Below are 288,358 nucleotides of genomic sequence, written 5' to 3'. Positions count from 1 at the left end.
TTTCCCTTTCTCCCATGGTCCGGTCTCCTCTCCAATCAGATTTCTTCTTCTCCAGCTGTTGACGTTTCCCAGTGACCTGGCTTCATCTATCACCTTCTAGCTAGTCTAATTCCCCTCTCCTTATCTTTTTTATTCTGGCATCTCCCCCCTTCCTTCTCAATCTTGAAGAAGGGTCTCAGTCTGAAACATCATCTATTAATATCCATAAGTGTTCCTCCAACATCTTGTGTCTGTTGCTATGTTATATTCCCACCTGGAATCTTCACCTGAACTCGCATTTGCCTGAACTAGTGCTCCAAGCTGACCCTTCCATTATTCTGACCTTTACTTCTGTAAGCTCGATTTAAAGCTCTCATGCTACCGATATTTTAAATCCAGGTTCCATTCATCCACCACATCCTACTTCTTCTTCCAGCTAAGTGATGCCTCAGTTTCCAAGTCCCATCTTTCAAACCCTTCACCAATCTCAACCTTCCTATCCTTATTGCCTTAACCACCTCCAGTCCTGTAACTTTAAAGGTATCTTCAATCTGGCCTCAAACATCTTTCAATCTGAAATGAAAGATAAAATGATAGAAATCTTGAGAAGGATCAATGGGGAGAAATCCATTTTAATGAATAACCTTTAGCAAGAAAAACTGTCCTGTTAGTAATGGGCCTCTTCAACAGCTAAGGCTTTGGATTCTGAAATCATCTGCCCAAACCTGGCCTCATTCCTCTTCTTCTTTAAGAGGTCCCTCCAAGTCATTAACCTTCCTGACTTGGAAATATATTGCTGTTTCTTTATAGTTGTCAGAGTGAAATTCTGGAATCCCTATCCAAGATGTGGGAGCATCTTTATGAGCAGGACTGAAGAAGTTGAAGAAGGCAATTTATCACCACCTTCTCAAGGATAATTAGGGATGGGCATTAAATTCCGGTCTTGCCATTGATGACAAAATCCTGAAAATGAATAAATATTTTATTCTGCCTCAATCTTCAATATGTTTGAATAACCCACCCATGAAATTCTTTGGATATTTTCTCGGTTGACAGTCAAAAACTGCAGATGCTGTAAACCTGATGATAAAATATTGTAAACACTCAGCAGGTCAGCCAACATTAATGAAAAGAAAAACGTCAATGTTTTAAGTTGAATCTACCCTCATGGAGGGAGTAATAGAAGGAAGAGTTTGCAGATATAGATTGAATTAGCAGGGCAGACAAAAAATACTGTACCTCATTGAATAAAAGATGAGAGAATTATACCAAACCATGGGGCCAAATAAGACCCTGAAGAATGTATTAGAGGCATTATAAATAAATTGCAACCCACTTAAAATGAAACAATTGAATCCTATAATTTCTTTACATGCAGTAGGACTTGGGAGAATTCCTTGATACAATCTTAGCATCTTTAAACAAATAAGAAGATCAAAGATAATTTATAGATCTGAAGGTTTGTTGGAAATTGAAATGTTGTGAAATCCAGGTGTTTAACTGGAGGGGGTTAACTCTCACATGAGGCAGAATCTCGATTACAAAAAAAATTACACAGAAATGCCAAGGTGCAGACATTATAGTCCAGATTAGATGTCGGGTAGCATCTGTGGAAAAGATCGGTCGCTGTTTCGGGCCGGGACCCTTCGTCAGGACTGTAGAGGGAAGGGGCAAAAGCCCTATAAAGAAGGTGGGGGGAGGGTGAGAAGGAGAAGGCTGAAAAACCAGTAAGGGGAAAGATAAAGGGGTGGGGGAAGGGAGGCAGGGAGGTGATAGGCAGGAAAGGTGAAGATAGAATAGGGGAAAACACAATGGGTGTTTCTATGGCAGAGTGACATAGAGTTACTACCGGTAATTCCCTCCCCCTCCCTTCCTATCCCTATGTCACTCTGCCCCCTCCCCCAGCTGCCTATCACCTCCCTCATGGTTCCGCCTCCTTCTACTACCCATTGTGTTTTCCCCTATTCCTTCTTCACCTTTCCTGCCTATCACCTCCCTGCCTCCCCTCCCCCACCCCTTTATCTTTCCCCTTACTGGTTTTTCACCTGGAACCTACCAGCCTTCTCCTTCCCACCCTCCCCCCACCTTCTTTATAGGGCCTCTGCCCCTTCCCTCTACAGTCCTGACAAAGGGTTCAGGCCCGGAACGTCAACCGATCTTTTCCATGGATGCTGCCTGACCCGCGTGTTGTGAGTGTTGCTTTGACCCCAGTATCTGCAGATTATTTTGTGTTTACCAGGTTAGATGTGTTGGATGCCAACAGAATGAAGTACAACAAGACAGAAGAGAGTAAGGAGAAAGTACTACCCAAGGTGCTTAGATATTCTACTGTGGACAGTAAACATCAATTGCAGAGGAAAAAAATGTGCTACATATAATATGCAATGTGGATTGGAAAATCGTTTCTAAAAATGGTGCACAGAAGGACATTAAAAAATTTATGGCAGATGAGATGAGCCATGCAAGCAGATTTGGGGCAATTGTTTGAAACCAATGTGGCTACAGGCAATCCCCAAATAATAAATGGGTTCCATTTTTACAGACGTCTATAAAAGTTCCTTTTGTCCACTAGTCAGAAAATACACTAACCACTCGATATGGTAACCATACCTCCTCAGTATTGTATTGAATGGCATCATAAACTATAAGACTGATAAGAAAGAACAACTACTAAAAGTGAAAAAAGAGAAAAAAAACTAGTTCTGAGACTTCTAGGAATAAATGTATATAATTATGGCAGACTTTTTAAATTTAATCTATTATGGGAGCTTGTTCGCATGCAGGCATCGATAAGTGTTCATAAGCCAGTAACAGCTCATAATGCCAAACAAGGCAAGTTCACGAATGAATACCCATTTAATGTAACCACTGTGCAAAGACAAATTTAACTAATATGTATTGTAGCCCCAAACCATGCTACGAAACCTGAGGCACTGCAACTGAAATTGATGAGGTATATGCCTTTGATGTACATCGAAACCATACTGAAGCCTGCTAGACTTTAATGAAGGTTATGAACACCAAGAAACAAGAGATATGACGTGTAATGGATCCGAACATGTCATATTGGTATTGGTTTATTATTGTCACGTACAAAGATACAGTCAAAAGCTTGTTTTGCATTCTGTTTATATAGATCAAATCATTATACAGTGCAGTGAGATAGAATAAGATAAGACAATAACAATGCAGAATAAGGTATAAAATCTACTGAAACGTGCAGTGCAATACTTGGAAATAATACAATTTGACAGACGAGTCAGATATACATATACAATGAGAGGATCATGAAGACTAACGTAAGTAATATTTTCAGCTGCCAAATTGGCAAATAAATATGTAGTTATTTATCATTGTAACTAGGAAGTAAATAACATCAAATCCTAGTTGAGAGGAAGCACACTCAAGCATACCAGCTTCTTAAAAGAATCTTTAAGCTAAGATAGAGAGACTGACTAAAGCTAAGTAGGTTGCTCCTATGGAGACTCTAACCTCTGTACACCATGTCTTTTGGAATCAAAACAGAACAAGAGAAATTTCAGAAAAGATTGTATTCTGTATTGCCAGGTCTCGGTAGAATGTGACAAATTGTTTTTTGGGAAAGTAAAAAGTGGAAAAGGTATAATTAGACCGTGAATGAATGCCAAGAGCCCAGGATGGATCCTTGGAGATGTTGACATTCAAGAACTTAAAGCTGCTCACCCTTTCCACCACTGGTCCTTCAATGAAGACTGGTGCTGTCCCAACTTCCCCTTCTTGAAATCCACAATCAATTCCCTGGTCTTACTTACATTTTATGCATCAGTTAGCAATTAGTCTCTTGTTGTAATAATGCTTATTATGGAAGCTAACCATAGTAAGATTGGATGTCCTAACAATAAGCTTTTTATTTTAATAAAGTATCCTTATTAGCTTGAATTAACTTTTCCAATTACATCAAATAAAACAGAAAAACATGATATAACACACTGCCTGAGACGGTGGTGAAAGTGGATACTCTCACAACATTGAAAAAGTATCTAGACGAGCACTTGAATTACCAAACCATAGAAGGCTACGGGCCAAGTGCTGGTAAAAGGATTAATGCAGAAAAGCAATTAATAGTAAAGGGGCATGTTTCTGTACTCTATGACTCTACACTGGAATCTCAGATTTGGCCTGAAGATGTGGAATGGTGCAAGTAGTCAGTATTTGGATGGGAGACCACTTGGAAAATGCAAGCAGATTTGATGCATGGGAAAACAAATGATCCAACCAGTAAAATAAATTTAAGGCTCTCATTCATATTGCATACACCAAACAAGCAGAATAGGAAGAGTAAATTCCCATGGCTGTAAATTATTGCGCATGGACCAAAGGGAAGTCAATGAGGTACAGCAGCCATCCTCCACGTTCTGTAGTTACAGTATATGAAGACACAGGAGATCGCAGATGCTGTAAGCTGGAGCAACACACAAGAGGGACTCAGAGAGTCAGGCAACATTTATGGAGGGAAATGGACAAGTGTGTAACAATAGTATATGGCACTTCATGGCAAGTGGGAGGTTGTTGTGTTATGGCATTTAAATAAAATTGTATTTCCAAAGAACTAACAATACATCTATGTATTTCAGGGATGTAGGCCAAACACAGACAAATGGGATTAGTTTGATTAGGCATCTTTGATGTCATGGATGAGTTTAGCCAAATGGCTTGTTTCTATACTGCTTAATTCTATAAATCTAGATACAAACTAATTTTTGACAACACATCATGGAACTCTCCACAAATATATCTCTCTGCATATGCTCTCCAAGTGGCTGAATTTTACAGAAAAGTACTTTCTGCTTTTAGTCACAAAATAAAAGCATTGGTCATTCAGCTGGCTGATGTCAACAAGACATTTCCATGTGCAAATTCACTACCATTTGTGTGTATAAAGTAACAGAGCAGTCCATGTGACAGATATTGAGCTGATTTATGGACTCCTGGGTCACTTGCCAATTCTACAGTCCAAAAGAATCTATCTTCTATGCTCACATGGAAGATAAGAGACCACAGCCCCTGTTTGTGTATATGAAGACGCTGCTCTTCTAAGTTCTGGTTGCACTTCAGTGTCACAATCCTGATTTTTGGGCATTCGATGCAGAAGGAATGGCAGGTTAGAATGGGTAGGTCAGAGCTCCTCCTTGTTCAAGCCTTGCCAAGTGTTGCCATTCACAAGTCCAGGCAAGCCATCAAGTAGACTATTCATTGCCTATCCCTCTTCCAAGATACATATATTATTGGAGTCTGCAGTAAACGCAGTATAATTGAAGGCCTTCCTGTGGGCATCATAGGGACTAGAGTGCACCCTGAACAAGGATCACGTTATAATCTAAAATTGTTGTAAGCATTGCAAATAGGTAAATAAAGTTGAGACCCAAAAAAATGCAGATGATGGAACAAAAAACAAACTAAAGGAGGAACTCAACAGCACAAACACAAGGAAATCTGCAGATGCTGGAAATTCAAGCCACACACATCAAAGTTGCTGGTGAACGCAGCAGGCCAGGCAACATCTCTAGGAAGGGGTACAGTCGACGTTTCGGGCTGAGACCCTTCGTCAGGACTAACTGAAAGAAGAGCTAGTAAGAGATTTGAAAGTGGGAGGGGGAGGGGGAGATCCAAAATGACAGAAGACAGGAGGGGGAGGGATGGAGCCAAGAGCTGGACAGGTGATTGGCAAAGGGGATATGAGAGGATCATGGGACAGGAGACCTAGGGAGAAAAAAAAGGGGGAGGGGGGAAACCCAGAGGATGGGCAAGGGGTGTAGTCAGAGGGAGAAAAAGGAGAGAGAGCAAGAATGTGTGTACATAAATAACGGATGGGGTACGAGGGGGAGGTGGGGCATTAGCAGAAGTTAGAGAAGTCGATGTTCATGCCATCAGGTTGGAGGCTACCCAGACAGAATATAAGGTGTTGTTCCTCCAACCTGAGTGTGGCTTCATCTTTACAGTAGAGGAGGCCGTGGATAGACATATCAGAATGGGAATGGGACTCAATAGATCCGGCAGAATCCATACAGGGAAATGGGGAAATGGACTGCTGGCATTTCAGGTGATGAGCCTTCATCTGGGCTGAAAGAGTTTTTCCAAATTTCCCTTTAGCTCCAAGTAAATAAAGCTCTCCTATCTATAAATCGCAGCAGGCCAAGCAGCATCTGTAGGAAGAGGTGCAGTCGACGTTTCAGGCACAGACCCTTCGTCAGGACTAACTGAAGGAAGAGTGAGTAAGGGATTTGAAAGTTTCAAGTCCCTTACTCAATCTTTCTTCAGTTAGTCCTGACGAAGGGTCTCGGCCTGAAACGTCGACTGCACCTCTTCCTACAGATGCTGCTTGGCCGGCTGCGTTCACCAGCAACTTTGATGTGTGTTGCTTGAATTTCCAGCATCTGCAGAATTCCTGTTGTTTGAATCTATAAATCGGTTGTGTTTAAACTCATAAATTATTTACTTTAACGTTGTAAATGAACGCTAATTGATAATTTGTTAAGTAATAGAGTAACATTACTGTGATTTTGACTTGAACACTTGTTTATATAGTTTACATATTTTTAATTAAGTAGTTTTTAAATCATAAAAAGTACAATTCATAAATAACTAATTGGTTATTTATAGGGAACACCAAATAACAAGAGACTCCACGGCCAGAGTGACTCATTCTAAGGTGATGAAAGCGTTCAAATTTACAATTACAAGAATGGTAAATACACCATATTAGTAACAGTGAGCAAATGAAATTTAATATCCTAACTCGCCCTCTCATAGAAAGCGCAGATTTTTTTTAAAACCTAGCTTTCAGCAAAAAATTCAACGTTCAATACAACTCGCAACCAGCGACGGTTCAACACATTTTTCGAACACAATAGTTAAAATTTCTCAGAAACAGACAAAGCAAAACAACAAGCAATTAAGAGAAGCGAAACCCCACCTACGAACACCAAGCCGACATCAAAATCGCGCTCAAACTGAGCGATGCCACTTGAATTGGGTGTCTACGAAATTAATCTCTCGCTAGTTTTAAACCCATTTGAACTGGCCCTCTTTAGAATGATTTAAAACTTTAATAAGGACATAAAGGTCTGCAATAGGAAAGAAATCAGACATAGCGGTGCCAGAATTTGTTCATATGATGGAGTTTATACGGTGGATGCTCCCCTCTGTTCGGAGTGGTATTGCCGGTTGTCCGGTTTTTGTCGGTTTTAAATGGCAGATGACTAAAGCCTAGGGGAAGTTCATAAAGTTTCGAAGTGCTGAGGGAAAGAAAAGTCTTTCAGTGTTCAGGTTAGTCGTTATTTTAAATACTTTCAATTGTAGTTTTTTTTTATCGTAAGGCCTGTGTTATGTCTTCTAAGTTATTGGCACTTAAGAAAGTTTTAACTCTTCCTTCGGTTTAGCCAACAATCCGCTGGAAAAATGCGAAGGGTTGAGCAACAGCAGGGCGGGGGAAGGGATTGTTAACTCGTCCTGATGCAGGGTTTCGAATGTCTACAGTTCTTTTCCTCCCCTCAGATGCTGCTCGGCCCGCTGAGTTTCGCCAGCGGACGGTTGCGCTATGTTCCACCATCTACAGTCTCTTCATTTCGGTTTAGCACTTTTAAAAAAAAATACAGAACGGTCAAATCGAGTTTTATTTTCATGTACGGTGAGGTATGGGTCTAATGAAAAATTTACAACAGCATTACAGACACGTGGATTCAGGAAACACAGCTAACATAAATTATTGCTGGAGAATGGGGAAAAAAAGTAGGATTACATTTTTAAAATTTTGCCTTACATGGGATAACAATTAACAGCCACCCTATTTTTTTATTTAAAGTAAATTGCCCTTAAAATAAATTATCATTTCATCTAATACAGGCGATTACTTTATTTGATGAGGTAAAGTGTTAATATCCAGTTAGCTATGGGTGTATTAAGATTAGTGGATTATTGTAAAGCAATAGAATCATTCGCATTCATCTCCTTCTTACCCAATTCCCCATAAGTTACTTATCCTTGCATCCTTATCAAATTGCATCTTTGGAAACTCTAACATTACCTTTTAGGAAAGTTTCAGGTCTACATCTAGAGAAAGATTTCTTGCATCTTCTGACCATCACTTTAAATCAGGGTCTCCTGTTTATTTCCTTCTATAAATGTGGTTTGATTTGCTGAGTTCCTCCAACTTTTTGTGTGTTGTTCTAGGCATTTGTGCAATATTCTGCTCATTTACAAACCACACTATGCATATTAATTTTGAAAAGGAAGTTATTGGAATTTTGTTTTTTAGAAAAAAAATCTATATATTTGAATTTTGGTTGTTCTGGTGAAATGTTGCCAACCTGAAATGTTAACGCTATCAAAAGAAATTGCCAGAGCTGCTGCATTTTTGCCACACTTTCTGGGTTTTTGGCCTAGCAGTAATTTGTTCAAGTTTATTGTCAACTGACTATAGGTTATATACAACCAAACAGAACAACATTCCTCAGGACCACTGTGTGCTCACAAGACCTATATCACACATAGCACATAAAACAAAATATTAATACAAATTAATAAAATATAATTCAGTGTATGTAATGTGTATCACAGGTAAACAGTAAACAATATAGTAAACAGCTTTGTTTTGAAAGTCTTCCATTTAGTTGCATTGCCTATTACTGGAAAACTATTTACATAAATAGAACTGAAGAAGTGTTTTGAACTCCAGGTTGCAGCTTCCACGCACAAATCTTCCTAGATTTTCCCCCCAGTGTAGTTTTCCCTTTCAGTAATTTTAGTGTACTTTTGCTGACCTGCAAAGGCTTGTGATTCAGAGCAATTTTCATTTCCCTTGTAATACAAATTTAAAATGTAATAATTTTAGGTTAAACTATGCTCTGGAATTTATTATACTCGTATATGACATTATATACAATGTGATTGGTATTTTCTAGGCAATTCATTGATGCAAATCAAGTCAGGAGTTTCCTTCCAGCCCTGATGGAGGGTCTCAGCCCAGTGTCGATTGTTGAATTTTTTTTATAGATGCTGCCTGACATGCTGACTTCCTCCAGCATTTTGTGTGTGTTGCTCTGATTTCCAGCATCTGCAGAATTTCTTGTGTTTAAGGTTTATAAACCAGACAGCATTGCTGAAGGGTTTCAGCACAAAACATCAACTCCATTTTTTTTTCCTAGATGCTGCCTGGCCGGCTGAGTCCCCCAGTATTTTGTGTGTGTTGCTTGAATTTTCAGCATCTGCAGATTTTCTCTTGTTTTTAACATTGTTGTGAATTTTAGCTTCCTCTAGCTTTCTTTTAAAATATTAACAAGTTTCTTAATGTAATATATTTCTGAATGTTCTTTTTTCAAGTAGTTGGGGTTTTTCTAGGCTTTCTAGATAAATGCACTTTCCTTGGGACATACTAAATAAAGATCAATGAAAGGGGAAAAAAATCACTGGTTCTAATGTGCAAAATTTAGTTTGCCTGAATCACTTTAGTGGTATTTTTCAACTCATTTTAGGGAGTCTATTTTGTATTTGCAGTGGCTGCAGGAGTGGTACCCGGTGTGGTTTTCTGCTGCTCTAGCTCATCCACTTCATAGTTCGCTGTGTTTTCAGAGATGTTCTTCTACACACCACTGTTGTAATGTGTGGTTATTTGAGTTACTGTCAGCCTGAACCAGTCTGGCCATTCTCTGGCTTTAAGAGGGATTTTTCACCCACAGAAATGCTGCTCACTGGGTTTTTTTTTATTTGGTTTTTCACACCATTCTCTGTAAGCTGTAGGGACTGTTGCACATGAAAATCCCAGGTGAGCAGCAGTTTCATAAATACTGAAACCTACCCTTCTAGCACCAACATTCATCCCATGGTCATTTGAATCACTTTTCTTCCCAGTTTTAATCTTTGGCCTGAACAATACTGGACCTCTTGACCATGTCTGCATGTGTCTATGTATTAAGTTCCTCTTCGTGATTGGCTGATTACTAGATATTTGCATTAATGAGAAGGTGCACCTAAAAAGTGGCCACTAAGTGTATGTCAATGGAGTGTGCAGTAGGATTGGCACATGTTCAAAAGACCTTCCAAAACATTAAATTACCCATTCAAACTATGATCTGGCTTGCTTGTAATGTAGCCCTTTCGTTGTCCTGTTGTTGGGCCATTTCAGGAACATGAGCACCATAGAATTTCCTTTCTGATGTTAACATTAATGATTATGTACTCCTGCCTGGTTAAGTTTTTTGCATAGGTTTACAACATTGCGCTTTAACAACTATTATGCTGCTTTGTATCATACTGTATTTGGGATAAAACTAGAATTTAGTACATTTACATTGGCTTATATTTTTGGAAATAAAGCACTAAATATTTGAAAACGCAAACACAAGGAAATCTGCAGATGCTGAAATTTCAAGCAACACACATAAAAGTTGCTGGTGAAGGCAGCAGGCCAAGCAGCATCTCTAGGAAGAGGTACAGTCGACGTTTCGGGCCAAGACCTTTCGTCAGGACTAACTGAAGGAAGAGCTCGTAAGAGATTTGAAAGTGGGAGGGGAAGGGGCAGATCCAAAATGATAGGAGAAGACAGGGGGGAGGGATGGAGCCAAGAGCTGGACAGTTGATTGCAAAAGGGATATGAGAGGATCATGGGACAGGAAGCCTAGGGAATATTTGAAGTCTGAAATAAAAACGCAAATGCCAGAAATACTGAAGTCAGAATATGCCTGTTTAAGGATCCTTCAGAACTGAAAATGTTTTGGTTGACAGAATCCTGATGATGAAGAAGGGTACTGTTTTGATAGAGCACCTGCAACCTAAAATATTGCCATTGTTTCTGTTTCTATAGATATTGTCTGACCTGGTAGATCTTTTCAGAATTTAATGTTTTTAATTTCACTTTTGGAATATTGCATAGGAGGACAATAAACCTGTTTATTGAGGGTTTCATTAGAGCTGCAGTTGATAAGAAACTTAATTAACTGAAAGATTCCTTACCCATTTTGATATTAATCATTAAACAATATTTAAACTAGATTGGATATTTTTTGCAGATTTTATTTTTTTAAATGTGATGTAAAACACCACATGCTGCTGTCTTAAATAGATTTTAGTTTTAGTGTTTTCATTAAGTATTAACTATTTCCCCAAGGAACTTTATTGTAAATAATACTGTATATTATAACTGAGGTGAGTGGCAAATGCAAAACCAGTTCTCTTGTATTGCTTTGGTGAATGATTTAACAATAAATTTGGGCTCAACCTCTTAAATGTGCACATGTGTGATCATCATCATACAAGATCATTGTGCAGCCTGATTCCTGAGTTTTGATTGACCTTGGTTTGAGGATGGGAAACAGCTGTTTCCCCAGGGCCATAAGACTACTGAACTCCCTGCCACCAACCAGGTCTCATCACACATGAAATGCCAGTGGCGTTATACTGTTCACTTGTGTTGTAAACACACCTTAGTATGTGTTAATTTATTTGTGGTAATGTTACTTTGTGTTAGTTGCATAGTATGTGCTTGTGATATTAAACTTGATTCTGAGTATATGTACTGTTGTGCAACTTGATCCAGAGGAACACTGTTTAGTGGTATGCATGTGTACAGTTGAATGACAATAAACTTGAATATTAGTTCAATAAATTCCCAATTAGATTAGCTCCAATCCAGCAGGAAGCTCATTGGAAGTGAGGCGCAGCATTACAGTGAGAAAAGTTGGAAAGAGTTAAAGATACAGCTTTGCTTGGTGTCAATCTGGGTTGTTGTGGATCCTTTTGTTAGGACCATGACATCACCTCTACTTGGGAGTTTGCGAAGATTTGGTATGACATCTAAGACTTTGACAAACTTCTGTGAACGTGTGATGGCAAGTATATTGATTGGCTGCGTCACAGCTCGGAATGGAAACACCAATGCCCCTCAATGGAAGGTCCTACAAAAATGTAGTGGCTACAGCCCAGTCCATCACAGGTAAAGCCCTCCCCAGCATTGAGCACATCAACACAATGCATTGTCACAGGAAAGCAACATCCATCATCAGGGACTCCCACCAGCCAGGTCATGCTCTCTTCTTGCTGCTGCCATTGGGAAGAAAGTGCAGGAGCCTCAGGACTCAAACCACCTGGTTTAGGAACAGTGACTACACCTCAGCCTTCAGGCTCTTGAACCAGTAGGGATACCTTCGCTCAATTTCATTTGCCCCATCACTGAAATGTTCCCACAACCTATGGACTCTTTCAAGAACTCTTCATCTCATGTTCTTGATATTTATTGCTTATTTATTATTTTTTTTCTTTTTATGTTTGCACAGTTTGTTTTTTGCACACTGCTTGAACAGCCAAATTGGTGCAGTCTTTCATTGATTCTATTATTATTATTCTATTATGGATTTGTTGAGTATGCCATTGCCTGATAATGGAAAATCCTATTTAAAAAGTTGAGAATACAACCTTTGTCCATCATAGGTAAAGTCCTCCACACCATTGAGCGCATCAACACGAAAATGTATCTCAAGGTTGTATATGGTGAGATATTCACCATATGGAGTTGTTACGTACCCCGTAACTGGGTTGCCAAACCAGCAGAAATGGATCACTCAGTTGGAGTCTGGAGTACTAGAACTAAGAAAGTTTTATTAAAGAGACAAGCAACACAGTAATCGAAAGGATAATAAATGCAACAAGTCAACAATGATAACCACACATGTGCACAGAATTAAGATAACAGCACCAATCAAGCTCTATCGTTGTCTAGGGGTTAAATGACCAATTTCAAAATGACTCAAAGTTCAGTCCAGTTTGTAGTTCAGTTCGCAGTAATCGTTGCCATGGCGATGGACAAGGTGGGGGGAGAGAGACATAGAATAGGAACAACTCATCATTCAGAACGGCTTCACTCACAGACCAGCAGGATGGCTCACAGACCAGCGAGATGGCTCACAAACAGCTTTTTGGGCAGGTCCTTGGTGATGTCACCTGAGGCCACCGACTGTGACCCCTCCTCCAGATGCGGTCGATCCTCTGCAGTGAACCCGGCACCCAGGCAAGGGCGGACACACACCGGGTTCCCGCTGATCGTACCTTTCCACCCTTGTCGTTGTCTGGGACTTCTCACCCACTCGTGAGAAGCGCACCGCTTCCAGGGTCTCGTTACCTCGGGTGGCGTGTGTGTCTGTCTTAGCGAACCTGTCCCTTTTTATCCCCCTGCTGGGGTATCGCCTGTCCATCACTTCAAACAGTTCAGGGCTCAAAGGGGGGAGCCGCTCCAGACAGCTCTTCCTCCCACATCCCTTCATTACACATCTCCAGACGCTGCTCCATTGTTCCTTATCTCTCCTTCCCCTGAGGGCAGGTGGCAGACCAACTGCTGATGCCACTGATGCTAGCCCAGGCCAGCAAACATCTTAATTTTATGTGTATTCTCGTAACAGAGTACATTCAGCCAGAGACTCATTCCTCCGAGACGCAACACAGAGCATCATAGGAAGTCATTCCTTCCTGTGGCCATCAAACTTTACAACTCCTCCCTTGGAGGGTCAGACACCCTGAGCCGATAGGCTGGTCCTGGACTTATTTCATAATTTACTGGCATTATTTACGTACTACTATTTAACTATTTATGGTTCTATTACTATTTATTATTTATGGTGCAACTGTAACGAAAACCAGTTTCCCCCGGGATCAATAAAGTATGACTATGACGATGACTATATGTACTTTGATAATAAATTTACTTTGAACTCTGAACTATATTCTATCATGAAACTAGATGGCGATGCAGTTGTGTGAGAATGTTCCACATTTTCTCTACTGTGGCATTATCAAAATATAATTGGAAAATACCATACAGAGTGGTTTGTGTTGCTCTTTCTATTTGAGTCCGGGGAAGGTTATATTCAGTGTCCCTCTAGACAGATGGAAGGAATCCACTTTGTAATTTTAGTAGCAACTTTTTGGTCACCTGGAGAAGGTAGCTGAGGATTTTATGAATTATATACCCCCATGGCAGACAGTGAAGAGATCCGCTTTGTAATTACCACAGTTGGATTTGTTTCCTTTGTTAAAGATGGTGATGATTATAATGTTGCTGAGATCCAGTGGCTTGTCTTCTTCCTCTCTGACATAGGAGATGAGGTTGTGAATTTGAAATTGAAATTTCTCAGTGGCAGACTTTATAACATCAGCTGCAATACTGTTTATGCCTGAGGTCATTGTTTTTAGTTCTGATCTGGCCTTGTGGACCTCAAGTTTTCCCTGGCATAGAACATTTATTTTCTGATTATAGGGATCATCATGAATCCCTGGAAACTAAGCCACTTCCATAGCACTGAGTTGGTTCCTGAGAAGAAAGATTTTGGTAATGAAATTCACCATTCCCCGCAGTACACTAGTGAACCTTTGACCATCTAAAGATAAATGTTGGAAGATGAACTCTAATCCCAGCATAAACCTCATCAATCTCCTGTACTTTTTGAGAGAAGCTTGAATCAATGAGAAAACATGTTGAACATGAAATCACCACTTTCCAAATCACCCCTCTGACCATCCTGATAAGCACTTAGTGCCTCATTTGCAGAAGGGTCAGGAGTTACCATGTTGGCCTCCTTGGTCACCTAGAATGCAAGTGATCTAAAAAGGGAATCAACACCTTCACATTTTGGTGTTCTCTGGATGTGACAGTCCTTATCACAGGTAAAAGATGGTAATTTATTGATTCTGAGAATGAAAGGGTTAATGTTTGAGGAGCAATTGATGGCTCTGGGCCTGCGCTTGCTGGGGGGGGGGGGGGAGAATCTCAATGAAACCTATCAAATACTGAAAGACATAGTTAAGAGTGGATGTGGAGAGAATGTTTCCTTTAGTGGGGGAGTCTAGCACCAGAGGGGACAGCTTCATTATAGAGGGATGTCCCTTTAGAACAACGATGAGTAATTTCTTTAGCCAGAAGATAGTGAATCTGTGGAATTCATTGCTATAGGCAGTGGAAGCCAAGTCATTGGGCATATTTAAATTGGAGGTTAATAGGCTCTAGATTAGGGTATCAAGGGTTATATGGAAAAGGCAGGAAAAGGAGTTGAGAGGGATAATAGATCATCCATAATGGAATGGCAGAGCAGATTTGATGGGCCAAATGGCTTAATTCTGCTCCTATGTCTTATAGTCTTAATAGGATATTCCTGACCAATTTATCAGTATCCAGTTACATGTCTGAGGAGATCATGACAAATCTAATAGGTTTCTTCAAAGAATTAACCAAGAAGGAAATGAATGAGAGCAAGCTTGACTTTAGCAAGGCCTTTGACAAGGATCTGAATAGAAGGTTAATCAAGAAGATTAGAATTCCAAGTGATCCAGACAGAGTTGGCTAACTGGAAGCATAACTGGCTTGATGAAAGATAGCAGAGGGTAATAGTAAAAGGTTGTTTTTGAACTGGAGGCCTGTGCCATAGAGATTGGTGCTGGGACCTTTGTTACTTATTATTTATATTTCAAAAAATTGGATGAGAATGTATAAGGTGTGGTTAGTAGATTTGCAGATGATACTACAATAGATGATTTCAGAGAGACAGTGAAGAAAGTTATCAAAAATTTCAGGGGAATCCTGATAAGTTTGGTCAGCGGACAGGCAAATAATATTTAATCCATATAAAAGTGATGTTATATTTTGGGAAGACAAACCAGGGCAAGGCTTGTACAGTGAGTGGTAGCACCCTGGGAAGTGTGTGGACAGAGGGACGTAGAAGTGCATGTACACAGTTCACTGAAGAAAGTAGCTGGGAGTGAAGGTGTTTCTCACATCGGCCTTCAATAATTAAGGCATTGCCTGTAAGAGGCTGTATCTTGGAGTATTGTCTATATGTTTGATTACCCCGTTTTAGTTGCGTACATAGTGCAACACAGTACAGACTTTTCAGCCCTCAGTGTTGTGCCAATCCTTTAACCTATCCAGGATCAATCTAACCCTTCCCTCCACATAGGCACACAGCTGAAAGAAGAATTAAGTACTATCTAAGCCTCTTAAGTGCTCTAATGCAGGGGTCGGCAACCTTTTTGCCTCTGTGGGCCGGATTGGGTATTAATGAGCAGACGGTGGACCAGATAAATGCCATAAAAAACTTGAAATATAGGAATTATCCATTTAAATACATCTAGTTATGTTTGGACTCAAATTAATGAATAACGTGTGCTAGAAAATCATTTGTGCTTAAGGTTGGGTACCCCTACTCTAACATACTTGTCCCTACCATCACCCATGGTGATGCATACCATTGCTCTACCACTTTCTGCTGTGTTTTTTTAAAAAAATCTATCAACCCCCCCCCCCCCATAATACACTTTCCTCATAACACCTTAAAAGTTATGCCCCCTTGTATTAGCCACTTCCACTCCAGGGAAAAGTCTCAACTCAACTCCAGGTTGAACTCCATCTCCTGTTTCTCAGAACACCTCTGTATCCTGCCAATCCCATTGTAAACTACTACAACCTTCTACACAATCCACAGCACGTACAAGCTCCATGTCATCTACAAACTTAACCCACCCTTCCACTTCTTTGTCCCAGTCCTTTATAAAAATCACAAACAGCAGAGGTCCCAGGACAGATCCCTGCAGAACACCGGCTCTCCATCCTCCCAGTAGAATACTTTTCTTCTGCTACTATTCTCTGCTTTCTGTGGGCAAGCACATTCTGAATCCAAAAAGGCATCATGAAGGTGGAAAGAGTGCAGATTTATGAAAATGTTGCCAGAACTCTGGTCCCAGTTGTATGGAGATATTGGTTAGGTTCTTAATTCCCCGGAATGAAGAGACTGGGGCGGGGGGCTTAGACGTGTGTAAAATTGTAGATGGGGTGAAGGCACAGCCCTTTCCCCAGGGAAGGGTAACCCAAAACCAGGAAACCTGAGGGGCAAATTTTTTAGAGTGGGTGGTGCACATATGGAACCAGCTGTCAGAGAATATGCTGGAGGCAGGTGCAGTAATGACACTTAAAAGCCATTTGAGGGACATGGATCAAACGCGTGCAAGTGGAACTAGCTGAGGTCGACGCCTTGGTCGGCATCGACCAGTTGGGCCGAAGGGCCCGTTTAAGTGCTGTACTGTATTTCTCCAGGACTATGTTGATATCGTAGCTGCAGCGATTAAATCATCCAAACTGTAATACAGTATCATGTCGATGCTTTCTCGTCGCCTAACCATTTGGTCTCTGAATCCTTGCATATATGTTGGTGAGAAATTTTGGGGAGAATGTAGCTATTTGTATAACACAAGTGCTAAGGTCGTGCGATTTGAGACGTGGCGTCGAACGGGTTAATAAGAGATTGACCAATGAGTTTCTTGTTTTAATCGCGTCCAATCAGTCGAACTTGTTTTCATATCGTTTGTATTTCACACATGCGTGTGTGCCGAGGGATATTTTAATGCTGTTTCTTTGGTTAGTGTCTAACCTTATTCAATAATAAAAGAACTATTTGGCGCCTATGTTGAATATGTCGGATACTTGGGAAAATCGGGATCCGAATCAGTTAACTAAAGGCAGACTGAAGAGTGAATTAATTGCTCATAACGTACCTTTACCGCGAAGGGAGCAGAAGAAAGAGGTTTACGTTCAGCTCTATTTAAAACACATTACTTCTAAGAATAAGTCAGAATTGAGGGCGGATTTTTCCAGCGACGAGGAGGATTCTTCAGAAGTTAAAAGCACCGTGAGTTTAGGGAAATCGGTGTCTGTATGTTTCCGTATTTGAATGTGGCGATAGTTGACAGTATTTTTCAGTTGGATTATGAGGTTGATTTTTTTTTCTTCTAGATTATGGTTGCATTTGCTAATAGTTGTGTGCATTTTTTTGATCCAGTAAAATATTGTTTGCGTATTGGTTCCCGGTATATCTTCTGTTCTTTGTATAGTTCAATACTGGCTTAATTTGGTTTCTATTCAGTCACCCGGCTTTTCAAATTCCCCGCACAAATGCATTCATAAATGTTTATTTCGAAGTAAGATTTTTTATACAAAGCAAGAGAACACTTGTTGGGAAACATCGCAGTATATTTGAAATCATTAGTCGAGTGTCCTAAACTGACAAAGCTTCATTGACATTAAAGCTACAAAATGGCCGTTACTACGCGAAGCAGATTAGAGAGGGAGATTTTTTTTAACCTGCTGTTGTGATTACATCGGCAGTTTCCCGCAATTAATCGTATTACTTTCTATATATATATATACACCCCTACCACTGATGACGAATCTTGTGGCTTTTATTTTTGAAGGTATGTGATCTTATTTGATCAAACTTGTGTATTTCGTATTAACCAACAAACATGATGGTTAATAACAACGAAAAATGCTGGAAACAGGCTAGGCAGCACCTGTGAAAAGATCTGAATTGAGGTTATCTCAGTTTCTTATTTGCCTGATTTGCCGAGTGTATCCAGCGTTTTATGTTTTTGTATCACTTTTCCAAGATTTGGTTTCTTTAAACATTTTCATCTAGTGTGTCTCTGTCTCTGTCTCCCCCCCCCCTTTGTTTCCGCAAAAAAAACCTTCTCTCCCCACACCCACAATGTGGTATCCCAATAATTAACTTTCAAATGGAAACTGAAAAATAACTTTGGATGCAAGAAATCAGAACTGAAAATGAAAAAATGCTCTGTCAGGCTGCATCTCTGAACAGAGAAATAGAATTAATATTTTGGGTCAGTGACCTGCAATCATAAAATTTTAATGCCATTTGTACTACACTTTGCAATGCCACCACATTCTTGTAGCATGGGAGCCAGAACTGCAAACAAGAACACCTCAAACAATGTTTTGCATAACTGCAACATGACACCCCAATTCCTGCAAAGTTCTGTTCCTTAATCACTGATTATGCTTCTTTAAAAAGAACTCTCATGGTTTGCTATATGTCATATCCAGATTTGGTGGGTCTGGATGTGGAGAATAGGCAGAAGGAGGGGTTTTGGAATGGACTCATAGAACATTACAGCATAGAAACAGGCCCTATGACCTATCTGGTCCATGCCAGCCTGGTCTTCTGCCTAATCCCATCTACCTGCACCCAGACCATAGCCTTCAAACATCTCTGATTTATTTACCTACCTATACAAACTTTCCTTGAATGTTGCAATTGAACCTGCATCTACCATGTCCTCTGGCAGCTCATTCCACACTCACCACCCTCAGCTTCCCCTTAAATATTTCACCTTGCACCCTAACCTATGACCTTTAGTATTAGTCTCACCCAACTTGGGGGGGGAAAAGCCTGCATGCATTCACCCTTCTAATTTTGTATGCTTCTATAAAATCTCCCTCTTTCCCCTACGCTCCAGTAAATAAAGTTCTACGGTAACTCGGGTCCTCACGCCCTGGCAACATCCTTGTAAATTTTGCCTGTACTCTTTCAAGCTTATTGATGTATTTCCTGTAAGTAGCTGCCCAGAAATGCACACCGTACTCCAAATTCAGCCTCACCTGCATTTTATACAGCATCAATATAACATCTCAACTCCTGTATGCAGTGCTCTGATTTATGAAGGGAAATGTACCAAAAGCTCTCATTACAACCATGTCTACCTGTGATGCCACTTTCAAGGAATTATGGATCTGTATTCCCAGGTCCCTGGTATTCTACTGCGTGCCCTACCATTGACTGTAGCCCTGGCTTGTCCTCAAGTGCAATACCTCACAATTGTCTACATTGAATTCCATCTGCTGTTTTTCAACCCATTTTCCCAGCTTGTCCTAATCACACTGCATCATTCAATAGCCTTCCTTGCTGTCCACTACGCCCCAATCTTGGTATCATCAGTAGTGATCCATTTTTACCACATTATCTAGATCATTAATATAGATGATAACCGACATTGGACCCAGCACCAATCCCTGCGGCCTGACAGACCCACATCTATCTACTGCCACTCTAGCTTCTGTTAAGCTAATGTTGAATCCAGTCGACTACTTCGTGCTGAATGGCAAGCAACTTAGCCTTCCGGACCAGCCTCCCATGTGGGACTTTGTCAAAGCCTTGCTGAAGTCCGTGTAGACAACATCCACTTCCTTTCCTTCATCAGCCTTCTTGGTAACTTCCTTGATAGGCATGACCTGCTATGCACAAAGTCACATCAGAAGTAGCATTGCAGGGATTCTTAAAAATGCAGTGGATTAGATTTTAGCCACGTTTCTTGGAAAATCTAATCACGATAGCAGAAGAATAAGTTAACACTCAGAAGTTTGGTAAATTTATATGGCGCAAGATTCATTTAAAATGACTTCAGCCAGTGCTATTAGTTTCGCTTCCTCAACACTGATTTCAGGCCTGTCATTAAAGTTGAAGTGGACTATTTGCTCTTTTCAAAGTTCAAAGTAAATTTATTAAGATACATACTGGTCACCATATACAACCTTGTGATTCATTTTCTTGCAAGCATACACAGTAAATCCAAGAAACACAATAGAATCATTGAAAGACTGCACCCAACAGGATGGACAAACAACCAATATGCAAAGGAGAGCAAACTACAGAAATTCAAAGGAAATAAAAGAAATAATTAACAAATAAGGATAAATATTGAGAATATGAGATGATGAGTCCTTAAAAGTGAAAACATCGGTTGTGGGCACTGTTCACAACCTATGTTACTCCCACTGGTTCATGAGCCTGGTGGTTGTGAGGGAATAACTGTTTTTAAACCTGATGGTGTGGTTCTTAAGGCTCCTGCCCCTTGATGCAGCAGTGAGAAGAGAATATGGCCCGGCTCATGGGGGTCTTAGATCGATGTGTGACAGTGCTCTGTGTAGATGTGTTTATTGGAGAGGACTTTACAAACAACTTGCGTACATTGAACGCTGGGAAAAATAGCACTAGACCAGCCAGTTCACTCATGATGTTAGAGGAACTCAGCAGGTCGGGCAGCATCCGTGGAAACGAACCGTCAACGTTTCGGGCCAGGACCCTTCGTCAGGACAAAACTGTTTATTTCCATGGATGCAGCCCGACCTGTTGAGTTTCTCCAGCGTGTTGTGTGTGTTGCTTTGACCCCAGCATCTGCAGAGTATTTTGTGATTACACTCATGATGTTAGACTGATTTTGAAGCTGATTTATACTAAATGGCCTCCATGTTTATCGCTTGGGTCCACTTTTGCAATCTAGCCCCTCTGGTTTCCATTTGCCTTTTGTCATATTCACCATTATCAAAGTGCCTTAATTGCAGCTGCTGCCCACTTCCTTTTAAGCATTACAGCTGATCAGAATCTGTCGATCTATTCCCGTTTGAGAATGTCCCAATGCTAACCTTTAATTCATTGTCCTTTCTCTCTATTTCAGAATTCAAAACATGTTTCTAGGTTTAGGTACGTTTATTTGCTTGTGTAAGGAATATCTTACAAAAGAACAATGAGCATGTGAAATACACAACCCCAGAAGGGTATGCTGGGCATGACTTTTTAAAGAAATAATACAGTACTGAAATACAGTTCTTTCATATCTTTCAGGATGGGTGAATTTTGATGAATAGCCTTGTTCCTGTTTACTGTATTTGTATTAATTTCGAGTGCTAGGTATGGATGGATTAGCTCAATGTTATATTTGAAGTTAGCTTTATAGTAAAGATAAGTTTATGTACAAGTTTTTTAAAAAGATTTGTTTCTTAAATTTTCTCATTTCAATCTCACTTCTGTTTTCACATTTTGGCTTCTTTTGACCTTTTGTAATTATGCTGGAAACACTGGCTAATTGGAATATAGTAAATTGGGAATTCAAACTGTTCCTTACTGTTACAACACACACAAAATACTGGAGGAACTCAGCAGGCCGGGCAGCATCTATGCAAAAGAGTACATGCAAAGTTTCGGGTCGAGAGCCTGGCCTGCTGAGATCCTCCAGTATTTTGTGTGTGTTTCGTGGATTTACAGCCCTGTAGATTTTCTGTTATTTGCTACAGGGTGTGATCACCATCTGTACTATCAGGGGAATTCCATTAATCTAATGCACAGTTCACCATTTCCAAAACAAAATATCAATAGAAGGGTTGATTATTTTGGCTTTCATTTTTTTTTTAATTGTGTTAGAAATGTGAATTAATGATTTTATTTTTCCAAATCTATACTCAAGGAAGATCTTGGGTTCAAACTCTAGTTTGCAATGAATTAGTTGATAGCATCATAATTGTTTACAATTCCTGATTTACTAAATGATTGCTAAAGGGCATGCAAATATGTAGTTTGTATTTAAAACAGAATTTGATTTGGCTGTGGTTTACTAATTCACAAAAAAAACCCTAAAATTCCCAAGATGAATGCTGATTGCTTGAGAAACCCAGTGCAAGTAACAGTATTTTACCATACAGTAAATGGAGAAGAAAGAATAGGAACTTCTGTTTATAGAAATTATCTGGTTCAGCTGGGTGATCTGGCTGAATATTCTTGATGGCAATATTCTTAGTAATTGTGCAATTCTGATCCTGCTAGCTCCCTGTTTTGTTTGTAGCATGATGTGATTTAACTTGGTTGTTTAATTGTCACATATTCCAAAGTACAGTGAAAAGCTGCTTGCATGCCATTCACGTAGATCACTTCATTACAACAGTGCATTTGAGGTAATATAAGAGAAAAGAATAACAAAATGCACATTAAGTTGTTACAGTTACAGAAGCTTCATTGGCATCCCAACATATTGCTGAAATAAGCGATTATTTTAATAGTATAAGAACAAGTTATTAGTTAAATTATTAACTTTGCCTTTGTCTTTGGGCTATGGGTTGGGAGGCTGAGCAAAGAAGTCTGTATTTCCAGTCATAATTATTATAGTGATCAGTGCTGAAAACAATACAGGCCCACAATCTCTTATACGAAATCCTTGGGGCCAGTTGCATTTTGGAATTAAGGATTTTCCGGATTTCAGAATCCCTCCTTATTGGTTCCGGGACCCCTTCGGGTACCAAAAAACATGTATGCTCAAGTCCCTTATTTAACCTTTGTCAGTGCGGTGGACTTTAGGACCCAGCGGAGCTCTGGACCTATGCATATCCTCCCGTATACTTTAAATCATCTCTAGATTACTTATAATACCTAATACAATGTAAATGCTATGTAAATAGTTAGACTGTATTGTTTAGGGAATAATGACAAGAAAAAAAACATTCAATGAAACATAAAAATATGCAGCTTCAAACGAACCGAATCAAACACATGATAAATTATTTATTGGAATAAATGTAGAATGTCACTGTCACTATAAAATTTCAGTAACTTGTCTTTCTGTTTCTTTAAATCATATACAGTGGTAGTTCCGACACCATATTCTTCAGTAAGATGCCGCACAGACACACCAATAGATCCACTTTCTGCATTATTGATAATGATAGATGCTTCCTCCTCTTTTTTTTCTCATTGTTACCCATAGGGGTATCTGCAGCTCTTTTTGACATTTTCACAGTGAAATTAAACACAGTCAACAGTGAACACAAAATATCAGCGAATAGCAAATGCACTTGTAACCAGTGCATAACCAGTATGAGCGCTGAGCTACAACTGACATCTGGCAGCTTCTGCTAGTGCTGCCATGTCACACCTGAGTGACGTCAGCTGTTGGTGAACAAGACTTCGGTTTTCGGAGCTTTTTGGATTTCAGAATTTTGAGTTAGGGATTGTGAACCTGTACAGCTGAATCAAAATCAGAGTCTGGTTTAATATCACTGGCATATGTCATGAAATTTGTTGTTTTGCGGCAGCATTACAATGCAATATATAATGGGAGGAGAAATGAATTACTGTGTATGTGTGTGTGTGTGTATATATATATATATATATATATATATATATATATATATATATAATAAAAAGTAGTAAAGTAATGTTCATGGGTTCACTGTCCATTGCAAAAATCGGAATGACAGAGGGGAAGAAGCTGTTGCTGAATTGTTGAGTGTGTACCTTCAGGCTTCTGTACCTCATTCCTGTAGTAAAAATGAGAACGGCATGTACTGGGTGATGGGATGGGGGGTCCTGGATACTACGGAGGCTAGTGCCCACAATGGAGCTAAGTTTACAATTCTCTGCAGTTTATTTCAATCCTGTGCAGTAGCCCCTCCCCTCCCATACCAAGCAATGATCTAGCCAGTTAGAATGCTCTCCACTGTACATCTGTAGAAATTGGCAAGTGTTTTAGATGACATACCAAATCTCCTCAAACTCCTAATGAATTACAGCCGTTGTGAATTAACCCTGCTTTTATAACTGGATTGATATGTTGGGACCAGGTTAGATCCTCAGAAATATTGATACACCTATTGAAATTGCTCATTCTTTCCACCTCTGATCGCTCTGAGAACTGGTGTGTGTGTTCTCTTGTCTTGCTCCTTCTGAAATCCACAGTCATTCCTTTGGTTTTATTAACATTGAGTGCTGCGACACTACTCAACTGACTGGTGTGTCTCGCTCCTGTACACCTTCTCATCACCATCTGAAATTCTGCCAGTAACACTGTGTTGCCAGCAAATTTATAGATGGCATTTAAGCTGTGCGAGGCCACAGTCATAGTTGTAGAGAGAGTAAAGCAGTGGGCTAAGCACACATCCCTGAGGTGCACCAGCATTGATTGTCGGTGAGGTAGAGATGTTAAAGACCACAATCTGTACGGATTGGAAATCGCTCTTGTGATAGCCCTTCATAAGTCGTTACTGGTTTTCTTGTACACCAGACTTGAATGCCATAGATCTAGCCCTCAGCAGACTACAAACTTCCTAGCTCACCAAAAGCTATTAATTAGAGTATGTACAGTAATTTGTCAGAAACTACAGTTAATCAAGTACAGTTAGCAATGTACTTGGCTGTCAAGCCTCTTATATTTTGTAGTTCTGTGTTCGAGATAAATTATGAATAGTGTGGAGATTAGACCTAGAGTTTCACTGGTAGTTCTTCCAGAATTATGTTTGGCATTAATGAAGTTTTTATGATCTAGTTTTTAATCAGCTTTATTGATGCAACAATACTTTGTTTTTGCAGATTTATTTTATTTCTTGAATTCAAATTTCCAGCTTCCTTCTTGGGAGTTAAATAAATCTTTCCAGATTACTGGCCCAGTAAATTAGTACCCATTTCTCTAATTTGTATTATGACATTAGGATACTTCAAACCAATTCCTATCCATTGCAACAAACAAAATTTAGAAGGAGCTGAGCAAGTCGGGTAGTATCTATGGAAATGAATAAACATAATCGTCTTTGCGGTGATTTGCTCTGCTAATATGATGAACTGAACAGTGAGGCTTTGGGCCCACTCTGGGGATTTGGATTTAAGGACTCAATATGATTCAGAATGCTGCTGTTGTTGCTGCTTACTTTGCATGATTTATTCCCCCCCCCCCCCCTTCTTTGTGCATGTTGGGGGTTGGTCTTTTTTTTAACTGGGCTCTTTTGAGTTTCTTGCTTTGTGACTGCCTAGAAGCAAACAAATCTCAAGGTTGTATAATTCATACGGTCTTTGATAATAAATGTACTTTGAAAACTTGCATCGCCTGTATCATATGACATGGTACGTATACTACTAAATTATTAGGATTGTCAGAGGTTACAGCACAACATTGATAGAATGCAGAACTGGGCTGAGAAGTGGCATATGGAGTTCAACCCAGATAAGTGTGAAGTGGTTCATTTCAGTAGGTCAAATTTGAAGACAGAATATAATATTAATGGTAAGACTCTTGGGTGTGTGGAGGATCAGCAAGATCTTGGGCTCCATGTCCATAGGACATTCAAAGATGCTGCGCAGGTTGACAGTGTTGTTAAGAAGGTATATGGTGTGTTGGCCCTCATCAACCGTGGGATGAGTTCAAGAATGTTGCTGCTATATAAGACTTTAGATAGACCCCACTTGGAGTACTGTATTCCATTCTGGTCACCTGACTACAGGAAGGATGTGGATACTATAGAGAGAGTGCAGAGGAGGTTTACAAGGATGTTGCCTGGATTGGAGAGCATGCCTTGTGAATATAGGTTGAGTGAACTTGGCCTTTTTTCCTTGGAGTGATGAAAGATGAGGGGTGTCCTGATAGAGGTGTATAAGATGATGAGAGGCATTGATCGTGTGGATAGCCAGAGGCTTTTTCCCAGAGCTGAAAAAGCTAACACAAGGGGGCATAGTTTTAAGGTGCTTGGAAATGGGTACAAGCTGGTAAGTTTTACAGGGGTAAGTTTTTCACTCAGTGGTGGATGCGTGGAATGCACTGCAAGTGAAGGTGGTAGAGGCAGATAAAAGAGGGTCTTTTAGCAGACAGGTGCATGGAGCTTAGAAAAATTGAGGGCTATGCAGTAGAGAAATTCTAGGCAGTTTCTAGAGTAGGTTACATGGTTGGCACAACATTGTGGGCTGAAGGGTCTGTAATGTGCTGTAGATTTCGATGTTTTTATGATGGTGAGGAATGTCTAAATAGAATGTCTAAATAGTCTCTGCATTAACTCAGTAACAAGTGCATAAATTTTTTCTGATTGTGCTCACCCTGTAAGTAATGGATTTCCCCCTCCTGACATGTTCTGCCTCACCTTTGCTTTCTTCCTTTTTATCCTGTCCAACTTGTTGCACAGCTCTTTCCAGTTTTCATTATTCTATTCCTAGTTTGGAATAAGACCATAGCAAATACCACAACTGTACTTGAGAACTAGGGCAATAAGCAAGGTTTAGAATTCTGGGCATCCATTGAATCTTGTCTGTAGCCTTGGAATGAAACTAGAGTATATTGTGTTCATTGTATTTAAAAAAAAAAATTCTCAATTACAGGCAGTTTTGCCTTTAAGTTTTTCTCCTGAACAGCATTTGGTGGTAAGGCTGAATCCAAACCCATTTCACATTCCAATGCAGCAGAATAACTTCAGGCATTTGCTTTTGACCTGATTCAAACATTGTGCAATGTGACATGCCATTATTTTCACTTTGAATTAAATAAAGCAGGTTTTTCACTTTTATGCAGTGCTTAGCTTGTATGGTGTTTCAAAATTCATCTTCATTGCAGTTGAATTCTTCAGGAAAGAAACTGGATAAGAAGCTATTAGGACAAAAAAATGGTTTCTTCCACATTCCAAGGATATCTCCATGATGTGCTTGGCTTGGTGCTACTTGTATACACCATTGCCTACTATGAACAAATGTTTACCCCCTTGCACATGTCAGTGGTATCCTAACACCTATTTCATAAGTTACCCCATAAGCTTTGTGACTGAACACAATATTTAATCTTTTAATCTGTTCATAAAGTGGACATAGCAAGAACATATTAACTCCTTGCAGATGGTGTAGGAGCTTTAGTTGGGCCACATTTGGAATAACGTGTGCAGTTGTAATTGCCATACTGCTGCAAAGATGTGAAGGCTTTGAAAATGCTACACTAGAGATCACTGTGTGATGTTGACTGGATTAGAGAGTAAACCATAAGGAAAAGTTGGACAAACACATTTTCTCAGGCATGTTTGTGACTGGAGAGCAACCTGATAGAAGTTTATAAAATTGAGAGACATTGATAGGTTAGAAGTTTTTTTTTTCATATGGCTATGTCAAGTGCTAAAGGGTGTAGATTTAAGGCGGCAGGGAGGTCTAATTATAGTGGCAAATGCCTGGGAGGTGTTAGGGTAGTAGAAAAAGATACGATAGCAATGATTAAGAGGCATCTATACATATATACAAACAAGGGGTAGAGGGATACAGATCATGTGTAAATGGCAACATTGTCAATGTAGACATGAATGGCTGAAGGACCTGTTTCTGTACAATATCATTCTGTATTAATAGCAATGTTGTACTCTTTTTTGATATCAAAATTATATTGAATGATTACTTTTCATCAGTGAAGAAGTTTCCTTGGGTGAAGCAAACTTAACATAACAATATTGAGTAATATAATGACAGTAATGAGTAGCAAGCACGCAGTGCCATATGGTTTTGGCTCTCTTGTTGGCAGGGGCGTTGTACATGTCCTAAGTTCTCTTAATTTAATGGTTCCTTTTGATAGGGAGTTTGTGCAATTATCCTAATTAAGAGAGGTGAGAGAGGAACATTGGGGAAATCATAGACTAGTTAAGCTAACAGGGAAGTTACTCGTGTGTATAATTAACATATCGTTAAATTTTCCAGTTGATCAGAGAGAATCTGCAATCATTGTAAAAAGGTCATGTCTAAGAAACAATTGTTTTGATTTTTCTTTGAAGGGATGTTAAATGCAGATTAGTGGGATGTCTGTGGATATTGATTATGGAATTCTTGATGTGATAAAGCCCACTTGAAGAGACTCATTGTGGAATTGAGCATGTTATTGGTCAGGAAATCAGCAAGGAAGTAACAGGTGATGGTGATAATTGACCTGTCAAACTTGTATCATGCCCTGCAAGAATTTTTTTTTGGGGGATTGGATCTCAACTTGTATTTTATAAAATACTTCAGATTGTGACATTTCATTTCCGGTTACTCACCAGAATTGGAATGGGAAAATATTTTACAGAAATGTTGAGTATATTTGACAAACTTATTTTGGTGTGAGTAACTTTGCAATGATTCACCTCGGATCAAGAAAAAAGCACTATCTAAATCTTCATGCTGAGAGTAGTGGAGGCCTAAAGAACCTGAAGATGTGTGTACTTCATGAGAAGAAACTGATATAACAAATGAGGATTTAAAAATGTTCGAGTTTGTCATTCAACCATATACATGTATACCTCCAAATAAGACAAGACAATGTTCCTCTGTACTAAGGTGCTCAGCACAGTACATATAACTCACATAACACATAAAGTAATATTACCACAAATAATAAGGGGCCAAATACAAGTTAAAACATGAAAAGTATAACACTACTGGTGTTTCATACATGGAGATCTGGGTGGTGGCAGGGAGTTCAATAGTCTTGTGGCCTGGGGGAAGAAGCTGTTTCCCATTCTAACATTTCTTGTCCTCATGCTACAGTACCTCCTACCTGATGATATGGAGTCAAAAAGATTGTTGGACAGATGGGAAGAATCACTGAATGCTGAGGGCCTTGTGTATGCAATGTTCCTGAAAAATATCTCTAATGGGTGGAAGAGAGAGTCCTATGATCTTCTCAGTACTCCTTGCAGTCTTTTGTAGGGACTTGTGGACAATGCCATTTCAATTGAAATGCCAGCCTTTATCTAGAGGACTGAGTACCTCATGTTCCAGCTAAAGAAATCTTTGGTTAGACTACAGCTGTAAAATTGAATAGTTCTACAGCTCGGGAAGGATTTTTTGGCCCTGGAGAAAGGCTCTGAGGGCTAAATGGTAAACTTCAAGCTATGTTCAATTTTAAAGTTTTGATCCTTTGACAGACTACTGGAGACAACAGTCCAAAAGAGTTTTTTTTCTCATTTAAATAAACCTTCCATGTAGAGGTGGGTGGCAAGGTAATTGTTCTGGTTTTGCAGCAACAGTTGGTTAGCACTTTAGTTCTTTCCATCCACTTCTTTTCCTAGGTATTAAGCAAAATGGGCATTTTAGTGTGATAATCTAAAGCATGAAACTAGATAGAAGGTTGCAGATAACAGGTGTGTAAATGAGATGCTGTATATACTTAAAGCAGGTCATCTTTCATCCCTATAAGTGAGCCTAATCTGATTTCCATCACTCTTATGATTTAATTTCTATCTCCCTGAATCTGTTCCTCATACAAGAATGGTCTAGTGAAAATATTTTTAATGTAATATCTTCATTATTGAGTAGAATGCAAGTAAGTGGAATACTGTGTGTTTTTGTTTAATTAATTTTTTGCATCAGCGGTCATTTCATGATAAGATGATTGTGCCACTGATTTATGTAACTTACAAAAAGTTCTTTTGTATGTAAGGTGGCTGTTATTTCAAATCATGATGACAAAAAGGTTTCATTCTGGGTTATTTAAAGACTTTAAATTACATCAGCCTTTGCAAGTAATATTAAACTCTCTATTTGTCCTTTGTGTTTTCCTTTTAACAAAGGAACTTTCCAAATTGACGAAGAGTACAGGTAATTATACAAATATGAATGTCATGCAACTGAGCGATGAAGACTTGAAAGAGCAACTTGTGAAATATGGAGTTACACCTGGTCCAATTGTGGGTAAGCATAAAATTGAAAATCTTTTCTTCTCAACACATCCATCTTCTCCATTTAGATGCAGGGTTAACTCATTGTATAATAAAACTATGATAATTCAGCAAGCTGAGGATTTTGGTGTTACTACAGGCAGATTTTCCAGCTGCTTGAATATTGCTCCTATTAACACACTGACACACCTATGTTTTGCATTGAGTGTTACACAGCATTATAATAAATTTTCTACTGAGCCACACAAGGTTAAAGGGATTGTGGAGAATGGGGCCCTGATGATCTGAAGGGAGCAGGGAATCGGGACCCAGTGAATTTAAAGGCAGTATGGAAAAAAAAAATTAGCTGAACGCCAAAGCATCAAGAATTCTGATTAAATTGGGCAGCAGATTGTTGGAATTTCTTCTTGCCTGTACCCTGTATGTTCACAATGATTTGTCCTTCAAATGCTTGTTAATTTCTTCTAGTTATGTCATTTCTAACATCAATCATTCCTTTTGTGTACATCTTAGGCTTTGGTATTTCACCCCCACCCCCACCACGTTACCAACACTTGAACCTTCCATTTCACTACGTATTCAGTGCTCCTGCCTAAAACCCACTTGATTAAGTATTAGTCGCTTACCCAAATTCTTTTTCTTCAAATTTGTAAAGTTTGTCTAGTTACATCTTTGTAGCTCACCTTTAGAATGTTTTATTACATTGGAAATCTATGTAAATGCAAATTGTTACTGTTTTCTGTGAGTGAATATTTCAAAATTCAGAAAAAGTAAAATTTAATCCTGTACTTCCCAGGTTAATGAAAAGGCAATCAAAATCAACTAGTTTGTTACTTACTTTCAATTTTCACTTATTTACTACCATTCTTCCAGATGCTAAACTAGGTATTTTCTTGAACAGTCGTTCTACAGAGTTTATCTGTATTCATTGCCTTTTCTATCTCCATGTAGGATCTACTAGGACAGTTTATGAGAAGAAGCTCATGAAGTTGATGGGACAGCGTTCAGCTGTGCCCCCACCCAAGCAAAATGGAACTGGTGATATTGACCAATACTCAGATAGTGAAGAGGAAGAAGGTAAATCATCTTTACTTTTACTGGCAATCAATAGTTTCTGCATTTCCTGTTTACAGTACTCAGTGGGTCTTGAAGCATCACTGGAGGGGTATGGTCAGCCTATCTTCATTGTAATTAAATTTAAATGCTTTATGTTCCTTCCTTTCCATGGATGCTTCCCAGATTGCTGGATTGTGTATTTCTGCCACTTTCTGGTTATATTTTAGTTTTGATCTCCTCTGTGAGCTCTCAGTTGGGAAAACCAGACAAAATTAATAAGTCTGGCAATGTACAGCAGATCAAGCAGCATCTAAGACGGAAAGGTTAGTAAGCATTGTTTTCTAATTTGACTCTTCAGTATCGCTGTTAAAAGCAGAATCTGTGCCTTGCTCATTGAATACCTTGTTACCCTTACCTGCTACAGCAGGTAAATTTAATCCAAAATCAAAATAATTGCTGCCAGCCTGTGACCCCAGACGTAGTTGTTATTCATGCATGATTTGCCCTCAGCTCCAATGAAATGATTGCAACAAAAGTTGAATTCCTCATTTTGATCCCTTATTAGCAATTAGCAAACATTCAATCTTGAATTGAAATTAAGTGGTCAGGAAAGATGTAACCTCCACTGGCCCCAAGCTACAGTATAGAAACATAGGAAATAGGTGCAGGAGTAGGCCATTCGGCCCTTCGAGCCTGCACCACCACTAGGGATGATCATGGCTGATCATCCAACTCAGAACCCTGTACGTGCCCTCTCTCCATACCCCCTGATCCCTTTAGCCACAAGGGCCATATCTAACTCCCTCTTAAATATAGCCAATGAACGGGCCTCAGCTGTTTCCTGTGGCAGAGAATTCCACAGATTCACCACTCTCTGTGTAAAGAAGTTTTTCCTCATCTCGGTCCTAAAAGGCTTCCCCTTTATCCTCAAACTGTGACCCCTCGTTATGGACTTCCCCAACATTGGGAACAATCTTCCTGCATCTAGCCTGTCCAATCCCGTTAGAATTTTATACATTTCAATAAGATCCCCCCTCAATCTTCTAAATTCCAGAGAGTATAAGCCTAGTCGATGCATTCTTTCATCGTATGAAAGTCCTGCCATCCCAGGAATCAATCTGGTGAACCTTCTTTGTACTCCCTCTATGGCAAGGATGTCTTTCCTCAGATTAGGGGACCAAAACTGCACACAATACTCCAGGTGTGGTCTCACCAAGGCCTTGTGCAACTGCAGTAGTACCTTCCTGCTCCTGTACTCGAATCCTCTTGCTATGAATGCCAGCATACCATTTGCCTTTTTCACCACCTGCTGTACCTGCATGCCCACTTTCAATGACTGGTGTACAATGATGCCCAGGTCTCGTTGCACCTCCCCTTTTCCTAATCGGCCACCATTCAGATAATAATGTTTTCCTGTTCTTGCCACCAAAGTGGATAACCTCACATTTATCCACATTAAATTGCATCTGCCATGAATTTTCCCACTCACCTAACATATCCAAGTCACCCTGCATCCTCCTAGCATCCTCCTCACAGCTAACACTGTCGCCCAGCTTCATGTCATCTGCAAACTTGGAGATGCTGCATTTAATTCCCTCGTCTAAGTCATTACTGTATATTGTAAACAACTGGGGTCCCAGCACTGAGCCTTGCGATACCTCACTAGTCACTGCCTGCCATTCTGAAAAGGTCCCCGTTTATTCTCACCTTATGCTTCCTGTCTGCCAACCAATTCTCTATCCACATCAATACCATACCCGCAATACCGTGTGCTTTAAGTTTGCTCACTAATCTCCTGTGTGGGACCTTGTCAAAAGCCTTTTGAAAATCCAAATATACCACATCCACTGGTTCTTCCTTATCCACTCTACTAGTTACACCCTCAAAAAAATTCTGAGATTCGCCAGACATGATTTTCCTTTCAGAAATCCATGCTGACTTTGTCCGATGATTTCACCGCTTTCCAAATGTGCTGTTATCACATCTTTGATAACTGACTCTAGCACTTTCCCCACCACCGATGTCAGGCTTACCGGTCTATAATTCCCCGGTTTCTCTCTCCTTTTTTTTAAAAAGTGGGGTTACATTAGCCACCCTCCAATCCTCAGGAACTAATCCAGAATCTAAAGAGTTTTGAAAAATTATCACTAATGCATCCACTATTTCTTGGGCTACTTCCTTAAGCACTCTAGGATGCAGACCATTTGGCCCTGGGGATTTATCTGCCTTCAATCCCTTCAATTTACCTAACACCACTTCCCTACTGACATTTATTTCCCTCAGTTCCTCCATATGCCATGACATATGCAAGAATACAAAACTTATTCCCTTTGTTCTTACTACACCCTCACTAATGTGACTGGTTACCACGATACACTTAAGTGCACAGCACAGAATTCATAGCTCCTACACCTGCACTTGGTGGCAAACTTTGTCCTTTAACTCCTGCTGAAGACGCATATCACCTTTCAAGTATATCAGTAAAATTGATGTTTGTTACACAGTGCAGCGTGGTGGTCTATAATTCAATAACTCATTCTTAGGGATGTTGTTCCTTTGCGTTACTGCTGTCATGTTGCTCTTAAGTTTTTTAAAGCATTATACACTTGGCCACTTTATTGGGTACAGGAAAGGAACTTAGTTATGGCCTGCTACTGTAGCCCATCCATGTCAAGGTTTCATGTGTTATGCAAACAGAGATGCTTTTCTGCACACTTGTTGTTTTAAGTTACTGTCAGCTTGAACGCCTTGGCCATTTTCCTCTGACCTCTCTCATCTGCAGTGCATTTTTGTCCACAGTACTGCTGCTCACTGGTTGTTTTTTTTTTGTTTTTCACACCATTCTCTTCACGTTCCAGAGACTGTTATACATGAAAGTCACAGGAGATCAGAAGTTTCTGAATTACCCCCTCTGGCACCAACAATCATTCCACAGTCAAAGTCAGTTAGATCACGTTTCTTCCCCATTCTGAACAACTGAACCTCTTGACCATATCTGCATGTTTTGCTGTATTGAGTTTCTACCACATGATTGGCTGATTAGATATTTGCATTAATGAGCAGGTGTATCTAATAAAGTGGCCACTGAGTGTATACTGGGCATTTTCAAGGCAGCTTGTAAATGTTGCTACCATGCTGAATTAGTTGTGTTTTCTTGGAGGCTAAGCTGCAAGTAGCACTCTCCTCTGTAATGCCCTGAGGTGTCAGCTTGGATTCTTTAATGTAGTTGGAACCCATAATATTCAGACTAGGTCAAGAGCCCTTCTAATAAGGGAGAATTGATGTACAGCTACTTGGTAATGATTGTATACAGGCTTGTGAAACTGCAGTACTGTAACCTTCCTAATAATCTTTAGGAATAGCAATAAATAGTGGAATTGTCAGAAAAACTAAAATTCCATAAAGTGAATTGTTTTTATTTCAAAGGGAATTCTTCAGTCCTCTACTGTAGGGGTTGACAAAACACGTATGTGAAAGGCTAGGGTGCCCAGTTTAAATTACAAAGTGATAGAAAGTTAGGCAAGCAAATACTATGTAATATGGTCAACTCCAGTAATTTAAAAAAAATTGCTTACATAAGTGATTGATGATAAACTTGAACTCCAGTTTCTGTAACAGGTTTGAATTTGTAATGCATATGATGGCTCACACTAAACATTTTTGATGTTTGTAAATTTGAGTTTAGAGGTAGCCTCTGCCCATTTTGGAATTTGTTCCCCTAATTCAAATTTAAAGTAAAAACACAATAAATCAGTAATGTGTCCATGAGGCATCTCAGTAAACCCATTTTCCATGAAGTTTGTTAATTTAATAGAAATATTTATTTTTTATTGAATTTTCTTCTCACTGTTTCTACGTTGTTAAACAACTTGCTGGCATCCAGTACTGGGAATAAATTTCTTGCTTACCATCTCAAAGTCTGGATCTACTAAAGTTACTGTCATGTACTATCCAGTGATTTTTGGACCCTTGAAACTCTTTGAACTCGACCAGACTTTGCATTACTTTGTCATATTAAATTTAAGTGGGAGCTTTGGATCATAAATTCATGTAATTGAGTATCATCTGTGATGAAGAAACAAATTGTCAATGTTCTCACGTGAAACTCTGGCTCTAGATTGTTTGTTGCTTCAGATACTATTATTTGCATCTTTGTGTTAAATCTGATTCACCCAACCCATTTTTTTAAACAGCATTGACTGCTAGTTACGCAAAATCTCAATTTTAAGGTACTTAATCTTGGTTATGAATATCTCCATGACTATATCCCTCCCTCTCTTTATAATCCCCTTCAGCCCTGCAGCATCTTCAAGGTATATAGACTCTTGATCATTACGGAATATAATTCTCTGCCTTTTTATTATTTGAGGTCCCTAAGGGCCAACCTCTAGCATTCTTTTCTCAAATATTGTTTTTAATTTCACAATATTAGATACTCCTCAGTCTAGTTCTGACTAAGCTGCTGCATCTGTCATGGTATTTCCTTTTGTTTCAGTTAAATGATAATGATCCTATAAAGTGCCTTGGGATGATTTATGTTAAAGGTGCTTTATAAACATAATTTGTATATATTGGTTATATGAAGCGCTGCTTTATTTGGAAATGTATTTTATAGTTGTTTTAATAAGCAAAGTGATGATTAACTGCTGTCCATACCAAAGTCTGTGGATTAAAATTCGGGTTTACCTTCCTTATTTGTATCCCACCTAGAGGGAATCCTGTTGTGCAAATATTCATTGTGGATTGTTGTATAATACGATAAAATTTGTGCAGAGTAACTTTGGTGTTTCAAGGGTATATTTACTGTCAGAAATGTATACAATATACATCCTGAAATGCTTTTTCTTCGCAAACATCCACGAAAACAGAGGAGTGCTCCCGAAGAATGAATTAAATGTTAGAACCCCAAACTCCCCCAGTTAGCCCCCCTCCACGCATAAACAGCAGCAAAGCAACGATTCCCCCTCCCCCGCCACCAGCAAAAAAAAACATTGGCACCCACCCCCGACACTCAAGCGTGTAGCAAAGCAACAGCAGTGCCCCAAAGACTACTGGTTCGCCCAGTATTCAACGTACCACAGGTGCTCTCTCTCTCCCTATAAGGGAGAAAGAGATGTCTCCGTTTCACATAGTCTAGAGTAATGCAGATGTTTCTATAAGAAGAAAAAAAAAGAGAGAATTATCACCCAAGATGAGGAACAGTAGATGAATCTGCTGTACCAGGTAATCTCTGCAGCCTAAAGTTTGTAATCTGCCAGTTTCATTGCCGATCAATTGGACTCTGATAACTTACACTTGTTAATTTTTATACGGATATTGATTCAATAGAAACTTTGAGCACTTGTTTGCATATTATTTGCATATATAAGTATCAATCATAATATATTTCAGGTGCTAATAACCATAAAAATCTAAGCATTGAAGGCCAATAATACCTGTGAATTGGTAAAACGGATGACTTGAACAAAAGCTGTGTAAAGGGCCACTAGGTTCTCAAGGCCGTGTTCAGCTTGGGTAACTATACAGTGTCTGCACATCTTAATCCTTGCAATACATATACAGTGTGCTGGAGGAGCTTCAGCAGGTCAGGCAGCACCATGTTTTTATTCTTAATTAAGTAGACTATTGTAAAGCATGCTGAGGTTTAATTAAAAGCACAAAAGTAGACTTTGAGCCCAAGAGTAACAGCAAAAGACCTACAGAAATCTCTAGAACTTACTAAAGTCTGTTCATGTGTCCACTATAAGAAAAACACTGAGCATGAATGGTGTTCCATAGAGGAAACCACTGCTCTCCAAATAAACCATTGCTGTACATCTCAAATTTGCAAAGCCCATCTGGATGCTCCACAGTGCTTCTGGGACAGTGTTCTGTGGACGGACAAGACAAAAGTTGAACTTTTTGACAGAAATGCACACTGCTATGTTTGGAGGAAATAGGGCACTGCACACCAACACCAAAACCTCATCCCAACTGTGAAGCATGGTGGAAGGAGCATCATGGTTTGGGGCTGTTTTGCTGCCTCAGGGCCTGTACAGCTTGCAACCGTTGATGGAACAATTCGAAATTGTATTAATACATTTGCAGGAGAATGTCGGGGTAGTGCAGAGTCACCTGAAGCTTATTAGAAGTCGGCAAGTTAATGATCCAAAATACAAGAGTAAACCAACAACAGAATGGTTTAAAAAGAAGAAAACTTAATGTTTTGGAATGGCCAAGTTAGAGTCCAGACCCTAACACAATTAAGATGCTGGGGCATGACCTGAAGAGGGCTGTTCATGCAAGTTATCCCAGAAATATTGATAAACTAAAACAGTTTTGTAGAAGGGAATGGTCTAAAATTCCTCCTTGTGCAAATCTGATTTGCAGCTACAGGGAACGTTTGGTGGAGGTTACTGCTGCTAAAGGACTTTTACTAGTTATCAAATACAAGGGTTTACATACTTTTTCCAACCTGGACTGTGAAACAATGTGTTCAATAAAGACATGAAAAGTACAGTTGTTTCTGTGTTATTAGATTAGGCAGATTGGGTTTTTCTATTATTGTGACTTGGATGAAGATCAGACCACATTTTATGAGTAACTAATGCAGAAAACTAGTTAATTACAAAGGGTTCACAAACATTTTCTTGCAACTGTATATTGTAGTAAGAATAAGGGGGTTCCATGCAGCTCTGGAATTGAGAGTCTAACTGGAACAAGGTAATCAGAATTATGAATACATTAATAAAATTAAAGCAGGGGAGAGGTGAATGAATTGATTGAAGGGACAGAATTGAAAAGCAGAAGTTCTGTAAATATTGGTATGATTCAGCCTAGCAACATGTTTGAATAAAATTGTACATTTTACAGAATTATAATATTTCTATTGCAGATTTTCCTCCTGAGAGCTCCACACAGAGCAAAATTGGTAAGTTGTAGCTAGACATTATGCTTGGGCAGGTCAAAGATATTTTGTTGCCTGAATGTTATTGCCAATTTAAAAGCCAGCTATTCTGCTAACTTTGGCAGATTACCCCTTAATTTAAAAAAAAATGTGGAGATGAGCATGAACAATTGAGGTCCGAGGAAAGTATTCTGCACAGTATATTTCGGGTATCAACACCCATGTCCCCAAAAGAGAATTGTGTGGGGGTGGGAGAGAATAAAATTGCACTCTTCTGCTGTTGTATTTAAAAAGCTGTTTTTGTACTCTAGGCTATGCACAGAGTATAAGAAAAGCTTAGTGTATGGAGAGCCCCAGAACAGCAAATAATTGATGTTTATTATACTATTTGATGTAAAAAGCTGGCTAAACTTTTTGTTCTTGGTTTTGAAATTAAGAGATTATGAATTTCTTTGGCTGCTTTTTCTGGAGAATAATGCAAATTTAGACCCTAATTTTGATAAATGCAGTAAATTTTATTTACCTAGATATTATTTCAAAAATTGGTAATTTACAATGAGATTCATTTTGGCAGTGCTTCAAGTAATTGAGGTGACGTACTATCAAGTTGTACTTAATATCCAATACCACCTAATTGCTGCCAACTTTTTATGCAGCTGCTTCATGTCATCATGATCATAGTGTCAGTATGATCATAATGTATGGCTAAGCATATTAGCATGCAACTATTCCCTTCTTGAGTCTACTTTTCATTATTGAAGCCATTTAAACTTTTTTTAAAATGTGAGGTAACTTTTTCTTTAGTTACCTAAAAGAAGACACTAAAATTGTTCCCTTAATGTTATGAATTGGTGTATTAGTGTCACATACTGAGATTGTGAAAAGCTTGCCTTATTGTTTGTACAAATCAAATTATTGCACAGTGCATTAAGGTAGAACATGGTAAAACAATAACAATGCAAAAAAAAAGTACAGCAGGTGCAGTGCAGGTAAACAATAAAGTGCAAGATTATAATGAAGTAGATGGCAATCAAGACTCCATCTTATTTTTCTAGGGAACCATTTAATAGTCTTGAGTATTCTTTGATCCTAGGCTTCAAAATGCAGCCTTTTGTTTACTTCTGTTTATACTTTCAGAACAGGTGCATTAGAAGTGACTTCATAAGTACAGTGTAAGCGCTTCTTTCATTGAAAAGTAAGATTAAAATTCAGAGCTTCTTTCCAACTGTGATAAGACTGTTGAACAGATCCTGACCTGGATCTGGGCCGGACCCTCCAAATATCCGGACCTGTCTCTCGGGTTTTTTTTTTTGCACTACCTTACTTTCCCTTTTCTATTTTCTATTTATGATTTATAATTTAAATTTTTAATATTTACTATCAATTTGTAATCCAGGGAGCGCAAAGCGCAGAATCAAATATCGCTGTGATGATTGTACGCTCTAGTATCAATTGTTTGGCAACAATAAGTTGAAGTAAATTCAGAATGGTGTAGTTGATACAGTATGATTTCCCAGTTACGTTCTGCTTTTATTCAAATTTTAAGGTGTGCTTTAGATTTATTAATGTATCTATTTATTAATGTATCTATCTTTAGGTACTTCATATGTACTTCATGATGTACACAGTACATCAAAAGTCACTGTCACTGATGCAAGAAAATCAAGACAAATAAAGGTAATTATGTTAGTGGTTCAATAATGTTACTTGTGATCATCACTTACAATGAATGCTTTCTACTCAGTGTTGTCTCTTTAAGTTTCTAAAACTGACCATTTACATGAAGGAAGCATGTGAATGGAAAAGTACTTTTTGCAAACTTCTGAAATGTGTGTATTCTTTTCCTCTGTTGCAAATACACCTTAGTTTTGATTGCTTACCTATATTATTTAAAATGTCACATGCTTTTTCACAAACCTTTTTTTTAACAATTTGAATTGCAACATGATTATTGTCCAAAGTGAAGGGACAAATTTTAGGATGAATAGAAAGTAGCAAGTAGAAGTTACCCAGTTGAACCATGGGTAAAGAAGTTGTGTTCAACAAAAGCTTGGGCTGGAATCACACACTATAATTTACTTAAATAATCTGGATCAAAAATATGATTTGCCTTAAGAGGCAAACAGCAAGTCAATACTGAGAGTTATGTCAAAATACAAAAAATAATACAGAAATTATGTGTATTTGGCAACTTAAAATTTGAAATGATCAGAAGATGATGTATTTTGGGATTTTTTTTTTTAAAGAGGCCCCATACAACATTGGAAGTGAATCTAAATGGAGCAAAGAAATTTGTGTTACAAGTGCAACAATAATATTATGGAGGGTTATTAAGAGAATGGAAATAGAAATCATGAGTTAATTGCAGATTTGAAAAATAGAAGTTATGAAAAGTATTGTGATTCAACATTGCACTACCTTTGAACGTTCTAATTTCTATTCAGATAGGATATAAAGACATGAGTAGGAGAAGGTGTATTAAAGATTTGCATGGAAGCTGCCAGAGCTGAATGGCTTAACTAGCCAAGGCATTTTATTTCTAGAGAAGAGGAGTTTGAAGCAATACAAGATCAAGTGAAGATGACGCTAATGATTGTGGGAGGAACCCAGAATAGAGATTATTACTATACAGTAGTCACTAAGTTCAACTGTGTGCTAAAAAGAAATTTAACACATTGCTTTGTTAAGAAATATTCTAAATTCAAAATATTGGGATTCATTAGAGCAGTAGACATTTAGAAACAAAATGGATCTTACGATGGATATGTGCTCTATTTATGGCTAGGCATGACCCATTTAGGGCTGTAGTGGCTCAGAAGCTAGCAATACTGAACTCTCTCCATTGCTGTATAGAGGATGGAAGCAAGGGGATCTGAAGGCCATACAGGACTGTTGACTCACGAAGGAAACTAATCTAAGGATGGAGCTATGAAAACAGGAGAATATCTGCTGGTCCTGCAAAATGCAGTTGGTATTAGCAACTATTAGTGAAATATTTTAATGAAAGGAGGAAAATAAGAACTATAAATATTTGCTGCAAACTCACCTTGAGAGAACCTCTGAGTGGCTGAGATCATCTTCCTTATATATCAATACAGTATTTGTTTGCTTTAACATGAGTGGACATTGTTGCAGAATAAGGATTATTTTAAACTGGGACTGTAGGTTGGTGATTAAAGAAAATGTCAGGAGCAAGGTTGGAAAAGGCTTTTCTGCCTAGAAGGGGGCAGAAAATTTTGAGTTTCTTTCCTGTTGGCTTGGTTGCCTCTGGAAATGACCACTAGGTACTAGTATATGTTATGGCTCTTGTGTTGACAAGCAAAGGAAGTTCCTAGCTATATTCGGTATCCACAGGGCAAGTAACTGACAGTTTATAAATAGCCCATTCCCTATTAATCAACATCAGAATGAATGTTAAGCTCTTACCACATTCTTGTTATATTATTCATCTTTGAAAAAATTCACTGCAATTTATGTAATATGCTATCCTTAAAAGTAACAGCATATTTAATATTTTAATTACTAATCTTTAAAGAGCAACATTTAATATGGAGGACTACTTATCAGTTAATATAAGTACTGTAAATTCTGGTGTATAAGCTGACCCCCCTCATTTTCAAAGTTAAGTGTTACTTTTGTATAAGTCGACCCCTTTTCTAGAGATTTTTAATTTAATCAGAAAAGATCACAAGATCTCACATGCCGGTACTCAGCTTTGCCAGATCCAGAACCTGGAAATCCAGTACCTGCTAAGAAAATAGGCCTACGCATTGTAGAGTGTTATAAGCGAATTCTTATTAAATAAGTCAGGGAGGGAAGTTTTGGATTAGGTTCCCAATGTAAAGAATCCTCTGAAAATGTAATACAATCCCCATGAAACCATTTAGCGCCCATCATAATCTCGTTAAAACATAACACGGGGTGGCGGGATCAGTATGTGTACTCAGTATTGAGTTTGCGACCATCATGTACAAAAGATTAAAACGAATGCGATATGATGCTGGCTTCAAGCTGAAGGTTGTTGATTTTGCTAAAGGAACAAATAATTTGCAGCTGCTAAGAAGTTTAGTGTAAACGAGAAACAAGTGAGAGAGTGAAGAAAGGCAGAGGACATGCTGAGGGAAGTGCCAAAGATGAAATTTGCAAGCCGCGGGAAAACATGCCAGAGGCCAGAACCGTAAGAAAAAGTTTTAGAGTGGGTTAGTTACCAGCGATCGTCTGGATACGTTGTTACCAGAGAAATGATTGGAGTTCAAGCGTTGAAATGGGATGAAAAACACCATGAGGTCAGCGAAATTTCAAAGCACACGAAGTTGGTGCACCCGATTTATGAATAGACGTAATCTTATGTTGAGACAAAAAACAAAGATTGCTCAGAAGTTGCCGAGTGACCTTGAGAATAAGATTACAGCCTTCCAATCGTTTGTAATCAAGCATCGAAAGGCACATTCTTAAGTGCTCTCACTGATTGGTAACATGGACGAGACACCAATGTCCTTTGATTTTCTTGGCAACTGCACTGTCAATCAGAAGGGGGAGAAAACAGTCCTTGTCAAAACATCTGGACACAAGAAGCAACATTTTACTGTCGTGTTAACGTGTATGGCTGATGGGACCAAACTACCACTGATGTTTTTTTTTAAAAGAGAAAAACATTCCCAAAGAAAGAAAAATTCCTGCAGGATGTTGTTGTTGTTTACGTTCAAGAACGTGGCTGGATGGACGAAGCGGGTTGCTTGAGGTGGGTCAGAGGTGTGGCGTCGATGTCCCGAAGGTTTCAGGAAGGAAAAGTCTGGAACATGTTCAAAGCACACTTGTCGGGTGAGACAAAAGCAGCATTGCAAGCTGAAAATACGGACATTGCAGTCATCCCCGGTGGTTTAACGTCCGTGCTCCAGCCACTAGATGTGAGTTTAAACAAACCATTCAAAGAATTCATGCGCCGAAGAATGGGATGCAATTTTCGGAGAGTCAGATAATGAAGAGTGTGAGAGTTTCAAGCTCTGAACATTTGACAACAACGGTGTGTACAAGTAAATTGAGAAACAGAATGTGTTTTGTAGATCTTTTTCTTGTGTAGATTTCATAAGCATTTGTATCTTTTTGTGTATCTGACTCAAAAACAGCCAATAAATACGACCTGTCTTCCGTGTATTTGTTTTTCCAAAGTTGGCACCCTCTGTATAAGCTGACCCCCTAAACTTAGAACCAAAATATAGGGCCAAATTCTCGGCTTATACACCGTAATTTACGGTAGTTGAAAGTTAATTGAAAGTAGCAAACATTGAATATGCTTGCATTTGTTGCAGATGGCTATCAAATCCTTCTCTTGACAATGGCTAGTGATCTGCAATTTAGTAATTATTAGTTCTCTGGTCTAAATAAATGAACTTGCAAGCACAGGTTTATTTAGCACACAGATGAATCTGTGTTAGTCATCAAATTTGTTGTAAACATGCACTCCTTTTTGTGAACAGCATGATCAAAGTATGCAGAAACAGAATTTGGCTGGAATGCTAATTAGATTTTGCCTTTGGGCTAATAAAGAGCTGAAAATCTTTAGCTTCACTTCCAAATACTAGTTGTCATTCGGTGTCCAGTACTCATAAATGTCAGCTTGATTTATAAAGCTGTTGTATTCCCCTAATAGAATAGGTTATACATACTGAAGATTTGGCATAGATTTGTTTATCATTGGTTTGTGGCACTACAACAGGCTGCACCTTAAGAAGAGAAACTTGTTTAAAGAAGTGTACAGCAGGATAAACTTGTTCTGAAACTTTACATGTGTATCTGATAAAGTTGAGCCTCTGGAATCTCGTCTTTCTATGTGCAATCATTTTCTTTTGTCCTATGCAAGATGCTGTCAATTTTATTAATAAATAATGAGTGATTTTTACTGAATCATTTGTATGTTTTTATTAAAACTGTTTCTGCAGTGTTGGCTTAAGTGTATATTTTGGAGAAAGTTTTACAAATGGAATTCTTGATTTTGCATTCATTTGGTGTAACGTGGTATTACTGGTTTGTAAATTTCGGAATAGAAGTTTATATTTTTTTTTGCAATTTCAGCCAAGGCTGTTGTGTCCACATGTTAAAAAGAAATAAGACTATTAAATTGATACTTAAAAATTATTTATTCTTTCATGCAAAGGAAGCAGATGTGTTGACTCCAATGTTTCCGGATGAAATGAGCACTCCAGCAGGAATCAGGTAAGAGACTCATCAGCCTAATTATCCCAATACCTATTAAATTTAAAATGATGGCTGTTGGGGAACAGATTGGGCGTAGGTGCTGAGTGAACAGAGTACTAGAAATAACTCCAGTAATGAAGTTAGGTATTCTCTTGTTTCTATGCACAGTGCAATGCGGCGCCGACCAATCAAAGGAGCAGCAGGTCGACCAATTCAATATAATTTTGATGATCTGGTGACGCGGGCTGCAATGAGAAGCACCTACAAGGAGAAAAGCAACTTCTCAGGTGCAAGTGAGAACACCCCAGTGCAGCGCCTTGTGCCAATGTGGCTGCGGATCCTCTTGTTCATCATTGTGTTGCTAATCCTTTTTCTCGTCTATCAAGCGATGGAAAGTAATCAGGAGAATCCTTTCGCATCTTTCCTGGAGCAAGCTAGCAACCAAGTATCTCAGCCAGATCATGGGGATGCTAAATCAACATCAAACAGTGAAGCATGAAGAATATGGAGCAGATGTACGTGGAGAATGGCATTAGTCTCTGAATTAGGCGGTTTAAAGTAGTGAAGTCTTTTTGAGCTTTGCTGCTTTAAAAGTAACTGAGGGCCCTACCATGTTAACCAGTACATTAAGTGCCCGTACGTTTGTACAAAAAGCCTCAAATACAGGCCCCTGCACTCAGTCACCCCACAGGCCCATTTCCCTTTGTTAAACAATGATGAAGCAATTGAATTTGTAATGGGTGGAAACAGAAGGCTTGACTAATGTGCTCAAACTAAATTTGAGAAAGAAATGACTAGATGAATTTAATGTGTTCTGTAGTGCCTGCCTGGTCATCTAATTAACGTGACACTAAAGTTATTGAAGTACCCAGGTGATGGGTTAAGTTACAATGTCAGTACTCCTCGAAGGTAGAGATATTAGTTTTATGTTTATCAAGTTCATTGTTAAACGATTCCTTTCAAATTATAATATCCAATCTGCCATTTACTTGCATCCACTGACTTCCTGTTTTGGTCATTCTGTGGGGTTTCTTTGGACAGGAAAATCTGAAGTTAGAATGTTTTTATTTTGAATATTGCATGTGTATCATTGCTGGCATGACACATAAGAATGGCAATTCTATTTGTAGCTTTGTACCAGCTTGTGTATTCTTAAGGCAAAGTAGTTTTTTTTATATAAGTGGGTTAAATTATCGAAACTTCATGCTCTTTCAGAGATTTATTAAATTTATGTATGTGAATCTCTTAACAGGGATATTAAAGCTGTTTGTTCAGACAGACCTTGACCGCTAATACATTTATGAATATCAAAACCATTGCAATTTTAATTTAACTCTAAACAACTTATTTATTGCATGGTTTAATTGAAAATTATTAGTCAAGTGTATATATTTTTACATGTCTTTCATTTATTAACCATTTAACATAGTAGAAGCAGTTTGTCCATTTTAGCAGTTCCTTTTTACACACACAATATTAAAATCCCAGTTCAGGATGTGCTTTTATTTTACAAGCTTTTGGCCTCTTTTGCTTGACTTATCAGTTGATGAACAGAATATTCTGTCTATCTCTTGAGCTGTTGATCTCTATTTTTGTAACTTTCTGGAATAAACATAACAAACTACTTTTATCCTTGTAGCATCAGGATTAATTAATGTTAATGTAGGTGACTGAAAATAAGAAATAAGCAAAAGATGTTACTAAATACTTAAAGCACTGTAGCAGGTCAGTGAGAAAATAATTGTCACCTGTCTATTTGTACCCCTTTCCAAAAATGGCTATATAGTAATAGATACTTGAATATATATATATATATATAGAGTAGAAATTCACAGCACAATACAAGACCATTCAACCAGTTCTCACCAATGTTTCCATTAAACTTCCAGTTAAGGTGTGCCAGGACACTGGAAAAAATGAACATTCACCACCTTTATCCTTGGCCGATTTTTAGAAACTCCACTTGTTTTAAAGAGAGAGTTGTTGTTTATTTTGAAAGCATATGATTATATACAAATTCTGTGTTATGGGTTTAATTACAGCACTTTGCTTTCAGTTAAAATCTGAAGCCATATCAAAGTTCAAATCAGATCTCAATTTGGACAGTCTTGTAGAGAAGTTAGTTTCCAGTAAGAGTTCCCCTTCTGGGAAACTGTGTAAGACCCTGGAATCTTTAAACTCCTATAGTTTAATATCCTAATATTAATGGATAAGGCATTAGTCAGCCTGATGTCTTGAGCTTTTGTTCTTCAGAGAGTTATGTATTGCCAAGTAGCATGGATGTTGAGGGCACTGGGTTTAAGAGGTATTTTTGTTTGGGGTTTCTAGTCGTGGTACACAGTCATATGCAGCATAGGGATGTAAGGTTTACCAGAACTGATCTCTCTCCAAAGTATTCATGTACATTTTGCCTTGTATAAATTTTCATGATCTCATTAACACATACTGGTTCTTTGCATGTCTGTGCAAAATGTGAAATTAAGAACAATACATTTCCATTTTTGAAGACTGTTTGATATTAGTAAACCAAGATACAGCACTCATTGGGGCTTCCTGCTTTAGTTTTTAAAATTTCCTGTTTTTCTGGGTTTCCTTCCCACCAAATAACTTTTTGCTAATATTGACGAACAACTTTTATCCACAAGTTAAGCTGATATTTTACCAGCTTGAAAATAAATTTAACATTCATGACTGCATGTGCATCTTGTGTAAAGTGGTCGAACTTCATATTTCCAAATTATCATTCCAAGTATTTAAAAATTGATTTAAAAATGAACTAAAACCTGCCCTTTTTAGGAAGTGCTTTTAGAACAACAATTTTGAAAGGTTTCTTTGTTTTTCAAAAAAATATTTAATTTCCCCTCAATGAGACAACTATTATAACTCATGTTAATGATGCATGGTATAAATAATGCACATTGAACTTTGGATACAGCTTTATATGCTAGAGGCATGGCAACTTCATTGTTAATCCTAAAATCTTTATTCTTTACTTCACATCCTTTTGTGATTTGTGTGAATTTGTTTTCTTTACAGTATGTATTGAATACTACTAAATTTTTAATTGTAAAATAGTTTTAACTATGGCTTATTTAGATTTTGTAGCCAATTTAGAAAGAAAGTACTAGTTGACTGCTGGAAACAAGATCCTTTGAAGTTGGCTTTTTTAAGTTACCCAGATCAATTTTAATTCATGGTGAGCTGTCATAATATTTTACGTTTTATGTGGGGAAAATGAGGAAAAAACATTAAGAATCCTCAACAGTATTAAATCTCAGTAAGAATAAGGGTAGTCTATTTTGTGTTTCTAAAGGGGTAATCTACCAATTTCATACACATTCAGTCTTAAAAACACTTCACATCTGTGAGTTTTAATTCATTAAACCATTGGAGCAGAAATTTTACAATCTGCATACAGATTGTTCTCAAATCTAAGGTAGAGACGTTGTACTCTGCTTTCATCTATAATGCTGTGGCATTACTGACCTGCAAAATCTCTAAATTTTTAAGTGCTTACAGAGAATTTGTACTTAAGTTTGCAGGTGTATCCAAGAATGAACTATATCCTGTTGGAGATTAACAATTGATACTTTTCAGGTTTGGAAACTGTTATTTTCACTGACATGGACAGCAGTAGTTTGAAAAATGGGGATTTAAGTACTTAACAATGGGTGGGGAATTCCTGTTACATAATGTGCCTTTGGATATTTTGAATTCATCATGTTGATACGTGCAACATTCATCCATGTTTGAAATGTTACCAAACACAACTTTTTTCTGATGTTACTTTCTAGAATTGTTGCTAGTTTCAGATTAATTTTGAGTGGCTTATGAACAGTACCATGGATAAACTTGTAGAGAGCTGCAAATGTAATCAGGATTGGGTCTGTTTTACTAAACTTCAGACCATAAGTAGGATCTGTAAAATAGCAACTTGTTTCATCTGTTTGGCTAGCAGGTTACATTTCAAATGTTTTGCACTGCTTTCATATGATGGTATTTCTTTCTAAAATGCGCTGTTGGAAACTTTTTAAATGTAACACCAGCTCTGTTTTGAATGTGCCTTATTAAAGTTTCTTATCCAAATTTAAATAAAATTTGTATATTTAAATTGCATCTTCACTCTGTGTGGTTGGGTGTATGATCTCGTGTCTTAGACAGGGGTAGAGCATTCATACATAAATCAACATTTAATTCTTAACTTCACACCAGTATTCATATTTAATAGAATATACTCTCCCATGCATAACTCCTCAATATACCAAAATAAGATATAATTTCTTGCTCTCCATTTATTTTGATTATTCTAGAACACAGAACAAGCCCTTTGGCCCTCGATGTTTTGCTGAACTAGCTAAATTAGTAATCAAATGCCCAATTAAACTAAGCCTGTCTGTACAATGTTCTCTATCATTTCATTACCTATCTAATTTCATTTGCCTATCTAAGAGCTTCTTGAACATATTTTGCATTTTTCTCCAAAACCACCCAGGCAGTGCATTTTAGACACCCACTGCCGTCTATGTTAATATCCTTTTTTTTTAAATTGCCCACAGTTCCTTATGAACTTGCCCCCATCACTGTAAACACATGCCTTCAGGCATTTTGACCCTGTGGAGAGAATACTGGCTGTCTATTTTATCTATGCCTTTCATAATCTTAAACCAACTATCAGATCTCCCCTCAGCCTCTGCTGCTGCAGAAAAAGCAACCTAAGTTTGTCCAACCTTTCCTTATGGCACATCCCCTGTTACCCAGAAAATGTTCTGCACCCTCTCCAAAGCCTCTTCTTTTTATAATGGGTCGACCAAAATTGAATGTAATATGCCATATGTGGTCTAACTAGAGTTTTATAAAGCTCCAACATAGCTTCCCAACTCTTGAACTCGATTCCTTGACTAATAAAGGCCAACCTGCCATATGCTGCCTTTATCACCCATCTGTGCAGCCACTTGAGAGCTGAAGAGACTCCCACCACCCCCTGCCATTCTTCATTCTTGAATCACAACCAACATCTGTTCTTTCTAACAGTACTTTACCTGCTGGGACCCTGAACAATTTGAAAATATTTTTAAATTACAGATTCCTCATATTAACATTTTTTAACTCTTAATACACTTGTAATCTATTAATTCTTGTCAACTTGCCACCAAATTTTGTTGTTACATATTTATGCTTTGTTAACCTTTCCAGCATTCTATCTTCCTAAAAACTTTGCCTTTTTGGATACTTCCTTACCATTTTCACCCTGCTCCTGCACCTGCCCCAGCACCCCACCATCAATGCTCTCTTAACATTCTAGTTCTGGTGAATTATTTTTCCCCTCTCCATTTTGCAGCCTAACCCCCTGAATTTTTTAACATTTCCCTTTTTCCAGATTTCTAGTATCTATAAAATTCTACTGTGTATCATGGACTTACAAAATTGTACATGCTTCTCTACAAAATATTAGAAGTGCAGGCAGCTAATCTGTTCACTGGATCTTTGTGAATTTTTTTTCAACTTTTGCAGATATCCTTTTTCTGAGATGCCTCTCATTTCTCAAGATTGAAATATGGAACAAATGCCAGTGGCATAATGTTATTTTGCCCAAGGGGTCTCTTTTTAAAGGTATGCGCTTGCATTGAATTTGACTGCAGAGCACTGTCCAAATTTGTACTATAGTATTATTTGTACACTGATAATGTTTAGAAAATTTGTCAGAGGTGCACTTGAAAATGCTTTTGACTGAAGTGTAATTATGACCATAATGTTGCTACCTTTTTTTTCACAACACCTCTTTCCCCCCCCGCCCCCCTTTGCTGTTGAGACATAGGTATCATGTTCTCACCTTGACCAATCTACTCCCTGGAATCCAAAGGTAAAATTGGTGAACTTTCTAGTTCTTATGATTCAAGAGCCACACTGACTACCCAAGGAATCAAGGAGCAATGGAGAATAAAACCTGCACACACCTGGTATTCATGATTGCTTTATGATTATGCAATATCTAATATCTGACAAGAAATGGCTCTATATCTAACAATGGCAAGTGTTTACCGTTTCAGAGGCAATATTTTTTCATCCAATAAGAAAAGATGGGGGGAGGGGAGGAGAAGATGGCGGTGCGACGCAGCACGCGCGGCTGCTCCAAAATGATATCGGTATTTGTTAAATAGGTACCATGCACAATCGTGATTTGATGGAGACAGATGTGAGAAACACGGAGGAACATCCGGAGAAACTTCTGAAATGCCCGTTTTGCTGCCACTGCTACTGTGCGATCGAGGATCTCCAGAGAGGAATGCCCCAAATCCTCGGCTTTGCCTATTGCCTGTTGCCGGGGCTAGAGTCGAAGCGTTCGGCAGATATGGTGCACGGTGTCGGAGGGCTGGTCGGAGGCTCGAAGTTTTTGGACGGACTCGAGTCGGCTGTGGTTGGGTGCTTCCAGGGTGCTGCATCGGCAAGTTTGCGGCACTGGACGTTCATGGCAGGGAGAATTTTTCTTCCTTCTACTGTCTGCGTTACATGATGGGACTTTTGAGAGACTTTGAGACTTTTTTTGTCATGTCCATGGTCTGTTCTTTGTCAAATTACGGTATTGCTTTGCACTGTTGTAACTATATGTTATAATTATGTGGTTTTTGTCAGTTTTTCAGTCTTGGTTTGTCTTGTGTTTCTGTGATATCATACTGGAGGAACATTGTATCATTTCTTAATGCATGCATTACTAAATGACAATAAAAGAGGACTGCATGTCCTCATAATATAATCTAATCCAAATATCATTTGCTCTAGAATTGCCTTGCATGCTGGAACAAGGAAGATGTGGAAGTATTTCTTATGAACAGTGGTTGCTTGGAGACCTGCACATTCAGTGTGTACCATTTTTTTGGCATGTATATCCTTATTTCAGAATCATTTAGGTTTCCCTGAGATCAGAACTGTATTTGGTGTAGGGTTAAACAAAGGAATGAAAAATTGCATGCTACACTGTAGGCGATTGCTAGCAATTAGAATCCTGTTTAAGGTGCTTTAAAATTGTATTTGCTTGCAGCCTAGGAAAGGCTCCATTTTGTACTTAGTACATTAGTTGGCATGTCACTTACAGCTGCAGTGATGCTACACCTGAAATATTGTGTGCATTTCTGGTGTAAGTAAGCTAGAGAGGGTGCAGAAGAGATTTGCAAGGAAGTCGTTGGGATTGGAAAGCTTGAGTTGTGAGGAAAACTGGATGGGCTGGGACCGTTTTCCCGGGAATGAAGGAGCCTGTGAGGCATGGTGGTTAGTGTAATGCATTACAGTGCTAGCAACCAGAGTTTATTTCCCACTGCTGCCTGTAAGGAGTTTGTACATTCTCCCCATGACCACATGGCCTTCCTGGCTTCCTCCCACATTACAAAGATGCACAGGTTAGTAGGTAATGGGTCACGTGGCTGTAATTGGACAGCATGGGCTTGGGCTAGAAGGTCCTATAATCGTATTATAAGCTAAATAAAAATGTGACCTTATGAGTGCTTTCATAAAATCATGAAGGGTGTAAACAAGTGGATATTTGGTCCAATTCTGAAAGAGAACAACCAAAATTTATGAAGTTAAGAGAAACATTTAAGTACCTTTCAAGCTTGTGAGCACTTAGGATGTGGAGTGAAGTTTCCAGTGAAGGGACCTAAAAATTTTTAATTAAATTAAACCAATTTTACTATAAGTATTTATAATTTTGTCTATGGGTTAATATATGCAATTAATAACTGTAATTGTACAATGAAGAGCCAGTAAATTTTTGCAAAACATAATAACTTCTGAGCTGTAACCTCAAGCATTCTGGCTTAGATTAATCAAACTAGTAAATGGTTTAAGACTACTTTGTCAGCCCGAAGCAATTTAAATTGGTTCATTCAATGATTACCATAGGGATTTGTCTCGAAGAGAACTCATGACACTATAAATAGTAAAGCTCACAGTGGTGATGCACTTACTGCAACTTTAATGACCATATTATCCCGGATTTTGCCATCCGTATTAGTTTTAATACTGGCATTTTTGTGGGTGCTGATCAGTAACTTTTAGTGTGGCTTCAGTGGGAACCAAGTTTGTCAGGACGGGGAAGGAAATATTACAGCTTAAAAAGGGCATGTTTAAGTTCAAAAATTTATTTCACTAGGAATCTCTTCACTTAGAATGAAAGAGGGGACTAAATTATCAGGGAAATTATTAAAGCAATATTCAAATTTACTGTATAGATATGTATTCAAAGAAGATAAATAATGCAAAGGTAAGTGGGTATATAAAAATGAGAACTATTTTGGAACAGGAAAAGACCAGTCATATTTATCCATAACTAATTTTAAAACACTGTCCTTCACAATTGATACAGAGACTGCACCACATTAGTGATGCTTAATTACTATACTTTCCACATGCACTCAAGTGAAACAGATTCTTCGTCTTATTAAATGAACTGAATAATGTGGTAAAATTGTTTCAATGCACAAGAGCTGTTATTTGCCACATCCCAAATGCAGGTTCTGATCTGGATGACCAGGATATGGTACTTCAGTGCAAGAGATATTGTCAGCATTCAGATATGCTCTCCTTATTTGAGCTGCAAAATGCTGTTTTAACTTTAAAATAGTAGTGAGATCAAGGGTGCAGTGAGATTAGTGGTTGGCCTGTATTTGGAAAAGACATGCAGTGATGGTGTAATGATTTTGATCTCTTTTGGGTATAGAACATAGAACAGTACAGCACAGAACAAGCCCTTTGGCCCACAATGGCTGGGACTGTTTTTTCCTGGAGTGAAGGAGGCGGAGAGGCACGGTAATGTGGTGGTTAATATGACACTCTACAGCAGTAGTGGTCAGAGTTCATCTCCCATCACTGTCTGTGAGGAGTTGGTATGTTCTCCCTGTGGCCACATGGGCTTCCTCTCACATTCCAAAGATGCGTGGGTTAGTAGGTGAATTAGTCACATTGGTGAAATTGGACACCACAAGCTTGCTGGGCTAGAAGCGTCTGTAACCGTGCTACATCACTAAATAAATAAATTAAACAATGTTGTGCCAACCTTTTAACCTACTCTTAAGAACAATCCAACTCTTGCCTCCCACATAGTGTTCCATTTTTCTATCATCCATGGTTAATTGGTCTTTGTAAATTGTCCCATGATTAGGTTAGGGTTTATGGGGTTGCTGGGGTGGTGTAGCTCCAAGGGCTGGAAGGACCTACTCCATGCTATATCGTTAAATAAAATTAAATAAATGTGCCTATCAAAGTCTCTTAAATGTTGCTGATGTATCTGACTCCACCATCACCCTGGCAGAGCATTCCACACACACCCAACACTCTGTGTAAAATACCTAGCTCTGCATCTCCCTATACTTTCCTCCAATCACCTTAAAATCACACCCCCCCCCCGCATTTTATAATACAAAATATACACCTAGTGACCACTTTATTAGGTTCACATGTCCACCTTATTAATGCAAATATCTAATCAGCCAATCACACACCAGCAACTCAAAGCATAAAAGCATGCAGACATGATTGAGAGGTTCAGTTGTTGTTCAGACCAAACATCAGAATGAGGAAGAAATGTCACCTAAGTGACTTTGACCACTGAATAATTGCTGGTGCAAGACAGGGTGGTTTGAGTATCTCAGAAACTGCAGTCTCCTGGGATTTTCTCTAAGGTTTATAGAGAGTGGTATGAAAAACAGAAAACATTCAGTGAGAGGCAGTTCTGTGGGTGAAAATGCATTGTTAATGAGACAGAGGAGAATGGCCAGACTGGTTCAAGCTGATAGGAAGGCGACAATAACTCAAAACAACCACACATTATAACAGCAGTGTGCAGGAGAGCTTCTCCGAAGCACAATGTATTGAGCCTTGAGGTGGATGGGCTACAGCAGAAGACCACACTGGGTTGCATTCCTGTGCCTAATAATGTGGCCACTGAATATAGCCCTTCATTATCTATTATCAACATTCCTATCTTAAATGTCCCTCATATATCTGCCTCTATCTGCACCCCTGCCAGGGTATTCTATGCACCTACCTCTCTTGGTGTAAAATACCTCTGGCATCACCTTATATTTCCCTCCAATCACCTTAAAATTATAGCCCCTGCTTGAAAATGCAAAATATATGTTTTGCATTTTAAAACTAGTATTGCTACACAATGGAAGGAGGCCATTTAGACTGCTTTCTGAAATTGCAACCCATTCACAGTTTCAGTGGTGATGCAATTTGTTTCTTGAAGTATACAATTTCATATCAAAAGCAGTAATTGATTCTGCTTGCATTTTAGACAGGGTGTGTTGCTATACATGCAAATTGCTGGAAGAACTCAGCAAGTCAGGCACCATCTATGGAGGGAAATGAATAGCTGACATTTTGGACTGAGGCATTTCATCAGTACTGGAAAGGAAGATGCCTGATCTGCTCTGCCCTTCATTGCTGCTTGCCCTGCTCAGTTCTTTCAGAATTTCATGTGTGGGTTGCAGTAAGATAACAAGAACTGCGATTGTGAGATAAGACAGGGCAGATGCTAGAAATTTGAAATAAACCACAACACTAAACATTACTCATGGCATCCATGGAGAGACAAAAAAAGACAATGCTTTGTCTTGTTGATTTTTTTTTTGATGGGGATACATAACAGAAAGATGAGTTGTTGATTGCAACACCGAGGCCAGAAGGGCATAAAATTATTCGTCAAGACAATGATTGTTTCTTGAGCTTATTCTTGGGCCTCAGTTAAACAAATCAAGCAGTAAAGACAGAGGTCAGTGTGGGAGGTAGAATCAAAGCTGGAGGCTCAGGATCACCCTTGCATTCCAAACAAAGCTGTTCTGCAGAGTGGCCTGTCTACCTGCGTTTAAGTTCTCCAGTAAAGAGGAGACCACATTGTAACTACCAAGTGCAATACAGTGAACTGGAAGACATCATTACTGCTTCATCTTGAAGGAGTTTCTAGATCTGTGGTCCCTAGGAAAGGAAGAAGGCAAAGGGGTAGTTTTTTTCAAATCACCTACCATTGCATTGGTAGCAGTCAAAGGAGCAGTGGATAGTGGTGAAAGTGGAGGACTTGTAGGGGGAACTTAACCTTTTGAATGTGAAAGCAGACGATTAGATTATTAGATTGTGAGGACACGCAGTCTCTTTTATTGTCATTCAGTAATACATGCATTAAGAAATGATACAATTTGTTCCTCCAGAATGATATCACAGAAACAAGACAAACCAAGACTAAAAAAACTGACAAAAACCGCATAATTATAACATATAGTTGCAACAGTGCAAAGCAACACTGTAATTTGATAGAAGAACAGACCATGGGCACGGTAAAAAAAAAATCTCAAAGTCTCTCAAAAGTCCCATCATCTCACGCAGACGGTAGAAGGAAGAAAAACTCTCTTCTTGCCATGAGCTTCCAGTGCCGCAAACTTGCCGATGCAGCACACTGGAAGCACCCCGAGCACAGCTGACTCTTGAATCCTTCCAAAAACCTCGAGCTTCTGACCAGCCCTCCGACAACGAGCACCATCTCTGCCGAGCGCTTCGACCCCGGCCCCGGCAACAGGCAATTGGCAAAGCCGAGGATTTGAGGCCTTCCCCTCTGGAGGTTCTCGATGGCACAGTAGCAGCAGCGAAGCAGGAATTTCAGAAGTTTCTCCAGATGTTCCTCTGTGCTTCTCATGTCTGTCTCCATCAAATCAGGATTGTGCACAGCATCCTACTTCACAAATACGATATCACAAACACAAATGAAATTATATCTGATGGTTGTATTGTGTTTGAAAGTGGCAGAAGTTATTAAGCATAGTCTGTTAAACGTGAAGGTTACTGGGGTGATTTTCAGGAAAGGAGACAAAGCAAATTCCAACACCTTAAATCTCTGTTCTATGACTCTTGTCCCTTCTTCCAGCTGAAAATGTTACCTGATTCTCTGTGAAGACTTTATCTAATCAACACCCACCTTTCTCAGCAATTAAGGAGAAGAATCCACAGATTTTCTGACTCATCCATATATCTGAAGTCCCTCATTCTTGGAACATTCCATTAAATCTTTTCTCTGCTCTGTGGGGTACTTGCCAGTTCCCTATATCTTTGAAAAAGCTGTATGCCAACAAGAGAACAGCAAGGCTCCAACAGCAGAGGGCGTCCATGCTGACATTATAATCTGGGCAGAGATAAATAACCACCATAGATTCACACCTCGCTTACTGTGCCTGTGAAGGGTAGAATGTGCCAGGTGTCCCCAGAGATGTAATCGTGATTATCTGTGGGCTGGGAGAAATATCCAGCTGGGATACATCAGGGAGGTGTTACTGCCCGTTACGTCGCTGATTAACAACCTTGACTGGTAAAACAAAATTGTTCTGGAAACAGCAATGAAGAATCCTTCAGGGAGATAATCTGATGAATATCACAGGGTTGATCATCATGGGAGTGTTCTTTAACCATCTTCCCTCAATAGCTAAAGAACTTTGTTATTGAGAAACATGTACTAAGATTCAATGAAAAGCTTTTGTTCTGTATGCATCTTAGATCATGCCATGCATAATTACATCGAGGTAGTAAAAAAGGAAGCAACTTACTTTCTTAGGTACCGGGGGGGTAATACATCAGTCTGAGACCCTTCATCTGAACAGAGAAGTAGAGACAACCGGATAGTTTTCAGTAGCGGAGGAAGTAGGAAAGGATAAGTAGAACAAAGGGAAAATCTCTGATAGGTTCAAGTTCAAAATTCAAAGTAAATTTACTATCAAAGTACATGTATGTCACCATATACAATACTGAGCTTTGTTTTCTTGCGGGTATATTAGCCAAATGAGCTGATTGCCTGGATTAAAATTGCTCAGCAGCTTTGATAGCGACCAAACACCTGTTCAATGGTTCAGGGCAGTGCATTCTCATCCAGGAACTTAATCATTGTACTATGTTATGTTATAGAATTATGCTATGTTAGGAGCTGCTGCCTGATTTGAATATTTTGTTTATATAAGTTTGTTCTTTAGCCATTGGCATTTGTTACACTTTTTATTACCTCTCATTTGAATAAAAATACACAAAAGGGAGAAAATAAATGTTCTAAGTACCTTATCTCTTTGCATTCAGAGTCTCTTCCTAATTTTCAATGCAGTTTTCAGTAAAGAAATAGGGGCTCACATTTGTGTACTGAAAATGTTAAATTATGCATGCTCTGACTCAAAGGTGATTACCCATAAAATCCTTATTTGCAATTTAAATCACCAGGCAATGCTAGTTAGTGTAACATACTTTTAACTTTATTCTAGTATTTGAAGAAGCTTTCTTGATGATGATTGTGCAGATCACTGCTATTACAGTAAGTCAGAACCCCTGCTGTGTAATTGGATGGTGCACTTTAAAACAAGAGCAGGTGCTGAACGAACAAAGCTGATGCAGACAGGCTCTGTGACATTACATCTTGAACAATGGGAAGCCCATGATTTTTATTTAACTCACTTTCAGGACACAAAACTTGTTGTTATAAATGTTCTTGAACTTTTAATAAATTCATTCTTGTGTTTCAGATGTCAATGCCATTAATTGATATTTATTGTGATGCTATATATGAATTAATATTGAAAAATTAAAAGTAGGCAATTTTGTACTCAAGCATGCTTCTCGGCAGATCCTTTGTTCCTATATTATATTTCCATTCTGTCTCCATACCCCTTAATACCTTTTGTGTCCAGAACACTTTCCACTCCCTGCTTAAGTATATATGCATTGACCACTTTATTAGATACCTCCTGTACCTAATAAAGTGGCCACTGGATGTATGCTCGTAGTCTTCTGCTGCTGTAGCCCATCCAATTCAAGGATCTATGTTTTGTATTCAGAGATGCTCTTCTACACACCACTGTTGTCACACATGGTTATCTGAGTTACTGTCGCCTTCCTGACCGTTTGAACCATTCTGGCCATTCTCATTAATCATACATTTACACCCACAGAACTGCCGCTCACTGGATTTTTTTTTGTTTTTTGGCACTACTCTGTAAATGGTAGAGACTGTTGTACATGAAAATCCAAGGAGATCAGCAGTTTCTGAGATAAATCAAACCACCCCGTCTGGCACCAACTATTATTCCACAGTCAAAGTCACTTATATCACATTTCTTCACCATTCTGACGTTTGGTCTGGATAACAACTGAACATCTTGACCACAGAACATAGGACACAGAAAACCTACAGCACATTACAGGCCCTTCAGCCCACATTGTTGTGCTAACCTTGTAACCTACTCTCGAAGCTGCCTAGAATTTCCCTGCCACATAGCCCTCTATTTTTCTAAGCTCCATTTACCTATCTAAGAGTCAATGAATGTTTCAATGAGATCTTCACTCATTGTTTTAAGTTCTAGTGAACAAAAATCTAGTCGATTTGTTCTCTGCTAATCGAACAGACCTGCCTCTGTATATATCAGTCTGGTGAACCATCTCTGCATTCCCTCCAAGTCAAATGTGATTGTAATGTTCGCAACAAAAAATAATAAATTTTGATTTAATCTAAAATAAATATATTGGAGTATTTTGTTAAAATGGGAATAAAATCACAAACTGATTGTACCTTAGCTATCAGGCACAGCAAGATAATCAGTTGCAATGACTTTTCAACCCACACCATTAACTCTGTAGTCCCACTGGAATCTTTCCATGCCCTCCCAAATTTTCATCTTTGCACAAACCCTTGAGACACCATTGCATTATTGAAGGAAATAAAGTTAGCTTCTACCGATAAATTCATGACTCCAAGCTCCATCTCACCATCTCTCACTCTCTCTGTCTGATGAAAAATCTCTCGAAAATAGTGAGCACAGTAACAACATAAGACATTAAAAGTTTGTATAGTAATCATGAACAAATTTATGACTGGGGTAAATCTCAGTCGCAAAAGATTCTTTAGGTGCTGGAAATCCAAAGTAACACACACACACAAAATACTGGAGGAACTCAGCAGACCAGGCAACACCTATGGAAATGAATAAACAGTCGACATTTTGGGCCAAGACCCTTCATCGGGACTGGAAAGGAAGGGGGAGGATGCCAGAATAAGAATGTGGGGGGAGGGGAAGGGAGACAAGCCAGAAGGCGATAGGTGAAGCCAGGTGATAAGGGAAGGAGGATGAAGTAAGAATCTGGGAAGTGATAGATGGAAAAGGAAAAGGGCTGGAGAAGAAGGAATCTGATCGGAGAGGAGAGTGAACCATGGGAGAAAGGGAGGAGGTGCATTAGGTGATAAGCAGGAGAGAAGTAAAGGTAAGAGGCTAGAGTGGGGAACAGAAGAGGGAAGGGGGAGAGGAGAAAATAAATTACCGGAATTTGGAGAAATGGATGTTCATGCTTTCAAGTTGGAGGCTACCCAGATGGAATATGAGCTATTGCTCCTCCAACCTGAGAGTGGCTTCATTGTGCTGGAACAGGAGGCCATGGATCCACAAGTCAGACCAGAAATGGGGATAGGAATTGAAATGATTAGCCACTGGGAAATTCCACAGATAGACCGAAGATGCTTAACAAAGCGGTCTCCCAATTCATGTCATATCTCACCAGTGCAGAGGAGGCTGTATTGGGAGCACCGGATACAGTAGATGACCCCAACAGATTCACAGGTAAAGTGCTTGGAAGGACTGTTTGATGCCCTGAATAGAGGCGGGGGGGGGTGGTGAATGGGCAGGTGTCGCATTTCTGTCACTTGGAAGGAGATTAGTGGGGAGGGATGATTGGACAAGGGAATCATGGAGGAAGTGATCCCTGCAGATGGTGGAGAGTGGGGCGGAGGTAAAGATGTGTTTGGTGATAGGGTCCCATTGAAGATGGCAGAACCTACAGAGAATAATATGTTGGATATGGAGGTTCATCCAGTGGCAAGAGAAGACAAGAGGAACTCCATCCCTCTTCAGGCAGCAGGATGAAGGAGTGAGTGCGGGTATCTGGGAGATGGCGGAGATGCAGGTGAGGGAAGCATCAATGATGTTCTCTGAGGAAGGAGGATATCTGATACCCTGGAAAGGAAAGCCTCATCCTGGGAACAGATTCAGTGGAAACGAAGGAACTGAGGAAAGGAAATAGGATTTTTACAGGAGACAGGATGGGAAGAGGTGGTAGTTGTCATCCGTCTTTCTCAAAGGACAATGGATGATCATCATCATCATCACAAGCCTGGGCAGAAGGTATGGAGATCCTGAGATGCCCAGTTGTCAAGATCCCCCTCTTGGCCTCACCAGTGTAGTCCAAATGAAAGCTTATGAAGCCATATGTTTGGCACCTGCTTGGCTGCAGGAGCTGCTGGAAGGATGTTCAATGATGTCCAGCCGCCTTAGGGGCTTCACTCCGGATTTTCTGTCTGAGTTTACTCCCATTGCCTTTGCCTCTCCCGAGGCTGCCCACAAGACAGTGGGGCTATTTACCCATAGCTGGGGATCTGCCTCATGAACACCAGGGCATATCCACACACCACTGGTCCTGCGTGCTACATGCGCAGGGGCCAGACCTCCTCCCCATCCTCTATAATTCAGCCTGAGTCCGAGAGGAGTTCAGTTTTTGTGTGTCGCCAGCGAGGAAGCACTACATGAGGCTTGCTGTTGGACAGGCTGTGTACTGGCAGGGAGAGACTTAACACAATCAGCTCTCCTTTTCACAAGACTGCTACACAGCAGTGGAAGCTAAAAGTGAGAGCAACAACCATAACCCACTACACTACCACACCAAACGTGTCACAACAACCATTTTGACACCATGGGTGTAGTCAAGACAACCGTGGGAATCTGTAATTTTATAAAAGATATTGGTAGACAGTTTGTCTCCAGAGATGGAGAGAGATCAAGAAATAGGAGAAAAGTGTCAGAAAAGAATTAAAGGGCGGAGTGGAAATTGGAGGCAAAGTTGATGAAGTTGACAAGCTCAGCATTGATGCATGAAGCAGCACCAACGTTGTCATTAATGTAGCACAGAAAGAGTTGTGGTGCATGACCAGGGAAGGCTTGGACTATTCCACGTAGCCCACTAAAAGGCAGGCATGGGAGTGCCTCTGGCTACACCTCGAGTTTGGAGAAAATGGGAGGAACCAAAGGAGAAACTGGGACTGAACATCTATGGAGAAAATGAGGAAATTGAAAGTTGTTGAGATTGTAAATATGTGAAGTGGTGTAGACAGAGGTGGGAAGGAACTGAACCAAGGGATAAATATTCGCCTATTTCTTGTTGGTTTCTGACAAGCGTGGCTCCTAAGTAACAGAGTTGAATATGGTTTTATTTACACTCAGTGGTCACTTTATTAGGTACACCTGCTCATTAATACAAATCCCTAATCAGCTAATCACGTGGCAGCAACTCAATGCATAAAAGCATGCAGACATGGTCAAGAGGTTCAGTTGTTGGTTGGACCAAACATCAGAATGGGGAAGAAAACATGATCTAAGTGACTTTAACCATGGAATGATTGTTGGTGCCAGACAGGATGGGTTGAGTATCTCAGAAACTGCAGATCTCCTGGGATTTTCATGCACAACAGTCTCTGGAATTTACAGAGAACTGGGCAAAAAAAAAACATTCAGTGAGTGGCGGTTCTGTGGGTAAAAACGCTTTGCTAATGCGAGAGGTCAGAAGGGAATTGCCAGACTGTTTCAAGCTGACAGGAAGGTGACGTTAACTCAGATAACCATGCATTACAACAGTGGTGTGCAGAAGGACACCTCCAGATGCACAGCACATTGAACCTGAAAGAGGATGGGGTACAGGAGTAGGAGACCTATAGTAGCAGGAGACCACACCAGGTTCCACTCCTGTACCTAATGAAGTGGCCACTGGGTGTATAACCTCATATTTATAGTATATCATTTCACTTTATTTTTGAGAAAAATATAATCATAATGGCTTTCATTCCTTCTCATTGAATAGCATTGACCTAGCAACTAATGGTATAAGGATATGAGAGACTCTTATTCCTGCCAATAAGGTCCTCTTGGGACTAAGTTCAAGGGCATTGATTTGTTATGCCAGACATTCTTTACAATCCTGCGGTGAATGAAGCTCAGATTTTAAATATACAGTGTCTGGCTGTTCTTTCATTTAGCCAGTCATAACCTTTTCACGAATTTGTTATATTTTTAAACAAAAAATTTAATTTTGTTTAAAAACTCATATCTAATAGCTTTTAACTATAACCTTCATTATTAATTTCAATGGAATTTATAATTAAATGCCATTAGATATGATATAAATGATTCGTACTACTATTTTTAAACTTTGTATTTTGAGTTTGTGTGATTAGTGGAAAGGTAACCTTATCTCCAGCCTGAAAGTTATTAGCCCAATATTTTCTGCAGTAAGAATGTACCATCAGTTAGGTATTTTCCATCTGCCTCTAGTTCAAAGAACATACTGTGTCCCAGTTTGCAGAGGAAGCTAATAATGCAGGCCCTAAACTAAGAGCCAGCTGGGATTTTACTGAACAATAGCACCAGCAATTCATCACTTTAACTCATGAGATTTAAGGATAAAAAAAGAGTCAAATGAAATGTAGGAATACAAACAGAAGGAAGCGAAGTTGGGATCAAGAGAGGAAGCATAGACTGAAAAGATTGAAAGCAAAATGCAAACTCTTGCAGAAAGTTATTACCTTCAAGAGTAAGACTTTGTATAGTTTCATTTTGATGCTTTGCTTGGTTAGAGACTGAGTGCATTTGCAGGAACACAGAGCAATCATTTAAATGGGACATGTTATTAAGAAGCAGTCTTAATTTCATGCAAATATCTTGATGTTTATGGGGCATATAGGATAATATTTCAATTTTTCAGGATAAAAGAGAGAAAAGCAAAACAGTATGGGAATTTTTGAGGATTCGTAGTTAACAGTGAATCTTGTCCCCCCCACCTTAGCTGAGCTATTGACATGGAACATGGCAGTTAGCAAAACACTATTACGGTGCCAGTGACCCGGGTTCGATTCCCATCGCTGTCCATAAGGAGTTTGTACGTTCTCCTCATCATTGCATAGATTTTCCCCAGTGGCTTCCGTTTCTTCCCAAGTTCCAAAGACGTACGGGTTAGTAGTTTAATAGATCACATGGGTGTAATTGGGTGGCACAGGCTCGAAGGACCTGTTACCATGCTGTATCTCTAAATAAGTGAATATTTTCCCAATGAGGAGCAGCTGAACATTCAAGTGAAGTATGGTGAGAGAGAGGAACTTTGAGGTGGTGATGTCCATGTGTACATAACGGCCTTGTTCTCATGGATAGCTGGGTTTGGGAGATGTTATCAGAACATGGAAGTCAGTACATTGAACAGCTGATTACTGTAGTATTGACTTCTGGACAATATCTGACGAGCACAATGGTGGTGTGAGTAAAATGCATTGCCTTCTATTCAAGAGGCTAATTGTTCCCATTCTCCTTCCTGTTCTTCAAAAAATTGCTTCAAAATGGCCAAGATTTGCACATATCCAAATTTTTTTCTCTTCCACTTTCAAATCCACTAATGTTCCTATATTGCAGGATAAAGTTTCAGACAGAGATATTCTTGGCACTATTGTTCCTCAATTATACTGGGCTGCCTGAAGCACTATATTTCACTAAATTATCCCCATACCACAATTTTCACATTTATTTTTGTTACTAATCTTGATTGCTGAAAGGGAGAAGACAAATGGCAAATTATTACCAGTTTGTCGTACGCTAGGTGCAGCATCATGTGTGTTATCCGTGCTGTTGTATAAAAGGTACAGTAAGCTGGAGAATAAAGTCAAGTCAAGTCAAATTTATTTATAAAGCACATTTAAAAACAACCCATGTTGACCAAAGTGCTGTACAAACCATAACAGGTAGCTATAATCACAAATACAAGAAACACAGGTATAAACAACAAGGCACACAGCTTATAGGCACAAAGTAAACAACACATGAGCCTAGGCACAAGCCAAAAATCAGCCACATTAGGAAGATTCAAATGCTAGTGAATAAAGGTAAGTTTTAAGCCTGAACTTAAAAGAGTCAATGGAGAATAGAAGAAATTTCTCCTCAACACTGTAATAATGCTCAATAAAACAGAAACTGTTCAAAGAATTCAAAAGAGCCAAAAATGAAACGTTTCACGAGTTGAAATGGAGATAAAAGGAAGTATATATAACTTGATTTACATTTATGTTTAAAATGGGAATATATAATTTGATTGAACATTTATGGTGGAACTTTTAAACCTGCTGAGTTCCTCTAGAATTTTGTATGTTTTTTATTGTAGAAAAACATATAAAAAATGCTGGAGGAACTCAGCAGGTCAGGCAGCATCTATGAAGGGGGATAAGCTGTTGAAGTTTCATGCCAAGACCCTTCATCAGAGCTCAAATTCCTGAGCTAGGTCCAAAATTAAGTCAAATAATTTATTAGTTCAATACATATTTTCAATAGATTTTTTATATTCACATTCATTTCTTTACTTGGATGTGATGAACACTTTTTAGGAAGATTAATAATCTATCTCATATTTTTGCTTAATATTAACTTTCTTTTCGTCACCATCTAAACTTCTACTCAATTTCAACAGAAAAGCCTTGATAATTGATCTTCCTGATTTTGTGTTTAAGCACCAGTCTGCATTAAAGAGTGGAGAGCAGAGTGGCCACTTTATTGGTACACCTGTACACCTGTCCGTTAATGTAAATATCAGGTGGCAACAACTCAATGCATAAAAGCATGCAGACATGGTCTAGAGGTTCAGTTGTTACTCAGACCAAACATCAGAATGGAGAACAAATATGATCTAGGTGACTCTGATGGTGGAATGGTTTTTTGGTGCCAGATGCCAAGGAAACTGCTCTTCTCCTTGGATCTTTAGACCAGCGGTCCCCAAGCACCGGGCTGCGGACTGGTACCGACCGGGTGGCAAAGCATGTGTGACCGGGCCATGAGCCGCGAGGAAACGATATGAGTTGGCGATATGAAATGATATGAGTCAGCACACCTTTCCTCATTCCCTGTCACGCCCACTGTTGAACTCCTTTTCACACGCGAGGTCATCAGTGACCCAAGACGTGCAAAGGAATGGGTCCGTGACCCATTTGTGAATGTTCCTGGTGAATCATCCATGTCAACACAGGAAAAAGATCAACTCCTCGAGCTTGCAAATGGCCGCGGGCTGAAAAGTATGTTTGACATAACATCTCTGCCGGCATTCCGGATCTCAAAGTCAAGGCTGAATATCCTGAGATAGCCACGAAAGCACTGAAAACGTTGCTTCCATTTCCAACATCATATCGCTGCGAAGTGGAGTTTTCTGCGATGAATGCAACGAAAACTAAATTGCGGAATAGACTGGACATAAGGAACCCCCTTCGAGTATCGCTGTCTCCTATCGCCCCTCGATGGGAGAGTGTTGTTGCGGGGAAACAAGCCCAGGGCTCCCACTGATTCAGTGATATTGGTGTGTTGCAATGATTTTATGTGTTCATACGAGGAAAATATGCACTGTGTGTTTAATATCCAAATGTTACTTAAAATGTTATGATGCTATTGACTTATGATTCAGTTGTGCCCAACCTCCAGGCTGCGAAGCATGCAGGGGTGCAGCGGTGGCCGGAGCGCACCCAGCACATCTTTAAGACAAAAGCTGAAATAAACAAGCTAATTGATTAGGTGCCGCTCGGCACGTAAATGTCGGCCCAGATCAGAGGCAATTGCTGATTGCGTCACCTCTGATCTGGGCTGACATTTACATGCCAGGCAGCACCTAATCAATTAACTAGTTTATTTCGGCTTTTTTTCTTAAAGACGTGCTGGGTGCATTCCGGCCACCGCTGTACTGCTGCATTCTTCACGGCAATGTATCAGTCCATGGCCCGGAGGTTTGGGACCACTGTTATAATTGACTTATCACTATATTCATTAATATTAAATTCATTAGATAAACCCCTTTAGAAATGAAATTGAGTGTATTAGCCATTTATAAGTGACTTATCACCTATATTCCAGATGTGATTAACATTCACCCCGCCCGCCCCCCCTTCGGTCAGCTGGTCCGCAAGAATATTGTCAATATTAAACCGGTCCGCGGTGCAAAAAAGGTTGGGGACCCCTGCTTTAGACACAGCAGTCTCTAGAGTTTACAAAGAATGGTGCAAGAATAAAAAAAAATTCTGTGGATGAAAATGGCTTGTTAATGAGAGACTTCAGAGGAGAATGGTCAGACTAGTTCAAGCTAACAGGAAGACAACAGTAACTCTAATAATCACATGTTACAAAAGTGGTGTGCAGAAGAGCATCTCTGAATGCACAATGTGTTGAACCTTTAAGTGGATGGACTACAGCAGTAAAAGACCTTGAACATACACTTTGTAGCCACTTTGTTAAGCACACGAGGTACCTAATAACGTGGCCACTGAGTGTATTATGATAGTTGTAGGTTAGTAATCCAGAGGGCCCGCTAAAAATTGGGAAATAGTAAGTTCAAATCCAGTTATAGCTAGTGAATATTAATTGATAAACCAGTTCAATATTGTCAAATGACCCAAGGTACAGTGAGAAACTTTGTTTTGCATACCATCCATACAGTTCTTTTCATTATAATAATCCATTGAGTTTGTATGAGGGAAAACAATAACAGAATGTATAATATATACTGTAACAGTTACAGAGATTGTGGATGTGCAGGCAGACAATAAGGTGTAAGACCATAACGAGGTAGATTGTGAGGTCAAAGGTCCATCTTTTTGTACTAGGGGACCATTCAATAGTCTTGAGTAGAAAGTTAGCTTCAGTAAAGGTGACTATGAAACCACCAAGCTAAAGACAAACTCCCTTGTTTCCCACCCATGTCACTGATGCATGGATGAACTACAACAATTGTTCATCCCAGTTTGGCAAAAGAATAAATCAAGGAAGGTAGTGCACCCGTGGCTGACAAGAGAAATTAGGGATAGTATCAATTCCAAAGAAGTAGCATACAAATTAGCCAGAGAAAGTGGCTCACCTGAGGACTGGGAGAAATTCAGAGTTCAGCAGAGGAGGACAAAGGGCTTAATTAGGAAGGGGAAAAAAGATTATGAGAGAAAACTGGCAGAGAACATAAAAACGGACTGTAAAAGCTTTTATAGATATGTAAAAAGGAAAAGACTGATAAAGACAAATGTAGGTCCCCTGCAGACAGAAACAGGTGAATTGATTATGGGGAGCAAGGACATGGCAGACCAATTGAATAATTACTTTGGTTCTGTCTTCACTAAGGAGGACATAAATAATCTTCCAGAAATAGTAAGGGACAGAGGGTCCAGTGAGATGGAGGAACTGAGTGAAATACATGTTAGTAGGGAAGTGGTGTTAGGTAAATTGAAGGGATTGAAGGCAGATAAATCCCCAGGGCCAGATGGTCTGCATCCCAGAGTGCTTAAGGAAGTAGCCCAAGAAATAGTGGATGCATTAGTGATAATTTTTCAAAACTCGTTAGATTCTGGACTAGTTCCTGAGGATTGGAGGGTGGCTAATGTAACCCCACTTTTTAAAAAAGGAGGGAGAGAGAAACCGGGGAATTATAGACCGGTTAGCCTAACGTCGGTGGTGGGGAAACTGCTGGAGTCAGTTATCAAGGATGTGATAACAGCACATTTGGAAAGCGGTGAAATGATTGGACAAAGTCAGCATGGATTTGTGAAAGGAAAATCATGTCTGACGAATCTCATAGAATTTTTTGAGGATGTAACTAGTAGAGTGGATAGGGGAGAACCAGTGGATGTGGTATATTTGGATTTTCAAAAGGCTTTTGACAAGGTCCCACACAGGAGATTAGTGTGCAAACTTAAAGCACACGGTATTGGGGGTAAGGTATTGGTGTGGGTGGAGAATTGGTTAGCAGACAGGAAGCAAAGAGTGGGAATAAACGGGACCTTTTCAGAATGGCAGGCGGTGACTAGTGGGGTACCGCAAGGCTCAGTGCTGGGACCCCAGTTGTTTACAATATATATTAATGACTTGGATGAGGGAATTAAATGCAGCATCTCCAAGTTTGCGGATGACACGAAGCTGGGTGGCAGTGTTAGCAGTGAGGAGGATGCTAAGAGGATGCAGGGTGACTTGGATAGGTTGGGTGAGTGGGCAAACTCATGGCAGATGCAATTTAATGTGGATAAATGTGAAGTTATCCACTTTGGTGGCAAAAATAGGAAAACAGATTATTATCTGAATGGTGGCCGATTAGGAAAAGGGGAGGTGCAACGAGACCTGGGTGTCATTATACACCAGTCATTGAAAGTGAGCATACAGGTACAGCAGGCGGTGAAAAAGGCGAACGGTATGCTGGCATTTATAGCGAGAGGATTCGAGTACAGGAGCAGGGAGGTACTACTGCAGTTGTACAAGGCCTTGGTGAGACCACACCTGGAGTATTGTGTGCAGTTTTGGTCTCCTAATCTGAGGAAAGACATCTTTGCCATAGAGGGAGTACAAAGAAGGTTCACCAGATTGATTCCTGGGATGGCAGGTCTTTCATATGAAGAAAGACTGGATGAACTGGGCTTGTACTCGTTGGAATTTAGAAGATTGAGGGGGGATCTGATTGAAACGTATAAGATCCTAAAGGGATTGGACAGGCTAGATGCGGGAAGATTGTTCCCGATGTTGGGGAGGTCCAGAACGAGGGGTCACAGTTTGAGGATAGAGGGGAAGCCTTTTAGGACCGAGATTAGGAAAAACTTCTTCACACAGAGAGTGGTCAATCTGTGGAATTCTCTGCCACAGCAAACTGTTGAGGCCAGTTCATTGGCTATGTTTAAGAGGGAGTTAGATATGGCCCTTGTGGCTACAGGGGTCAGGGGGTATGAAGGGAAGGCTGGGTTCTGAGTTGGATGATCAGCCATGATCATAATAAATGGCGGTGCAGGCTCGAAGGGCAGAATGGCCTACTCCTGCACCTATTTTCTATGTTTCTATGTTTCTATGATGCCTTTTAGGGAACGAAATCCATTGTTATTATGCAAAGTGGTCCGTATGATTGAGTGTCATCTTCTTTCCATAGTAGCCTAGCTATCCTCTTAGTTATATCAAATGATCTAAGAAGGCCCTTCCTAATTCAGAAGTGGCTCAACTTCCTAAGGACAAGAGAGGGAAGTTAACTTTATGGAAACTTTATCTGTATTGGTATTGGTTTATTATTGTCAAATAAACCAAGATACAGTGGAAAGCCTGTCTTACATACTGTTCATTCAGGCCAATTCATTACACAGTGCTGAGGTAGAACAAAGTAAAAACAATGACTAGGTAGAATAAAGTGTTGCAGCTACAGAGAAAGAGCAGTGCAAGTAAACAGTAAGGTGCGAGATCATAAAAAAGGTAGATTGTGAGATTAAGAGTCCATCTTTTTGCACTAGGGAACCATTCAATAATCTTATGACGGCAGGATAGAAGCTATCTTTGAGCCTGGTTCTACATGCTTTCAGGCTTTTGGAGATGGAAAGTCATCTTGAACTGCTGTAATCCTGTTGTACTCCCAATGTTGTCAAGTAGTGAATTCCAGGATTTGTAATGATCAAGGAATGGCAATACAATTCCAACTCATGACAGTGAGCTACTCGGAGAGTCATAAGTTTAACAGGTGCTATGGAGTAACCCAAAGGAGTTACCGGCTGTCGCTTTGCAGATGGTACACTCTCCAGCCACAATGCACCAATCGTAAAAGTGACAGGGTGTTAACTGAACAGGCTGTTTTGCCCTAATTTACCAGTGATGCTCACTTTCTGTGAACAAAAAGCATTTCTCATTTATAACATCAAGATTCCATTGCTGAGACATGAAGTGTTGTTGCCACTTTACCCTTTCATAAACTCAAAAACTCCTAAAGTGATTTAGAGTAGTGAGATAATCTTGTACATACAACAACAAGCTGTCTGTCTCAAATATATCATACTCCCGTTCCCAATGTCATGCTTCTGTCCTGATCATTGAAAATAGGGTTAGGAATCAGAATCAGAATCAAAAACAGATTTGTTACCACTGACTTACTGTCATGGTCCGGTCTGTGAAGTCGGCATTCCGGTTTACAGTCGGGTCCATGATTCCTTATTCCAGGTTTTCCGGTTTTCCCTTGTTCTGTTGGATGTTCTAATTGAGGCACCTGATTCTTATTTTGGGCTGGCTACATAAATAGCTCCTGGGTTCATCTTCATTTACTGGGCTGTTCCCTTCCCTTCCTTCTGTAGCCCTTGGCTGAAGCCTCGCCAGTGTCCTCACTGTCAAGTTCTACCGCCGGAGCAAGACCAGAGCCTTGCTGTGTCTAGATAAGTAACTGTCTTTCATTGTTTGGAACTGTCTCTGTGTCCACGCCTTCGCTAGATAGGTCCGGCCGTTTGCTGCTACCTAGTGTTGGGAACCGTCTCTGTGTCCACGCCTTCGCTAGATAGATCTGGCCATTTGCCGCTACCTTGTGTTGGGAACTGTCTCACTGGGTTCAGCATTCTGTGTATGAGTCCCAGCCCTACGTCATGTTCACAAGGACGGGTCCCGGCTCTGTGTTCCATGTTCCTGTCTCTCAAGGCCAAGGCTCTGTGTTCTGCGTTCCTGTCTCCCAAGATTACCAAGGCTCTGTGTTCTGTTTCCCGTTCTCCCAAGACCAAGTCAAGGCTTCGGGTTCTCATCCTGTCCATGTGCCTCAACCTGTGCAGGAGTTCCACGTCCAGTCCTGGCTGTGTGTTCCATGTTCCTGTCTCTCAAGATCGCCAAGGCTCTGTGTTCTGCGTTCCAGTCTCCCAAGTCCCAGTCTTAGCTTCGTGTCCTCATCCAGTTCTGGTCCCGTGTCCTGCCGCCACATCCAGTCCTGTTGCCTTGCCACGTCCTGTCCTCACCTGGATCCAGAGTCCGAGCCCGAGTCAAGACCCAGGTTCCAGGTCCCTGTCCAGTCTCTGGCTCGGAGTCCTTGTCCAGGTTCCTTGTTCCTCGTCCAGGTCCTGCTTTCCTAGTCTAGTCCCAGACCAGGCCCTGTATCCTAGTTGCGTCCAGGGCCTGTGTCTTGTCCAGCGTCGTTTCTTCCTCACGTCTCTTGCTTTCTTGTCATAACCTAGTCCTGTTCCTAGTACTCAGTGTCTGTGTCTTGCATTTGAGTTTGCCTCCAGCGCCCCCGTTATGACACTTATATGACGTAGGATTTGCCATTTTGCAGCAGCGGGACAGTGCAAAGACATAAAATCTCCATAAATTGCAAAAATAAATAAATAATGCACAAAGAAGATGGTGCTCACGGATCATTCAGAAACCTGATGGTGGAGGGGAAGAAGCTGAATTGTTGAGTGTGTGTCTTCAGGCTCCTGTACCTCCTCCCTGTTGATAATAATGAGAAGAGGGAACTCCCCAGATGGTGATGGATGCTGCCTTCTTGAGGCATCGCCACTTGAAGATCTCCTCAAAGGTGGGGAGGGCTGTGCCCGTATAGAAATGGCTGAGTCTAAGACCCTCTACAGCCTCTTGGACTCCTGTACGTTGAAGCAGTGATGCAACCAGTTAGAGTGTTCTTCACTGTACAGCTATGGAAATTCATAAGGTCCCAGAACGGATTCCCGTCCCTTATTTGGCTGGTCATGTCAGCCACAGTCACCGCAATTAGCGACAGCATCACTGGGTAAAAAGATGACATGGTTCTTGTTGTTGACATCATCAGAAATTAGAGGGTGCTGATTGAACTATGCTCCACTAATGCTCTGTGCTGCAAGGAAGCAGAAGGAAATTTCACAGAATATTACGAGCTGTCGGAACCCACTGGGTGATAAATTATCAAGGTCAATTTAGTGAATGATCTTAATTGGGCAAGTTAATTACTCTCAGAGGTCATTTTATAATGTACACCTCGCAATGCAAATACTGTATCTAATCAACCAATCACATAGCAGCAGCTCAATGTATAAAAGCATGCAGACATGGTCAAGAGGTTGAGTTGTTGCTCAGCCCAAACATCAGAATGGGGAAGAAATGTGACCTCTGTGGAGTGATTGTTGGTGCCAGACAGGGTGGTTTGAGTATCTCAGGAACTACTGATCTCCTGGGATCTTCACGCACAACAGACTCTAGTGCAGACATCCCACCCCGCAAAAACTCATTTCAGGGAGGTAGCACCACCACCCCGCCCCCTGCAACCCCACATCCCCCCACCCCCCCAGTTGACCTTCAAGGGTGTATGTATACAGGACATTTGATTATGAAAGAACATAATAATTTATTTGATCACATATTGAATCTATTTACACACACATATATATATACAGTGGCATGCAAAAGTTTGGGCACTTTTGGTCAAAATTTCTGTTCCTGTGAATAGCTAACTGAGAAAAAGATGAACTGGTTTCCAAAAGGCATAAAGTTAAAGATGACAAATTTCTTTAATATTTTAAGCAAGAAAATGTTTTTATTTCCATCTTTTACAGTTTCAAAGTAGCAAAACAGGAAAAGGGCCCAAAACAAAATTTGGGCACCCTGCATGGCAGTACTTAGTAACACCCCCTGCGGCCAGAAATTTCCATTCAAAAGGTTCAAAGGAACATCTAAACAAGCCTGATGCATTTTGGAAACAAGTCCTGTGGACTGATGAAGTTAAAATAGAACTTTTTGGCTGCAATGAGCAGAAGTATGTTTGGAGAAAAAAGAGTGCAGAATTTCATGAAAAGAACCCCTCTCCAACTGTTAAGCATGGGGGGTGGATCGATCATGCTTTGGGCTTGTGTTGCAGCCAGTGGCACGGGGAACATTAACTGGTAGAGGGAAGAATGAAATCAATTAATACCGGCAAATTCTGGAAGCAAACATCACACCGTCTGTAAAAAAGCCGAAGATGAAAAGAGGATGGCTTCTACAACAGGATAATGATCCTAAACACACCTCAAAATCCACAATAGACTACCTCGAGAGGCACAAGCTGAAGGTTTTGCCATGGACCTCACAGCCCCCTGACCTAAACATCATCAAGAATCCGTGATAGGCCTCAAAAGAGCAGTGCATGCAAGACAGCCCAAGAATCTCACAGAACTAGAAGCCTTTTACAAGGAAGAATGGGCGAAAATCCCCAAACAAGAATGGAAAGACACTTAGCTGGCTACAAAAAGCATTTACAAGCTGTGATACTTGCCAAAGGGGGTGTTACTGAGTACTACCATGCAGGATGCCCAAATTTTGCTTTGGGCCCTTTTCCTATTTTGTTATTTTGAAACTGTAAAAGATGGAAATAAAAACATTTTCTTGCTTAAAATATTAAAGAAATGTGTCATCTTTAACTTTATGCCTTTTGGAAATCAGTTCATCTTTTATTCACTATTCAGCTATTCACAGTAACAGAAATTTTGACCGGGGTGCCCAGACTTTTGCATGCCAATTCCTTGTTGAGTATTTTGTTGGCAGTCTCAATGCTAATAGCTAAATGCTAATGCAAATAACTTTTCTATTTCTTTTGCAAACTTTCCTTGTACTGTGATGTGGCTTGCTTGGCAGATTTGAGCATTTTGCCGGAAGTTTCAGTCTCGTAAAATATGTACTTATATTATCATGGAGTCATTTTTTAAATTCTATGACAACTTTAAGCAAGTCTACAGGGAGGTTGGCCTCATCATGTATGACAGCAATAGAGTAGCTCCTTAGCAGCTAGCCAGCTAGTTTAAGTACGTTAGCTATGCTAATAAACAAATAACACCTGTTAAACTCACCTCAACATGTATTTTACAGTCATTTAACTCAGCATAGGCAATAGAAAAGTCACTGTTGCAAACAGTGCAGTGAGCAACACTGTCATTATTTTTGACCCCTATTAGGCAGGGGTACACTTTAGTGTAGTCTGGGGTAACGTACGTTTTATATTTTCTTTTTTTGGAACACTCTGCCATGGTGCTGCAGGACACGAAACTGAACTGATGGACAATAAAAGAGAGAGAGAGGTCGACTGTAAAGCCTGCCCACAGAGAAAACTGATAGGTCTGCTTAGCACAAAGAGATTAGTCAGGATGCTCTCTCTGTCACTCTCTTGCTACATCTGTCACTCGATCTCTCTGTCTGTCTGCCTGTCCCTCCCCCCCCCCACTTGCTCGCTCTCAAAAAATTCAATTTCCAGGATATTGTATATAATTTGCTGGCGTCAGGGAGCTGCTATCAATATGCAGGAGACTCCCAGAACTTCCGGGAGAGGTGGGATGTCTGTTAGTGTTTACAGAGAATGATGCAAAAAGCAAATAAAAACAGCCAGTGAACAGCAGTTCTGTGGGTGAAAACACCTTGTTAATGAGAAAGGTCAGAGGAGAATGGTCAGACTGGTTGAAGCTGACAGGAAGGTGACAGTAATTCAAATAACCACGCAATACAATAATGGTGTGCAAAAGAGTATCTCTGAACACACATGTTGAACTCTGAATTGAATGGGCCTCTGCTGCAGAAGACCACAAACAGAAGGTACCTAATAAAGTGGCCACTGTGTGTATCATGTGGTCAGTATCATACTTGTGGGAGCTTGCTGAGCACACATTGGCTACTTTACCTCAGTGGCTACATTGCAAACATATCTAACCAAACACGGAAGTGTTCTACAAATAAAAATATTTCTCATCACTGCAAATAAAACCTAAATATATCTTGAAGAAAAGTGTTTGAAAGGAAAACATTTTAAAGAAGGGTCTCGGCTTGAAACACCGCCTGTTTATTCATTTCCATAGATGCTGCCTGACCTGCCGAGTTCCTCCAGCATTCTGTGTGCGTTGCTTTGGATTTCTCGCGCTTAAACATTTTCCTAGTTTGAAACAGCTGTAAAAGGAAAATTTCCGCACTCGAAGCAAACTGACCGACAGATTTAAAACCTTAAACACAAGAGATTCTCCAGATGCTGGAAATCCAGAGCAACACACACAAAATGCTAGAGGAACTCAGCAGGTCAGGCGGCAACATCCACGGAGTCGACGTTTCGGTCGAAGACCTGTATTTCGGCGTCTTGATGAAAGGTCGCGACCCGAAACATCGACTTTATACCGTTCCATGCTGCCTGACCTGATGAAATTCCCCAGCATTTTGTGTGTGATTTAAAATCCTGATTTTTATTGTGAACAAGCTTGCTTTCAACGAGTGTGCCTGTGCAGCACTTGATTGCATTTTTTTTATTCACGATGTCTGTCATCGCAGGGACTCGGCACAACAATGTTATCTTGCAGCGATGGTGCAATACTGAGGGAATGCTGCGATGCTGGAGGCGCAGGACCGTTGTAGGCTGAGATACAGATGCTGGTCTTGTCTCTTCTCTCAGGTTGACGAGCGGGAGGGTCTCGCCCAGCGCCCGGGGGCATACCTGACCCTGGAACAACACGGTTCAGCAAGAGCATCCCCTCCACCGCCGTCGAGCTCGTTCCGTTCAAATAAGCTGACGCGGTCCCAACGTCACAGGAGCGGCAACACTTTAAGAAAGTACTTGGAACATCCAAGGCGCTTCAGCAATGCAAACCTTTTTTATTTAAACCAATGAGATTCCCCCTGCGGTCCTCGGCTGTGGTCACCTGGATCTGCATTCACTCCCCGTGTGAATGAGGGTTGGTTCCGGAAGATGGGCAGAAGACACCCCCCCCCCCATCACCCTCCCTATGTGGAGTCTAAGGACGGAGAAGGAGCGGTTCCGGCTCTGATGGAACACACACAGGTCAGTGATCAGGAGCTCGACGCACCGACCCTGCAGCGTGGCGACCGAACCGTGCAGGTAGTGCGAACCCTTCGACGTATATATTGTGTTCAAAAGCGCAGATTATGTAAAATGACGAATTGATATCCACTGCAGAGTGACATCCCCGCTTCCCTTTTGCTGGGGGGCGGGCCTGAGTTGTACTTATTTGGAGGGGTTTTCTGATCATTTCCGTTGTAGGCGTTTGCAGACCAGGGGGTTATTTGGGCTCGGGGTGGGCGCCCCGCTGTAGGGGGGTGGGAGGAGAGTGGAGATATGCCTGTATTTTCCCCGGCGAACAATGCAAAGGCGAGGCCAGCCCTCGCAAAGTTGCTGAGAAACGTCGTTGTCCTTGCGGGTGGACCCCGCCGGCCGGAGAGGCGAGGGACCTGTGGCTGGTGGGTGCCTGGGGTGAGTCTGGGGCGAGCAGCCACCGGGGGGTTCGGGCACCGATTGAGTGGCGAGCGCCGCCGTTATCGGCTGAGACACAGACAAGCACACAAAGAGACAGAGAAAGGGGAAGGGCGAAAATGTCCCCGTGCCCCTGTCTGAGCTCCGAACCTCAGACAGTCCCAGCAGGCAGGGGGTACAATTTACACTACCGCCTGACTGTTCTTCACTTTGACCACAGTCACCGGCTAATCTGACTTCACTTTACTCCGACGACATATACCCAGGGATCGTCTCTTCTGTCTGTGGTCTGCTTTAGAGGGGCATGGGCCAAATAGGGCGAGCTTGGCTGAGCATCTTGGTCGGACGGGGCCGAAGTGCCGGGTTCCTTGCGTCTAGCTCTACAACAGCCCCGCTGTTGCTGCTCCTTACTTGAACCACAGTCTCCAAAGGGGATTAGTGTGTTTCCCTGGTTACAGTATGAAGTGATACACTTCGGAAGGTTGAACTTTGGAAGGCAGAGTACAAGGATAATGGCAGGATTCTTAGCCGTGGGGAGGAACAGAGAGATCTTTGGGCTCATGTCCATAGAGCCTTGAAAACTGCCAAGGAAGTTGATCGGGTCGTTAAGAAGGCATATGGTGTGTTGGCCCTCATTTGTTGGGGGACTGAGTTCAAGAACCTGCTAGGTAATGTTAGAACACAACATTAACTGGTTAGAACACAGTTGGAGTATTGTGTTCATATCTGGTCACCTCATTGTATGGAAGGAGGTGGAAGCCTTTTAAACAGTACAGAGGAGGTTTACTGGGATACTGCCTGGATTAGAGATCATGTTCTATGGGGGGAGGTTGAGCAAAGTATAGTTAATGGACTGCCGCAAAATCTGCGGGGGCTGGAGATCCAAAGCAACACGCACAAAATGCTGGAGGAACTCAGCAGGTCAGGCAGCATCTATGGAAAAAAGTACAGTCGACGTTTTGGCCCGAAGGGACGCTAGAAAAAGCGATGAGGAGTCAGAGTTAGAAGGTGGGGGAGGGGAGGGCAGGAAGATACACAGGGCAATAGTTGAAACCAGGAGCGGGGAGGGGAGGAGTGAAGTGAAGAACTGGGAAGTCGATTGGTGAGAGAGATACAGGCTGGAGAAGGGGGAATCTGATAGGAGAGGACAGAAGGCCATGGAAGAGAGAAAAGGGGGAAGAGCACCAGAGGGAGGTGATGGGCAGGTAAGGAGGGAAGGTGAGAGAGGGATAAGGGAATGGGGAATGGTGAACAGGAGGGCATTACCAGAAGCTTGAGAAATCGGTGTTCATGGCATCAGGTTGGAGACTACCCAGACAGAATATAAGATGTTGCTCCTCCAACCCGACATCGCGGCAGTAGAGGGGTCATGGACTGACATGTCAGTATGGGAAGAGGAATTAAAATGGGTGTCCATTTTCAGCAAAGTGGTCTCCCAACCTACATCGGGTCTCACCAATATACAGGAGGCCGCATCGGGAGAGAGAAGCTTGCCCAGGTGGATTGGAGGAGGATACTGGCGGGGACGACGGCAGAGCAGGGATGGCTGAAGTTTCTGGGAATAGTTCACAAGGCACAGGGTAGATATGTCCCACAGAAGATGCACTCAGGTGGCAGGGGTAGGCAACAGTGGCTGACAACGGGAGTTAAGGACAGCATGAAAGCCCAGGAAAGGGCATATAAGGCAGCCGAAGTGAGTGGGAAGTTGGACGATTGGGAAGCTTTTAAAATCCAACAAAAGGCAACTAAAAAGCTATGAGAAGGGGAAAAATGAAATATGAGGGCAAACTAGCCAATAATATAAGGCAGGATACCAAAAAGTTTTTTCAGTTATATAAAGAGTAAAAGGGAGGTGAGAATTAATATTAGACCACTGGAAAATGATGCTGGTGAGGTACTAATGGGGGTCAAAGAAATGGTAGATGAACTTAATGGGTACTTTGCATCTGCTTTCACTGTAGAAGACACTAGCAAAGTGCCAGAGGTCTGTGAGTGTCAGGGAGGAGGAGTGAGTGCCTTTGCTATTACAAAGGAAAAAGTGTTAGGCAAACTCAAAGGTCTTAAGGTGGGTAAGTCACCTGGATCAGATGGACTACATCCCAGAGTCCTGAGAGAGGTTGCTGAAGAGATAACGGGTGTATTGGTCATGATCTTTCACGAATCACTTGATTGTGGCATGGTCCCAGACAACTGGAAGATTGCAAATGTCACTCCACTCTTAAAAAAAGGAGGAAGGCAAAAGAAAGGAAATTATAGGCCAGTTAGCCTAACCTCAGTGTTTGCGAGAGTGTTGCATTCTGTTATTAAGGATGAGGTTTCAGGGTACTTGGAGACCAATGGTAAACTAAGTCAAAGTCAGCATGGTTTCTGTATAGGGAAATCTTGCCTGACGAATCTGTTAGAGTTCTTCGAGGAAGTAATAAGCAGGGTGGACAAAGGAGAGGCACTGGATGTCACTTACTTGGATTTTCAGAAGGCATTTGATAAGGTGCCATACATGAGGCAGCTTAACAAGATAAAATCCTATGGTGTTACGGGAAGGGTACTGGCATGGATAGAGCAGTAGCCGACAGACAGGAGGCAGTGAGTGGGAATAAAAGGGGCCTTGTTTGGCTGGTTGCCAGTGATGTTCCTCAGGGTTCAGTATTGGAACTGATACTTTTCACATGTCAGTGATTTGGATAATGGAATTGATGGCTTTGTGGCAAAGTCTGCAGATGATACAAAGATAGGTAGAGGGTTAGGTAGTGCTGAGGAAGCAATGCGATTGCAGCAAGGCTTAGACAAATTGGAAGAATGGGCAAAAAATTGGCAAATGGAATGCAGCGTTGGAAAATGTATGAGAATGCATTTCAGTAAAAGTAACATTAGCGCAGATTATTATCTAAACAGGGAGAAAGTCCTCATGCAAGACTCCCAGAAGATTAATTTACAGGTTGAGTCGGTGATAAAGAAAGCAAATGCAATGTTGGCAGTTATTTCAAGTGGAATAGAATATAAAAGCAAGGAGATAATGCTGAGCCTTTATAAGACACTAGTCAGGCCGCACTTGGAGAATTGTCAACAGTTTTGGGCCCCATATCTCAGAAAGGATCTGTCATCATTGGAGAGAGTCCAGAGGAGGTTCACGAGGATGATTCTGGGAATGAAAGGGTTAACATATGAGGAGTGTTTGGCAGCTTTGGATCTGTACTCACTGGAATTTAGAAGAATGCAGGGGGATCTCATTGAAACCTACCGAATGTTGAAAGAACTAGATAGGGTAGATGTGGAGAGGATGTTTTCTATGGTGGGGGTATCCAGAACTAGGGGGAACAGCCTCAGATTTGAGGGGTGGACATTTAGAACAGAGATAAGGAGGAATTTTTTTTAGGCAGAGAATAGTGAATCTGTGGAACGCTCTGCCAAGGACTGAGGTGGAGGTCAAATCCAGGGGCATATTTAAGGAGGAAGTTAATAGCTTCCTGATTGGTCAGGACATCAAAGGATATGGCAAAAAGGTAGGTATATGGGGTTGAGTGGGATCCGGGATCAGCCATGATGAAATGGTGAAGCAGACTTGATGGGCTGAATGGCCTAATTTTGCCCCTATGTCTTATGGTCTTCTGGTCTTATGACCAGAATACAGTAGATGACCCCAACAGATTCACAGGTGAAATGCCGCCTCATCTGGAAGGACTGTTTGAGGCCTTGAATGATAGTGAGGGAGAAGGTGTAGGGGCAGATGGAGCACTTGTTTCGCTTGCAAGGATAAGTGCCAGGAGGGAGATCAGTGGGGAGGGACGAATGTACAAGGGAGTCGCGTAGGGAACAATCCCTGCGGAAAGCATTTAATCCTGGAATCATTTTCCTGAACCTCCTTTGTACCCTCTCCGGCTTCAGCACTGCCTCTCTAAGTTAAGGGGCACAAACCTGCTCACAATACCCGAGTGAGTCCTCACCAGTGCTTTATAAAGTCTCAACATTACATCCTTGCTTTTATATTTCAGTCCGCTTGAAATGAATGTTACCATTGCACAGATTCAGTCTGCAAATTAACCTTTAGGGAATCCTGCACAAGGAGTGCCAAGTCCCGTTGCACCTAGATTTTTTGTATTTTCTGTCCATTTAGAAAATAATCAACCCTTTCATTTCTTCTACCTAAGTGCATGACAATACATTTCTCAACACTGTATTTCATCTGCCATTTCTTTGCCCTTTCTCCTAATTTTTCTGTTCTTCTGTAGCCTCTCTACTTCCTCAGAACTACCTGCCCCTCCACCTATTTTCATATCGTCTGCAAACTTTTCAACAAAGCCATCAATTAAATCATCTAAATCATTGACATATAACATAAAAAGGATTGGTCTCAACACAGACCCCTGTGAAACACCACTAGTCACCGGCAGCCAGCCAGAAAAGGCTCCCTTTATTCTAACTCTCTGTCTCCTGCCAATCAGCCACTGTTTTATCCATGCTAGAATCTTTCCTGTAATGCCAGGGACTCGTAGCTTGTTTGACACCTTGCAGCCTCATGTGTAGTGCCTTGTCAAAGCCTTTCTGAAAATCCAAGTACACAACATCAACTGATTTTCCTTTGTCTATCCTGCTTGTTATTTCCTCAAAACATTCCAACAGATTTGTCAGGCAAGATTTTTCCTTGAGACCAGGGCCTTTGCTGACTAGGGTCTGTTTTATTATATGCCTCCAAGTATCCTGAGACCTCATCCTTAATAATCGACTCCAAAACATTCCTCATGCCCACCATCTGTCTGCCTCAACCACTGTCTGTCTGCCTCGAACCCTGTCTGTCTGCCTCTCTCCCTGGTCTGCTTGGCCCCGTCTGTCTGCTTCACGCCCTCCATCTGTCTGCTTCACACCCCAGCTGTCTGTCTCACACCCCCATGCCTGTTTGCCTCGCAACCCCTTCCCATCTGCCTTGCCCTCCCCACCTGTCTGCCTTCCCCCACCACAGCTTCACTATGCTCCCATCTGCCATGCCCCCATTCTCTCTGTCTGACCCCCCCCATTCTCTGTCTGACTCCCCCCCCCATTCTCACTGTCTGGCTCTCCCCCATTCTCACTGTCTGGCTCTCCCCTATCTCTCTGATCCCTGTTCTCACTGTTTGACTCTCCCCCTTTCTCTCTATCTGACCCCCATTCTCTCTGATTTCCCCCCTTTCTCTCTTTATGACTCCCCCTTCTCTTTATGACTCCCCCCTTCTCTCTGAACCCCCATTCTCTCTCTCTGTCTCTCCCCCATTCTCTCTCTCTGTCTCTCCCCCCATTCTCTCTCTCTGTCTCCCCCCCTTCTCACTGTCTGTCTCCCCCCCTCTCACTGTCTATCTCCCCCTTCATTCTCTCTGTCTGACTCTCCCCTTATTCTCTCTGTCTGACCCCCCTTCTCTCTTTCTGACTCTCCCCCCTTCTCTCTTTCTGACTCTCCCCCCTTCTCTCTGACTGTCCCCATCCTCACTGTCTGACTCTCCCCTATCTCTCTGTCTGACCCCCCTTTCTCTCTGTCTAACCCGGCCTCCTCTGTCTGACCCCTGTTCTCACTGTTTGACTCTCCCCCTTTCTCTCTATCTGACCCCCATTCTCTCTGTCTGACTCCCGCCATTCTCTCTGTCTGACTCTTCCCCCCCCTTCCTCTCTGTCTGACCCCTCTTTCTTTCTGTCTGCCTCTCCATCCCTCTGTGTATCTGCCCCCCATCTGTCTCTCTCTGTCTGTCTGCCCCACTCTCTTTCTCTCACTCTCTGACCCCTCTGTCTCTCCCCCCCGACCTCTGTCTGTCTGTCTCTTCTCCTCCCGCCTCTGTCTAGCTGCCTCACAACCCTCTCTGTCTGTCTCTTCCCCATTCTCTGTCTATCTCTCTGCTCTTGCTCACTCTTGCAAACCTTTTAATTTAAAGAACACGACCCATGGGAGATGGTATGTTCACATTCAATACTCAGCACTGTACTGACAGATGGCATTGGCTCATCCTGAGCAGTGTAGCCGATTCGATCCGGAGACATGGTGCATAGGTGTGTGACAGCAGTTTATTCATTGATATTTAACCCTCTGTTGGCATGGATGGCGACTCTTGGAATGCAGCTTGGAATCAGGGCACTTGGTTCTCTTTGCCCAAGAGTGTAAATGACGAGTTCCAGCAGGCTGTTTGACCACTGCACGCATCACATTTCGGGCTAATCCTGCCCATCCAGGGTTGCCAAGCACACACGTATGGGAGACAGCACTCTTGTATCTCCACACACACTTTATGGAGGGGGCCATTGGTTAATGTGTAGATGTGACCTTAACTCTCCCTGCCCTGTCTACCCACTCAACCCACCAGCAATTTATGACCGTCTAGCTGGGCACAGAGTGCATACTGAAATATCCTTCCTGTCATCATCTCTTTATCCTCCTGATCGTTTAGGTACTGCACAAGGATTATAAAACATCAAGGTGAATCTGTCTGTTAGCAGCACAGATCTGTTTCTCTCTCAGACGTTGACTCCTCCTGCCATGGCCAGCATAGGGTATAAACACAGGGAGTAGTGTGCGTGAAAATAAAACCCACAGGCCCGAAGAGATAGGGCTGCTAACTTTTAATGAGATATCACACAGCCTGACAACAGTGGAACTGGGCAGCTTGCCATCCTTTGCAGAGTATGACCTAAATCTGTCAGCCCACCAGCACTTATTATCTCGGTCTGTGTTGGTGGAAGGAAGCTGTCCTTTGCTCACCTTCTGTAAGTGGAACAGGCAGCTGGCGCTGCTGCTTCTCAGCGGCAGTGGCTTGGCTCGAGCCCCGTCTGTGTAGAGTTCGCAAGTTCTCTGTGAGTCCCACATCCCAAAGACGTGCTGCTGGTTTAGTTAGCCACTAAGTTATTTCATGTGTGGATAAATGGCAAAATAATTGATAGTGTATAAGTTTACTATCATCACATCACACTGTGGGCACTCAGTATCTCCTGTGCCCAAGAAAGTGGCCACTGAGTGTACGTTTGTGGTCTTCTGCTGCTGTAGCCCGTCTGCTTCAAGGTTCAATGTGCTGTGCATTCAGACGAGCTACCAAAGATCGTGACAAGCTTGGTTTTACCATAAAACTAGTACCAACCAAAAGGGTCAGACCAGTTATGCTTACAGATCTCGATTTCGCAGATGACATAGTCCTGCTCTCTGACCAGATGGAGGAAGCACAGCAGCTACTGACAAAAGTGGAAACGGAGTGCAATAAAGTTGGACTTCACCTAAACGCTAAGAAGACAGAGTACTTGGCGCTTAACTGCGACGAAGGTACTCTCAAGACAGTAAAGAATGATACCATTAAGAAAGTCTTTGACTACAAGTACCTCGGGTCAAGAATGATGAGGTCGGAGAAGGACATAAAGATATGGAAGGCACTGGCATGGACGGCCATGAACGACATGAAGGAAATCTGAAAGTCGAACCTGACCAGAGGGCTTAAAAAGCAGATTTTCATAGCAGTCATAGAGTCCATTCTCACATACGGATGCGAGGCGTGGACACTCACCAAGACGATGCGAAAGTCTCTAGATGGTTGCTATATACGAATGCTCCAGATGGCTCTTGCTGTGAGTTGGCAACAGCACATGACGAACGTCGAGCTCTATGATGACCTACCGATGCTCACCACTAAAATCGAGGTGAGAAGACTGCAACTAGCGGGGCACTGTCTATGCCACCCTGAGCTACCTGCCAGCCTAGTCATCATATAGGGGCCCAAGCACGGGAGGATGAACCCTGGGCACCATCCCAAGACTACGGTCAACACGCTCCTAGAAGACAGCGGCGCGGCTAATGTAGGTGAACTGAACACACTGATGAGGGAGAGGGAGAAGTGGAGAGTCCGTCATCGTGCCCGACACCGGCCCCCTAGGCCTGAGTCAACGTAGTAGGTAGTAGTAGCATTCAGAGATGCTGTTCTGTACAGCACTATTGTAATGTGTGGTTATTTGAGTTACTGTCACCTTCCTGTCAGCTCGAACCAGTCTGACCATTCTCCTCTGACCTTTCTAGACGTTTTCACCCTCAGAACTGCCGCTCACTGGATGTTTTTTGTACCATTCTCTGTAAACGCTGGAAACTGTTGTGTGTGAAATTCCTAAGCGATCAGCTGTTCCTGAAATACTCAAATCACCCCACCTGGCACCAACAATCATTCCACAGCCAGAGTCACTTAGATCACATTTCTTCCCCGTTCTGATACTTGGTCTGAACAACAGCTGAACCTCTTGACCAGGTCTGCATGCTTTTTTGCATTGAGTTGCTGCTACGATTGGCTGATTAGCTATTTGCCTCACTGAGCAGGTGTACAGATGTATCTAACAAAGTGGCCACTGAGTGTACTTCTCCAGTGAAAGGCTTGTCTCACATCCTGTTCATACAACTCACATTACACTGCACTGAGGTAGACTAATGCAGACGTCATGCAGAATAAAATGTAAAAGCTACAGAAAATGTGCAGTGCAGGTAAACAATGTGGTGTAAGATCATAACGAGGAAGATTGTGAGGTCAAGAGTCCATTCTACCACACCAGGGAATTATTATTACTTTTATAACAGTGGGGCAGAAGCTGTCATTGAGCCTGATGGTACGTGCTTTCGGGTTGTTTTAACCTTCCGCCTGGTGGAAGAAGGGAGAAGAAAATATGCCTGCGGTGGATGGGGTCTTTGATTATGCTGACTGCTTTACTGAGTCTTTTGAGGACTGCAAAGCTGTCTATGGAGGAGAGGTTGGTTTCCATGATGGATTGAGCTGTGTCCAAGGGGAAGTTGGTGGATTTGTAAGAGGGAGTAGGTCAGTGGGAAACAAAAGTTGGGGGAGGGAGGAATGGGATTGATTGGGAGACAATGTGAGCCTCAGGGGCCTAACTACCTCCTCCTGTGCAGTGTCAGGTAACATTTCCTGAGATCTGATACTCTCTTACTGTGGGGATGCATTTGTGGGCACCCAGTTTGGAAGAGGGTGGGTCGTGAGGAGGCTCCCTTGGTGGGCTTGCTCCTGGACTCATGGGTCTAGGCGGTGGAGAGTGGAGGGCTCTGCCCTGGTCGACTGCCTGCCCCTCTTCCAAGGGTATGTTCGTGTCTGGCTGTCCTTGGAGAGAGAGCATGCGGTCACAATGGCTACATTGGGGGACTTCCAGAAGCGGTGTGCCCCCCGGGTATTGACTGTTTAATAGACAGTATTAATTATATTTTAATCTGAGTGTACTCACTGTCTTGTAAATACTGAATGTCTGTACTTTGTGTGATTGTTATGTAAATAAACTTTTATAGTTTTGTAAAAAAACTACCCAGACTGGTCCTATCAACTGACACTTGTCTGCATTACATTCCATCTGCCATTTTTCAGCACATTTTTCTAGTTGTTTCAGATCCCACTGTAGGTTTTGACAGCATTCCTTGCTGTCCACTATGGCCCTAATCTTGCTGTCATTTGCAAATTTGCTGAATCCAGTTAACCACATTATCATCCAGATTATCGATAGAGATGACAACCAACAAAAGGACCCAGCTCCAAGTCTTGTGGCACTCCACTAGTCACGGGCCTCCAGTCAGAGAGGCAACCATCCACTACCACTGGCTTCTCCCAATGTCTAATCCAATTTACGACCTCAGCTTGAATGCCAAGCAACTGAAGCTTCTTGAACAAGGTCAAGTTAGCAGAAAATTCAGAGCAAGATTTATTCTCTCCCATATACTTTGAAGTAGCTGCTACCTGATGTACACTACACATGGTTAACTTTAATGGTGCTGATTGGTTTTGCAATTCAAAAACACATGTTACCGCTTACTGTACATAATCATACACTTTAAAACAGTAATACATTTTGAAGTGTAATCACTATTATAACATAGAAAGCATTGAATTCAGTTTGCATATGTCAAGGTCCCACCAACGGTAATAAGAAAATAGTGTAAGAATCTGTATCTTGGTAGTGTTGAATAAGAAGTACTATTTTAATATTCACTTGTGCAGTAGAGTTAATCGTTTCTAAAATTAGCATCAGGGATCCAATTTTGGCCGGCAAAATCCTGGAATTTAGGCTGGCAAAATCCTGGAATTTAGGCTCCTTGAAAATCATCCATCCACGTTGGGAGTCTATAAAAGAGAAGAGAGAAGATTAGCTTTATTTGTTACATGTACAGTGAAGTGCATCATTTGCATCAAGGCAGCATGGTAGCGTAGTGGTTAGCGCAACGCTTTATAGTACCAGTGACCCAGGTTCAATTCCCGCTGCTGCCTGTAAGAAGTTTGTACATTCTCCCTGTGGAAACGCGTGGGTTTCCTCCGGGTGCTCTGGTTTCCTCCCACATTCCAAAGATGTACCGGCTTGTAGGTTAATTGCTTATTGTAAATTATCCTGTCCCGTGATTAGGCTGGGATTAACTTTCCCGTGTGACATTAATCCCCATCACATGAGGGGGATTGCTGGGTCGAAGGGCCTACTCTGTGCTGTAAATAAAAACTAAGATCAGTAGGGATTGTGCTGAGACTTGCCTCGCAGATTTGCTTTAAACAAACTGCTCTCCCCCCCCCCACACACACACACACACACACACACACACACACACACACATTTTCAACCTGTGCTCTGCTGTAGTGCCAAATCCCAATCATTACGTGACCCAAGGTAACCTGTTTAAGAGTTGTTTCTGATGCCACACAACTCTCTAACCCTAATTGTACACCTTTAAAATGTGGGAGGAAAGCGGAGCTCCCGGAGGAAGCCCACAGGGACAGTGGAAGAATGTACAAACTCCTTGTGGACCCCAGTCTTACAGCTGGTACGATATAGCTTTGCACCAGCCGCTATGATACCGAGCCGCCCTGCTCTATTGATACTAGGATTGACGATGGACAACCATCATCTGCAGGTGAGGTCCAGCACTCACTGGCCAACCAGGAATGCCTGAAGAATTTACCCATGACTGTACTGACCAAGAAGGGATTACTTATTACAGAATACATATTTTGATTGTTGGCCAAAATACAACAGAGAGAGAACACGTCTGTTCTTCTTTGATACCATACCAAGGGATTCATTACATCCTGTAATGGGATTTGATGTCTTATGTGAAAAAGAGTGCCTCTTACAACATACAACAATAGTTCAAGTTTAATTGTTATTCCACTGTACATGAATACCCATGAATGCAGCCAAATGAAACAGCGGTAGTCCGGGGCCAAGGTGCAAAACACAATACCTACAGTCATACACAGCACAAGACACACATATAAGATATCAGTAAAATACAGTCACACCAGAAACCCTGAGTCCATGAACATTGCAGCAGTCTGCAGTCGAGCACATTACAGCTTGTCCTCTGCCAAACGAACACTGGGGACAGCACTGGCCCAGCCTGGATACCGCACCATCCTGCCCCCAGCGCTCACCGACTCCAACGGCTCTCTACTGGTCTGCTGTAAACAGGCAACAGCATGGCCCTGAGGCTCACCATGTCTGTGCCGACCCTGATACTAATTTTAACTAATCCCATTTGCTTGTACGAGGTCCCTGTCCTTTCATTCCATTCTCTACCTGTTCATGTGTCTTTCTAAATGCCTCTTAAACATTAATATCGTCGTGTTTTCTCCACTCCCCGGCAGTGTGTTCCAGGAACCTACAGACTGTCTGCATGGGGGAAGAAACTTCCCTCGCAGATTTGCTTTAAACAAACCGCGCCACCCCTCCCACCACCACACACACACATTTTTAACCCTTGCTCTGTTGTAGTGCAAATCCTTCAGTAATGAATCATTATGTGACCCAAGGTAACTTCTTCAAGAGTTGAAGGTGGGTCATGCATCTAACTTGTGGAAATTCTAGCTTTCAAGTCATAGCTAACACAACTGTTCAACAAAGCAGCCCTCTATTGTTAACTTGGTAGAACTTACTAATTTTGTTGTCTCCTGGTTACATGGTTCCACATGGTCTCCCTGCACTTGCCACTTACACTCAATGGCCATTTGATTAGGTACACCTGTACACCTCCTCGCTAATGCAAATATCTAATCAGCCAACCATATGGCAGCAACTCAGTGCATAAAAGCATGCAGACATGGTCAAGAGGTTCAGTTGTTGTTCAGCCCAAACATCAGAATGGGGAAGAAAAGTGATGTAAGTGACTTTGACCGTGGAATGATTGTTGGTGCCAGATGAGGTTGTTTGAGTATCTTAAAAGCTGCTGATTTGGGATTTTCACACACAACAGACTCTAGGGTTTGCAGAGAATCATGCAAAAAAAACATCCAGTGAGCAGCAATTCTGTGGGTGAAAATGCCTTGTTAATGAGAGAGGTCAGAGATGAATAGCCAGACTGATTCAAGCTGACAGGAAGGTGACAGTTCATCAAACATGCTACAACAGCGGTGTGCAGAAGAGCATCTCTGAATGCACAACATGTTGAACCTCGAAGTGGATGGACTACAACAGCAGAAGACTACAAACTTATAATCAATGGCCACTTTATTCCATACGGGAGGTGTGTAATGAAGGGCCGTTGAGTGTGTTTGGTGGTGGGCATCGATCTGTCTCTTGAATCATCATCATTACAAGCCTGGGCTGAAGGTCTGCAGGTCCTGAGACGCCCAGTCATTGAGATGCCCAATCATCAAGATGCCCCTCTTGGCGTCACCAGTGTAGGCCAAAGGATTGCTTAGGAAGCAATACGTTTGGCACCAGCTTGGCTGCAGGAGCTGCTGGAAGGATGTTCAGTGACGTCCAACCGCCTTAGGGGCTCTACTCCGGATTTGCTGTCTGGGTTTACTCCCGTAGCCTTTGTCTCTCCCACAAGGCAGTGGGGCTATTTACCCATGGCTGGGGACCTGGTTCATGAGCACCAGGGTGTGTCCACATGCCGGTGGGCCTGCATGTTACGTGTGCAGGGCCAGACCTCCTCCGCGTCCTCTGTAGTTCAGCCTGAGTCCGAAAGGAGTTCAGTTTCCGTGTGTCGCCACTGAGTGTATTTCATAGTAATTGACATAGAGATTATTGCTTAAATGAGGCACCCACCTTCCCCCTCACTGGGCTTCACCAATCACCCGCCAGTTTGTACTCCTTCCCCTCCCCCACCTTCTTATTCGGGTTTAGCCCTCCTTCCTATCCAGTCATGAAGGGTCTTAGCCCGAAGCATTGGCTCTTTATTCCTCTCCATATGCTGTATGCTGTCCAACCTGCTGAGTTCCTCCACCACTCTGTGTGTTTCTATAGTTCAAAACCAAGGTTTTCAGAATAAGAGCAAGATTTTTAATCATTGTCTTAACTGAAGTGAAATTTGTTGTTTTGAGGTAGCAGTAGAGTGCAAATTGCTTGAATCAATTGCTGAATCAGACCTCCTGTCAAATAGGAAAGCTGGTCAATAGTGTGCGGGGCACCAGCAGTGAGAATGACGGAGTGTTTTAATGCAGCGTTTATACTGTACCAAGGGAGGAGAGAACAAAATGGTCTTTGAACTGCATTAATCTTCAGTGAGTTACTGCAGCCCAATTAGTTCAAAGCGATGCTTTTCTTCACAATGCGGTGGCATATTCTGGAAATAAAGTTGTCCCCTGCACTCTGTGTTTCCTTGATGCCTCTCACAGAGGCATTTGTTTAGTTTAAATTTCAAAGTAAATTTGTTATCAAAGTGTATATTTATGTCACCATATACAACCCTGAGATTCTTTTTCTTGCAGGCATTCACAGTACTGCAAAGAAAAAGTTGCGAAGAAAAATCTTTTCGGGATGTATATTGTATGCATTTCTCTGACATTAAATTGTACCTTCGAACAATCAAAGAAAAGCTACACTCAAAGACTGACAACAACTGTACAATGGAAGACAAACTGGGCAATATAGAAAAGCAATAATGAATAAGTAAATACTGAGAACATGAGTTGTAGAGACCTTGAAAGTGAGTCCATAGGTTGTGGAATCAGTTCAGTGTTGAGGTGGGTGAAGTTATCCATGCTGGTTCAGGACTGAAAGGTAATAACTGTTTCTGAATCCGGTGGTATGGGACCTAAATCTCCTGTACCTCCTTCCCCGCGGCAGCAGTGCGAAAAAGGCATGGCCTGGATGGTGGTGATCTCTGATGATGGATGCTGCTTTCTTGTGGCAGCACCCCTCGTGGATGTGATCAATGGTAGGGAAGGCTTTTCCTGTCCTTATAGAATTCCTTCTTTGGTTCAGTCCTGATGTGAGTCAGTGACTTAATGTCAAACTCAGTGGGAAGCTGTACTAATCAAATAAGAAGATTCAGATTAAGCTTTAAAGATTAGCGTTATCTGTCACATGTACGTCAGAACATACAGTGAAGAGCATTGTTCTGCACCAGACCAAATCAGTGAGGATTGTGCTGGGCAGCCCGCAAGTCTCAACATGGTTCTGGCACCAACATAGTATGCCTACAACCCGCTAACTCTAACAGTACATCTTGGAAATGCGGGAGGCAACTGGAGCAGTTGGAGAAAACCCACTCAGTCATGGGGAGAACGTACAAACTCCTTACAGACAGTGGCAGGAATTGAACCCCAAATGGTAATCGCAGGTGCTGTGATGGTGTTACACTAGACCACTATGCTACAGGACTGCTCCCATTGATCACCAGCCTTGATTGAGCCAGTAAAACATTATGAGCACCACAATTGGGCATGGTATCCCTTGGCTAGCATCCATATCCCTGAGAACCACTTGGTAGCCGCTCATGCTGGAGAACATGAGGTGCCCGGCACACCAGTATCCTGTCTGAGAAGACATTCCTTACAAATGTGTTGCTAAACTCTTCCACCATGGTGGTCATCACAACCAGCATCAACTGGCAACCACCCCACACATTTATTGTCTATCTTTGATTCTTCTTTCTGATTTATTGCAGTCATTCTGGTGAAACTGCTCTCACGTGCCAGGTGACGCATGCCTAACTTCTTGGCCATCCCAATGCGCTCAACAACCAGTGAATTACCTCTGAAGTTGATCTCTTCAGAAAAACCAGTAAGTAATTTTCACCTAGCAGTCCTCCACATCTACATGCAGATTAACCAGGTAATCTTCTTTTAGTCATGCCAGCTGTGGGATAAATACCGGACTGACCTGGGAATAACTCCCCACTCATCTTCAATTAGAATCAGATTTAATGTCACTGATATACACTAAGTGGCCATTTTATTTGATATGGGAGTGGAACCCTGTGTGCTCTTCTGCTGCTGTAGCCCATCCTCTTCAAGGTTTGATGTGTTTGTGCATTCAGAGATGCTGTTATGCACACCTCTGTTGTAATGTGAGGATATTTGAGTTCCTGTCAAGTTGAACCAGCCTGGCCATTCTCCTCTGACTTCTCTCATTAACAAGGCGTTTTCACCCACAGAACTGATGATCGCTAGATTTTATTTTGTTTGTTCTTTGTATCATTCTCTGCAAACTCTAGAGACTGCTGTGCATGAAGATCCCAGGATATCAGCAGTTTCTGAGATACTCAAACCACCCCATCTGGCACCTACAAAGTTACTTTGATCACATTTCTTGCCCATTCTGATGTTTGGTCTGAACAACAATTGAACCTCTTGCCTGTCTGCATGCTTTTATGCATTGAGCTGCTGCCACATGGTTAGCTGATTAGATATTTACATTAATAAGCGGGTGTATAGGTGTGCCTAATAAAGTGGCCTCTGAGTATATGTCATGAAAGTTATTGTTTTGCAGCAGCAGCACAGTGCGATACATCAAATATACTATAAATTATAATAGAAATATAATAGGACGGGAGGAGAAGGTGGCGGCGTGACGCAGCGCGCGCGGCCACTCCAAATTGATATCGTATTTGTTAAGTAGGGGCTGTGCACAATCCTGATTTGATGGAGACAGATGTGAGAAGCATGGAGGAACATCTGGAGAAACTTCTGAAATGCCTGCTTTGCTGCCACTGCTACTGTGTGATCGAGAATCTCAGGAGGGGAAGGCCTCAAATCCTTGGCTTTGCCTACTGCCTGTTGCCGGGGCTGGAGTCGAAGCGCTCGGCAGAGATGGTGCTCGGTGCTCGGTGTCGGAGAGCTGGTCGGAGGCTCGAAGTTTTTGGACGGACTCAGAGTCGGACTGTGGTCGGGTGCTTCCAGGGTGCTGCATCGGCAAGTTTGCGGCGCTGGATGCTCATGGCAGGGAGAGTTTCTCCCTTCAACCGTCTGCGTGAGATGATGGGACTTCCGAGAGACTTTGAGACTTTTTTTTATCGTGCCTATGGTCTGTTCTTCATCAAATTACGGTATTGCTTTGCACTGTTGTAACTATATGTTATAATTACATGGGTTTTGTTAGTTTTTTTCAGTCTTGGTTTGTCTTGTGTTTCTGTGATATCGTTCTGGAGGAACAAATTGTATCATTTCTTAATGCATGCATTACTAAATGACAATAAAAGAGGACTGCGTGGCTTCATAATCTAAAAATATATATATATTTCTATATAAATTATCTCTTTATGAAATTAATAAGTAGTGCAAAAAGAGTAAAAACAGTGAGATAGTGTTCATGGATTCATTGTCCATTCAGAAACCTAATGGTGGAGGGGGAAGAAGCTGCTCCTTAAGTGATAAATGTGCTTGGTCAGGCTCCTGTACCTCCTCCCTAACAGTGGCAATCAGAACAGGGCCTGTCCTAGCTGATGGGGGTCCTTAATGATGGATGCTGCCTTTATGAGGTCTCTCTTTTTGACGATGTCCTCAATGCCTGGGAGGCTAGTGCCCATGATGTAGCTGACTGAGTTTAGAGCTCTGCAGGTTTTTCTGATTCTGTGCCATGGCTCCATACCACATGGTGGTGCAACCGGTTGGAACATCTTCACCATACATCTGCCTTGTGCAGCTGGATCCTGGGCTTCCTGTCAGATTGCCGGCAGGTGGTAAGAGTGGGCTCCCTCACCTCTGCCCCTCTGACCCTCAACACAGGAGCCACCCCCCCCAAGGGCTGTGTCATGAGCACCCTCCCTATACACTCACGACTGTGTTGCCACACACAGCTCCAATCTGCTGTTCAAATTTGCAGATGACATGACATTATTAGGCCTTATTTCCAACAATGATGAAACAGCCTGCACCCTGACACAGTGGTGCCAAGAGAACAACCTCTCCCTCAATGTCAAAAAAACGAAGGAATTGATCAAGGATTATAGGAGGAATGGAGACAGGTTAGCCCCTATTGACATCAATGGGACTGTAGTTGAGAGGGTGAGTGGTTTCAAGTTCCTCGGTATACACATCGCCAAGGATTGGACTGTAGATACCAGTTGTGTGGTGAAAAAAGCACAACAGCGCCTCTTTCACCTCAGACGGTTGAAGAAGTTTGGCATGAGTCCCCAGATCCTCAGGACTTTCTACAGGGACACCATCAAGAGCACCATGACTGGCTGTGTCATCGCCTGCTACAGGAACTGTACTACCTTCAACCGCAGGGCACTGCAGAGAGTGGCGTGGACAGCCCAGCGATCTGTGAATGTGAACTTTCCTCTATTCAGGACGTTTATAGCAGCAGGTATGTAAAAAGAGCCCGGAGGATCATCAGGGACTCCAGCCAGCCCAACCACAAACCGTTTCAGCTGCTTCCGTCTGGCAAACGGTACCACAGCATTAAAGCCCAGACCAACGAGCTACGGGACAGCTTCTTTCATCAGGCCATCAGATTTATCAATACACATTGATCTGATTGCATATCTGACTGTACATTGATCTGACTATACATACATGTGTACAAAACAATTATGTATACTAGCTTAGCGTTTGGGTAATATCCTCCCACATTTCCCCTTTTATTTTGCTTGTACTTTGCAACGGAGATGCAACATAAAGATTTTTACTCCCTTGGATGCAAGAAAACAAATAAATAAATAAATAAATCTGCAGTAATTTGCTAGAATCTTAATGTGTTAATTCTAATATGACTACTTAACTCAGAGTTATGTAACATACGTAATCTCCTCAAAATCAGGCCAGGGATGTTTAGGGATATAAGTTAGACACAGAAATGAATGCACTCTACTCTGGCAGGCCATTGCTTCCGAAAAGGCAAAGCCTAACATCGTGAATGCCATGATGCTTCTCTCCCAGATGAGCGCAACACCTTTTATGTATAATTTGAAAGGGAGAATCAAACTATACCTGTAGCACCTGGTGTCCCTATGGTCTCTGTTTAGGAGGCCGATATCAGCACACCTTTCAAAAGATTGAACCCTCGCAAGGCCTCAGGCCCTGATGGTGTATCTAGCAGGCCTCTGAAAAGCTGTGCTAGCCAACCGGTGGGAGTGTTCCTGGATATCTTCAATCTCTCACTGCTGAAATCGGAGGTTCCCACCTTCTTCAAAAGGATGACTATCACAGCAGTGCCCGAGAAGACCAGGATGCACAGCCTTAATGACTATTGTCCAGTGGCACTTATAGCTACTGTGATGAAGTGCTTTGAGAGGTTGGTCATGTCCAGAATCAACTCTTACCTAAGCAAGGACCTGGACCCACTGCAGTATGCTGGTGTTGAAACATAGCTCCTGTCTGAGTGGCGACTTGGATCGTCTCCAAGTCGTCTACCGAAGCAACAGGTCCACAGCAGATGCCATTTCATTGGCTCTTCACACAACCCTGGAATATCTGGACAGCAAGGATGCATACATCAGGATGCTCTTTATCAATTACAGCGCAGCATTTAATATCATCATCCCTCAAAACTAATCAATAAAATCCAAGACCTGGGCCTCAATATCCCCTTGTGCAATTGGACCCTGGATTTTCTCTCAGACCCCAGTCAGTCCAGATTGGCAAAAGCATCTCCTCCACAATCTCCATCAGCACAGGAACACCACAGGACTGTTTGCTTACACTCTTCCCCACCCCCACCCCTCACACCTGCCCCCCCCCACCGCTGTACTAGCTTTACACCAATGACTGTGTACTTAAGTACAGCTCCAACACCATATATAAATTCACTGATGACACCACTGTTGTGGGCTGTATAAAAGGTGGTGATGAATCAGTATACAGGAGGGAGATTGAAAATTTGGCTGAGTGGTGTCATAACAACTGCCTCTCACTCAATGTCAGCAAAACCAGGGAGCTGATTGGATACTTCAGGAGAAGAAAATCAGAGGTCCATGAGCCAGTACTCATCGGAAGAGCTGAGGTGGAGAGAGTCAGTAACTTTAATTTCCTAGGTATCTCTATCTCAGAGGACCTGTCCCGAGCCCATCATATAAATGTAATTGCAAAGAGAGTACAACAGTGCCTCTACATCCTTAGGAATCTGTGGAGATTTGGCACGTCATCAAAAAGCTTGACAAACTTCCATGGATGTGTGGTGGAAAGAATATTGACTGGCTGCATTACAGGCTGGTACAGGAACACCAATGCCTTAGAATGGAAAAACATACAAAAGGTAGTGGACTCGGCCCAGTACATCATGGGTAAAGCCCTTCCAACCATTAAGCACATCTACATGAAACGTTGTCATAAAAGAGCAATATCTATCCTCAAATATCCTTACCACGCAGCCCATGCTCTTTTCTCACTGTTGCCATCACGTACCACCAGGTTCAAGAACAGTTATTACCCCTCAACCATCAGGCTCTTGAACCAAAGAGTATAATTACACTCATTCTATTTCTGGTGTTCCCACAATCAGTGATCTCACTTTGAGGGCTCTTTATCTTGTCATTTCATGCTTTTGTTATTTATTGATATTTATTTATATTTGCATTTGCGCAGTTTGTTGTTTCCTATGCTCTACTTGCTCTTTCCTGTCTCTACTTGCTCTTTCCTGTTGACAGTTTCTGTTCTATAGATGTACTGAGTATGCTCCCAGGAAAAAGGACCTCAGGGTTGTATGTGGTGACATATATGTACTTTGATAATAAATTTTACTCTGAACTTTGCTTATTGCCACAGTAATTTACAGTGATTGCAGTCGCGCTGGCTTTCCACTTGTCCTTGGATCATCTGGACAATAGCAACACCTACGTCAGGCTGCTGTTTGTTGACTACAGCTCAGTGTTCAACACCTTCACACCATCAGTTCCAATCAACAAGTGCCAAAACCTGGGCCTCTGCACCTCCCCCTCCAACTGGATCCTTGACTTCCTCACCAAGAGACCACAGTCAGTGCGGATCGGAGATAACATCCCCTCCTCGCTGACCACCAACAATTGGCACATCTCAACCAACGCTCAGCCCACTGCTCTACTCTGTCTACACCCACGGCTGTGTGGCTAGACATAGCTCAGACGCCGTCTGCAAATTTGCTGATGGCATGACTACTGTTTGCAGAATTTCAGATGATGACGAGGTGTACAGGAGTGAAGTAGATCCGCTAGTTGAGAGGTAACGCAGCAACAACCTTGCACTCAACATCAATAAGACCAAGGAATTGATTGTGGACGTCAGAGAGGGGGAATCGAGGGAACACACACCAGTCTTCATGGAGGGATCAACAGTGGAAAGGGTGAACAGTTTCAAATTCCTGGATATCAACATCTTTGAGGATCTAACAGTATTGATGCAACTACAAGAAAGCATGACAGCAGTTATATTTCATTAGGAGTCTGAGAAGATGCAGTATGTCACCAAAGTGTCTCGCAAATTTCTACAGACGTACCGTGGAGAACGTTCTATCTGGTTGCTTCACTGTCACGTGCAGAGGGGCCATGCACAGGATCAGGAAAAAGCTGCAGAAAGTTGTAAACTCAGCTAGCTCCATCATGGGCACTAACCTCCCAAGCATTGAGGACACCTTCAGAAGGTGATGCCTCAAAAAGTTATTTTCCTGTGGGCACACTTATCAAATCCACAGAGAAGTAACTGTAAACAGGATCAATGAACAATAAACAGTGTAAATGCAAATATTAAGGACCCCCATCGCCCGGTACCTGCTCTCTTCTCATTGCTACCATCAGGGAGGAGGTGCAGGAGCCTGAAGACTTAGACTCAACGTTTCAGGAACAGACTCTTCCCTCCACCATCGTATTTATGAATAGACAATGAACCAATGTACACTACCTGACTATATTTTGCTCTATTTTCACACTTAATATATTGCAATGCACTGCAGCCACAAAGTAACAAATTTCAGGACATGTGCCATTGACATTAAACCTAATTCTGATTCTGACAAGACTCATAGATAGCTCAATGTCTCATCTAGTGGCAGCTCATCTGTCAATGCAGCACGCTCTCAGTACTGTGCAGAAATGGATGTTCAGATTATATGCCCCCAGTCACTAATTTGTGATGTAAATTTCCAAGCTGCTGAGATCAGTGTGCTTGTGACCATCTCGTAGTTATGGTTCCATTCCCAGCAAGACACTGCTGTTTGTGGTGGAAGGACTTGTGAATCCGTCCTTAATTATTGATTAAAGCTGCGGCCTCTGGAGTTTTATGGCTTAGTAACTCACAAGATGCACTCAACAAGCCAATGTGAAGCTAATCAAGTTTAAGCCATTTAAGGAAGATTTATTTGAAAGTTTTCATTTATTAATTGTGGCTGAAGCAGTTGCTTCATCGTGCGTTGTAACTTTTCTCTCTCTGTGACAGCAGCAGAATGATTCATGCTTTATCCCAATTTTACAGCAACTGGAGTTCCAACAATAGCTTCTGCACAAAATGGGTCAGATATAACTGACATTTATAACTCTGATAGCTTGTTAGAGAAATACTTTCAGAAGAATAAGTGTATATGGGGGTTTGAGAAACTAAATTTATGGAATCATTAGCAAATCACTGAAGTCCCATCAGCAACATGCAGAATCCTATTCTGAGAATACCACTGAATTTATAGTATGGAACTAGTCTGGGATAGAACAAAATAATTCACAACATACCTGTTATTTTATTCCAATGGTTTCGCTGTTTTTTTTTATAATTGTGTTATAGCTAAAACTAAATGAGAAATTCCGAAGGCATCAGAGTGGGATTTGAACTCCTTTCCTTGCGGTTAACATACCAAAGGATCTGTTCTTAGTTTCAGCACGTAAATGTCGTAACCTCTACTTCTTTAAAAGTTTGCGTAGATTCGACATGTCTTCAAAAACTTTGACACATTTCTCTAGGTGCACAGTGGAAGTTATCCTGGTTGGTTACGTCATGGCCTGGTATGGAAATCCCAGTGCCCAGGTATGGAAAAGGCTACAGAAGGTGATGGATATGGCCCAGTCTGTCACAGGCAAAGCCTTCCCCACCATTGAGCACATTTACATGGAACGCTGCCACAAGAAAGCAGTGTTCATCATCAAAGACCCCGCCATCCAACCTTGCTCTCTTCTCGCTACTACTATTGGGCAGGAGATACAGAAGCTTTAAGTCCTGCACCATCAGCTTCAGGGACAGTTATTACCTTACAACCATCTGGCTCCTGAACCATCACCACTATGAACTGATTCTATGACCTACAGTCTCACTTTCAAGGACTATTGACAGTTCATGTTCTTGGCATTATTTGTATTTCCACAATGGCTGTTTGATGATCTTCGTCTATTTATGTATAGTTTTTTTGCAAAATTGTATTGTACGTTTTTTCATGCAAGGAAAGGAATCTCAACGTAGTGTACAGTAACCCATATGTGCTTCGATAATAAATTTGCTTTGAATTTTGAGCTCTCGAGGGCTACACCATCGCAACGCCTAATGTGCCTTGGCAAGCAAGTCTGAATTGGCACAAAAAACAAGGTGCTGAAGAAGCTCAGTGGGTCAGACGGCATCTTATGGAGGGAAATGAACAGTTGACTGACACCTCACCTAGAGTCCAGATTAAGGGTTTCAGAACTGTCTGTTTCTCTTCATAGCTGCTTCCCTATTCATCTGGGTTCCTCCAGCATTTTGTGTATTGCTCCAGGTTCTAGCATCTGCAGTCTCTTTTGCCTTCAAGTCTGTATGGGAGGCAGGGGAGGGCAAAATTGGACTTGTGATGTGAACCCTCCAGATGTTCTGTACGTAGACTTGCATGCTATGAATGGTCACTATGGCTGAGAATTGAAGAACAACTTTTAGCTCTCTGTCCATCCTGCACCAAAAGCGGACGGAGTACCTCTTTTTGGCCTTGTACCTAGGACGTAAAAGACGTGTGGGCACGTGGCCAAGTGGTTAAGGCGTTCATCTGGTGATCTCAAGGTTGCTCGTTCGAGCCTCAGCTGTGGCAGTGTGTTTGTATCCTTGAGCAAGATACTTAATCACACATTGCTGTAGTGTCTGTGCGAGGAGTGGTGCCCCACACAGACTTCCAATCTAGACCTCTCATGGTCTGAGTCGACGTTCCCTCCCTCCCCTCCCCACCTAGGAAGTATATTTGTAAACGATTCTGAACAAAGGTGACTGCAAGGTTCAGAGCGTGAACCTGGCTTTGCCTTCTCATGGGGCTAGTGAGGATGACCCATTCAAAGTTCAGATATTTCTAAATTCAAAGTCAATTTACAAGTAAATATTATTGGGAACATGAGTTAGATAGGCAGAGGCTTTTTCCCAAAGCTGAAACGGCTAACACGAGGGGACATAGTTTTAAGGTGCTTGGAAGTGGGTACAGAGGTGACATCTGGGGTAAGTTTTTCACACAGAGAGTGGTGGGTGCATGGAATGGACTGCTGGCGATGGTGGTGGAGGTGGATACGATAGGGTCTTTTAAGAGACCCTTAGATAGGTACATGGAGCTTAGAAAAATAGAGGACTATGTGGTAGAGTAATTCTAGGCAGATTCTAGAGTAGGTTACATGGTTGGCACAACATTGTAGGCTGAAGGGCCTGTAATGTGCTGTAGATTTCTATGTTCTATGAGTTGTAGAATTCTTGAAAGTAAGTTCATAGGTTGTGAAATCAGGTCAGCTTTGAGCTGAGTGAAATTGCCCATGCTGGTTCAGCAAGCATTTCACCGCGTAAGTGAGGTGAAGTCCAACAGAAGTCAGCCTGACCATACATTATGTGGAGACCTTGTTGAGCACAGCTCTGAAAATCAGCCGACAAATTCAGTTCTTCAGTGAAGATGCAAATTGCAAATCCCTGAATCACAAGAATACAAGAGTTTGTCCCCTGCAGATGAGTTTTACATGTGACAGGATTATTCAGCAGAGAAGTGCAGGTTATTAAATCTGATTTTGTTGCCTGGTTACAGAAGCTCATCATGTGAGATGAGCTGTTGCTAAGACTCCTCGTTGTTGCTAGATATAACTACTGAAAAGCGGGAACTTTATGAGGCATAATGCTGCCTTTGTTAATATAATGTGACCTAGTACAGTCTAACTAACGTAGGAACTGAGGTATTTCCCTTGGATTCAAACTGAAGCTTTGGAAATCCACAGAGTACCATCTTGCACTGGGAGAATATAGTACGTGAAGGCAGTACATGCATGAGGAAGTAGTAGCAGGTCATTTGGCCTTTTGAACTTGTCCTGCCTTTCAATATAACCATGAATAATCATCCTCCTCAACTGCACTTTCCAAGTCAGAATCAGAATCAGGCTGAGGAGGGGAAAAAAGGAGCAGCCATGATTAACTGGCAGAACAAACTCGATGGGCCAAATTGCCTAATTCTGCTCCTATGTCTTATGGTCTCCTCACTGGCAATTGTCATGAAATATGCTGTGTTGTGGCAGCAGTACAGTACAGTTCTGCTGTGTTACAAAAATAATAGTGCAAAAGGGGACTATTACTATTATTGTAATGTTCCTGGACCATTCAGAAACCTGACAGCAGAGTGGAAGAAGCTGTTCCTAAAACATTGACTGTAGGTTTCCAAGTTCCCATACCTCCTCCCTGGTGTGTAGTAAAGAGAAAGAGGGCATGCCTTGGATGGTGAGGGTCCTTAATAATGGATGCTGCCTTCACTGAAGCACGGCCTTTTGAAGACCTCCTCAACTGTGGAAAGGGTTGTGCCCATGATGGAGTTGGATGAATTTACAACACTCTACACTCCTTTTTGATCCTGGATGTTGGAGGCTCCACATCAGATGGTGGTAGAACCGTTAGAATGCTCTTGTGGTACATCTGTAGACATTTGCTAGTCTTTGACATAACAAATTTCCTCAAGCCTGTAGTGACATAGAGCCACTGTTGAGGCTTCTTCGAGAGTGCATCAATGTTTTGGACCCATGACAAATCTGCTGAGATGTTGGTGTTCAGGAACTTGAAGTTGCTCATCCTTATCACTCCTGATTCCTTGATTATGTGTGTTCTTCGGACTTCCACTTCAGAAGTCCGCAATCAAGTCCTTAGTCTTGCTGACATTGAGTGCAAGGTCATTATTGTGACAAATCTCAGCCAGTTGATGTAGCTTGCTCATATAATGGATGATTAGAGCATCCATAAGTCTTTGCATTAAAGACTTAAAAATTCAAAGTTCCCCCACCATTTGACTGAACAAATTTCTACTCGCCTCCATCCTAACTTTGAAGCTTGTGTGTCCCAGTTATGCAGCCCAACATTCTCTTAGCATCTTTGCCATCAATTCCCTTGCTTCAGTGAGACCTTTTCTCATTTTTCTGAATTTCATGGAATACAGGGGTATCCTTATCAATTGTTCTTGGATTGACCATCCCTAGAATCAGTCAGCAGAATGAAGCTTTGTTCCACACCCAGCAAGCAAGTACTTCCTTCCCTAGATAAGAATAAACCTCTATTTACTTAACTGCCTGTTACACTGGCTGGCATTTAGAGATGCAATGAAGGTCCTCCACTTCTGTCCGTCCTTAGCCATCTTCTCTATTGTGCCCCAGGTGTGTTCATGGTCCTCATTTCTGCCTCTACATTACAGTGCCAAGTTGTATTTGGTCGTCCACTTTTCCGCCGCCCTTCAGGGATCCAGTAAAGCGCTGTTTTGATAATGAAGTTGGCCTCTCTTCTCATCATGTGCCAAATCCATCTCCAAAGTGTCATGATGATTGTGGCCATGTTCTGTTGATGATACTGAAGGTGTAGAGCATGGCTGGAGATGTTTCTTGGTCAGAAGACACAGAGTGACTTTCGGAGGGCCGTGTTGTGAAATGACGGTAGCTTAGCAAGGTCGCTCTCTGTCATGGACCAGCATTCTGACCCATACAAGAGAGTGGACAGAGCACATCTCTGGGACAAGCTTGCCCTTGATGTGGATGCTGTACTTAGTTATCCCCTTATGTTGTTCATTGTTCTGAAAGATTTCTAGTGTTGCTGAGTCTTTGCTGAATGTCGTCCTCCATCGCACTACCTTGCCAAATGATGCTGCCCAGGTAGATGAATCTGCTGGTGCTGGGTGTTGATGCCGAATATCTTGATGGGAGGAGGAGACTCTGCTTTGAGGGTCATGGTCTCACGCTTTCTCGGGCTGAGTCTGAGTTCAACCTGGCCACCAAAGCCACGCAGGTGCTAAGTTTCCTCTTGCATATGCTGGTGTGTATGTGAAATTAATGCAAGGTCACCCACAAAGTCAAGGTCTTCCAAAGTAGTGAACAGAGTGAACCTATTGCCTCTCTGCTTTCCTCCTGTTGTTTGCCTCATAGCCCAGTCAATCACCAGGTTAAATAATATCACCAACATCACACAGCCTTGCCTGACTCCTGTCTTGACTACAAAGCTCAAGTTGCTGTACTCAACTGTGCAGGTGAAGTTAGCACAGGATCTCCGGATGAACTGAACAATTTTGCAGGGAATCACATATGATCTGAGAATTCTCCAGAGACCCTCCCTGTAGATGCTGTCAAGAGCCTTTTCAAGAGTTGTCTCTGCCACTGTGCACTGCTCTATATTGCTACGCATTGTGAAGATCTGGTCGACACAGCCTCTGTTCTTCCTGAAGCCAGCTTGCTTCTTCCTCAAGCACACATCAGTAGCATTTGTAATCCATTGGACAATGACTTTGGCAAGAATTTTGCCGGGCACTGACAGAACTGTGGTGCAATGCCAGTTTTTGCTATCACTTAGCTCTCCTTTCTTGGGAATTCTAACAATTACTCTCCTTGTCCAGTCCTTGGGTACTTGTCCCCATTTCCAGATGGTAGTAAACAGTGGTTGCAGGATGGCTGCTACCACTTTTGGTTCAGCTTTAAACAGCTTGGCATTCAAATTGTCATGTCCCAGAGATTTGCTGTCCTTTAGTTGATGTTGAGAACCTCTGCTGCCTCTTGTATGTCTTCATCTGGTGGTTGTCTATTCAGTAATTCTACAAAATTCTTTGTCCATGGTGCTTCTTGCTTTTTCTCATCGTGCTTCTGCCCTCAATGGTGGGGAGGGCTTTAACCATACCGGTCTTCCCAGACAGGAGGTGAAGGTTCCATAAGATTATTTGAAGGAAAGCAGGCGTTATCTTAAGTATATTCTCTCTTCTAGAGAAATTAATCGAAAGAAAAATATGAGAGCCGGGCACAAACATGTCTACTTTGTTTTACTTTAGTGAGGCACACACGTGTGACGCAGTGGCAAAATGACATATACAATTCACGTAATACTTATATATAACTTGTAATGAATTATGTTAGCAAACAAAGAATGCTTAATCAAGTAATATATTTACAATATTACACAAATATTACTAATACACTAAATACACAACACCCTTCATCTGGTCTCATATATTAACATACTAAAGGATCTGTTCTTAGTTTCAGCATGTAAACGTCATCACCTCTACTTCCTTAAAAGTTTGCATAGATTTGACATCATCAAAAACTTTGACACATTTCTCTAGATGCACAGTGGAAGTTATCCTGGCTGGTTGCATCATGGCCTGTTTCAAAGAAAATTTATTAAAGTACACATATGCCACCATCTACAAGTCTGAGATTCATTTTCTTACGGGCATACTCACATCCAATAACCGTAAAAGAATCAGTGAAAGACTGCACTCAACAGGGTATCCAATCAGAGTGCAAAAGACAACAAACTGTGACAATACAAAAAGAAAGAAAAAAGGAAATAATAATAATAATGATGAATAAATAAGCAATAAATATCGAGAGCATGAGATGAAGATTCCTTGAAAGTGAGTCCATAGGTTGTGGGAACAGTTGAATGAGGCAAGTGAAGTTGAAAAAAGATATCCCCTTTGGTTCAAGAGCCTGATGGTTGAGGGGTAATACTGTTCCTGAACCTGGTGGTGTGAGTCCTGAGGCTCCTGTACTTTCTTCCTGATGGCAGCACTGAGAAGACAGCATGTCCTGGGTGGTGGGGGGTCCCTGATGATGGATGCTGTTTTCCTGCGACAACGCTCCGTGTAAATGAGCTCAGTAGTGGAGAGGGTTTTACTCATATTGGTCTTCCATAACGTTATTTGAAAAGGGAAGCAGATGTTATCTCAACTATATTTTCTGTTCTGCAGACATTATTAAAACTGCTCCCTAGATGTTTGCTGTTATGGCAGTTTGCTCTGCACAAATTGACTGCCACATTTTAAATGTTACCACAGTGACCATACTTCAAAACGCTTAGTGATTTCCCAGAGGTCATCAAGGGGGAGATATAATTGCAAATTATTCCATTCTTTGACTCTTGCAGGGCAGGTCTAAGTTTACATTGTCACATTAAGTACACTAAAAGAGATTCTTCAGTCCAACATGTCCATGCTGGTCTTAACTTTCCTACCACCATAACTTACCCAGTCCTTTCGCTTATTTATCCAGCCTCATGTGGAGGCATGAGGGACTGCAGACTCTGCAATCTTGGGCAACAATTTTCTAAGGAACTGGGAGGGTTGAGCATCATCTGTGGAGTTAAAAAAAAGTCAAACTTGAGTTTCTTGTCAAGTGCATGTATGCATGGGTACAATGCATCAGCAGCACAGGTGAATAGTATCAGCTACACAATATTCACAAGGAAAACGTAAGCATAAGTCACACACAAAAATTTTACAAGGAAGAACATAATTAGCGGGAAAAAAATCACGAAGTCTAGCTTAGTGTAACGTGATTAAAGTGGCCATGGTGTAACAGAACCACAGTGATTTGAGTTGTGCAAGTTCATTCAAGAAAAATGATTGAAGGGAAATTGCTGTTCTCGCATCTGATGAGACTTCAGGCTTATGTAGCTTCTGCCCAATAAGTCAAAGTTTCCTTACCCCTCCCCCCCCCCACAGATGCTGCTCAACAGGCTGTTCCTCCAGTTGCAAATGCCTCTGTTGCAATTTGCCTGCTCCACTCTCTGTGACGATGAATTCCACATCTTGCCTCTTTGGTTAAAACAATTTCTCCTGAGTTCCACATTAGACATGTTGGTCACGGCCTTAGGCTGAGGAACTCTGATTTGGACTTCTTTTGTCAATGGAAATACGTACCAAATATTTACTTTCTTAAAATCCCTTCAATTTTCAGCCTCGATACTAAGTCACTCTGTGGCCTTTGCATTTCCAGTGAAAAAGCACCCCAGCCCGAACAATGCACGCAAACTGTTGGAGAAATTCAGCAAGCCAGGCAGCATCTATGGAAGGGACTAAACAGCTGACATTTCAGGCCGAGACTGTTTATTGCCCTTGATAGATGCTGTCCGACTTACTGAGTTCCTCCAGCATTTTGTGTGTATTGGCCAAGATTTGCCAGCATCTGCAGAATCTCTTGTATTTATGATTTCCAGTCAGATCCGTATCTCATTTGATGGAAATCAGAATCAAGACTTGGCACTTTAGAAATATCTGCTCTGCATTTCAATTCTATTCCTTGATTTAGCTTACCTACCTATCACAGGAAGAAGCATCACACAAAAAAATATACTTCTTCAAGAACAGAACATTTGAACTAAGATGCTTATCACCTGCCAGCTCTTATTCTATTTCTTCCATCCACCATTTTTTTATATTGGCTATCTCTCCTCCTTCCAGTCTTGACCTGAAATGTCTCCTCTTCATTTTCCCCAAAACTCCAAAGTTCAAAGTTAATTTATTATCAAAGTACGTACAGTATGTCTTACCATTCACTACCCTGGGATTAGTTTCCTTGCAGGCATTCGCAGTAGAACAAAGAAATACAATAGAATCAATAAAAAAACTAAAAACACTGACAAGCAAACAATGTGCAAAGGAAGACAAAATGCAAAAATAAAACAGAACTAGGTAAATAATACTAAGAACAAGAGTTGCAGAGTCCTGAAAGTGAGTCCATGGGTTGTGTTCAGTGTTCATTCCACCATTTGGGGTGAGTGAAGTTGCCCATGCTGGTTCGAGAGCCTGACAGTTCATAGTCATACTTTATTGATCCCGGGGGAAAATTGGTTAAATTGGTTGAAGGGAATGACTGGTTCTGAACCTGGTGCAGGACCTAAGGCTCCTGTACCTCCCTCCCCGTGGTAGGGCAGCAGCCATCAAGAGAACGTGGCCTGGATGGTGGGGGTCCTTGTTGATGGGCACTGCTTTCTTATGGCAGTACTCCTTCTTGGCGTGCTCAATGGTGGGGAAGGCTTTTCCTGCGATGGACTGTGCAGTGTCCGATAGCTATCAGGGAGTCCTGCAGGAGATTGTGAGATCCACCATCGATGCTGCCTCAGCCTCTGAGTCCCTTCAGCGATTTTGTGTGTTGCTTCCAGAGTAATGTAAGCAATGAAACTGAAAGTATCTCTCCAAAGCACTGAGGTTTGGTTATAGTCCCCATTGGTGGCTGAGCCACCTAGCTTGTGGAGTTAACAGTGACACTCCCACTCACCTTTGAGCTTTCTGGGATGCAATAGTTGGGTCTAAATGAGAAAGAAGCAACAGCTTCCCCCCCCCACCCCCCGAACACTGGTTCCTGCTTTGGACTGTCGCTCAGTGAGCCTTGCTATAAAGGGTATCCAACCACCAGGTGAAAGTATCATCCAGCCCCACAGTGGTGGTTAGTGTGACACTGTTACAGCTCGGGGTTGGGGGCAGGGTTCATTCCCAGGACAGTTCTGTAAGGAGTGTGTATGTCCTCCCCCGTGGAATGTGTGGGTTTCCTCTGGGTGCTCCGGTTTCCTCCCACAGTCCAAAGGGAGTTGGTAGGTTAATTGGTCTGTAAATTGTCCCATGATTAGGCTAGAGTTAATTTGGGGGTTGCTGGGTGGTGTAGTTTGAAGGGCCAGAAGGGCCTACTCCGCTCTGTATTGCTAAGTATACAGGTAAATAATAAATTAGTTCATAAGTGGGATTCACAGCACAGGCTCACGTCTTAACAGGGATGGTTTGGGTAAAGATAGAGACACCTTCCCCCTCCTAGAACTGTATGTCAGAATGAGTTCAGGCAAGGAAAATGGAGTGAAGGGTCTTGCCCCATTTATAAGTTGCCGGTAACCACATCTTGGTTTCTTCTTTACAGTTGTGGCATTCTTTGTGTTGTCTGGGAGCATTGCACCAGTTACTGCAGGATGGATTGCTGTAGCTAAAACCAGGTTCGTATTGGTCACATGGCCCTTTGGTGGACCACATAACGGAGAAGCGCCAGGGATGGACAACTGCTTCAATGCCATGTCCGTGCCCAGCACCAGGTCATTCCACTGGCAGTCCCTGGCACCCTTGGCCGTCGGTCGAGTCTACTGCAGCCCTGTGGAGAGTGGGGGACAACTCTACCTCATCGGGGGCTGTGATGAGAGCGGGTCCCCCATGAACATCTGTGAAGTCTACTCTCCAGAAGCTGATCAGTGGACCACCCTGCCACCGATGCCCACAGTAAGAGCAGGCGTGGCTGTGGCTCCCCTGGGGAAGCGGATCCTGGTGATTGGTGGCATGGGAGTTCAGCGGAGTCCCCTCTCTACGGTGGAGATGTACAACGTGGAAGAAGGCAAGTGGGAAAAGAGGAATTCCTTGTGCGAAGCTGCCATGGGTGTCTCCGTGATTGTCAAAGGTAATTGCACAAGAGTGACGAGAGATCTCAGGAATATGTAGAGAAGGCAAGATTGCTTAGAGTGGGTAAAATCACGGGAGGCTAATTACTGATACTCACAGTTATGAGGAGGAATTTCTTCAACCAGGGGGTGGAATATGTTGCCGCAGACAACTGTGGGGGCCAGGTCATCAGATACATTAAAGACAGAGATTCAATGGTTCTATTTAATATCAGAGAATGTATACAACCTGAAACTCTTACTCTTCACAGACATCCGCAAAACGGAAGCAACCCCAAAGAATGAATGTCAGAAAAATGTAAGAACCCCAAAGTCCCTCTCCCCACCCCCACACGCACAAGCAGCAGCAAAGCATCAACCCTCCCCTTTCCCCCTCCCCCTCTTGCTCCAGCAGGAAGCATCAGCCCCCACCACTACCCACCAAGCAGTAGCAGGTCCCCAAAGACCATGATCTATAGTCCATTAGGAGCTAGTGTCCATAAGCCAGCACTGTGACATGCCACAGGCTCCCTCGGTCACTAACAAAGGAGAGAGAGATGTTGCCCCTTCCACAGCGAGAGGGGAGATCAACAGTTCACTGTTTCGATGCCGCAGTCTGCAATGTTGCTATACTTTGAGTTTCTCTGACTCGAGGATCAGCAGCAAACTCTCTCTCACCATCGAGAGGGTTAATGGTCATGGGGCGAGGGCAGTAGAGTAGGGTTTGAAATAAATCAACCAGTTGAAGCAGACTTGACGGGCTGAATGGGCTAATTTTGCTCCTATGTCTGGTGATCTTTTGGTAGATTACTGAGGGAGTGATGGCAACCTGAGGACTTGGATGAAGGAGCAGTGGCACAGAGGGGATGCGGAATTCTCCTTCGCACTGCAGATTGTGATGATCAGACTTTCCCTGCCCGAAAGTGTAGTGGAATTAGGCTCAACAGTAACTTCATAAATGCTCCTTCATATGAAGAGCGTTTGATGGCTCTCAGTGAAATTCAGAAGAATATTGAAACCTATGGAATGGTGAAAGGCCTCAATAGAGTGGATGTGGAGAGGATGTTTCCTATGGTGGGGGAGTCTAAGACCAGAGGACACAGCCTCAGAATAGAGGGACATCCATTTAGAATGGAGATGAGGAGGAATTTCTTGAGCTAAAAAGTGGTGAAACTGTGGAATTTGTAACCAAGGCAGCTGTGGAGGCGAAGCCACGGGATATATTTGAGGCAGAGGTTGATAGATTCTTGATTAATCAGGGCATGAAGGGATATGGGGAGAAGGCAGGGGAGTGGGACTAAATGGGAGAATGGATCAGCTCGTGATAAAATGGCGGCGCAAACTCGATGGGCCAAATGGCCGACTTGTGCTCCTTTGTCTTATGGTCTTAAGGCAGGAGCTGGGGCTGAGAGGGACATGGATAATTAAATTTATCGCAGATAATGAAATGGCAGGGAAGACTCGGTGAACCATTGGCCTAATTCTGTTCCTATATCTTGTGGTTTTGTGGCCTTATGGAATCAGATAAACTTTAAAACAGAAAGCAGTACAGACTATGTGTATGGAACATTGAACTTGGGCCAACTGATAGCTCTTTCAAAGAGGCACAATGGGCTGAATCTGTGCTACGTGTTTCCGGGGTTACTGAAGAAGATGTAATGAGGTTCCTGTTATCATAATCAAGCCTTATTAGCATGGTAGACAACTTGCAGTGAATGATACTAGCTGCCTTCTCACCTCCATCTACACCAGCAATGCTAAACACACCTGTTGCACCCCTCCCTGGAAGGCACTAATTTCTACTGCTCTTCTTATTAAAGCAAACAGGAGCCACCACCACCACCCATCCCAAAACCCACATGGACTTTCCTTACTAAATTCAGTGGAACACTGTTGCATTGCCACCGATACAATATCCTCACAGGAGGAGACATCTGGCTACTGCACCGTCCCAGCTGTTTGGTAGTTGAATCACTTTCTTGACACAGACATATAATTTCAAAGTCCAAAGTAAATTTATTATCAAAGTAAATATATGTCACCGTATACTACCCTGAGATTCATTTTCTATCAGGCATTCACAGTAGTACAAAGAAATAATAATGATAAATAAATAAGCAACACATATCGAGAACATGAGACGAAGAGTCCATAGGTTATGGGAACAGTTCGGTGATGGGGTGAGTGAAGTTGTCCTCTTTGGTTCAAGAGCCTGATGGTTCAGCATGAACCTGGTGTTGTGAGTTCTGAAACTTCTGCACCCCTGTACCTCGTCCTGACAGCAGCAGCAAGCAGAGAGCATGGCCTGGACGGTGAGGGTCTTTGATGATGGGTACTGTTTTCCTGTGACAACGCTCCATGTAGACCTGCTTGGTGGTGAGGAAGGCTTTGCCCTTGACGAACTGGGCTGTATCCGCTACTTTTTGTAGATTTTCCGTTCAAGGGCATTGGTGTTTCCATACCAGGCCGTGACGCAACCAATCAGTACACTCTCCACCGCACGTCTATAGAGGTTTGTCAAAGTTTTAGGTGATTGCGAAATCTTTGCAAGCTTGTGAGAAAGTAGAGGCATTTCCGTCCTTTGTTGGTAATTGCACGTATGTGCAGGGCTCAGGACAGATCCTTTTAAATGATAACACCGGGGGGACTTAAAGTTGCTGATGCTCCCTGTAAGGTGACAACCATGACTCACCATGAGGTTTAAGGTTGTGGCTTCCTGGCACATACAAAATGTCATCTATAGCAGTACTGAGGAGTGCGACACTGTCCAATGTGCAGTAATTCAGATGAAATCATAGATATAAAAACCAATGGCACTATTAAGAGCATAAAATAGTACAGCAAAGAAACAAGCCCTTCGGTCCACAATGCTGGTGCTGACCTTGATGCCAATGTAGCTAATCCCATCTGCCAGCCCATGATCCATATTCCTCTGATCCTTCATGTTATGAAGTCGAGCCTGAAAACGCTCAGCCAAATTTATTCTTCAGCATCTGTCTAGTAAATCAGATTTGTCCCTTATCACAGTACTCTCTGTGGGAGCTTGCTATGGCCAAATTGACAGTTGCCTGTCCTATTGATTGCATTTGGATGACACTGAATATACTTCACAAGTTCAGTGGATGTGAAACACTGATGGCATGGAAGATATTATATAAATATAAGCTTCTTTTTCATGTGTATGCACATCAAACGTGACGGGCTGGGATTAATCCTGCAATCCAATGGACTTGATATCTGGGCTCACCATCGAAATTTAGTTGTAAGGGGAGGTGACAGAGCACTAGAAAGTGGTTAATACTGAGAAGTGACCACCAGTAGTGTGGGAAGGAGTGAGTTGTGAGGACAGTTCAGGTTTACACCTGGCTGTGCAACAGTGAATTGAAACTTGCCATGAACCTCGTGACTTGTGTGTTGCCAGACGGCCAGGTGTACGCAGTGGGTGGAATGGGGTCGGACACGCATCCACAAGCCCGCCTGCAGCAGTACGACATCGCGAGTGACATTTGGCACACGCTTCCTCCCATGCCCACGCCCAGGTACGCAGCCAGCACCTTTCTCCAAGGCGGAAAGATCTACGTGTTTGGTGAGTCTTGACGCTTCAAGAAGGAAAGCTTCATTTTGCTGTGCTGCCTTTTCCCAATCTTTTTCTTTACTTAGAGATACAGCACAGTGACAGGCCCTTCCAGCCCAGCGAGCCTGCAGTGCCCAATTACTATATCCATGTGACCAATTAACCCACTAACCCACACATCTTTGGAAACCATGGCACCCGGTTGAAAGCTCATGCAGTCAGAGGGAGAACATACAAACTCCTTACAGACTGCGGTGGAATCGAACCTCTAACAACATTGCTCTAACCACCATGCTACTGTTCCGCCCCGTGCTGTACCATGCATCTTCAGGCTGCACTTCCTGCATTGCCGCTAATGCGCTGTTTGAAGTGAAAACATTGTTCTAAGGTGAGAAATGCCGACCGGTCTGCACACAGCAAACCCTCACAACTCTGACTGTGATGAGGTACTGTAATGGTGTTGATGTGGGTACAGACACCAAGAACAACTAGCCCGCTTTACTAAATTGCTGTGGGATATTTTACACAGCTTCCTCTCGGAGGTGGCACCTATCACCGTGAAGCATTCCCTCAGTGCTGTTCATGAATTGCTTGGGTGTGTGATAAGCTGCTCTGTACTTTTCCTGCATGGCTTGGCCTTCCTGCCACATTGGAAGCTGTCAAGACTGTTGAAGCCTAATGTCTCCTTGCAGCGTGGAACGAGGATAACAGCTGTTTTCTTTCTGGGTAGGTGGGAGGCAAGCAAAAAATCCAGTCACCGCCTTTGAAGTCTTTGACACCGAGGCAAGGTCGTGGGCCAAGTTTCCCAGCATCCCCTGCCGGCGATCCTTCTCGAGCTACGTGATGACTGAGGAGAGCTTCCTGGCTCTGGGAGGCCTCCAGCAGGCTCGGGGCTACAGGAAGCCCAAGTTCGTCAGGACCGTGGAGGTGTTTGACATTGAGCAGGGTACGTATGGGCTTCACAAGAAACAGAAGCAGATGCAGATGCAGGCCACACGGCTTCTGGCGGCCTAGCGTTCCCTCCATTTCCTACACTTTCACTCTTACCCCTCCACTCCCTCCCCAAATAAAACGAAGTTCCCTTGGTCCTCACGTTTCACCTCATCCTTCACCATCAGCACCAGCAGCAGGTGGTATCACCACCGGCCCAGTCTTCCCCTACTTCACCACCTATCTGCGGGGACCAAGCGCTGAGCCACCCATCTTACACCTCCCCATCTACTGGCACTTCCCCCTGCGACTGTAGGAGGTGCAAAACTTCTATTTACTTAGAGGTACAGCGCAGAACAAGCCCTTCTAGTCCAACAAACCACACTGTCCAGCAACCGATCTTTTTAACCCTGGCCTAATCACAAGACAATTTACAATGACCAATTACCCTACTAATCAGTATGTCTTTGAAATGTGGGAGCAGCCAGAGCAAATCGATGCATCCACGGGGAGAACAGACGGCGCCAGAATCGAACTGCAATGCTTCGAGCTGTAATAGCATCTGACTAACCTCTACGCCACTGTGGTGCCCCATATAGGGACAAAACTCGGTTACCACAATCCTGGGACGTCCACAGCCATCTTCCCTACAGAGAAGGGTATGCCTCCTCCTCTTCCAAATTAAAATGTTTAAATTGAATCTGTTGTGTGTTGTACTCTTAGAAATTATTATTTCTTCCAATACATATCCCTCGATGATCTGCAGCTGATTGCTTTGATCCAGGGATGCAACCAATTTGACATGTGGCGTGTGATCCAACACGAGTCTTGGTTCTCAGTTTGGGCTCTTATGGGCTCCAGGAGAGGAAGCAGTCAGACTACTTGGCCTATTGCAGATATCACAATGTCTCAATTTAGATAGGGTGAAATTTGTTGAACAAAGGGAGTTTAGAGAAATTATGTCTTGGCTCCTGCAAACTGAATCCCACACAAACAAGGGACTTTTGGCAAGCTTTACACTGTAACAATGTCAGCAATTAGTCAAATGCTAGTATTGTTAAAGTAGTACCGACCTGCAGTCACAAAAATTGTGGGACATACCAACTGTGGTAGGCCTAATGAGAAGATGAATATCTAGCTGGTTTTTAAAAAATGGTTTCCATTTAGAATCAGAATCCAGTTTATTATCAGTGACTTACGTTATGAAATTTGTTTTTTTTTCAGCAGCAATACAGTGCAATACGTAAGGAGTGTTATATTCAGAAATAGAGACCATTTCTAAATGGAAATTATTGTTATATAAAGCAACTAGTTGGTTGATACTGCAATAATGGAGGTCCAGACTGATTGGATCTAGTGTAGGCGGTTTTGACAGAGGTTAGTGATGACGTGTGGAAATTCTTAGTAGCACAGAGCAGTTTATATGGAGTTCCAAGCAGAGTTACTGATTCGTGCTCAGGAGCTAGAGCCCAGGATGATTCCATCTTCCTAAAATAGCCCAAACCAGTTCAGTGTTTCTAAAATTAACCAACAGTCAGGCCAGGAATTATTTGCAGACTATTAATGGTCTTCAACGTACATTTATTTATTTACTTAGAGATACAGACCTTCCTGCCCCAGTGAGTCCATGCCGCCCCAGTTACACTCCTGTGACCAAATAATCCATACGTCTCCGGACTGTGGGAGGAAACCGGAGCACCTGGAGGAAACCCACGCGGTCATGGGGAGAACATATAAACTCCTTACAGACGGCAGCAGAATTGATTCTGGGTCACTGGCGCTGTAGTAGTGCTACGCTAACCACTACGCTGCAATGCCTCCCCCAGGAAATACCAAAAAAAAGGTCCAGTGTATGGAGTTGAACACTATCACCAAATCTCTTGTCTTTTGCTCCTTGGAAAACATTTTTTGTCTCTTGATGTGCTTTGGAGGGGCTGCAAAGAAGAAATTAGATTGATTAATGGAATGAGAGGCTTTCCCTTTGAAGAAAGAAAGAATAGAATGGGCTCTGAGAACTTTTGAAGACTGAGAAATGATTTGAGAATTGACAGGATGGACACGAAGCAGAGTTTAGAACTACTAATCATAATCTCATGGTAAGCAATGGGAAATTTTCTTCTCTTTAGACTGTAAATCTTTGTAAGCTTGAGTAAATAAAAAAACTGGAATACTTTTTATTTACTTAGGCCATCCACTGAGAGAATTAAGGAAAATAGATGTAGAGTGGGAAAATGGATGTAAGATAGATCAGCAAGAGTTTATCAACTGGTGGTTCATGTGAATTGCCTTCCTCTTTTATGTCCTCTATCCAATCTCTCAATTTCCTTTCTTTTCTCTCCCCTTTTCCTTTACTTTCTCCCTCTCTCCTTCTCTCCCTCTGCCATTTCTTGCTCGTATGTTCCTTATGCTCTCTGCTCACACCCCACTTACTGCCCAGGAAGCTGGATAAAGACAACACGTCGCTTAAACATGAAGACTAAGAGGGCCGACTTTGTGGCTGCGTATCTCCAGGGAAGGGTCATTGTGGCTGGAGGACTGGGTAAGTCAGTCACTAGCATTATTCTTCAGTAATTCCAACCTTTGAACTACATTTAAAGCTCTTCCATATCAAGCACCATTTCTAGTATGCCTTCTTTTCCATGTAGATGTAGGGAAAGGTAAAATGCTGAAGAAGAAGGAATCTGATAGGAGAGGAGAGTGGACTATGGGGGAAAGGGAAGGAGAATGTGACCCGGGGGAACTGATTACAACAGTCAAAGATGTTGGCAGGAACATATAGCCCAGACTGGGTAAGGATGGCAGTTTACCTTCCCAGTCAAAAAGAAGATGTGAGCAGTTATATATAGTCATTGACCTCAGATTTGGGAGCTTCAGAGACCAGATTAGATCAAGTGTCCAAATCTTCAGAATGGGAGTCAACCTCAACGACCCCAACTCAAGAAGCAAATAAGTTATCTTTGAACTTTGCAAGATATAAATACCAGATGGAAGTAAAGGAATTCAAAAAATGTGTTAGCCCCCTTCTCCTCTCTCATTAGAAAGCATGTCTTATGAGGAAAGGTTGAGAGAGCTAGGGCTATTCTCTTTGGAGGAAAGAAGGATGAGAGGTGACTGTGATAGAGGTGTACAAGATGATAAGAGGCATAGTTAGAGTAGACAGCCACAGCCAGAGGCTTTTTCCCAAGGCAGTTATGGCTAATACAAGGAGGCATAATTTTTAGGTAATTGTAGGAAAGTATAGAAGGAATGTTAGAGGTGTGTTTTTCACACAGAGAGTGGAATGTGCATGGAACGCACTGCCAGGGGTGGTGGTAGAAGCAGATACATTAGTAAGATTTAAGAGACTCTTAGATAGGCACATGGACAAAAAAAATAGAGCACTATGGGGGAGGGAAGTGTTAGATTGATCATAGAAAATGGTCAAAAGGTTGGCACAATATCATGGGCCAGAGAACCTGCATTGCACTGTACTGGTTTATGTTCTATTTTATATTGCCTTAAGATGTATGCCTGTCCCCTCATTCACTTTCCCAAAGGGGAGGACTGACTTAGAAGACTCAGAACCAGCAGGATGTGTGCGTATTTCGTGAAAATAAATGGCTGGCCTCAAACCTCAGCCACATGCAATTCCAGGCTGACACCAGCAGAGGATGCTAGAGGCCAAGAGAAACAAATCAATCGGCAGGACATGTTCACTGATGTGGGGGATACATCTAGATTGGACTCCAACCAGCTTTCTCATCACGTACTCAAATGGTCTACTGAATCTGTCCTCCTCCTGCTGATGTTGACAGATTGGTCAGGATTGGAGAGAATTGCCCTGATGATATTTGTTTTCACCTGAGATCAGGTCTTTATCTAACATTAACTTTAATAATAAAAAAATAAACTTTTCTAATAGTGCAACTTTCCGACACTGTACCGGGAGTGTCATCTGAGATAATACCATTAAGTTGCAGCAGGTGAGGAGACCCAGGAAAGTGGAAAAGCACAAATTCCCCACTGGGCACAGGCCATTTGTGGAGCTGCCACCTCACAGTTCCAGAGATCTGAGTTCAATCCTGGCCTCTGCTCCTGCCCATGTGAAAATTTCCCCTTCTACTTATGACTGCTCGGTTTTCCTCAGGGTGTTCCAGATTCCTCCCACATCCCAAAGAAGTGTAGTCAAAAGGAGAATGATAGGTTGATTGGAATCGGTAAATTATCCTCCAATATGTAGGTGGGTGGTAAAACCTGGAGCGATCTGATGGCATTATGGAGAGAGTAATATTGGATCAGAGTAAAAGTATGGTTGATGGTCAGCATAGATTTGATGGACTGAAGGGCCTGTTTCCCTGCTGTGTGATTCTGAGCCACACATTATGGGGGGGAGGTGGGGAGATGTGGAGAAACCCTCTAGAGCAGTTTTCATACAACTGAATTGACTCAACCCATTCTCCACACAGAGCTATTGCTTTAGTGTTTAACATAGTTCTCAGTCCTTGACACGAGATTCTGCAGATGCTGGAAATCCAGAGCAACACCCGCAATCCTTTTAAACACTTGATGTAGTGTAGTTCAGTGCAAGCTAAACTTATTAGTTTTTCCAACCATTGCCTGCGTTTTGACACTGTTGATAACAGATCACCAAAGAAACAGATCCTTCCGGCCACAGATCTCCTGATTTCCCACTATGTTGGTTGGTGGGGTGGGGGTGGGGGGGGGTATAACCTGGGAGAATTGAAGTGTGTGTGGGGGACAGAAACAGGCCCTTTGGCCCATAGAATCCATGCCAGCCCACAAGAATTAATCCCATTGTATTCCCTGCACATTCCCTTCAACTCTCCGTAGATTTTACCATTCACCCACACACCAGAGGGAGGTTTTGCGAGCAACCGAGACTTGCTGCACAGGAAATTGAGTTTATGGTCATATGGGCAAATACACGTGTGCACAGGTGTAATTTAAAAAAACTTACCTGCAGCAGCATCACAGAGCATTGAGTACTTAACATTGACAAGGAAGATAAACGTAAATCATACAAGAAGGAACACAATTAGAACAGAAAAAGTCAATGGGAGTGCAGAGTGGTCATAGTGTATCTGTACTGAGGTAGTGATCAGGGTTGTGCTGGTTGGTTCAAGAACTGAATAGTGGAAGGGAAGTAGCTGTTCTCCAACCTGGTGGGGGTGGGGGGAGACTTCAGGCTTCTGCACCTCTTACCTGATAGTAGCTGCAAACGATGGTGCCGGGCTTTGATGATGGATGTTGCCTCAGAAGTGAAGGTGAGGGACATGGGCCCAAGAAATGTGAAGGACAATGGCCATTGAGACAGGATGGATGGATGGGCATGTTATAAGGGAGTACATGCTGGCGGGAGATAGACAACATGTGTTGGAGAGTGGAACAGCTGTGGACTTGGGACCAGGAGGAAGAAAACATCAGAAGCATGAGAGACAGCAAAGTAACAGGGGGATGATGGACAGATGGGACCAGGAGGGAGTAGCGAGAGGAGAGTTCAGAGACACTGGAAGGAAATGGATAAGGAAGTGGGGAGCAAGAACACAGTGGCAGAAAAAGGCAGAGTATGGAAGGCATTCCAGGTCTTGCGTTGTATTTGTTGCGGAGATAAGTGGCATTAGTGTGCAACTATTTTAAAGGTTTTTGTATAAGCATCCACATGAGTGAAACTGGAATGAGTTACCATGTGGAGCATTACCTAGTGTGAGCCACTGTGTATTTTCATTTTTAAAATCCTTTTTATTAATTATTATTAAAGATCAACAAAAAAATACACTAAGGTAACCAAGTCAACATGTCAATATGTACAATGAAGAATTAAATTATCAAATAACTGATTAACAAAGCTAAACAATATATCAATAATAAGAAAAAATAAAGTGTTAAGAACTGTGTATTAAAGGATGAAGGAAATTAAAAATAGATTGGGTGGTGAGGAAGTCAGGTTTGCCTCATGGATACAGAGGTGTTTTCGCCAGAATGTTGGAAACTGAGAGAAGACCTGATAGAAGTTCATAACATTTAATTTTTTTTTAAATTTTAGAGATACAGCAGAGTAACAGGGCCTTCCAGCCCAACGAACCCACAATGCCTAAACACACCCATGTAATCAACTAACCTACTCAACCCTACGTCTTTGGAATGTGGGGGGAAACCAGAGGACTCGGAGGAAGCCCACGCAGTCATAGGGAGAATGTACTAACTCCTTACAGACAGTGAAGGGAATTAAGCCTGGGTCACTGGCACTGCAATAGCACGCACTAATCAGTAAGCTACTGTGTCAACCCTAAAATGAGAGACTTAGTAGGGAAGACAGTCAGAATCTTTTCCCAGAGTAGAAATGTCAGATACGAGAGGAAAGTGAGAGGAGGAAAGTTCAAGGGGGAACTGTAAAGCTACTTTTTTTTTTACATAGTAATTGTTGCCTGGAACGGTCTACCAGGGGGAATGATGGAAGGAGTTAAGCTAGTTGTTTTTAATAGATCTTTAGATAGACACATGATTATGCAGGGAACGGAGGGACTTGGATCATGTACAGGCTGAAGAGAGTTAGTTTATTTTGGATTAGTGTTCAGTACAGACATGGTGGGCCAAAAGGCCTGTTCTTGACCTGTTCGGTTCTATGTTCTTTACCATATAGGCCTCTGGCAGAATACTTTGATTCTTAAGCTTCCATTTTAGGTTAACTGCGTTCTTGGTAGCAGGTGGCAAATAGCAGTAAAACTGCTTGGGACCTGAGCAGGCGTTAGGATGAGTGACGAGGTGCGTCTGCCTTTCAGGTGACCAGCCAGCTGTCCTGAGCTCAGCCGAAGCCTTGAACCCAGTGAAGAATCGGTGGGAGAAGCTGCCGCCCTTGCCCACCGCCCGCTGCACCTGTTCCAGCATCGTCTTTAAGAACCACCTCTTTGTGATTGGCGGCGTGTCGCAGGGCCCCAGCAGCGCCGTCGAAGCTCTCTCCCTCACAGACTCCTAAGCACTTGGTAAATGCAGAGTGGGATGGATAGATATCATCCAAAGGCCAGCTGGAGGTCACTTCATTCAAGATTTTCTGCCATTTGCTTTTGGATAGAGAAGGCTTCAGCCCTTGTTGGATGTCAGAACTCATGAGAAAGGCAAATCCATTTCTTGGCAACACCCAGCACTTCCCCAACACTGAAGAATGAATGTCCAGAACAGGGGCTCCAACCTGGGGTTCATGGACCCCTTGCTTAATGGTATTGGTTCATGGCATAAAATAGGTTGCAAACCCTTGGTTCAAAGGAAACCTTCGATATCTGTGTGCATTGAACTTTGTGTGAAGCAATCTGTATTTTTTTTACACATGTCAGATGTTTAAGGAGTTAAGAAGTTTTAAAATTTGTAGGTCAATCCTAGTTGAGCTGCATGACATTCTATCATCACCCTGTTCCTCCTTCATGTAACGTGAGGATTAAGTTTAAAAAATGACTTTCTTTGCACATTCTTCATCTTGCTTTCCTCAACAATCTCCATCCAGAGCTCAGGAAGTTTATCCAGGACTGTTCCAGACATGAAGCATGCTTCGCGTATTTCTCAGTTAGAGAATCTTTGCACAGAGCTCGGATGAAATTGACTTCTTTCGCAGAGGGTGGGGGATTGACTACACAGGAAGAAGAAAATTTTGTAGCATGACTCAGTCAATCAGAAGATGAAAACAGCTTGCTTCTTGGACTCAAGGTGAGAACACAAATGGACCTCAGTTCGACCTCTAACATCAAACAATCCTCTGTGTACCTGAATGCTTGAATTGTACCCAATCTAACATTATCTTTTTTTATGGTGATGCGTGGTCATTTTAATATTGGAGCAGGCAACGACATGGTAGGAAGAGTCTAACCACCTTCTCCTTCACTTTCAATGCTGCACCATCATTTAATCCCCTACTCTTAATGTCCTAGCAGTCTGTATTGATATAGGTGGGCCTCTATAATGAATGGCTCTACTTTTAACCTTTCAACACCTTTCTACCATCGACAATCATACTAGGATTATGATGGAATCCCTGCTGTCTGATAGAATGTTGCTCCAAGAATATCCAAGAATCTTGGCATCATCCAGGGCAGAACACCTCCTGTGAGTGGCACCCCATCAGCCATCTTGATCCTTGACCAAGGGTGCCAGTGTTCTCCATCAACCGGGAGAGCATGGCTGTTCACCAAGTCTTCCAGAGCACACCCCAAACCTGTGATCTCAACTGCTGAAAGAGGAAGGACAATGTGCAGGTGGGAACTTCACCACCCACAGGTTCACCAAATGCTCACCATCCTGACCATCTCCTTCATTGCTAGTCCAAGATCCCGGTATACATTACTTAATAAGATTAATGAGAGATCATTATGACAGAAACTACTGGTCTGAGAAGACAGCTCAGTGCTACCTTCTTAAGCAGTGGTTCCCAACCGTTTTTATGCCTTGGACCAATACCGTTAGGCAAGAGGTCCATAAACCTCAGGTTGGGAACTGCTGTTCTTAAGTTCTGCATCTTGAATACTGAAACTCTAGACCTACACTAATCTTGACACTGAACTGTAGAATCAAGCCTATGATACATCAGTATTGACCAATAAAGTAAGTCATTGGGTCCCAGCACCTGGAGGTTCCAGTTGATTTTGGGTGGAAGTTCCAATATGCATCTTCTGAGCATGTTCCATGATACTGCAACACTCCAGCCAACAGCAATAGGTGAACTGATCCGGGGTACAAGAAACTAAAGCTTTTAAAGGAATGGTGAACAAGTTAGCAAAAGATATTGTGGAAAACAGCTTTCTAATGGATGTTGCTGGGGTTTGCTTGGTTGATGCCCAATACCACACAAGCATTGGTGTGATTGCTGTTAAACATATTGGTATAGGTGCACTATTCTTTATACCATGACAGTATAATCAAATGGTGTAATTCACTTGTATAATTGCCCCCTTTGACTTCCGTGTAAAGTCTGGTTATTGGCATTGTTTTGAAAACAAATTCTGGGAAATTTGATAAGGGTTAATTACCTGGGCTAAATTATGCAGCGGTGTCTGAGCATATGTATATACTCAGTGGCCACTTTAAATTAGCCAATCATGCGCCAGGAACTCAATGCATAAAAGCATGCAGACATGGTCAAGAAGTTCAGTTGTTGTTCAGACCAAACATCAGAATGGGGAAGAAATGTGATCTAAGTGACTTTGACCGTGGAATGATTGTTGGTGCCAGACGGGGTGGTCTGAATATCTAAGAAACTGCTCGTCTCCTGGGATTTTCACACACAACAGTCTCCGAGTTTACAGAGAATGGTGCGAGAAACAAAAATCATCCAATGAGTGGCAGTTCTACAGGCGAAAATTCATTGTTAATGAAATAAGTCAGAGCAGAACAGCCATACTGGTTCAAGCTGAAGGAAGGCGACAGTAACTTAAATAATCACACATTACAACCGTGGTGCGCAGAAGAGTATCATTGAATGCCCAACATATCAAACCTTGAAGTGGATAGGCTGCGACAGCTGAAGACCCCACCGGGTTCCACTCCTGTACCTAATAAAGTTGTCAGGAAGTGTAGAGAAGGCTTGACCCAAAAGCAGAACAGTGGAGACGATTTAGCAATAAATTATATTTTATAATAAACTGCAAAATAACAAGCCACGTGGGGCCTCAAAATTAAAGAGAACAGATACTTAACGTGACAAGGCAGCCAGGTAACTGAAGGCTAAGAACAACTGGTTGAGGCAGGCTGGTTCAGAAGAGTGAACTAATGTTGTGGATGAGAGGAGGGTTTAAATAGGCTGCAGGTGATGAGGTGGAAATGAGTGGCAGGTAACGCCTGTTAACCAGAGAGGAATTGGGACAAGCCTGCCTGTGCAGGCCTGACAAGTCACCCCTTTCTGCAGCCCGCACCCAACGGCCTGGGGCAATTCGAATGGGTCAGGTGGACCTCTTCAGTGAGCGATGGATCTGAGATGAAACTGGATGCCACCCAAGACCTCTCCTCTGGGCCGCACCCTTCCCAGCCAAACAGGTACTGCATATCACATCCACCACGACGCAAATCCGTCAGCCAGCAAACTGTATAGACTGGACAACCTTCCACTGTCTTTGGTTCTGGAGGTGTAGGCTCAGGTGGGGTGAGTGCTCCATGGATGACAGGCTTGAGGCTGTACACGTGGAAAGCAGGTGTGATCCTGAGCAGGGGTGGCGGCCGGAGACAGTAAATGACTCGTTTCTTGCAATGGGTAATCTTCAAGGGACCAATGAACTGGGACAAGAGCTTGCAGGTTTTGGTGCACAGGGGCAAATCTCCAGTGGACAGCCAAGGTAGCCTGGCTGGGTGCCGACAGCGGTTAGCCTGATGTCAGTAGGCAGAGTTAGCAGCAAGGATGTCCCTCTATTGCCTCTTCCAAGCTCCTAGCATTGCCGAACCAGGGAACTGGTGGACAGGACCTCCACCATTGGCTCCTCCGCAGAGATCAATCGGGGTTGGTAGCCATGAAGCACTTCAAGGGGTGACCTAACTGTGGCGGAGGAAGCGTACAAATTATTGGACAGTTCAGCCCAGAGCAGATACTACTTCCATGTGGAAGAGTTAGAGGCAGCAAAGCATCACAGAAACCTCTCCACTTTTTGATTGGCCCTTTCTGATTAACTGTTGGTCTGCAGATGATAGCCAGAGGACAAACTCACTGGAGTGCAGAAGTGGAAGACAAATTGTGGCTCCCAGTCTGACATAATATTGTGGGGATAGCCGTGGAGGCAACCTACATATTGGAGGACAAGTTCTGCCATCTCAGTGGCTGACAGAAGTTTTGGGAGAGCAATGAAGTGGATCATCTTGAAGAACCCGTCCACCACTGTCATAATCACCATGGCCCCATCGGAAGGTGTAAACCAGTGATAAAATCCATAGCGATGTAGGTTCATGGTCACTGAGGGAATGGCAGGGAGCAGCTGGAGCCCAGAGGGCTGCTGGTTGAAGGAATTGGACTGGGCATATTGAGGGCAGGCAACCATGAACTGACGTATATCTGTGCTCATGGTGGGCCACCAGAACTGGTGTTGCAGAAAATCCAGGGTCCCTTGTGCACTTTGATGGCCGGAGAGGGGTGAAGAGTGAGCCCAGTATGTGCATATGGTTGTCAGGTGCATCGGCCAGATCAAGCCTATGCTGTAGGGCCTTGTGGATCTGGTTCTCAAGTCCCAGACAATTGGGGTGAAGATCTGGGAGGATGGAATGCTGAGCTAAGGGTCAATCTCCATTTCAACTGGGCCGATCTGTCGTTGTCGTGACAGGGCATCCACCTTAGTGTTCTTGGAGCCAGGTTGGTAGGAGATGGTGAAGGTGAATTGCTCAAAGAACAAGGCCCAGTCAGCATGACGTGGATTGAGTTGGCAGGTCTGTTGATGGAGATGAGGTTCTGGTTGCCAGTCCAGGTCAGGAAGAACTCAGTGTTACCCATCAGCTAAAGTCTTCATTCCTCCAAGATCCATTTAATGGTGAATAGATCCCTGTCTTCTATTCCACAGCAGTGCGATATAGAGTTGAACTTGCGTGTGAAGAAGGACAAAGGTGTATCTTCTCGATTGGTCTTCGCTGAGAGAGGCTGGCCCCAGCACCCGTATCTGATGCCAGATGCATCCACCTCTTACCACAAAAGGTCCAGATAGCAGATAATGGGAGCAGTGGTGAGGTGTCAGATGTGCTCCTCAAAAGCGCAATCCGCAGCAGCAGACTAGGTTATCCTTGAGGTGGTGAAAATCTAGGCCCTACAGAGTGCTTTGAATGCGCTATCCATCAAGTGGAGAGGGTAGCAGTTCTTAATAGTAATTTTGTTGAGCTCTCTGTAGTCGATGCGGAGGCGAAGACTCACATTTTTCGATGAAGAATCCTGCGCCAGCTGGGGTCTGGGATGGTCGACTGAAGTCTTGCAGTATCGCTTTGGTGATATAGTCATTTGTGACTTGTGTCCCAGGAAGGAAGTGGGGAATAGATAACCTCATGGAGGGCTGGTGCCCAGGATGAGGTCATTGCGTAGTCATGTGGTCTGAGGTGACAGAGTGCTGGCTTCCCTTATGCTGAAGGCAATGGCTAATCTCTGATATTCCTGTGGGAGTTTGGTGAGGTTGAGAATTTCAGCTATCTCCATGGATTTATGGGATAAAGCCAGCTGATCTTGCAGGCAAGTGGTCTGGCAGGTGAGTCCCCGACTCAGCAGTGAACCAGATGACCAGGCACAGTGAGTGTCATGAATGGAGAACCGGGGGGTCATCCAATATGAGAGAAGAAATTGGATGGACTTGTTGTGCTCATCTGCACAGGCCATCTGTGCGCTCTGACCACCCCAGACCCCAAGGGATGTTCATCAATGGTCGTATTGCAGAAGGTGTGAGAGACAGGCTCGGTGGGGAGTCCAAGATGCACACACAGAGTCCGGTCCAGAAAGTTGCCTGCTGCGCTGGAATCCACCAGAGCCCCCTGTGTCGTAGAGCCGTCGGGGTGTGGGGGGAGGACAGAGAGAGTGGGTCGGGCTTTGGTGCTGGAATAAGAGGCCAGGGGAACCTCACCAGGTTGAAGGCCCCTCATCTCTACCTGGTGGTGCGCTTTACCCGAGCGCAGTGGGCATTTGATGCAGTAAGTGCATAAGTTGTTCCTCCACTGACACTCATGCTCTTGGAGAGTTAGGGGAGATCTAACTGCCTGGGTTCTGGAAGCATTGGTGATGAGGGTCCTGCAGCCTGAAATGGTTCTGGAAATGGAACTGGGGTTCTGGCTCATGATCTGGAGGGTCTTGCCATAAAATGTTTGTCAATTCAGAGGGCCGGAATGATGAGGTTTTGAGGCCCGGGGGCATCTCCTTCGTAGACAGCTCATCTTTCAAGTGCTCTGAGAGGCAGTGATGGTAAAGAGCCAGCAGCACTTCTGCATCCCAGCCTCATTCCACTGCTGGGGTCCTGAATTTCACGGTGCAATCCAGCACTGACACAGGCTAAGTATCTGTTCTGCTGCCTCCCATCCACTCCCTGGATGGTCGAAAACCTGGCGCATCTCAGCAGCAAAATCTTCATATTAATTGCAAATGGTGGTTCTATTTTCCCAGTTGTCGGTGACCCAGCTCAGAGCTCGCCCAGACAAGGAAGAGATGACAAAGGCATTCTCGGCTTGGTCCACGGACTACAGAGACGGCTGGAGCTCAAAGCATACAATGCACCGTGAGAGGAATTTGGAGTAACGAGTTGGAGGGTTCAGGCTCCGGAGGAGGAGGTTGACTGACGCGGGGTTGTTGTATCGAGCCAGAGTGGCAAGCAGATGTTCAATGGTTTCCTGCTGCTTTTGGATTATGTGCCCCTGTCGACGGATGACTTCCTTTAGGCGAGCAGCTCTGCTGGGTCAATTGTTTGCTCACTCATCCTGTCAGGAAATATAGAGAAGGCTTGGCCCAAACGCAGAGCAGCAGAGACAATTTAGCAGTAAATGATATTTTACTAACAAACTGCAAAATAACAAAGTCAGGGGCCACAATATAAGAGCGACCAGATTCTGAACATAACAAGGTAATTGAAGGCTAGGAACAACTGGTTTGAATGAGTGAACAAGTACTGTGGATGAGAGCTGGGTTTAAATGGGCTGCAGGTGATGATTTGGAAATGAGTGGTAGGTGACTCCTGTTAGCTGGGTGGAGACTGGGAGGTGCCTGCCTGTGCAGGCCTGACAAAAGTGGCCACTAAGTATACTTTATTTTGGTTGTATGGGTTTAATTGAGCTTTAAAATGTTTCCTTTCCTCGAGGAAGTCAAAACCTAGAGTTATACATGTAGGACAATCAGTAATCAATACAGTAGGGGACATAATGATAAGAGAGGAATTTGGGAGTCACTTTATCTGGAGAACAGAGTGGCAAAGATGTCAGTAACATGCCAGACGCACAGCTACACAGCGACCTAGACTAACAATGCAAGGAAGTGATTGCCATCTGATCCTTCATTTACATTTATGATCCAAATACTTTCCCTTCCTCCACCGCCACTCCCACTACACCACTTGTGGCTTTTCTTGGCTTGTTTTGGTACAGTAGTTATGACGCAGTATTCTTTTAAACTTCCTGCTTCATCTCAAGCTTAAATACCACGTCTACATTCTTTGCCAGTTCATTGAAACCTATAAAAAATGGGAGTTGATACTTTAGTGCGTGATCTAATGTTGTGCAAACGAAGTGAGGAAAGACATAAGACTGGGTATGTGATCATTTCCTTGCACTGCTGGTCTAGGCCACTGTTGGCTGCTTAGCCCAAGCAAAGATACCAAGAAACTGGTTTCCAATTGCTTCCAACTCCATGTCTCCTGCAGTCCCCCAAAAGATTTTGGCCAGATACCTGTCTTGCAGGGAGCTGCACTGCTCGCAATCCAAGTAAAACTTAAGAGTTTTTATTTGTCTTCATGGGGGTGATTCTAATTGAAATTATCTTAATCAAATAACCACCTACTTCCCGACACACACTTGAATATTGAGGCGTTTACCAATATCCAGCCCTGAGTTTGTGGACTTCTATGCAAAAAAAAGTGGCCCATTGAAGGAGAAATACTTCAGTGACACTTTAGACAAGAGATGGCAAGATGTTTTGCAGCACAAGAATTGTAGCTTAAGGATTCTTGGAGTCATCTAAGTGTGAGAATTCCCCAGAAAAGAGGTGGTGAACCTTTTAGAAAGCCTATCCCCTCCCTGCTTCCCCTCCCCCACCCCTTTATCTTTCCCCTTACTGGTTTTTCACCTGGAACCTTCCAGCCTTCTCCTTCCCACCCTCCCCCTACCTTTTTTATAGGGCCTCTGCCCCTTCCCTCTTCAGTCCTGACGAAGGGTTCCGGCCTGAAATGTTGACTGATCGTTTCCACGGATACTGCCCGATCTGCTGAGTTCCTCCAGTGTGTTGTGAGTGTTGTTTTTAGAAAGCATGTTCCCAAACTGGTGATAATCTTCTTTAAAGTCTCTCATATGCCATGGCAATTTTGAGCAGATATTATCATTGATTAATGAATTATTAAGAATAATTATTGACAGCTTTAAGGAAAAGGGATGAGTCTTGCTGCTTATTTATGGGTACTCATTGTTTTACATGTATATCAGAGACAGATTGAACTAAATGAAGTATTTTAGAAAAACTGTTCAAAAATTCTCATCTTTTAAACAGAATTGAAAATATAACAATTTCTATATGGTATTGTTATTGTAACCATTTACAAGGAGCTCGGAGACCTCGGCCTTGACCCTGCCTTGTGCAGCTGGATCCTGGACTTCCTGTCAGATCGCCGGCAGGTGGTAAGAGTGGGCTCCTTCACCTCTGCCCCTCTGACTCTCAATACAGGAGCCCCTCAGGGCTGTGTACTAAGTCCCTTCCTTTATTCTCTGCATACCCATTACTGTGTCACCACCTACAGCTCTAATCTACTAATTAAATTTGCCGTAAACACTACATTGATCAACCTTATCTCAAAAAATAATGAGGTGGCTTACTGGGAAGAAGTCATCTCTCTGACACAGTGGTGTCAAGAAAACAACCTCTCCCTCAATGTCGCAAATAACAAAGGAGCTGGTTGTGGATTACAGGAGGAATGGAGACACGCTAACCCCTATTGATATCAATGGATCTGGATTTGAGAGGGTAAACAGCTTTATGTTCCTCGGCATCCACATCACCAACGACCTCACGTGGTCTGTACACACCAGCTGTGTGGTGAAACAGTACCTCTTTCACCTCAGATGGTTGAGGAAGTTTGGTGTGAGCCCCAAATCCTAAGAACTTTCTACAGGGGCACATCCTGACTGGCTGCCTCACTGCCGGACATGGGAACTGTATCTCCCTTAATCGCAGGACTCTGCAGAGAGTGGTGCGGACAGCCCAGCACATCTGTAGATAAGAACTTCCCATGATTCAGGACATTTACAAGGACAGGTGTGTAAAAAGGGCCCGTAGGGTCATTGGGGACCCGAGCCACCCCAACCACAATCTATTCCAACTGCTATCATCCAGGAAGCGGTACCGTAGCATAAAAACCAGGACCAAACAGCTCCGGGACAGCTTCTTCCACCAGGCCATCAGACTGATGAACTCACGCTGACTTGAGTGTACTCTGTATTACATCGACTGTTCTATTTATTATAAATTACTATGATTGCACATGGCACAATTAGACAGAGAGGTAACGTAAAGATTTTTACTCCTCATGTATGTGAAGGATGTAAGAAATAAAGTAAATTCAATTACCATTCAAATACTGTACACCAGATCTGCGAGAATTTCAAAGCATATCATCCAACATTAAGTGTCCTCATAACTGTCCAGCTGGTGCCAAGCTAGCATGCAACACTTCCTGTAAAAACATTTCACTGCCCTCGGGTTCTGAAAAATAATTTGCTGCCTCATTTGGCAGTAAAGATAATCATTACGCTAATTTTTATGGATGAGTTTTAAAGAATCAAGTGACGACACTGCATGTCACTTGCCAGCAAAAATGTGTGTGCCATCTTGGGCACACATGCCATAGGTTTGCTGCCCCCTGCCCCAGTACAATTAATTATTTGTATTAGTGAGCTTCGCTCTCCAACTATTGTCTACATTAAAACATTATTGAATTCTCCACTGGGTTCATTAGTGACCACGTGGCTTTGAGTTGTGATCTTACCTGTGTGGGAACATCTCTATTATTCTGCTAAATTCTTTATAAACTTTAAGGTCCTTCTGGGTCACCCTCAGTTTTACTTTTCCAAGGGGAAAACGCCACAGTTCAATCAGTTCTGAATGGTTTTAACCTCTTACTTCAGATACGAAAGGGTCTTCTAAGAGACTCCTGGATCGGTACGTGGAGCTTAGAAAAATAGAGAGCTATGGGTAACCCTAGGTAATTTCTAAGGTAAGGACATGTTTGGCACAGCTTTGTGGGCCGAAGAGCCTGTATTGTGCTGTGGGTTTTCTATGTTTCTATACAATGCAAAGTGTATCAAGGCCTGTAAACCAGAACAACTCCCTGGTTTATGTACTTCATTAAACTGCTGGGATTTAATTGTTGATTGGCCTAAATTATTGCAGTCAGGAGTATTTTCAATTAACAAGGTAACTGATTGTTCATTTACACAGTCACTTTATTATTACAATGTCAACAGAGAAAGTTTTGGTTTACTTTGAATTTTGTGTTATAATCCCTATTTTACACTATCTCTTCAAATTTATTTGAAGAGCAAACTCAAGGAGGATAAAGTTGACAGACTATCACTCTGCAGTTCAGTGGTGTCAAAGTAATTTCACACCACAACCTGCAGCTGGCTCCCTAATTTTCACCACCCCACGGGGTGTTACTTTAACTCAAAGCCCTTCTTTCAATGTACGGGGGATTGGAGAGGTACGGCGTGTGGGGGTCCAGAATGAGTATAGCCGTGGATTTCTATCATTTTCCTCATGGGGGCTCCAGCAATAGCTCAGGCAAGTGTTACCGTAAACACAAGAGATTCTGCAGATGTTGTATATCTTGAGCAACACGCACGAAATGCTGGAGGAACTCAGTAGGTTAAGCAGCATCTATGGAGGGGACCTGAGACAGTTCTTCAGGACCTGAGGGTCTTGGCCCGAAACATCAACTGTTTATTCCCCTCCAAAATGCTGTTTATGCAAACAGCATCATGTATGGAGGGGAATAAACAGCAAGCATTTACAAACAGCATTTACAGTATATAAGCATATATATTGTTTACATTGTATATTTATAACACTGTTTATATTGTAAATACATGTACATATATTTATGTATATGTGCACATTTTATTCCATCTTTGTACTTTAATCTCTAACTTTATTCATTATATTATTCTTTATATTTGCTGAATGTTCTTGTCGCATGCCTGACCAACACACCACAGTAAACTCCTCATACATGTCACTGTATATGATGAATAAAGCTTATCCTTGATCTCGTGTGTGCTGCTCAACAACAGCTATCTGCAAGTTTTGGTGGGTGAGTATGAATTTACTGGTGGGGGAAGCCTGTCTGTTTCAGCAAAACCAACCTGGCTTGATACAATGCCCCCAAGCCGCTTCACGATATCTGACACTGAGCAGCACAAGGGGATGTGGGGACAGGTGATCAGAATCTCAGATAGGGGGTTGCTTTTTCAGTGGGTTGTAGAGTGCAGTTGGAAGGCAGGTTGGAGATAGGTCTCTACCAAAGGAGGTGTAAGGCGCTCCTTCCCTCCGCTAGCCTGCAGGTCACCCTTGGGCAAGGTGTATCATCAGCTTAGCCCCCGCACCCCCACCCCCCACCGAATCAGGGTTAGGTGAAGCCTTGGGAGCTGGTGGTGGATGGTCGTAAAGCAACTGGTGCATATCACAAGTCCTGGTTATGCAACCAGTGACACCAGGTAGACAATCTCCGAAAAGTACTGATAATGGTTGAGGTCACCCATCTTATAAAGACACCGCCCAGAAAAGGGTAAAGACAAACCACTTCTGTGGAAAAAATTGCCAAGAATGATCACGGTCAAAAGACCGTGACTGCATACATCACACGACACGGCACATAGTAATGATGATAATAGAGAGCAGAGGTTTAACGAGAGCATTCCACAGCCTGACATGGAAGAGGCCAGAGGAACTCTCAATTGCTAATGGCTATAGAACTGGAGGCATTTAAAGAGATAGTAAAGGGAAGAACAAGGAGATAGAGGGCTGTAAATCATATATACAAGAGACTCTGCAGATGCTGAAAATCCAGTGTAGCACACACGAAATGATGGAAGAACTGAGCAGGTCAGGCAGTATCTATGGAAAGGAATGAACAGTCGACGTTTTGAGCCGTGGCCCATCATCAGTACTCTTGTATCATTATTATCCTCTTGCCTGTAGTATTCTAATATCCTAACATCACCAATCTGTTCACACATCTCAATGCACACGGCAAGAGCAACTTTTGCTAGATCTGCGAGGATTTGGTGGTGGTGTATGATAATCACCTGTGAATTACAGGAGGGCAGAGTTGTGTTAATTCGACAGTTTCACAATGGAAGTTTGGGTGTGAATGAGATTAATTCCAGTTTCAGTATTGGATGAACAGTACCAATAAACGGTTTTGTAAGGAAGAAATTGAAAGAAAACATGAGTCCGAATCAGGTTTATTATCACTGGGATGAAATTTGTTGTTTTGCCGCAGCATACAATGTAATACATAAACAATTACTATAAATTACAATAAGAATATGTAAAAAAATAGTGAAAAAAGAGTAAAATAGTGAGGTAGTGTTCATGGGTTCATTGTTCGGAAATCTTACGGCAGAGGGAAAGAAGCTGTTCTGAAAACATTGAGTGTGCGTTTTCAGGCTCCTGTACCTCCTCCTTGATGGTAGCGAGAAGAGGACATGTCCTGAATGGTGAAGGTCAATGATATATCCAGTTTCTTTGTTAGTGTGTAGAGGTTTCATTGGAAGTTGTTGTTTTGTACTCTTTTTTTCCCCCCCAAACTCTCTGATTTCTGTGTCTATCTAAGAGTTTCTTAAATGCCCCTGAATTTTCTGCCCCTACCACCACGACTGGCAGGGCATTCCATGCACCCACCACTCTCTGTAATAGAAAATGTACCTCTGACATCCGATACTTTCCTGTACTATACTTAAATAACCCTGTGTATTAACCATTTCCACCCTGGGAAAAGTCTCTGGCTATCCACTCACTCTATCTGTCTTATCACCTTTATCAAATTATCTCTCACCCTCCTACGGTAGTGAGGTTGGTAGAAATGAAGCTTCTAGGCTCCAGTCACCTGGATTCAATGCTGACTTCCAGTGCTGTCTGTACGGGGTTCATACATTCTCCCTGTAACCCTGTGAGATACCTATAGGTGCTCTAGTTTCCACCTATGTTCCAAAGGTGTCTGGTCACTGTAAGTCTCGTCTTGTCTATACTGCAGCAACTGCCGCCGCTGGGCTATAAATGTGCCTTGCTCAAGGACACAACACGCTGCCTCGGCTGAGGCTCGAACTCACAACCTTCAGATCACTAGTCCAACGCCTTAACCACTTGGCCACACGCCAACATACTTGCCCCAAGTGTACAGAAAGTGAATGGTAGAATCTGGGGGCACTTGGTGTGAATGGGGTGGCAAGTAGAGTGTGGAGAAAATTAGTGGGAGAATGAGGTTGCCTGGTGACCATCATGGTCTTGATGGACCAAATGATCACCACCTGTGTGGCAAGGAGATATGGTAAATAAAATCCAATTATGTACTTTTTCTCCAGTTTGTTTTCCTTTCCCAAACTGAAACGAACCCTCAGCACTGGAATTAAGAGGCAATGCTCTACTAAATGAGACAGTTGGGTTCCCAATGTAATGTGTCTGAGAGAGTGAGCCTGGGGTTTTAATAGTCAGTAACAAAGATGGCTGAGGGAGAGGACTCCAGGGAGCCAACGGTAGAATCCACTGTTGATGTTTCTCAGCAGGTCGAGCAGCATCTATGTGGGGGAATCAAACATGCATCAAGGTTTTGACCCAAAACATCCTCCCACGGATGCTGCTCAATCCGTTGACTTCCTCCAGCAGATTGTCTGTTGCTCCTGATTCCGGCATCTGTAGTCTACAGTGTCTCAACTATAGAACCCCAATATGCAACCATCACTGAGTTCCATCATCACTGTGGTTGTTGGCTTGAGTACATGGCTCAGTGGTGTATTAGTTTTAAACTTATCTTCCTTGATTTTATATACCTTCATATGCGTGTTATCTCCGTAACCTTGCCCAGCCCCACAACCCTGCTCTGTTTCAATTCTAGCAACTTGTGAGCACAGGATTCACATCTTCTACAGTACCCTCGCCTGCCAAGACTCTGGGCTTTGCAATTCCCCAAGTAAACCTCTCCATTTTTTTTCTATCACTCTCTTTAACCCTTTGACAAAACTTTGATGTTGATGATGTGCCAGCAGCACCGGATGTTGGTCTCTGTGTGCATCCCCGGGAACAACCATAGATCAGAGAGTCCTCTGTTACGCAGCTGCTGGGGATGAAACGTGAAACTAGTCCTTTCATCCTCCTCTACACCCTCTCCGCGAACTCACAGTGTGCAAGGAGGTGGATCACTGACTCCGCCTCACTGCAGTCTTTTTTTCCAAAAAATACTTTATTCAGAAATATTACAAAATAAAAATAATTACATACAAGAAAAGAAAACCATTCGTTGACTGTAAGTCCTTATTCAATACAGTTATTAACAATAAAAAATTTGCGTTGACTCTCTGTACATTTACAAATGAAAGATGTTTACAGTAAATCATGCGTTTACTCTCAACCCTTGGTCAAGAGTTAAGACTTATTAACAATCAAAATTTTCAACAATAAAGGCAGGCAATGGCTCTAATCCCTTCCCAAATTAACAATTCCACCCACTCCTTGGGCACCATGTTGATTATCTGTCCACATCGCTGATGAGGGTAGGTCTCCCCCCACCCGACCTCTCCCCCTCCTACGGGTGATGAACGTTAAACTGTGGTCCTTCCCCACCGGGCCTTCGCGGTGGCCGCACCAAGTTTGAGTGCATCCCTCAGAACGTCCTCCTGCAGCCGAGAGTGTGCTAGTCGGCAGCACTGAATCACGGACATCTCCATCTGCTGGCAGACCATCAAGTTTCGGGCCGACCAAAGAGCGTCTTTCACCGAATTGATGATCTGCCAGCAGCACCGGATGTTTGTCTCCGTGTGCGTCCCCGTAGATCACGGAGTCCTCGGTAACGCAGCTGCTGGGCATGAATCTTAGTACTGTCCATTCCATTCTCTTCCACACCTTTTTAACCCACAGTGTGCAAAGAGGTGAGCCCCCTCCGCCTCACTGCAGTCATCAGAAGGGTGAGCTAAACAGATGCTACACCTTACTCAAGGGTGACGTGCAGACCTGACACCTCCTTTGATAGAGACATAGCTCCAACCTGCCACGCAATTATTAGCTCATTCAAATTCCTCATTAGTTTAGTCAAATTTTATTTTACACCAGGCTTGTGAGGCCTTTTTGGTGGACTTACTATCTTAAACTTTTTTTAACCAAAATGCAAATTGTCGATCTATTTGCATGTCTATTCTTTGTTGTTATGCTTCATGTCATTAGTTTTAGCAAACGCTGAACAAAGAAAGTACTGAAAGTAATCATATTGTTTTCATTACTTATGGTGTTAGCTTGAAAAGATGTTCTGATACACAAGAGATTCTGCAGATGCTATCAATTTTGAGCAACACACACATGACACTGGAGGAAATCAGCAGGTCAGGCAACATCTATGGAGGGAGATAAACAGTCAGCGTTTTGGGCTGAGGTGCTTCTGAATAGTAACAGGGATATCGAGGAGCAGATAGTAATAGGGTTGTTGTGATGGGAGATTTTAACTTTCCTAATATTGATTGGCATCTCCTTAGCACAAGGGGTTTAGATGGGGTGGAGTTTGTTAGGTGTGTTCATGAAGGTTTCCTGACACAATATGCAGATAAGCCAACTAGATATGGTCTGGTATTGGGAAATGAATCTGGTCAGGTGTCAGATCTCTCAGTGGGACAGCATTTTGGAGGTAGTGATTGCCACTCTATCTCCTTCACCATAACGCTGGAGAGGGATAGGAGCAGACAATTTGGGAAACATTTAATTGGGGTACGGGGAAATATGATGCTATTAGGCAGGAACTTGGGAACATAAATTGGGAGCAGATGTTCTCAGAGAAATGCACAGCAGAAATGTGGCAAATGTTCAGGGAACATTTGCCTGGCGTTCTGCAAAGATATGTTCCATTGATACAGGGAAAGGATGGTAGGGTAAAAGAACCATGGTGTACAAAGGACATAGAAAATCTGGTTAAGATGAAAAGAAAAGTTTACAAAAGGTTCAAGAAACTAGGTACTGTGATCGGTAGGTGGGAAGCCTTCAAAGCAGAAATTTTGAGAGTGCATAATTTGTATGTTCCTGTCAGGATTAAAGGCAAGGTGAAAAGGAATAAGGAACCTTGGTTCTCAAGGGATATTGCAACTCTGATAAAGAAGAAGAGGGAGTTGTATGACGTGTATAGGAAGCAGGGAGTAAATAAGGTGCTTGAGGAGTATAAGAAGTGCAAGAAAATACTTAAGAAAGAAATCAGGAGGGCTAAAAGAAGACATGAGGTTGCCTTGGCAGTCAAAGTGAAGGATAATCCGAAGAGCTTTTACAGGTATATTAAGAGCAAAAGGATTGTAAGGGATAAAATTGGTCCTCTTGACGATCAGAGTGGTCGGCTATGTGCGAAACCAAAGGAAATGGGGGAGATCTTAAATAGGTTTTTTTGCATCTGTGTTTACTAAGGAAACTGGCATGAAGTCTGTGGAATTAAGGGAAACAAGTAGTGAGATCATGGAAACTGTACAGATCGAAAAGGAGGAGGTCCTTGCTGTCTTGAGGAAAATTAAAGTGGATAAATCTCCGGGACCTGACAGGGTGTTCCCTCGGACCTTGAAGGAGACTAGTGTTGAAATTGCAGGGGCCCTGGCTGAAATATTTAAAATGTCGCTGTCTACAGGTGAGGTGCCGGAGGATTGGAGAGTGGCTCATGTTGTTCCGTTGTTTAAAAAAGGATCAAAAAGTAATCCGGGAAATTATAGGCCAGTAAGTTTAACGTCGGTAGTAGGTAAGTTATTGGAGGGAGTACTAAGAGACAGAATCTACAAGCATTTGGATAGACTGGGACTTATTAGGGAGAGTCAATATGGCTTTGTGCGTGGTAGGTCATGTTTGACCAATCTATTGGAGTTTTTCGAGGAGGTTACCAGGAAAGTGGATGAAGGGAAAGCAGTGGATATTGTCTATATGGACTTCAGTAAGGCCTTTGACAAGGTCCCGCATGGGAGGTTAGTTAGGAAAATTCAGTCGCTAGGTATACATGGAGAGGTGGTAAATTGGATTAGACATTGGCTCAATGGAAGAAGCCAGAGAGTGGTGGTAGAGAATTGCTTCTCTGAGTGGAGGCCTGTGACTAGTGGTGTGCCACAGGGATCAGTGCTGGGTCCATTGTTATTTGTCATCTATATCAATGATCTGGATGATAATGTGGTAAATTGGATCAGCAAGTTTGCTGATGATACAAAGATTGGAGGTGTAGTAGACAGTGAGGAAGGTTTTCAGAGCCTGCAGAAGGACTTGGACCAGCTGGAAAAATGGGCTAAAAAATGGCAGATGGAGTTTAATACTGACAAGTGTGAGGTATTGCACGTTGGAAGGACAAACCAATGTAGAACATACAGGGTTAATGGTAAGGCACTGAGGAGTGCAGTGGAACAGAGGGATCTGGGAATACAGATTCGAAATTCCCTAAAAGTGGCGTCACAGGTAGATAAGGTCGTAAAGAGAGCTTTTGGTACATTGGCCTTTATTAATCAAAGTATTGAGTATAAGAGCTGGAATGTTATGATGAGGTTGTATAAGGCATTGGTGAGGCCGAATCTGGAGTATTGTGTTCAGTTTTGGTCACCAAATTACAGAAAGGATATAAATAAGGTTGAAAGAGTGCAGAGAAGGTTTACAAGGATGTTGCCGGAACTTGAGAAACTCAGTTACAGAGAAAGGTTGAATAGGTTGGGACTTTATTCCCTGGAGCATAGAAGAATGAGGGGAGATTTGATAGAGGTATATAAAATTATGATGGGTATAGATAGAGTGAATGCAAGCAGGCTTTTTCCACTGAGGCAGGGGGAGAAAAAAACCAGAGGACATGGGTTTTGGGTGAGGGGGAAAAGTTTTAAGGGAACATTAGGGGGGGCTTCTTCACACAGAGAGTGGTGGAAGTATGGAATGAGCTGCCAGACGAGGTGGTAAATGCGGGTTCTTTTTTAACATTTAAGAATAAATTGGACAGATACATGGATGGGAGGTGTATGGAGGGATATGGTCCGTGTGCAGGTCAGTGGGACTAGGCAGAAAATGGTTCAGCACAGCCAAGAAGGGCCAAAAGGCCTGTTTCTGTGCTGTAGTTTCTATGGTTTTTTGAAAATTACAAGGGTGCCAGGAAGGAGCTCTAGAATGAAATTAGGAGATTTAGAAGGGGCCATGAGAAGGCCTTGGCGAGCATGATTAAGGAAAATCCCAAGGCTTTCTACAAGTATGTGAAGACCAAGAGGATGAGTCGTGTGAGAATAGGACCAATCAGGGTCGATAGTGGAATCATGTGCATGGAGCCGGAGGAGAAGGCAGAAGTATTTAATGAATACTTGGTTTCAGTATTCACTAGTGAAAAGGACCTTGCCAATGTGGGGATGACTTACAGCAGACTGAAATGCTGGGGTGTATAGACATTAAGAAAGAGGATGTGCTGGAACTGTTGAAACGTATTAAGTTAGATAAGTCACCGGGACTGAACAAGATATACCCCAGGCTACTGTGGGAAGTGAGAGAAGAGATTGCTGAGCCTCTGGCAATGATCTTTGCATCATCAATAGGGATGGGAAAATTACCAGAGGATTGAAAAGTTGCAAATGTTGTTCTCTTGTTCAAGAGAGGGAGTACTGGTGGGCAAGTTGTTGGAGAAGATCCTGAGAGGTAGGATTTATGAGCATTTGGAGAGACATAATCTCATTAGGGATAGTCAGCATGGCTTTGTCAAGGGTAGGTTGTTAAGAACTGAATTCTTTGAGGATGTAACAAAACACACTGATGAAGGTAGAGCAGTGGATGTAGTGTATATGGATTTTAGTAAGGCATTTGATAAGGTTCCCCATGTAAGAATCATTCAGAAAGTAATGAGGCATGGGATCCAAGGAGACCTTGCTTTGTAGATCCAGAATTGGTTAGCCCACTGAAGGCGAAGGGTAGTTGTGGATGGTTTGTATTCTGCATGGAGGACAGTGACCAGTGGTGTTCTGCAGGGATCTGTTCTGAGATCCCTCCTCTTTGTGATTTTTATAAATGACCTGGATAAGGAAGTAGAAGGGTGGGTTAGTAAGTTTGCTGATGACACAAAAGTTGGGGGGTGCTGTGGATAGTAAGGAGGGTTGTCAGAGGTTACAGAGGGACATCAATAAGATGCAGAACTGGGCCAAGAAGTGGCAGATGGAGTTCAACCCAGATAAGTGTGAAGTGGTTCATTTCAGTAGGTCAAATTTGAAGAAAAAATATAATATTAATGGTAAGACTCTTGGCAGTGTGGAGCATCAGAGAGATCTTGGGGTCCATGTCCATAAGACACTCAAAGCTGCTGCGCAGGTTGACAGTGGTGTTAAGAAGGCGTATGGCTTCATCAACCATGGGATTGAGCTCAAGAGCCGTGAGGTAATGTTACAGCTCTATAAGACCTTGGTTAGACCCCACTTGGAGTACTGTGTTCAGTTCTGGTCACCTCATTACAGGAGGGATGTGGATACTATAGAGTGCAGAAGAGATTTACAAGGATGTTGCCTGGATTGGAGAGCATGCCTTATGAGAATAGGTTGAGTGAATTTGGCCTTTTCTCCTTCAAGCGAGAGAGGACGATAGAGGTGTATAAGATGATGAGAGGCATTGATCATGTGGATAGCCAGAGGCTTTTTCCCAGGGCTGAAATGGCTAACACAAGGGGGCATAGTTTTAAGGTGATTGGAAGTCGGTACAAGGGGGTTGTCAGAGATAAGTTTTTCACACAGAGAGTGGTGGGTGTATGGAGTGCACTGCCAGCGAAGGTAGTAGAGTCGGATACAGAAGGGTCGTTTAAGAGTCTCATAGATAGGTACATGGAGCTTAGAAAAATAGAGGGCTATGCAGTAGGGAAATTCTCGGCAGTTTCTGGAGTAGGTTACACGGTCGGCCAATGATGTGGACTGAAGGGCTTGTAATATGCTGTAGATTTCTATGGTCTATGGTCTAAGCACTGAAGAACAAACATTAATTATTCCCTATTTCCTATCTCCTTCAAGTTAAACAGTATTGTGGGGAGTTAAGCACTTATTACTTTTTCTGAAACAGAAGAATTGTTTCAAAATTGTTTCTAAGATTTTGTATTGTAGTTAATGACCCATTTAAATTGGTTTTCGTTAAAAGACAACACTTGTGACATAGTTAATTATTGGTCACATCAGAATCGTTAATCTACTAAACTGCAGGTGAGCGTTTAACAATTTGTTTGTCGATGCCTAATAGTCAGAAGGCTCCTCGTCTTATCTCTTGCTGTTTTATTGCACAGATCGCAAAGCTACATTTAGTTTCCATTTCCAATTGCCTTGACCACTTGTTTGGTTTGTTAGATCTTCTCAAAGGACACAAAGTGTCAATTGTATGGGACTGGAGTTCCTAAATTATATTAGTGAATTGGTTAATAGTTCCTTGTTAAAAAAAATAGTGGCTTTCAAGGCCATTTCTTTCTGGTATTAAAGGAGTTATTGAATTCTGTGAGAACAGGTGGTTAAAAGTACATCCCCAAACTGAAATTAGTAGAATCAAGTTTGAAAGGCAGAGTCCTATATGTTGATAATATCTTAACATACACTTTGAATAACTGATTGCGAATGAGTTTCTCTGTTGTGAAGTTTCTTAAGATAGTCTAGACTTCAACTTTCCTTATCATTGCCAGATTATAATGATTTTTGCAAGCTCATCACAATTAATCTACGTGGGATACGCTGCCAGAGGTGGTGGTAGAGGCAGATACATTAGGGACATCTAAGAAACTCTTTTAGTTAGGCACCGTCATGAGACGATGTGCCTTATTTGCCGGTTGAAAAACCACATGTCAGTCATTAGCCCATTTAAAGGTTGCGGCTGCTCTTTCCCATTGGCTGGTTTGTGAGCCACAGCACTTATTTCCGGTGCCAGTAGCATGTATGGGAGGTTTGCCCCCTTTCTTTCCTGCCATCCCCGAGGCCCACTCCAGGCTGAAGTCACAATCAGACCATTGAGAAGAGCATTGCAGACAAAACCGCCCCCACCGCCTATGTTTAGTTAAGTATCCATTCATAACATGCTCTCTTATTTGGTTTTATAGTTTGGGGAGATTTAACAGAGTACCCGCTAAATTAAAGGGTAACTGAGTGTCCTGTATTGTGGTTTTGGGTAGTTTAGATGAACACTTGTTTAACTAGACACCCAGTTTAGTGTTTCACTGTTCATTTTTAAATAAATAGTTAATGTACCCATTCTAAATCTGTGTTTTCTGTTTCACTCTTTGGATCCTCAAAACTGCCCCCCACATTACAGGGAGGGGTTAGATTGATCTTGACAGTGGGTTAAAAGTATGGCACAACATCCTGGTCTGTACTGTGCCATATTGTTCTATATTCTATGTAATTCTCCCCATAACTCAGGCCCTCAAGCCCTGAAACATCCTTGTAAGTCATTGTGCTCTTTCCAGCTTAACGAGGTCTTTCCTATAATGGGGACAGCCAAAACTGTACACAGTACTCCAGGTGTGGCCTCACCAACACCATGTATGGCTGCAGCAGAAGTCCCAACTCCTGGCTGCTGAAGGTCAACATGCCAAATGCTGCCTCACCATCCTGTCTACTTGTGACACCACTTTTAGGAGATGTAGAAGAACTTGGTGGTAGTTGGGAAGATAAGTTAGCAGGTACTTGTCCTTGAACTGAAAGCCACCATATACCATGACTATACTTGACCCAAAAGTAGCAACAGCAAGGCATGTCAAAACTGAAGCTGGCTGGGGTAGGTAAACTCAACCAGCTTTCAAATGTATGTCTTTTTTTTTTGCATCCAGTTTCTTTGTGCCACTCTTACAGTTATACAAAGTTTCTGAGTAGTTTTATTCTCTAGGGCTCAGAAGAATGTGATGGGATCTTGAGGGTGACTTCCCTAGCTGGAGAGTGTGCAACTGGTAAGAGTAGCATTGGCATAAGGGGACAACCATGTCGGGCTAAAATAAGAACTCCTATATTGTGAAGATGGTGACGAATCAGCATATAGGAGGGAGATTGAAAATCTGGCTGAGTGGCGCCACAACAACAACATGCAACTCAACGTCAGCAAGACCAAGGAGCTGATTATTGACTTCAGGAGGAGGAAACCAGTGGACCATGAGCCAGTTCTCTTTAGAGGGTCAGAGGTGGAGAGAGTCAGCAACTTTAAGTTCCTCAATCTTTTCACTTCAGAGGATTTGTGCAATTATGAAGAAAGCATGGGAGTGCCTCTACTACCTTAGGAGTTTTGCAAGATTTGGCATGATATCTAAAATTTTGACAAACTTCTATAGATGTGTGGTGGAGAGTATATTGATCGGCTGTATCACAGTCTGGTATGGAAAAACCAATGCACTTGAATGGAAAATTCTACAATAGGTAGTGGGTACATCCCAGTCCGTCATGGGTAAAGCCCTCTCCACTTCTGAACACATCTACATGGAGCGCTGTCACAGGAAAACACCATCCATCATCAGGGACTCCCACCACCTCTCTTCTCACTGCTGCCATCAGGAAGGAGGTACAGGAGCCTCAGGATCCACACCATCAGGGTCAGGAACCACAGCTGTTAACTTCACTTGCCCCATCATTGAATTGTTCCCACAACCTATGGACTCGCTTCGAAGGACTTTTCATCTCATGTTCTCAATATTTATTGCTTATTTATTATTATTATTCTTATTTTCTTTCTTTTTGTATTTGCACACTTTGTTGTCTCTTGCACATTGGTTTTCCACCTTGTTATGGTCTCTCATTGTTTCTATTACAGTTATTGGATTTATTGGGTATGCCGGAAAGAAGATTAATCTCAGGGTTGTATGTGGTGACGTATATGCACTTTGATAATAAATTTACTTTGAACTTTGCAATGGCAGTGAAAGGGGCTGCAGGTGTTCATACATTAAGCAAAGAAAAAAATGATATTCAGAATAGAAATGGATAGATTTTTAAGATTTACTTATTGAGATGAGATACAGCATGGAACAGGCCTTTCTGGCCCTTTGAGCCAATCTGCCCAGCAACCCCCGATTTAATCCTAGCCCAATCGCAGGACAATTTACAATGACCTGTTAACCGAGGTGGTATATCTTTGGACTATGGGAGGAAACTGGAGCACTCAGAGGAAACCTATGCGGTCACAGGAAGAATGTACAAACTCCTTACAGGCTGCGGTAGGAACTGAACCCGCATCACCTGTGCTGTAAAGCGTTCTGCTAAGCATTATGCTACTGTGCCATCCCAAACCCTTAGATTTCTTTAATTAACCTGGAGTTCCTCCCATTGAAAACTATTGAAGCCCCAGAGAATGCAATAACAAAAGCATAAATAATTGATGCACGACGTAAATTAAAACAACTTATTTATTGCAAGTGGGAAATAAGAATGAGCTGTACCTTGGATACAAACTTCATTTGATCCCAAGGGCCTTTCTAGATTCCAGCTAGTCTGGTAAATTTATGTTGTTGAAGTAAATGGAACAATAAATGGTTAGCCAAACAATCAATGTTTACAGGAATGTCAGGGTTATCTATTTTCAAGTTCTCGGGACGAGGTTTAAATATTAAAATCCAATTACCAACTGTGTTGCTATACATTTGAGGCCCTTGGCTTATATTTACAAAGTGATTGGTATGCAGTGCATGGTAACGTTTTTTGGCCTCTGTCAATATTGCAAGCAGAAGAGAGAGTTGTCCTTCCAGGCAATTATACTTGTAGTATCCAGGACAATTTCAAGGAATGATGCCTCAAAAAAGGCGGTGTCCATCATTAAGGAGCCCCATCACCCAGGACATGCGCTCTTCTCATTCCCACCATCAGCAAGGAGGTAGAGAAGCTCGAAGGGACTCAGTCAATGTTTCAGGAACAGCTTCTTCCCCTATACAGTACCATCGATTTCTGAATGGACATTGAATCCATGAACAGTACCTCACTTTTTAAAATTTTTATCCTATTTTACACTACTTACTTAATTTTAACTATTATATATATGTGTGTGTGTGTGAGAACAGCGCAGCTAAATGAAAAAGCTTTTAAAAAGTTATCTTCCTGCTTGTGAAACTGAGAAAGACTTGCATTTATAGAAATACTTTCATGACCTCAGATCATCCCCAAAGAGCTTTACAGCCATTGAAGTACTTGTTGATGTGTAGATATTGTTGCAGGCAATATCAGCTTCAATGATCACTGATAAACTATGATGTGGTAATCATGGGATCAGTTTTCATGGTGTAGGATGAGAGTTAAAGGTTGGCCAAGATCCTGGGGAGAAATCCTCAGCTCTTCTTTGAAATACTGATGAAGAATATTTGATGCCCACCTCAGGGGGCAACTCGAACTTAGGTTTATCCTCAGGAGGGAGAAGAAGATGGCGGTGCGACGCAGCGCGTGCAGCGTTCCGAATGATATCATATGTGTTAACTAGGGGGCCATGCACAATCCTGATTTGATGGAGACAGCCGTGAGAAGCACGGAGGAACACCTGGAGAAACTTCTGAAATGTCCGCTTTGCTGCCGCTGCTCCTGTGCGATCGAGAATCTTCGGAGGGGAGGGCCCCAAATCCTCGGCCTTGCCTATTGCCTGTTGCCGGGGCCGGGGTCGAAGCGCTCGGCAGGGATGGTGCTCAGTGCTCGGTGTCGGAGAGCTAGTCGGAGGCTCGGAGTTTTCGGACGGACTCAGAGACGGACTGTGATGCTTCTAGGATGCTGCATCGGCAAGTTTGCGGCGCTGGAGGTTCACCGTCTGCATGAGATGATGGGACTTTCGAGAGACTTTGAGACTTTTTACCGTGCCATGGTCTGTTCTTTATCAAATTACAATATTGCTTTGCACTGTTATAACTATATGTTATAATTATGTGGTTTTTGTCAGTTTTTCAGTCGGTTTGTCAAGTGTTTCTGTGATATCATTCTGGAGAAACATTGTATCATTTCTTAATGCATGCATTATTAAATGACAATAAAAGCGGACTGCGTGTCCTCATAATCTAATCTAATCTAATCTAATCCTCTCACTTGAAACACAGCACCTTCTACTGCGTGACATTCTTTTGTTTTTTTTGAGATTATCTTTATACATATACATCAAAACATACAGTGATTTGCATCATTTGCGTCAAATCAAATCAGTTAGGATGGGGCTGGGCGAGCCGGAAATGTTGCTATGCTTCCGATGCCAACATAAGACATAGGAGCAGAATTAGGCCATTCCGCCCATTGAGTCTGCCTCACGCATAGCATGGCCACAACTCACAAACCCTAACTGTAATTCTTTAGATTGTGGGAGGAAACCCACGCAGTCATGGGGAGAACATTACTAACAGTGGCAGGAGCTGAAACTCAATCTTTCCGCTGGCACTGTAAAGCATTGCACTAACGGCTACGTTACTAGACCACTCCACATTGAATGCTGCAGCAACCAGAGCTGCCGCTATTTTAGCTCCAGTGACCTGGATCAGTCCTGACCTCCAGTGCTGGGAACGCGGAGCTTTGCGTTTTCTCCTCGTGACTACGTGGGATTCCTCCAGCTGCTCCAGTTTCTCCCCACATGCAAAAGATGTGCAAGTTGGTCAGTTGACTGGCCACTGTAAGCTGCCCCTAATGTTTAGGTCATGGAATCTGGGAAGAGTTGATAGGAAATGCAGAGGGAAAGAAGGAGGATTAGTATAAATAGGTGGTTGATTGTTGGCATAGCCTCAGTGGGCTGGAGGGCCTGTTTCTAGGCCATACCTCTCCATGTAGTAGTAGACAGCTGTCAATCCCAGGGGATCATGGGTTTGCACCTCTGGTGGACTGTGTCCTCTCCAGGGTGCAAACCTGGGTGGGAAGATTTGAAGAACCGGCTGTTCCCCATGCAGTGGGATCCCCCCCTCCACGTCACTGATGTACTCCAAGGGAAGGGTAAGTACCAATACAGCTTGGCACCAGTGTCGTCGCAGGGGATTCCATAGTGAAGTTGTAAACGACATCAAACTGCCTTAGGGGCCCCGGCTCCGGATTTCTTCCTCGGGCCTTTCCCATGGGTGGGTATGGCCGCAAGGCAGTGGAGGTTGAAAGTCAGAGTTTTCCTTCTCTTAGATAGGCTGGCGTCCAAGGCTGACGAGCCCCACCTGCCCAAAGCAACTGGTTTTGAGGTGCCAGTGGTCCGCCTTTGCCCCTTCTCTTGTCAGTAGAAACGGTTTCGCCGGGCCTAGTAGCTAAGCCACACGTGACAGCCAAGAGTTGGACTTGGTTGTCAGAGGCTGTTAGAGACACACGCCATTTGGAGCACTTTATAAGTCGTGGCAGCTTATTCCCACTACCACCTTTGGCTATGACAATCTTAGGCAGTGGTCCTCAACCACCGGGCCGCAAAGCATGTGCTACTGGGCCACGAAGAAACGATATGATTTGACGATATGAAACAATATGAGTCAGCTGCACCTTTCCTCATTCCCTGTCATGCCAACTGTTGGAACTTGAATGCACACAAGGTCATTACCCACGCGTCATCCATGTCTGCGCGGGAAGAAGATCAACTCCTTGAGCTTGCAAGTGACGGTGGGCTGAAAAGTATGTTTGACATAACATCTCTGCCGGAATTCTGGATTAAAGTCAAGGCTGAATATCCTGAGATAGCCATGAAAGCACTGAAAACGTTGCTTCCATTTCCAACATCTCTGCGAAGCGGGCTTTTCTGCAATGAATGCAACGAAAACTAAATTGCAGAATAGACTGGACATAAGGAACCCCCTTCGAGTATCGCTGTCTCCCATCACCCCTCGATGGGACCGTCTTGTTGCAGGAAAACAAGCCCAGGGCTCCCACTGATTCAGCAATATTGGTGTGTTGCAATGATTTTATATGTTCATACGGGAAAATACGCGCTGTGTGCTTAATATTAAATTTGTTAGATAAACCCTTTTAGAAACGACATTGAGTGTATTAGCCACTTATAAGTTACTTAGTTGATTTATCACCTATATTCCAGTCGTGATTAACAGCCCCCCCCCCCACCACCACTGGTCTGCCGGTCCGCAAGAATTTTGTCAATATTAAACCGGTCCAAGGTGCAAAACAGGTTGGGGACCCCGGATCTTAGGAACCTTAGTCTCTCCATGACTATAAGACCATGCCACAATTTATGAACTTCTTGCCAGAATGCCTTTGACTCTTTGAGTCACAGTCGGTGTGTGAGAAAGGTAAAATTCTCTGTTGGCACTGTTCTAAGTGATGCAGCTCCTAGGGTTCCAGCCCAGAGAATCAAGTTCACACCTGACATCCAGTACTGTCTATGTGGGGTTTGCACGTACGCCCAGTGACCCTATGGATTTCCTCCAAGTACTGTAGTTTTCCCTCCACATCCTAAAGATGCAAGTGTTGGTAGATTACCTGGCCACTGCACCGTTCCTAGAATGTAGGTGGGTGTTAAATCTGCAGGGGGCCGATGGGAATTAAAGATTGCTTAATGTCATTTCAACCAGTATACAAGTGTAAAGGAGAAAGAAATCATTGTTACTCCGGATCCAATGCAACACAAATAAAAACGTACAATAAGATAAAGAAGACAATAACAATTAAAAAACACAAAAAATATAAATATGTAAGATAGTTTATATACATAGGTTGATTGTATGTCCATAAAATGATGCTAGGCACAGGAGTGTCTGTACATAAGTGACTCCGACAGGAAATGATAAAGTAGTGGTGGTTGGGTCAGTGGGTGGAGGTGTTGATCATCCCTCCTGCTTGGGGAAAGTAACTGTTTTTGAGTCTGGTGGTCCTGGAGTGGATGCTACGTAGCCTCTTCTCTGATGGGAGTGGGGCAAACAGTCCATGAGGTGGGTAGGTCGGATCCTTCATGATGTTACTGGCCCTTTTCCGTCACTTTTCTGTATATATTTCCTTGCTAGCAGAAAGGCTGGTGTGATGATGCATTGGACAGTTATGATTGCCCGTTGTAGAGCCTTCCTGCCCGCCCCAGTGCCATTTTCATATCATGCAGTGATGCACCTTGTTAGGATGCTCCCTGCTCCACGTCTGTAGAATGACAAGAGTAGATGTGCGTAGTCCAGCTCTTTCCAGACTCCACAGAAAGTAGAGGCGGTGGTGAGCTTCCTAATTGTGTAGAATGTGTCCATGAGAGGTTGTGCGAGAGGAGGGGAGATTCAGTACAGGTACGATTTGGGGGTATGGGGTGCTCTTTGAGCCAGCGTAAAACTGATCAGTACAAATGTCACGAGAAATATCTGAATGAATATTTCCAGGGTGACAGGGAAGCAGTTAGCGCAAAAACTTTACAGTACCAGTGACCTAGGTTCATTTCCCTCCACTCTTTGCAAGGAGTTTGTACGTTTACCCAGTGACCACGTGCGTTTTCTCCGGGTGCTCTGGTTTCCTCCCACAGTCCAAAGACATAAGCTGATTAGTCACATGGGTGTATTTGGGCTATGCTGACTCAGTGGGCCGGAATGTCCTGTTACTGTGCTGTATCTCTAAATAAAAAATAAATAATATTTGGAAATGTATCTTTTTGATAGATGGAATATAATGGATTGTAAATCAAAGAATGGCTGTATTCTAGGACAGAAGGAAGAGACACTTTAAATATAACTGAGAAGTGTCTGCTTATAAAAAGGACTATTTGCTATTTACCTTTAACTTCAAAGCCTAATTAACTAAGCAGCAAACAAAGGGAATTTAATGTACAGAAGAAGGTCTGTATCCCACTTAACAAATTCCCACAGTGACCTGAATCTGTTCAGCCTGCTGTTGTGTATTGGAACTGAAACTCCTCAAACAGATTACATTAGGGTCCTCGCACACATTTTAAAATTCATGACTGCACTATTTCTGGATGCATTCGTTTCATCCAGCTTTAATTGGGCTCTGAGATAAGAGTGTAGAGTGAGCTGAGGAAGTGTTCCTTATGAAAGGGAGGTGGGAACTGGTAAATCTGAACAGCTATTGTCTAGTTTTCCTTTCCTGATCCACCCTCCATTTCCCTCCTTTGTCTGCACTTGCAGGGGCAACTCAGGTCCTCCAAAACCCCAAACACAAATGCAGATGATCAGCATTAGCAGAATAGTCTGATTACGATTAATGTTATGTGTCACATGTACATCAAAATATTGAAATGCATCGTTTGGCGTCAACGGCCAACACAGTCTAAGGATTGTGCTGGGGCAGCCCATACCACCGTATCATGACCACATCTCACTAACCCAACCCTAAGTATTAAGCGTGTGGGAGGAAACCCATGCAGTCACCGGGAGAATGTACAAACTCTGTACAGACAGCAGTGGTAATTGATCAGCGGTCAGTGATTGCTAGCAACGTAAAGTATTGCACAAACCACTACGCTACTGCGCTGCCCTTTTGTCAATTGTCAAAGGAAACAAGACTGTGTTTCAAGACGTTCCCTTTCCAAAGGCCTTGTCTTACTAAGAGTTGCCTGATGCATCCACATACTATGGAGATATGCCAACAAGAGCTCCTTAAGCCTGCTCGCCACTGAAGAAAATCATGACTGATCTGCGACTTGCATTCAAGTAATGTTTTGTGGTTGGGATGAAGAACAACAACATGTTCTGGGCAGGGACAACAGAATCAAGACTGGGAATAAGATATCGGGGAGGGGCAATGAGTGGCAGTAAAGAGGAGATTGTAGAATTTAGGGAGGGCAGAATGGGGAGAGTTGGCAGGATCAGACATTTTACCAAGGAATGGGAGGCCAAGAATTCAGCAAGTGTATTCTACTTTTCTCTGGATCTCTCCGTTCACATCTCTTGCTGTCCCTGTGAAGTAGAAAGCAAAAAAGCACAATAAAATTGAGGTAGTGTGTGAATGTGCACTCAGGGGAACCAGATTTCGGCTGAGCCCATATCTATACTTGGCACAGCTTTAGTCAATTTATTTGTGGAAGGATGCAGTACAGATTGGGTTCGTTATTGGGGTGTAAAGAATAGTATAGATTGGCTCTGGAACTAGGGAGAATGAGAGATGGTTTTATTGAAAAGCACAAAATTCTGAGAGGACATGAGGAATATAGGACATAGAAGAGTACAGCACAGTAGGGCAAATGTAATGAGAGATGCAGGCATGGTGGTGAACCCAAGTGCGATTGCAGAGTCAGGTCTGGAATAAACCCAGAATCAGACTCGAAATAAACCAGACCACACAAATGTAATCCAAATGCAAAACCACAAACTATTATTAGAAACGGAACTGTTAGGTTTGAGCACAAAGCCTTTGAATGCAGACTCTCTGTGAAGGGATGTGGCAGGCAATAATCGGTGGTCTGAGTCCGAGCGGCAGCTGACCATTCTCCGGGGAATTGGATGCCTGCCACCGTTCGTTCGGGACCTTGACAGGCAAAGATTCCTCCGGAGCGCCGGAGACTGAGGAACTCCTGATAGAAGTTTATAACATTATGAAACCCCCTGGGTTGTAATGTCTAATACTGGGCGGCATGTATTTAAGGTGAGGGGAGCTAAGTTTAAGGGAGGTGTGTGGACAAACTTACTTTACAGAAGGAGTGGTGGCTGTCTGGAATATGCAGCTGAGGGTGGTGGTGGTAGCAAATATGATACAGGAATCTGAGAGGCTCTTAGATAGGCAGATGAATGTGCAGAGAATAGAGGGATATTGACATTGTGTAGGCTGAAGGGATTCATTTAATAAAGTGTTCAATTACTAGTTTAATTAGTTTGGTACAGCATTGTGTGCCAAAGGCCCTGTTCCTGTGCTGTACCGTTCGATGTTCTAAAACTGCAGACTGGCGTAATACCAAGGGAGAAGTATGCTGTCACCAGTGGTGTCTTTTAATCAAGTTATTAAAAACAAAGACCCATTCATTCTCTGGGTTGATTTATCCCCTATCAGTATTTCTCGCTGTGCTAGAGAGACTGATGATCTATATCATTTCGTCTTGTGAGAGCTTGCTGTTTGCAAGTTGACTGCAGTTCTTCCTAGATGCCGTTACTGGCTACACTTCCAAAGTATGTCATGGGGTGTAAAGCACTTCGGTGTTCCAGGGGATCCTGAAAGGAGTGATAGTAATGTAAATGTACAAGAGATGTCGGGAATCTTGAGTAAGCGCTGTAGGACCTCAGCAGGTCAGGCAGCATCTTGGGCAACACACACAAAGTGCTGTAGGACCTCAGCAGGTCAGGCAGCATCTATGGAGAGGAATAACAAGTCAATGTTTCACGAAGAGACCCCTATCAACACAATGTTAACGTAGCTTCCCTCTTTGGATTTGTTACACATGAAGAGTCAGTCTGCATCCAATCTGGGGCACAAAGCCTAGAAACTATGAATAAATGAATGACGTCATTAATTGTGTGTCTATCTCCAATTGTCAACTTTAGGAATTGTGTAGGATCTCAGATAACTATAATTCACCATTAAGATACTTTGTTTAATCGCCAAAATGTAAATGTATAGACAATAGAAGAATAGCTTACAATTAGTCATATTTGCTTTTCTTCAGAGACTGATTTTTTAACTTGCCTTGTAGTGCTTCTTTCTCTATCTCACTGACCAAGTCACACGTAGAGTGGATTGCTCCTAGCCAATCAGTACATATACAGAAATAAATATATCACTTCATCTTTGGCTGGGCCTCCCCCCACAGAGCAAGAACCTCACGTTATCACCTCTGACATAGCTGCTAATTATGTTATTATCTCAAGATGATGCTACAACATGCTTTCATCCACACCAAAACATCTTGAAAGCAATCAGCGTCAGCAACAATCTATAGGGATAAATACTATGAAATGTCATAGAAATTATAAAGCAATTAATCACATCCATGCTTCATTCTCCCTGTAAGATGGACTTCTCTACTCATAAATTCACATTACTCGGAAGGTGTTGCCCAGAACAAAGCCACTCGAACCAACAGTTAAATGCTTCCAGTGCGCACAAAATGCTGGAGCAACTCAACAGGCCAGGTAGCATCTATGGAAAAGGAGTAAACAGTTGACGTTTCGGGCCAAGACTCTTCATCAGGATTGCTTTTTTTCTGATGAAGGGTCTCGGCCAGAAACATTGGTTGTTTATTCTTTTCCATAGGCGCTGCCTGGCCAGCTGAGTTCCTCCAGCATTTTGTGTGTGTTGCTTTGATTTCCAGCATCTGCAGATTTTCTCTTGTTAGTTATACGATCGACATGGAGGTCCTACCCTACTTACAATGCAATGAGTATTATCTTCTTCAGATCATGAGACAATGCGCTATAGAACCAGAATTAGGCCATCTGGCCCTTTTCTCAAGATTTACCTTGTATCTCTTCACAAATGTCTCAACTGCTCCTCAAAGGAGCAAGTTCCTCGCTTTTTAGACACAGAGTCTTCTTTAAACCCCCTTTTGATTTTTTCTGTTGAGGCACAGAATGCAAGAGAAGGGAAGTCCATTCAAAATAATTGATAAGCCACAGAGAAAGCACTTCGTATAGTCCTGGTCATCGTAGTACGGGAGGATGTGCAGCAGTCGAAAGGGTCAAGGGGACATTCATGAATGTTGGGAGGGTGGGAGAGTCATAATCACAAGGAAAGGATGGCTAGACTGGGATAGGGACTGACAGCACACTTAATTGAAACATGTAACAAGGCTGAATCAGGGTAAACTGGATTGAATTATTTCCCAGAGCAGGGAGGACAGTAACTTTGGGGCAGGGATTTAAATAAATAGAACAGTTAAGGAGGAGTTGAAAAAAAGAAATTATTTCACTCATTGAATAGTGGCAGTCAAGATGATGGTTGCAAAAATTCCCACCACATTTAAAAAGTACTGGGTTAATCACAACCTACAAGGATATGGACAAAGAGCCATAGGGTGGGATTAACTTTATTTTATTCAGAGAAACAGCACAGGCCCTTCCGTCCCAGCGAGCCCAGGCCACCCAGTTACACCCATGTGATCAATTGACTTACTCATTCAACATAGCTTGTCACACCAGACGGCCAGCCACTCTAGTGTTGTTTGGTTGATGTTGAGCAGGTCAGTGTCAGCTAAATCAGGTGAGAGTGGGCAGTTGCGCAGAACGTGTTCAATGTTCTGCACCCTTTCGCCACACTCACCGGATTCGCTGGTCTTTAAACCCCACTTACTCATTGAAACCTTTTGAATGTTGAAAGGCCGAGATAGAGTAGATGTGGAAAGGATGTTTTCCATAGTGGGAGAGCGTAGGACAAGAGGGCACAGCCTCAGATAGAGGGGCATCCATTTAAAACAGAGATGCGGAGAAATTTCTTTAACCACAGGTGGTGAATTTGGGGAACTTGTTACCACGGGCAGCTGCGGAGGCCAGGTCGTTGGGTGTATTTAAAGCAGAGCTTGATAGGTTTTTGATTGGACATGGCATCAAAGGTTACAGGGAGTGGGGCTGAGGAGGACAAAAGAGGATCAGCTATGATTGAATGGTGGAGCAGACTCGATGGGCCAAATGGCCTAATTCTGCTCCTGTGTCTTATGGTCTAACCCATATGTCTTTGGAATGTGGAAAGAAACTGGAGCACCTGAAGGAAACCCTTGCAGTCACAGAGAGAATGTACAAAATCCTCACAGACCACGGGAGAATTGTATGCAGGTTGCTGGCACTGTAATAGCATTACACTGACCTCTGCCTGGATCAACCGTGCTGCCCAAAATCCATTCTTGCCTAGCATAGATGTGATGGGCTGAGTGTCCTCCATAAATTGTAATATTGCAACAATCCTATAGCTAGGCACTAAATATATCTTGCCCATAGTTTTGCTTTCTCTAAGAATATTATTGTTGACTCCATCAGACCATTCATAACCTATCAGATCATGTCCATATGATTCCATACAGCAGATTGCCAGAGACTAGAGTACATGGAAGTAGGAGTAATTGCAGTGGTAGCTTCCTTAAAGTTAAGAGACAGGTGGATCGGCTGGTGAAAAGAGTGTATTTGGCACTGAGTACAAGAGTTGGGATGTTATATCACAGCTGTACAGAACTTTGATGAGACCATACTTGGAGTATTGTACGCAGTTCTGGTCGTGGAGCTATAGGGAAGGGTACAGGAAAAATTCATGGGTATGTTACTGGAATTGGAGGACTTCAGAGACTGGATAGGTTGGGATTTTTTTTCCTTTGGAGTGTAAGAGGCTGAGAGGTAACTTAACTTAATAAAGGCGTTAGAGAGAGTGAATGGCCAGTCTTTTTATTCCAAAGGAGGGGAATATAAACCTAGAGGGCATGGATTTAAAGTGAGTTGGGAAAAACGTTTAAAAGGGACATGAGAGGCAAGTTTTTCCACACAGGAGTGGTGGGTATGATGAACAAACTGTCAGAGTTTGAGGGGATTTGGTATGTCACCCAAGACACTCTCAAATTTCTACTAATGTACCACGGAAAGCATTCTAACTGGCTGCATCACCGTCTGGTATGGAAAATGGTTGGTGGGGTGGGGTGGGGGGACTGCACAGGATCGAAGGAAGCTGTAGAAAGTGGGGAATTCAGTCAGCTCCATCACGAGCACTTGCCTTCACAGTATACAAGACATCTTCAAAGGGCAAAAAGGCGGCATCTGTCATTAAGGACCCCCCATCACCCAGGACATGCCCTCTTCTCATTGCTACCATCAGGAATGAGGTACAAGAGCCTGAAGGCATTCACTCAGTGATTCAGGAGCAGCTTCTTCCCCTCTGCCATCCGATTTCCAGATGGACGTTGAACCCATGAGCACTATTGCACTACCTATTTAACTATTTCATATATATACACACACACACTAAATATAATTCACAGTTTTTTCTCTCTACTATTATCTATTGCATTGTACTGCTGCTACAAAGACAACAAACTCCATGACATATGCTGGTGATATTAAATCTGATTCTGATTCAAAGTAGGTGATAGAGGCAGGAACAATTGCAATGTTTAAAAGGACGTTAGACAGGGATTTAGATAGGCAGGGTTTAGAATTGAGGTTCCAAACCTTTTTAATGCCATGGACTACTACCGCTAGGCAAGGGGTCCATGAACTTCAGGTTGAGACCTTTGGTTCAGAGAAACATGGGCCAAATGTAAACAAATGGGACTGGCTCAGACTAGCCTGGACAAGATGGGCCGAAGGGCCTGTTTCTTGGCTGTGTAACTCTATGGATGGGGAACAGGCACCAGTCTACATTGGGGGATCAGTGATGAAGAGAATCAACAACTTTAAATTCATGAGATGCCCCGCCATTATGCAATCATAAGGAAAGCGCACCAGTGTTTTTACTTTCTTAGAAGGTTAAGAGGTTTAGCTTGTCACTGAACACTCTAACCAATTTCTACAGATGTACTATTGAAATTATCCTGATTGGTTGCATCATGGTCTAGTGGTTGGGAAACTGAAATAAGAGCACTTGGCTTTGTATTAGTTCAACATTAAGTGCTATTTCGTAACTGGAAAAACATAATATACAGAATTGTGCAAAAGTCACAAATTCCAATGATTTTAACATACTAGGTCATAGAACAGTACAGCACACCTTTTAACCTACTGTAAGATCAATCTAAGCCTTCTCTCCTGCATAGCCCTCCATCTTTCTTTAATCCGTGTGCTGATCTAAGAGTCTCTTAAATATCCATAACGTATCTGCCTCTACCACCACCCTTGACAGTACGTTCCATACACTTACTGTGACACCACTCTCTGTGTGAGAAAATCTACCTCTGACATCCTCCCCATACTTTCTTCCAGTCACTTTCAAATGATTCCCTCTCATATAAGCGATTTCTGCCCTGGGAAAAGGCACTGGCTGTCCAATCCATCTGTGCCTCTTGTGCACCTCCATTAAGTCGCTCCTTTGCTCCAAAGAGAAAAGTACTAGCTCGCTCAACCTCCTTTCATAAGGTATGCTCTCTAATCCATGCAGCATCCTGGTAAATCTCCTCCGCATCCTTTCTAAAGCTTCCACATCCTTCCCATAATGAGGCAACCTGAACTGAACACAATAGTCCAAGTTCTGATCTTTCAACTCTACAATACTAAAGTAAAATTCCTATGCAGTCTCAAATCTCATACCTTTAATCTTAAATCAATACTTATTCTTTTGAAGCCCTGTACTATTTTTATCTACCCTATGCCATCGCTCACAATCTGAAATACCCACACTATATTACCCTGTAACCTCCTTCATTCCAGTTGGTATTGGTTCTTCTTCAGCACCAAATCTGACACCTATTCTACATAAATGGAAGAAAATCTGCAGGTGCTGGGAATCCAAAACAACACATACAAAATGCTGGAGAAACTCAGCAGGTCAGGCAATATCTATGAAAATGAATAAGCAGTCGACGTTTTGGGCCGAGACCCTTCTTCGGGACTGAGAAGGAAGGTGGAAGATGCCAGAATAAAAAGGAGGGGGGAAGGAGTCGGAGGGCAGCAGAGGGGAGCAGTAAGAGAGGGTTTCACTGAACTCCCATCAAAGAGAAGATTTAAACTTCTTTAGGGTAGGCATCCCTCGAAGAGACTATCTTATTATGTTACATACATCAAAGTTGCTGGTGAACGCAGCAGGCCAAGCAGCATCTATAGGAAGAGGCGCAGTCGACGTTTCAGGCCGAGAACCTTCGTTGGTCCTGACGAAGGGTCTCGGCCTGAAACGCCGACTGCGCCTCTTCCTATAGATGCTGCTTGGCCTGCTGCGTTCACCAGCAACTTTGATGTATGTTGCTTGAATTTCCAGCATCTGCAGAATTCCTGTTGTTTGCATCTTATTATGTTATCTTGTGTTGCATTTTCATGTCCTGAAGAAGGGTTTTGGCCAGAAATGTCGACTGTTTATTCCTTTCTATAGTTACTGTCTGGCCTGCTGAGTTCCTCCAGCCTCTTGTGTGTGATGCTTTGGATTTCCAACATCGGCAGGTTTTCTCGCGTCCGCATGTTATTTTCTCCTTGCTGCTCCATGGTTATTCATTATTACATGGTTGTGGAACAAAAGGGAAAAGAAGAGGATGATTTTTTAAAAATTCACTGAAGCAAGTTTCCATAATCTAGAATAAGATGCCCAAAAGCAAGTGCATCAAAATCTTTAAAAGGGAATTAGAAAATTAAAGAGCCATTTATAAGGCAATGTTTTAGATAAGGAGAATATTGAGACTAATTGGATTGCACTTTTAAGGATCTGGCGATCAATCTGCATGTGGCATGTGGCAAGTTCTGCCACTAGTAATGAGATTGATAACAGGATAATTATGTTGCCTTTGAGATAACTGAGAGGAGAGGAGAAGATGGCGGCGCCATCTCCAGTGGTGATGTCTGTTATTTGTCAAGTAGGGTGCCGTGCACAATCCTGATTTGATGGAGACGTACGTGAGAGCACGGAGGAACATCTGGTGAAACTTCTGAAATGCCCGCTTCGCTGCTGCTGCTACTGTGTGGTCCAGAATCTCCGGAGGGGAAGGCCCTGAGTCCTCGGCTTTGCTCGTTGCTTGGTGGCCGGGGCGGGGTCGAAGCGCTCGGCAGAGGATGGTGCTCGGTGCTCAGTGTTGAAGGGCTGGTCGGAGGCTCGAAGTTTTTGGACGGACTCAGAGTCCGCTGCGGTCGGGTGCTTCCAATGGTGCTGCATCAGCAAGTTTGCGGCACTTGGAGGTTCATGGCAGGGAGACTTTCTCCCTTCTACCATCTGCGTGAGATGATGAGGCTATTGGGACTTTGAGACTTTTTTTACCGTGCCCATGGTCTGCTCTTTATCAAATTACGGTATTGCTTTGCACTGTTGTAACTATATGTTATAATTATGTGGTTTTGTCAGTTTTAGTCTTGGTTTGTCCTGTGTTTCTTGTGATATCATTCTGGAGGATCATTGTATCATTTTTTAATGCATGCATTTCTAAATGACAATAAATGAGGACTGAGTGTCCTCATAATCTAATCTAATCTAAGATGTTGACCAGGACCCCTAACCGGAACCCTAACCCTAACATTCTGTGGTGTTTGTAATTGTCTCTGGGTGTGCAGATTGTCACCAGATTAAAGTCTGCACCTCTGAAGGTGTAGCATCTCCTCTCTGCCATCAATATCTCGTGTGCTCAGGCCTCTTGAGCCCATGACAAGTTACTTACTCACTGCCCATTATGCCACTGGCGTTTAGGGCAGCAATGAAGCTCCTCCTTCTCTGCCTGTCCCTAGCCGTCTTCTCTATTGAGCACCCGGTGTAGTTCAGCGTTCACATTTCTGCCTTTGTGGTATGGCACCAAGCTGCCTTGGCTTCCTGCCTTTCCTTCGCTCTTCAGAGGTCCAGTGAAGAGCTGTCTTGATGATGGAGTTGGCCTCTCCTCCAATTTTGGTCATAACCAATAACTGGTACTAAAATTTCATGCAGATCAATATAACAGGGGAAAACCCAACAAATGAGGAAGTGAAAGATCTGAGAGGCTTCCATATTGCGTGCTACACTTGGTACTTTGACTAAGAATTCAAGGTTCCAGTTTATGAATCACATGCACAAAATGCTAGAGGAACTCAGCAGGTCAGGGAGCATCCATGGAAGAAATTGAACCCAACTGAGACTTCACCAGGACTGGAAAGGATGCGGACAGAAGTCAGAATAAGAAGGTGAAGGGAGGGGAAGGAGTACAAACTGGCGGGTGATAGGTGAGGGAAGAAGGTAGGTGGGAGGGAAAGGGTGGATGAAGTGAGAAGCTGGGAGGTGACAAGTGGAAGAGGTAAGACCCCTTCTTTTCCGGTCCTGATGAAGGTTCTTGACCTGTGACGTCAACTGTTTATAGATGCTATCTGACCTGTTGAGTTCCTCCAGTATTTTGTGTGTAATTGTTCAAGGCTTACAGCATCTTCAGAATCTCTTGGGTTGAGAGTTTGTGAATGTTCTGCTTTCTGTAGACACTAGATGGCAGTGAGAGAGAGAGAGAGAGAGAGAGAGAGCTCGTAATTTATTTAGCCGTCTCCTTCTACAGGACTAGTATAGGGTATGAGTCATGATAGATACCCCAACATTGAGCCACAATAATCCCTATAAATAACATCCAGCAAATTCCCCCAACTTCTCTCCCTGCAGTAATTGGATTTACAAAAACCACTAGTATGTGTCACAATGGTCTACATGCTTGTACAATGGTGTAATGTGTGGAGGCAGATGGGGCTGTACTTTGCAAAGATGAACATTATTCTTTCTTCTCTTCAATCCCTATCAGCTTCCTCCATATCCTTCCTGTTCAATCTCGATGTGCCACTTTTAAACCAAAATAATCAATCTTTGGTGGGGAGTTGGGGATTTGGAGAATAGTGGAAAGGAAGGAACTGCAGCCTTTGAACATTGAAAGATTCGAATCCTCAGTTTCCCCACCTCTACCCCTCATTCAATCCTGTGCGGAAGACTATAAGAGCAGAATTAGACATTTCAGCCCACTGAGTCTGCACTGCCATTACATCATGGCTGATTTATTATCCCATCAACCTCATTCTCCTGCCTTCTCCCCATAAACTGTGATACCCTTACCATGCAAGAACAATGGCTTGGACTAGTCAGCCATCTATGGCAATGAATTCCATAGATTCACCATCCTCTGGCTAAAGAAATTCCCTTATATCTCTGTTCTAAAGTGACATCCTTCTATTCTGAGGCTGTGCCCTCTTGTCCTGGACTCTCCCATGATATGAAACATCCTCTACATGTCCATTCTATCTAGGCCTTTCAATATTCAATGTTTGAGATTCCACCCCTCCCCATTCTTCTAAACTCCAGCGAGTAAAGGCTCGGAGCCATCAAACGCTCCTCATACGTTAACCCTTTCATTCCCAGGATCATTCTTGTGATCTTCCTCTGGATCCTCTCCAATGCCAGCACAAACTTTCTTAGATAAGGGGCCCACAACTGCTCACAATACCCCATGAAGATGCTGTCTCTTTACCAGAGTACAGTTCAGTAATACAATTATACCATTTACAGACTATATAGATTTACAGTCAACTTGTTCGAGCATTGAAGGAGCTGGAGGGGTGATCTTATATAGACTTATGAAATTTGGATGGCCCCAGATAGGGTAGAAAGTCATTCCTTTTCTCAGGTGAGGAAAGTCTAAGATGGGCAGGCATAGTTTTAAAGGTGTTTTGAGACATAAAGCACGATAGCACAAAAAATAGGCCCTTCGGCCCATCTAGTCTGTACTGTACCCTTATTCTGCCTGGTCCCATCAACATGCACCTGGACCATAGCCTTCCAACCCCGCCCATCCAAGGGGCAAGGTTTTCCACAAAGACGATAATGGGTTCAAGGAATGATCTGCCAGAGGAAATGGTAGAAGCAGGTGCAATTATGACATTTAAAAAAAAACATTTGGACACGTGCATGGACAGGAAAGGGATATGAGGCAAACACAGCCAAATGGGAATAATAGATATCTTGGTCAGTATGGGTGAGTCGGGCTGTAGGGTCTGTTTCCACGCCATATAACTCTATCACCATTGCCAACCAGCCTCCCTCTGCTAAATACAGCTACTATCAAGGATCAGAATCAGAATCAAATTTAATATCACTGGCATATAGAACATGGAGCATAGAAATCTACAGCACATTACAGGCCCTTCGGCCCACAATGTTGTGCCGACCATGTAACCTACTCTAGAAACTGCCTAGAATTACCCTACCACATAGTCCTCTATTTTTCTAAGCTCCATGTACCTATCTAAGAGTCTCTTTAAAGACCCCATTGTATCTGCCTCCACCACCATCGCCAGCAATGCACCCACCACTCTCTGTGTGAAAAACTTACCCCTGACAGCTCCTCTGTACCTACTTCCAAGCACTTAAAAGTATGCCCCCTTGAAATGTCGCGAAATCTGTTGTTTTGTGGCAGCAGTCCATTGCAAAACATGATGATAAAAACTATAAATTACAATATGTATAAACAAACTCAATTACATTAAATAAGTGCAAAAAGAGTGCAACAAATCCCGAGGAAATATTCATAGTTCATTTTCCTTTCAGAAATCTGATGGCAGAGGGGAAGAAGCCACTGCTGAAACTTTGGGAGTGGGCCTTCAGGCTCCTGTACCTCCTCCTTGATGGCATAAGTCACGGGAAGAGGGCATGTCAGGAATTGATCACGGAGAAATTCACAGGATGAGCTAGGGCGGGTGAAGGTTGAAGGACACTACAGTCACTCATCAATATGTAATTGTAAAGAAATCAGACCCGTTTCCCAAATCTGATGTCAAATCAGGTAGGATGGAGTTGTGCTGCTTTGTCAGTCAAATAAACGACCAATTTCCTTATCTCGAGTGTTGAACAGTTGTGACCCACTGGGAACTGGCACATTTATTGGACGGAAATAAAGTGCAGTCAAACACATTTCCTGAGCTGAAGGCTTCCTTGATGATCTAATAGCAGCTGCCTCTGCCCCATGGACTCAGGAGCCCGATAATTTTGCTTTTTAGTTTTTTTTTGTCCTAACCGTATTCTATTCTGCTTTTTAAAGCAAATTAGCTATTGTTCTGCATTCACTGTAGATACAACAGGCTACATCAGAGTACGAGTACCAGAGGGACAAGCTTCAGTATCCTGGCTGGCTTTCACTATAGCTTTCACTGTTCTTTTGTTCTTAAATGGGAATTTAAAGAGCATTTGATTTCCTGCCTTTAATTGGGCTTGGCATGACATCATCCTAACTCCAGAGACATGAGCCCTAAGCTGATACTCTGTATAGTACTGAGGGCGTGCCGTGTTGTCAGAGACCCCCATCTTTTCTTGACGGTTTTCTCATAAAGATGCAAAACAAAATCTGTGCCATGATTTTTGCAGAGGAGAAGTGGAGCTCTCCCTGGTACATTGAACAAAATATCACTGGAATAGGTGGCCTGGTGCTTGTTTCATGGGAACTGGGTGAAATTTGGCTGCTGCATTTCCCAGTACTTCCAGGAATATAGCACTCCCAAAATTCACCTGCAATATGCCAGTCTAGAATGAGAGCTTATTATTTGATATTTCTAAATCTATGTATGTTCAATACGTTCAATAGGTACAGAGAAATGTATACGATATATATCCTGAAATTCTTTTTCTTCGCAAACATCCATGAAAACAGAGGAGTGCCCCAAAGAATAAATGACAGTTAAAGGTTAGAACCCCAAAGCCCCCCCCCAGCTCCCCCCTCGCACGCATATGCAGCAGCAAGGCAACAATTCCCCCCTCCCCACCAGCAAAAAAAGCATCAGCACCCTCCACCGAGCACTCATGTGTGCAGCAAAGCATCAATAAAGACACAGACTTGCAGTACCCCAAAGACTACTCGTTCACCCAGTAATTCGACATACCCCAGGCTCTCTCTCTTCCTAGAATACGGGAAAAAGAGGTGTCCCCATGGCACAGCAAGAGGGGAGACATAACAAACTCACTGATTTATGGTGTTAACAGTCTGCTGCATTGCTTTTTCTGAGCTCTGCACTCAAGTCTCCGGACACACAGCCAGCAGCCAAACCGCCGTTCCTGATGTTCCATGTTCTCTCGCAACGCCTCAGTCAGGAGCACCAGCCTTGAATCAGCCCGTCTCCAGAGCCACGAAGATCTGGCAGCCTGAAGGCGCGCTAGTCTTCCAAACCGCGTCCTTGGCATAGCGAAAAGCGCCCGGTCGGGAGGCCCTGAGAGCGGGTCCTATTCCCGCAAAGAACCGAAGTCAGAGTGTAACTCCAGGTCAGGGTCTTCAAAAGAACCTTGAAAAGGAAGGAATGGGATATCAAAAATAGAAATAGAGCTGTTTCCAAAGATACAAGCAAAGGAGTTGCCTTCTAGCGCCATCTTAACTTTGCTCCGCCATCCAGCAAATAGTATATATGTAAGTATGTATTAATTTATTTATGTATTTACTGCGATACAGCGTAGAAAAAGCCTCTCCGGCCCTTTCAGCTGCACCACCCAGCAACCGCCGATTAACTTGGCCTAATCACAGAACAATTTACAATGATCAATTAACTTAACAACCTGTATGTCTTTGGACTGTGGGAGGAAACCAGAGCACCGGGAGGAAACCCACACAGTCATGGGGAGAACGTACAAACTTCTTACAGGTGCAGAGGGAATTGAACCCGGGTCACTGGTACTGTAAAGCATTGTGCTAACCACTACGCTACCATGCAGCCCTATATACAAAGGAATAAACACAGCAAAACTCTTTACGTTTTAGTATCAGGGTGTCACTAGTGTTTCTACTTCCTCAGGAGGATAAAGAAATTTGGCAAATCCCCTTCCACACAGTAATTTTTATTGACACACCATAGAAAGCGCCCTACTTAGATCCATCATGGTTGGTAAGGCAACCACTTTGCCCGTGACCACAAAAATCTGCGGAAAGTCGTGGACCCAGCTCAGCACATCACAGAGAAAAGACTCCCCTCCATGGGTTAAGGAGGAAATGGATCAGCCATGATGAAATGGTGGCACAGATTAGATGGCCCGAATGGCCTAAACCGTCTCCTATATCTTATGCACCTGTAAAGCAGCCAGATCAATTAGAAGACCCCACCCACCCTGGATATTTTTCCTTCTCCCTCCTACAAGGCTGAAAGCAGATACCACCAGCCTCAAGGACTCTATCTCTCTGTTATGAGACTATTGAACAGTTCTGTATTACAATAGGATGGACTCTTGACCTCACAGCCTACCCCATCATGACCCTGCACCTCCTTGTCTGCCTGCACTACCCTTTCTCTGTGACTGTAACACTTCATTCTGCGTACTGTTACTGTATTCCCCAGTACTACCTCAATGCACTGATGTGATAAAAATATCCATATCAATGGCCTGCAACCAAAATTTTTCACTGTATCTCAGTAATTGGTATGTACTTACCAATAAGTACATACCAATTACCAATTTAATTTCATTTGGTCAAAGCATTCATAGGTGTTAGCGCATTTTGTTTGGTAAGCGTGGTACAGTGGCGTAGTGGCTAGCACAATGCTTTACAGTGCAGGCGACCCAGGTTCAATTCCTGCCACTGCCTGTAAGGAGTTTGTACGTTCTCCCCTGTGACTGCATGGGTTTCCACTGGGTGCTCCAATTTCCTCCCACAGTCCAAACCGGTTGGTCATTGTAAATTGTCCTGTGATTCGGCTAGGATTAGATCGGGGGATTGCTGGAAAGGCCTATTCTGCACTGTATCTCAATAAATAAATTTTAAAAGATGGCTGACTCTATCCCTCATAATTTTATAAACATCCAGAAGTTCACCCCTCAGCCTCCATGAACATTGGAGCAGGCAGAATGGATTAATTAGGGGTTATTAGCTTAATTAGTTTGGCACTACGTGTAGGACAAAGGGCCTGTTCCCATGCTGTACTCTTCTGTGTTGACAAAGTACCATTGATACTCATGTGGCGCCCCGGGTTGATACACTATTCTGCTGCTTGGTTTCCCCACCAGACTCAACCCCTCAGTGTGGGGGGACCTAAATTGTGACCTTTCCCCTTTGCCACCAAGCCTCAATGTGCTCCTCAGCACGTACCCCCGCCACCCAGAATGTGCGCCTGTATCCTCACAGTGGAGGCTGGACGTGCTAAGCAACTCAGGCCGCTGCTCGGATAGATACCTTGGCTGCCACGGAAGAGATGGGCCAAAGGGTCTGTTTCCACGAGGTATAACTCTGTGACTCCACCGAGTCAGAAGTCATGTTTAAAAGTAACCCAGAATCAGAATCAGGTTTATTATCACCGACATACGATGAGAAATTTGTTCCTTTGCGGCAGCAGAACATTGCAATGCATAAAATATACTATAAATTATAATAAGAGACATACACTCAGTGGCAACTTTACCTGTACACCTGCTCATTAATACAAATATCTCATCAACCAATCATGTGGCTGCAACTCTATGTATTAAAGGATGTAGACATGGTCAAGGGGTACAGTTGTTGTTCAGACTAAATATCAGAATGGGGAAGAAATGCGATCTAAGTGACTTTGACCATGGAATGATTGTTGGTGCCAGATGGGGTAGTTTGAGTAAATCAGAAACTGCTGATCTGGAAGTTTCATGCACAGCAGTCCCTAGGGTTTACAGGGAATGGTGCGGCAAACAAAAAGCGTCCAGGAATGGCAGTTCTGTGGGTGAAAACGGCTTGTTAATGAGAGAGGTCAGAGGAGAATGGCCAGACTGGTTCAAGCTGACAGGAAGGCGACGGTAACACAAATGACAACTCGTTACAACAGTGGTGTGGAGAAGGGCATCTCTGAATGCACACACATTGAACATTATTGAAGTGGGTGGGCTAGGCTACAGCAACAGAAGACCACACCGGGTTCCACTCTTGTCCTGATAAAGTGGCCACCGAGTGTTATGATAAGTTAGATAAGTAGTGCAAATAGAGAGCAAAACTACTAAGGTAGTGTTCATGGGTTCATGGACTGTTCAGAAACTTGACGGTGGAGGGGAAGCCGTTTCTAAAACATGGAGTATGGGTCTTTAGACTCTGGTCCCTTCTCCCTGATTGTAATAATGAGAAGAGTGCATGTTCATCACCTTCTGAAGGGCAACGGCCATGGTTTAGAGCATCAATGTTGAGAGAGACGATGTTGGGTTTCAAAAGAATTAGCTGAAGGGGAGGGGTTGGTGAGGGAGGGGGACATTGCAGTGGTGTTGGTGTCAGGGACAGAATGAAGCAGAGATGGGACAAAGCACCGAGTCCAGATTTTATTCGATCAAGTTTTTAAGCGTGGCATGTTTGTCCTACGGTACACTGCTATGGGGCTGTTGGCTTTGTGATGTGGTTACTGAGGAAAGCTTGCCCAAACCAGCTGAAACACACAGAGCGGCTCATAACAACACATCCTGGCAGTCCTTTCCCTAAACTGGCTCGCTTGAGGAATGGAAGGAATGCCGGCGTGCTTTGGAAATGCCTTTCCCTCTTACTGTCACGGCAGGGGATGCCGTGGATAGGTTTCACCCACTGTGAAGATCAAGGATAGGAGGGCTGCTGGTGATTGAAACGGAGGCCACACCAGGATTCATGAATCAGTCAAATGGACGGATGAAGGGGGTAAATGACCAGGGCTCAGGATGAACGTGTAATTAGGTCGCACGAACAGCAAATTGGGCCGAATGCAGTGCTTTCAAGTTGCGATTCCTATGTAATTCAATATAACTTAATGCTTCGAGGCTCCAGGCAGATGGTCTGATGTGAAGTGCTCTCAAATCTCTTGTAATATTTAAAAAGAAGAGAGTAAGCCATCGACTGACCCCCAGGACAACCATATCCCAGGAGTCTGAATAGTGAATGGTATTACAGTCAGAGAATATTTCCATTGAGAATTACAAACGAAAAATAAAAGAGAGACATTCAGAAAAGACAGCAGAATGTAACAGAGACATAAAGGAAAAGAGATGAAAGGACTACCAAAAGTGATTCGCGTTTTTTTTTTGCCTGCTAGGGCAGAATCAGCAGGAGATGGAGTTGGGAATGTTGATTTCAGCACAGCCAAAGATACAAGGAGGAAGATGAATCTTGCAGACAGTGTACTTGAAGTCAAGAGGGGCCTACAGAAAGGAGGCTGGAGGAGCACTAACCTTTGACCCTGAAGGACAATTGATGTCAGATGCCGGATAACCTCCGGCCCTGCGGGATTACATCATCGGGGACTGTGTAGCTAAGGAAGCAGGAGAGAGACAGTTTGTAATGTTGACATCACTGTTTGCTTTAGAAAGATCTATCATCAGTTCCTGAAAGAAAATTACCACGGGGGGGGGCGCGGGATGGGGGGGATCACTGCAGGGCAGCATATAATGAGAGCAATTAAAATAGCTTTATAATAGATGAGCAAGATTTTTTTTATAAGTGGGGAGAAGAAGATTGCAGCTTGTTAAAGGGAAAGAAATATGCTTTTGTATTGAACTCCATGAGAGGGTAACTTATATTTGGTGTACGAGCACTTATATAATGTTTGTAGCACCACAGTGCGAAGGATCAGCAATACATTAAAGGAGGAAACTTGGATAAGACAGCTGGGAAAATCCTCAGCCTTCAAGTAGTTTTTAACAAGAATTTTAACAAGCTCATCAAAGTAGTGAGTTTTCCCACAATAATGTTTCGGACCCACAAACATTGCTGGAGGAGGTGAAGTGGGAGGTGGGATGGGTGGGTGATTTGGGAGGTAGCAAGGTTCACTGGTTCTGCTTGCTACAGACAAACAAACTCAACGTTACACAGAACATTACAGTGCTGTCCAGGCCCTTCAGCCCATGATGTTGTACTGACCTTCTGACCTACTCTGAGATCAATCTAACCCTTACCTCCTGCACAGCACTCTCTCTCTCCATCATCCACGTGCCCATCGAAGAGTTTCTTCAATACCTCTAATTCATCGGTCCCCGATGGCACACTCCAGGCACTCACCACTCTCTGTGTAAAATTTTACCTCTGACATCCTCCCCCTATACTTTCTTCCAATCACCTTAAAATTCCGCCCCCAATTTTACTGCCTCTCCAAATGCTCTACCATTCTGAGTGGTCTTAGGCAAGTGATTCCACTGCGCTGGAGGGGACATTGCAATTTCCCAAAAGAGTTTTGACAATCATTTCCTCTGTCCATTTGGTAAACCTCTTGCTCTGGTGGAGCTCAGAATACAGTGTATTTCGAGCTTATTCGCATATCCTGAGGCTCTTTTCAGACCGTCCCTCAGGATTGAGGGTGACTTGCTTCAGCTTCAGTTCTGTGGGCTCTGAGGCAGCGGATGTAAGGTATCTTCACCTCCCCCGTCACCTCCATATACCACCTCCCAGCTTCAGTCACTACTTCCGCTCTCCCCTGCTCCTGCTGCCGGCCAACCCGCTTCACCTGGATCCCCCTATCGCTCGCCAGCTATTAGAGCATGGAACACAGAACAGTACAGCACAGGAACACGTCATTCGGCCCACAGTGTTGTGCTAAACCAGCTAAAAAGTTAATCAAACCCTCCCCAAACTAATCCCTCCTACCTACACAATGTCCATATCCCCCTGTCTTCCTCACATCCGTGTGCCTATCTAAACATCTCTTAAAAGCCTCTAATGTATTTGTCTTTACCACCATATCAGGCAGTGCATTCCAGGCATCCACAGCTCTCTGAGTAAAAGATTTACTCCTCACATCTCTTTTGAATCTACCCCCTCTCGCCTTCAATGTATGCCCTCTGGTATTCGACATTTAAACTCTTATTATACTTCTGTTTCATCCCTTCCCTCCATCCCCTTATACTTGGCTACCTCCTCTGAGGTTTTCAGTCTAATGAAGGGTCTTGACCTGAAACAGTGACTGCCCATTTCCTTCCACAGATGCTGTCTGACTTGCTGACTTCTTCCAGCAGTTTGTTTTCCTGCTCCAGATCCCAGGATCTGCAGTGTCTTGTGTCTCCATGTGACCTGAGTGGTCCGTCCACCTGAGCCAACTGAGGTAATTAAAGACTCAATGCTGGGGATGGGAAAAATACACCAATATTAGTTCACTTATTATGCAATACCTAGTCAGTGCTGTAAATTAAATTTGCTTCTGCACCTTTACGGGATTGAACTTTCTCAAAAGGGTTAAGCTAATCCCATTAATCATCAGGATGCTTTTAGGAGTGACAGAGAATTATTGGAGACCAGCAATTGCATTGTGTTGCACAGACCCTATTTGCTTATTCATCTGTAGAACATCGAACACTGTAGCACAGTACAGGCCCTACAGCCCACAATGTTGTGCCTTCCTTTTAACTTACACTAAGATCAACCTAACCCTTCCCTTCCACAGAACCTTCCATTTTTCTATTATCTATGTGCCTATCTAAGAGTTTCTTAAATAACCCTAATGTATCCGCCTCTACCACCAGCCCAGGAAGGGTGTTCCACGCACCCTCTACCTTCTGTGTAAACAAATCTTACTTCTGAAATTCCCCCTTGTAGTTTCTCCCAATCATCTTAAAATTATGATCCCTCGTATTAGCCATTTTTGTCCTGGGAAAAAGTCTCTGGCTATCCACGCGATCTATGTCTCTTGTCATCTTGTACACCTCTCTCAAGTCACCTCTCCTCCTCCTTCACTTCAAAGAGAAAAGCCCTAGCTTGCTCAATCTATCCTCATAATACACGCGCTCACAGGAACATTAAATTCCTCGGTGTGATCATTTCACAGGACCTATTCTGGACCCAGCACACAAGTGCAATTATGAAGAAAACACAATATGCCTCTACTTCCTTAGACATCTGCAAATATTTGGCATGACATCTAAAACTTTGACTAACTTCTATAGATGTGTGGTGGAGAGTATATTGACTGGCTGTATCACAGCCTGGCATGGAAACATCAATGCCCCTGAATGGAATATCCTACAAAAAGTCTGGACATGGCCCAGTCCATCAGGGGTAAAGCTCTCCCCAACGCCGAGCACATCTACATGGAGGTTTGTCATAGGAAAGTAGCATCCGTCATCAGGGACCCCCACTGCCCAGGACATCCTCTCTTCTAGCTGCTGCCATCAGGAAGAAGGTACAGGAACCACAAGACTCCCACCACCAGGTTCAGGAAGTTATTATCCCTCAACCATCAGGCTCCTGAACCGGAGGGGATAACTTCACTCAACTTCACTCGCCCCATCATTGAAATGTTCCCAGAACCAGTGGAGTCATTTTCAAGGACTCTTCATCTCATGTTCTCAATATATATTGCTTATTTAATAATTTATTATTATTATTATTTCTGTTTTTGCATTTGCACAATTTGTTGTCCTTTGTACACTGGTTGCCACTGGTGAGGCCTTTCCTTAATTCTATTATGGTTATTGTATTTATTGAGTATGCCCGCTAGAAAATGAAAGTCAGGTTTGTACACGTTGACATATATGTACTTTGATAATAAACGTACTTTGAACTTTAAACCTCCTCTGCACCTCTCTAAACCTTCAGCATCCTTCCTATAATGAGGCAACCAGAACAGAACACAATATTCTGAGGATTCTATAGATTAAGATGGCTTTGCATTGACGGTGCTTGCTGGTACTTGTCTGGGCTTTAAGGTGTCTGCTACAGATGTCCAGGTGCAGGAGGACAGGGATCACTGCTCCGAATTAGAATATGAACTGCGTGTTGGGTTTGATGGTTTGATCTTCAACCTGCCCTTGCCTCAGATGGCCAAAGACTGTGGCTGCATACAACAGACAATCATTGATTCCCGCCTTTATTAGAATTGGCCACTAAGATATGAGGCTCTGCATTGGCCAGCATACTACCATGCATCTTCATAATGGGGTCAGTTGTCTACCCAGGAGGCAGCTTGATAAAAGAGGATTGTGTAAGTCAAGACATGGGCAGCAAGGAACAATCTGCTGAAGCAAAGGAACTCAACGTGTCATAGAACATCAGACAATACCAAGCCACTTGGCCAACAAACTTGTGTCAATCCTGACACTGGTTGACACTAAATGTTCTCCTGTTTATCATCCATATTCCTCCATTCCCTTCAGATTCATGCAAAAGCTTGAGCAGAATTTTTGGAAGGAAAGGAATTGCCTGACATTTTGGGTCACACCCTTGCATTGCCACCAAGGTTTTGACCCAAAATATTGAAAATTCCTTTCTTCTGATAGATGCCGGTTGACCTGCTGAGTTGGGTCAGATCCCAACATCTAAGGTGTTTTGTGTACTGCAAGGATTTGGATCCTGGCAGCTTTAGAGAGGACAGGATATGGGAAATAGACTCCAACACTCATAGCCTTTGTGTTCCTTTTCATCACCCTTCCAGCTGCGTCCATCTTCACCTTCCCCTCCCCACCACCATCCTGCTACATCTCTCTCCTTTTCTTGTCTTCTTCCCCTCATATCCATATGCCCCCGGCCCCAACTTCACCTCTCCACATCCCCTACCTACCTCAATCTGTTCGTCACCTTATGGATCAAAGCCCTTCATCGCCACCAGTCCCCCAGTCACCCCCGGCCCCTGTCACACTACTCCCCCTTTCCTCTCTATTTTTGCCATTTCCTTTCTCAGCTCTCAGACCCAATGCAGGCATTCAACCTGAAACATCAGCAGTTTCTTCTGAGTTGCTGAGTTCCTCCAGCAGGTTGTTTGTTGCTCCACCAGATTCCAGCACCTGCTGTGTCTTGTGTCTCTTAGATCAGCAGTGTATTCGAGTGGAAAACAAGGGAATGTATGATTCAGCAGCAGTTCGGCTGAGACATACATGCTATTGCAAAGGTGAAAACAGGTAGTCTTAGTCATGCCATTGGTATGTAGATGAAATCATTTTGCTGGGTCAAATATAACAGCAAGTCACAAACAATCAACGACTTTGTTTCAGACTGAATGTTGCTGCATGAGGGTTGAGTGCTGGCCAGCATCCCTAGAACTTCCTTGTTCTTCTCCAAAACACCATAATGTGATCTTTAGTGTTCACCTGAGAGGTCCTGGTTTGACATTTTATGCAAAAAAACTACAGGGATCTGACTGTGCTGACCTCCCTCACTACTGCAGGCAGGGTTAGGGTTAGGTTTAGGGCTTGGATTATGTGCTGAAACCTCCAAGACAGCAGTTTCCAACCCGAGGTCCATGGATCCCTTGCTTAATGGTATAGGTCCATGGCATAAAAAAAGGTTGGGAACCCCTGCTCTAAGAGTCCTTAGCTCCTTCTGAAGACCACAGTTTCAAAGTTCAAAGGTTCAAAGTACAGTTATTATCAAAGTACTTCTGTACCACCATATCTAGCTTGAGAATCATTTTCTTACAGGAGAATAAAGAAATAGAATTTATGAAAAACTTTTTCATCAACAAAAACTGACAAACAACCAATGTGCAAAAGCAGTCAAATCATGCAAATAATTTTAGAAGAGTAAATAACTAATGCTGAGAAAATGAGCTGGAGGGTCCTTGAAAGTGAGTCTATAGGTTGTGGAGTTAGTTCAGCATATGAGGTGAATGAAGTTATCCACGTCGATGGTTGTAGGGTAATAAGAGTCTCTGAACCTGGCGGTGTGTGACCCAAGGCCCCTGTACGTCTTGCCCGATGGTAGTGGTGAGAGGTTTGGAATGCTGTCGGCCAGAACACGCTGACACAGTGGTACACAGGGGCATCAGCACTGGAGAAGGCAGTGTGAATGGCCCTACAAGAGTATAACATGATGTGTGTATTGTACAGTATAGTAGCACAAAAGACATGCCTTCCTGGTGTAGGAATTCCAGTGGGGGACTTTTCTGGTTTTGATTAGGAACTCATTGTTTTTCTATGGTTATGTCACTGGTGATTAATCGCAGACACCATGTCAGTCAAACAGATTCAGGAAAAATAAAACAATGCTGAGTTCCTGATGTCACTGCAGCCATGGAATTCATACAGACCCTTCCCAGGGTCACCCGATGGAAACTGCTCTGCCCATATTTAGACTAAACCAGTTTCTTAGGGAAACAAATGCAAGTTGATTTTTCGGTGAGAAAGAAAGTACTAATCTGTTAAACTAAACAACTGCGGAAGTGCTGTCTCACTCTTCAGTCCCTCGCCCTCTGCTGATGTGCAAGGACATGGTTCCATGTGCCTTTTGCAATTCAGTGCAGTGCCACAATACAGCTTTTCATCCAGGCTGGGTGGCACAATGAGTGCCCAGTCCTATCCTTGCTCAAGACCTGGGCATGACTGCTCCAACTGGATAGTGATGGGGAGTGAGTATTCACTACTCTTCACTAACCTTGGGCCACTCTCAGGTTGAAGGAACGACGCTTCTTATCCTGGCTGGGAAGCCTCCAACCTGACAGCATGAACATCGATTCCTCTAGCTTCAGGTAATTTCTCCCCCTTCCCCTTATCTGCTTTTCCTTTCCCCATTCTGGTTACCCTCTTTCCCCTTCCCTTCTCCTCACTTCCCCCAGGTGCCCTTTCTCCTTCCCTTTCTTCCATGCCCCACTGTCCTCTCCTATCAGATTCCCTCTTCAGCCATTTAACTATTCTACCTACCAAGCTTCTCACTTCATCCACCACCCCCACCCACCCACCTTCCACTTCCCCTAGCTTCGCTTATCACTTGCCAGCTTGCACTACTTCCCCTCCCCTACCTTCTTATTCTGGCTTCCCCCTCCTTCCCTCCCAGCCCTGATGGGGGGGGGTCTCAGCCCGAAACTGGTACTGCTTATTCTCCCTCACAGATCCTGCCTGACCTGCAGAGTTCCTCCGTGTTGCTCAAGATCTCCAGCATCTGCAAAAACCTCCTGTGTGGAGAAGCAAGTCATCCCCAGTCTCAAGAGAGCATTAATGAGAAGAAGCAGGTGTGTTTGTACGCTCTAAATGCCAGCAAGTACAGCAAACTCAGAACTTTTAAGATTTTCTAAGTAATACTAACTAATGTTTTCTAATCAGCCAGATGTTGCTCATGATGAATCTTTACTGAAGAAATATGTGTTTTTGTAGCTTGCGAGGCTCATTATTTCTGGGTTGAGTGCCTATATTATTGACGACTATCAATGGGAGTGCACATGGAATTCTGCTCCCCCTTGTGGGCAGTCTAATATTGCACTGGCACCGTCTGGAATATTAGCACTGCAATTGGCCCTGGTTTTTCTTTTTGTCTGGAGAAGTGGGGCGAAGGAAAATTGTCCCTGTCTCCTGGTTATACTGTTCTCCCAGGTAAAAGATCTACATTAATTTAGATTGTCATTTAGAATGGAATAACCACACATTGCCAAAGATGAAAAATGAAGAACTTTATGCCACCGGGCATCTGTAGAATATTCTCCCCACATCTTCCTAAGTGGAGAAAGGGTGGGAATAATTTCAACAGTAAATCAATGGATTTCTCACTGATAACGTTTCTGATTTCAGTGGGGTGAAGACCATATGACCACAAGATATAAGATAAAAGATATTAGGCCATTCAGCCCATCAAGTCTGCTCTGCTATTAGGTCATGGTTGATTTCTTTTTTACCCCAGTTTCCTGTCTTCTCCCCTAACCCTAAACCCATTTTACCAACCAAGAACCTGTCAATCCTAGACTCTCCTACTACTGGAGACATTCTCTCCATGTCCACTCTATCCAAGCCTTTCAGTGTCCGGTAGATAAAATCCTCCTTGACTTTCTGAACTGCATCAGGTCCAGAAATATCAAACTCTCCTCATATGTTAATCCTTTTATTCCTGGGATCATTCTCTTCAACCTTTTTCTAGACCCTCTCCAGGGCCAGCATACCTTTCTTTTGATACAGGGCCAAAAATTGCAGGCAGTATTCCAATTTTGGTCTGACCAATGCCTTATAAAACCTCAGGGGTGCCTAATTGCTTTTATTTTCTTGTCCTCCGGAGATGAATGCCAACGTTGCGTTTGCCTTCTTTACTACAGTCTCAGCCTGCAAGTGAGCCTTGAGGTAATCCTGGTAGTTTGTGTAACAAATGGAATGGGTGAGGAAGATGCTGGATATATTTGAATCAAGGATTGTTTTGTGGTATTGGAGAACGAAATAATTGTTACTCTGGATCTAATGCAGCACAAATAAAAACAGTAATATAAAGACCGCAATAAACATAGAACACATACATAAAACATGCAAAAGATAAAATGAACATATAAATAAAGCTACTTAAAATACACAAGATCAGGATCTTGGCTCTAAATACCAACTGCTATTCCACAGAAAGAGGCTTCATCTCTGAGGCATGCGTTCGTTCAGCACAGGACTTGCTGCTCTTTCATGCCAGCTGGGTGCTAGTTAGTTCCAGGAATTGCTCATTCATCCTAAAGACTTATAGTTTTGTAAACACATTCTGATGACGTCGGGTTTCACTTTTAGTTTTTTTTAATCCTGTACAAATCACCGGTAGAATAATGTCAAACCAGCCGGGCAAGTAATCAGGTGACTTTTTGGAGGGAAAGGTTGATGTCAGTTCTGAGGTAAACTCAACAGTTTATCTATCTCTCGCCTACGAATTCTATTCTTATTTGGGATTTTCAGAATTCTGACTCAACCTCCGAGCACCTTCTGTTCGATAAAGGTCACCGACTGGAAGCCTGGAGCGATTTGCACTATCTGATTATTTTATTCGCCCTACCTCCCGGTGAGCCCGCAGTGCCGGCGCGTACCCCGTTCCGAGTCGCGGTAACGGATTTCACCCGGGATTGCCTGAAAATCTCCGGGCGAAGGGTGTGTGAGAAGATGGAGAGATTTGGGGTGTAAAATACCTGTATTCTCATTACAATTCATTGACCAGCTGCATCATCCCGCACTGCATAGGCTCCCGTGCCTATTATCTGTGACGATGATGCCTCTTGTGGCCGAATAGCAAGAGATTAGAAAGTGCCTCGACACACGGAGTGTCGGGACCCTGCATAGCAGCAAAGCGAGCGGCGAGGGAAGGGAAGGGATTAATGGGACGTACGTTATTTTTAATATTGATAATACAGTTTTTTAAAGGAAGACCCGGTGAATGATTGACGACGCACTGAGGCTGGGCTATTGGCCTGGGCGTTGCAAGGGGAGGGGATAGGCTAATTAGGCGTCTGCTGAAGGGTTCACACGCGACCACGGGCTGGAGTGTTGCAAGTGTGTTGGTGAGAGGATACATTAGTGTCCCTGTTACCTGCATAATGCAGGAACAGTAGCAGCGTTCAAAATATGTATCGTTTCACCGCCAAACTCTGACCGTCTGGACTCAACGCTGCTTCTCTCTCTTCCTCCTTCCCCCACTCAGTGTCTCCGGCACTTTTATTTCCACCCTGTCTCCCCTTCGGATCTCCTTCCTTCTCCCCCCGCATGGATCCAGCCTCTCCCTGTCTGGGTGCCGCCTGCCCCCCGTCCGTAAGCGGCGGCCGGGATCACCATCAGCCGGCGGGCGCCCGCTCTTCGGCGCAGACGCCCGAGTTGAAGCGGCAGGCGGTGAAGCGGCACCATCACAAGCACAACCTGAAACACCGCTACGAATTCCGCGAAACCTTGGGCAAAGGCACTTACGGCAAAGTGAAGAAAGCAGTTGACAGATCCGGCCGAGTGGTGAGCATTTCTGCAATTCATTCTATATTTTAAATAAAACGAATTATGTTATTTAAATCTGTTTGCATGTTAGCATCAAGTTTTTCCACCCGCTGGGGAAATTTGCAGCACAAAGACTGGGTGGGGAGAGAGATGCTGACGGCATCTCTCCTGAGCGTTCCCGTCAACTTCAATGAAACTGACTCGCTGTTAATTTCCCTGGAGTACGGCGCCTTTAAATTTAATGACTCGCTTCATTTACACCCGGATCCCGGAGATCGGGGCCTCTTCCAACCTGCCTCATCAGCGGTTCTGCTCGCCATCCCAACCCGCGTCTAACAGATTTGGGATCGATGCTCTTTCTAAACGGTTAGACCATAATTCCGAGGCCGAGATGCTGTACCGTCCTGATGATGGGTCTCGGCCCGAAACGTCCACTGTTTATTAATTTCTATAGATGCTGCCTGACCTGAGTTTCTCCAGCATTTTTGAGTGTGTGGTTTTGTTTTTTAAACAGCTTCATACACAATAATCTCCGAATTCCTCCTGTTTGTAAAAGGCTGTGTTTTATTGTAATATGATCATAGATTTTCTAATGCAATTTTCCAAAATATTACAGAATATATTTTCTGCGTGTATATGTTCTATATTATACAATAAAGCATGTTATCGTTTATATTATACTGTGTAATTTTCCTCACCTTGTTATGGTTTGAAGAAAATATTATATACATCCATATATATTTCCTCAAGTTATGGTTTGAGGATTATATAATGCACGTTGAAATGGATTATAACAGATCCAGTTAATAATTAAAACATTTAATATCGGTCAGACGACAGAACTGTCCATCTGCCTGAATATATTTTGTTTAAATGATGCCAAGGCATAATTTTACCCTGTTTAAATTTCCAGAGGCAGCAGATATCCGTGGCACTGTTTGTCACCCGGTGCTCTGTTGTCTGCACCAATGAAATATTAATCGGTGATTTCCTGCACGTTTTCCCGAAAGTCTGGGAACCGAATCCCGCTGTCCTGCCGGTTCTGAAGCAGAGCCGGATGGTTACGGTGGCTGCAAGTTGTCGATTTTGTTCCGCGGGACTTGGTTATGAAAACTGTTTTGACTTTCCTTGCCTTGTACGAGTTCCCGTTTCACACAACTAGTTAAAAAGATCATGCAGGCTGCCGGTAACACCCAGTTTGAATTCTCCAATACAAAACCACAAAATACCGCAGGTGTTGGAAAACTGAAATGAAACAGTGGCAATATTAAGCATCTGTAGAGAGGGAGACGAAATTACCATTTCAGGTCAATGACCTTCTATCAGAACTGCCGCGCTCTACTTCTCAGTAGAGCGCGCCTGACCATTTGGAAATTTTGGGAGTCTTTTCAAAGTTTTCCAAACCATAAAATCTAACAATGTCTCCACCTCTTTTTTCCCCCTCCCCCATAGGTTCTGATAATGTTTATAAACCCGTTCAAAACTAATGTTTAGAGGCAGGTGTATTGAATGGGCTTGAAAATTGGAATGACCGTCTGCTGTTCCCTTTGCAGTGTGGCTAACTTGACTTGTCTGCTGTCGCCAGGTTATGAACACCCAACAAATGGACATCCCTGAGTACCAACAAACTCCATAACACAGGAGCAGAAGGTCATTTGGCAGATTTATCATCCTTCTCAACCCCATTCTCTTGCCTTCTTCCTGTCGTGTTTAACGCTTTAATTCACTTTTTTCCTATTACTATGTATTGCATTGTACTGCTACCACAAAGTTAACAAATTTCATGACATATGCCGGCGATATTGCATCTGATTCTCATGCTGATTAAGTTCAGAAGTTTGATATATTTGTTTCTATGGTCAGTAGAACTAGTTTCCAGTCTCCACTTTTAGTAAATCTTCCTAATCAGTTACCATATTGGGGGGGGGGGTGTTTTCTTGCTTAACAACTTGTGGCCATCTGTAAAAACAACCTGATCATTCTCATGGACAGCCTGTAAACAGCCTTCCCCCCCCCCCACCCCACAGTGTGAAGCCATAGGCAGACTGCGTCTATAGTTCAATTTTCCTTCATTGAAGCGTCCAAGTTGTCAGTCTTTGTGTGCAGGTTTTCATTGTATTTGTATTGTGTTTCTTTGTTTTACCATGAATGCCTGCAAGAGAATGAATCTCAGGGTAGCATATGGCGACTTGGGTGTATTTTAATAATAAATTTACTTTGGACTTTTTTTAATACCACTTGTTGAAATGTAACTAGGATGGGGCAAATTAGAATATCTACTAGACGCTGTGTTTGGCTCAGATAATGGCCAAGTTTAGGATTAATTCGGATAGCTGCAGGGATTTTAATGAAACAGAACGATGCACAGATGGTAAAGCGGCTGGGTTTTCAGTTTGCTTTGAACCAGCGTTCTGCAAGTCACTGGCCGGAGATGGACAGGTGGAGATGCCGGTCCGCTGCACTCACTGGCTGACCACAGCTGCTTGCCTGAGCTACCAATAGAAGGACGGTCTCTGCACTGGTCCCTGCCTCGTGGCTGCCGTTGAACCCAGGATGAAGTGGCAAAGTTCACTGAGATCTGCCTTGGTGATTTGAGCATATCAGGCAAGGGCATTTTGAAGGATTGCACCCGTCGCATATAAACAAACTTCAAATTAAATCCATTATCAAAATATGCATAAGTCGCCGTATGCTACTGAGATTCATTCACAGTGGAACAAAGAAATATAATAGAATCAATGAGAAACTGCACGTGGACAAAGACTGACAAACTGTGCAAAGACAAAAATAATAATAATAAATAAAACTGAGAACATGAGGTAGAGTCCTTGAAAATGAGTTTGTGGAATCAGCTCAGTGTTGAGGTGAGTGAAGTTATCTGCTCTGCATCAGGAGTCTGGTAGCTTGTTCTGAGCCTGGTGGTGTGGGACCTCGGGCTCCTGTACCTCCTTCCTGATACCAGTAGCAAGAGGAGAGCACAGAGCACGGCCTGGACAGTGAAGTCCTTGATGAGGGATGCCACTTTCCCTGAAAGTGGAACTTCTTCCTGTATAAAAGTTTCTGCCTGCAACTTGAGTCAGAATTAGAATCGGATTTATTATCATTGATGTATGTCGAGAAATTTGTAGTTTTGCGGTAGCGGTACGGGGCAACGTATAAAAATACCTTGGATTATAATAAAAGATTAGAGGTGCAGAGGGACTTGGAAATCCTTGTGCAGGATTCCCTAAAGGTTAACTTGCAGGTTAAGTCGGTGGCAGAGAAGGCAAATGCAAAGATAGCATTCATTTAGAAAGGACTGGAGTATAAAAGCCTTCCCATCCTCCAGCATGCTGGCTCACTCCTGAGACCATATCATGTGACTGGCCACTTGCCCGTGAATCATGTGCTTGGTCATTCTCCCAACTCTCTTGAGTCCGGGATGTACGACCGAGTGAGCTGTTTGACCACAGTGATGCCAGATTCTTTTCAAGGGCCATGGTAATCTCAAAGGACGTCTTATCCACGTGCCAGAGAGGCTTGGATCTGGGGGAGCAGCCCAACGAAACTGAAATCAATGAATCCCTGGCTAGTTTGTATTAATTGTGTTGTCACTTTACTGAACTGATTGTAGTGATCAGGGTGTACAAAATGACAAGAAGCATAAATCAAGTGGCTAGTCAGAGACGTTTTCCCCAAGGCAGAATTAGATTATATGGGGGGCATAATTTTAATGTGATTTGAGGAAAGTGTAGGGGGATGTCAGGGGTAGGTTTTTTTAACAGAGTGGTGGATGTGTAGAACGTGCAGGTGGGGTGGTTGTAGAGGCACATTAGAGATATTTAAGGGACTCTTGGCTAGGCACATGGATAATAGAAAAATGGAGGGCTATGTGGGAGGAATGGGTTAGATTGATTTTAGAGGTAGTTATAAGCTTGGCACAATATTGTCAGCTGAAGGACCTGTGCTGTAGATGTTACTTGTTCTATGTTTCTTTTTGGGTTGTTCTTTGAAAGTGGAGAAGACTTATTGTTTTGTCGCTCTGAGATGAGTGACACATCCAGTATTTGGGCTCTCAAGCTATGGGAGATGGGGCTGGGAGTGCCTGACGGGTGGGTGTGTAATTTGGAAGATGGTGCTCTATCCACCATTTACACGGGGCTTCTGTGTGTTTCTGATGCATGGTCTTGAAATTCTTAATACAATCCCAAATTCCTTTACTTCTTCACTTTGAGTGATCGTGGGCTGCTTATTCTGTGGGGAGTGTGGCCGGGAAGGGGGTGGGGGGTGGAATCTTGCATTTTATTTTCAGAGGCTTAGCAGCCCTCCTTGAATTGTTTCCTTTGTCTGCCTGGTAATCGCTTCCTATCACCAATTCTCAGAGTAGTGTTTCGAGAATCAGTTTTCAGACAGTGATCTGCCCAACAGAGTTGCTTGATTTTTTTATATATATTGGGGGGCCTCAGTGCCAAGATGTTGGCCTGAGAAAGAACATTGATATCGATTTGCTTATCTGTCCAGCACCCTGGAGAATGCTACAAATTAAAACTTCTGCCTGTTGCATCTTGATGGGATTGCATTCCCTGGGAAGGGCAGACCCTGCCCCGTCATTCATCTAATTGAATGCTTTCAGGGGAATGGAACGACAGAGTGACGTGTGGATTGGAATCTAGCTATTGTGTCATGTAGCAGTGAACTTGCACCCACTGACCATTGAAAGCATTAGGAAAAATCCTGCAGAATTAGGCCTTTGCTATTTGGTTTTGGGTTATTAGTGTCACACGCACCAAGATGCAGTGAAAAGGTTCCCTTGCGTACTGTTCATACTGACCAAAACCTGAAAGGGTGCGTTGCGATAGAGTAAGTTAAAGCAATAACAATGCAGAATAAAGTGTAAAAGTGCAGTGCAGGTAAAAGATAAAGTGCACTTAAATGAACCGGATCCTAAAACTGGAGCTGATAACATTTTTTTTCATGAAGTGCCTTTAATGCAATAAAACATCCTGAGACAGAACTGGATAGCAGGCCACATGAATAATTGTAGAGGTGCTCAGCTTTGAAGCTGTAGAATCAGTAGGGTGTGATGTTCTCCTAAGGGGTTGTCTATTGGTGGTTCTAGACACTGTGTACATAGGGTGTGAGAGAGCAAGATCTCAGAGGCTGTTAATGTTGGAGCGGATCAAACCGAGGATCAGCACGATGGCGGAAAAGGAGGCGCACAAACGGCTTGAAGGACCATATAAAGCTGATTACAGAGCAGTGGAGGGAAAAAGCCAGGGATAGATTTGAAATTTGGGCTTTTTGGGAGCCATTGTATATCATCAAACACAAGGTTGCTAGTGCTTTGGTGCCGATTAGTGTGACATCCCAGTTTATGAAGAGTAAACTGTCGATTTGTGGAGGGAACAAAAATAACAATTTCAATCAAGCTTTATCACACAGAAATATTTGGATATTGTGTGTAATGGTAGAGTTTTCTTTTCATTGCCTTAGTTAGCATTGACCCCAATTTGGAAAGACCAAGACAGCTTGTTGTTGCTCCTGCATGAATACTAGGTAAGGTGGATTGTACTAAATAATAAATTGAGAGGAACAGTGCCTAGGGCAACAAAGGTGTAAGGAAACCAACTACTACTATTTTTTTTCAATTATTCTAAATGTGTGTCTTTTTCCAGTGAGCCTAACTTCCATTATCTCTCCTGAATGACCCTTAAGAAAGTGGGTAAACTACTGGGTTCATGTAGTCCCACAGTGCTTTCAGACAGGGTGTGCCAGATCAAGTTCAAAGTAAATTTATTCTCAAAGCATGTGTATGCCACTATATACTACCCCAAGATTCATTTTCTTGCAGGCATTCACAGTAGAGCAAAGAAATACGATAGAATCAGTGAAAAACTAAACGCACAGACTGACAAACAGCAAATGTGCAAAAGAAGACAAACTCTGCAAATACAAAAAAAAAATGAAGATGGTAAAGTTGTTTTGGCAGTTGAAAAGTACGTTTATGAAAGGGAAATTACAGGCTGGAGATTGCAGTGATAGTAGCTCAAAAGTATATCTCATAGTTTTGTGAGATGCCCACAAAACATCGCCATACAGTATATTGCCCAGTAACAATGAAATAACGGCGCTCTATACCCAAAAAGGGGGTGGGTTATTGTTTAGGGTTTAAGGATGCCTCTTCCCCTAAATGCTGTGGGGAAACTGTTGCAGGAAAGCAGCATTCATCATCGGGGAACCCCATCACCCAGGACGTGCTCCCTTCTCACTGCTACTATCAGGAACAAGGGTCTCAGGACTCTCTCCACCAGATTCAGGAACAGTTACTACCCTTCAGCCATCAGGCTCTTAAACCAAAGGGGATAGCTTCACATGTCCCATCAGTGAAACGTTCCTGCAACCAATGGGCTCACTTTCAAGGACTCTTCGTCTCATGTTCTCGATATATATTGTTTTTTTTATTTATTATTATTATTTCCTCTTTTTCTCTTTGTACAGTTTGTCATCTTTTGCACACCGGTACAATGCTGTAGTTGGGCGGTCCTTCATTGATGCTGTTATACTTATTATTCTATAGATTTACTGAGTATGCCCACAGGAAAATAAATCTCAGGGTTGTATATGATTTGGACTTCGATAATAAAATTTACTTTGAAGTTGGAAAATATAAATCAGCAATTTTTCTACTGCTTATAAATGTCTTTCTATATAGATTATCTATTATCATTTACTTTAATAGTTACATAGTGGTTTAGAAATAATACACTAGATATTTATCTTTACAACTTAATCAAATGGTGGAATTTTTATTACTGCTCAGATAAATGCAGTACCCAGGCAGTGTTCAGCGGCTCTTTTGTACTCGCTGGAGAGACGCTGCCCCCTAGCACTATGTCAGTTGGCCTGTGTGATCACAGGGGTTCTCACAACAGTGCCCTCATTGAGTTGGTGCTTTTCTGGATGGGAGCCCTGGATGAGATTATTCAAACAGGTGCAGCTGTGTGAAAGGCAGACTGTTCGTTAAACATGGGAGAGGGATGGCAAAGAACATGGAGAGCAGGTAAACGTACTGATTAACTCCGCACCCGTTCTGGTTCTGAAGCCTGCTTTCACTTTGGAGAAAGTTCAATTACAGTGTCGTATAATTAAGATACATTTGTAGTGCTGCACATTGACCCGAGGGAGGGATAGTTCACCAACCTTTCTTAGTTCTTCATGTTAAAAATACCTCAGGTCATCAGATTTCTGAGCTCTCTCTTTTTTTATATATTTAGATTTATATGTATATTTGTTGTATTTATATTTAGAGACTCCTGTCTTTTTCTAATGAGAAATCCTAGTTTGGAAACATGGAGTCCGACATATTTGAAAAGGCGAAGAGAGTGAGAGATATCTTGGTGGGCTAGTGCTAAATCTGTGCAATGTAAACAGAAAGCAGGTCTGAGTGGGGTTTAGGGGTTTCCAATTACCTATTAACACCCATCTGAAGATGGCTTGAATCTGCCAAATCCCTTATGGGGAAATTAAGCAGTGCTTGACAAAGAAAGAGGTCTAGACTTATCTGCCTTCTACCATCCTGGGAGCCTCATGGTTAACAAATAACGAGCTGCAGAGTCACTGGAGTAACTGATCTCATTCAGACCCCAGAGCCAGACAAGAGGTGAGGGGGAATTCCTAAGGGCTCTAGGAAACGGCCATAAGTTCATTAATTTCTCCCAGACTAGTTGGATTCGCCATGTGTCAGATCTCTGGTACTGCATCCTTTGCAATCTCCCTGGTATGAGGTGGATTTTGGTGCATCAACTTGTTTAGCTTCGTCAAAGGCTTGATCAGAAATTGGGTTGCTGACTCAGCGGTCCAGTCTGTGGGGGGGGCCTTCCTGAATGCCACGTGATGCAGAGCTTAACTACGATGCGCTCAGTGTAGCAGATCTCCACAGAGATTCAACCTGGAAGCATCCTCATCTAAACCTCGGCATTACGATGATGGGCACCTTCCTCAGCAGACTCGAGGCTGGAGGCTCACTGTGACTAAAGTTCTGACAAAGGGTTGCTGACTGGTTTCTCCTTCCACCTTTCCTGTTTTCATTGCATATCCCAGCAATCTTTCCATGGCTAAAGTTCGCCTGTAGATTCACAGCAAAGTCCTCTATACACATGTCAGCCCCAGAATAATGTAACAGTGGACACAAATTAATCTATCCTGAAAAATATCTATTCACCAGAAGCCCTCCTTGGGGGAGTGAAAATGTGGGTCTGGTTTTCCCACCCTCTCAAAAGAAAACTGAGACCAGGAATTAATTAAAATACTTTATATTAAAAAAACTGATACCGATATCATTTCTATAGAAACACGTATTGGGATGTGGAACCACAACTGGTAGGTAGAATTAAGATATGGTCCTTAATGCGGGTAAATGGGTTTTTTTGTGGATGGGAACAAAAGGTTGGCAAGGATGTGGTGGCCAACTGGCCTGTTTCTGTGCTGTACTATTCCATGATGTAAGTGATTGGTAAGCAGGAATGTGAGGCTATAAAGCTCGCGGTTCCTCCGTAAGTTGTCCTTTAGTTCCTATTTTTATTACAGGGCATCTGAAAAATTCATGGCCTTGACCAAGGTAACCAGGAAACAATACCACATTGTTCACTTCTTCTCAATTCTATTTTTGCTCTGGATTGGTATCAAACGCAGAGACATTAAACCTTTGATCTCGTTTGCAAATAAAAACTGCCAGAACTGCATCGTAAAAGGCTGTTCTGGTGTAGAATGCATAACTGAAATGTAATATCAGCAAATAAGTAACGAGCAATAAAATGTCCCTCTCGTGCAATTACAGTTAATCAGTTGCCAGGCTGCTCACAGAGTGCCCTGAATTGGATGATGAAGGGGGGAAAACTGACGACTGTCTCCCCAGTTTTACGCTGCTGGGCTAAGATGCTCGTCAAGTTCGACGTCCCTGAAATTGGTTCAGAGTCCATTCTTGGTTTGAAAAATTGGTTCCAATGTCCGTTTTTCAGGTGTGCGCTAGAGTCGGCTAGTTGACCTACAGAAGCGCACAAATAGGGTCAAATAGTCTACTCTAGCATACATCTGAAGACGAGCACTTGAAGCAATTTCGGGGATGCCTTTGGCGCACTTGAGCTGATTCTGTTCTTGCATCATCTGCTCAAAGATTTGTGGAAATACTGCGCCTAGTGTTATGGTGTCTGTTGTGTACTTTGGGGAAAGTTTTCCTCCCCATTTATCCAAGAGTAGTTCAAAGCTCCCTCATCACTCTCCACAAAGAGATTAAACCTGGAGGCATCCTTGTGTGGACCTTGGCAGACTCCAGGCTGGAGGCTCACCATGACTAAAGTTCTGAAGAAGGGTTGCTGTATAGTTTCTCCTTCCACAAGTGCTGCTTGACTGACTGAGGTCTTCCACCGTTCCCATTTTCATGGCTAAAGTTCACCTTGTAGATCCACAGCAACGTCCTCTGTTGGTCCCGGCTCACTGGGAACCGCACGGATCCATGAGCTAGGAGATTGCATGTTTGCGACTATGAATCGGTGGCCTGTCCACAAAACTCTCAGCTGTTACTCCAGTATTGTGGGAGTGCTGCACTGCCAGAGGTGCTGTTTATTTTTACTCACTCTGAACCGGATAATGAGCTAGAACTCCCTGGTACCATTTCAGAGTAGGTAATGATCAATCACCACCACAGGTTATCTGGTATTTACTGTGGGAGCACACTGTTGTCACGTTCCCTGTGCCACAATGATACTGTACCCCAAAACACCTTCATTCTGCTGAGAAGTGCTTTGTCTAATTCTCATCTCGTGAAAGGCAACATGTAATTGTAAGGCTGTAACTGTAGCCTCCAGGACAGCTGCCAGGTATCATTTGATAACCATTGATAATCCTATAAATGATAGTGTAATCACATGAAAAAACATCAGTGCCTTGTCCAATTGGGCAATGGGTCCCAATGAAGTTGAACTGTGGTGCGGTTAACTGATAAAAGGTTTGTATCATTGGATGGATGGAAATGCTTTTGGTAGCATGGGAATAGTTAAGGATAGTGGCAGTGGAGAATGCTGGCTGATCTTTGTTAATATATTCTGTGTCCAGTTAAAGAAAAAATAATCAATTGCGAGCAACAGATTCGGAGGACCACCTTGGGCAGTTTTAACCTTTCAGTTATTTCTTCACTTATTTTTTTTTCTTTGCTTTGGAGATTCCTCCATAGCCTTGTCAAAGTGGGTGGACCAGCCATCTTGAAGAAGCAGGGACTGGTCTCATTCAGGAATTCTGAGACCTCTTTGAGAAGGGTGAGGTATGTCAATCCCAGGAGCAGCCGAGATTAAGTGATCACTTGTAAACGCAAGAAGCACCAAGTGTCCTTGACTTCGATTAGTCTGGTGGTGAGCCTGCCGAAGATGGCTCATTATTCCCAGGCGTGTCCCAGCAAACCCTGACTCGGCAAGAGTGGCGCTTGGAGTGCTCTGTGCAAGAGGTCGAGTGCAGGGAACGATGCAGGTTAAACTTGGCCATGGCCTTTCCCTGCACTGCTGAAACTCACAGTTGCTTGTCGGAAATTGCACGATTCAAAGTATTTGTGAAGGTGATTATAGATGCAATCATCTGGTCGTCCTACAGAGTGAGAACGAGGTATGAGTACAGGAAATGCAACTAAATGTAAGGATAAAAATAGTTTTTTGACTATTATATGTTGAATTTTATAATTTGAATATTATTTTGTATTCGGTAGAGATCCAACAATAATATATAAATTTGTATTTAATTTGACGATTCCACTTGATAATCAGTGAGATACAAAATGTTACACCAAGGCGTTCTCCTACTGTTTGGGGTGAGTTGTTCCATCAGGATTTGGGATGAGGAGCAGGGCGGGTGAGGAAATAATGTAGAAATTGGGCTTATCATGATTGTGATATTCTGCAGATGCTGGCAACCTACAGTAACGCACAAAATGCTGGTGGAACACAGCAATTCGGGTTCCAAGATGGTCACAAGCTTACAGAGCAGTGAAGCTGTATAGCTTTTTTATAAATGTTCTCATAAATATTTGCACAAGGCAGATACTGGAGTTAAATCCATGACAATTAGCCCTGCAGCCCTGTTGGTTAGAGCTGGCCAGTGCTTGTTTGCTCAGGGGGAACGTTTAATCTGGCAGACATACATACGAGAATGCAGGCTGGCAGGGAGGAAAATTGATCGATTCAGGAGTTTGGTTTCCACCTGCTTGCTGACGCCCAATAGAAGATGTTTAATTTTGAAATACTGAAACCAGCAAATCAACGTCCTCTTGCGTAATGGCCTATTTTAAAAGAAAACAAGCCAGTGCGAGTGAACTTTAACCAGAAGTCACTCCTGTGTCTCTCCTGATTACTGCTGCCCCAGAGTTTCAGCTAAGAGGTTACACGAGGTGGTGAAGCATTCTGGTGAGATTTGAGAAGAGCCACGGTAGTGTAACACGTGCACACTGCGTGGCGGTTTGTAGCACAGTGAACCCACGAATGGCAACAGTCCCATTGGTTTTAACAAATGTCACAAAACAGCACTGAAGGCATTGACTATGAATGCAAGAACAGAAAAGCATTGCACAGTTTATCTTTGTAAATATTTTTAAAAATTACCAATAAAGTTTATTTTTATATTGAAAAAAAATCTGTTTATATCAGTTCAATATCAAAAAAAGAACCCTGCTTCAGCAACTGTTCAAGGTGATGGCTTACCAGCACCTCCTCTAGGTCAGGTAGGGATGGACAATAAACACTTGCTTGTCAGCTGTGTTGACATCCCAAGAATGAATTGGGAGAAGAAAAAAGCAGTTAACATTTGGAATACATTTTAGGGTTTTGTTTGTACTTCAAAGCAGCTGCCTTTTTTTCCTAAAGCACGGAGTCCCTGATGTTGTCAGGCAGCCCTCTGCCTCAGTGTGCCTCTCTTTAAGCACTGTTTATTAAATCCCCTCTGCTTCCCCTTCTATATATTCTGTCTTAGTGACTTTGATGGCATGTGGTCAGACTGTGTTCTTTATCACAGGTAAATATGGAGAATAAACCAGCCGCCTGCTACACCGTTCTTCTTCAGACAGGAGTGTGTCGCAGTTCTCTCTTGTCAGTCTTGTCTCTGAGTGGGAAAAGTGCATTTTCACCAGACTCATGGGTTTGCCATGAGGGGAGACTTGTCCTCCAAAGTTTGGAAGAATGAGAGGTGGTCTTGTCGTTGCAGGCCGAATACTTTTCCAGGGGTGCCAGTTGCAGAGTCAGGAGTAGACCATTCAGGAATGAAACAGGGAGACATTTCTTCAGCCATAGGATGTAGAACTTTGGAATTCCCTCCCCCAATGGGCTCAGGAGGCTCTGCCGTCGTGTACATTTAAAACAAAGACTGGTAAATTGGTTTATTACTGTCACATGTGCCAGTGTACAGAGGAAAACGTTGCTCTGCACGTAATCCACATGCAGCACTGCATCTCATCAGTACATCGCTTTTCTCTTTGCCCTATCTCAATAGCAGAATGCGTAGTGTTAACGTTACAGAGAGAGTGCGATGCAGTGCAAAACCATGACCACCAGCGTTTTCTCATTATTTCCAATACCCAACATCTGCAGCATTTTGCTTTTAATCACTTCAGTGACCACGAGAGACTGATTAAATGATAGAACTCGAGGATGTCCTGGCTATTCTGCATTTACTGACTTTTTCAGAACTCGCTGTCTGTAGTCTAGTTTTTCTCTGTATTGCTTACACAGACATTACCACTTTCCCACTTTGGTGTTTTTTTTTTCCCCCCCTCCTCCTGTACAGACTGTTGCTTTATCTTTTTACAAACCTTTTTTTTCCACTCTGTGGTCTTTAATAAGTAACACATCACGCATCAGTGCACAAACGCATCCCCTGTGAAGGCTGATTCCTTGAAATCCACTTAGAGGAGTAACCACGTGGGTCAGCTGCTGCTCAGCCTGAATTCCACAGTGCTGCACCCCCTCACTCCCTCCTGCCTGACCCAATAATGCTCTCCTCCTCCAACTCAGACACAAACGACCTGAATCTGAATTCTCTCTGTGGGATGATTACTGATGATGCATGCCGTCTCCTGCAGTGAACTGTTGAGCACTGACGTTTTTCTCTCTTTTTTCTTTCCCCCCCCCTAAGCTGAATCGGCTTTGGAGACAAAAGATGAATGTTTAGGCCAGACCAAAGAGACTGGGGCAGCCTTTGTGTGCCTGGTCGGCGTCTCTAAAGGAGAAAGGGTGCTGCGAGACCTTATTCATGTCTTGGAAATTCGGGGTGTGTGGTGGGGGGTGGGGAACACGGCATGAGGGGGTTGAAAATTATTTTAAGTCTTATGATCATCAAAATGTGATGGGAAAGAACTGGAGCAGGTGCAAGGGAGGATTTAAGGGGTGTAAATCTCTTTACAGAGTCAGGATGGACTAGGGCTGCTCTCTTTAAATGGAAGAGGGTGATGGGAGATGTACCTCAGGTGTACAAAATTCTGAGGAACCTGGATCAAGTTTGGATTCCAAAGTCGGTGGCAGCAACAGGGTGGCGCGGTCATGTAGAGGTTAGCGCAATCGCTTTGCAATGCCAGCGGTGACCGACCAGGGTTTGATTCCCACCGCCGTCCATAAGCAGCTCGTCCACTCTCCCTGCGACCACGTTGACTCTCTCTGGGTTTCCCCTCGCATTCCAACGACGTACCAGTTGGGGTTAGTAAGTTGTGGGTATGCAATGTTGACGCCAGAGGCGTGGCGATACTTGCTGGCTGCTCCCTGCACAATCCTTCGATGCAAAATGATGCATCACTGTATGTTTCAATATTTTGATGTACATACGACAAATAAAGCTGATTGTCTTCAAAGAGTTTTGACCTGTAGTGCCAGGGATTTAGGATTATGCTAACATAGACACAATGAGCTGAAGTGTGTTTTATGCCATCAAATATTCTATGTTCCAAACAGCACTGTGGGTGAATCTACACCTCAGGGACTGAGTGGTTCAAGAAGGCAGCTCATCACCACCTCTTCAAGGGCAACTAGGGTTGGGCAATAAATGCTGGCTCAGCTGACAATGCCCACTTCCCGTAAATGAATTTTTTTTAAAAAAATTGACAAAACAGGTGGGGTATCATGAGTAATCCTGGAAGTTGCTGGATTTCCATCCCCAAAGGGTCACTAAGTCAAGCTGTTGGGATGTTATAACAACCCAAATGTTTCATAGTCACCCAACCTAGTAATAAATGCTATTTGAAGACTTGAATTTCAAGATTGTTTATTGTCATTCTTCAGTATACAAGTGTGAAGGAGAACAAAATGATTGTTACACTCAATCCGATGCAGCATAAAAAAAACCCCACAATTTAAACAAACTTATTAAAATGTATTTAAGTTTAAGTACGTTAAAAAAAACACTTAAGTTTTTAAGTTCCCAGTTGTTGCGGCTGGATTCGAGCTTGTGCCTCTAAATCAGGAGATCAGTCTGTTGTATCAGCTGCTTCTTGATTGCTAAACTGTCTGGTGTTGAATCAAGGGCATGCTGTCAGGCTGGTTAGATGATCCAGGATAAAAACACCCAGAATTAAGGCAGGGCCATTCAGCATTGAAGGCTGTGGGTAGGGGAATTTCCAGGCTCCAGTTCCAGCTCTTGAATTGACCATGCCTCATTTGATTCACACTTTATCAATCAAAACTAGGTTAAGTGACGTTGGCTAAGAATTTCCACTTCACTTCACACTATAGAGGATTTAGAGTTAAAATCCAGGGCATGCCCTCTTCTCATTACTACCATCAGAGAGGAGGTATGTTAGCCTGAAGACACACTCGACATTTCAAGAACAGGTTTTTTCCCTCTACCATCAAATTGCTGAATCGACTATGAACCCACGAACACTACCTCACTATTTTCGTTCTCTATTTAATTATTTTTTATATATATATATATATATATATATAAAGTGGATTCCAATTGTTAATTGGGCCAGTGGTTAAGTGAGGCAGCTGCTTATTTGGGCAAATCTTAAAGAACAAAACAAATCCAGAAAGTAGTGAAATTCCCTTCATTTATTTGGCGCACTATGTTACTTAATTAGAACAGTAAACGTTTTTCTAACTAGTGTCAGTCACATGCACTTTTGTGGTAGTTAGATCCTACACCATGCTTAGAGGGAAGCATTTTTACGTAGCATCGGTTGTGTGTGTTCGGTGAGCAGTGATTTTTGTCACTGGTAGTTGGCGAGAAATAGGCAGTAAGACAATTCAGGACAGTTTTGCTCACTGCAGTTTCAACCATGGAGATATCGGAAACGGCCAGGAGTGTAAAATGAAGTCACTTTGCTGAATTTGAAATCACTATGAAGAATTTGAAGGTGTCAACAATCATCTTGCATGTTACAACAAAAATGAATGTTTGGAGGATGCGATAGTCAAAGGCATTATCTACAATAGGAGTCTCCACTGATTTTGTTCATTTACAGTCAATCAAAAGAACACGACAGTGTATACTGGATGAATTCCTCCGTCAATAACTATCAGGAACTAATACGCAGTGTTATAGTACCGTAATAGCACTGGTAGTGTTCTAATTTGTTCTGTATTTTATTTAAATGCATTATTTGTTACTCGGTTAATGGTATTTGTCTTTTTTTATATACCTATTTTTAACTATTTTCATGAAATGTGGGGAAGCCACTTAATTGGGCCAGAATGTACTGGTCCTGATGTGTCCCAATTAACTGGAATCCACTGTATTTTTTATTGCAATTTATAGTACTTTTTATGTATTTCACTGTACTGCTGTCATAAAACAACATATTTCACGACCTGTCTGTGGTCATAAACCTGATTGATGCTGCTGGGATAATTTAGCCTGTAAAGAAAAGGGCAAACTAATATCAGACTTGGTCTTCACCAATGCCTGGTATTTCCAGCGTTCACCATTCCTTTTTAAATTGTCATTATGCTTTTGCACACTCATCTGTACTTGGTCTCAATCTGTCAGCGAGTCCTGCTCTGTGAGTCTTGGCAGGTTCCTCTGACCAGTTTCAGTCATTGCCCCGATATTCACTAACCCGCGCTGCTCCGGTCTTGTTATACTGATTACAGCCATGTTTACTCTGAGCTTCATGTGAACAAAGAAATTCATCACACCCTGGTGTAATCTAATCTATAATTTTTATCAGAAACACAAGAAGTTCTGCAGATGCCGGAAATCCAGAGCAACACGCACACACAATGCTGTAGGAACTCAGCAGGTCAGGTGTCTTCTATTAAAAGGAATAAACAGTCAACATTTCAGGCCAAGACCTTGGTCAGATTTTCTCAGCTGCCTTAAATCCCCAGTTTGCTATTCCCTTTGCTACCTTTGTCATTCTCTCCATCCCTGGTCTCCTCCAGTTCTGATGTACTTCTTGTGTTGATCACTCCACCATAGCTAGCCATGAACGTACCAACCTAGGATTTAAGCTCTGGCATGTCTTTCTCAAAATCTGGCATTTCTTTCTCAAAACTTTGCATCTCCACCTGCCTCCCTTGCAGATGATCCTTGAAACCTACCTCTTCCTCTGGATTTTTGGTCATCTTATCCAATGTATGGCAAGGCTTTGTTTAATAACTACACCTGTGAAGTGCTGAGGAACGAAGACCATAAGATATCGGGAGCAGAATTAGACCATTCAGCCTATCGAGTCTACTCTCCCATTCCAACGTGACTGATTTATTATCCCTCCCAACCCCATTCTCCTGCCTTCTCCCCATAACCTTGAACTCCTTTACTAATCAAGAACCTATCAACCCCCAACTAAATATACCTGATGATTTGGTCTCCACAGCTGCCTGTGGCAATGAATTCCACAGATTCACCACTCTCTGGCTAAGGAAATTCCTTCTCATCTTTGTTCTGAAGGGACTTCCTTCCATCCTGAGGCTGTGCCCTCTGATCCTACTGTAGGAAATATAATCTCCACCTTTACGCCACTCTATCTAGGCTTTACAATATTCAACAGGTTTCAGAAGATCCATTCCCCCTTATTCATCTAAACTCAAGTGAGTATACTCCCAGAGTCACAAAATTCTCCTTGTACATTAACCCTTTCATTCCCAGGATCATTCTCATGAACCTCCTCTAGAACCTCTCCAACACTAACACATCCTTTCTTAGATAAGGGGCCCAAATTCAAAACTGGTCACAATACTCCTCGTGCAGTCTAACCAATGCCTTATAAAGCCTCAGCGTTACATCCTTGCTTTTATATTCTAGGAATACAAAGGTGGAAAATGCAAGCTGTTCTGTCATCACCAGAGATGGACTCTTGGTTGAAAAAGTCACATGTCAGTCATTTGGCTGCACGTAGGCTGACTGACAGACCTGTGTCTATTTACATTGAATCTCTTCAAACGAAAGCAACCCAGCTGATTGGCTTCATGTAAAAGGGCGTCACGGATTTGTGCCAAACTCTAATCGCCATTCCAGATGCCTTCCTCCCTCTGTTGTCAAGGTGACCAGGATCAATGGTGTTGAATTAGGTTTTGTTTAGTGTGTGGTTTCAGGATCACTGCAGTCCCTGGTCCTTTCCCAGGAGACCTGTTTGTTCTGCGGGAATTCCCGCCCTGAGTTTCTACCCTGATAAGCTCCAATAAAAAGGTTTGCATAATAGCCTGTGACCTCAGACAGATGCAGAGATGGCTTTGCCAGAGATGGCCTGATGGGCTGTCAGTTTGGGTCAAATGCACAGAACCTGATATATTTTCTTTTAAACTTTTAAATTCTGAAACTGAGGGACAAGGGATTCCCCTGGGTTCAGTGTCCTGGGATTTGTGAAGTGTCCCAGTGTGTGAAAGAATAACCAGCAGAGCCCTGCATTCTAGCATTTTTCACATCGGTCTCTTTATCAGAAATGTTAGCATTCTAAAGCTCCCAATCTGGAAAGGCTCAATGTGTCCAAAGGCCCCTTGTGTTCATTTAAGTAGCTTTTGATTTTGCAGATGTAGAGAATACAAAACAATTACTTTGCGTATAGCAAGCTCCCACATTCTCCATTTTGAAAATCTGTTCATGCGATGTGGATTGAAGTGTAAATATTGACTGCGGTAGTGTAGCTGTTAACATGGTGTTTTCCAGCGCTAGTGACTTGAGGGGGGTTCAATTTTTGCCACTGTCTGTAAGGAGTTTGTATGTTCTCCCCTGTGACTGCATGGCTTTCCTCCGGGTGCTCCGGTGTAGCAAAGATGTATGTGCTAGTAAGTTGTGGGCGTGCTATGTTGGCGCCAGAAGCATAGCGATTCTTGCGGGCTGCCCCCAGCACGTCCTCAGACTTCTGTTCGTCGTTGATGCAAATGGTGCATTTCACTGTAGGTTTCGATGTACTTGTGGCAAATAGAGCTAATCTTTATCTGACAGTCGACAGTTCCTCTGACACTGCAACACTCCCTAGGTATTCCTTACCCTCCTGGCTGTTATCTAGCTTGACCACAAGTTTAAAGGTTGGAAAAGGAATGGGGCCGGTGCCCTGTCATAACAAGTCCCACTTAGTTGACTTCTTAAAAGGTCGAAAAATGAAGCACCAAAATTAATTTGCTGAATGTGGAAAATATCCCTAGGATATATAATGACTCCCCACTTAAAACACTTGGCCTCAACAGAGAGGTCATAACTACAGGTTAAAGCAGTTGTGATCTGTTTACCAGGCCTTCAGTTTTGAGTAAATCGTCATTTTTTTCCTTGCGTATTATATAGGCACCTTCACAGTCTTCCTAGCAATCTTCACTGCTCTTCTCCCCATCTGTTCTTCCCGGACATCAATAAATCTTTTTTTTTAAGTTCTTATTCTGTGTTCTCTTAACCAGCCCTTATTAATTATCTCTGTATCTTCATCCAATGCCCTGACCTCTGCGTTTCTATCTCCCGAGGCATCTCTGATTTTTATCGCTCAGCCATTTGTTGCCGTGACTTCAGCTGCTGAGCCTTGGCTCTGAAATTCCCAGCTGAATCTTTCTGATCTTGAGCACTCCCATGCCAGATTTCACCCACCCCCCCAGCCATGCCTTTGATCACCTGTCCAATGGTGGCAGTATCAAATTCTGTTTGGCAATGTCCCCTTGAAGCTTTGTGGTGTGCTACTTCAGAGTTGGGGAGATTTGAAAATACAAAAGAGGTTCAGATGCTGGACACTGGAAGACAAGTATTGGCAGGTAGAACAATATCTGTGGAGAGAGAAATGGATCAAAATTTTCATGTGGACGATCTTTGAGTTCTGATGAAGCCTGAAGTGACTCTGTCCTTCTCTGTTGCCTGAACAACAGTGTTACTGCCATTTTCATAATTTATTGGTACTTGGTGTCCTGACTGGTTGAACCAGAATTGGGCCATTATCACTGACATATGTTGTGGAATTTGTTTTTGCAATGTAATCATAAAAATTAACATAAGTTATAATAAGAGCATATTTTGAAAAGAAAAGTAAATCAATAGTGCGTAAAGAGAGCAGAATAGGTATTGTTTATGAAATCTGATGGCAGAAGGGAAGACTGATCTTGGTCTGATATGGCAACTCCATTGCACAGGAACATAAGCTACAGAAAGTAGTGTACTAGTCCCAACACATCACAGGCACGTTGCTACCTACCATTAGTAGTATCCGCAGGAGGCACTGCCTCAGGAAAGTAATATCTGTCATCAAAGATCCCCACCATTTAGGCTCCGCCATCTTCTCACAGCTAGCATCAGACATGAGGTGCAGAAGCTGGAAGTCCCACACCAACAGGTTCAAGATCAGCTACTTCCCTTCAACCATTCAGTTCTTGAACCAACTGGCAAAACCCTAATCGCTGCAGTTTAGCAACGCCATACTGCTTTGATCACCTTGCACTAAAATTGGCTTTTTATTTTGTTCTAATTGTGTTTGGTTAAAATTGTGTGTACGCTTTTCTTGTTGTGATGTTGTGTTCCTGTAATGTAGCTGCAAATAAGTTGTTGTGTTGTTTTTTTTTTGGTTGCGCATGTGTATACTTGTGTATGCATATGGTGGTAAGTTTAGCTTTGACTCGGTCCAGAGACTGGAACCACTTTGAGAGGCTGAATCGAATCGCATATCTGCCCTGCTTTTCTGCTGCTGAGAATGAACGTGGAGGCCCAGCAAGGAGCCCGGTCTCAGAAATACAGCTTGGTAAACACCAAGCAGCCTTTCTGTATACGGAGTGATCTTTAACAAGAAGTACCATACTGGAGTTGAGTCAGGGAACACCTGTCACGGGGAGGGCAAGAAAAACTCCTCCGGTGTGGGCTGGTTCTGTTGACACTCGAGGACAGTGTTTATATTGCTGCTCCAGGAACTGGTTGTCTTATTTCTCAGATTCCTGTGCCTTGATTCACTTCTTGTGCTGCCTTGACAATTGAGTTGTTGGCTTAGGGACTTTGACCCGAAAGGTTAACTGTTTTGCTTCCTGCAGATGCTGAGCGGTTCCAGCATTTTCTGTTTTAATTTCAGACGTCAACAGTAAATTGTACTGATAAATTTTAATTTGCGTAATAGCTGCCCACGTCACTTAAGCAGTAGAATGGCAGCTAGCGTAACACTATTATAGCGCCAGCAGTCCAGGTCCAATTCCACTGCAGTCTGTAAGGAGTTTGTGTATTTTTTTCCCCCGAAATCACATGGGTTTCCTCTAGGTGCTCCGACTTCCTCCCACATTGCAAAGACGTATGGGTAGCTTACATGGTCACATGGGTGTAATTAAGTGGTGCGTAGCTGGGCCAGTAGGGCCCATTGCCATGATGCATCTCTTAACTAAATTATGAGGGGTGATTGGTAAGTTCGTGGCCTGGGGTAGAAGGAATCAATTTTAGAAAACCTAGCACATTTATTTTTCAACATAGTCCCCTCCTACATGTACACACTTAGTCTAGCAATCGTGGAGCATACGGATCCCTTCTTCGTAGAAGTGGTCCACAGCAGGGGTGATTGATAAGTTCGTGGCCTAAGATAGAAGGAGATGAGTTATTTAACTTCAAACTTTCTGCATTATCAGTCAAAGAGTTGAACTGCACGTGCATGTAATGAGAGCGTCTTGGACCTCCAGGTGATCCACAGCAGGGGTGATCGATAAGCTTGTGGCTCAAGGTAGAGGGAGATGAGTTATACAACTCTCGTTACATGCACATGCAGTTCAACACTTTGAGTGAAAATGCAGTTCAACACTTTGAGTGAAAATGCAGTCAGTTTGAAGTTAATGTTAACTTAAGTTAACTTCCACCATCTCCTACCTTGGGCCACGAGCTTATCAATTACCCCTGCTGTGGACCACTTCTGGAGGTCCAAGACGTTGACTTCTACAAAGAAGGGATCCGTATGCTCCACGACCGCTGGATTAAGTGTGTAAATGTAGGAAATTAAATGTGCTAGTTTTTCTAAAATTGACTCCTTCTACCTTGGGCCACAAACTTATCAATCACCCCTCATATATTGGGCAAAAGAAATTGACTCTGACCTACAGAAGGAGACGTTGTCTAGACTGTACTGAGCCTGAGTCACACCTCCACCATTACCACCTCTGGTCTTGTGGCTGCATTTGTTTCTGAAGATGCAGAGTGAACTGCAGTTGGTGGAAGTGAAGACCCCGATTACTTGCAACTGACTGAGCTTTTGTTGTCAAAGGCACTCCCCAATGTTTGCAGAAGATTAGTGTCCTGCTCAAGGAGTAGGTGTGACTTCAAGAAGGGCTATTTGGTTTATTGTTGTATAATGTACTGAGATACAGTAAAAAGCCTGTCAATATATTTTGGTACATTTGACAAAAGAGGAGGAGGACTTTAATGAGCTTGTCCTGGAGCTTAGATAGCTGATGTATGATTGGTTGTCCATCATATCTGACGGCAACAGAGAAACCTGTGCGGAAAAGTTTTTAAAGTGGAAAAGCCACTGCACTGGTGCAGTTCTCTTGACCTTGGAGGTCGGGGGTCCAGTAGTATGAGTAGTTGCCACAACCGGGGTCTTCCTTGGTTGCAGTGTGACCATGACTACTTCTGTGCCTTGTCATACCCTTCGCTCCCCACAAAGCGCTGCAGACCTGCCTTCGTGGCTGTCAGATCTCACTGTTGATCCTACCCACTCAGTCTGCCAGAGCTGACTTTGCCTGCTAGGGCAGGGCCCCCGTTGACCTTCATCTGGCTTGACCGTTCTGTCGAAGCAGAGTACCAGGGTGTGACCCTTGGAGCCACGGATAAGAGCTGAGTGACTAAAGGAAGCCGGCTAACCCAGAATGGACGCAACATGCCCCTTTACCAGAGGTGCAGAAAATCAGTCTCAGGGTAGTATTTGGCATTTTGCTAATAAATGTACTTCAAATCCAAGGAAGGATCTAGCCATGGTTTTGAAATAGTAGAAGTTCATTGTTACTCACTCAGTCGGTTTTATAGGACTGTTGTTTCTTATTCCTGCAGGTGGCCATTAAGTCAATCCGCAAAGACAAGATCAAGGATGAACAGGACCTGGTTCACATCCGCCGGGAAATTGAGATCATGTCATCACTCAATCACCCACATATCATTAACATCTATGAAGGTAGGCCTGGGTTTGTAGTTTGTGTCTCGTGTCGTCTCATTAATGGAGGCTTCAGGAGTTCCAATAATGGCACTTTCCATCACAACAATACAATTAAATAACTGAGGGTTAAATTGTGCTTGATTTTCTTGGGTAAATTGGTTGCTTAAGATGGTAGTCAGGAAGGATTGTTGGCTAAATTTGATAGGCCATGCCTTAAAGGAATTAATGCACTGACACGTTGCAGTCCCCTCTGTTGGATTGGAAGTAAATTGCTGCTGATCCTGAGGAACTGACTAAGAAGGTGATTGATCAAGGCAACCGAGGTTTGCTTTACCTGCATCTGCAGAAGTTGTTACCTCTTCAGATATCTTTCAGCTGGGTTGCTAACTGGAAACATGTGCTCTCTATGTTAGATACAAAAGATTGCTGTGGCACTATTTCGAAGATCGGGCAACTTCTCCCCAGTGTCCTGGCCAATATTCATACCTCAATGAGCATCTATAAACAGATTATCTGGTCACGAAAACATTGCTGTTTTTGGAATTTTCTTGCGCACAAACTGTCTGCCACATTTCCTACGTCACAGCAGTGACTCCACACAAAGTGCTTAATTGGCTGTAAAGTTTTTTGAGACATACTGAAGTTGTGAAAAGAAAAATTGAAATGCACGTCTCTGACCTTTCACCAACAATGGGCCTAATGTCTGTGTTTCAAATTCCCCCTTCTGGTTCTGTTTTGATGGAGTCCGAGTCCTATATTGAGGTGGGAAGGGTTGGGGGTGGACTCTGAAGCTGACAACCTTCCTAACCATAAAGGGGGATGTTCAGTCTGTCCTGTGTGAATGCCCCTCCAAAATACAGGCCTTTCTTTGTGTGTGATCGCAGATTGTGAGCATCAGTCAGTAACTGGTGTATTTGGAGGGGTGACACATCTTGACATGAACCCAATGTCCATCCACAGCACGTTGCGATCTCTCCTCCGCTCCTCCCTCCCACGCCCCCCCCCTCCCCCGACTCCAGGACCTGGAGAACCACAGTGCCTTCAGGAGGTAAGGTGGCGCAAACTGAGAGAAACCAGGCCACTTGTTCCCCCACACCCTCAACTCAATCCCTCCCAAAAACAGCAGCTGCAGCCAAAATGCCTGTTGACTGAGGAGCTCATTGGCTGCTCAAAGTTCACCTGTAATTTTAGACGGTCTGCGTGTGCGTGAGCAATAGTCCATGGGGGAGATGGATCTGGTTTGTGTAAAGTGCGCAGCTGTCTCCAATACTTCCAATAACTCCTCTGGCAGCCTTCCCATCCTTGATCTTTGAATAAAAATGTTGTATGGGGTTTTTTTTTAAGCTTTTAAATGGGTTGTAAAGCGCACAGCATGGCTTGATTTATGAAGTGCCTCTCAAGTCTCTTTAACAAATAGCTCTCATCATGGGACCCATTGGAAGTGCTCGTGGTGACACTTGTACATGTGCGGGGTCAGCTCCCCGCTTGTCCCTGCCTCGTGCTGTAGTGCGGTGTGAGGAGTGTTGTCACCTTCTGTCGCGCAGTTCCCAAGTGAGCTGGCGCAAGCCCCCTGGTCTTTGCTGAATGGTCCATCCCTCTTGCGCTGGTGACCCAGGCAGAGGCGGTGAGCTTGACCATCGCCTTCTATCCGTGAGGTCAATTGTCTGACTGACCCCTCCCCCCAACCTCCCACCATCCTCCCGCTAGCAGGCACGCACGTAGACAAGATCAAGTTTAAAGACCTGGGAGAGAGCGGGGGACCTGCAGTGAGCCCCTACATTCCCCTGTCGAGATGAGGATCCAAGCCTCTGATCAGCTGCAAGTCTCTGCTCTGTTGCTGCATGACTCGGGGTCAGATATAAAACCATTACCATAAGATATAGCAGCAGAATTAGGCCATTTGGCCCATTCAGTCTACTCCGCCATTAAATTTTGAATATTTTTTAACTCTCATTCTCCCACCTTCTCTTCATAACTCTTAACTCTTTTATCAATCAACAATATCAGCATATCAGTTTCTGTCTTCAATGCACCCAATGAGTTGACCTCCACAGACCCCTGTGGCAACACATTCCACAGATTCGCTTCCCTCTGGCTGAAGAAATTCCTCCCTCCTTCTCTCCATTTTAAAGGGAAGTTTTAAAGTTCATATCCTAGACTCCCCCTCTCACGGAGGGATCCTCTCCACACCCACTCTATTAAGACCTTCAAATATCAGTAGGATTCAATGAGGTTTTTTCACCCATCCATACAGGCCCAGAGCTGTCAAACACATTGTACGTTAAGCCTTTTATTTCTGGGAGCACTCATGTAAACCTTGTTTGGACCCTCTCCTGTGCCCGCACACCCATCCTTAGATACAAGGCCCTATCCCAAAATGCATCTTGCAGGGAGAGAAAGAAGTGTTTTTTTTAAAAAAAATACCATTGTGCAGATACTGTGGCACTCTTTATAATGCTTGCCCACTTGATATGGCCATGAAACAATTAAAAGATGACAGTGATTGATGTGTGTTCTGGCTGTTCCTGAATCAGCTGTATCGTGACAAGCCACTATAAGAAAGTGCCCCCTGATTGCATTTCCTTGTAGTGCTGAGTGCTCTCTGTTGTTGTAATGAGGGAATGGGCCTGGCACAAGATCGAAACTTGAGCCTTTTCCTTCTTTCTCTCTTTCCCTTGCTGCCTGTAAGGGGAAATTCCACAAACCTAATGTTTGTTTGCTGTTTTAACAAAAGCCTGGCCAAAAGGAAATTGCTGACCTTCTCCAAGGCTGGAGTGTTTTGTGAATTTTTACATTCTTTCTCGCTAGTGTGCATTCCATTAACCATTTATCCCTCCAATCACATTGAGATCCCATGATTGCCATGACTTCATTGGATGGAAATGAAGAAAGTTTCCACTTGTTTGGGTAATGTCCTCTTCCGCTGCTGTCTGCTCCTTGTCGTAAACAAGCCCTCGCTCACTTGTGGTTTCTTGGGGATTTTGTTTTTGTTCTCTGACCTGCCTCCTTTCTCCTCGAGGTGACACATGCCAACGGCTGGAGGAACTTGGCAAGTCAGGCATCTACGGAAGTCACACTTGTAGACGCAGGTTTATTCCCCTGCATCTATGGGAGAGAAAAAACAATCCATGTTTATTCCCGTTCCGTAGATGCTGCCTGACTAGCTACATTCCTCCAGCAATTTGTGTGCACTACCCAAGGTTCCCAGTGTCTGCAGTATCTCGTGTGTTAAGGTGCTGGTTTGTGGCCCTTTCAATGATAATGGGCCTCCAGCGCCAATGGCTGAATATCCAAAGTGAGATCACGGACTGGGACCTTGCATGGCCACATGGTGACCTCTAGTGAGTTCAAGATGTGCTGGAACACTTTACTGGCTACTGAGTCATTGCGGTTGGCCACCGTGATGTAGGAGGTGCAGATGGTGCTAGGCTTGTGCTACGGGGAAGTTCTGAAGGAGTGCTGCCTCCCTGGAGGTACTGCCCATCACATGAGGTATTAAGCCTCATAATACAAGCGTATTAAGTGCTTTTCTTGGCTGCATGTAAAACGTTCCATTGTCTCACTGTTAGGAAGTGGAGCAAATGAGTTCAACCCACTACTCTTGCCAATACCCTCCTCCCAAAAAACAGCTTTCTTTCTTATTATTGTTCTTTGCAGGAGCCTGCTGCTCACAAACTGGCAGCCGTGTTTCTGACATTACAAGGATGTCAAAGACAAATATAAAGAAAGGAGCTGGAAAAAAGGCCTGCCATATTATGAAGGATCCTACCCACACTGCTAGTGGACTGTGTGTCCCACTCCCTTCGGGGAAGGGGCTATGGAGCATCCACACCAGGACCACTAGGTTCAAATAGTTACTTCCCTCAAACCATCCATACCTTCACCCATTAAACCAGCACCCCACCTTACATTACCCAACATCACTTCATCTACAGACAATTAGTCTATATATACAGCAGTTAATTTCACATTACATGTTATATGATTGCTTTATATACTGTGTTCTTTATGCTTGTGTTTTTTATGCTGCATTAGATCTAGAGTAACAATCATTTTATTTTCCTTTACACACAAGTTAAAGGATGACAGTAAATAATCTTTGAAAAATAAGGGTATCTCTAGAGCAGAGCTTGCTCTTTTCAGTTCCGAAAAATCACCTCCCATGATTTCCCTGAAAGCGAGGGAGTTGCATTAGCCAATGTGTGGCCAGATAAATAAAGGTTTTGAAGAAGAGGAGTGGCCTTTCAGATCTGTTGACTATAACATCCAGGACAAACCATTGCTGTCTCTTTCCCCTACAGCACTGTTGACTCAGGGAGTTCTCCGCATTCTTTTTGCCTTTGTGTAGGCCATTCCTCTCTGCAATTGTCTAAGTCTTTTTGTGCCTGACCAGTTTTGTTTTCAGTAACAGAGAAGCCAAAAAAAAAATAGTACAGACACTCAGATCTAGTTCAAAAGCAGAAATTGCCAGAAACACTCAGCAGATCGGGCAGCATCTGTGGAAAGAGAAACAGAGTTAAAGTTTCAGATTTAGTGAACTTGATGACCATTGGAGAACTTTCCTCAGATCCAAAGGCTGGAAAGCTTCAATGATTGTATATTCAGGACCCTGCACCCTTCTCATACTGCCACCCATGAACTGGTATTGTACAATGCAACAAGGAAAATCCTATAACTAGTGAACATACTTTTAGAGAAGGTAATTCAGTGCTTAAACATGTGCATTAATAATCACTCACAATCCAGTAAATTGACCTTTATTGACTATGAAACTGCTAGAGTTTGTATTATGTCTATTGATAAAGGTTAAATACTGTATCAGGATTGCCAGCTTTCTTCCACTGGGCAACTTCAGTAGGAAGTGTACTTTTACTTTGACACTGTGAATAGACATTTCCTGCACACTGATCCTACATTAGGAACAGTGCATCTTTACACTGTCCGCACTTATACAGTTTTTACACCCTCCCAACCCACCCCGCCCCCCAATATCCCTTCCAGAGTTCAGTCATGTAGTGCAAACCATCAACCTGCGTTCATCTGTGCATTTCGCACCCTCCTTTCCTTGACCACTGCCAGCCTCTGCAGGCTAAATTTCTCTGCCTGTCCACTGGGAAGATTTTCCTCAAGCTACCTTCAGCCTTGCCAAAACCTCCTGCTTTGCCTCATTGTCAGATCTGGTTTTGAGAGTGCTGCCCAACTGCAAGTTCTAATTAAATAAAGTTCTGAACCAGTGAATTCCAAACGTGTGGTGAATACATTTCATTTGCCCCCTAGTGTGAATGCTGAACCTTGCATGTGGATTTTGTTTTTGATGGGTTTTTTTTTAACTGTTGATCTAAAATCAGTGGCTTGCACTTAAATTGCTTGATGTGGCGAGCAATTTCTTCTCTCAACACTCAGTGGCCACTTTATTGGGTACACATGCTCGTTAATGCAAAATCTAATCAGCCAATCATGTGGCAGCAACTCAATGTATAAAAGCATGCAGATGTGATCAAGAGGTTCAGTTTTTTTTTGGTTTGAACCAAACATCAGAATGGGCATGAAATGAGACCTAAGCGACTTTGACCATGGAATGGTCGTTGGTGTCAGACAGGGTGGTTTGAGTATTTCAGAAACTGCTGATCTCCTGGGACTTTCATACACAGCGGTCTCTAGAGTTTACAGAGGATAGTGCGACAAACAAAAAATATCCAGTGAGTGGTAGTTCCATGGCAGAAAGCACATTCTTAATGAGAAAGGTTAGAGGAGAATGGGAGACTGGTTCACCCTGACAGTAACTCAAAATAGTCCTGCATTACAACGGTGGTGTGCAGAAGAGCATCCCTGGATGCACAACACGTCAAACCTTGAAGTGGATGGGCTCCAGCCGCGGAAGACCACACCGGGTTCCGCTCCTATAAAGTGACAACAGAGCATCTTATGGAAAGAGGGAGGTTCTTGGCCCTTTGCTCTATGTTGCTGAGAAAATTTCGAGTTGCCAACCTTTCATTAGCTTTATCTGATCATCATCTTGTTGTGGAGTGGAATGTTTTTATTTCGGGTTCATGTGAACAACATTGAAACTGCAGGGTGGTGGCTGATTTTTTTTTTTCTTTTGTTTGCAGCCATTTGATGTGGCATAGGTGGACGGGCTAATGTATCGTAGGCTGCCGCAACTACAATTTCACACCAAATTTGAGGCACATCTGCAGTGAGCAGGCAAATGGGCATCTATTGGAATTCACTGGAAATCGGGGTCATTTCACTCCCACGTCTTTTGTTTTTAATTCTGTCTTCTCTGGGGACTTGCTTCCCTGGACTTTCCCGTAAGATGGTCAATGGTTGACTTGTCAATGCCAACCCAAGGTGTGATAGCTGCATCTTTATAATTGTCCTCAGTTGACACAGGCCAGCCTGTGATTTAAGTGATTGGGTGACAATGCTGGAGTCTGCTTGCATCAGAGGGGGAAGGAGGAAAGGTGATCAGTTGGGTTATTTATAATGTTTATATTTTAAATGAACGTGGGTTCAATAAAATCACTTTTTTCTCATTTCTTTTTCTGAATTTGGAGGTATTTAATACCTTTTGTCTTAAGACCGTAAGAGGTAGGAGCAGAATTAGGCCATGTGGCCCATTGAGTCCGCTCTGCCATTCATCATGGCTGATCAGCCCCAGTCTCCTGCCTTCTCCCCATATCCCTTCATGCCCTGACTAATCAAGAATCTATCAACCTCTGCCTTAAATAAAACTCTTGGCTTACACAGCCCCCTGTGAATCTCAGATTCATCACTCTCTGGCTGAAGAAATGCCTCTTCGTCTGCATTCTAAAAGGACGTCCCTCTATTCTGAGGCTGTGTCCTCTGGTCTTAGACTCCCCCACCATAGGAAACATCCTCTCCACATCCACTCTATTGAGGCCTTTCACCATTCCATAGGTTTCAATATTCTTCTGAATTCCAGTGAGTAGAGGCCCAGAGCTATCGAATGCTCAAAAGTCATCTTTGCACTTTGGTTGTTTGTCAGACTTCGTTTATGTAGACTAGTTTTATAAATTCTATAGTATTCCTTTAGTTTCCTGTAGTTGTCTGCAAGAAAATGAATTTCAAGGTTGTATATGGTGACATATGTACTTTGATAATATATTTTATTTTGACTCTGACTTTACCTGCATACAACTGCACTCAAAACAAAAGCCAGTCAGAGGAGTTCTTAACATATTCCAACATCTGTAATTTGTCTTTTTAAATTTCACTTGCGAGATCCTCCAGTAATTTGTTTGAATGAGAATCCCTGAATTCCTAGTTTCATTAGTGTCAGATCATAATGAGAGAAGTATGGACTGAGTCAGCAAACAAGCTGCAAGCAGCTTCAGCTTCCTGTAAACAAAGGCTTCTTTAAATTATTTTTTTGCAGTGTTTGAAAACAAGGATAAAATTGTGATCATCATGGAATATGCAAGCAAAGGCGACCTGTATGACTTCATCAATGAGAAGCAGAGCCTGACTGAACAAGAAGCCCGACACTTTTTTCGTCAGATTGTGTCTGCCATTTATTATTGTCACAAGGTATGATATTGGACACCATCTGCTATACAGCTTGTCTGTCTGGGTGGGTGGCGGAAAATCAATTGTCAATGGGCCATGCATGCGTTACCCAGGTTATTAACACTTTTCAGCTCCAGCAGCTGAATGTAAACTTTGCACATATGCACACACGCATATGCTCTCTCTCTCTCTCTCTGTCTCTCTCTGTCTCTCTCTCTCTCTCTCTTTCTGACCCTGTCATCATTAATTTGCAAATTCATCCACTACGTTAAGCTAAATTGTAGAGACGGGGCAGTGTGTGGCTGTGGCTATTACCTAGGACAGAGTGCCTCAGAGAGCAGGACATAACCAAGAATAAAGCCTTGACTGGCGTGCAGTGCATTCTAATGAAAATATAATGGGAGCCAGGTTGTTTTGAAACAGTCATCGAAGGTGTAACCAGATTCTTTGTGGATAAAGTCACAGACTGAATGATAATATTCTGTTTAAAATAGAATGAGGGTTCTAAGCTTGTTAATAGGTGCTGTGCAGGCCTGTATGAATTCCCAGACACCAGCTCTTGCCTCTGGCTGACGTGACTCGATCTTGCTGGCAATGATGCATCCTGCTGTTAGGACTGAAGTGTGGAGTCTGGGGATGGGTGAATGGAACAAGGAAAAGAGTCAAGTCCTTGACTGCTCCAGTATCCAAATTCCCTGGAGACCCAGCCCTTTGTGCGAGGTCACAGTGTTGTCAAGGTGACGTGTCTATCCTGAAAGGGAGCAAGCATAGCAAAGTATTCTTCTCTCCCCCCCCCATCCCCCCTTTTTCATGTGTAACCCAAGCCCTATCCTTTTTGGGAGTAATTAGACGGCCAGGAATGCAGCCAAGTTCATTGTCGAGTTGAATATAAAGCTCGAGGAATGCGTGGGAGAGCCGAATTTTTCTTTTTTGTTCCGATTGAAACCTGAGCTGAGAATATCCGAGATCAAGAAATATTTTTACTTATAATTAAAAAACATTACAGTATTTTCTCCCTCCTGTATCAGGTGTGGTCCAGTCTGGATTTCCTCCTTGTGTGTGAGACTCACAGTTTGTGTTGGCAGGATTTTTGAAAGCTGAAGAACCATCTCGCCTGAGACTCCCACCATCCCCTTTCACCATGCATTTCCCCTGCAAAGGTGACTGTGTCGTGATTAGGAACAGGGCCCTTAGCAGATTTCCCAGTGCAACGCCCTGCTCCCTCCATTTCCGCCCCCCCCCACCCCCCACCCCCATAGCCCACCCAGGCTGAATAGGTTGCATAAACTTGACTCGTATTCACGTGGGAGGAGGAGATTGACAGGTGATCTCTTGAAGGTGATTTAAGATGTTAATAGAACTTGGTAGGGTAGATGCAGGGAAACCATTTCCCCTTCTTGGGAATTAGGAACTTGGCAACATATCCAAGGATCAGGTTGTTAAGGAGGGAAGATACTTTTGCACTGGATAGTTTTTTAAAAAAGTAATCAAGAATTCTCCTTCCAGAGTAGGCTATGTTGGGAATTAGCTTTTCACACTGCAACCCATACCCTTGCATTCAGCTTGCACGTTAGTATATCAGCCAGAGGTACAGATCAGGTCTGGGGTGTAGTGGTTAGCACAATGCTTTACAGTACAGGCGCCCCGGGTTCAATCCCGCCACTGTCTGTAAGGAGCTTGTACGCTCGCCCTGTGACAGTGTGAGTTACCGCCCACAGTCCAAAGTCATGCTGGTTGGTAAGTTAGTTGGTCATTGTAAATTGCCCCGTGATTTGGGCCAGGTTTAAACTGGGGGATTACTGGGCGGCGCGACTCGAAGGGCCTACTCTGCACCGTAAGTAAATAATGTAAGTAAATAGTGAAAGAGGCTTGAGGAGTTGAAAGGCCTCCTTGTTTGCACCTCCTCTCTGGGAGGCTCGGTAATATAACGGTTAGCATAGTGCTGTTACAGCACCAGCAACCCCGGTGCATTTGTGCCACCGTCTTTAAGGAGTTTGTATAATTCCCCCCTTGTGTCTGTGTGGGGTGCCCCCCCCCCACCATTCCAAAATTCCAAAGATGTACAGGTTAGTCAATTAATTGGTCACATAGGTGTAATTGGGCAGAAGGGCTATTACCGTGTTGTATCTCTAAATAATTTTTTTTAATTCCATGTTGCTCTCTGGTACAGAGAACACAATATTTACCTTGACACCAGTAATTGAAATGTTACCATGACCTGGACATAGCCTTGTTCTCCTTGGCTTCAAAAAGATAAAAGGCCAAATCACCTATAACTAATCACAGGCACTGTGCATCTGCCCTGTCTGCGAGCACTGTAAGTAAAGGTAACGTGTATTTCTTTTGAGAGAAGTGAAAGACATAAAAACGGTGTTCCGTTCTCCCCCAGTAGCCCACTACGTGGAACGCGACAGCACAATGAAGGCCCTTCAGCCTACAATGTCACAGTCCACTACAGCCCACATCAGGTCCTCTCTTGTGTCCTGTAGCATTATTCACACAGAAAGCTTACCCAAGCACCTTAAGATACAAATAACAAATTGCTGCAGATGTCGGGAACCTAACTCATCGAGCTCAAAACAGACAATCATTTCTTATTAGTTGTAGTCCAAACACACAGGAAACCAATGTCCTCCACAGAAGTTACACTGGGGAGACACATGGGGTAGGTAGTTTGTATTGTTTTAAATTTACACTGGCTGAGCCGATTTAAAAACGAGAGAATGGCATGTTGGGGGGGGGGGGGCGCGGGTGTGTTCCAGAAGGAGAGGAGAAAGAAGGGGATGAAGGAGGGAGAAGGTAAGTGGAATTGGATGGGAGGGGTGGAACGGAGGGGGTGGATTGAGATGGAAGGGGGGGCATGAGACAGATGGAATGGGACAGGAGATGGAGGGGGCCAGAATAGGGTGGAAAGGGAGATGATGAAATGGAAAGTGCAAGGGTGGGGGGGGAAGAGTAGGAGGTAAAGAAGAGAGGTAAGAAGGAGCATGCTTGGTATGCAGCATCCTGGCATTGTGGCACTTTTTTATTGGGGAAATACAAAAGGCATTGTCACACTGGGATCTTATGAAGCCTGTTCCCAACTGAGCCTAGTTCACAGACACATTGTTGACTACAGGTTGAGAGAAAGCTGGGGAGGGGAGTGTTGAAGAGGTGGAGGAAAGCATGCTGGAGGTGAAAGGTCATTCTCTTGTGCCTCCCATGTGCCCTCCACATAAAAGACATGGTTCCCTTTAGACTAGGCTCAGGGAATGAGACCTTCGGGGTATTGACTAAACATTCCTCCTTTCATTCACTGGGAACTTACAATCTTAATGGGCAATTGTTTGGGATTTGGGACTAGTGTATGTTTTGAGTCCAAGTCCCAACACTAATTAGGCTGCCTATAAAATACAAGTTGCTGATTCATCGAGGAATGAAATGGCTCAGTACGACTCTTTTAATCCAGTGACTTAAAAATACCACTAGGCAGAACACTAACCTATGTGGAGTGTGAGTTTAATTGTCCGCCTGAGTTGGAGCATTGGCAAAAAGAACTGTAGTTGCTCTCGGCACTTTGGTACTAGGTTAGGGAGACGTCTAATTGAATGAAGTGCAGCACTGTGACGCACCTGGTAGAGTTGCTGATTCTCAACTCCAGTGACCAGAGAGCAATCCTGACTCCCGGTCCTGTCTGTGTGGAATCTGCACCTTCTCACCGTGCTGCATCCTAAAGGCCTGTGGGTTGGTCGTCCCTCCTCTGTTGCTGGAGTTGATGGCAATGTGGGGAGAATAAAATGGGATGCGGTGTGTGGAATGGTTAGTTGATTGCTTGCTGGCTGGTATAGATTAGATGGGCTAAAGAGGCTATTTCCAAAGCAACACACACAAAATGCTGGAGATCAGCGGGTCAGGCAGTATCTACGGAAATGAATAAACAGTCGATGTTTTGAGCTGAGACCCTTCGTCAGGACTGTTTCCATGCTGTTTCTGAAATTCTAATACTCTGAACCTATCCTGTATCCCTTCCCACTGTTCTGTTGGATTGAGACCTATTGTGGAATTTATCATTGCATGATGACACTGGAAGTGTCAGTCCTGGCTGGGAGTGTTTCCTGAAGACAGTGACAATCACCCATATGGTCTTTTTGGAGGGTGGGGAACTATGCCCTTGTTTTGCTGCATCAAGATCCCAGAATTTCCAACTAAAAATGGAGAAGTAATGAATGTTAAGCATTTTAAACAAATTGTTAACCATCCGCAAAGGTTTGAAGAAGTAGTGTATTATCTAGGCCATAAATTCCTAGAGGCTCCAGAATGAATCTGAAGCTTTGAAATCGCCAGGGAGACAGGAATTAGGCTTCGCTGCTTTTCCCTTCTGGAGTTTTTCCCCTAGTGATTTTGGCATCTTGTACTGGGAGGAGACTTTATAATGTAAAACTGTAGTCCAGCATGTCAGTGGTGTCTTCAGGTGTAAGGGGAAGAACACTGTGGGTGGGAGGGTCACTACAACGTGCTGGAAGGCGAGCCTGTACAGTGCTGAAACTTTTGCACTCGGACTGCAGCTGGGAAGGATGCCAGCTCTGTGGCTGGATCTCCTCCAACAGGGCTACTGAGGCCCTCCCCCGGGTCTGCCCATAGATATCCTGGACTCTGGGGGAGGTCCAGGCCTTCGTGCCTGTCTGCTCCAGTTTAGCCGGCTGCCTCGAGTCGGTGAGCTGAGCACCATGGAGAGTGCACAAGCCAATTAAAATAGTGTGAACAATCGGACAATGAAGTTATTTCTGTCTCTGCAGGGGCTTGGAGCCCGTCTCAAATTAGAACTGCTCCTGGCCCCCAGCAGAGAGAGAGCGAGAGAGAGCTGACAATCTATGTGTATACTGAACAGCTACAAGAGATTCTGCAGATGTTGGAAACCCAGAGTAACACAGACAAGATACTGGAGGGATTCAGCAGGTCAGGCAGCATCTATGGGGAGGAATAGGGGTCGGACTGTTTATCCCTCTCCACAGATGCTGCCTGAACTGCTGAGCGGTTAGCACAATCGCTTCACGGCATCAGCGATCAGGGTTCGATTCCACCGCTGTCTGAAAGGAGTTTGTACATTCTCCCTGTGACCGCATGGTTTCCTACAGGTGCTCAGGTTTCCTCCCACATTCCAAAGATGTGCAGGTTAGGGTCAGTGACTTGTGGGCATGCTACTTTGGGACCGGAAGCATGGCAACACTTGCAGGAAGCCTCCCGAACAATCCTGCCCTTGACGCAAAATGATACACTTCACCATATGCTTCGATGTCCATGTGACAAACAAAGCTAATCTTTCTAAAGTCCATATTATTGCAGAGATGCGTCAAGAACTTTTTGGAGTTTAGCTGAGAATTCATGGACTCGTCCTGACTTCCTCTCTTTCAGAACGGAATTGTGCATCGGGATCTGAAGTTGGAGAACATCCTGTTGGATGCTACTGGCAACGTCAAGGTGAGAAGCACATACTTCATCACACTTCTGTATGTTACGATGAACATTTACAAGATAAAGGAATTGTATATCTGTGACTTTATACACAGAGGATCAATGATCAACTTTATTTGCCTTGTACATTTACATGTATTAGGAATTTCTGTGATGAGTTCGTGCTACGTGCAACAAACAAATGACAACGTTCAACAATTATGCAGAATAAAGAATTTTATAAAAATAAAGTTAGTTCCGATATGGAATAAAAAGTACATAAATACTAGCATGTATTTACAATGTAAAGAACATCATAAGCAGTGTTTTAAAGTGTTTACAGGGTAGAGCAAAGTAATTTGTATCTGAATATTGTACTTTTAATTGTATTAGTAAGAATTTCAAGAAATCAACCTAGAAGGGGATTGCTATCCATGATGTATAACTTTAGTTTGGGGAGGGAGTGAACAAGGTTTCCATGAGCAGGATACTGATCTATATCACTCTTTTACTCTATCTCTTCAATGATACAGCACTCTATTGTTCAATAAATTCCATTCACTAGGCTAAAACTGGCTAAAATAGTAACTGCAGAATCCTCACGTCACTTTCAAACCTCTAATGAGATTGTTTTGTGATGGGATCCATAAAGGGTCATTGTAACAGACACAGTGTCGCCTAGCAACTGATACTGACAAAATCGGCCATCATTCCTTTTTCTCAAGTCTCTTCAGTGTAGTGGCAATCTCACTTCCTCTGTTCACCACCCCCTCCAAACAACTAAATCATCCTGTGTACAGGTTTTTCGTTAAAGACCACCTACACTCAGCCTCTGCCTAGTTGGAGCTCAAACTGTGGTCGCAACTGCTTGTTATCAGTGGCTACTTATTGTTAAAGACCACCCAAATTCTCTCCCAAAAGCTGAGACTTCCAGGTTTCTTTTATAGCCATTGGCTTGTGGTTTCTATGTGTGAATTTGTTCCCCTCCCTGCCCCCACCTTCTCTCCCAATACCTTTTTTGTTGCTCTCTCTCTCTTTTGTCCCAGTATCAGTTTCCAAGGCCCACCATTGGAATTGTCCAAGAATTAGGGAATTCTGCAAAATTAAGAGTTGGCTAAAATTTATGTGTTGATGTTAAGATCCCAGAATAAAGTCCTTCCTGATAATTATCCTGATCTTAGAACTCTTTCTGGAATGCCTCATTTCTGTTGCCAAGTATTTCCTTAGCCAGAGGGTGGTGAATCTGTGGAATTCATTGCCACAGACAGCTGTGGAGGCCAATTCATTGGATGTATTTAAAGCGAAGGTTGATCGGTTCTTGACTAGTAAGAGTCAGGTTACGGGGAGAAGGAGGGAGAATGAGGCTACGAGGAATAATAAATCAGCTATGATAGAATGGCGAAGCAGACTCAATGAACCAAACTATATAATTGAAAAAAATTTGAGGTCACGGCATCAGTTTCCAAGGTCCACCACTGGAATTGTCCATGAGAATTACAGGAAATTAAAAGAATTGGCGAATTAGGTTCCTATGTCTTATGGTCTTGTGGTTACTTGTAGTGAAGATTGATGTAAAAATTCATCTCCCATATCCTTATTTTCTATTATGGATTTCCCAGATTTGCGTTTGATCAGACCAATTCGCGGTCTGTCCTTTTCAGTTGTCTGCTGAAACTCATGTGATCTTCTGGCTAGCTTTATCTTCTACTGCTGAATTTTCATACTTTGTTAATCTTTTAATTGCTTGTTTCTTTTGTCTGTATAGTCTCTTCTGTCTTCTGACATGCTACCTGTCTTTTGAGGGTGATGCTACAATTTTTAACAATGAGCACTGGGTCTCTCCTAGGATTTACTTTCTTTTTGCGAAGGATCTATTCTGTGTGTTTGGAAATAAATGTCTGTATCTGCAGGTCTCTTAAATGGACATGGCAGCTTGAATGTTATGTGGGAATATCTTCTTTAGGGAGGAGAAAAGTAGTGAAACAGAATATTCTTTAAATGGTGGGATGTTGAATGGTGTTGGTTTCCAACACCAGGACCTTCCTGTCCTTGTGCACAATGAATGTTACAAGTAACTATAACAAGCATTAAAAGGGAAAACTATGAAGGTTTGTGTCTTGTTGGAGTTGTGTAAACTCCAGTGGGACTACAAATGGAATATGGTGTACAGTCCAGCCTGCTTCCCTATTTAGCAAAGGATATATTTCTAAGAAAACAAAATGAAGATGCACCAAATGGTTTCCAGGTATGGGTTATTAAGTAGACTAGACTTTTATTACTAATTCTTCTGGACTCGGGAGAATAATCACACTGAGCCATTACTTTTCACAGGGCTTAACAAGGGTAGTTGCTGGTATGTTGTTCCCCCCCCGACTGTGGTATTTAGAACAGAGAGACGTGTTCTCAGTTTTTTTAAAAATGGGGTTAGCCTTTCAACACTAGTTTGAGAAGAAATTTCTTCACCCAGAGGCCAAGTGAATCTTCCCAAGAGGGCTACGGAGGCTTGGTCACTGGGGTACATTCAAGAAACAGAGTGATATATTTTAGAATGCTAAGGAATTAGTAAAACTGTTATAGTACAGGATCAGTGAATGACGAAGGAGGCACGAGCTGCTGAATGTTTCGTGTGTTCTTATGTACGTTTGCTCTTCCAGTGGAACTCCCCATAGCGGAACTAGTATTTGTGTTAGCTGTAATTTTTTTTTGACGCTTTTGACATCTTGACCTACGCACACTCCAAAGTTATTTGTATTTTGTTTCTCTAATCTCGAGGCCGTGATCTTTGCTCAAAGTCCAATCTACTACTTAATTTACTAGTTAATTTTTAATGTGGCTTGAAATATAAAATAAATTAAATCTGAGGACACTGCAGGAACAGGCAGACTAGCTGGTGTCTATGTTCACGGGGTAATTCCTGTGCCTAAGTCCCTTTATAAGGCACCAACTTAGAGGGACTTTCATCTGTTTGAATATGTGATGTTTACCTAACAGATATTGTGCCAAAGTATCATGTGAATCCAACTCCAAGGTCCTTTGGTGATTTGTGATGCTTAAGAATGGTTGTGAGCCCTTAGTGAAGTGTAGGAAGTCCTGGGGGGGGGGGCGCAGGTGGGCAGCATTTTACCGAGGGGATAATCAGTATATGGAATGAGCTGCCAGAGGAAGTGGTGGAGATGGGTACATTGACAACATTTAAAAGGTACTTTGAGAGGTACGCAGACAGGAAAGGCTTAGAGCAGGGGTTCCTATCCTTTTTTTTGTTCCATGGACCAATACTATTAAGCAAGAGGTCCGTGGACCACAGGTTGGGAACCTGTGGCCTAGAAGGATATTGGCTAAATGCAAGCAGTTGAGACTATCTCATTGGCATGAGCCAAAGAGCCTCTTTCCGTGCTATGACCAGGGTAGAACCTGGCATGGCTTCTGCTGCCCTCCAGCAGGAACATGACCTTCTGACCTTAGCTTTCTAGAATTCCCAGCAAGGTGTGATCATTAGGGTGGGTATAATTGGTGGTGGAAATGGGTGACGCAATAAGGACCAGCTCTCCCTCTACTCCAGTTCGTCCAATGAAAACAGTCATAGCCCCTTTTTTTTTCAGAAAGTAGGAAAGTGAAACAGAATTGTTCTTGGCCGTGTGCCTGACTGGTGTGTTGGAAACTAGGCCAGAAAGATCCTTTGGGACCCTGTGGAGTCCAGACCAGGATCTAGCCTCTCCTACTTTCACTTGCACTGATATATAAAACATGCAATTACACACGCACCATCTGTCAGTTCCCCTTGGCTTCATCTGATCCAAGCACATAAACCTCCTCCTAAGTAAACATGCTGTAACTGCACTGTTTGATGTCCTTTAGTAACCCTGTATACACCTACATGTTACTTACAGTCTACACAGAGTTGTCTTTTGAATTTTCAATTTGATTAAGAATTGAAAGAGGTGAACTAATGGGAACTTAACCATGATGGGATTACTAACGTTCTAAATTTTTTTTTTCTTTCCAGATTGCTGATTTTGGCCTGTCCAATTTATACCACCACGACCGCTTCTTGCAGACGTTCTGTGGTAGCCCCTTGTACGCATCTCCTGAGATTGTCAATGGGCGTCCCTATCGGGGTCCTGAGGTGAGTGCCCTGCCCCTTGATGATTCTTTGGGATAAATCAAAGAATAGTTGTAGCACAGAAGGGGGCCAGTCAGCCTTTTGAATAAAATGTGTGCATGTTGGGAGTCGAAGATAAAAATGGAAAATGAATTTATACAGCAGGGAAACAGTCTTCAGCCCAACTGGTTGATGGCGACGGAAGTGAATTCCTGAGCTAGTACCATTTTCCTGCATTTGACCTGGGTCCCTCCAAATATTTCCTATCCATGAACCTTTCCAAATGTTATTTTAAGTATTGTAATTGTGAAAACAGAAAATGGTGGAAATGCTCGGCAGGTCAGAAACCAACTGTGGTGAGAGAAACAGTTAACATTTTAACAGGTCTTTCTATTGAAACTTTAACTCTATCTCATTATCCACATTTGATGCGTGGCTCGAGTATTTCCATCATTTTCTGTTTTTGATTGTGTTATTAACTTAAGACTCACAAATAATCTCAATAAGGAAGCCTAGAGAAAATTCAGCCCAATGACTGATTGGGATGTAGACTTTACTACCAAAGAGCCAAGGTGAAATTCAAAGGCAAGGTGAATAAGTAACAAAAATGACAAGATACAGTCACAGGCTGAGATGAGATAAAATAGGTGGAGGGCTATGTGAAGGACAGTCATTGGTATGGAGTAACTCACACAAAATGTTGGAGGAACGCAGCAGGTCAGGCAGCATCTATGGAGAGGAATACACAGTCAACGTTTCAGGCCAAGACCTATCATCAGGAATCTCGGCCCGAAACATTAACTCTCCATAGCAGCTGCCTGACCTGCTGAGTTCCTCCAGCAATTTCTGTGTGTTACTCTAGGCTTGCAGCAGAATCTCTTGTGTTAATCATTGGTATAGATTTTGTTGAGAGAAATAGCTTGTGTGTATCAGAAATTTTATGTAAGCTTACCTGGGGTTGGAATAAATTCATATTATATAAAGGGGAAACTTGGTTGAATGTGTATCAATATATTGGATCAAATAATAGATTGTTGGCGCCTAAACCATGGGCCTTTCCATTATCAAATGAAAGTTGACATTTTACCCAGTTAGTTTTAAGCAACCCCATTCCATTAATCCGGCTTGATACAACAATTATAACACTTGCTGGTACAGGCAAAGTGACACCGACTCCCTGTGCATGGTTTATATTGAAGATTGCTACTGTCTATTGGGCAATAATTTGTTTAGAGGGGCTCACACTGGGGCTACAGAGCTGTTCAGTGATTGTGCCAAGCTTTTGAGGGGAATTGTATATAAACCTTTGGGCCCATAATGTTATGTCGACCTTTTAACCTGCACGAAGATCAGTCTAGCTCTTCCCTCCTTGGATTGGTTTCATTCATTGTCCACCAACTTGCACTGGTTTCCATATTAACAATAATTCTGCTGTTCTTGACAGGTTGACAGCTGGTCCTTGGGTGTACTGCTATATACCTTGGTCCATGGTACCATGCCTTTTGATGGACATGATTACAAAAACCTGGTCAAACAGATAACTAATGGCGAATACCGTGAGCCAACCAAACCATCAGGTAAACTAAGTCGCACGTTCTCCTCGTAACTGGCCTAAATTTCGATGTAACTAATGAAATGCTGCAGTTGCTAAGATGGTATTGGAAACATAATCTAGGCAGGAATTGTTACTCACATTGGAGGCTTATTGAATTCCTTAACTTCTGTTCAAAGTTCAAAATAAATTCATTATCAAAGTACACATTTTACATTAAGATTCATTTGCTTGAAGGCGTTCACAATAATTACAAAGAAACACAATAGAATCAATGAAAAACTGCGCACACAAAGGCGGACAAACAACCAATGTGAAAAAGACAACAAATCGTGCCAGTACAAAAAAAAAAGCGGGGGGATTAATATTGAGAACATGAGTTGTGAAATCCTTGAAAATGAGTCCATAGGTTGTGGAATCAATTCAGTGATGGGGTGAGTGAGGTTATCCCCTCTTGTTCAGGAGCCTGTGGCTGAGGGGGTAATAACTATTTCTGAATCTGGTGGTATGGTACCCAAGGCTCCTGTAGTTCCTGATAGTAGAAGGTTAAGGCAGAAGAAAGCCCCATGGGGGTTGCTGCCCGTCTAATATCAGCAACTGTGCCCAAGGCAGGGTTTGAACCTTGCACCATCCTGATGCATGTGACTTGGCATTTTACCAAGGGTTGAAGTTTCCAACTGAATGGTTAGCTGATTATGGTGCATGGTTGAACTATTGTTCACTGTTATGTTATTGTTTTCCCAAGTCCAGATCGCTTTCCACAATTGTGGCTGCTGGCACTCACTGCCCAGTAACCCACCCTGCCTCCTGATCACCCAGTGACCAAGTGTTGTCTTTGTATTCAAATCCCTTGGACATATCATCTTCTCCCCACCTCTGTTATAAAATTAGCATAATTTATCACATGTTCTTGGAAATGTGCAGTGAAATGCACAGTTGCATCAAATCAAATCAGCAAGGATGTTCTGGGGGAGCCCGGAAGTATTGCCAATCTTCCGGCATCACCTTTGCATGTCCGCGACTTGCTAGTCCTGACCCATGCATCATTGGAATGTGGGAGAAAACTGAAGTGCCCGGAGGAAACCCTCACAGTGTTGGGGAGAACATACAAACTCATTACAGAGAGCGCGCGGAATCAAGATTGATTAAGATTCAAGATTCAGTGTCACTTCCTGTACACAAGTGTAACGGAGAACAAAATAATTGTTACTCCAGATGCGATGCAGCAGAAAAGTAGAAGACCAAAGATAAAAAGCACAATTTTAAATCTACAATAAGTACTGTAAAAATGCACAAGAAAGCTTGTATATAGATAGATTGATTGTGTGCCCATACATTTACACTAGACTGTACATAAGGTGACTGACAGGAAATAATAAAGTCGTGGTTGAGTTGGTGGGTGAAGGTGTTAATCAGCCTTGCTGCTCGGGGAAAGCAGTTGTTTCTTGTGTCTGTTGCTCCTGGAGTGGACGCTACGTAGCCTCCTCCCTGCTGGGAGTGGGACAAACGTGAGCAGGGTAGGTGAGATCCTTCATGATGTTACTGGCCCTTTTCTGGCACCTTTCTGTTTCAGAACCTTGATGGTTCTGGTGATGCATGGGGCAGTTTTGACCACCTGTTGTCAAAATTTGCAGCGATCAAGCGATGGGGCTAACCACTCTGCTCCCAGGCTTCCCCCTTTTTACCAGATGTTCTTATCTCTTCCAGCCTTGCCACCTCCAGAGAGCCAGTCTGCCTCTCTCATACAGAACCCTTGGCCATCAGCAATGCTACCTCCATCTGTCCTGGGCTGAACCTCCAAAATTCCCCACCAGACCTTCTCTCCCTCAGGAACTATTAGATAGTTCATTAATGCCCGAATTTCTCAAGCATTTGCTCTCCTCTCCTCACTCTCTGACTGTATGATTCAAGTTGATTTTCCTGTAGGGAGAAGCCTTGGGTGTGTTATATATTAAATGAATCTCAAGATAGTAAATGGTAACACCCACTCAGTGGCTGCTTTATTCGGTACTTCCTGTACTTAATCATGTGGCCACTAAGTATATCGTTGCAGTCTTCTGCTGCTGTAGCCCATCCACTTCGAGGCTCAGGATGTGCGTTCAGAGATGGCCTTCTGTACACCACTGTTGCAACATATGCTTTCTTTTTGAATTACTGTTGCCTTCCTATCAGCTTGAACGAGTCTGGCTATTAATCTCCCTCATTAACAAGCCGTTTTCACCCACAGAGCTGCATCTCACTGGATGTTGTTTCTCCCACTGTTCTCTATAAAATGTAGAGGCGGTTGTGCTTGAAAATCCCAGGAGATCCACAGTTTTTGAGATGCTTAAACCTTCCTCTTTATGGTCAAAGTCACTTGGCTGCTGTTTTTTTTTACCCCCATTCTGATATTTGGTCTGAACAGCAACTGAACCTCTTGACCATGCCTGCATGCTTATGTGCATGGAGTTGCTGCTACACCATTGGCTGATGAAATATTTGCATTAACGAGCTGATGCACAGGTGCACCTAATAAACTGGCCAGTGAGTGTATGTACTTGGATAATAAGTTTGCTTTGAGTTTAAGTACAAGGTTTTGGCGGCGGTTGGTGGAAAATTTGCAAATGGTGTACATTTTGGCTGTTCATTTGTTTTGCAGATGCATGTGGGCTGATCCGATGGCTACTGATGGTCAATCCAGACCGCCGTGCCACCATTGAGGATGTTGCCACTCACTGGTGGGTCAACTGGGGCTACAAGACCCAGGTCTGCGAGCTGGAGTCGGCAAGGGACTACGAGTCGTCCGTCACCATCAGTCTGGACTGGTTGCAGCGGCCGTCTCGCTTCGTCTTTGAGAGCGGCTCCAAAGTGCGCTGCTTCTTCAAGCAGCATGGCTCGCCGCTGGAGCGGCAGAGGTCGCTGAAGAAGTCAAAGAAGGAGAATGACATTTCCAACTCGCTGCAGGAAGGGGGGGCTACCGAAAGCACAGGGAAGTCGCTGCTGAAGAGGCCGAAAGGGATCCTAAAGAAAAGGAACACCCACGAGCATCGATCGCACAGCGCAGGCAACGTCAGCCACTCCACTGAGGAGACCGTATTTGCTCACCTAGACTCGAGCATGTCCACAACAGAACAGGGCAGGCAGCAGGACAGTCCAACTGTCCCTGCACCAAAGAAAGGGATATTGAAGAAGCCGGCAAAGAGGGAGTCTGGGTATTATTCCTCACCAGAGCAGAGTGAGTCAGCGGACTTGTTGGACTGTGACAACCCTGTCTTTGAGACGGTGACTTCTGAAACCCACAGCGATTTATGCGACAGTGCCAAAGACCCCTCTGCCCGGCGCAAAGGCATCCTCAAACGGAATGGCAAGTTCTCCTCCAGCAGCACGGACTCTGCGATGGGCAGCGCCACCCTGAAGAGTCTGGGGTCCTTCAACGAACTGGCCTTTTCTGACATCAGACTCTCGTCGAACAGAAGCCACCCGTCGAGTGCGGTGAGCGAAGACAGCATCCTCTCCTCGGAGTCCTTCGACAGGCTCGACCTGCCCGAGAGCCGGCAAGAGCGGAGCCAGATGAGGAGCTGTGTCTCCGCCGATGATCTGCTCCACCTGGACGAAGCAGAGTCGGACTGCAGGCCGCGGCTTTGCAAGATGAAGTGCTTCGCCGACCACTTGGCCGACAGCAACTTCTCCCTCACCGACCTCGATAATGTGACGGAGGTCTATAAGAAAGCTGTGGCGATCTGCAACAAGTTGATATGAATGGGACATCCTCAGTGGCTGCGTAATCAAGGCCCAGACCTAATTATGGTTCTTTGTTTGTTGAGACTGGAAAGATTGCAGGCCAGACACTCAGTTGAAGTTAGAGATGGTTGAGTAAGAGGAAACCAAAACACAAAAGGAATATCACGGCTATAGAATGTGAAGAAAGATTTGGGAAAGTGGGGCAGCCAAGGCATTGTGCAAGGAGATTTTTTTTCTCCTATTTTTCTTCAACGGATACATGGGAGTTCCCTAGATTGGGACCAGACCCAGTAGTAAAGACATGTGAATCCCTTGCACTGTGAAGTCTGAACAGTGAAAGAGAGGCGGGAATGGTGTTATGTAACGATGGGTGAACAGATTGCGAATATAAACTAAAAGGGAAGGTTAGGAATTAACCTGCAGAAACAAAGCGGGGAAGGTTTCCTTCCTCCCTCCCTTACAAAGTATACGGGGAGGACAAGTGTTCGAGAATTTCTGTGGTGATAAAATACGTGGCAAAGAAAGCTCCATCTCTAGCTTACATTTCTACAATAGACTTGGCTGGTTGTGATCGTTTAGGTCACTGCTCAGCTGTGTACTGTGTAACTGTCTCTGCCAAAAAAAATTAAAGTACAGGAAAATTAAACAGTTGCACCAGAAAGAGGAAGAAACAAGTTTACTATTTATGTGTCAGACATGTATATATTTTGCAAATTAATTTATTTTTATTTTCCCCACCCATCCTCGTCTCAGACTTTTGGTTGAATGCAAATGAATGAAGTTCGAATAAGTTTACTATTATAATGAAGTAGATTTTTTTCTACTAGTTAATTATAATAAAAATGAATATAATCTTCAGATAGCAATGAAAACCAATTGTTTAAAGCGAGGAAACTGTTCGTGTTTCCCTGGGGGAAGAATTAATGCCAAGACGAGCATTATTTGACTGTCTTCTTAACGCTGGACAAGTTTTGGCATTTGAGATACAATCAGAATACTGAAAATTTATTTTTGGTGTTCAGATATACTGTCCTGGATTTGGATGTTGTTTGTTTTTAAGAGGGAAGCTAAGGGGATAGGGTGTCAGGAAAATATGGTATCTCCTCAAAATTCCCTTCCAGAAATATGTTAATGTATTGTTAATTCGTATTCACATGCTGTGATGTTGCATGCCATCCTGACTGAATGAATGTTATTATGACTGGTGAATTTTTTTTTGAGTGAGTACTTGAATCCCACTTGGGAGTGTTTATTGGTTAAAATCTATCCTCTCCACTCCCAAACCATCCCCTCCCCATTCCATTCACATCAATGCTGCTTTAAAAAGGCTAGGTGTTCAAAATTCGGCATGAACGATCTCATTTTGAGGGAAGGACCACCTGGAGGCGTGCTAGTTTCCTCTCTGTTCCTTTGTGAATGCTTTATATGTTATTTATGTGAGGCAACCGGTGTTAACTGGACGACATTGCTGTGTCCAATTGCAACAGGCCAGTTCCTGCTCCCTTGTGCAAATTCAGCAAAAAGAGGGGAGACCTACAGGAGGAGAATGGGGAAAGGAGCAGGCCAAAATTTGACCATGAGCCCCTTGAGTCTGGACAGTTGACTTTTTACCTTGAGGGGGAAGTTTCCATTGAATTTTTTTTTCTCTTGGAAAACCAGTATGGAATTTGTAGGAAAAAAAATGTCAAACCCATTTTGATATGTAAATTATGATGTATGCCAATAATTGTCAATTTTATTTTTGAATTGTGCAATGGTGAAATATTGGCCTGGGGTGAAACTGCTTCACAGTGTTTGCAGAGAGCAGTTCTAATATTACCCGTCACTTTGCTATGTGCTGATCCCTCACGGTGGCCAATTCCTTGACCGCACCCTCAAACCTTCCTGAGCAGGTTGGCAGTCTGTTTGTCCCATTGACAGGAGATATGACGTGCTGAGAAGATTAGGGGACGAGGATAAGTTAACGATTATAGCGAGAAAGGAAATTTTAAAATCTGAAATAGCAAAGACCAATAAACACAGGGATAGTCTATTCAGCCCCTCATTCTACCTACTATTGTTAGATGGTAGTGATCTACCATTTAACATCTTTGTAACACTGAGGTCAATCTTTGTTTAATTTTGCTTGGAGTGGGCGTTTCAGATTTCCATTACCACTTACCTCGGTGGTTGCATCATCACCTTGAGCAATCTACTACTTTCTAGACAATTTTCCCCCTTATTTGGGACTTTGGGGCAACTCGGGGATCTACAGAAATTGTAGTTCCTTTTAATCCTTAAACACCTCAATAAGACTACTGCTACGTGGAACCACCCTCTGGTTTGTTGCTGAGCCAATTTGGCTCTGACTGAAGCAACCTTAACTACTGGTATGATTGTAAAAGGGGGAGAATAATCTATTGGATTGCAACAACCCTCCCAACACCCACTTCAGTTCCTAAAAGATGCAGGTATGGAGTGAGGGCGGGATGTTTCGCTGTGATACTAAAGATCAACATCCAGATGCAAACTTAAGAATGATCTCTTAAGCACGGGTTTGGGTTCCATATTGTCATCCAGCCATTGCTGGGGTATGATCCTACATCTTCAAGCAAAGAGTGGGACCAGTTTTTAAAAAATACTGGCGGGAGAATAGTGTGATCCTGTTTATACCAATATTTCTCACCTTGCATGATTATGAGACCTATTTTTGCCCCTGTTACAGAAGATGAAACTCTGGGGCGAAGTGATACATTGCCTTGTTGCCTACTTGCTGTGGATTACATGCTTTGTCCATGTGTTCCTTGAATTACTAAGTAATTTGTATCAAACAGAATGTCATTCTGAAGAAATCTGTGATTTGTTTTTGTTCTAAATGGCTAATTTATTTTTTTTAGATGGTTAAAATCCATTTGCCACAATAAAAGAAATTGCCTTAAATCTCATTAGTGTTCGTGCTTTATTCTTTAATTAAACTGTAGGAAATGGCATTTCTGTAATGCAGGTTGTGGAAAGCTGCTGATGTTGTGTTCCATAGAATGAAAGCTTTGCTTCAGTGTGAGTAGCTGAGGCTCCTGCATATCCATCTTCTGAATCCTGAGTTTCCTGTTAAATCCATCTTCAATTTCTTCTTGGTAAATTCCACTCTCTTAAGGAATGAAGTTTTCCCTAACAAGAGAAAATCTGCAGATGCTGGAAATCTGAGCAACACACACAGAGTCATTAGGCAGCATCTATGGGGGGAAAAAAAAGTACAGAACGACATTTCAAGCTGAAAACCTTCAGCAGTTTTCCCTAAATCTTTATACAATTGTCTTTTTATGATTCGCATTTTGACTTCTCTGGCAGAAACATACACTAAGTTGATCCAGTAAAGTCACTTCATAATTTTTTAGGAGTGCTGTGAACTCACCAATTTCTTTATTTGGGATGAAATAGACCTGGCCACTTCAGCCATGCCTGATGCACGTGACTTCTGTCATTTCTGGGGCGTGTACTTGACAACTTTCTCCAGCTGTGTACATACATCTACTGGTGCTTCTGGACACATCTTCAGTGATGTTCCTGGAACCATCGGATGTTTTGGGTCTTTCAACATTACACAACCTCCTCCAGGTGACCCAGCCGGGGCTGATCAGACCCCAGCTTGTGTCCAGATGGCGAGCTACTTATGACCCCATGGCTCCCCTCTTTTGAGCCACAGCCATCTTGAGGCCCTCTCTGCCGCATCGGTGGTACTGCGGATGGGTAGCTCTGCTTCATCTTACGGGTCTCATAGCTCAGACAGTTTCATAGCCACCAGCTGATTCTCTTCCCTTCCCCCATTCTCAGCTACAATTGGAAAGAAAACAAACTTAAATTTACTTGTATTTTAAATATTAGGAGATCGATCTACTGCACTTCAGAAAGGAAACAATCAGATTCGGGTTTATTATCACTGGTGGATGTCAGGAAATTTGCTGCCTTATGCCAGCAGTACAGTGGAAGACAAAGCTACTGTAACTTAAATAGGAAATAAAAGAAATAAGACTAAGAGGTAGGAGTAGAAATAGGACATTTGGCCCTTCGAGTGTGCTCTACTGTACTATCATGTCTGCTTTATTATCCCTCTGATCTCCATTCTCCTGCCTTCTCCCCATAACATTTGACACCCTTATGAATCAAGAACCTATCAATCTCTGCTTTAAATATACCCAACACACATAAAAGTTGCTGGTGCACGCAGCAGGCCAGGCAGCATCTCTAGGAAGAGGTACAGTCGACGTTTCGGGTGGAGACCCTTCATCAGGACTAACTGAAAGAAGAGCTAATAAGAGATTTGAAAGTGGGGGGGGGGAGATCCAAAACCAATGACTTGGCCTCCACAGCCGACTGTGGCGATGAATTCCACAGATTCACCACCCTCTGGCTTAAGAAATTCTTCCTCATCTGCTTTAAAGGGACATCATTCTATTCTAAGGCTGTGTCCTCTGGTCATAGATAATAGATCAACAGAGGACTAGTGAGATAGTGTTCATGAACCGTTCAGAAATTTGATGACTGATGGGAAGAAACTATTCCTGAACAGGCTGCTGTACCTCCTCCATCATAGTAGTAATGACAAGAGCACATTCCTGGATAATGAGGGTCCTTCGTGATCCAAGCACCCCCACCTTCTTGACACACTGCCTTTTTGAAGATATCGTCAACGGTGAGGAGGCTTGTACCGTAAGTGGAGCTAGCTGAGTCTCCAACCCTGCCCCTTTTTCCGATCCTGTGCATTCAGCAGTTAAGGTACCAGCCAGAATACTCTCCACTGTACACCAGATACAGTCATTTATGACATGTCTAAATGGAGGCGCAAACATTCACCAAATCAACACCAAACCCAAAATAGTTAACTGTGAGGACTGAGTACATAGATTTATCTTGAAGCCCCTTGTTTAAAACATTCTTTTGTTCATTATGTACTGCACAGATTGACATGGGTGATCATAGTCTCATGACCAGGCTTGTTCTTGGCAAATTTTTCTATCGAAGTGGTTTTCCATTGTCTCCTTCTGAGCAGTGACCTTACAAGACGTGTGATCCCAGCTGTTATCAATACTCCTCAGAGATTGTCTGCCTCGTGTCAGTGGCCACATAACCAGGACTTGTGATGTGCACCGGTTGCTCATATGACCATCCACCACCTGTCCCATGGCTTCACGTGACCCTGTTTGGGAGGCTAAGCAGGTGCTACACCTTGCCCAAGGGTGACCTGCAGGCCAGCAGAGGGAAGGAGCACCTCACACCTAATTTGGTAGAGGCATATCTCCACCCCACCACCCATTCAGGATGATATAATCAGAGAGTTTGTGATGATTAAAGCATTTAACAAAGTGAATAAATGAGAACTATGTCTTTTAATAGAAGGATCTCAAAATATAGGGATGGTGGTGATGAGGGGGCATGAAAATCAGAAACCCAGAGAATCAAACTTGATGTATTTGTAGGTGATGTAAAGAAACAGTTCTTCATGTAAATAGTGGAAATCTGGAGCACATTTACATTTAATTTCCCCAGCCAAAAGAAAAGACTGGCTATAAACATTTTGAAACTAATTACACATTGCAAATATTTCACATGCATGAACACATAGGATTATAAGCTGAAGCAGGTAAATAAAAGTTTGGATATGAATTGAGTGAAGGATCAGTTCAAGGGACTAATTAACAGGCCACTGGCTTTCTTTTTGATGTATATATAAATTCAAAATTCAATTAACTTCTAAAGCAGTTCCTAATGAATTGGTTTAAAGCCTAGATTGTTTCTAAAATTACATTGCTATTGCAATGCAATTACTTCATTCATTTCTGTAGTCTAACTTATTACCCCAAAATACTCTCAAAATATTGGCTGGGGTGTGGATTGGAATTGTATGTAAATAAACCATCATGCCCAAGGGTTATGTGCCTGCCAATACAAACGAAAGTTATCCATAAAATATTTCTGTCCTAGTTTCAGTGTCTCATTAAATATTTAATAGCTCCATCAATGCATGCAATTACAGTGGGTTGCCAAATCTGAGTACTGACCTAGAATTACAAATTAAACTCAAACATCACAGTACCCAAGTCCAAGATTACACTAAGTATTTTTTTTTGTTGTTTACATTTTACTTCCCGTTCAAAAATAAAGAGAGATTGACTGATAGTCAACAGTTGTCCATTCAGGCTGCTAAGAGGATTTGGTTCCTGGTGTGCTCTGGGAAAGCCTTTCACTGTGACTTGTTGACTGACAGATGCATGGGTGAGTTAGAGAGGATTAAAATGAAACCTCCAAATATACTTTTCCTCATAACAGCTGTCAAAAAGGAGAGAATATTGTGGAACATACACAAACACACAAAATGCCGGAGGAGCTGAGCGGGTCAGGCAACATCTATGGAGAGGAATAAACATTTGATGTTTTGGGCCAAGATTCATCAGGACTGGAAAAGAAGGGGGCAGATGCCAAATAAGGGAGGAAGGGCAGGAAAGCAGCATCTATAATCAAGAATTACCACCATTCAGACTATGCTCTCACTGCTGCCATCAGGAAGGAGGTGCAGGATTCTCAGGACCCACGTCGCCAGGTACAGGAACAGTATTACCCCTCAACCACCAAGCTCTTGAACCAAAGGAGATAACTTTATTCAACTTCACTCACCCCAACACTGAACTGTTCTCATAACCTGTGGACTTCACTTTCATGGCAGACTCATCATCTCATGTTCTCAATATTTATTGCTTATTTATATATTAATATTTTGTTGTTTTCCTGCACTTGCTGTGAATGCCCGCAAGAAAATGAACCTCATGTCTGTATATGATGACATGAAATAAACTTACTTTGAACTTTGAAGATGGCAGGTGATATGTGAGACCAGTTGAGGAGAGAAGTGGGGGAGGGTGATGAAGTAAGAAGCTGGGAGGTGTTGGGTGGAAGGAGTAAAGGGCTTCAGTAGTAACAGAGGGGAGTGGACCATGGGGGGAGGAGGAAGGGCACAAGAAGGAGGTGAGGAGAAGATGGTTTATTCCGGTATATTGATAGTCGAGAATTGTCTATTCAGGCAAATTGATAATCAAGAATTGTCTCTTCAGGCCACCAAGATTGAAGAGAAGTGATTGAATGTTTATTCCTCTCCATTGATGCTGCCTGACCTACTGAGATCCTCCAGCACTTTACCTGTGTCCCTCAATATTTCCAGCCTCTGCTGAATCTCTGGTGTTTAGGAGAGAACAAAATGTTTAGGGCAATGAAAAGAGGCTTAGAGGCATTCATGCAGGAATTTTCTACACTCAGAAGTCGGTTGGAAGCTGGAACACACTGCCTGAGTGGGGTTGGAAGGAGGAACTCCCCCAGCATTCAAACATCTAGACAAGAACTTGAATTGTCAAAACCTGGAATAAGTAGTTGGGGCCAAGTGTCAGTAAATAGGGTTATACAGCACAGGAAAAACCCCATTTGTCTACCATGGACCCATATCCCACTTCCGTTTTTTCCTAATCAGAAACTTATTCAAATACCTTTTAAATATTGTAAACATGTCTGCCACTACCACCTCCTCCAGCAGCTTGTTCCATAGAACCACCTCCCTCTACATGAAAAGCTTGCCCCTCTTTCATTTAATCTCCATTAAATTTCTCCTCTCTTCAACCTCTGCCCCCTAATCTTGAACCCCCCCCAGAAGATAGCCCCTTTTCCCCTCCTCCTTCTCTCTTGTTTTCTCTCTCTCTCACTCACGTGTGTCTATGCCTTGTAATTTTATAAATATACAACTTAGAACAGTAAAGCACAGTACAGGCCTTTAGACCCATAATCTTACGCCAACCTTTTAAGCTGCTCTAAGATTAATTTAAGCCTTCTCTTCCACGTAGCCTTCCATTTATCTTTCATCCATGTGCCTATCTAAGAGTCTGTTAAATGCCCCCAGTGACTTATCTCTCTACCACCCCGGCAACACATTCCATGCACTCACCATTCACTGCGCAAAAAAAAATTCCCCCTACAATCACCTTAAAATTATCCCTCCTCTAGGTTCACCAGTTCAGCCTCCCACATTCTAGTGAGAATGACCCCAGCCTATTTAATCTCCATTTACAAGTAAAATCCACCTCTATATCCCAGACATCCCACCCTGCAAAAACTCATTTAAGGGAGGTAGCACCATCAATTTGAGGGAGACTTCCGGGAGAGGTGGGATGTCTGCAATGGAGTAGCTCCTTAGCAGCTGGCCAGCTAGTTTAAATAACGTTAGCTATGCTAATGAACGAATGACACCTGTTAAACTCACCGCAACATGTCTTGTACAGTCTTAACCCACCACGGGCAATAGAAAAGTCACTGTTGTAAACAGTGCAGCGAGCAACACTGTCATTATTTTGACCCCTATTAGGCAGGGGTACACTTTAGTGTAGTCTGGGGTGACGCACGTTTTTTTTTGGAACACTCTGCCACTCTGACTTTTTTTGGAACTCTCTCGCTCTCTCTCTCACGCGCGCGCTCTCTCGCTGGTGGTCGCTCTCACTCGCGCTTGCTTTCTTGCTTTCTTACTCTCGCTCTCGCGCTTGCTTCCTTGCTCTTGCGCTCGCTCTTTCACTCTTTCTCGTGCGTTCTCTCACGCTCGCTCTCAAAAAAAATCAATTTCCGGGACATTGTATATAATTTGCGGGTATCAGGGAGCCACTATTAATATGCGGGAGACTCCCGGAACTTCCGGGAGAGGTGGGATGTCTGATATCCTGATAAGCATCTTCTGCCACTTATGAAATGCTACCATATCCTTCCAGAACAGTACAACAAACACCCAAGTACTGACTGATCAATCTTTGCCAAAGCTGCAACCTGATATCCCAAGATGTGTAATTGATGGTTAGTATGAACTTGATGGGCCAAGCAGCCTGCTTTGGAGCTATAAGATTCCATGAGTTTAATACAGCCACCTAGATTAAATGATCTTAGCCATTGCCTAGTTGCAAGCTGGACAATGAACTGCCTATTTTCTGGATGTAAATTATTACCTTGCACTGACCATACTTTCTCTGCAGCTGTTACACTTCATTCTGCATTCTGTTATAGTTTTACCTAGTTCTACCTCAGGGCACTGGGTAATGATTTGATTTGTCTTGGAAGGTTCAGAATAGAAGGAAAAGGATAAATTTCTTTAGCCAGAGGGTGGTGGTTATGACACGTAATGAATGACTGAAGGGGTTGGTGAATTTGTGGAATTCATTGCCAAAGACAGTTGTGGAGGCCAACTTATTGGGCATATTTGAAGCAGAGATTGATAGGTTCTTGGTTAGTAAGGACATCAAAGATAACTAAGAAATAGGCAGGAGAATGGAGTTGAAAGGAAATATAAGTCAGCCATGATGGAATGGCAGAACAGACTCGATGGGCCAAATGGCCTAATAATCAGTTCCTATGTCTTCTGGTCTTATGATCTGAATGAACAGTATGTGAGACAAGCATATACATTCTGTGACAATAATGAACATTGTACCTTGATGTATGTGCTGATAATATCTCAATTTTAATCTTCCTCCGGATACCTCTACCAAAAACTTTCTGAGATGACTTCCCTTGAAGATGGCATTCCTTTGTCTTTTGTGTTCCCACACGAAGTTCATATCAAACTCATGAGCAAATTAATACAAGTTCAGACCCATAAATTCATCCCTTTTACCCCTCGCACAGAGCGGCAGTTATATGGAACATGTCAAGCACATTAAGAGTCCAGAGAGTGGTTTGGATAAATATTTAGTTGGAAGTTGGCGTACAGAATTGTAAATTATTAAATTATTGTGATGCCCACATTCTCATCTGAGTCAGAGTTAGTAATTCATGGGGCTTCTTGAAACTGCCATTCAAAATAAGTTGGCATCAACTCAGTGTTCCAGTCCATTCCCTCTAACACTTGCTTCCCCCAAAGATTGAAACCTCTTGACAATTTGAGCCTGCCATTCAAAATAAGTTGGCATCAACTCAACTTTCCAGTCCATTCCCTAAAACACTTGCTCCCCCATGACCTTGATCTTGAACTTACTCAAGGACTCACTCCTCACGGCTTCCTGAAGATACCTGAAAGTTGGGAAGGCAAAAGCTTTTGAAGAAGTTCCCCCTCACCTTTGTCCTTAATGAGCCATCCATTATTCTGTAATTATGCTCCCGAGTTAATCTTGAAAAATTGTAGATTTTGCTTTAGTGTCTTGGCCAATATTACATGACCAGCATGTAGGTAAACATTACCTTCATAATCAGCCCTCTCCGTGGATCGTCGGTTTGCCGTGGCAGAGAGGTTTATGAGCTTCTCAGCTTGGCTGGCTGGTGGCGCAGTGGCATCAGCACCGGACTCCGGAGCAAAGGCTCCCCAGTTCGAATCCAAGTCTGGTCACTCCCGAGCACACTTTCCATCCGTGCTGGGTTGAGTGTCGAGCTAGCCACTCGGTCTTGTAAAAAAAAGGGTCAAGTCAGGAACATTCATATCATGACCTGGTTAATCCAAAAGGAGACCAATCCTGACACCACGCGTCAGACAAGAATGGCTGACTGCCTGGTGCGACCCGCTTCTCAGCTCCTGGTCGGGTAAGGTGAAGGGATGAAGGGAGAGGTTCTAGGCACAGGGAAATCCAACCAAGACCTCAACAATGGAGCTGGCAGAAGATGATGACACATCAAAACGACAGCGAAGGCAGCAGCAGTGAAGGGTCTCCAGTTATCTTGCACTCCATGCCATGGACCCTGACCCCGATCTGTCTAGGACCGTGTGATGGATGCCTGTGCATCAGCTTCCCCATGTTAAACAAGGTCATATACAGCCGTTCTCCATTAATGGTACAACCCCTTGGGAGAACATCATACTCAACTCAAGTGATCGCAATACTATCTTCATAATATACAATAAAACATCTGAAATAAAACATCACCTCGAGGCCACTCAGTCCTTGTATACAATCATTCTTAGTAGGTTGCTTATTGTAACCATTCTCTGCATGAGAAAGATTTCCTCACTCCAGCACCGCGCCCGCCCCCCCCCCCCATGCTTTGCCTATCATTTTATTCTTTTGCTCTTGGATCACGTTATTGGGAAAAGGTTCCTTCTGCTTCCACATCTAAACCTACCATGGACCTGTACAACCCCATCAAACTACTCCCAAATGTTTTGTACCCCAGGCTTTGAACCTTGAGAATGGACGTGGAGAAGTCTAGGACCAGAGGACACAGCCTCAGAATAGAGCTGAGGAGGAATTTCTTCAGTCAAACATTGGCAAATCTGTGGAATTTATTGCCATATATGGTTTTGGAGGGCAAGTCATTGGGTATATTTAAAGTGCACGTTGATAGGTTCTGGTTAGTCAGGGTAAAGGCAGGAGAATGGGGTTGAGAGAGATGTACTGATGAATACCTGATGGGCCAAATGGCCTAATTATGTTCTTATGTCTTACGGTCTACACTGGGTGTAGAGGATATTGTGGTGTAAGAAAACACATCAAAATCTTTCCTAGGTTCATTTAAAAAACTACAAAGTATGCAAGTACTTTCTTACGCCTAACTAAAAACAACGATTATTTGGACATGGCAAAGCATTGGAAGAACCATAATTAAATAAAACCAGGTGCCCTACTAGAGTAAATTTCTCTACATCAGTAAATATGGTGTATGGAAAATTACCTTCCGCACTTCCTTCCATTGGAGGTCTATCAGTAATGAATTCTTTTTCCTTTCCACATTGATAGATTTCTAAGGAAGCGTATATATAAGACCTCAAGTGGACCACAACCATGTCGTAGGCTTGGGAGGCATGTGTGCCATAATGACCCAGCGAGCAATGCTGGCTGTTGATAGGTTCTGGTCAGGGCCCTGTGCTTTGGCTCTCGGTAGGGTCGCCCATGCCAATCAGGTCAAAGGGTAGAGGCCACACTAAGAGTGGTCCACCGGTGCTCCAGGGTTGGTGGTTCAGCAACTCTGACTGGTCAAAATATAAATTGTTATGAAAAAAGCACTGAAGAATTCCTCTACAACTGTGTCTGACTGCATGGACAGACAGAAATGCAGTATCTTCATTGCTACCATAAACGCCAGCAGTGTCATGGGCAGTAAGTGTATATGTAAGACATAGGACCAGAATTAGGCCATTCAACCCATTAAGTCTGCTTCAGTTCAATCATGGCTGATTTATTATCCCTCTCAACCCAATTCTCCTGCCTATACATTTCTAATGATGTCCATTGGTAATATTTCACTAGACAAATTACCTTTACATTCACAACAGGCTGGAGGAACCCAGCAGGTCGGGCAGCATCTGTGGAAAAGATCGGTCGACGTTTCGGGCCGGAACCCTTCGTCAGGACTGTAGGGGGAAGGGGCAGAGGCCCTATAAAGAAGGTGAGAGGGTGGGAAGGAGAAGGCTGGTAGGTTCCAGGAGAAAAACCAGTAAGGGGAAAGATAAAGGGGTGGGGGAAGAGAGACAAGGAGGTGATAGGCAGGAAAGGTGAAGAAAGAATAGGGGAAAACACAATGGGTAGTAGAAGGAGGGGAAACCAAGAGGGAGGTGGTAGGCAGCTGGGGGAGGGGGCTGAGTGACATAGGGATGGGAGAAGGGATGGGGAGGGAATTACCGGAAGTTGGAGAATTCTATATTCATACCAAGGGGCTGGAGACTACCTAGACGGTATATGAGGTGTTGCTCCTCCAACCTGAGTTTAGCCTCATCATGGCAGTAGAAGAGGCTATGTATGGACATATCTGAATGGCAGTGGGAAGCAGAGTTGAAGTGGCTGGCTACTGGGAGATCCTGTCTGTTGTGGCGGATGGAGCGGAGGTGCTTGACGAAGCGGTCCCCCAATCTGCGTCGGGTTTCACTGATGTAGAGGAGGCCGCACTGGGAGCACCGGATGCCATAGACGACCCCAACAGACTCACAAGTGAAGTGTTGCCTCACTTGGAAGTACTGTTTGGGGCCCTGAATGGTGGCAAGAGAGGAGGTGTAGGGACAAGTGTAGCACTTGCACTTACAGGGATAAGTGCCAGGTGGGAGATCCGTGGGGAGGGACGTGTAGACCAGGGAGTCGCGGAGGGACCGATCTCTGCGGAAGGCGGAGAGGGGTGGAGAGGGAAAGATGTGCTTAGTGGTGGGGTCCTGTTGAAGGTGGCAGAAGTTGTGGAGGATAATGTGTTGGATCCGGAGGCTAGTGGGGTGGTAGGTGAGGACAAGGGGAACTCTGTCCCTGTTGTGGTGGCGGGAGGATGGGGTGAGAGCCGAAGTGCAGGAAATGGAGGAGATGCGGGTGAGGGCATCATTGATGACAGCAGAAGGGAAACCACGATCCTTAAAGAAAGAGGACATTTGAGATGTCCTGGAACGGAAAGCCTCATCCTCGGAGCAGATGCGGCGGAGATGGAGGAACTAGGAATAGGGAATGGCATTTTTGCATGTGGCGGGGTGGGAAGAAGTATAGTTGAGGTAGTTATGAGAGTCAGTGGGCTTGTAGAAGATGTCAGTGGACAGTCTGTCGCCAGAGATGGAGACCGAGAGATCAAGAAAGGGGAGAGAAGTGTCCGAGATAGACCAAGTGAACTTGAGGGCTGGGTGGAAGTTAGAAGTAAAGTCGATGAAACTGACGAGCTCAGCATGGGTGCAGGAAGCAGCACCAATGTAGTCGTTAACGTACCGAAGGAAAAGTTGGGGAGCAGTACCAGAATAGGTTTGGAGCACAGACTGTTCCACATAACCAATGAAGAGGCAGGCATAGCTAGGGCCCATGTGAGTTCCCATAGCTACACCCTTGGTCTGAAGAAAGTGGGAAGAGCCAAAAGAGAAGTTATTGAGCGTGAGAACCAGTTCCGCCAACCGGAGGAGGGTAGTGGTGGTGGGGAACTGGTGAGGTCTATTATCCAGAAAGTAACGGAGGGCTTTGAGGCATTCTTCATGGGGAATGGAGGTGTATAGGGATTGGACATCCATAGTGAAAATGAAGCAGCTGGGACCGGAGAACGGGAAGTTATTGAAGAGGTGGAGGGCATGGGAGGTATCCCGGATGTAGGTGGGGAGAGACTGAACTATGGGTGACAAAATGGAGTCCAGGTAGGCAGATACAAGTTCGAGATTCGCATCTCCTCCATTTCCCGCACTTCGGCTCTCACCCCATCCACCCGCCACCACAACAGGGACAGAGTTCCCCTTGTCCTCACCTACCACCCCACTAGCCTCCGGATCCAACACATTATCCTCCGCAACTTCTGCCACCTTCAACAGGACCCCACAACTAAGCACATCTTTCCCTCTCCACCCCTCTCCGCCTTCCGCAGAGATCGGTCCCTCCGCGACTCCCTGGTCCACACGTCCCTCCCCACGGATCTCCCACCTGGCACTTATCCCTGTAAGTGCAAGTGCTACACTTGTCCCTACACCTCCTCTCTTGCCACCATTCAGGGCCCCAAACAGTACTTCCAGGTGAGGCAACACTTCACTTGTGAGTCTGTTGGGGTCATCTATGGCATCCGGTGCTCCCGGTGCGGTCTCCTCCACATCGGTGAAACCCAACACAGATTGGGGGACCGCTTCATTGAGCACCTCCGCTGCGTCCGCCAAAACAGGCAGACTCTCTCAGTAGCCACCCACTTCAACTCTGCTTCCCACTGCCATTCAGATATGTCCATACATAGCCTCCTCTACTGCCATGATGAGGCTAAACTCAGGTTGGAGGAGCAACACCTCATATACCGTCTAGGTAGTCTCCAGCCTCTTGGTATGAACATAGAATTCTCCAACTTCTGGTAATTCCTTCCCCCTCCCTTCCTCTATCCCTATGTCACTCTGCCCCCTCCCCTAGCTGCCTACCACCTCCCTCTTGGTTCCGCCTCCTTCTACTACCCATTGTATTTTCCCCTATTCTTTCTTCGCCTTTCCTGCCTATCACCTCCCTGCCTCCCTTCCCCCACCCCTTTAACTTTCCCCTTACTGGTTTTTCACCTAGAACTGACTAGCCTTCTCCTTCCCACCCTCCCCGCACCTTCTTTATAGGGCCTCTGCCCCTTCCCCCTACAGTCCTGACGAAGGGTTCCGGCCTGAAACGTCGACCGATCTTTTCCGCGGATGCTGCCCGACCTGCTGAGTTCCTCCAGCCTGTTGTGAGTGTTGCTTTGACCCCAGCATCTGCAGATTATTTTGTGTTTACCTTTACATTCACTTGCATTATATAAGATTCCTGATGGAGAGCAAATATTGTCTTGGGTATCTGATTGTTAACATCTGGTGCATAAAGTGCATCTGATTCATCTATCACCCTCAGAGCGACTATTTAAAAAAGTTAATCACTGAAATGTATGTTTTTGTTTATATTGAGATGCTGAATGAGTGATAAATGGGCTGCGAAGTGACAATTTATCAGTTAGCTATTTTTAAATGGAGTTAGTAGAAATCCCTGTCCAACAATAACAGCTCTTGGCAAGCATGTCCCATGTTTATCGGGATTTGCTCCTACAGGAGTCGCAATCCAGGACTTAAATAGCCACGGGAGAAATTCCAGCCAAAAAAGTAAGGGCCAGAGGTGGGCAGAGGATATGAAATCCTGAAAACACATACCACACCACCAGGTTCAAGAGCAGTTATAAGCATCAGGTTCCTGAACCAACATTGATAACTTCACTCACCTCAACACTGAACTGATTCCACAACCTATGGACTCACTTTCAAAGACCTTACAACTCATGTTCTTGGCATTATTTATTTTTTGCACAATTTGCCTTCTTTTGCACTTTGCTTGTTTGTCGTCTTTGTTTATGTATAGGTTTTCATAAATTCGTCTGTATTTCTTTATTTTCCTGTAAACTGCTACAAAAAAAGTGAATCTCAAGGGAGCATATGGTGATGTATACATACTTCGATAACAAATTTGCTCTGACTTTGGCCGGGCTCAAGGACAGCTTCTATTCCACTGTTTAAGACTATTGAACAGTCCCCTTGTACTATAAGATGCACGCTTGACCTTATGTTCTGCCTTATTGTCTGTGTACACTGCACTGTCTCTGTATCGGTAACACTTGATTCTACATTCTGTAATTGCTTTCTCCTTGTACTTTCTCAAAGCATTAATGCACTTTTGTAAGGAAATGATCTGCATAGTTTCGAAGATTCAATGATCCAAAGCATATTTATTATCAAGAAATATATAAATTATACACCTTGAGATTTGTCTGCTTACAGGCAGCCACAAAGCAAGAAACCAGAGGAAACAAATTAAAAAATAAATAAAGACCAAAATCACTGTGCAGAGAAAGAGAAAAAAAAAACACAACATCATGCAAACAATAGAAGCAAGCAAGAGCATTCTGAACTTAGATCTGCTCCCCGGAGCAGTCAGAGATGCTCAAGCCTCAGTCTCAGTTCATCATATTAGAAATACAGACAACCTACAGCACAATACAGGCCCTTAGGCCCACAAAGCTGTGCCGAACATGTCCTTACCTTAGAAATTACCTAAGGTTACCCATAGTCCTCTATTTTTTTGAGCTCCATGTACCTGTCCAGGAGTCTCTTAAAAGACCCTATCGTATCCGCCTCCACCACCATCGCTGGCAGCCCATTCCATGCACTCAACACTCTGCATAAAAAACCTACCCCTGACATCTCCTCTGTACCTGCTTCCAAGCACCTTAAAACTGTGCCCTCTCATGCTAGCCATTTCAGCCCTGGGAAAAAGCCTCTGACTATCCACACGATCAATGCCTCTCATCATCTTATACACCTCTATCAGATCACCTCTCATCCTCCATCCCTCCAAGGAGAAAAGGCCAAGTTCATTCAACCTATTCTCATAAGGCATGCTCCCCAATCCAGGCAACATCCTTGTAAATCTCCTCTGCACCCTTTCTATGGTTTCCACATATTAGTGGGACTAAACGCCACAAAAACTCACAGAGATGAAGCACAGCCTTGGTGCCACGGAGAGAGGAAATAACATTGTGGGAGAGTGAGTGAAATCAGCCTGACCCTTACCTCCAGTCCTGACACTCAGGCTTTCCAGTCTATCTGTAACAAAAAATATATTGAGAAAGTAAATGTGAAGGCAAGGACCCAGCAGGGAATAACACAATCACTTAGCTTCCTAGTGACTTTGTGTGAAATTTGAAGAAACATAGAAACATAGAAACATAGAAAATAGGTGCAGGAGTAGGCCATTCGGCCCTTCGAGCCTGCACCGCCATTTATTATGATCATGGCTGATCCTCCAACTCAGAACCCCGCCCCAGCCTTCCCTCCATACCCCCTGACCCCCGTAGCCACAAGGGCCCTATCTAACTCCCTCTTAAATATAGCCAATAAACTGGCCTCAACTATTTCCTGTGGCAGAGAATTCCACAGATTCACCACTCTCTGTGTGAAGAAGTTTTTCCTAATCTCGGTCCTAAAAGGCTTCCCCTCTATCCTCAAACTGTGGTCCCTCGTTCTGGACTTCCCCAACATCGGGAACAATCTTCCTGCATCTAGCCTGTCCAATCCCTTTAGGATCTTATACGTTTCAATCAGATCCCCTCTCAATCTTCTAAATTCCAACGAGTACAAGCCCAGTTCATCCAGTCTTTCTTCATATGAAAGTCCTGCCATCCCAGGAATCAATCTGGTGAACCTTCTTTGTACTCCCTCTATGGCAAGGATGTCTTTCCTCAGATTAGGGGACCAAAACTGCACACAATACTCCAGGTGTGGTCTCACCAAGGCCTTGTACAACTGCAGTAGTACCTCCCTGCTCCTGTACTCGAATCCTCTCACTATAAATGCCAGCATACCGTTCGCCTTTTTCACTGCCTGCTGTACCTGCATGCCCACTTTCAATGACTGGTGTATAATGACACCCAGGTCTCGTTGCACCTCCCCTTTTCCTAATCGGCCACCATTCAGATAATAATCTGTTTTCCTATTTTTGCCACCAAAGTGGATAACTTCACATTTATCCACATTAAATTGCATCTGCCATGAATTTGCCCACTCACCCAACCTATCCAAGTCACCCTGCATCCTCTTAGCATCCTCCTCACAGCTAACACTGCCACCCAGCTTCGTGTCATCCGCAAACTTGGAGATGCTGCATTTAATTCCCTCATCCAAGTCATTAATATATATTGTAAACAACTGGGGTCCCAGCACTGAGCCTTGCGGTACCCCACTAGTCACCGCCTGCCATTCTGAAAAGGTCCCGTTTATTCCCACTCTTTGCTTCCTGTCTGCTAACCAATTCTCCACCCACACCAATACCTTACCCCCAATACCGTGTGCTTTAAGTTTGCACACTAATCTCCTGTGTGGGACCTTGTCAAAAGCCTTTTGAAAATCCAAATATACCACATCCACTGGTTCTCCCCTATCCACTCTACTAGTTACATCCTCAAAAAATTCTGTGAGATTCGTCAGACATGATTTTCCTTTCACAAATCCATGCTGACTTTGTCCGATGATTTCACTGCTTTCCAAATGTGCTGTTATCACATCCTTGATAACTGACTCCGGCAGTTTCCCCACCACCGACGTTAGGCTAGCCAGTCTATAATTCCCCGGTTTCTCTCTCCCTCCTTTTTTGATGGAGTTATGACGAATTTAGATCGGATCTGACTGTGGCCATACTAAATGTTTTTCCTAACTTACTCTGGTGGAAATTTTGATTCATTCAAAGATGGTTACGCAATACATTTCACAAACTGAGATGCCTCAAAACATTTTGCGCTCAATTTTGGCAGACAGTTTGTGCAAAACAAACTCCCACAAACAGCAAGTAATAATGGTCAATGGATTTGTTTTAACTGAAGGCTAAATAATGCCAAAGCTAATTCTGTTCTTCAAACTACTGTATTACCATAGGATAATGTAACATCAATTTGTGAGAACAGTGAGGATCTTGATATAACACTTCGTCCTTTGCACAGGAATTTGGAAAACCTGGCAATTTTAAAGATGCCTGATGAATTGAGTTTGCAAAGAAATTTCCCCCTATACTATATAAACTGGGACTTGAACCCCTGACTGGAAGACATAGAAGTGGCCTGTCACTGACCCATGTTGTCTAGAATGGTTGTAAGTTGTAGGAGCTGTTTAACAGATGTACAATACTTTTAGTACTTTTTACTGTAGAGTGGAGTGTTAAACCTTTGCTTCAATGTACCTTGGCATTCTCTATAAACACATAATAACAATGATGTGGCACTGCACATCTGAATTACTAGTTTAGTAGGATCCAAGAGGTTATGTTTCCATTTATGATTAGCTTTTAGTAGAATGCTAAGTAAATTTACCCAAAGCTGAATCAGGATGCAATTTCCTATTCTATGATAGGTCATAAATCTTTTCATGTGTCATTGCAGAATGCGTTATATCAGTGTAACAAAATACAATTTACAGTATAATAGAGAGAGACCTGACCTTTAGATAATTTTGTGCATAAGTGTATGCACTCATAGGAATGTTCTTGAGCATTATTGAGTGAACTTTCAACAACTTGCACCGTTGTAATGCTTGAGAGTTTGAATACCAATGCAACTTTTTGTGTCAAAGAAATAGATCACACCCCTCTTCCACATCCTAATCCCTATTTTCTCTTACTTCTCCTTTGTTCACCTCTCGGGACATTCTAACTAATGTCACTGCTTCGCTTGAAATTGGCATTGGAATTGATTGATTTATCATTGTCACATGCATCAAGATGCAGTGAAAAACTTGTGTAAAATTCATACAGATCAAATCATTACACAGTGCCTGAGGCAGAACAGGGTAAAATAGTAACAGAACGCAGACTAGGGCAACAGCTACAGAGAAAGTGCAGTGCAGGTGAACAATAAAGTGCAAGGCCATAATGAGGTAGATTGTAATTTCAAGAGTCCATCTTATTCTTCTCGGGAATGCTTCATAGCCTTATAACAGCTGTCCTTGAGCCTAGTGGGTCATGCTTTCAGGCTTTTGTATCTTTTGCCCAGTGGAAGAGGGGAGAAGAGAGAATGCCCAAGGTGAGTGAAATGTGTCATTTGCATTAACAACCAACACAACCGAGGATGTACGGGGGGTGGGGGTAACCCGCAAGTGTCGCCACACAATCCGGCCCCAACGTAGCATACGCACAGTGCTCGACAGAACAACGCAGAAAGCAGCAATCCGGCCCCAACGTAACACACCCACAGTGCTCGACAGAACTACACAGAAAGCAGCAATCTGGCCCCAACATCGCATACCCACAGTGCTCGACAGGACAATGCAGAAAGCAACAAAGCAGAACACTACAAGCAACAAAACAATAGCAAAACAAGTCCCTTTCCTCCCTTTCACCTATCACTTACACCCACACACGTTCTTACTTCTCCAATCGCTTAGTGAGTTCGCAATTCCTGCAGACGATATTTGGAAATAGCGGAAGACACATCATACTTGGAGCAAGGTCGAGCCAACTTTTGGGAAGAAGGAGTAGATAGATAGATAGATAGATAGATATACTTTATTAATCCCGAGGGAAACTTGATTTCGTTACAGCCGCACCAACCAAGAATAGAGCATAAATATAGCAATACAACAAACCCCAACAATCAAACACCAAAATGCAAACTATGCCAGATGGAAAATAAGTCCAGGACCAGTCTATTGGCTCAGGGTGTCTGACCCTCCATGGGAGGAGCTGAACGTTCGATGGCCACAGGCAGGAACGACCTCCCGTGCCGCCAAGTGTTGTATCACGGTGGAATGTGGCCGAAGTCCAACAGTAAAAAGTTCAATATCCACCCTGCCAACACGTTCCTCGATCGTAATATACCCCGGATTGCACCATCCGTTGTTAGCCAGAACAGTAAGCACCCAACTCCTTTACGCTTACCGCTCTCAGTGCACTTCCGGTCACTGAGAATTCGGTTTTGTCCAGGTTTTCTTAAAGATTTGACCAGGTCACTCAACTGTACTGTTAGCTATAGGATGATAAGTTGGCAGCAAAATATGTAAACCCCATTTTGTTTCAAGTTTTTGTGCAATAAATTAGGGACATTGGTCTAACACAAATTCCTTCTTGATCATCATCATCATTACATGCCATGTCATATGACATGGGCGATCATGGTCTTTATAACTATAACTGTTCATGGCAAGTTTTTCTACAGAAGAGGCTTGCCTTTGCCTTCTTCTGGACAGAATCTTTACAAGATGGGTGACCCCAGCCATTATCAATACACTTCAGAGATGGTCTGCCTGGCATCAGTGATCGCATAACCAGGACTTGTGATGTGCACCAGCTGCTCATACAACCATCCACCACCTGCTCCCGTGGCTTCACATGACCCTGGTCAGGGGGCTAACCAGGTGCTACACCTTGCCCAAGGGTAACTTGCGGGCTAGCGGAGGGAAGGAGCAGCTTATACCTCCTGTGGTAGAGACGTATCTCCACCTCGCCATCCTCCTGAGTAAATCCACAAAATGCAAAGAGATAGTTCTGAGGAAGCACAGTCCTTCCGGTGGTGGTCAGTTGTGTTAGAAGCTCTCCCAAACAAGTGGAATTGCGTCAATCACAACCAGAAAATCCTGTCCACCTGCTTCTGCGGTGAATGTAGTCCATGATGGAGTGCTTATGGTCCCCAGATGCAGCCATACAGACTCACAAATGACTTCACGAATACCAGCGTCCTCACCGTGGACTCTATCTACACTTCTCACTGCATTTGAAAAGTCACAATTATGACCCAAGACCCCGGCCACCTCAGGCTTTCTCTCTTCCCCCGCCCTTCCATCGGACAGAAGGTGTAAAATCCAGAAGGCACAGAGCGCCATGTTCAAAGGCAGCCTGTATCTCACTGTCATTTAACTCTTGAGTGGATCTTAAGATAGACCCTTGACCTCACTCATCTACTTTGTCATGGTCTTGCACCTCAGTGTTTGCCTGAACTACACTTTCTGTGTAACTGGAACACTTCATCCTCCAATCTGTTATTGCTTTTATCTTGTACCACCTCAATACACTGTTGTAATCTGTATGGCTGGCATGCAAAATAAAACTTTTCATAGTAGCTCGGAACATGTGACAACAATAAACCAGTTACCAAATTTCACCTATCATCTTCTAGCTATCCCCCTTCCCCTCACCCCACCTTTTTATTCTAGCGTCCTCCCCCTTCCTTTCCAATCCCGAAGAAGGGCCTCGGCCTGAAGTGTCAACCGTTTATTCATTTCCACAGATGCTGTCTGACCTGCTGAGTTCCGCCAGCAATAAGTATGCATTGCACCAAATTTCAGTAATACCTTGCCTGCTCTTGGTCAGCTAAAGTAATCACCATCCCAAGGCCTCCGTTGCCACGTTCCAGGATGACATCTTGTGTAGGCCGGTCAGTAACCGTCTCCTGGAATTTGGAGGTATGACTTCATAACCCACAGAGTCCAGCCTTGAACAGTGGATAGCTGGTCTATCTTTAATCAAAGAAAGAATGCTGTCTCAGGAATGTAGTCCAGTGTGTCTTTTAAATTAAAAACCTTTGAAATGGCAGGATCCTGTGTTCTTTTGTAGCAGAATAGCTTTAGATATGGACAACTCCCCAATATATTGTTGTAAGTTGTTACTTCTGGCCTGTGTACATGTTGTGGAACACTTGCTGTGCTTTGTAGGTTGGAGATATACAAATTCCAGTATCAAAGGAATTGTAATCTCTCCCACAACCAGGGATTCTGTCTCCTCTATATGCAAGAGGTGAACATATCAAGGCTGCGAGGATTACGAAATAAACTTCTCCTTGAGTATACACTGTGAAACAAATGACATAGGTATCCCGTGTCTAGCTATACTCGCATTGATCTTCCTGTCAATTGGAAGTAAATTCTGTCCCTTGTTGCACAAACAGTTAAGAACCCAAATTGTTCTTGCAATGTGCAAAGGGTTTTGGAAGTCCTCGTGCAGGATTCCCTAAAGGCTAACTTGCAGGTTGAGTCCATGGTAAGGAAAGAAAATGCAATGTTAGCATTCATTTCGAGATGACTAAGATATAAAAACAAGGATGTAATGCTGAGGGTTTATAAGGCATTGGTCAGACCGCATTTAGAGTATTGTGAGTAGTTTTAGGCACCTTTTTTTAAGAGAGGATGTGCTGGCAATGGAGAAAGTCCAGAGGAGGTGCACGAGAATGATCCTGGGAATGAAGGATTAGCATATGAAGAGCATTTGATGGCTCTGGGCCCGTATTCGCTGGAACTTAGAAGAAAGAGGGAGGGGAACCAGACTCAACGGGCCGGTGGGCCTAATTCTGCACCAATGTTTATGGCCTAACAGTTCAGTGACCTCTCTGGTGCCAATCTTATCCTGTGTCCAAGCAGAGGGTTTTGCAGTTTTGCATATTCTCTCTAACTGCACACTTTTTCACAATTGTGTCATCTTTTCCTAGAAAATGTACAGGAAGTTTGCTCATGTAGGAGGTTTGTTGAACATCTAGAAAGGTACCAACATCACATGAGCTTGTCAAATGCTTCAGTGCAATGGTGTCACCAGTAAGACCTTTTCCTTTCACCTGAACTGGTGAAGAGTCTAGGAACCAAAAGGTTAATTCATTTTCCCTTTTCACTGATGCTGCCTGACCTGCCAAGTATTTACAGCATTTCCGATTTTTACAACAACAGGAAGCCTCTAATCCAATTTCCCAATTTATGCAACATGAACCAGAAATGCTTTCCATTTCATATTGTTGAAGGAAACAGCATGAAGATATTGAACTTCCAGGCAATAATATTCCACCTATGAGCTGCTGTAGTAAATCAGCTAGATTTATGCATCAATCTGGCAAGCTTGAGAATATTAAGAAACCCACTAGGACCTCAATACAGTGTAGGGCAAACTTTACACGTGTTGCGAAGTGCATTACATTTAAGAGCTTAAAAGTGGAGGAGGAATAATCAAAAATGCTGTGGGAGAAGTGGATTATATGTGAGAATATTCCAAGTAATATCTTAATACTGTTCCAGTATCTTCAATCAGTATATTCAAAGCTATGATACACTGAGAGGAGGAATTTGTGTACAGATGCAAGGGAAAACTACACTAAATGGCCACTTTATTAGGTGCATCTGCTCAATAATGGAAATAACTAATCAGAATATAATGTGGCAGCAATTCAATGCATAAAAGCACGCAGACACAGTCAAGACATTCGGTTGTTGTTCAGACCAAACATCAGAATGGGAAGGAAACGAGATTTAAGTGACTTTGACTGTTGGATAATTGTTGGTGCTAGATGGGGTGGTTTGAGTATCTCAGAAACTGCTGATCATGCACAACAGTCTCTAGAGCTTACAGAGAGTGGTGCAAAGAACAAATAAAAACATGCAGTGAGTTGAAGTTCTGTGGGCAAAAGTGCCTTGTTGATGAGAGAGGTCAGATGAGAAAGGCCAGACTAGTTCAAGCTGACAGGAAAGCAACAGTAACTCAAATGACCACGTGTGGCATGAGATCTTCTCTGAATGCACAACACATTGATCCTTGAACAGGATGGGCTACAACAGTAGAAGACCGTGAACACAAACTCAGTGGCCACTCTATCAGGTACATGTGCTACCTAATAAAGTGGCCACTGAGTGTACTTAAGAGCTTAAATGTGGAGGAGATAAGATCAGAAATGCTGTAGGAGAAGTGGACTATATCTGAGAATGTTCTGAGCAATATCTAAATACTATTCCAATATCTTCAAGTGATGTATCCAAAGGTTTGATATACTGTATTGAGAGGAGGAATCTGCGTACGGATGCGATGAGCAACTATGAAGCGTGATTTGGAAAAAGGCTGATTGTACGGCTGGAGATAAGCTCTGGAAATAAATCTATTGACAGCAAAAACCAGACTTTTGCTTGAAGGAAGTATTTTCTCCTCTCTTCTTTTTATGCGTTCAGACAATAAAATGGACTGCACACGCCCAAATGTCTGGAAGAAATCCTAATAGCATTTTTGAAAAAAGCTAATTTTATTTCCCAACAATGCAGGGCCTTGTTTTAGACTCAAGGTCCAAGGCAGGTGTTGATGTTAAAGAGACTTGAAAACCCTTGCTATCAATAGCTAAAGAAAAAAAAATTTGCTTTAATATGGTGTAACCACAGACTTCCTTCTTTGACAGAGCCTTTGAGCTGTGAAATTCCATTGATGATATGAATGTTTTCCCTATTACGTGAGAGCCCTTTGATACTTATTTCATGGTCATTAAAGTGAGAAGGAGAATGACAGAGGTATGGTGACACAGCAGTTAGTGGATAGTTAATTTAGGTTAGCCTCAGAATGCACAAGAACAGAAGAAAAATGAGCCAGTAATAATATCATAGGTATAATTAAAAGTCATACATGAACATCCCGCGTCTATAAAATTTGCAAATACACTATAAAGTATATTTTGGGAGCAAATAATGAGAAACAGCAGAAAGAGAAAACTTTGCTCTTTGAACATGCTCTGCTGTTTAATTAGACTATGCCTTATTTGATCCAAGTCTCAGTTCCACATTCCTGCCAGTTCCCTGTAATTCTTAATTCCCTGAAAGAACAGAAAGTGGTTTCTCAGAATTCATAGATTCAGTCTGTGAGACTTCTGCAGGTAGAACATTAGACTATAAGACATAGGAGCAGAATTAGGCGTTCAGCCTTGTCTGTTCACCATGGCTGATTTATCTACCCTCTTGACCACATTCTCTTGTGTTCCCCCCTTAACCTTGACACGCGTACTAATCAAGATACCTCTGCTTTAGATGTACCCAATGATTTGGCCTCCACAGCAGTCTGTGGCAATGAATTCCACAAATTCACCACCTTCTGGTTTAAGAAGTTCCTCCTCATCTCTGTTCTAAAGGGACATCCTTCTATTCTGAGGCTGCGCCCTCTGGTCCTAGACTCCCCCACTACAGGAAATGTACCCTCCACATCAACTCTATCTAGACCTTTTAATGTTTGGTAGGTTTCAATGAGATTTCCTTCTCATTCTTCTTTGCTCCAGCAAGTACAGCCCCAAAGCCACCAAGCATTCCTCAAATGGTAACCCTTTCATTCCCAGGATCATTTCTTTAAACCTCCACTTTACTCTCTGTAATGTCAGCACATCTTTTCTTAGATATGGAGCGCAAAACTGCTCACAACACTCCAAATGTGGTCTGACTACATCCTTCCTTTTACATCCTAGAAATGAACGCTAACATTACACTTGCCTCTCGTACTACTGACTCAGCCTACAAATTAAACTTTAGGGAATCTGCACAAGGATTCGCAAGTCCCTTTGCACCTTTTCTACCCATTTAGAAAAGAGTCTACTCCTTTATTCCTTCTCGCAAAATGCCTGACTATACAATTCCACCTGATCCCCCTTTGCCCATTCTGCTAACCTGTCCAAGTCCTTCTGCAGATCCCCTGCTCCCTCAACACCACCTACCCCATCACACATCTTTGTGTCATCCACAAATCAATTCCATCATCCAGATCATTAGCTTGTGGCTAGGGGGATCAGAGGGTATGGAGGGAAGGCTGGTGCAGGCTTCTGAGTTGGATGATCAGCCATGATCATAATAAATGGCGGTGCAGGCTCAAAGGGCCGAATGGCCTACTCCTGCACCTATTTTCTATGTTTCTATGTTTCTATGAAAAGAAGCGGTCCCAACACAGACCCCTGCAGAACACCACTTGTCACCAGCCGTGAATCAGAAAAGGCCCCTTTCTTCCCACTCTTTGCCTTCTACCAGTCAGCCAATCTTCTGCCTAAACCACTATCTTTCCAGCAATACCCTAAGCTCTTACCTTGTTTAGCAGCCTCATGTGCAGCACCATGTCAAAGGCTTTCTTAAATCCAAATGAACAGCATCCACTGACTCTCCTTTGTCTTTGCTACCTGTTATTTCCTCAAAGAATTCCAACAGATTTTCCAGGGAAGATTTCCCCTTAAGGAAACCATGCTGACTATGCCCGAAATGTCGAACTGTACTCTTTTCCATTGATGCTGCCTGGCCTGCTGAATTCCTCCAGCACTTTGTGTGTGTTGTTTGGATTTCCAGCATCTGCACATTTTTCCTTGTTTATAATTTCATATTTTTGCCTCCTTTCTTTTTACAATGTTCCATTCCCCTGGAACCAGACCCGAAACCAGTGATTTTTGAAAGATCTTACTCATGCCTCCATTACCTCTTTCAGAACCCTGGGGTGTAGTCCATTTTCTCCTGGTGACTATCTACCTTCAGACCTTACAGCTTCCCAAGCACCTTCTCTTTAGTAATAGCAACTCCTCTCAATTCTGCCCCCTGTTGGACATGCTGCTGATGTCTTCCACAGTGAGGACATTAAGAAAGAAGATGTGCTGGAGCTTTTGGAAAGCATCAAGTTGGATAAGTCTCTGGGACCAGATGAGTTATACCCCAGGCTGCTGTGGGAGACGAGGGAGGAGTTTGCTGATCCTCTGGCAATGATCTTTGCATCATCAGTGGAGACGGGAGAGGTTCTGGAGGATTGGAGGGCTGTAAGTGTTGTTCCCTTATTCAAGAAAGGGAGTAGAGATAGCCCAGGAAATTATAGACCAGTGAGTCTTACTTCAGTGGTTGGCAAGCTGATGGAAAAGATCCTGAGAGGCAGGATATATGAACATTTGGAGAGACATAATAGGATTAGGAATAGTCAGTATGGCTTTGTCAAAGGCAGATTGTGCCTTACGAGCCTAATTGAATTTTTTGAGAATGTGACTAAACATATTGATGAAAGTAAAGCAGTAGATGTAGTGTATATGGATTTCAGCAAGGCATTTGATAAGGTACCCCATACAAGGCTTATTGAGAAAGTAAGGAGGCATGGGATTCAAGGGTACCTTGCTTTGTGGATCCAGAATTGGCTTGCTCACAGAAGGCAGAGAGTGGTTGTAGACGAGTCATATTCTGCACTGCGGTCGGTGACCAGTGGTGTGCCTCAGGGATCTGTCCTGGGACCCCTTCTCTTCATGATTTTTATAAATGACCTGGATGAGGAAGTGGGGGGATGGGTTAGTAAATTTGCTGATGACACAAAGGTTGTGGGTGTTGTGGATAGTGTGGAGGGCTGTCAGAGGTTATAGTGGGACATCGATATGATGCAAAACTGGGCTGAGAAGTGGCAGATGGAGCTCAACCCAGATAAGTATGAGATGGTTCATTTTGGTAGGTCAAATATGATGGTAGAATATAGTAGTAACGGTAAGACTCTTGGCAGTGTGGAGGATCAGGGTGATCTTGGGGTCCGAGTCCATAGGACACTCAAAGCTGTTGTGCAGGTTAACACTGTGGTTAAGAAGGCATACGGTGCATTGGCCTTCATCAACCATGGAATTGAATTTAAGAGCTGAGAGGTAATGTTAAGCTATATAGGACCCTGGTCAGATCTCACTTGGAGTACTGTGCTCAGTTCTGGTCACCTCATTATAGGAAGGATGTGGAAACTGTAGAAAGGGTGCAGAGGAGATTTACAAGGATGTTGCCTGGATTGGGGAGCACGCCTTATGAGAATAGGTTGAGTGAACTTGACCTTTTCTCCCTGAGCAGCGGAGGATGAGAGGTGACCTGATAGAGGTGCCTAAGATGATGGGAGTCATTGATCGTGCGGATAGTCAGAGGCTTTTTCCCAGGGCTGAAATTACTAACACGAGAGGGCACAGTTTTAAGGTGCTTGGCAGTAGGTACAGAGGAGATGTCAGGGGTAAGTTTTTTACACAGAAAGTGGTGAGTGTGTGGAATGGGCTGCCGGCGATGGTGGTGGAGGTGGATACGACAGGGTCTTTTAAGAGACTCCTGGATAGGTAAATGGAGCTTAGAAAAATAGAGGGCTATGGGTAACCCGAGGTAATTTCTAAAGTAAGTACATGTTCGGCACAGTATCATGGGCTGAAGGGACTGTATTGTGCTGGAGGTTTTCTATGTTCTATGTTCTATGTTCCAAGACTGATACAACATCAGTCCACCATTTCTTCGTTCTGTATTACTGCTTCTTAAGCATGATCTTTCAGTGGTCTGTTGTCCACTCTTGTTTCTCTTTTACACTTCATATATCTAAGAAAAACTTTTGGTATTCACTTTTATGTTACTGACTAGCATATTTCATCTTTTCTCTCCTTATTGCTTTTTTATTGCCTTTTGTTGACTTTTTAAAATTTCCCAGTCTTGTGACTTCCCACTCATTGTTGCTATATATATGTCCTCTCTTTGGTTTTCCACTGTCACTGACTTCCCTTGTCAGCCACAGTTGCCTCAGCCTCCCTTTAGAATGCCTCTTCTCCTTTGAGACAGACCAATCCTTTGTCTCTCAGATTACTCCCAGAAACTCCAGCCATAGCTGCTGTAGAGTCATTCTCTTTGGTGTCCCCTTCTAGCTCCTCTAGTTTCGCCAGTTCCTCTCTCATGTCTACACTACCTTTACTCAACAGTGATACCGATACATTCAGGTTTACTTTCTCTCCCCCTGCTCCCCCAAACTGCAGGGTGAATTTTATTATATTGTGACCACTGTCTCCTCAGGGTTCCTTTATCTTAAGCTCAATGTACGTAGTTACCTACAGCTAAGGACGTACTACTTCCCCAAGGATTATGAAGCTTCATGTTCCTCAGGGAAGAATTTCATCCTATTTCAGCTCTATTTCAATTATGACTCTTTAGTCTGAAACTAAGCACTGCCCCCTCCACACTCCCTCCAACCCCAGTCTCTTAGGCTGCTGACTGCACTATTGAACTTTGAGTTCAAACTATGCATTCCAGTTGAAGAGCTAAATCAGCCCAGTCCTGCTTCTCATCCATCTCCTCTTGTCGTGGTCAAGGGCAGCATTAGAAACTATCTGAGAACAAGCAAAGTATCCACCCACTCTCCCAGCATCTGGAAAACACCAGAGTCAAACAGAAAGGAAAAACATCAAGCTCAAACTAAAATATCTGATCTTTAAAAAAAAATCACAGGGCAGCACGGCAGCATAGAGGAAAGTACCAGTGACGCAGGTTCGATTCCCGTCACTGTCTGGAAGCAGTTTGTATGTTCTGCTTGTGACCATGTAGGTTTCCTCCAGGTACTCTGGTTTCCTCCCACCCGTAATTGGTCATATGCGTTTGATTGGGTGGCGCAGGCCTGTTATCCTGCTGTATCTCTAAATAAAATAAATAAATTAAAATCTTTTGGGAAGAAACTAACTAGTTCCACACATTCTGCTGTCTCAGCAGGAGAACATCAGTGTGCGTTTCCATTCAATTTTCATCCGTCACATTCTCCAGGAAGAATGCAGCCTTGCAATGTTTCTCCCTCCATCTCACCTACCCCAGCCTTGCCACCAAGTGCACCTTGAAATCCTACTTTCTTCAATGCAACAACCCCCTCCCCCATAATAGACCACATAAAATGGTTGTAACCCCTTGAGCAAAGCCTTTCTTCCCCTTCCATCACTCCTGCCCCACAACATTTTTCAATAGTCAGCAGTTTACTTGGTTAGGAATTCAGAGGAATCTTGAAAACCATAATGAATTTTAATAAGGGATGGATAGCTCGCAACAGAGCAATGTGAGTTCAGAAACATTGCTGAAAACTGAGAGAGAGAGAGAAAGACAGACAACTTTGACACAGTAACTTTCTGCAAACAAACATGTCCAACCAGCCGATCCCATTTTCATTGAGGTTGAGGCTGTCTGAGGGGTTAAGTACTGGGGGAGATAAAGGCAGCATTCCCTTCCCACTATGTTACAGTTGCATGGTTGGGTGAAAAATCAGCACAACATGGTGGGCTGAAGGGCCTGTACTGTGCTCTAATATTCTATGCTCTATCTACTTTATTCAGGGGGCAGGATATTTCTTATCTGAAACATGGTGACTCTGATTCATACCCGTGAATAACTCAACTAAGACACAATGGACAAATGGCCAATACACACAATAGTATTGTGTTCAGTTCTGGCCACCTTATTATAGGAATGATGTGGAAATTTTAGAGAGGGTGCAGTGGATTAGAAATCATGTCCCTTGAGAGTTGGTTGAGCAAGCAATGGCTTTTCTCTTTGGAGAGAACCAGGGTGAGAAGTGACCTGGCAAAGATGTACAAGATGATAAGAGATATAGATTGTGCAGTCAGCCAGAAAACTTTTTTTTCCCACTGAGGAAATGGCTAATGCAAGGGAACATAACTTTAAGGTGTTTGGAGGGAAATACAGGGGTGTATCAGAAGTCGTTTATTTACATGGAGAGTGGTGGGTGTGTGGAATGCACTACCAAGGGTGGTGATAGAGACAGATACATTGGGGACATTTAAGAAACTCTTAGATAGCACATGGATCCAAGAAAAAAGGAGGGTTATGTGGAGGGGAGGTGGTAGGTTGATCTTAGAGTAGGTTAAGGGGTCAGCACAACATCATGGGCTGAAGGGCCAGTACAGTGCTATACTGTGTGTTCTGAAAACAAAGCCATCAGGTTATAATAGCAACAAATGTGAGCACATAACTTTTGATGAATCACCTTAAATTTAAACTAAATGACCTCACTGAGTTCGATCCCGTAGTCTGGTGTGATGCGGAACCATTCTCTCTCCATGACCTTTGGCTCCCTGACTGTCTGCAGAGCCCTGTGTCTAAAAGCCAGACAGGGTTTTTTTTAAGTGTCTGCGTCTCCTTTTCTTCGAAGCCGGACTGCACTGTCGACACTCAGTCCAAACTATTTACTTCTAGTCTCAGGAGCAGAGGCAGGCAATTTGACCTGGTGATGAACCCCCCGCTGAGTTCAGGCGGATAGGATTTTGGAGCTGGCTGGAATGTCAGGTTATCTTTCGTTGTACGTGGTGTGAGAGGGTTTGGATGCACTGTCTGAATATGTGGTAAATACCGGCCTGACTTGTTATCCAACAGATTAAACGGTTCTAACATCCTACATCTTTAAAACAGGACAATGTCCTGGGACGCTTCACAGGCACCTAACAAGCAGAAACAGTGATAACTAGCCAAAGAAGCTAGAATTTAAGGAACTTCTTGGAGAAGGGGAAGTAATAAAGCAATAGGTAGAAAAGGTTTGGGAAGGCAATTCTGGAATTCTGGAATCCAAGACCATGGGCTGCTGAAGGCACAGGCAGGAGATCAAAGAACCCAGAATGCACAGTGACAGGGAAATGAAGGAATGCAGAAACCTTGGAGACTTGCAGCGCTGGAGGGAATTACAAAGATGGGAATTTGTAATGCCAAGCAAGGATTTTGCCCCAAGAATGAGAACTTAATACGCTTATGTTGCTCTATTAGATTGGTCACAGTAAATGAGACCATCTGCCCTTTCGGAAGGTGTTTGCCTCTATCCCTGCTTGCAGCACTGAATGGTTTTTAAAATTGCAGATGCACTTCCAAAGTCCAGTTTCACTTGCAGCCCCTGCAGCTGGAGTTTTAACACCACCATCCAGGAATAATTTGTAAGTACTTTTGTAACTCTATGCTGTGCATCGTGAAAAATTTCTGCGATAGATGTGATCCTTTAAAGCCCCAAGGACTAATTGTAGTTTCAGGCCAATCAGAGTTTAATTGTCCAATTTAAAGAACTATGCGCTCTGCAACAGAGTTTACGCTTCTAGATGTTCGTCAGAGGCAGCTATAAAGTGAGCCTAACATCTGGGTTCACATAAGGAGCGGGACTGCTGTATCATCACACCTATAGTCTAATGACTGCGGCAAGAAAGCTGTGCAACCTGGATCAGTAACATCTGCAATGTGGCCCGTGGCATCTCTTTTGTGATATGGATTGCTATATCTGGCGAATCTTCTGCAGTGCCACATCTGGCCCAGGAAATTTGGAACGCAGCCTGTTTATGTGATATGAACACAGAACATAGAACATTACAGCCAACAATATTGTGCCGACACCTTAACCTACTGTAACATCAATCTAACCCTACTCCTACATTGCCCTCAATCGTTCTGTTATCTATGTGCCTATCTAAAAGTTTCTTAAGTCTCCCTAACGTGTCTACAACCACCGCTGGCAAGGCGATTCATGCATTCACCACCCTCTATGTAAAGAACTTATCTCTGATATCTCCCCTATACTTTCCTGCAATCTCTTTAAAATTATGCCCCCTGGTATGAAGGGGACCGACATCTGATATCCGGAGAATATCATCTGCAGCCAGGAATCTGGGGGTGAATGTCTAGTGCATGATTTTTTGATTTGTCACCTGCATTGTAAAGCTTGGAGAACCTTATCAGGGGTACAAAGTTTGCAGAGAATTATCTGTGGTGTGATATCTGGAGGATGCATGAACACACAAAATTGCATCTTCTTTCTAACTAAGCACGCCAGTGACTTTTTATGATCAAACAACGAATTCTGAGGTGAACGACTATTTGATGTGCGAATGAGACCTTGATGGTGATTGCAAACATGCAGGAGGTGTAGCTGGAGACAGCTATGGAGGCCAAACAACTTAAAGCGGAGGTTGATAGGTTCTTGATTAGCGTGAGAATCTAGGACCCGAGGCCACAGCCTCAGAATAGAAGGGGGTCCCTTTAGAACAGAGATAAGGAGGAATTTCTTTAGCCAGAGGGTGATGAATCTGTGGAATTCACTGCCACAGGCTGGTGTGGAGGTCAAGTCATTGGGTATATTTAAACAGGAGGTTGATTGGTTCTGGATTTGTAAGGGTGTCAAAGGTTAAGGGGGAAGACAAGGGGTTGGGGTTGAGAAGGAAAATAAATGAGCCCTGATCGAATGGCAGAGCAAACTCAATAAGCTGAATGGGCTGATTCTGTTCCCAACTCTTATAGTCTTATGATCTTTATGGTCAGCGTGCCCAACTCATCCTAATACAGAAATGTCTTACATTAACTTGTCACAGATTTACAAACCATCCCCCTTGGGATGTACTGGCATCAATTGAAATGTTGTTACATTCTTCAATGGCATTATCCAAGGATTCAAACTATAAATAAGAGTGTTAGATATCAGGCATTTCAAACTGAGACAAAACCATACTTTAAAGAATCTAAACGACATGACCCCATAAGGAAGTCATTACGAGTGATAATCAAGGCCAAGAATTCCCTTCAGGTTAACTAACTTGTAAATCAAAGCACACAATTTTAAATCACTTGCATCATACTGAGAAAATGAATAACACTGAAACAAGAGAGAGCTTGGTGTTGACACGAGAGGATACTGAGAGACCTGGGTGGTGAGGACAGGGAGAGAATGTTTCGTTCGTAGGTGAGTTCTGGATTTGAGGGCATGGCTTCAGAATTAAGGGATGTCCCTTCTTGAAAACAGAGATGAGCAGGAGTTTCTTCAGCCAGAAGGGTGAATCTGTGGAATTCGTTGCAACACTCGCAAATTTCTACGGATGTACGGGGGAGAGCTGCATCACCATGGGGGTGGGGGGGCGTGGCTTCTGCACAGGGTCGAAATAAGCTGCAGAGAGTTATAAACTTAGTCTGCTCCATCATGGGCACTAGCCTCTGTAGTATCCAGAACAACTTCAAGGAGCAGTTCCTCAAAAAGGTGGCATCCATCAATAAGGACCCTCACTACCCAGGTCATGCCATGTTCTCATTGCTACCATCAGGAGGGACGTACAGAAGCCTGAAGGCACACACTCAGCAATTCAAGAACAGCTTCTTCCCCTCTAGCATTTCAATTTCTAAATGGGTATTGAACTCATGAACACTACCTCACTACTTTTTTATTTCTATTTTGCACTATTTGTTTAATTTAACTAGTTAATATATATAATTACTGTAATTTGTGTATTCTCTATTATTATCTATTTCATTGTACTGCTGCTACAAAAACAACAAATTTCACAACATATGCCGATGATATTAAACCTGATTCTGATTCTGAACAGTGGGCCGTGGAGACCAAGTCATTGGCCATACTCGAGGCAGAGATTGATAGGCTCTTGGTTGGTAAGGGGAGGGGGATGGTATAGAAGGAGGCCATTTGGCCCATTGAGTCTATTCCAGCGCAGACTAAAAGTTTCAATCCCATATCCCCACTTATTTTTCTGTAACATATTCCTTGGCATAGGGTGACTTACACCCCCCCCCCCCGCCAGTTCTCCTACCATCTAACTCAATTACAGGCAATTTATAGAAGACAATTAATCAAACAACCAGCATTGCTTTGGGATGTAGTAAGTAGCCAGAGCACTTAAAATGAAACCAACAAGGTGACAAGGACGTTATGAAAACTCTGAGGTCAGAATCGAACCCAGGTCCCTAGAACTGTGAGGTAGCAGCTACACTATGCTATTCATCAAAAGTCCAACACTCTTGAGAGAATTCTGAGAGATATATAGGCTCATTTCTAGGACACCTATATATCTTACACAATATAATACCTGTTGCTGAAAGTACTGTGGTCCAAGCAATCAAGCTTGGCCACTCTTTTTTATCAACCCCACACTGCGCTGTGGGAACAGGCAAACCAGCTGTGCCAACTACATATATATTTTAAGAAATTCCTGATGAGCAAATATAACAATTTGTCAGAAAGATTATTTTCCTAGTCAAAGATCCAGCAATTAAAACAGAGCTATATATTTTTATACCCTATTGTTCTTTGGTGTGGGAAGCTGAGATGCCAATCTTGTGTCCTGTATTTGTACTAATACAAAGCAAACCCCATCAGTTTTGTCTGACAGCCTTGCAGAAATCTGTGGAATTCTGTCTGCTTCGTTTCGATGCCTCAGTTTCCTGAGCTCCCTCTCCTGTGAGCCACATTCCTGCCATTCTTGGTCTCCATTAACACTGCTCAGGAGCAGGAAAGGAATGTTTATCGCGTTCAATTTGTTACAGCCACTTACTGCTCTGGGACTAAGTAGCATGTGATCCATTTCTGTGATGATTGAAAGGCAGATTAGGAAAGGAAATGGCTACCTCATGTGAAGGGCTGAAGTATTTAACCCTTTACTATTCCCCAGTCACCAAGGAAAGCAGTTCCCACTTTATTGGGTATTTTTAAATAGTATAAAATTAAACTATAACCATAACAGCATGCATTTTAAAGGAATAACATAGAAAACGTTTAATAAACACAGGAGATACTTGAAATCCAGAGTAACACATACAAAATGCTGGAGGAACTCGGCAGGTGAGGCAGCATCTATGGAGAGGAATGAACAGTTGACGTTTTGGGCCCAGATGTCCTGCGGAAGGGTCTCAGACTGAAATATCCCCGGTTTACTCCTCTCCATGGATGCTGCGTTCCTGCTGAGTTCCTCCAGCATTTTGGGTGCGTTACTTTAAATTTCCAGTATCTGCAGAATCTCGTGTGTTCAGTTATGGAGAGATACGTTTAGCACATCTCACGTTACCTACTTGCCAAACATTTGCAAGAGGACACTATTTACAATGAAATGTCTCACTAACAGGCCTTTGTGTTTGTCCCTAGGGAATGACCAGGAAAGGGTCCGGGTTTTGTTCTGGACAATGAATGACTCATGGCTTCAGTACTTCAGTTAACCTGAATTACTCAGTGATAAAATTTGCTGCGTTCTAACCTAACACTGAGATTACAGCAATATTATCCTGGTGCAATCCTTTACGAGATCATATTCAATAACCGACAGTCTCTGCGAGCTCTACTAGTTACTGAACCCTTGATGCTGTAGCTCAAGATTGTCATCTTCTCAAGTAAAGATTCTTGACAAAGATTAGCATTATTTGTCATGTATACATCAAAACATACAGAAGAATGCGCTGGCTTACATCAACAGCCAACATAGAGGATCGTGCTGGGTGCAACCCACAAATATTGCTGACATAGCATGCCCACAAACCACTAACCCTAACCCTAGCCATACATCTCTGGAACGTGGGTGGAAGCTGTGGGAGCTGGAGGAAACCCACGTGGTCATGGGGAGAACATACAAACTCCTTACAGGCAGCAGTGGGAATCAATCGCTGGCGCTGTAAAGCGATTGAACTAGCCGCTTTGCTACTGCGTTGTCCGTCATTTACAAAGGTTAACTCCAACCTAAACTGAAACAGCCTGACTGGAAGGTAATGAAGCAACAACCTGCGGGAAGAAACCAATGTTTATTGCTGCAGATTGCAGCATCTGCTGTCTCTTATGTCTCATGAAAGATAATGAAAGTAGACTTAATAGCAGTTGCAGAAAAGAATTGGATATGTCCGACGTGACATTCAACTGATCTCATATTTTTATCCTTGAGAGATAAAATGGGGGGATGGGAGTTCAAATCTCTCATTTGGTATCAGCTCAAAAATCTAAGCTTGAATGAGCCAAGGGTTTTCTCCTTGGAGCGAAGGAGGATGAGGAGTGACTTGATAGAGGTGATAAGAGACATAGATTGAGTGGAAAGCCAGAGAAAGACTTTTTCCTAAACTGAAAATGGTTAATACAAGACGGCATAATTTTAGACCATTAGAGGTAAGTATGGGGGGGGGGGGCGATATCAGAAGTAAGTTTTTTTTTCAACACAGGGAGTGATGGATGTGTGGAACACGCTGCTAGATGTGGTTATAGAGGCAGGGACACTAAGAAACTCTTAGATAGGCATATAGCTGATAGAAAAATGGAGGACTATGTGGGAGGGAAGACTTAGATCTTAAGAGTAGGTTAAGGGATGAGCACAACATTTTGGGCAGAAGGGCCTGTACCGTGCTGTAATGTTCTGTGCTTGCAGTAGAAACAAATATATTCAAAGAATGAAAAAACAGTGCTGCAATGCTAGGAAAGTTGGAAGTATATTTATTATCTAAGTATATATACAGAATATAGCTCTGAGGTTTGCCTTCCTGCAGGTGTCATGAAACAAAGTAACACATGGAACCCATTCAAAGAAAACATCAAACAGCCAATGCGCAAGAAAAGAACAAATTGCGCAAATAGCAAAAAGCGTACGAACGACACAGAGAGAATCAAACATCAAACCAGGAGACCAGGAGTATTCAGTTTAGTGCAGTTCAGTGCTGCAGTGCAGGCCGCAGGGCCAGTCTTTGCTGGAGCGCCCCAGCCTGTAGTGAAGCACTCCAATCAAGCTGCTCAAAACAGCGGGAAAAAAAAGATCCAGAAACACATGCAGCAATGACCCCAAAGTCCCCCAGAGCGAGTCCACAGCCACGAACCTCGACAAATCAATCCTTGCAATATGGAACTCAAAACTCCTGCATTCCAACAGCTAGCGAGAGGGAGAACAGGACTGGTCAAACACATGCAGACAGCGCCAAACGCCCACCTACCCTCCGCTCTCATTCTCGGCGATTTCAACCTCCTTCAATCGGCGAGAAGCATTGGAGTCGATCAGGAACCTCCAGGCCTCACACTCCACTCCCAACCTCAGCCAACTCCCTTGGAGACAGGAAAGCACTGGATCACTCAAATGGCCCAAAAGCACAACCTCAGGAAGTAAACCACAGACTCCAATCGCACGCAGCTTACGAGTAGAAACCTATTTGAAAGAAGAAGTAAAAGAAGTAGTTTCATGAACTGCTTGCAGATCAAGGTGCTTTGTGAGAAGATCAGAATGTAGATGCTGGAAAACAGCGTGGAGGAACAATGGCTGGGATCAGTATACTACCAAACTTCTATGCCTGATCTTCTCGTCCTATCCCTGCTCTGAGGGAGCCAGTTGTGGGAGCTCAAAATGAAATTGAATCTGCTTTTCAATGATTCTGTTAATTATTTTAATGCACTTCTGTTGATTTTAAATGCTTCTGATCTTCAGGAACATTTACAGACTAGGAAACGTAATCTGTGTACAAAGATTGTTGAGCTGATCGTACGGTTAGCACTCCCTGAGATTTCTTCATTGTTCATGGAGAGTCATGCCGGCAAAGCCTTGGAGTTGAGAGGTCACATGGGTGTGAAGTCCAGAGGGATCAAGCAGAAGGTAAGTGCAAAGGTCAGGATGGGCCAAGGATGATCTGAATCAAAGTTACCAATATTACCAAAAGGAGTTTCAGAAAAATCCTTTTAATTCAGGGAGCAGAAGCAAGTTATAATCTACTTCAGTGGTAAGCAGCATTGCCAAAATCATGTTGAGAAGAAAAGGGACAGAAGGTCACCCCATTAGGATCAGATTCAGAGTCAGGTTTAATATCACCAGCATATGTCATGAAATTTGTTGTCTTGGCAGCAGCAGTACTATGAAATACATAATAATAGAGAAAAAACTGTGCATTACAGTAAGTATTTATATTAAATAGTTAAACAAGTAGTGCAAAAATAGAAGTAAAAGGTAGTGAGGTAGTGTTCATGAATTCAATGTCCATTCAGAAATTGGATGGGAGAGGGGGAGAGGCTGTTCCTGATTGTTGAGTGTGTGCCTTCAGGCTTCTGTACCTCCTTCCTAATGGTAACAATGAGAACAAGGCATGACCTGGGTGATGGGCGTCCTTAATGATGGATGCTGCCTTTTTGAAGCATCCCTCCTTGAAGCCGTCCTGGGTACTACAGATGCTAGTGCCCATGATGGAGTTGACTAAGTTTACAACTCTCTGCAGCATATTTTGCTGCTGTGTAGTACCATCCCCCATCCCCATACCAGACAGTGATGCAGCCAGTAAGAATGCTTTCCACAAACATCCGTAAAAATTTGAGCGTGTCTTAGGTGATAAACCGAATCTCCTGAAGCTCTTGACAAAATATAGCCACTGTCATGCCTTTTTGGAGCTGCATCGATATGTTGGGTCCAGGTTAGATCCTTAGAGATACTGATTCCCAGGAACTTGAAATTGCTCGCCCTTTCTTTTTCTGATCCCTCGATGAGGACTGGTATGTGTTCCCTCATCTTGCCCTTTCTGAAGTCCACAATCAGTTCTTTGATTATGATCAAAGAGTGAATGGGATCGGTTTTAAAAAACACAAGTGAAACAATGTTCACTGGTTCCGGCTGTAAATTCTCCAGCACTGCTCAGGCAAAGGCATCAAAACAAAGCAATAAAGAAAGATCAACATTGTCCTCAACTGTCCTCTTCTCTAGTACTGCCTAATCAAAAACTTTCAGTTCCTACTGCACCTTATTGGTCTTCATCCGGCAACGTTCTTCCAGGTAGTTGCTTGTTAAGATATTCAAAATAACAAGGCAATGTTTGATGCAAATACTGAATTGTTTTATTCATGGACTCTTATCTCCGGGAACTGCTGGCAGGTTTGAGCAGGTGACTGTTTCATGGCAGTAACCATCTCTTTTAAGGTCATTGTTCTGAGCAGGGTCATCCTTGAGCAGGAAATTCTGAGACTCTGATCAAAGGGACTCGGTTCAATGTCACTTTTATCTTCTAAAATCAAAATAGGTCACATTTTAAAATATAATGAGTCAGAGTGGTACTGCTCCCTTTATTTAATTACTGTTTGCCTCATGGGTGTTAGTGCTGGGAATTGAAACAATCTCATTTCAAGCGTCCTGTCAGCATTGACAAAGCCTGGAGCCAATGTAGAGGAAAAACCTGCATATCTGCAGTGCTTTCAAGCTCTCAGATCGTACGGGAGCACTCTGTAGACAATGCCTTCTCTTTGAAATGTAGCCACTGATACAAAGCAACACAGCTAGCTCCCAGGAATGTCATAATAACCAGAAAGTCATTGAACCAGGTAATTGTTATTGCACTTGACTTGGCCATTCAGCCTGTTAAATCTATTACTGCTGCTGGCTTCTGGATAAATATTGGCTGAAATACCATAGAGTCTTAGAACATGGGAGCAGGGCCTTTGGCCCAGCCGGTCCCAGTTGACCAAGGTGTCCATCCAAGCTAATCTTTTTTGCCAGCATTTTGAGGTCTCCATCAGCCAGGGTCAACTATGGATGTTGTGTCCCAGCTGTCTACATATGCAAGCCAGGGCACTATGATTTGCAGAGCAAGATGTTACCCGTGAATCAACCTTCCCCTCTCCATGCATCTGATGAACCCAAAGGAACAGCAGCATTGGAGGAGGTACCAGATGCATTGAACTCAACGTAGGACTGCCTTAGGGGCCCCAGCTCTGGATTTTCCTCTCCGGGTTTACTCCCGATGCCTTCCCCACGAGAGGGTGTAGCCGCAAGGCAGCGGAGGTTGGAGATCAGAGTTTTCCTTCTCCTAGAAGAGCTGTCAACCACGGCTGACGAGCTCCATCTGCCCGAAGTGACTTGTTTTAAGGCACCAGTAACCTGCCTTTGCTCCTCCTCCTGTCAGTCGAAACGGTTCCACCGGGCTTAATAGCTAAGTCACAGGTGAAGGCCAGGAGCTGGACTTGGTTGTCAGAGGCTATTTGAGTTGCACACCACTGGGAGCGTTTAATAGGTAGTGGGAGCTTATCCCCACTACCACCTTTGGCTATAACAACCTTAAGACCTGAAAATTTGCCAGAGTTTGGCCCATAACTTTTTAAATCTTTCCGTCTTTGAAAAGTTGTTATTGTGCCTGCCGCAAGCTCTTCCTCCAGCTACTCATTCCACATATATACCACCCTCCATGTAAAAGTTTTGTTGCTCAGGTTCCTATTAAATCTCTCCCCTCTAACTTTAAATCAATGCCCTCTTCTTGATCCCCCAGCCCTGGGAAATAGACCGAGTGCATTCACCCTATCTATGTCCCTCATGATGTTACACACCTCCCTGTAAGATCACCCCCCTCAATCTCCCAAGCTCCAAGGAATAAAGTCCTAACCTGCCCAGACTCTCTGTAGAACTCAGACCCTCAAACCTGACAACATCCTTGGAAATGTTTTCTGCCCCATTTCCAATTTAATAGCACCTTTCCTACAGCAAGGTGAATAAAACCGAACAGATTACTCCAAGAGTGGTCTCACCCGTATCCTGTATAACTGCATCATAACTTCCCAACATCATTTCTCAGTACTATGACCGGTGAAGGCCAACACACCAAAATCCTTCTTCACCATCCTGACCAGGTGAAACCCCATTTTCGGGGAACCATGTACCTGCACTCCAAAGTCCCTCTGCTCCACCCGAGTGAATTCTCCTCCAAGATAATGCCATGCAATATTTTACATCTAGCTGAGAGGAGAAACGGATCTCCCTCAGTACTTCACAGCGTAGTTAGCTTAAGTTGTCATGCAATGCGATTATGCTTCAGCAGGCTACAAGCTTCAGGTCCAAGCTCAGAAGAGAATCCAAAAGGCTACTTTTCTATTTCCCACAAGAGCTCTTCTGAATGAGGCTGCCAAATTAGTGGAACACTTAAGGCTGTCATAAGGTTGTGAGTTCACAGCTCTACACCAAGACTCGAGCACATAATCCACCCCACATCAGCACTAAGTATGCTTCACTGTCGAGATGCCTATCTGATGAGACATTAGGCTCTCTCAAGTGGATCCAATGCAGCAATTTCAAAGAAGAACAAGAGATTTCTCACTGATGTCTTGGCTAAGTTTTATCTCTTCACAAGCCACTAAAAATCAGATTACCTGGTCATTATCTCATTGCTCCTTCTGGGCCCTGACAGGGCATAAATAGAAGAGTGACCACACTTCAAAAGCGGTTAATTGGCCAGAATGCATTTTTTGCTGATCTGTGGCGAAGAAAGGTGTTAAACAAAAGCAGTTCTTTCTTCTCCTGTCTTTTTAGGCTCTGGTGACATGGCTGGGTTTGAACCTGTGTTCCAGAGATGAAAGGGGAAACGTTTAAATTGACACCCTGTTCAGTCCCTCTTTAACCCTCTGATTGCAGTTACGTTCCTTCGCCAATACAGCAACAGTGACCCGGACTCAATTTTGCCTCAGTCTGTAAGGAGTTTTTACGTTCTTCCTGTGACCGTGTGGGCTCCCTCCCATTGACCTGGTTTCCTCCCACAGTTCAAAGACTTACAGTTAAGTAGGTTAATTGATCACGAGCGGAAGAGATTCCGCAGATGCCTGCAAATCCAGAGCAACAAACACAAAGCGCTGGTGGGACTCAGCAGCTCAGGCAGCATCCATGGAAAGAAATAAACAGTCAACGTTTCAGGCCGAGACCCTTCATCGGGACTGTCAGACATAATTGCACAGCACGGAGTCATTGGGCCGAAAGAGCCTGTTACCAAATAAATCCAACCTAGCAAGTGGCAGGTCCATCAGATTTCAATGGAGAAGTCAGAATTTCAGGTGTAAAGTGTTGCTCAAACCCCACACAATAACCTACACAAATCAGTCGTTACATTGCAAATGTTATTTGAAGCATGCGTGAAGTGAAGTGCATTGGGAAATTCTTGTGGGATACATTAAGGTGACATTTCCATAATAATTTATCATGTCTCTCTCAATCATCCCACATTTACTGACAATTATATGGTCACTGTTATTCAAATAAAGGTTCAAAACCTAAAATGGTTTAAGATGGCACTGATGAATATCAGCAACTTCTGGCTGGTAGCCAACAAAACAACGAAAACAACTAAATACTTGGTTAATGACTCTTTTTCTGGTAAACGATCACCACAAACAATAGCCTGTAACTTTATACTTCATACTTTATACTTTATTGTCGCCAAACAACTGATACTAGAATGTACAATCATCATAGCGATATTTGATTCTGCGCTTCCCGCTCCCTGGATTACAATTCAATAGTAAATGTTAAAAATTTTAATTATAAATCATAAATAGAAAATAGAAAAATAGAAAGTAATTTAGTGCAAAAAAACCGAGATGCAGGTCCGGATATTTGGAGGGTACGGCCCAGATCTGGGTCAGGATCCGTTCAGCAGTCTTATCACAGTTAGAAAGAAGCTGTTCCTGAATCTGGCTGTACGAGTCTTCAAGCTCCTGAGCCTTCTCCCGGAGGGAAGAGGGACAAAAAGTGTGTTGGCTCGGTGGGTCGTGTCCTTGATTATCCTGGCAGCACTGCTCCGACAGCGTGCGATGTAAAGTGAGTCCAAGAATGGAAGATTGGTTTGTGTGATGTGCTGCGCCGTGTTCACGATCTTCTGCAGCTTCTTCCGGTCTTGGACAGGACAACTTCCATGCCAGGTTGTGATGCACCCTAGAAGAATGCTTTCTACAGTGCATCTATAAAAATTAGTGAGGGTTTTTGGGGACAGGACAAATTTCTTTAGTTTTCTCAGGAAGTAAAGGTGCTGGTGGGCCTTCTTGGCAGTGGACTCTGCTTGGTTGGACCAAGTCAGGTCATTTGTGATATTGACTCCGAGGAACTTAAAGCTTTTGACCTGTTCCACTTGTGCACCACAAATTGGGTCATGCGGTCTGCTACTCCTTCTGAAGTCAACAACCAGTTTCTTCATCTTGCTGACGTTGAGGGATAGGTTATTGTCTTCACACCATGCCACCAGGTTCTTAATTTCCTCGCTGTACTCAAACTCATCATTACCCGAGATACGGCCTACAATTGTTGTGTCATCAGCAAACTTATATATTGAGTTTGATGGAAACTTGGCTACACAATCATGGGTGTACAGTGAGTACAGCAGGGGGCTGAGTACACAGCCTTGTGGGGCACCGGTGCTCAGAGTGATTGTAGAGGAGAGCTTGTCCTCTATTTTTACAGCCTGGGTCCTGTCTGTGAGGAAGTTGAAGATCCAGCTGCAGATCTGAGTGCTAAGGCCCAGGTTCCGGAGCTTAGGAATCAGTTTATTTGGAATGATGGTATTAAAGGCAGAGCTGTAGTCAATGAAAAGGAGCCTTACGTATACATCTTTATTCTCCAGGTGTTCTAAGGAGGAATGTAGGGCCAGAGAGATGGCATCTGCCATTGACCTGTTACTCCAGTAGGTGAATTGCAAAGCATTGAGGTTGACCGGTAGGCTGTGGCTGATGTGTGGCGTAACCAATTGCTCAAAGCACTTCATAGCAATTGATGTCAGAGCCACAGGTCGATAGTCATTCAGGCATGCCACTTTGCTCTTCTTCGGCACTGGGATTATCGTTGCCTTCTTAAAACATGAGGGGATCTTAGACTGAAGCAAGGAGCAGTTGAAGATGTCAGCAAACACTCCAGCTAGCTCGCTTGCACAGGCCTGGAGAACCCATCCCGGGACGCCATCTGGGCCCGTCGCCTTCCTTGGATTTATCTTCAGGAAGGCCCTTCTAACGTCCTCCTTTGTGACGATGAATCTCGATGCCACCAGGTCCGGTTCATCTGGAGGGAGTGGGACGCTTCTCTTCTGTTCGTATCTTGCATAGAATACGTTAAGTTCGTCAGGAAGAGAAGCACCACAGTTATTGATATTCCCAGCCTTTTCTTTGTGCCCAGTGATCTCATTTAGATCCTGCCATAGTCTACTGGCATCCCTCTGGTTAGCCTGGGCTTCCAACTTGGCTTGATATTGCCTCTTGGCGCCCTTAATGGCTTTCCAGAGTTCATGCCTGGATTCCGTGTAGCGACTGGTATCCCCGGACCTAAAAGCCGCAGCTCTAGCCTTCAAAAGGGACTTGACCTCATAATTCATCCAAGGTTTCCGGTTAGGGAATACCCGAATCATCTTGCGAGACATACAGACCTCCGTGCATTTTCAAATAAAGTCCATGACAGCTGAGGCAACTTCCCTTTGGACTTGGAGGCAATTTGATGCGGCAGAACTGAGATGAGGTGAGGCAGCGGGCCTGTCACTGAGAGCGAGGAAGACCTGAGGTTCAATCGATTTAAGCGCTGTGCTGAATTGGAAAGGTCAAGTACAGGCAGAATAGAAGTGTCAGGGTTCAGGCCACAGAGTGTATCAAAGCAACTGAACCTGATGTTCGGATGATGACTTTAGCTCCGGACCAGATTGTAAAGGTTAGAGTGTTGGGGCCTGAAGCGAAGGATAGGCCAGTTCAGCTCGCTGCTCCATGATGTTGTGCTGAACGATGGATTTGTGGACAGGACTCTGTTTGTGGATTTCAATTGAGAACATGATTTGCTTGCATTTATTGTTTGCTGATTTGTTTTTTTTCCTCTCTCTGCAGATTCGGTTTTCAATGGTCTATTTAAAAATCAGTTCTTTTGGGTTTCTTTGTTTTGTGGCTGCCTGTTAGAAGACCAGTCTCAAGGCTGCATATTGTATACATACTTTGATAATAAATGTATAGGTACTTTGAACTTTGTGGGCATGTGGTCAAGAGGTTAAGGCATTCAACTAGTGACCTGAAGGTCGTGAGTTCAAGCCCCAGCCAAGGCTACGTGTTGTGTCCTTGAGCAAGGCAGTTAACCACACATTGCTCTGTGACGACACTGGTGCCAAGCTGTATCGGCCCTTGGACAACATCGGTGTCATGGAGAGGGGAGACTTGCAGCATTGGCAACTGCTGGTCTTCCATACAACCTTGCCCAGGCCTGCACCCTGGAGAGTGAAGAATTTCCAGGCGCAGATCCATGGTCTCACAAGACTAACTAAGACTTTTATACTTTGAACTTTGTTTCTCTTTCAGCAGATGCTGTCTCACTTGCTGGATGTTTCCAGCATTTGCTGATTTTATTTCAGATTTTCAACGCTTGCAGTTTTGTTTTTTTGATTTCTATTTACATGGTCACTAATGCTACCTAAGCAATAATATGGTTGAAATCAAAAACAAACATTAGAGCAGCATATCCGGGTATTTAATGATACTGCTGATGAAATATACTCTGATAAAGGAACTTCTCCAAGGACCGTCACCTCGTGAGTTCCTGAAATCCAGAAAGCAATGCCATTTGGAGATCAGCCATTTGGTGCTGAACTCCTGGTAAGGTCACCCTTGGCGGTCAGGTCAAGAGGAAGGTTCTAAGCGAAGAGCAATCCAACCAAGACCACAGCGCTGGAGATGGCAGAAGATGATGACGTATCACAGTGGTAGTGAAGGTGGAGGAGAGCTGCAGCAGTGAGGGTCCCTAACTGTCTTGTGTTCCAGGCCACTGGACCCTGACCCTAATCTGTCAAGGACTGTGTGGTGGCTGCCCGTGCATCAGCCTTCCCACATTAAACAACGTCACACACAATTGTTCTCCATTGAGGGACTCTACCCTAACATCCCAGAACATGTGGATCCTGGAGCGATGTGATCCTACAGCTACCTGAGGACTTTTCAATACTCACCCCTTTTGGAGAACATCCTACTCAACTCGAGTGATTGTGTTTCTGTTTCTACTGCATATGATATATAGGAACAGTCATTCCGCTCTTCGAGCCTCTCAGTGTTTCCGTGAGGTTGGACTGACGTTCGTAACATCATCCACTTAGCCACTTGTACATTCACATGTCTTGCTTCCATACATTTTTATGCATGTATCAAATCTATTAATTTTTGGTTTATTGATTGAGCCAGAATCAGATTCCTTTCATAGGAAACAGATGTTCAAATCTGCCAACCTGTGCTGCAAGAACTGCTTCCTAATTTCTTCCTCATAAAGCCTGGTTTAGATTTCAATCCCTTTTGCTCTGGACCCTCCTGAAGTCAAAAAGCTTTTTCTCCCAAGTCAATTCCTTTCATTGCCTTAAAATTCTCAATCAAATCATACCTTAATCTTCAGTAAATCCAGGGAATGCCACACAAATATTTGTAATGATCTAACTATTGATTTCTGATAGAGACAATCAATGTCAAGATTAGAGTCTTGAAATGTAGGAGTATTGAATGAAAATCATTGTTCTGAAGGTAGATTGTCTGTCTGCGCTGTTGCAGGAAATTCATCATATCACAATGACCAATGATATAACTGATGAGGAAGCAATAATCTAGTAGGATTGCTAAACTCTTAAACATCACCTTGTGGTTTCTCTTTTCATATGATAATCTTTTACCTTAACCATAAATCACCATTATTGCACGCACAGTTTTACAAGGCCTAACAACTCCTCCTTCATCCCGATCGCTGTACCTCCCTTCGCGTTTGAGTACGTGACAGGAACCCATCAAAAGTGCATTATCGATATGTATTTTTAATAGCTTGGATTTTTCCTCAGGCTTTTGTTTCGTTATGGTTTTCTGCCAGTCAAGTCGGAGTGAAATATTGCTGGGTGTACCTGCTGCTTGAATTACTAAGCTAGCTACTTGTTTTCATAATTCTTATAAGCATATAATTAGAGTCAAATTTGAATTGTTAGCTCTTTGGGACTTTGACACTTCATTTAAACTTTTAAACTACTGACTAGCTTTGCTAGTACTGTATCAACTTTTTTTTTACTGTTTGTTACTGGATTGCATGCAATAATGGCAACTCTTTATACACTCAGGTGACCTCTCTTTTAGGTACATTAGTGGAAATATCTAAGCAGCCAATCATGTGGCAGCAACTCAAAGCATAAAAGCATGCAGACATGGTTAAGAGGTTCAGTTCAGAGACTAAACATTTGAATGGGAAAGAAAATTGATCTAAGTAATTTAGATTGTGCAATGATGGTGCCAGACTGGGTGGTTTGAGTATCTCAGAAACTGCTGATCTCCTAGGATTTTCATATATAGCAGTCTTTAGCATTCAGAGAATAGTGTGAAAAACAAAAAAAAAATATCCATTCTGTGGGCAAAAATGCCTTGTTAATGAGAGAGGTCAGAGGAGAATGGCCGGACTGGTTCAAGCAGACAGGAAGGCAACAGTAACCCAAATAACCACGCGTTACAACAGTGGTGGCAGAAGAGCATCTCTGAATGCATAACATGTTGATCCTTGAAATGGATTGGGCTACAACAGCAGATGTCCACATACATTCGGTAGCCACTTTATTAGGTACAGGAGATCCTAACGAAGTGTCTTGGTTGGCCCAAAACGTCGACTGCTTATTCCTTTCCATAGATGCTGCCTGGCCTACTGATGTCCTCCAGCATTTTGTGTGTGTTGCCACAATTAAGTAATAAAGAATGATTCAGATGAATAAAGTTGAAGCAGGCGGTGATGTTGTGTACAGTCTAGCTCAGCCATGAGCAATACGCCCACATTATCCTGTTGCCTCCGAACAGACGGCAGAGGAACACAGGCTGCGGTGTTCTGCAAATAATCTCTCCTTTACACGCAACACACACACAAAATGCTGGAGGAACTCAGCAGGCCAGGCAGCATCTATGAAAAAAAGTAGTCGACATACAGAAGGGTCTTGGCCCGAAATGTCAATTGTACTTTTACCCAAAGAGGGTGTGAGCTGCTTGGATTTCCAGCATCTGCAGATTTTCTCTTCCTTCTGATTTCTCACCTTAACATGTCTCAGGCTATGTCCACACTAGAGTGGATAATTTTGAAAACGCCAGTTTCACGTAAAAATAATAGGTGTCCACACCAGGCGTTTTTGAAAATGTCTCTGTCCACATTAAAACGGATATTTGGGCGAATCTCATCCTACTGGGCATGCGCAGGACACATCAACAGAAAACAAGCGAAGAGGAAACGGTATACTTGGTATGCAATTGTCCAGTTACAGGCTAGAAAAACTTAAAAGGAAATTGCCAAACGAAAGACTTGGTGCACGTTTGTCCAGAAACATTTCCTACAGCCATAGTCTCTTCACTGATGAAAGGGACAACAGTTACAACTAAATGCAATAAGGCTTGTTACTGGGCAAAAGTGAAATTTGCTGTTACCTCATTTGTTTGCCTTTACTGTTACCATATCTTTGTGTATTAATTTGCTGTATTTAACATGTGCAATAAAATGAGTTACTGGGCAAAAGTGACAATTGCATCTATTGAATGTTTGCACAAGCAATACATTAATAAAGCACCTTGTTAAATGTATAAAACATGTCTGCATCAGTGTTATCTTGTACTTCCATAAAATGTTACATTAGGCTGTTACACATCTATTGTCAGATATTGTTGTGGTGTTGGAGGTTGCATTCAAGAAAACAATGAGATGCCGCACTGCCGCCACCATTTGTTCCGGCACGTCCTGACAGCGGTTTTAAAAATAGCCGGTTACCCCGTACACACTACGCTGGATATTAGGCGTTTTCAGATTTATTTGCTCTGGAGAGCATTTCTGAAAAGCTTCGTTTTCGGGGGAGGAAAACGCCGTTTCAGTGTGGACGAAGGGTCAAAACGAAGAGAAAAAGCTTCGGTTACGGATTTATCCGGTCTAGTGTGGACGTAGACTCAGTGAGTGTATTTGTATCTCTGAATCTCGAACCTTTAAATGGATGAGTTAGAGCAGCAGAAGACCACAAATGTAAACACAGTGGCCACTTTATTAGGTACAGAGCGTAACCAATAATGTGGTCACTGAGTGTCTATTGTCTATCCATGCTCCATGAATCCTGGTGGTGGTGGGATGCAAAAGGAATTCCAGGATATGGATGAAGAAGTAATGCAATAAATAACCTAGTCAGTATGGTACTCCACTTAGAGGTGGTTTCCACTGTATTGCTCTTTGGTCTGTCTTATAGGCTCAGGATCAGAGACTCCTGACATGACCATGACATCCTGCAAGTCGGTATTGATGAAGCATGCTAACACTGAAGTCAACTGCAGTTTGAATATATACACCCAGTGGCCACTTTATTAGATGCATCCTGTACCTAATAAAGTGGCCACAGAGTGTGTTTGTCTCACTGGCCTCAACTTGGCCTTTGCTCTGAATTTGAAATGAGCCCAGAGACTTTTGTTCATGAAATTAAGTTTTAACATTTCAAAGTTCAAAGTAAATTTATTATCAAAGTACATATATGTCACTATGTACATTTTCTTGCAGGCATTCACAGTAGAACAAAGAAATCCAATGGAATCAATGAGAAACTACACACAAAGACTGACAAACAACCAATGTGCAAATACAAATTAATAATAAATAATACTGAGAACATGAGTTGTAGAGTCTTTGGAAGTGAGTCCATAGGTTGGACACAGTCCACGTCCTACAAGTATTGCAAATGAACACCACAACTATTTCATAGAAACATAGAAACATAGAAAATAGGTGCAGGAGTAGGCCATTCGGCCCTTCGAGCCTGCACCGCCATTTATTATGATCATGGCTGATCATCCAACTCAGAACCCAGCCTTCCCTCCATACCCCGTGACCCCTGTAGCCACAAGGGCCATATCTAACTTCCTTTTAAACATAGCTAATGAACTGGCCTCAACAGTTTGCTGTGGCAGAGAATTCCACAGATTCACCACTCTCTGTGTGAAGAAGTTTTTCCTAACCTCGGTCCTAAAAGGCTTCCCCTCTATCCTCAAACTGTGACCCCTCGTTCTAGACCTCCCCAACATCGGGAACAATCTTCCCGCATCTAGCCTGTCCAATCCCTTTAGGATCTTATACGTTTCAATCAGATCCCCCCTCAATCTTCTAAATTCCAACGAGTACAAGCCCAGTTCATCCAGTCTTTCTTCATATGAAAGACCTGCCATCCCAGGAATCAATCTGGTGAACCTTCTTTGTACTCCCTCTATGGCAAGGATGTCTTTCCTCAGATTAGGGGACCAAAACTGCACACAATACTCCAGGTGTGGTCTCACCAAGGCCTTGTACAACTGCAGTAGTACCTCCCTGCTCCTGTACTCGAATCCTCTCGCTATAAATGCCAGCATACCGTTCGCCTTTTTCACCGCCTGCTGTACCTGCATGCCCACTTTCAATGACTGGTGTATAATGACACCCAGGTCTCGTTGCACCTCCCCTTTTCCTAATCGGCCACCATTCAGATAATAATCTGTTTTCCTATTTTTGCCACCAAAGTGGATAACTTCACATTTATCCACATTAAATTGCATCTGCCATGAGTTTGCCCACTCACCCAACCTATCCAAGTCACCCTGCATCCTCTTAGCATCCTCCTCACTGCTAACACTGCCACCCAGCTTCGTGTCATCCGCAAACTTGGAGATGCTGCATTTAATTCCCTCATCCAAGTCATTAATATATATTGTAAACAACTGGGGTCCCAGCACTGAGCCTTGCGGTACCCCACTAGTCACCGCCTGCCATTCTGAAAAGGTCCCGTTTCAAGTAATATTTCAGAAATAATTTATTTTATGTCGAGATGCCGTGCAGAAAAGGCCCTTCTGGCCCAATGAGTCACACCACTGGAAGCCCATCTATTTAACTCTAGCCTCATCACAGGACAATTTACGATGACCAATTAACCTAGTAACCAGTGCTTCTTTGGGCTGTGGGAGGAAGCCAGAGCACGTAGAGCAAACGGATGCGGTCAGAGAGAGAATGTACAAACTCCCTACAGACGGTGGTGGAACTGAACTCTGAACCATCCCGAGCTGTAACAGCGCCGCGCTAAATGCCTACACTACCATGGCGCCACATGTCGTGAGATCATTTTCAGCACAGAGATAGTTAACCTGCTCCACCAGGTGTACAAAATACTTCATTTTAACTCGTTATCAAAACAACTTTCATTGAAGTGCATCTAATCCACGCTGGAACATGTCTCTCAGTGCTTTTATCAGTTGATTCATCCCCGGTGACGCGTGTGTGTGATGCCACTGACTGACAGGCTAAGGAGGTATGCCTCATCGCCCTGAACTTCAAGACGTACAATCATTGACCAAATCTTAAGTGAAGAATGCGCAGCTGTGAGCCTTCCTTTGCCCTGCCTCACACGGCTGGGTGACCACTCTTAAAGATCTCAAAGCATCTCCTTTGAACTTAAGCTGCAACCTCCAAACTTAGACAGTGTCTGACTCACAAAGGCCAGGTGGGAGCATGTTTTACACTCTGCAATGAGTCAACAACTATTGCGTTAGAAAGGAAGAATCTTTGCAAAGTTGCACCTTTTAAAACAATGAAGGAAATCAGACAGAATTAGTGATAAACAGCAACACGTCTTGATACTTATCTAGATGTTGTACAAATTGGTTACCACCTGTCTGATTTTTCTTTTACAGAATACTCTGGTTGCTAAGGTGCAGTGTTTGGAGCATACTGGCACTAACTTTAAATTCCAAGTGCTCCCCTCTCCCACCTCTGCCCGGCATACTGATTGATGGCTCTGGGCCTGTACTCGCTGGAGTTGAGAAGAATGAGGGGGATCTCATTGAAACCTTTCAAATATTGGAAGGCCTGGATAGAGTGGGCGTGTCTCCTGCTGTGGGTGATTCTCAGACCAGAAGGCACAGCTTCAGAATAGAAGGACGTCCTTTTAGAACAGAGGTGAGCCGGAATTTCTTTAGTCAGAGGGTGGTGAATCTGTGGAATTCATTGCCGCAGATGACTGCGGAGGCCAAGTCATTAAGTATACTTAAAGTGGATTCTTAGAAGGGATGTCAAAGGTTATGGGGAGAAGGCAGGTGAATAGGATTGAGAGGGATAATAAAGCAGCCATGATGGAATAGTGGAACAGACTCAATGGACCAATGCCTTATGGTAAAATCTAGCTGGGATCATTTACCCTTTAGAGCAGAGGTTTCCCAACCTGGAGCCCACGAACCCCTTGGTTAATTGCAAGACTCTGTGGCATAAAAAAGGCTGCAAACCCCTGCATTAGAGACTAGTCAGCATACTGTACCCCATGACACTTGGCATCTTTGTTGCTTGCAATGTGTAGCAGTACATTTATTTACAGAACTAACAGGAGCCTTCACCAGAACAAACTTAGATTTAAGTTTGGTGAGTTGGATTCTGAGTAGAAGATGATGCCTGGGTTTAGGATTAAATTTCCAGAATGATACTCTTCCTTTACTCAAACGGTACCTCTCTTAGCCCAAGGATTTGTTCTACAATTGACTTTCCGAAGTAGATTGAGGTCCATTCACACTTCCCTGTATTTTGCACTTTCTGATCCTGTCCACAGTGAAACCTTTCTGCTTTCTCATCTTAACTTTCTACTGCATACCAACCAAAGTGACGGAGGCTATATAGAACAGTCCTTGGTCGAAGTCTTCCCCAGTTATACTCCCCAACTCTTCCTCCACCACACTGTTAATGACAATGGTGCTGCTTCATGCACCCATGCTGAGCTCGTCAGTTTTATCAGCATTGCCTCTAACTTCTACCCTGACCTTAAATTCACTTGGGCCATCTCTGGCACCACCCTATCCTTTCTCGATCTTTTTGTCTCCATCTCTGGAGACAAACTGTCAACCAACAACTTTTATAAAACTATCGATTCCCACAGCAAGCTTCATTATACCTCTTCCCACCCCATCTCCTGGAAAAATGCTATTCCCTTTTCTCAATTTCCTTGCCGGTATGTGGCCTTCCATTGCAGGACATAGTCATAGTCATAGTCACACTTTATTGATCCCGGGGGAAATTGGTTTTCGTTACAGTTGCACCATAAATAATAAATAGTAATAGAACCATAAATAGTTAAATAGTAATATGTAAATTATGCCAGTAAATTATGAAATAAGTCCAGGACCAGCCTATTGGCTCAGGGTGTTTGACCCTCCAAGGGAGGAGTTGTAAAGTTTGATGGCCACAGGCAGGAATGACTTCCTATGACGCTCTGTGCTGCATCTTGGAGGAATGAGTCTCTGGCTGAATGTACTCCTGTGCCCAACCAGTACATTATGTAGTGGATGGGAGACATTGACCAAGATGGCATGCAACTTGGACAGCATCCTCTTTTCAGACACCACCGTGAGAGAGTCCAGTTCCATCCCCACAACATCACTGGCCTTTCGAATAAGTTTGTTGATTCTGTTGGTGTCTGCCACCCTCAGCCTGCTGCCCCAGCACACAACAGCAAACATGATAGCTCTGGCCACCACAGACTCATAGAACATCCTCAGCATCGTCCGGCAGATGTTAAAGGACCTCAGTCTCCTCAGGAAATAGAGACGGCTCTGACCCTTCTTGTAGACAGCTTCAGTGTTCTTTGACCAGTCCAGTTTATTGTCAATACGTATCCACTGGTATTTGTAATCCTCCACCATGTCCACACTGACCCCCTGGATGAAAACAGGGGTCACCGGTACCTTAGCTCTCCTCAGGTCTACCACCAGCTCCTTAGTCTTTTTCACATTAAGCTGCAGATAATTCTACTCACACCATGTGACAAAGTTTCCTACAGTAGCCCTGTACTCAACCTTATCTGCCTTGCTGATGCATCCAACTATGGCAGAGTCATCCAAAAACTTCTGAAGATGACAAGACTCTGTGCAGTAGTTGAAGTCTGAGGTGTAAATGGTGAAGAGAAAGGGAGACAAGACAGACCCCTGTGGAGCCCCAGTGCTGCTGATCACTCTGTCGGACACACAGTGTTGCAAGCACACGTACTGTGGTCTGCCAGTCAGGTAATCAAGAATCCATTGTTGTCAGCTTCTCCCCCAGCAGAGCAGGGCGGATGGTGTTGAATGCACTGGAGAAGTCAAAAAACATGACCCTCACCGTGCTCGCTGGCTTGTCCAGGTGGGCGTAGACACGGTTCAGCAGGTAGATGATGGCATCCTCAACTCCTAGTCGGTGCTGGTAGGCGAACTGGAGGAGATCTAAGTGTGGCCTGACCATAGGCCGGAGCAGCTCCAGAACAAGTCTTTCTATGGTCTTCATGATGTCTTCCTTCTTCAAAGAACAGGGTTTCCCTCCTTCCACTATTGATGCTGCCCTCACCCACATCTCCTCCATTTCCCAATACATCCACACTTACTCCATCTTCCCAACACCTTAAGAATGACAGTTCCGGGCCGGCTGGTGGCGCAATGACATCAGCGCCGGACTCTGGAATGGAGGTACCCGAGTTCGAATCCAGTCAGGTCCGCTCCCGAGTATGTTTTCCATCCGTGCTGGATTGAGTGTCAAGATCGCAACTTGACCTTGTAAAATAAAGGGGAAAAATATTGTGAAATTTCTGTGTGAGGAGTGGCACGCCACACAGTCTCTCTCTCGCTCAGCGCCTCGTAAAGGCATGAAAAAGACATCATCCCGCCAACATCGCACACACGCCCACGCTAAAAAAAAGAATGACAGTTCCACTCGTCCTTACCTGCCACCCCATCAGCCTCCACATTCAACACATTATCCTCCGCAACCTCCACCATCTCCAAAGTGATTCTACCACTAAACATATCTTTACCTCCCCCCACCCCTCTGCGCTTTCCTCAGGGATCACCCTCTCTGCGTTTCCCCTGTCCATTCGTTCCTCCCCACTGAACACCTCCCGCCACTCATCACTGCAAGCAGCCTAAGTGCCAAACTTATCCACACACCTCCCCCCTCACCTCCATTCATGGAACCAGACAGTCCTTCCAGGTGAGGCAACACTCTGCCTGTGAATCTGTGGGGTCGTCTATCACGAAAGGTGCTCCCGGTGCAGCCTCCTCTACATTGGTGAGACCCATGGTAAATTGGTGGATCGCTTTGTGATGCATCCCCGCACCATCCGTCACAGGTGAGACTTTCCAGTGGTCAAGCATTTTAATTCCCATTCCCATTCATGTTCTAACGTGTCAATTCATGGCCTCTTCTTGTACCAAGGTGGAGGAGGAACACGTTATATTCCTTCTGGGTAGCCTCCAACCTGATGGTATGAATATTGATTTCACCTGCCGGTAAGCAAACTTCCTCCCCCCACCCCATCTACTCCCCACTCTGACCTTTTACCTCATCTCACCTGTCTATTATTTTTCCCCGGATTCCCTTTCTCCCGTACTCCCTCCTATGGTCCAGCCTCCTCTTCTATCAGATTCCTTCTTATCCAGCGCTAGACCTGTCCCACCCATCTGGCTTCACCTATCACCTTCCAGCTAGCCTCCTTCCCCTCCCCCCGACACCTTTTTATTCTGGCACCTTTCCCCTTCCTCCTCAGTCCTGAAGAAGGGTCTCAGCCCCAAACCTGACTATCTATTCAGTTCCATAGATCCCACCAGACCTGCTGAGGTCCTCCTGCATTTTGTGCATGTTGCTCAGGAGTTGTTAATCTTTGTGGAAACAGTGAATAAAGCTGCAAAAGTAACCAATCACAAAATAACAAAAAGACTACCCACTTTTTGTTTTATTTTTATCCAGTCTGAGTTGTATGCATTATTTATGATGTCACAGTGTTGCTAAGTCACTCAAACTCACATCTTTCAACAATTTCATTTTGGTCTGACAGATAAATACCAGATCCAGTTTTTAGTCCCACTCTGCACCATCTATCACTCACATACCCAACAACAGGGTCGAGGAACTCACCTTGTTGAGAATGAAGCCAATCATTTAGCACCTCTTCCTCTGGTTTCTTCCCTACTTTGCTGTCAATCATTATAAATCCTGATCCCAAGAATGAAAGGGTTAACGTAGGGTAAGTGTTTGAAGGCCCTGGGCCTGTATTCGCCGGCCGGAGTTTAGAAGAATGAGAGGGAATCTATGACCAGACAGCACAGCTTCATAATAGAAGGACATCTCTTTAGAACAGAGATGAGGAGGAGTTTCTTTAGGCAGGGGGTAGTAAATCATTGAAATTCATTGCCAAAGATAACTGTGGAGGCCAAATCATTGGGTATATTTAAAGCAGAGGTTGATATGTTCTTGATTAGTCAATGCATCAAAGGTGACAGGGAGAAAGCAGAATAGGGTCGAGAGGGATAATAAATCAGCCATGATGGAATTGCGGAACAGACTTGATGGGCAGAATGGCCTAATTCTGCTCCTAAGTCTTATGGTCTCATCATGGCTGATTGATTTTCTGTCTCGACCGCATTATCCTGCCTTTTCCCAGTAATGTTGCCTTCCTTAGTAACCTCCCCTCCCTCTGATGGGAACATCAAAGTCGTATCCAGCACTGTCCTTATAGAATGTCGACGCACTGATTACCAATCAGAAGTGTAAAATTAAGGGTGCTGAACACCGTTACAGTAGATCACACAGGTCTTCTCCCCACAGTGGATAAAAGAAACGAGTTCTAAAATTAAACCAGGCTGCTGGCCAAATCTTTTAAACCCACACCGCAACGTGTTTTCTTAAATACTTTCAGTGAGGATTAACGTGACATAAACTTGCCGCACTTTGTGTTCAGTAGTGCATTAGGTCTTGCAGACATATGCAGCCACAAAGCATCTTTAGTATCAGAGCTGAAAGTTGCTGCTAGTTCAGCTGTTGAAGGACTTCCTCTCTCCTCTCCATTAAATAGATTTCCCAGGACCTTTGTGTCCATTTCAAGCACACCCTAGGATGAAAGCAGTCTTGGAAGTGAGGAATACATGGAACAGAAACTGCCCAATAAAATACATGAACCGATTCTTTCTTTTACATCTGCTCTCCAAAATAAACAAAAGCTAATAAATGGAACATTCCTTTCATAATGTGGCAACATAAAAGGCACTTGTGTGGCACGGTTCATGGTCTCAGAATACTCCCAAAGTATTTCATGGACAATGAAGTACTTCAGGAATGTGACCGTTCTTTTGAAACACTATAATTATTAAATAATGTGCTGGTTGGAAGATGAACATGGGCCAGAACAGCGAGGAGAACTTCAGTGCTGTCATTTCATTAGTGTTACAGGATAATTTACAATCCACTCAAGAGGTTAGGCATCATCTTGATTTAACCTTAATCCAAAAGAATGATACCTCCAATGGGTTCCTGACAGAAATGGAGCAGATCCTTCGGGACAGAGCTTGCGCTCACATCTCTTGAGCGTGACTTCAACCTACAAGCTTCTTCCTTGGATTCAACTGCAATGTAACTAACATACCTCATTGTAACCTACTGAGTCATTCAAAATTCAAAGAGGAAGTGACAGGGTTAATCTCAAGAGATTGTTTCATCCAAGACTTCATCCTCAACCTAACCTAGAGATAATGGACATGGTCACAGGTATACATAGAGTCATGAAATTGTAAAATGCAGGAGCAGATTATTTGGCCCACAACAGACCTCTGCATTAATCTATATAATCTATTTATCCACTGTGGGTCCAAGTCTTCTGTGCCTTGGCAATCCAAGTCCGTGTCTAGCAACTTCTTAAATGTAAAAGCATACTTCTTGCTGCCTCAGTAAAGCAGCCAGCATAATCAAAGCAGACCTCACCTGCATGAACATTTCCTCTTCTCTCCTGTCCCATTGGGCAGAAGATACAAAAGCCTGAAAGCACATACCAAGGGCAGCTTCTGCTGCACAGCTAGTAAATTGATTAGTAAATAGTTTCCTAGTACAATAGCTAGTCTTTTTATTAGATTGTTTAATATATAATTTTAAATATATATATATACTTGTATTTATTTCAACTTAACTTTTGTATATAATTTTTAAGACCATTTTATATTTTAATTTTTAAGTTTTTAATCTAGCTTCTAATTAATAAAATATGTAGTTTGTTTTGTTTTTTAAATTAAAAAGATATGTATTTCTTATTGTGATTTATTATTTATTATGTATTCACTGTGCTGCTCCATAAAATAACAAATTTCACATCATAAGTACTGAGATTCTGCAGATGCTGGAAATCCAAAGCAACACGTGCAAAATGGTGGAGGAATTCAGCAGGTCAGGCAGCTGATTTTGATTCTCATGATCGAACTCAATAGGATCTCGTGCCTTATTCTTTACCTGCACTGCACTTTCTCTGTAGCTGTTACACTTTATTCTGCGCTGTTATTAGCATCCCTCTCTGCCAAGGATCTATACTGTCAAAGTAATGCACACAAAATGCTGAACGAACTCACGGGTCAGACAGCATCTATGGAAATAACGAGATAGCCAACGTTTTGGTCTGAGACCTTTCTTCAGGACTGAAAAAGACCATAAGACCATAAGACAAAGGAGCAGAAGTCAGCCATTCAGCCCATCGAGTCTGCTCTGCCATTTTATCATGAGCTGATCCATTCTCCCATTTAGTCCCACTCCCCCGCCTTCTCACCATAACCTTTGATGCCCTGGCTACTCAGATACCTATCAATCTCTGCCTTAAATACAGCCAATGACTTGGCCTCCACTGCCACCTGTGGCAACAAATTCCATGGATTCTGAATGAGCGCCCTTCAATCCTTAAGTCATGCCCTCTCGTACTAGACTCCCCCACCATGGGAGACAACTTTGCCACATCCACCCTGTCCATGCCTTTCAAAATTCGAAGTGTTTCTATGAGGTCTCCCCTCATTCTTCTAAACTCCAAGGGATACAGTCCAAGAGCGGACAAACGTTGCTCATATGTTAAAAGAAAGGCAAAGATGCCAGAACCCTTTTCCGATCCTACATGTCCTTCCTCTCACTCAGTATTTACTTTCTTCAACAGTTTTAGTGAACTGCCAATCAAAATCACCAGGCCTCTTGTCTTATTACTTCAAGCACCAAAGTGTGATTGATGTCCTCACCTAATTTCTTGACATCACACATTGAACTCCATCTGCCGCTTGCCTTGCTTTCAACTTTGCCCCTTAGATTATGAGTTACTCAATAATATATAATGTTTCAGCATTGCACTGAGTCCTTTAATGACCTACTGGGTTCTTGAACTGTCAAAACACGAGAAGTTTTGTTTTTTTTTAAAGTCATACCTTGTGCCCAATGCAATAAATCTCTTTTTCTTCTGTCTTTTATGACAAGCATTTTCAAACTGGAATGATAGAAATGCAAGGTAGCACTGCCAAGATTTGCAGAATCCATTTAACAGGCAGACTACAGTTCTAGTTTCATTAGTCCAAGTGTCAGAGGAGATAAACAGTGGGTGGATCTGAGGCGTAGATTTACAGCTCTGAAGTCCATTCTGTTTTGTTGCTGTGTTTTATGAGAAATATGACTTTCTCAAAAGGCTCAGTGAATGGTGACTATGATGCAATCAGGAACTGTTTGAACTATAGAAGTTTCACGTTGAAAATCAATCAATGCTTAATGAAGGACTTTACCTACATGACTATGTGAGTTTTAGAGCAAATTAAATCCTCCAGCAATATCTTATTGTCGTAATGCAGGAAACAGGCTTGCAGATATGTGAGGAGCAAGCTCTCACAATTAGAATTAATATCAACACTTGAGTCGAGTATGATGTTTTTCTAAGGCAGGGGTTCCCAAACTTTTTTATCCCATGGAGCCTTACCATTAACTGAGGGGTCTGTGGACCCCAGGTTGGGAATCCCTCTTAAGACCATAAGACATAGGAGCAGAATTAGTCCACTCAGCCCATCGAGTCTGCTCTGCCATTCCATCATGGCTGATCCCGGATCCCAATCAACCCTATACACCCGCCTTCTCGCCATATCCTTTGATATCTCCTCTAAGAGGTTGTCTATTGGTGGGTCCTCGAGTGGCTGTAGAGGCCATTCAGAGGTCCACATATTCTGGTGCAGTGTGGACAAAAGTAAATGGTGGCTGTGGTCAGGTCTTTTGATTGTTCAGTCTCTCCTTTTACAGCTGCCACTTGTCCTCTGTGGCAAGCGGAGGTCGTTCTCATGTAGCTCAGCTCCCTCCTCCTCCAGGGTGAATCCACTGAGTGCAATCTCTTCCCAGTTTTCGGATGTAATGTTGAATTTCTTCACGCTGATTTTGATGTTATCTTTGAAGTGTTTCCTTTGCCCACCAGGAGCTTGCTGACCTTCCTTCAACTGGGAGAGAAGAGCCTGTTTGGGGAGACAATGAACGGGTCATCGTTACTTTGAAATGCCAGCTGAGGGACAAATATCATCTGGGATCCGGGATCAATTCCCCTGCCCTTCAGCAGAATCATTACAAAGAAAAGGTGGTTTCGCATCTCATCCAGAAAGCAGCGCGTCCAGTAGAGCAGCATTCCCACAGTCCTGACCAAGGAAGTTCATGGGAATTGCATAGGGCTCCTGATGCACCGTCCGCTACCACATGTGCCACGTTGAACTTTGAACTTCTTCACCTAGAGAGTAGTAAGTACCTGCAATGCACTGAGCGAGAGAGTGGTTGAAGTTGGGTGGCTGACATCATTGAAGAAGTTTCCAGATGAGCAGGTGAGTCACCTGAGCATAAAGGGCTGTGGGTCAATATCTGAGTGATGGGTCGATACAGAAGAGTGCCCAAAAGTCAGTGTGGATGAGTTAGGCCAAATGGCCTGTTTCCTTGCTGTAACATATCTCATCCAAAACAAGGCACATCCAGCAGTACAGCGTTCCCACAGTACTGCCCACGGAGTTCAAAGGAATTGCACTGGGTTTTTGATTTGGCACCCTCCAAGCACCCTGCACCCAACATTACAAATTAACTATGCAAATATCAAGAAGGAATGAGGAACCAAATTTTATTATTTCTCTTCCCTAATCCAGGGTGCTAAAACTAGGTGACAGATGTCTTCTGACCAAATAATCAAAATAAGGAACCTTCCTGGAATGCACACCATAGAGCTGATGTTAACTGACGCATTGTTCCATTGTTTGAGGAATTTCCGAAAAGAGCATCAAATATCACCAGTCACTGTGTAAATATTACCATGGCTCCAACCCTCCGCTTCTCCCTACTTTGCTTCAGTTTGTTCTGCTCTTGATCCTTCATCAATTAACAAGCCTCAGAAATGGAGAACAAGATTTTTCTCTGGTAATAAGTCTGCCCAAGGGTTAAATATCTATTACGTAATAGTTTTTAATTGCTGTTTGAACTAGAAAAACAAATCTAGATTGGTTTACAAAGAATACAATCACGTGTAGATTCCTGAGGCACAATCTGCCTCTGCTTTCTCTGTGGAGTACCAAATCTGCTGGAGGTGAACTGTCTAAATTTCACTAATTAAACATCTGAGGGTTTCTGACTCCATAGAAATGCACATTGTCTGTCTAAGATGATGTTCCTACACTGAAGTGAAATTACATCTTAATAAAGTTGTCAGCGCTGATTGGTCAAGTTCTAATAAATTTATTTCTCACCTCCAATGCAATAACCCCAGACTCATGCCATTGGTCATTTATCTCAGTGATGCCCAACCTGCACTGCCTCATGGGAAAGTAGTCAGGCTTCTCATTGCCAGTACAATGGTTTTATTTGTGAGAGATCTTCAACTATCATTTTAGGGCCTTTTGGTATTAACACAAAAGGGAAGCAAAAATGTTGCCTTTCTCCAAACATCCATTATTAGAACATAGAAACAGTACCACTCAGGAACAGACACCTCCACCCATGATATGTGTTGAACATTATGCCAAATGAAATCTCTTCTGCCTGCAGAATTTTCAGTCCTTTCATTCCATGCATTCCCTGCAAACTAGTCAGCTCCATCATGGGTACTAGTCTCCGTAGAATCCAAGACATCTTCGGGGAGAGGTGCCTCTGGTAGGCAGTGTCCATCACTAAGGACCTCCAGCATCCAGGACATGACCTCTTCTCAGGCAGGAGGTACAGAAGCCTGAGGGCACACACTCAGCGATTCAGGAACAGCTTCTACCCCTCGGCCATCCGATTCCTAAATGGACATTGAACCCGTGAACACTACCTTAATTTACTTATTTTAAATTTGTTTTTGCGCTATTTATTTTTAACTTAACTATACGATATACGTATATATATATAATTACTGTAATTCAGTTTTTTTTCTATATTTATCATGTATTGCATTGTACTGCAGCTGCAAAGTTAACAAATTTGATGACATGTGCCAATGATATTAAACCTGATTCTGATTCTGTTCCATGTGTCTACCCGATCCCTTTCACCACCACTATTGCAGTTCAGAATTCAGAATCGGGTTTATTATCACCAGCATGTGTGATGAAATTTGTTAACGTAGCAGCAGCAGTTCAATGCAATACATAATATAGAAGAAAAAAATAAAATAATAATAATAATAAATAAGTAACCCAATTACAGTATACATATATTGAATAGATTAAAAATTGTGCAAAAAAAATAGAAATAATATATAATTGGGTGCTGTGGTTGACTCTGTGTTTAAGAAGGCATACAGTGCATTGGCCTTCATCAACCGTGGGATTGAGTTTAGGAGCTGAGAGGTAATGTTACAGCTGTATAGGACCCTGGTCAGACCCCACTTGGAGTACTGTACTCAGTTCTGGTCACCTCACTACAGGAAGAATGTGGAAACCATTGAAAGGGTGCAGAGCAGATTTACAAGGGTGTTGCCTGGATTGAGGAGCATGCCTTACAAGAATAGATTGAGTGAACTCGGCCTTTTCTCCTTGGAGTGACGGAGGATGAGGTGACCTGATAGAGGTGTATAAGATGATGAGAGGCATTGATCGTGTGGATAGTCAGAGGCTTTTGCCAAGGGCTGAAATGGCTAGCACGAGAGGGCATAGTTTTAAGGTGCTTGGAAGTTGGTACAGAGGAAACGTCATGGGTAAGTTTTTTACGCAGAGAGTGGTGAGTGCGTGGAATGGGCTGCCGGCAATGGTTGTGGAGGCGGGTACAATAGGGTCTTTTAAGAGACTCCTGGATAGGTACATGGAGCTCAGGAAAATAGAGGGTTATGGGTAACCCTAGGTAATTTCTGAGGTAAGTATATGTTTGGCACAGCATTGTAGGCCAAAGGGCCTGTACTGTGCTGTACGTTTTCTATGTTTCTATGTTTCTAATATATACTTAAAAAAATGAGGTAGTGTTCAAGGGTTCAATGTCCATTTAGGAATCGGATGGCAGAGGGGAAGAACCTGTTTCTGTATCACTGAATGTGTGCCTTCACAGTGAGAAAAGGGCATGCCCTGGGTGCTGAATGTCCTTAATAATGGATGCTGCCTTTCTGAGACACCACTCCCTGAAGATGTCCTGAGTACTTTGTAGGCTAGTACCCAAGACGGAGCCGACTAAATTTACAACCCTCTGCAGCTTCTTCCAGTCCTGTACAATAGCACCCCCTCCCTTCCCCTCCCATACCAGACAGTGATGCAATCTGTCAGAATGCTCTCCATGGTACATCTATAGAAGTTTTTGAGTGTTTTTGTTGACATACCAAATCTCTTCAAACTCCTAATGAAGTATAGTCACTGTCTTGCCTTCTTTATAACTGCATCAATATGTTGGGACCAGGATAGGTCCTCAGAGATCTTGACACCAAGGAAATTAAAACTGCTCACTCTCTCCACTTCTGATCCCTCTATGAGGATTGGTATGTTTTCCTTCATCTTACCCTTCCTGAAGTCCACAATCAGCTCTTTCATCTTACTGACGTTGAGTGCCAGGTTGTTGCTGCGACACCATTCCACTAGTTGGCATATCACACTCCTGTACGCCCTCTCATCACCACCTGAGATTCTACCAACAATGGTTGTATTATCAGCAAATTTATAGGCACTTCTGGCACCCTGTTCCAACTCATTTCCTTTAAAATTTACCTCCCCTCACATTGAATGCATGTCCTTCAATATTTGATGTTTCTACCCTGGGGGAGAAAAGACCCTGACTGTCCAATCTATCTTAACTTCAAAACCCAATCATATCCATCCTTACAGGGTACCATGATAAAAGTGGGAGTGCAGTTGGCATGTGGATGGAACTTTATGATTGGCAGGTGTAGTGTAGGGGTTGCCCCAATGGGAATCAGGGATAGGAGGGAGTAGGCTCTGAGGGTTTAAGCTGCTGCATTGCCCAATAACACCTGTGGTGCCGACAAATGAAATTCAATTCAAACTCTCCGGCAGCAGAAGTAATGGAGAAGCAACAGTTTAGTGCTCTAATTGACCATGCAAGAATTTCCGCAAACTCAAATGCAAACAGCAATCCCATCAGGGAGGAGGCTACGTAGCATCCGCGCCAGGACCACAGGACTCAAGACTATTTACTTTCCGCAAACAGTAAGGCTGATCAACACCTCCACTGACTAACACCCCCCCCCTCCACACACACAAATCCCCTCATACCCCACTGCCACTACTGTGTCATTTCCTGACACTCCCGTGCCTAGCATCAACTTTTGGACATACAGATAATCTATCTATTTTAGCTATGTTATGTACTTATATTTATTGTGTTTTTAGTATTATTGTGTTCTTTATTTTATTGTGTTTTTTTGTGCTGCATCAGATCTGGAGTAACAATTATTTTGTTCTCCTTTACACTTGTGTACTGGAAATGACACTAAACTGTCTTAATTTTTTGAGCGATTTTACCTTCTATTTCCTTAAGCCTAAACAACCTTTGTGTTTTTTTAATTATTAAATCAATATCACAAGGAGATTTTTACAAAGCCAGGATTTATTGCTCATTCCACAATGCTGTTTAAAGATTAACGATTAGCTTCATTAACCACACGTACATTGAAACATCGCAGCATGCAGTGTTTGTGCCGATCACCAACATAGCCTGAGGATTGTGCTGGGCATCCCACAAGTGTCCCCCTGCTGCTGGTGCCAACGTAATGTGCCCACAACTCACTGACCCCTATCTTGGATGCCCTTGGAATGTTGGAGAAAACCGGACCTCTTGGAGGAAATTATTTGTGGGAAAATGTACAAACTCTTTTCACGGAGCGGCGGGAATTGATTCCCAATCACTGGCATCACAAAACTAATTACTACACTGCCATGCCACCCAGTGAGGCTTTTGACCTGAAGACAGTGAGAAAATGGTGATATAATAGGAGGGGAGGAAAAGATGGCGGCATGTCGCAGCGCTTGCGGCCTCTGTGGTGAAATTATATCGTATTTGATAAATAGGGGCCGTGCACAATCCTGATTTGATGGAGGCAGACGTGAGAAGCATGGAAGAACATCTGGAGAAACTTCTGAAATGCCTGGCTCGCTGCCGCTGCTACTGTGCAATCGAGAATCTCCGGAGGAGAAGGCCCCAAATCCTCGACTTTGCCTATTGCCTGTTGCCAGGGCCGGGGTCGAAGCGCTCGGCAGAGATGGTGCTCGGTGCTCGGTGTCGGAGGGCTGGTCGGAGGCTCGAAGTTTTCGGACAGACTGAGAGTCGGACTGTGGTCGGGTGCTTCCAGGATGCTGCATCGGCAAGTTTCCGGCGCTGGAAGCTCATGGCAGGGAGAGTTTTCTTTCTTCTACCGTCTAGGTGAGATGTCGGGACTTTCGAGAGACTTTGAGACTTTTTACCGTGCCCATGGTCTGTTCTTCTATCAAATTACGGTATTGCTTGCACTGTTGTAACTATATGCTATAATTATGCGGTTTTTGTCAGTTTTTTCAGTCTTGGTCTGTTTTGTGTTTCTGTGATATCACACTGGAGGAACATTGTATCATTTTTCGAATGCATGCATTACTAAACAACAATAAAAGAAGACTGCGTGTCCTCATAATCTAATCTAATTGAATTTATTTCAAAATCAGGAGTGAAGGAGAACCTGCAGGTGTTGGTGTCCCCCTACGCCTGCTGCCCTTGTCCTTCTTGGGAACAATGATTGGGCAGTGCTGTCTGAGCAGCCTAGGCAAGTATCTGGAGTTCATTTTGCAGATGGAACACACTGTAGCCATAGTGGGGGAAAGGAATGTGTGGAATAATGGATGAGTTACCAATCAAGCAGGCTGCTTTGTCCTAGATGATGTCAAGATTCTTGAGTATTATTGTAATTGTTCTCATTCAGGCAAGTGAAGAGTACTCCATCATATGTCTGACCTATATCTAGTCAATTGTGGAAAGGCTTAGAGGGGGTCAGGCAGTGCGTCACACACCACAGGAGTCCTGCCTTTGACCTGCTCTTGTTGCCACAGAGTTTATGACTTCCCAGAATGTTGATTGTGGGGTTCTCACTCGTGGTAGTAAGTTAAATGTCATGGGGCAAGACTAGACTCTCTCTTGTCGAATATACCCACTCTCTAAAACATCTGTGTGGCAAAAAGTTGCCTCAAAGGAAAGGCAACAATGAAGTGGTTTTCACAATGTCCAGAAAACGATCTACAAGCAATTACTTTGTGAAGCCTAGTCTCCGTTGTATTGCAGGGAAGAGCAGCTCTGACAGAATCTTAAGAATTGAAAGGCCTAGAAAGAGTGGATGTGAAGAGAATGTTTCCATTAGTGGGAGAGTCTAGGACCAGAGGGCACAGTCTAAGAATACAAGGACATCATTTTAGAACAGATTTGAGGAAAAATTTCATTAGCCAGAAGGTGGGGACTCTGTAGAATTTATTGCCACAGAAGGCAAAGCTATTGGGTATACTTAAAGAGAGGTTGGTTAGGTACTTAATTAGTAAGGACACTAAAAGTTATAAGAAGAGAGTTGTAATTGCGAGGGAAAATAAGTCAGCCATGATCAAATGGTGGAGCAGACTTGATGTGCCGAATGGCCTAGTCTGCTTACATGTCTTATGGTGAAATAAAAACTCATCGTTGGTGGAGCTGTTGTTCCATGTGGGGGCTGGGGGAGCAGTGTATGTTAGCCAAGGGATCAGAAATTGTGTTCAGGTCATTGTATGGAGCTTACTGACCTAAATTTTGGGTTGAGGTGGAGCTGGGCTACAGGATGACCATTCTCTGATCTCCCCCTACTTCTACCTGTTGAACCCATCAAACTTCATTTAGCGATGTTGGTGGAGGATAAATACTGGCCAGGATATATGAATGTACTCTTCCTAATGCTGAAGGATATTTCTCAAGCACCCAAAAAGCAATGCACAACCGGAGTCTGAGCTTCCCCAATACCTGTATTCCCCAAGTTGCCCGTTTGGAGAATGAACGTTGGTGTAGATTGGATCCACAGGCTTCTGAATCAATGATGAGAT

At 43.1% G+C, this 288,358-nt stretch overlaps 3 protein-coding genes and 1 long non-coding RNA gene across 10 annotated transcripts; 3 read left to right on the top strand and 1 right to left on the bottom strand.

Moving 5' to 3' along the window:
• Positions 1-17,416: 17,416 nt before the first annotated feature.
• On the top strand, positions 17,417-48,285 carry LOC134355462 (lamina-associated polypeptide 2-like). Its single transcript, XM_063065386.1, has 7 exons — positions 17,417-17,675; positions 29,939-30,059; positions 30,998-31,123; positions 37,977-38,012; positions 39,586-39,665; positions 44,143-44,201; positions 44,352-48,285. The coding sequence occupies exons 1-7, from the start codon at positions 17,451-17,453 to the stop codon at positions 44,680-44,682; spliced, it is 978 nt and encodes a 325-aa protein (XP_062921456.1). The 5' UTR covers positions 17,417-17,450; the 3' UTR covers positions 44,683-48,285.
• A 27,490-nt stretch (positions 48,286-75,775) lies between these two features.
• LOC134355460 (kelch domain-containing protein 8A-like) lies at positions 75,776-121,080 on the top strand. Of its 4 annotated transcripts, XM_063065381.1 has the most exons (8): positions 75,776-75,818; positions 91,099-91,214; positions 107,452-107,976; positions 111,378-111,542; positions 112,261-112,476; positions 113,060-113,119; positions 114,898-114,999; positions 119,240-121,080. In XM_063065381.1, exons 3-8 carry the CDS (start codon positions 107,580-107,582, stop codon positions 119,431-119,433), a joined length of 1,134 nt encoding a protein of 377 aa, XP_062921451.1. In that variant the 5' UTR covers positions 75,776-75,818; positions 91,099-91,214; positions 107,452-107,579; the 3' UTR covers positions 119,434-121,080. The 4 variants fall into 4 exon arrangements, with proteins under 4 accessions (XP_062921451.1, XP_062921454.1, XP_062921453.1 ...); XM_063065384.1 differs by lacking the exon at positions 111,378-111,542; XM_063065383.1 differs by lacking the exon at positions 113,060-113,119.
• On the bottom strand, positions 85,997-174,673 carry LOC134355461 (uncharacterized). 4 transcript variants are annotated; one of them, XR_010020088.1, is made up of 6 exons: positions 174,470-174,673; positions 167,582-167,749; positions 161,705-162,019; positions 108,076-108,129; positions 104,790-104,896; positions 85,997-86,341 (listed from the first exon to the last, which is right to left on the bottom strand). It is a non-coding gene; the product is annotated as an uncharacterized LOC134355461 (long non-coding RNA). The 4 variants fall into 4 exon arrangements; XR_010020089.1 differs by lacking the exons at positions 85,997-86,341; positions 108,076-108,129 and having other exon boundaries at positions 104,816-104,896; XR_010020087.1 differs by lacking the exons at positions 85,997-86,341; positions 104,790-104,896; positions 108,076-108,129 and adding an exon at positions 146,798-149,125.
• Positions 174,674-174,823: 150 nt separating this feature from the next.
• On the top strand, positions 174,824-223,029 carry nuak2 (NUAK family, SNF1-like kinase, 2). Its single transcript, XM_063065380.1, has 7 exons — positions 174,824-175,277; positions 197,682-197,802; positions 205,184-205,335; positions 210,706-210,771; positions 214,748-214,867; positions 216,288-216,420; positions 219,034-223,029. Exons 1-7 carry the CDS (start codon positions 175,041-175,043, stop codon positions 220,131-220,133), a joined length of 1,929 nt encoding a protein of 642 aa, XP_062921450.1. The 5' UTR covers positions 174,824-175,040; the 3' UTR covers positions 220,134-223,029.
• Positions 223,030-288,358: the final 65,329 nt, after the last annotated feature.

The sequence above is a fragment of the Mobula hypostoma genome, chromosome 13 (assembly GCF_963921235.1).
Source record: "Mobula hypostoma chromosome 13, sMobHyp1.1, whole genome shotgun sequence".
Lineage (NCBI taxonomy): Eukaryota > Metazoa > Chordata > Chondrichthyes > Myliobatiformes > Myliobatidae > Mobula > Mobula hypostoma.
This window is presented reverse-complemented; position numbering and strand designations above follow the sequence as displayed.

What these genes read in the sequence shown, in the direction of transcription:
- LOC134355460 (XM_063065381.1), top strand. Translation starts at nt 107,580, where the DNA reads ATGGACAACTGCTTCAATGCCATGTCCGTGCCCAGCACCAGGTCATTC. An exon ending in TGTCTCCGTGATTGTCAAAG is followed by an intron (nt 107,977 to 111,377) that starts GTAATTGCACAA and finishes GTGTGTTGCCAG; the next exon opens with ACGGCCAGGTGTACGCAGTG. An exon ending in GGTGTTTGACATTGAGCAGG is followed by an intron (nt 112,477 to 113,059) that starts GTACGTATGGGC and finishes TGCCCCATATAG; the next exon opens with GGACAAAACTCGGTTACCAC.
- nuak2 (XM_063065380.1), top strand. Translation starts at nt 175,041, where the DNA reads ATGGATCCAGCCTCTCCCTGTCTGGGTGCCGCCTGCCCCCCGTCCGTA. An exon ending in ATGCTACTGGCAACGTCAAG is followed by an intron (nt 210,772 to 214,747) that starts GTGAGAAGCACA and finishes TTTTCTTTCCAG; the next exon opens with ATTGCTGATTTTGGCCTGTC. An exon ending in TGAGCCAACCAAACCATCAG is followed by an intron (nt 216,421 to 219,033) that starts GTAAACTAAGTC and finishes TTTGTTTTGCAG; the next exon opens with ATGCATGTGGGCTGATCCGA.
- LOC134355462 (XM_063065386.1), top strand. Translation starts at nt 17,451, where the DNA reads ATGTTGAATATGTCGGATACTTGGGAAAATCGGGATCCGAATCAGTTA. An exon ending in AGATAGTGAAGAGGAAGAAG is followed by an intron (nt 31,124 to 37,976) that starts GTAAATCATCTT and finishes TTTCTATTGCAG; the next exon opens with ATTTTCCTCCTGAGAGCTCC. An exon ending in GAAAATCAAGACAAATAAAG is followed by an intron (nt 39,666 to 44,142) that starts GTAATTATGTTA and finishes TTTCATGCAAAG; the next exon opens with GAAGCAGATGTGTTGACTCC.